The 288,358-nt window shown below is 41.6% G+C and overlaps 2 protein-coding genes and 1 non-coding gene across 3 annotated transcripts; 2 read left to right on the top strand and 1 right to left on the bottom strand.

Annotated features, from left to right (window-relative positions):
- Positions 1-308: 308 nt before the first annotated feature.
- XRCC4 (X-ray repair cross complementing 4) lies at positions 309-134,305 on the bottom strand. The gene is made up of 8 exons (XM_056848168.1): positions 134,149-134,305; positions 131,286-131,476; positions 88,869-89,035; positions 82,595-82,747; positions 81,888-81,991; positions 64,319-64,463; positions 402-549; positions 309-368 (listed from the first exon to the last, which is right to left on the bottom strand). Exons 1-7 carry the CDS (start codon positions 134,285-134,287, stop codon positions 438-440), a joined length of 1,011 nt encoding a protein of 336 aa, XP_056704146.1. The 5' UTR covers positions 134,288-134,305; the 3' UTR covers positions 309-368; positions 402-437.
- On the top strand, positions 30,651-30,725 carry TRNAA-AGC (transfer RNA alanine (anticodon AGC)). Its single transcript has one exon. It is a non-coding gene; the product is annotated as a tRNA-Ala (tRNA).
- A 15,056-nt stretch (positions 134,306-149,361) lies between the features above and the next one.
- TMEM167A (transmembrane protein 167A) lies at positions 149,362-159,661 on the top strand. Its single transcript, XM_056848169.1, has 4 exons — positions 149,362-149,421; positions 153,863-153,972; positions 155,292-155,326; positions 159,531-159,661. Exons 1-4 carry the CDS (start codon positions 149,419-149,421, stop codon positions 159,599-159,601), a joined length of 219 nt encoding a protein of 72 aa, XP_056704147.1. The 5' UTR covers positions 149,362-149,418; the 3' UTR covers positions 159,602-159,661.
- Positions 159,662-288,358: the final 128,697 nt, after the last annotated feature.

The following is a 288,358-nucleotide window of genomic DNA, read 5'->3' on the forward strand; positions in this document are numbered from 1 at the left end:
TCCAATACACCACAGTGACACAAACTGGAGACACTTTATCCAGCTTTGAAATTGGGAAACACCTTACCGTCTGGAAATGCTACAGAATTTATAAGATACCCTTTTCCCCAAGCCATGGACTATATCTTGTACTCTTCGCTCACTATTCTTACTTCAGCCACATTGGTTGTCAGGTTAATTTCCCCGCCAAACCTTGAGGGCTGATCCACAGCTTCTCGTATGCAAAACAACCGTCTGGAATCTTTAAAGTGTTGAGTGAAAAGTGTTGACAACCTGAGGGCTCGCACACAAAAACTTTATAAACAAAAAGATAACAAATGTAAAATGTTATCCCAAAGTACCAATAAACCCACATTATAAAATCTTCTCTATGGGACAGACAGATAATTAATTAATTTTACTACTTGTAGTGAAGTCAAAATCTTCCTCTGGTTTTGTTAGATATCATCAAATAGATCTTCTGGATCACTGGTGAATTTTTCTGTTTCCAAAGGCATTTCTTTTGACGACAACCATTTTTCCGACGATTTTGATGGAGCAGAATCTCGTCTACAAATGCAAAGCAGGTACTTTTATTGAAGCAAATGTCTGCAGGTTACCTTAAGTAAATCTGACACAGACACAGAAAGAGAAGTTAATGTTCTAACAGTCTTTACATAGGTTGTGCTCAGCTTTAGGAGAGATATGAAACTTCCCAGGTTCTGTTTGCTGCTTCATCTGTCAATGGCAAAGCCAGTTGCAATTATTTAATTATTTCTATTAAATCTGTTGCCTTCTTGAGAAAATTGAAAATGACAGCTGAGCCTGTGGTACCAACATGAAGAATTAAGCAACAACAGCATGTAAATGTAAAAGATTAGTCTCTTTAACTAAAAAACAAAACAAAGCAAAAACACCCATTTTTGTTGCATGACATAGCAGAACATTGGCTGGCATTTTCTAACTTTTCTAATCTTATGATTTATAACCATTTTCTACTATTTTGACATTAAGGAGTAAATTTATACATTTCAAGCTCTCAGGCTATACCTTCTGTGCATGATGATGTTTGATTTGAAAAAATACTTACAGATGTCACAAAATCCAGTTTGCCGGAATATAGGGCTTATCTAGGCCTCTTTTGTGCCATTTAAAATTACTTCTTGACAAACATGCATTTGAAGGTACCCCTTTTTTAGTCTTTTGTTAAAAATTAGAATGGCTAAAAGGTTATGAGCTTAAAAAGAGATTAAGGTCCTGTTTGCACAAGTTCTTCCCCACTCATACCCCTTTAAAATACTTATCATTTTCTATTTAAAAATAAGAATTACAGAAATTACATAACATAACATGACATTTCATTTCATTTTGTTCTTTCAACAAACATGACATTTCATGGAGATTTCTTTACAACTGTGTCCCGGTAATTAATCAAAATCTGCCATTTTGCTGCCAAGCCCTGTTCTAGTAGGATCTAATTTCACCTTTATATAATTTCAGTTAATGTTTCCATTTCTATAATGTCGAAAATTCTTCTTTGCCATCTAGAACTAGAAGAAACTCTTTTCTCAAAAGATTTTGTTGCCACCCATACATTAGCCAAAAGAGATTTGAACAGTAAACTGTTGGGAGTCATGGATTCCGTTTGCCAAGAGATCAAAAATTAGAATTTAGATTCCCCAGATCAGGTAGATATCCACAGTTATTTTCCAATAGCACTTTGCGTGTACACAGCACCATCACCAATGAAGACCCTTTGTAGCATAGCATTTAGGACCACTAATACATGAGCTTATATTGAGCTTACCCTAGATATCTGAAACTTGTTGCATGGATAAACTGGTTGGCCACTGTGTGAATAGACTGCTGGACTTGATGGACCTTGGTCTGATCCAGCATGGCCTTTCTTATGTTCTTATGTTCGAAGTCCATCGCCATACTGTATTATCGTTGAGAGCAAATCCTTAATTTCTGCCAGAACGTCCAATGTTAGTTCACATAGGCTTGGATCCTATACCTTGATTCTGCTAGTGCTCCTCTTTGTCTGCAGCAGAGGATGTTCCTCTACAGCTAGATGTTTGCTTTCATGCAAGGTAGGTTAGGCTAAGGTAGATCAGGTTAATTCATGCCATTGTATTCCCTATTACTATGTATGGGTGTGAGAGCTGGACAGTGAAGAAAGCTGAAAGGAAGAAAGTAGATTCCTTTGAAATGTGGTGTTGGAGGAGAGTGTTACGGATACCCTGGACCACCCAAAAAACAAATCAGTGGGTTTTAGATCAAATCAAGCCTGAACTGATCCTAGAAGCTAAAATGACTAAACTGAGGCTGTCATACTTTAACATATTATGAGAAGACAAGAGTCACTGGAAAAGACAATCATGTTAGGAAAAGTTGAAAGCAGCAGGAAAAGAGGAAGACCCAACAAGAGATGGATTGACTCTATAATGGAAGCCACGGCCCTCAATTTGCAAGATCTGAGCAAGGACACTGTGGAGGATGTTGATTCATAGGGTCGCCATGAGTCAGAAACAACTTGACAGCACTTAATACATACAGGTTAGGCTGAGATTATGTGACAGGCCCAAGCTCACTCAGCAAACTTCCACAGCAGAATGCAGATTAGATCCTGGGTCTCTCAGATCCTAGTCTGACACTCTAATCACTACACCACACTGACTGATGAAAAGGAACACAAGTGGAAGTAAGGCCATGAAGATATATCTTTAAGTGGATAGTGGGCTGGATCCAACAGGTAGTTTTCATGAACATAATGATTTCTGGCTATGGAGCATAACCTTCTCAACCCCCCCCCCCACTTACTGCAGTCCAAAATGCCTCTCAAATTCTGGTCCTAGGGAACAGGGCACCCAGGAAAAGAATTTCAGAAGGAGTTGTGGGCTGTAGTGGAAAGAAGCAAGAATGTTGTGCTCCCTGGGTGGAAGTGGTTCCATTCATGGAAATTGTCCATTGCATCCAAGTCCTTAATTATTGCAACACAAAAGATTGCACTATGAAATAATATTGTAAAGTATGGTAACTGTCTTAGGAGTTCCTCTCACAGATAATAAAAACCACCTGCAATAAGCTATTTGTCAGTAAACAAACCATTTCCCTCCTAGCAAAGATGCCCGGCCATTTCTCCATAAAAATATCTATGAGTAAGGCATTGTTCAAGACTGTACTACAGACATTGTTCCAAGGTTAAATGTCTGTTAGAAGACCTGATTCTCAGAAAATGTTGTCTCTTAACATGACTGTGGCTGAAGATAACTTTATATTGCTTGAAAGTCAGAATCCTCAGCCTGTAGGGATATCCATTAGAGTTGCAACATTACCAGAGGAGGAGGAGAATGGGAGAGTTTCTAAATATTAAAATGTTATCTCTCTCCTTGAGTTCTGTCAACTCATTCTTCAAAGCTGGGGTATTATTTGAAAGGAAACAACTGCATTGTTAGTATTTGTTGCCACAACTGAAAATGAAACACATAATAAGATGCGAGACATCTCATTAGACATAGTAAATCATCGACTAAGTATATTGTTAGTAAGTGCGAATTCTAATAAAAGCAAGAGGTGATATGACAAATGGTGCAATCTAAATACTACTACAATCAGACAAATTCCATAATTGCTCCAAAAAAAACAAAAACAAGATATCATAGCCCTTGGAACTTTTACTCAATACATGCTCACTTTTCTGGAATGACTTTTGGAAAGAGTGGGAATAAAATTTCAATTCTCTGAAATAATTTCAGGTTGAAGGCAAACTATACTCAGCTTTAAGTTCAGAATACTTAGGCTTTGCCATGTGGTCACATCCGTCATGTCACAGGCTGTACTGACACATTTACGGGGTCTTTGTTCTGAAACTCCCAGCATGGGATTTGAAAGGATATATATACTGTAGCATAGTTCATGCATTATGAAACATTTTCCTAGAAGTTCTAACAACTACTCTGGAAATGTTCTGTGCACTACTGAAAGTTATTATTTGTTGTTAAAAGTTGCACCAGGATCAGGAGGAAATTACACATCTTACATTAAGGAAGAAATTCCTCCTATCACACTGGATGAGTTTGTATTCCATAATTGTACTTTTAGATCTTGAGGGGTTCTCTCATAACAGAGAATAACATTTTATATACTATTCTGAGGAGGTAGCTCCTCATTTAAAGGAGGCAGTGAAATTCTTAGTAAAATACCTTTTTGTTGGTATCTATAGGAATCCATCTATAGTTTTAAGATTTAACCAGCGCTGTCCTTTTCCACGTGACTGTCATAGAAGATGTGGCGTTGGTGAGAGGGTCTTTTCAACTGTGGGCCCCCAGGTAGGGGTTCCAATCTCCAGATGTGGACTGGAGTCCCCCCAGAATCACAACTGATCTCCAAATTACGGAGTTCAGCTCCCCTGGAAGGAATGGCAGGTTCAGAGGGCAGAATCTATGGCATCACATTCCTGATGAACTCTTTCCCCAAACTTCATCCTCCCCTGGCACCATCCTCAAAGCTTCAGGAATTTCTAGAGCTGTAGTTAGCAACTCTTCCCCCAGACCTTGGAATTTCCTGATGCACAACGCTGTGTGTATGTAAAGTGCCGTCAAGTCAAAGCAGTCAACTTATGGCGACCCCTTTTTGGGGGGTTTTCATGGCAAGAGACTAACATAGGTGGTTTGCCAGCGCCTTCCTCTGCCCAGCAACCCTGGTATTCCTTGGTGGTCTCCCATCCAATTACTAACCAGGGCTGACCCTGCTTAGCTTCTGAGATCTTACGAGATCAGGCTAGCCTGGGCCATCCAGGTCAGGGCACAAGGTTAACCCCCTCCAAATTAACCTTCCAGAAGATGATGAATTTTTTCCCATAGGGCCTTGGAGAGAGATGAACTCCATTTGGTTAATTTTTATTTGTATGTACTGAGCGATTATTTTATATATTTTATTGCTAGACTGGTGATTTTGACTTTTAAACTGCATTTTTGTTGCTAAGTTTTTATTACTGCTTTTGTTTACATATGGGCTGGAGGGTTTATAATTGAAGGCATCTGTTACATGGTTGTGATGTTGATTTTTTTTTTAATTCTGTACCTTTAATGCTTTTATTCTTGTAGGCTACCTTTGGTAGGGTGCAACCAATAAAGTAGGCTGCCATTCATCACACTCATACTGCATTTAGGTGCTTAAGACTACAGTGGAATGACAACTATAAAACAGTTCCACTTTTCTTGTTTTCATGACAAGTCTCCTAAACACTGTCATTGTTTTCCCTTGAGAGAAATATGAATGACATCCTGGATGAAAAATCACTGTTGATATGGCCTATGGCCTAGGATGGGTGTTACATGGTCTGGGGGGGGGGGGAATCTAACACAGGATATGTACATGGAAGCTGGCTGAACTTTTGCTCAGTTGTGTTGGTAAGTTATCCTGAGCCAGGTCCTTGTCAACAGCTCAAGACTTCCATATGTTTCTGGTCTGAAGATCCAGGCAGTTCCTTATGCTTGGCACTGCTGGGAAAGCACAACTCCCTGGTACCTTTAAAAACAAAGACCTGCTAGGTTTGATACACAGCTCTATATGAGCAGTGCTTTGTCTCCAGCATGTGGACAGAAATACAGCAGCAGTAATACAGCAGTACTAACATAGAAAGAAAAGAAAAGAAAAGAAAAGAAAAGGAAGGGAAGGGAAGGGAAGGGAAGGGAAGGGAAGGGAAGGGAAGGGAAGGGAAAGAAAGAAAGAAAGAAAGAAAGAAAGAAAGAAAGAAAGAAAGAAAGAAAGAAAGAAAGAAAGAAAGAAAGAAAGAAAGAAAGAAAGAAAGAAAGAAAGAAAGACAGACCATGGTCGAGGGTTCCTAATCCAAGAGACTCTCAGGACGGGGAGGTTCAAACAAAACAAACCCCAAAAGCTGAAGTGGGACAGCTCACACTCCAGGTGATAGCACTGCCACCAGTCCCTTTACTACCCAGCCAGCCAGAGACCAAAGGCCACGCCTTTAACCTCCTGGGACTAAACACAGGAAAGTCACCCTTGAAAGGCTCTTACAAGGCGAGTTTCAGATAACAATTAATCCGGTAGGCATAGCCAATGAAGGCCAAAGTACTGGAAGCTTGTTATGCTCAGTAGTATGATTTGCACCTGGGTTTCTTCTGTCTCCCTCATCTATGGTTTTGAAGCCACTAGCAACTTGTTAAGTTTCAGTAAAAGAAACTTATCCAGGCCTCAGCCCTGAACCATTGTTTGAACAGAACAAGACACTGCTTTAAGAGATCAGTCACCCTTTGAAACACAGGTTTCGACAAGAAAAAACCAAACCTTGAAAAAAATTCAACTCAGCTAAGTGTGGTACAATGCAGGTTCGCTTGGTGAGTGACTCTTTTCCCAACTTTCTCCCAGTTATATGACTATAAGTCAGAAGCAGGAGACAGCTACAGGATCAGAGACCTTTTAAAGACACGTGATGGTCAGAGGTGGTACAAGTTTCCTTAACCACATTCTTCATAAAAACATGTTCAAAGCCCTCTTAGTGAATTTCATGAGGACAGGAGAGGACTTGGGCTGGGTTGTCACCAATATGTGGATGACACTGAGCTCTATCTCATACTTTCTCCTGATCCCAGGGAGACTGTAGAATCCCTAAACCAGTGCCTGGGAGCAGTTTTGGAGTGGATGTAGGCTAATAAACTTAATCCTGATAAACTGTAAGTGCTAAAGGTGGGTGGAAGGTCTGACCCAGGATTTAAGGTGCTAACTGTTCTGGATGGAGTTGCTCTCCCCTTGAAGGAACAGGTCAGTAAGTCGAGGGGCGTTCTTGGACTCAGGCTTACTGCTGGATAAGCAGGTGGCAGTGCTTTTTACCAGCTTCGACTGGTTAGCCAGCTGTGGCCTTTCCTGGCCACTGTGGCACATGCCATGGTTACGTCTAGATTAGATTACTGCAGTGCTCTCTACATGGGGCTGCCCTTCAAAACTTCCACTGGTACATAATGCTGCAGCCGGGATGCTAACATATCACTCCAGTGTTGGCCCACCTCCACTGGCTTCCGATTTATTTTCAGGAATAATTCAAGGTGCTGGTCTTGACCTTCAAAGCCCCATATGGTTTGAGATCAACATACCTGAAGGACCACCTAATCCTTTATGAACCTCCGGACCATTACAGTCATCCTCGGAGGCCCAGCTTCGGGTGCCCCTGCCTTCTGAGATAAGACAGGTAGTTACCTGGGAGACAGCCTTCTGTCATGGCACCAAAGCTCTGGATCTCTCTCCCCAGGGAGATTTGCTTGTCCCCTTCTGCTGCCGTCTTCTGCCAACAAACCTTTTTGTTTCATTTGGCACTCTCTCAATGACCCCTCCTTCCCAACCAATGTTTTATGTTTTGTATGTATTTTAGCTGTTTTGTATGAAACAGTTAAAATACATACAAAACCCAAAACATTGGTTACGAAGGAGGGCCACTGAGGGAATGCCAAACCAAACCAAAAACAGTCTTATAATGTATTTTATAAAATAGGTTTTATAATGTATTTTATCGTGTATGTTTTACAATGTTTGCTGCCTTAATGGCCCTTGTCAAGACAGAACGGCAGGATATAAATTTTTATTTAATTTTTTTTTAAAAAAGGATTCAACACTATATACTCAGCAGACACCTTTGGCAAAAGTTTGTTATAATCAGAGCCGCAATAAATCTGGAGTTTTCCACAAATGTTTTAAAAGTACTAATTCTCCTGTAAGTACATTTGTGAGTCGCAGGGTGAAGGCCTCATGAGGGCTACTACTTTTTGTCGCTTCAAATGGTTGAATTGAAATTTGGGAAATAATTTAAAAAAAACACACCCTTGCACTGTGATATGCTTACCTGTAGCTTTATAAAATAAGTGTTTTTATAAAATCATTTAAAAATCGTAAATAAGTAATGGAATAACATTAGCTCATGTTAATGAAGATCAACGTTCCCTGTTAACCTTGAACCTAAAACAAAACAAAACAAACAAACAAAAAACCTTGAACACCACACATTTTTAACATGTCAATTTAACTCAGTTTTTAAATTTCCTCCTATTGCCCAGTAATTTCCACTGGTGTTTTCGGGCAAATTTCTGCTCAGTATTCATTATTATCATTTTAGGTATATCAATATACTGACATACAGTTGACTTTTGGTTGCTTATCAACACCATAAAAAAAAACTTTAAAAGCCAGAGGTGTGTTAACAAGTGGAATATATTCCTGTGGTCCATTTACACTCAAGCTCATTCCCATATAAAAGAACAAGACCACTCATCTAGACTGTGAAATACATTAGTAGCCACTGTCTCACTAGGGGGGAAAGTGATTTGATTACTTAGGCAGAACCACAATGTATAGACGGCACAAACTATTTGATTTGCCTGGCAATTTAGACAAGAGGCAATACATTGCGAACTACTTGATAGTATCTGAAAATTGGCTTTTGTGCTTAGTTTCTTAGTGTTGAAAATCATATGCAGCTGATCAATACTTCTCCCTCCCCAGTCCCCACAAACCTGCAGACCTTTGAGCAATCCTAGCATGAATTCTTCTCATCCCTAAATAGGGAGGAGGCATAACTAAACGTCACCTCCTACCCTTTCCTTTACATTATTCTGGTCCTTTAGCCGCTAAGATTAGTTCATGGGGAGGCCATTGTATCGACCGGGTTTGAAAAGTATCATCCTTGGAGCAATATGCTGAAGAAATTAAAACATCTGTTTACTCTAAATATGAAGCTCCTGGATAAGCCGTCCCAGGAAAACGTGAAACGCACAAGCATGGAATCTATGATGCTACTTTACATTAGAAGACCTAGTGCATTAACATAAGAAATAACCCCAAACAACTTCTCAATGGAAATTGCTCAACTGTGAACATCATGCAAATCCCACACATTTGAATAAGGCTCCAGCAAGAGAAATTCTTTGTCAGTAGAACTAACAGCTCATTATACAGAACACCAAGAGTACCCACGGTCTGGATGATGCTGAAAGTATACTGCAGTGCTGTGAACAGGAAAGCAGTCCTGCTTGTTTAGTTCAACAGTATGTGATTTAATGAGGAGCCCCGTGGCGCAGAGTAGTAAGCTGCAGTACTGCAGTCCAAGCTCTGCTCACGACCTGAGTTTGATCCCGACAGAAGTCGGTTTCAGGTAGCCGGCTCAAGGTTGACTCAGCCTTCCATCCTTCCGAGGTCAGTAAAATGAGTACCCAGCTTGCTGGGAGTAAAGGGAAGACAACTGGGGAAGGCACTGGCAAACCACCCCATAAACAAAGTCTGCCTAGTAAACGTCAGGATGTGACGTCACCCCATGGGTCAGGAATAACCCAGTGCTTGCACAGGGGACCTTTACCTTTATGTGATTTAATTAGGCTTTTAAAACTTAACATTTCTAACCTCTCCTTATCTTGCTCTGCTTTCCAGAGGTATCTGACTGGTTACTAGTGGAGGTAGAGTAAGCAGACACTGGATGGCCTACCATACACAAATTTTATGAGACCTTTAAGCAACCTGCTGGGTGGCCTTGGGCCAGTCACAGTTCTCTCAGAATGCTTTCAGCCCAAGGGGAAGAATTAACACTTCTCCTCCCCAATGCCCAGCTCCTCTGTGGAGCCATACCACAACTACCTTTAGGGGCTAAAATAATTACTTATATTGACATTTGTCAATAACTTACATGCAAGGTTTAATAAAGCTGCTCAAAATCTTGAGTTAATAATGTCATTGTTCTTTAAAGGGCTGCCATCATTTTTGCAGCGGGTCAATCTGACTTTCCTTGCCAAGAATGCTACCATGAATTCTTCAAAAAGTAAATTATTTAACTTGGAAGCAAGTTTCCTGTCTGGAAACAAAAGGAAGAGCTGACAGAGGATTGCTTTATGAATTGCAAGTAGACTAGTACTTCACCTCTTGCTCTATATTAACATCCCAGCAAGACTCACCTACGCTCTTACTGTCATCTCTATCCAATGACAGAATACATTATCTCTTGGGAGAGTGATGACATCTGACCCTGGAGTCATTGTTTGATCTTAGGATGCTTTAAATGTATACTGTGCTGGTAGAGTCACAGAATTCGCCCGAAGAAACGATAGAACTACAGACACATGAGGAAATAGATGAAACCTATTCCACTATCCATAAAACAAAACACTTAAGGCATGAAGCAGAAGACTCGCCATAACTCCTAACTCACTCCTTCCAACCCATCTCTAAGCCAGATATGATATTCAATGGGAACTGGTTCATTGATTGAGGGGGACATGATTGCTGTCCCTTAGAGGAGGGCAGGGAGCTGTTCCTGTTGGCAACAGAGGATAGGACTCGCAATAATGGGTATAAACTATGGGCAGAAAGGTACTGGCTGGACATTAGGGCACATATATTTACAGTAAGAGTAGTTCAGCAATGGAATTGGTTGCCTAGGGTGGTGGTGAGCTCCCCTTACTGGCAGTCTTCAAGCAGTGGCTGAACAATCACTTGTCAGGGATGCTTCTGGATGATACTGCTTTAGGATGATCGCACCTGAATTACATACTACCTTCCTGTAAATACACTGGATTCACGATGCCTGCATTCTTTCTATTTTCTCTGACACAAAGCTTGCCAAGCTTACAGTGGATTCCTAAAAGGGTTATATCTTTTTCAGCTCATAGATTTCAATAGAAGAGGGTAAATTTGCTTAGGATTGCACAGTTTGGTACTTTGCTTAAATCTGATTTGTGGATGCAGGGCTGCTTCTGCCAAATGCTAATTATTCTTTTATAGAGATTTTAGGAAGTACATCAATTTTGGATGGTCATCCTATAGAGTCTTTATGGTGGAATCAATTTCTACTGCTACTGTAATAATATATATGCATTATCACAAATAAAGAAAGTAGGGCCACACAAATGCTGTTTTAACTTAAAAATATTAAATATGCATTGGAAACTTTTTTCCACATCTAACCACTGGAGTAAAGAGGAGCTGTGTACAAAATATAATAAATCAGCCTATTATATGAAACACAGGGGAACTTTCACAAAGTCACCATCAATAGTATTGGCTGGTGAAACTGGCTGGAATTCCTCCTCCCTGCCCCCAGCAATAGCCAAAAGAGCAACAAAAAGAGTAATGTGCTTGGTAGACAAGAGGTTTAAGGAAATGAATTGAGAAGAAGTTGCCAGCAGACAGCAACGACTAAACGTTGTCTCTTCTAGAAAGGAGGCAGCTGTATTCCTGAATCGATGGTAGTGAAGACTACTTTAGATTTCTAGCCACGTGGATTCTTCTCAAGGTTCTAGAAACAGAGTTGTATTTCCAATTAACCTTCATACCATAGAGAGATGTAACAGAAGGGTGGCTAATCACAGGGCAATGAAATAAACAGGCATGTGTGCAAATATATTGTAATCAATTTTATAAGAATTTACCATTGTTCCTAATCATTGGCAACCTCAGCAGATCATGTAACTATTTATGTTTCTTCCTTCAGGACAAAAATCTCACGTGCCTAGTCTTATCTTTTCTGGCAATGGAGATATAATTTGCTTATAGAACAAATATGGTAGCAGGGCTGCAAGAGCTGTCCCTTAAACTGAATTCAAGCACTTTTGTAACCCCCCCTCAAATAAATTCATTTTTAAAAAGATGCTTCTATACCTCATAGTGGTTGAAGTGATCATCCAGTTTATACCCCCCCCCAAGAAATTCCTTTTCTGAAATATCCCCCCTCCTTCTCCTTTTGGTGTATGAGCAGCATTTCTTCACTTGGGCAGTGAAACAAGCAGGCTGGTGAGCACAGCAGGGTGCCAGAGACTGGCCAGAACTCTTAGAACAGATAGTCCTTGACAATGATAAATTATTACTTCACAGGACCATCATTTAATTACCCCCCTCTCCACATTACAGTTGAGCGTTTCAGGTGGGAACATTTCCCACCAGGAACCCATGGGATCCCAAATCACCAGAATAGGTCAGCCAGTCCCACAAAAGGGTATCAAGATCTTTAAATGGTCATAAAAAGCCAAGAATATCCTTTGCCTGTCTTCACACTTCACTTCTGTTGGTGTTCCTGAAGGGACTTCCACAAGATGGGACCTGGACCTAAGAAAGAGGACCCTGGGGAGAGAAAAACCTCGGGGATGCAGGTATTCAGTTTAGTTAAGGGAAGTAAAAGCTGAATCAGACTTAATGTTCTTTTGTTTATTTGACTTGAGTAGGGTTTGCATAAGAAATGCCTTGACTTCTAAGATAACGTTTCACTGTACAATCCCTATTTCCTTTTTCACTCCTTAGTAAACTCTTTTCAAATGATAAAAGAGTATGGGATGTTTCTTGTACACAGTTCCTGCTCAGTACAATGTTCAAGCAAAGATATTTTTCAGGCAAAGTAAGAGTTAATCTTTGCCTGTGATACTCTTTGGTTATTTATGCATGGGAGTTTTATCTGAGGTTCGTTACTAGCTGGACCCATACTTTCCTGTTGGGAGTCTAGGCACCAGCAGTCTCCCAGCTCAAATTAAGAAGTATCTGAATCCTTGCCTCTGGACATGCTGCTTTGTAATTGGCTGTGAGAGAAACCAAGCTTGCGTGTCCTGCACTTTGCCTTATGCATGGGGATTTCTTTTCTTTCTTTTTTTTGAAAATTTTATTGGTTTTTATAATATAAATTTTCCATGTTAACAAACAACAATATATGTAATATTAAAAACTAAATCATAGGTAATGTTGTTATAATTGTTTAAGTGCTAAATAAAAATAAAAAATAAAGGAAAATTTATTGACTTCCCCATCACCTCCGTCCGCCTCTTAATAAAGTATTCTATCCCATCGTGATATGGTCTGATCTTAATTATTCTTATATCTCAATTAGGTTTCAATCACTTTATACTATCAATATAATTGATTACGTTTCTTTATGTTAACAATGTCTTCTAGATCAGATTAAAAGGTACTCTTCCATTTTCCCCAGTCCTAGTTCATATTCACAATATTTCATCCAAGCCTCCCATTCCCCCATAAATTGAACATTGTCTTTTTGATTTAAAATAGCTGTAAGTTTTGCCATTTCCACCAGTTCAAACATTTTCATAGTCCAGTTTTTTTTCCCAGGAGTGTCTGCCCCTTTCCATTTTGCTGCATAAAGCAGTCTTGCAGCTGTAGTCGCGTAAATCAAAAAAGTCCTTTGTTTTAACAAATCGTCAGGTATCATACTTAATAGCATCATTTCTGGTGTTTTGGGTATATTTTTTTGTACTATTAGTCTTAATTCGTTATATATCATATCCCAAAAATCCTTAGCTTTGTCACAAGTCCACCACATATGATAAAAAGAACCAACTTCTTTATTACATTTCCAACATTTAGGGGATGTCACTTTGTAGATCTTTGCAATCTTCTTAGGCGTTAAATGCCATCTATACATCATTTTATAGATATTTTCTTGAATTGACGGCGCATTTATTCCTTTCAGGTCTTTCCCCATAGTCTTTCCCATTTGTTTAGGGCAATATCATGTCCCACAGTTTGAGCCCAATTAATCATTGTTGGTTTGATTATTTCCTGCTCACAATAAATTGTTAAAAGAAGATTATACATTTTAGAAATCAGTTGAGTATTGTTATCTAATAGCATCCTGTGAAAAGGTGATTTTTCTTTAGAAAATCCATTCTTCATATCTTGTGTAAATACTGATTTAATTTGATGATATTGAAGCCATTGTAAATCGTCTTTAAGTAACTGAAAGTCTTTTAGTGAGCTTTTCTATCCTTCCCAGTTAATTAACTCTTGGTAGGTGATAAATTTGTCCAATCTAAGTGGGCGTAATGTCAACATTTCTTGAGGTGATATCCACATCGGTGTTACTGGTTCAAGAATATGTTTATACCTCATCCATATATGAAATAAGGAGGACCTGATTATATGGTTACGAAATGATGCTTGTATCTTAATTTTACCATACCATAAATAGCCATGCCATCCACTTATATTGTTAAATCCTTCAAGATCTAACAAACGCGAATTGGATAAGTTCATCCAGTCCTTTAGCCATACTAAAGCGGCCGCTTCAGCATAAAGTTGAAAGTTAGGTAGTGCTAAACCTCCTCTAACTTTAGAGTCCACCAGATGTTTATAAGCAATCCTCGTTTTTTTCCCTTGCCAGATGAAATTTTACGTCTTTCCTCCAGGTATCAAAGTATTTAACATGTGATATTATAGGCAAATTTTGGAATAAGAAAAGCATCCTTGGTAAAATGTTTATTTGGACTGTTGATATACGTCCCAAAAGTGACAATTTTTTATTTGACCAAATGATCATATCAATTTTTATTTTGTCCCATAGTTTAAGATAGTTATTGGTTATCAAGTCTTTATTCTTTGCAGAGATCCAGATTCCCAAATATTTGATCTTATTAGCCTTCTCCCAACCTGTATATGATATGAATTCCTGTTGTTCTGTTTCTGATAAATTCTTAAATATTGTCTTTGTTTTTTCTTGGTTAACTTTAAATCCCGATACATTTCCAAAATCGTCCAAAGTTTCCAACAATATCTTCATTGATTGTGTTGGGTTCTCCAAGATTAACAGAAGATCATCCGCGAATGCTCTCAATTTGAATTCATGTTTTTTAATTTTTAATCCGCGAATGTCCTCCATACTCCTTAACTTACAGCATAGTGATTCCAACACCAACAAAAATAATAATGGAGACAGAGGACATCCTTGTCTGGTTCCTTTCTTGATTGCGCAGTTGTCAGACATCGATTCATTCACCAGAATTTTTGCCTGTTGGGATGTATATATGGCCGATATACCTCTCAAGAAACGGTCTCCAAAATTTAATTTTTCCAATATCTTTTTCATAAAGTCCCAGGAGACCATATCAAAGGCTTTCTCTGCATCCAAAAATACAAAGGCCGCGGTTTGTTGAATATTCTGATCATAATATTCCAATGAATCTAATAAAACTCTTATATTATCTTTAATTTGCCTTCCTGGAACAAAACCTGCTTGGTCTTCATGTATAAGGTCCTTAATAAAATGCTTTATCCTATTCGATAAGACCGAAGCATAAATCTTATAATCCACATTTAACAGCGAGATAGGTCTATAATTTGAAGTTTTTTCTGGATCTCTTCCTTCCTTAGGTATCAACAATATAAATGCATGTGACCAAGTCTCTGGGGATGCTCCCTTATCCAAAATTGTATTACAAAGTAATACAAAAAAGTTCACTAAATTGTCACTAAATGTTTTATAAAATAGTGCAGTAATTCCATCTGGTCCTGGTGTCTTGTCCGTTTTTTGTTTCATTATTGCTTCTTGTATTTCCTCCTTTGTAATTGGTGCATCTATCCATTCTTGTTGGGGCTTTGAAAGGACATTCATCTGTATTGAATTTAAAAACTTGTCTATTTTCTTTTTTGAGATATTTTCTTTCTGATATAACAGTATAGAATGAAACAAATTCTTTTTGTATATCCGAAGTTGTATAAACTGGTCCTTTAGCGGATTGAATTTTTGTTATAATCTTCTTTTGAAATGAATCTTTCAGTTGGGTCGCCAAAAATTTTCCAGGTTTATTAGCATGTTCAAAGTATTTTTGTTTAGCAGATTTTAAATTTTTGTTCATTTCCTCCATTATTATCAAATTTAGTTGGTGTTTAGATACAGAAATCTTTATTTGTATATCATTTTTCTCTTCTTCATGTAAAGCCATAACCAGTTTTTGCTCCAAATTTTGTAAATCCCAAAGTATATTATTGGTAAATTGTAGTTGAGTTTTCTTCCAGGCCGTGTGTTTCTGTATCATAAATCCTCTTAGAACAGCTTTAAATGCATCCCAAACTGTATTCAGCGAAGTTTCCCCATTAAGGTTAATTTCAAAAAAATCTTTAATTAAATCCTGTAGTTCTTTTTGAATCTTGTTATCCTTTAAAAGTTTATCATTTAATCGCCATCTAAATGCTTGTTTATTGTTCCATTCAAATGTAACTGGATTATGATCAGAAAAAGTTCTTGGTACAATTTGGATTTTACGTAGTTGCGTGAAAATAGATTTACTAGCCCATATCATGTCTATTCTGGAGTGTGAGTCGTGTCTCGCTGAATAAAAAGTATATTCTTTAGCCGTTGTATTCATTGTTCTCCAGATGTCTTGTATTTCCAATTCTGAAGCCATGGTGAAGAAGGTTTTAGGTAAGCATCCTTCATTTTCGTCTTTTGCTTTTGATTTTTTATCCAAGATTGGGAGAGTGACACCATTGAAATCGCCCATCAAAAGAATCTGATCCTTTGCATACTGAGAAATCAGTTCATGTAGTTGTCCATAAAATTTAGCTTTTCCTTCGTTAGGTGCATATATTCCTACTACAATCGTCTTTTGCCCCAGTATTTTGGTCTTGATAATTACTGTCTTTGTACAGTAGTTCAGGACTAAGGCTAGGATGAGCATATATCACAACTCCCTTTGTTTTTGTTTTAGCCGATGCAACAAATGCTTGTCCAAGCATTTGCCTATCCAGGTATTTTTTGTGTTTTGTTGCTATATGAGTCTCTTGCAGACAAATTAGGGAGTATTTGTATTTCTGTAAATGTTTAAAAATTCTAGCCCGTTTGGTTTTTTCATTCAAACCATTCACATTCCAAGAAATTACTTTTGCCATGATGTAGTAGTTATTGAAGCAAAATATTCAGTCTATAACACAGTGCCTCCTTCTGCTCCCTGTGGTTCTTCTTCTTCTTCTTCTTCCTCTTCCTTTTGTTCCAGGGTTAGCCCTTTAAGCTCTGTCTTGTATTTCCTCAGAAATTTTCCCACATCCGATGGAGATAAGATTGTCATTTTCATTTCTTTGTAGGTAAAAGCCAAGCCTTGTGGCATAATCCAACGATATTTGATACCATTAGCTTTCAAGACAGACACAAATTCTTTGTAATTATTCCTCTGTGAGAGTAAATGTCTTGGTATGTCCTTTATAATATTAGAGGAATATCTCCTGCTGAAACCGGACTGTCATAATGGATCTTCATGATCCTATCCTTGATCCTAGTGTCATAAAAAACAATCATGAGATCTCTTGGTTTAGATCTTTTCATTCTAGCAGGTAATGGTATTCTGTAAACTCTGTTGATGGCTTGGTTCAATTCTTGTTCTTCTATTTGAAATAAATAAGCCAGATTTGGGACTACAGTTTCTTTGTTGTCTCCCATCATATCTGGAAAATTGCGCAGACGAAGGTTGGTTTCTCTAACTCTCATCTCCATCATTGCTATCTGATCTTTAACAGCTGTCTGATTAGTTTGTATTGTTTCAATCTGCTTCTCTTGGCTTGCTAATTTTTTCTTTGTATCCTTGTGTTCTTCCATCACTTTCTTAACTGATAAATCCATTGCTTGCATATCCGTCTTCATAGTATTTATTTGGGTCTTTACAACTTTAAGGTCTTCTGTAACCACATCTAGCTTTTGGTTAATAGCTTGAGATGCTTGGCCAAGATTTGTCATCATAGCAGTCAGCTGTGTCATTTGTGTAGACATCTGTTCAAACTGCTTAGTTGTTGCCTCTGTTTGCTTGGCTAACATGTCTTGCAACTTCTTTTCCATGGTTAAGGTTTGTGTCGCTTCTTTCAGTTTTGTATAGGCAGGGCTATGTAATGAGCCAGAACGGGGTCGGGATGCAGACATTTACATTGAAGTAAGGCTGGTAAAATACATGTCCTCAATCAGGACCCTCTGATTCGTTGTTGATATAAAATGTTTCAATGATCAGCTTAATAATTTTTTCGCTTTGAAAAGACCCCTATTTCACTTTAAAACAGCTTTTTAAAGTTTTGAAATACCAGCGAGTTTTGCCGGCCGCTCTAGGTCGGATCAATCAGGAAGTATTCCGGAAGTTGATTTCACCGTGGACCTTCTACTGCCTCTTCTCGATGGTTGTTCCCTTGAGGAACTATTTCTATGTTGCTCGAGTGCGACGTGTATCCGGTCCTACGGGTTGCTTCCTGTTGTTGTAAGCCAGATGATAGAGAGGGTGGTATAGAGGGTCTTCCGGATTAAGGAGTTCCTTGTTGCAAACGTGACTGGAGGACTCCTTTTTTCCCTTTCTTCTTCCACCGGAAGAGAGAAGTTCACCCTCCCCTTCCCTCAAAAGTATTTCTCATTGGTGGAGATTTTAGTCCATCTTATAGGCGTCTTTCTAGCTCTTTGTTTTAGTTTAAGCTGATCAACTTGATAAGGCTCCTGCCTCTAATCCTGATGGATTTTATAGGTCAAACTTATCCAGTTCGATTAAGGGAGGGACAAGGATTCTGGAAATGTCTTCATCTACCCCCCGGTTATTCAGTAACATCAATAAAAGACGAAGGGTTCTTGCGTACTCACTTGAGCGTCTAGAGGTGAGGTTCTTATCTTAGTCTTTGTTGGTTGTTATAAGGTGGTGGAGGGTAGAGCCTTGTGCCGAAGTTGCGTTTTGGCGATTTCTTCCCTTGGTGCCCTCGCAGGATCGGCGTCCAAAACTCCGAGGGACTTAAAGAAGCTCCCTCAGAGTATTTGGGAGGTCAAACTGCTTTTACGGGCTGCAGGGAGTTCCTGCTATCCGACCCACTTGCAAGGATCGGGTTGGGGTGCATATAGCATCCCAGGATTAACGCAAACTTGGATTTCCCCCAGGACAGCCTGGGGAAACGTGGCACTCACCCCAGCGGCACCACCGGAAGCCTCATGCATGGGGATTTCAAGTGGGCTGAGCTCAGGGGAGAGGGAAGAATGGGGTTAACAGAGGAATGGGAAGTCCTGGGATTTGTGAGGGCTGGCAGCGAGGTAAATTCCAGTGGAGGGGAAACTCATGCATAACTCCAAGGAACAACAAAAACAGATGGGGGGGGGTGATTGTGAGTGAAAGTACTCAAGCATAAATGACCTTTGTCTCTTTTGCTATCTTAATGAGCACTTGCTAGACTACTAAGGCTTGGGTAAGATTCAGTCAGGTTGTTCCCATGTTCACTTGGTGTGTCTCCCATGATCTTGAACTCCAAGTTTTTCCACAGTGAGACAAATCTATTTTAAAATGTAAGAAAAAAAAGTGGTAAAGAATGAAAGACAAGGAAAGCAAATTATGTAACATGACAAAATTAAAAAAGATGGGAACAGTACACTGAAGAACTATACAGAAGAGATGAAAGGATGACAGATTCCTTCCAAGAAGAATTTTTTGAAGAACCTACAGTTTTAGAAAGTGAAGTGAAAGCTGCACTGAGTGCAACTGAGAGAAACAAATCACCAGGAGTAGATGGGATATCAACAGAGCTATTCCAAGTCAGAGAAATGGAGTTCATTAAAATCTTAACAAGAATATGCCAACAAATATGGCGGGGGGGATCCCCACAGACTGGAAACGCTCAATCTATATTCCAGTTCCAAAAAAAGGAGGCATCAATGACTGCAGCACTTATCAGACCATCACATTAATTTCCCACATGAGTAAACTGATGCACAACAACAACTGTTGCCATGTATGGAACAATAAGTGTTCAAGCTCAATTCAGAAAGGGACAGGCACCAGAGATCAGATTGCAAATTTACTTTGGTTACTGGAGCATACAATATAATTTCAGAAGAAAATCAGCTTGTGTTTCATAGATTACAGAATAGCGTTTGACTGTGTGGATCATGGAGTTAAATTTGGTTTTAAAAGAAATGGGCGTGCCACAACATTTGATTATTTGTGTGCACAACCTGTACTCTGGATGAGAAGCTACTGTTAGGACAGAATATGGAGAAACAGAATGGTTTCCAATAGGCATAGGTGTCAGACAAGGTGGTAAAAGTTTCCTTAACCACATTCTTCATAAAAACGTGTTCAAAGCCCTCTTAGTGAATTTCATGAGGAGGACAGGACTTGGGCTGGGTTGTCACCAATATGTGGATGATACTGAGCTCTATCTCATATTTTCACCTGATCCCAGGAGACTCCTGTTTGTCTCTGGCTATACAGCCCTGTTCCATCCTTGCACACTAGCTCCAGTCCTGAACACCTCGCTGGGTGTACCAGGGTAGCCTAGGGCTATTAGCATACCATAACATCTCGGATAATGCCTCAGTTTAATCTGCTTGTTTGGGTGTTGCTTCTATGTAACAAACTATTAATCTGGAGTGTTTAGCACATCCTCATGCTACTATCTGGTGGGTTGCTCTAGAAAAAAAAACCGGTTGCCAGGCAGAGGTAGCTACTGTGTCCAGCTAACGAAGAAAATGTATGGAGAACGTTTTTTTCCGTTCCCACATTCTTCAAGAGCGATGTTCAAACTTAGTATTCCAAGCATGTTAAAAACACCTCAGCCTTTGTACCTTAGTCACAACAAGGCATTCACAATATGACAACTCAGCTAGGTTTTCAGTCTCATTCTTGTGACAAGAGTGGCTCCAATTGCTGGATCAAGTCTTATTCAGTAAAGTAGTATGAGAAATGGAAGAGTTCTAATTTAAGAGCCTATTTTCCTTTAAAATAAAAATAACTACTGAGCAAAGTGAGCTTTCTTTATACATTTTAAAACATTACAGTAGTTTACGGCAATTCATTCTCTTCATTCTAACATCTTGATGGTAGATAAGTGTGGAATCTTCTAGTCTTCTAGCACATGGTTGCATTCTATTTTATTTTATGTCATTATTTGATTTACGTCATGACACAACACTTTATCATCTAAGCTATCATGGATTATCGATGTGTTAAAACAAGCTGGATTTAGTTGGAGGTATAAAAAAACTTGATAAAGTTTATTTTATTTGACTTCAATCAGCAGGAATCTGCAAGCTTTGAACTTACACAGATCTCTTAATTAAACTATTTGGAGTTCAGGCATGTTGAAAACAAAGTTTCTTTCATAAATTTTGCTGCCTTCTCATGTATCTGACGAACAGGCCTATGGAACTCAAAGTTTGTACTAACAACCATTCCCCATCACAAATGGAAGCTGGTCTTTACCTTTCAGGTTTTATATTCCCTGGTCTTTGAGACTAGTACAACAAGAATTGTCTATTATGCCTCTGATCTGTTTTGTGGGAATGACTACACTGAACTTCCTGTTGTTCTGTGTTCATCCAGTCATATTATCTCCTCAGTCTTCCTTCCCACATTAAAAAACAAACAAAAAGCAAACCTAAAATCCTTGATGTTGATGCACAAGCATCTCAGCCAGGATTTCAAGCTTCTTCAGCATGGAGGGAAGTGCCAAAGCTTGTGAAAGCCCCACACGAAGACACAGTATTGGGATTCAGTTTCTATTGCATAATCAGTTGCTTTACTCTGGCCAAAAGACAGGCTTGCCTGTGCTATGGCTTTGCAGAAACATGCATTGCATTGCCACACAATTTAACATTAATTCTTTACTGATCTCACAGTGGTGAGAATGAAATCCCAGAGAAGCCAGAATGATCAGAGGAGAATAATTTACTGCTATATTTTGGCTGGAAAGTGGTTTCTTCTTTTGAAAAATCTTCCACATTAGCATGATATTTTCAAGGTCTGGAACAACTTAAACAAAGCCCCATTCTGCAATTCAACATTTCCAGAGAAATTAGCCAAATAAATAGACAATGAGTTTCCTTACAATATTAAAAGACTTGTAAATACAATCCAATGTTAAAATTTGTAAGAACAAGCACACCACATAAATTGTGCTTCCAGCTTTGAGGGACTAAAGAATTTTACAACTGGATGAATGAAAATGTGTAAATTATTTTATAGCAATTTATTAGGTAGCAAATTAGATTATGAAACCAATAAAATTTAGCCATTTTTGTACAAGTCATACAACACTGCTAGTGTCTTTGCACATAAAAAGGTAAAGGTCCCCTGTGCAAGCACCAGGTCATTCCTGACCCATGGGGTGACGTCACATCCCAACATTTACTAGGCAGACTTTGTTTATGGGGTGGTTTGCCAGTGCCTTCCCCAGTCATCTTCCCTTTACCCCCAGCAAGCTGGGTACTCATTTTACCGACCGTGGAAGGATGGAAGGCTGACTCAACCTTGAGCCGGCTACCTGAAACCAACTTCCGTCAGGATTGAACTCAGGTCATGAGCAGAGCTTGGATTGCAGTACTACAGCTTACCACTCTGTGCCACGCGGCTGTTATGTCTTTGCACATACTGCTTGAAAATAAATGTAAAATGTGACAGCTAACAGAGAAGAAAAGTGCTCAGGAAAATATCTGGATGGAACAAATCTGTTAACACATCATCACCCCAACTCAAGGTTCCACTATAGCTCTGATGTACCTATGCAGCTCTGGCAAAAGGATGGTTTTCTCCATTCAGTCCAAGTGCTGGGAACAGTCCACTTAACCATACCAAAAAGGGATGCATACATGTATGTTCAAATTCATTTTCTATACCAGCCATTAGCCATAGCAGACAAAAAGATTGACACAAACGGCAGATACATAAAAGGAGCAAAGCAATTGTCCAGCTTTCATCAGAGTAATCATAAAAACAATAGACAACATGCAAATTTAATAAAAATAGCACAGATTTTTGACACCTCTGAGGCATAGGATCTCTCCAGACTGGATGAGTGGGTAACAACATGGCAAGTGAAGTTCACTGTAGGTAAATGCAAGGTGATGCACATTGGAGCAAAATGTCCAAACTTTAAATAGAAGCTGATGGGATATTAATTGGTGATGACTAAGAAGGAAAGAGAACTTTGAGTTGTAGTGGACAGCTTGATGGAAATGTTAACTCCTTGTGTGGCAGTAGTTAAAAAAAGGCAAATTCCATGGTGAAAATGATTAGAAAAGGAACTGAAAATAAATGGCCTATATTGTAATATAGATAGATCTATGGTACAGATCTATGGTACAGTGACATTTAGAATACTGTGTTCAAATCTAGTTGCTGTATCTCAAAGAAGATACTGCAGAGCTGGAAACAGTGCAATCCTAAGGAGAGTTACAACCTTCTAAATCCATTGTAGTCAATGGGCTAAGAAGAGTGCAGCTCTCCTTAGGATTGCACTATATATTGAACAAGATAATCTTCCATTGAACGCTAATGTTTGAACATAGCACACAATGAAGAAATTCGGCTGATGCCCACAAGAGCCATGTTACTGATGTGTATGTGGTTTTTTTATTAGAAGAAATTCTTCATGAAAATTCCTGCTTTTTTGCAACTTATGAAAAAGGAGATTGTTAGAGTAAGGCTCTAGAAATTAATCAGACAAGAAAGACTATGAAATCTGAGACTTAAATATCAGCTTTTAAATTTTTTACTGGATTGAACAGAAGGAAGAATTACTAGCGCTGCTGCACACAACATTTTTGCAAGAGCTGTCAAAAAAGTTCAAGCAGTACTATATCAAGCAAGTTCTACTTCCTGCTTCCTCTAGCCCAACAGCTTGCATACAAGACTTTGCAGACTATCCTTTGGACTTAGTTCCACTTTTCTCGTGCAACGTTTTTCTGTAATGTATAAAACAGCCCCTTCCATGAATGAAAGGGACTTTTTGCATGCAGAAGAGCACCTTTGGATGTGTGAGTGTAAAGTGCCATCAAGTTGCAGCCGACTTATGGTGACCCCTTTGGGGGGGGGGGTTCATGGCAAGAGTCTAACAGAGGTGGTTTGCCAGTGCCTTTCTCTGCACAACAACCTTTGGATACAGCCCGTAATATATTCCCTTTCTTTCTATGTTCAAAAGTTTCATTTCACTGAAAATTCAGAAACAAGATGTGTAAACCCTATAGACCAAGGCCAATGCAATACAACACAAAACTGTATATAATTTAGCTGTCTCTAGGGACTCTTTTGCTGCAAAGTGCATGTCATGGTCTCTGACATGTTGTCGCTGCAGCCACTTCAGGTAAAATCCGGCCCCTCTCATGTGGGTTGCCCAAAGCCAGCCTCATAGGGATGTTGCTCAGTAGCATGCCAAGGGGCTAGGCAGGTGGGTGAGGATTTATGCATACTCTTTCAAGTTAAACTTCCATTACCATAACTGTCAAGGCATCTCTTGCCTCCTCATCACAGTGCACAACAACAAACAGTTTAATCTCTGTAGGAGAAACAACAGAGTCATCCACGCTCTCACATTTTCATTACGGGGGAAAAATCCAGGATTATCTCGGAAACCTACACCCAGAGCACCACACAAAACAGAGATGCCCAAATATATTACCATAAATGGAAACGTCTATTAGAAATAGATTAAAATCTCAACCACTGAGAAGTACCGTAACATCTGTGTGCTAAATGGCTCATGGAGCTTTCCCACATTCTCTCTATTGTCGCAGCCTCTTCTGACTCCCAGAAAGGTCACTCCCAGGGTCATAAGAACATAAGAAGAGCCCTGCTGGATTCAATCTAATCCAGCATCCACTCTCACACAGTGGCCAACCAGTTTCTCTGGAAAACCAACAACAGGGCATAGAGCACTGGGATTTAGAGGTTGACTGCCTCTGAACATGGACATTCCCTTTAGTCACCTTGGCTAGTCGCCACTGATAAACATATCTTCCATGAATTTGTCTAATCCCCTTTAAAGCTGTCCATGCCTGTGGCCATCACCATATACTCTGGCAGTGAATTCTACACATAAATCACTTACTGTGTCCATCCTGAATCTACTGCCCATCAGCTTTATTGGATGCCCTCAAGTTCTAGTATCAACTTTCCACCTGGTGCATAATTTTATAAACCTCTATCACGCCCTCCTTAGTTGCCTCTTTTCTAAACTGAAAAGTCCCAGTCTCTTCAGCCTTTCCTCATAGGAAAGGTGCTCCAACCCCCTAATCATCTTGGGTGCCCTCTTCTGTACTTTTTCCAGGGTCACAGGATCTGTGCAGAGGAACAGCTGTGAGAGGCGGCAGGCTAGAGTGAGGAGGGACACAGGGATGGAACTGCTCTGTCTTCAACAGAGCTATGCATACGTAACAGGAAGGAGGAGTGATTTTGATCCTTGTCCCTCCTAACCAGCCTCCCCACCCACCCACATGGCTGTTCTTTCCATGGATCCCACAATGCTGGGACTGATCTCTCTAGGAGTCAGAAAGAGCTGCAGTTATGGAAACGAATGTAGGAATGCATCTTGCGCAAAAGGTGCGGTTAGATACTTGCCAATATCTCAAAATACCAAAATATATAGAAAAGATTTTTTTAATACAGAGTTCTGTAGGGCCTACAAAAATGGAGGGATTCCACCAGGCCTATGAGGGCAGCCGCTAGCTACTCTAAGCTATCCATCGTACTGGCCTCCCCATCCCTTTCCCCTCCACTTGCCATCTGTGGGGGTGATCCTGTAGCCGATCCACAGCAATTCCTGTTATCTCAGTGCCATCTTGTTTTAAATCGCTGTGTTTTAATTGTTGATAATTTAATTATTGATATTTTGATGTTTTATGATTTTGTTAATTTTAGAGGATGAAACCCGCCCTGAGCCCGGCCTGACTGGGAAGAGGGAGAGCTATAAATGCGAATATAAATATAAATAAATAAAATATATTTGGGTTTGTTTGTTTTTCTTTATTTTCTCTACATTTTTGGCGTAGACATACAAAAGTAAAAAAAATACAACTGAGATCTGAATGTTATAAAATCATGTAAAAAAACAGGAGACAGGTTTTATGGCATATCTTTATGGAAGAATAAAAGCTTTACTCTTGGATAGTAATTTATGCTAATGACTCCATAGCTCATATGAAATGAGAAGCAACAATGAAACACTAAAGTAGGGTGTCAGAAGCTAGTTGATGATGACCCTGCAGGCACATGCCACTGATCAACTAATTACTATGATTCTGAAGGAGTCGGGAGCCCCAGGAAACAGCAAGTGGTTGAGTGGCAGGAAAGATACGCTGCATATTTAAGCAGCTGAAATCTGCTGAATGAGAAACTGCCATTTGTTATGGTACCCTATGCCTTCTCGCTGGAAAGGATATTTGTTGCCTAGCACTACAGTGTTAAAGAACAATGCAAATTTTCATAGACGCATGTAGTGAGATGCACCCTCTTCAAGCAATTCTGCATTGGCATGGTTATTAAAAAAAACACTCCAGTTAATTTTTAGTAAGCTAAGTGTACGTTCAGTTGGTTCAGATGGGTTCAATCTCTGATTTTGAAAGCTGTTCTCGATCTGAATTCCAGTTGTCTTGAAAGCAAACTGACTACCTTCTCCCAGGATAAACGAAAAAACAAGAGCTGCGCATCCAGTTCAAATGAGAGCATGTAAAACCGCAGGCACAGAAACATGCGGCCCCCATTTTTTGCAGGCCCAGGACAGGCTAAGCAATCTAGTTCAATGCGCTGGAAATGACTGTCTCTGCACAGAATGAACAGATTAAAAATACAATATCCATTTTTGTCTATATTTTAAAGAGCTGTTGCATTTTAAGTTAATTAAGAGAGAGAGAGGCTGAGGCAAAATGAGGGGGGGGAGAAAGAAAAAGATGGATCTGCACAGCAAAATAATGGGTCCTGGCATTAATTCACACAACAAAATCCATGCAATCCCTTTTACTAGGGGCAACCAAAATGACACTAAACACTTTGCAAGCTTTCCAGATCATCAGAACTCTTCATCAGAATAGACATTATAGAAATTTAAAAAAAAAATAGAGGGGAAAAGCAGATTTTCCAGATCAAGGTGTTAAGACCCTCGCTTGTCAGCTTTTGGTGCCAGATTCCGTTTAATTGCTGGATGTGTTAGATTACAGCAATTGCATTCTGCGAAGAAAAGGAAGAAGAAACAATGGAGAGTCATCTCATTTGAAAAAAATACCGTCCAGCAAGGTCCAAAGGTCCCTTAAAAACCCATGTGAGAAGCATAGTTCTCTGTGCAGACTGAAAGAAGATGGAAGTGTTTGGTACCCTATATTTTAGCAATGGTTGAGATAAATTTATGATGGTTCAAAATAGGGCTGTCAAAAAAAAAAAATTCGGTACAGTTCGGATTCGGCCGAATTTGGCTCTTGTGGGTTCGGTACGTGCCAAAGTCCGAACTCCCCCACTTCGGATCCGTTCAATTCGACGGGAATTCAAAGTTCGGAAAAAAAATTCGGCCGAATAAAGCCATTAAAAACACAACCGCGCCTTTCCGCGGCTCGGGGGGGGGCATTTTTGGGCTTAGAGGTCCCAAACTTTCAGCAGAGCTTCAAAGGACGTATATTGAAAGACTCCCCAAGTTTTGTAAAGATTGGGTCAGGGGGGGCTGAGATATGGGCCCTGAAAGGGGTCCCCCCCACCCTTAATGTGTATCTCTCAGCAGAGCTTGCCGCCCACGCACAAAGCTCCCAGCCGACAAACAGCTGATGAGAGCAAGGGCAGGGCAGGTGCTAAGAACTTTGCAAAGCAACACAACTGAAAAGCAACACCTTTGCAAACATGCAAAGGGCGGGGCAGGTGTGAAGAATTTTGCAAAACAATACAACTGCAAAGCAACACAAGCACGCAATGCAACACCTTTGCAACAGTGCAAAGCAACACCTGACACCTGGGAGTTTGCATACCATGGAAAGGGACAGAGGCAGCTAGCTATGCATAATGAGCAGGAGGGGGTGGAATTTCTCCTTTTGCATTGGACTTGGGACCAGGCAGATGCATTCTTTAAGTCACCATTTGAAAACCAGTTTTGAGCAAGCATCAAAATAACCTAACTGATCTTATGAATGAGGAAAAACCTGAAGAATAAAAATGAAGCCCCCCCTCAAACCAGGGAGAGAGAGACTGGAGGGGGAACACACACCCCAGGCAGAACCGGCAAAAGCCCTCTTTGGCTTCCCCCCCACCCACAGAAACTGCTCCCTCCCCACACACACACACAGACTCTGCTTTCCCCCCCACACACACACAGAAAAGAAAAAATATAGATTAAAGCCCCCAAAGGGGTCTTACTGTGGCTGTCTTCTGTTCCAGCAGGAGGGGCTGGGAGGCTGGGTAATCCAATATGATTCCATTTGTATCCAATATAAGATCCATATGTATGCATCTCTCGAGGGTGATCCATTCATCCCAATAGGGAAAGGGGGAAAGCCCATATCTCGGGGGGCCCTGACCCAATGTTTACAAAACTTGGGTGGTCTCTTAAAAAGCCTTGACTGAAGCTCCGCTGAAAGTCTGGGGTCGGCACACCCAAAAATGCGCCCCCTGCAGCCACGGAAAGAGAAAAGGGGGGGAGCCGATATTTCAGCCCCCACTGAACCCATCTTTACAAAACTTGGGTGGTCTCTTAAGAGGGATTCTCTGAAGCTATGATAAAAGTTTGGGGGCTGCACCCCCAAAAAAGCGCCCCCTGCAGCCACGAAAATGGAAAAGGGGGGAGAGGAAAAAGGGGTGGAGCCCATATCTCGGGGGGCCCTGACCCAATGTTTACAAAACTTGGGGGGTATCTTAAGAAGCCTTGTCTGATGCTCCGCTGAAAGTTTGGGGTCGGCACATCCAAAAATGCGCCCTCTGCAGCCATGGAAAGAAAAAAAGGGGGGAGCCCATATCTCAGGATCCCCTGACCCAATGTTTACAAAACTTGGGTGGTCTCTTAAGAAAACCTGTCTGAATATCCCCTGAAAGTTTGGGGTCGGTACCCCAAAAAATGCGCCCCCTGCAGCCACGGAAAGGAGTGAATGTGCACAAGCACCCCCTCACACACACATGAGGATTTCCCTCTCTCTCTCTCTTTCCCCGGCTGGCCGCACATCAGCTGATTCCTCCAGTACTCAATCCTGACTGATTGGCCAGAAGAAGACCCAGCTTGGCCACCGATTGGCCGGGGGAGGAGAATGCTGCTTACTGAAGGTTATGCTGCTTACTGACGGCCCCGAATTGGCCGAATTTATTCGCGAACTCCCGAACTCGCTGAATTCGGCCCCCCCGGTTGCCCGCCAGTTTTGAGTTCGGTTCCTCCCGAACTAAAAACCGCCGAATCAAGGGAAATTCGGCTGATTTTCAGTTCGGGCCGAACCGAATTGACAGCCCTAGTTCAAAAGTTATCTCAATTTGGGTCACTATTACCAGCTTTTTCCCTGGTGATTCCCATCCTGTTGACAAATCCTTCTCTTTCACAAATCAGTCCTCCGGGGATCTGTCAGTGGTCCTATTACAATTTACATTCATAGGAAAGGTCTGGTCCAAAGAAGTAATTCCTGACCCAAAATCATATTGAGAATAGGGAGTTGCAACAACGTCTTCTTGGAACCCATAACTTCCAAGGGGCTGACACCCTGATGAAGATGGTGAATGAATAAAAGAGTCTGACTTGTGAAACAATATGGTATCATTTATTTTATCCACAAATGAATGGATTTGGGTACACTCCCATGGAAAAAATTATAACATGGTAACTGGTTCTATTTTATCTCCCTTTAAGCTACAGAAATAATGGTGGGGAACACATACTGGAAACAGGATTGTTTTGCAGCACTATTCATTTTAACGGCTTGATTTCTGCCCCAGAAGAATTATTTCAAGAAAGATTTACTCCTCCGTCAAATAAGCCATGTGCTCAGATCTAATACAAAGAGGTTGTTCACAGCCAATAATAATACATTTTCGAAAATGAGTTCCAATGTGCTAATAAACCTTTAAGTAGAGAAGTGGCAGCAGGTGTCTCTAATAACACATGATGTAAAGATCAATTTGAATATCAAAGAACATATTGAAATACTTTCAAAATTGCTACCATTCAGTTGGGGGGGAAAGAAAATTTAATAACTCCCCCCACCTCTGTGCTTTCTTCCCTTCTCCCCAAGTAAAAATACTCACAAATCATTTGAAATTAACAGGACTTACAAGGAGACGAGAGTAAAAAATGGGAAATTAATGCATCATTATACAACACATGCTTCATTGTTTGTGCATTGAAACAATCTGCTTAAAAATGACATCATCAGGCTTCAGTAAATAACAGCACTTATAAGCCCTCTATTTAAGGCAAGAAGGCAGGAACTTTCTGGGAGGGGTTGCAACTCTAAGAATCAGCGTGATCTCTTGTTGAGATGTGCAATTTGTTTTTCATTTTCATTCATTCTCTAAAATGTTATTCACCATTTATTTTTTAATATACATCCCACTGATTTCAAGGGGAAACATGCAGGGAAGATGAAAGTTCTTTGTTTTCCATCCAACTGAGCGAAAGATTTGGCAACACCTAAGTGATTCTCCCAACCAAGTTTCAGGTGGCGAGGAGAAAGTGTGCCAGTTTTATAGGCAATTTTTCACATGGCAGAAGTGATTGTCTTCTCGGAGAGAGGCTGAGTTACACAGCTGGCAGAGTGAGACATTTGGCAGAGGTACACACACTGTGCCCAAAAAATGCAAGAAGCACGGCCTGAGACTTAGATGCAACCCTTTTCTCTTGCTCACTGTTCAGACTTTAAGTCTGAAATTTCTGCTCAGTCAGGTGAAGTGGAAATATGAGGTCACCTCTTGGTGGAAAAGAAACACTGGAATAACAGCGCTTGGTGGGAGACACTTCCTAAGTGGGTCTACTGCAGAGAGTGCGTCTCAGAGACTACTGTATCTGCACTCCAAAAGTGACATTAGCGGTACAATCCTGATCAGCAGTGTAAAACGAATCTTGAAACAGATTCCCCCCCCCCCCGATTAAACTTTAAGTCTGAAATTTCTGCTCAGTCAGTCTCATAATCTGAAGGTCGTGAGTTCATGCTTCACACGGGGCAGCAGATTCTTGGGGGAGGGTCTGTGGCTCAGTGGTAGAGCATCTGCTTAGCATGCAGAAGGTCCCAGGTTCAATCCCCGGCATCTCCAGTTAAAGGGACTAGGCAGGTAGGTGATGTGAATATACCTCTGCCTGAGACCCAGGAGAGCCACTGGCGGTCTGAGTAGACAATACTGACTTTGATGGACCAAGGGTCTGACTCAGTATAAGGAAGCTTCATGTGTTCATGTGACATTTTCCTGGGAGTAAACCTCATTTCACACCCTATTACTATGTATGGGTGTGAAAGCTGGACAGTGAAGAAAGCTGATAGGAAGAAAATAGATTCCTTTGAAATGTGGTGTTGGAGGAGAGTGTTATGGATTCCGTGGACTGCCAAAAAAAACAAATCAGTGGGTTATAGATCAAATCAAGCCTAAACTGACCCTAGAAGCGAAAATGACTAAACTGAGATAGAAAAAGATAGTCATGCTAGGAAAAGTTGAGGGCAGCAGGAAAAGAGGAAGACCCAACAGGAGATGGATTGACTCAATAAAGCAGTGGTTCTCAACCTGGGGCCATATGGCCCCCTGGGGGCCCCCAGGATATTCCTGGGGGGCCACAGGTGAAAATAGCGTAAATGGGGGGGGGCATGGCACGAGACTAGGGGGCCACAGAGGGAAGTGAGAAGAAATCAGAGAAGTGACCGAGAAAAGAAAACAGAAAAGAGAAGTGCAGAAAACAGAAAACAGTGGTAGAGGGTTTGTTCTCCCTTGTATGTGAACATTGTTGTTTATTAGCGTATTGTATTCCCTTTTCGTGGGGTATTTTTTTGTAAATTTCAGTTTCCCAATAAGAACTGCATGTGTGCATTTTGTGTGGCTATTTATGCTTCTTTGTTCCTTGGCTATTTACAAACAGAACATTTAAATAGCTACCTTTCTACCAGTAGGACAGGGGGGCCACAGGAAGGAAACAAGGTGGGAAGGGGGTCACAGTCAGAAAAAAGTTGAGAACCACTGCAATAAAGGAAGCCACAGCCTTCAATTTGCAAAATCTGAGCAAGGCTGTCAAGGATAGGACATTTTGGAGGACTTTCATTAATAGGGTCGCCATGAGTCGGAGGCGACTTGATGGCACTTAACACGCACAAACCTCATTTAATAGACCTGAGTAAGATTCTAAGTAGACTTGCTCAGGATTGTTCTCTAGCAGACTTATGGAATGCAGAATTAAACACAGAGACATAGTAGAATTAATACTAAAGGGAAAGAAAATAGAGGAAAATTCGCAGCTTAGCTCAACAGTAACACTGTCTCATGCACACTAGCAAAAATATTAAATTCATCTTACATGCACAGATCAGCATTGTAGTAAAAAAGAACCTGAAAATGCTCAGAGAAAAGAGAACTAGCTCAGTCAAAAAAGATGCTGGTTGAGAGAATACTGCTTATATTGAAACAAGAGAGCCCCCTTCGCAAACCAGCAGTGACTGATAGAAATGCTGCAGAAAGAAAGTTAAATCAGGGTAAAATCTGTTTCAAGATTGGTTTTACACTGCTGATCAGAAACATTCCTTGTCAGTTTCATCAGATCCTGATTTTCTTTCTCTCTTCATCTGAATCTGAATTCACTTTGAATTTTTAAAAATCCTGACAGCAATGTGCCAGAATAATCAATATTAATGTTTTCAGTTCCTATGTGTTTGCTTTAAAAACGATTAACAACAAATGCCTTGAGAGTTTCATTTTAAATTTTAAAAAATGCACATGTATAATTTCTTGTGCTGCTGGAAAGGGATTCTGCTAATTCTGATATTTTCCTGCTCTACCCTTTATGTTGATAACAGGGTTGAAACATCCAGGGACCACTTTTAGCACAGCAGAGGCCGTTTGAATCATTTTTGCACTGGCATTTCACTTAGCTGACAACCATGGTGAGACTGGCAATTCATGCTTATGATCTTAGCAAACTTGGATAAATCTCTCTTGCTATTTTACACTTTCCCATCATTTTAACATTTTTTGGCATGTTGTCATACGTTCTGAAGCAGCCATGCTGTTTACAACTCGATGTGTTGAAAAGTTGTTATGGAACATGGTTCATTATAAAATAGTGTTTCTTCCCATGACATGTTTCCTGCTAATGCTTTGATAAACCAGCATGCTTGAAGCATATGTTTAGCTCCAAGGCAGAAGGCCTGTGTCTCTGATTTGTAAATTCGGGGCCCAAAATGTAGTATGGAAAAGGAACAACATATATTTATTCATCAGTGAAACATGCTTCCCATCAACACCAAAATATTTCAAACTACATTTGTTTGTTTTTTAAAGAATATTTTTTTCTATTCCTAGCGGTAGGAATTCACACTAATGCTTTTGCTACATTATCTTTTAGTCAGTGTTATTAAATTCAGAACAAAATCCTTAATTCTTTAATAATGGTTTTTGCCACCCCTTTTTTTCTTCCACATTAGTTTTTCTAGAGTCACTCCTGATGTAAAGATGGTTTAGGAAATGTCATTATTATTTAATAGCCTTTTTTAAAAAAATCTGATGTAGTTTAAGAATATTACCATGCAATATACATGCACATTTTCTGGCAAGACGAGATTTAAATTGAATGGTACTAATAAAGGACAATCCAATACCCATTAAAAACAATAAAAATGTAGTATGTATAGAAGTCAATTATTAGGGGGTCCTGTGTTATCATAAGGAAGGACACCTTAGTTTTAGCAGGGATCCATTCCCTGTCAGCAAATAACAGGTCTATGAATTGAGGCTGGCCACTAGCATAGAGCAAACACTTAAGAAGGACATGGAAAACTGATTCTATATCGCTCTCCCCACATGGACAGACCCTATCCAGATATGGGACTTTATTAAATCTTCCATATAGTATGGCAGATGGTAATACATTTAATCTAGTGAGCATATATGCTCTTCGCTGTGGGGGTACAGTTAGATGCGAGAGAGAGAAAAAGAAATTAAGAATAGCCTATCAGAAAACAAATTAGTATGTGAGATATTCTTGGACAGATCATGAATGACTTATTACCCAAACAGGCAATTAATTCATAACAGATATTTTATGGGATGACTTCTGAATGTGTGAGAGGAAAAAAAATTAAGAGCACAATGCATAACATATATTATGTAATGTAACAGGAGAGAGGAGGGGGCAGTGAGGAAAGCATTCCCTTACAAACACAGCAGTGGAGAAAATTATGACAAATGTAAAGTAAGAGGGAATGTGGCTCAGTGATGGTCCTTTGGAAGCTGAATCTTCGGCATCTCCAATCATTTTAAATGGGTCTAACAGTAGGAGATGTGAAAGACCTCTCCCTGAGACCCTGAAAAGCCAACTGCCAATCTGACTGTGAGAGATCAACGGTCTGATTTTTTTGTAAGGTAGCCTCATGTGTTCATGTCCTCTATTTTATTCTCAACAAAGATTTACTGATTTGTTTAGGAAAGAAAAATGTGTTTTTTTAACGCTTCACTGGGATGTCTTTATATGGGCACACTATTGTTTTATTCAGTTATGCCAACTACAGTGTTTTCCACATGGAGATTCCTAAAAGCACTTTCTAAACCATATGATATTTCTGCCACAATGAAGGTAAGTTATAAGACCGAAAGTAATTTTACTTTCATTTTAAGAAATCTGCATCTCTGTAATTAAAAGAACTATTAGTCTCGAGCAATGAAAAGGTATTGCACAAAAATATTATAAATTCAAGGGTTCAATGTGGGTTATTCTCCAGAGTTACAATACACAAATGTATTGGTGACACTTCAGCTATAAATATAGCATCTAAATTTGTTCTATGAGAGAACAACTGAATGAGACAGCACAGAGAGAGAAAAGGTTATAGAACAGACTTTCTAGGTTAGAGGCACAAAAAAATCCAGACCACTGTATTGTCTGTATATCTTTTAATCTTATTTTCAGAGATTTGCAAGCTTGACATGCAGGAATTTGAGATCATAAATATTCCTCAACAACTTTCCTTTTCCAAGTCTGAACAAACAACATATAAATTGAAAGAATCAAGACGTGAAATATAAAAGTTGGTAGAGGGACATGGTTAATGGGGGTCAACCAAAAGGGCAGGAAGCAAAAGAAGCCATGAGACAGGAAGAGATCGATTCCCCACAGCTACAGGTGAAAGACTGGCCCTTTAAATAAACACTAACGGCTTCCTAGGTTATCCACCTAGATTGCCTCGGTGGTGTTAAAGTCACTAAAGCATGACTGCTTCCATACCCTATTCAGTAATGTAGGAACTCCAAGGACATATGGGAGGAATTGGCGACTGAAATACTTCCTGTGCCGTCATCAATATATCTCCTGGGAGCTTGGGCAATGCTGGCAAGGGAGGCATTGATGATGTTTGCTCCTCATGTGGCTGGAGGACTCAGACATTACCACAATCATGGGGGACAGAGTTGTTTTCCAAGTCCAATGTCTCTGAGAATCTAAAAACATGCATGGGTTGCAGCACAGTTTATCAAAGACCTTGAGTCGGCTCAAAGTTACACAGGGGCACTCTTTGCCTCAACAGCATGACATATCAGCCAAGAGTATCTACCAATCTATAAAGTACACACACTCATACAAATATCAGACTGCTGAAAAACCTGAAAGCTGATCAAGTTTATCTGTTCCAACTAATGTCTCTTCATATATCTGTCCGTGAGTGTTCCCAGACTGTTCCCAGACAGTGTGAAAATTTACCTCTCTCATCAGCAGAAAGTGACACAGGAGTGGGCAGGAATGGTATCTGCTCTCTCCTTTTCTTGTGCCACACACTGCTGCTTCCACCATCCCACTCCCTGCTCCCCCTCTTTTCCACTGGAACTTCCCCTTTCCACTGACTTTATCTTTCCCCACCAAACTGCGCTATAACGCTATAGGACTGCTTGGCAGGGAAAGGGGGGAAATCCCCTTTAAAGGACTACTGGGGGGGGTTGATAAGTTGCCACGTAATATTTGCAAAGTGGAGCTTAACACTGCTCCCTTCCCCATAGTGGCTATGGGCAATGGATGTTCCACTCGCTACCAACACGCAGTTTCCCATTTAAATATAAATATATTTAAATTTTCTCTGGAGTTGGGAGGGTGTGTGTGAAGGGAATCAGACAAGTTGTACCCAGACAGTACCTTAAGACTACAAAAGAATGTAGCCCTGCCTCTTTCAGACACAGATCACATAGGTAAGTGACACATTAAGGACTATTCACTGGAATAGTCAGTGAACATGTATGATTTCTGAAGATAATAAATTCAGCTCATAAGAAGCTCAACTGATTTGGTTTTCAAGGGATTCAGAGAATGGAGGCATGAAATATTAACAACAACCCAGAGAGTACCAATTCAAGCAAAAGTGGGAATGGAGAGAGAAGAGAAACCTCCCAAGGACTGTACTCACACACACTTTCTGCTCCCTCCTGTTTCTTGGTGCCTCCAATAGAACAAGAGTAATCTTCCTCAAGTGTTTTTGTGATAACTGTCCCAATACACAGGTTATACAAAAGTACATAAAGGAGAAGTAGGCAAAATTCTGAGCCCCTCTGAAAATTTCTATTTCAATCAGAGCCACAATATTCAATTTCAGGAATTATTAATACAAAAGTAAAATAAAGCAGCTGACAGACATCAGTATGACCAGTAAATGGAAGCTCTACAATTGTGTATAAAAATTATTCCCTGAAATGTACTTGTTTACATATTTCCGTATCTGTACTAAAGACTGTACGACACATAACATAAAAATGCTTATTTAGCCTGCTTTTCCCTTTCCCTTACAGCAACATAGTTTTGCTATTCTTTTTTCTTTTTACATTGCAAGGGTTTTTATTCCCATTATTGGTAATCAACATGGATTAGATTATTGTATTTAAGAGACCCGTTAAGCAAGTATTAACAAAAAATAAAGAGATGTTTGGCTTTAGCTATTCCTCTATTTCACTGCTTTCAACTAGCTGTTTGTCCAAGACCTATAGTTTCATAATTGCTGAGAGAGACCTAGCTATGATTTAAAAGAATACCCTCATAACCCAAGAGAGAGTTTGTGAATGTCTATTAAGAAAAAGGAAACAAAATCTCAAATACAAATATACCACAGGACAGAGGATGAAGTGTAAACCATTTTTGCTTGCCATGTTATTTGATCTGTATCAGGTTGAATCTGCTGGATTTTACTTATTTGGAACATTTGTATGCTGCCTCTCTGCAAGCTTGTGCCTGAAGCAGCTCACTGAATAATAAAACAATTCAAGATTATAAAACAATCCCATAATCAAATAAAGAACAACATAGTCTAAAATGGCTTAACAGCCTTCAGATCAGCTGAAACAACAAAAGCAGAAGCTGCCAGTGAATATTTTAAAGCACTGGTGTAATACACTACTCCTAGTCAAGTTCTGCTTATACTCTTGCCTCTATATTCTGGACTAGTTGAAGTTTCTGAACCATCTTCAGGGCCACCTCGTGTACAGAACATTACAAAACTCTAAACTGGAGGTGAGAAGAGCATGGATAACTGCCGCCAGACCACGCTTCTCGAGACAGGGTTACAAGTCAGGGTACCAGCTGAAGTTGGTAATAGGCGCTACCTTACTACAGATAGCATCCAACTACAGGTACTGGATCTAACAGCATATCCAAGTGGTGAATCTCTTCCACGGTAGTACAGCCTCATCCGGAAGAGGATGTCTCCCAATTCCACAGATCAACCTCAACTCCAGCAAAGAGTACCTCAGTCTAACCTGGGTTCAGTTCTGTTCATTGGCCATCATCCAGCCCAGAACATCCACTTCCTCACTCATCTGATAGAACAGAGCTGCAAGCAACCTGAATACTAATGACACTTAATTCCAAAACTCAGGATGATATCTTCAAGTGTTCATGTAGCTTTTCTGGCCTTCTAGAACATCAGGAGGTGACTGACATGATACTGAACAAATTTTCCCCACCTCTAATTAGGCTTGCATTATAAACTTGCTTTTTCCATCAACTGGGCAAGTTCCAAGCTGAACTGGTGACTTTTACTATCCCTCTACATGCCAAGAAAGTCTCACTCTCCCCACCCCCATACACACATATACCTTAGTAAACAAGAGGCAAGCTCGTGGTCTGTGTTACATCCTCACTAGCGCCAGTTCGTCAGCACTTCTCAATTGTTTGAAGAGGTGATTTTTAACAGTTTCAGCTGAATACTGTTGCCAAACAAGTAAATACATAAAATAAACAAACAACTGATGCTTTGACTCCCAAAGAGCTTCTTCAAGGTACTGGCACCTGTATCCTTAAAACATTCGAGCTTTTTTTTTTTTTTGTCCTGTCCCCATTGTTACAATCATTACATTAGGCTTCCTCTTCTATTTAGACAAGGTAGACCCTCTCATCACTGTTATTACTGTAGCGAGTGTTTGGCTTCTTACCCTTTCCTCAGTCCATTCATTTCCTACTTCCCCTCCTATTCTGGAACACGGCTTATAGAGGGAGAATCCTTTACAAACACTTCTCGTGTATTTGTAATTATAAAATTGGTAGAGAGATGAGTACACCAAAGCCTAAGCCAGAACATTCAATACTGTGTGTGTGTTTTAAGTGCCATCAAGTCACTTCCGACATATGGCAACCCGAGGAATTAATGACCTTCAAAATGTCCTATCATTAACAGCCTTGCTCAAGGCTTGCAAACTGAGGGCTGTGGCTTCCCTTATCGAGTTGTCTTGTTTGGGGGCTTCCTAGAGGCACCTGGTTGGCCTCTGTGTGAACAGACTGCTGGACTTGATGGGCCTTGGCCTGATCCAGCAGGGCCTTTCTTATGTTCTTATGAGTCACTTCATCTCATGTTGGGGTCTTCCTCTTTTCCTGCTGCCTTCAATACTAATGGTGGCTAAAACTGAAAATGCATTCGGACACACCAGTCGGCAGTCTCCATTGCTGAAAACGGAGATTAGTCGTTTAGGCCAGAGCCCTGGGATGCCTGAATATTCTCTCTATAAAACCTCAGCCCGAGACATGCAGCACTTTATTAACTAGGAATTAAGAGTTGGATCTCATCATTACTGCCATCCACCAGGTGTTCACTGTAAGTCATTGCTACTCCAGTTTGGCTTCTATTAATTTTGACAACAAAATTGCTTCTATGGCAAGTAATGTTTATAAATCTGGGGAAGCAATCTCAGTGTTCCAGTAGGCTGGGAAAAAGACTGAAGGAATAGTAATGCGCCTCCACCCACAGTCAGAAACTGCACAAAGCCCAAAGGAATTGCCAAACATCCATAAATTTAGCAATGACAATAAATGTTTTAATATTTTGCTTTCAGATTTCCTAGTTGTCATTCTAGCAACCAATGCAGACTGTCAAAAGTAGGACATGAGGGATATTATTACAGGGAGAGGTTATGTTGCCTGATACATTTACAGATATTGGCTAGGGCTGCAGTTGGAATTAGGTTATTCAGGCAAAACAACGTTTCCCCTTTATTTTCACTTCATTCATTTATTCAACAGGCCATAACAAACGATCAATTTTGACATTCGAGATAAACAAAATCTGACGTGGATTTAATTCATGGCAACAAACTGCTGCAGGCATTCTGATGTTCAGATTTACCTTCTGCAAAATAGTTCATGTACATGAACTATGCATCCAAGATACTGCGTCTAAGATACTGACATACAATCAATGTGTCAGCTGTATGGTTTTTTTTAAAAAAGCAACAAAATTTAAAGTTGAAACCTATTCAAAATCAAAAAGAGAATGAGATTTATCCTTCATAAAAATCAACTTCACCCTTTTAAAAAGGGACATTAGCATCAATGTTCCTTTCTCAGTGGTTAAGGACATCCAGGAAAGAGCTGTCCAAAAGCACTATGCTGAAGAGAGAGAAAAAACAATGACCCACTGAATAGAATGAGAACTGACTGGCTTTCAGACAACAGTCTGTAAAATAAGGAGCCTGCAGTAGGCCTTAACCCTTGAGGAATGGTTTGGTCAGAGTATTTGTAAGCCAGAGCAATACATTCCTTAATTTTGGAGGTTAAGGTTGATGTTGACATCTTCATGCCCTTGATCCTTCCTTGTATAAGACTTATGTATCCATTTACTACCCTATCTTTCTCCCCAATGTGGCTTAAATCTTTCCCCTTTTCCTCTGTTTTATCCTCACAACTCCTTGAGGTAGGTTGGCTGAGAGTGTGTGACAGGCCCAAGGTTGCCCAGCAAGCTTCCATAGCAGAATGGGGATTTGAACCTGGCTCTCCCAGGTGTTAATCTGAAAATCTAACCACTATACCCCACAGGCTGACATAAGATAAAACAGTAATGTGATTGTCACCATGAGACTGGAGAGATAAGGTGGGGAAGAAAGTTTTTAATAAATAAAACCTCTAACCCTATTAGTGTGGTCCTTTAAAAATTCTCCTCACAACTAGAGAGAGCCATTCTTTCCCTCTTTAGTGCTTGAGAAGAACGAGGAAAAACCAAGTCATGTGGAAAACAATTCATGTGGAAGACAGAGTTCACCTAGGGGACAATGGATGCGTCTGTTAACATTACTATGTTATATGGCAAAAGGAACAGAATTATTCTGGAACCAGCTGATGGAATTGCCAGTTCAGTAGCCCTCCAAGTCAATATGAGGAGTATCAGCATTAGCATTTTGAATAGTATGCTCAGGAACCTCTGGGAAATTTGACGTGACTTGAAGTGACCAAGATCAGGAGTTGATGAATTGTTAGAGGTTTCCAGCATGGAACTCTCTGACTTCAACTGAGGTCAGGAAATTTTCATGACTGTGACCTTCTTGAAACCAAAGCACCGCTGAACCATATATTTGTTAACAAGTTTTAGATCTAGGACTGTAATCCAGTCCCTACTCTTCAGGAGTTGAATTTTGCAAAACCAGAGTATTTAAGAAGCTATTATCCTGTCCTGCTCACTTGATGAAGGTGGACTGGAATTAGGTGCTACTCCTTCCCTTGAAGATTTGCATATTTTTGGCCCTTATAGAAGTAGATGGGAGGAACAATCCGTTCCAGTATACCTTCCTCCATAGAGTATGTGGAAAATAAAATATGGGAGTCAACAGAAACACCAATGTTTCTATGATTTTTTTTTTCATTTTGGCATGAATATGAATTTTATTCTTACAGAGGAGAACTGGAAAAGGTAGCAGCTATTTGCTGAGAAATGAGTGTGCACAAAAAAATACAGAAGTTGGAAGTACATTCTGACTTTCAGAAATAAATTTCAGAAATTAAATAATCTGTTAGCATTTAAATTTAGTGAACTATACTGAAGAATATAGCTATTCAAACTTTTTTTGCCTCTTAGAGACCTCAGCTAAAAAGAAAAAAGGAATTTGTGCAAGTTTCAAGGACAACATGTAATGCAGTCTTATTCATGTCTGCTAATGGGGCTTACAGCCACTTAAACATGCACATGACTCCAGCCTTAGTCAAGGGAGGCCACATTTTAAAGTCGACTATGCCTCAGAAAAAAATGAGTGAACAACCAAGTCAAGTTTTATTTCAATACAATATCAGCTCTAGGTAAAAATCAAAGTTAGGTTAAAATAATAAAATAATAAAAGTTGATGATTCTGGAAGGATGATTTGAAGAAGAGGAGGAAAGATCTACTGGGAAACGTTTGAGTGAACAACCAAAAGATAGCTCTGTCTCTGCAATTTATTTCACACAGAGATACAAATTTTCACCAGTAAAAGGAGTATGTTATGTAGAGCAAACTCTTCGTTAGGGTTTAATAGGGGATGTCTGAAAAGCAACAGGAAAGGACAGACAATGGAGAATCCGGAAGGAAGGAAATTCTTATCAGAGAACTACCGATTGCTTCCCTGTCATGATCTTCTTCCTTTATTCAGTTGTCCAAAGAAACACTTGCCTTGGCTGCGCTTTGTTTCATTTATTGCACTCTGGCTTTCACTTCGCTACTTTTATAGCTTGTAACAGCACTGTGGAGGCACTATCAAAGCAACATTCCTAAAGTGTGCTGATACTGCGGGTAAGGACAAGATTGCCACATTTATTACTTCTGCTGACGAAAACTGTTAGAATCTTGGACATTCTAGTTCATCCAGGGAAGTTAGACAACATTTAACCGCACGGATATCCCAATCGCAATCCAATATCCCAATCGCAGAACTCTGTCTCAGTACACAAATTACTTACACTTCTGAGAATGCTTCAGTAGCTGGCAACCAGTCCTAAATCATATTCAGCCTCAGCGTTCTCCAAATCAAAGAAGCATTATATGAAAATAAAAAGCTTACAATCAACAGCTGCCAGTGTTCAAACCCATGTACGTAATGCTGAACAGACCCTTCGTCTTTTTAACTAAATCAGCAGAATTACCACTTGTGCAATTTTGTGCAATCAACACAATTGTGATTAATCAAAGTTTTTTCTTATGGTACTGCTTACACACCTTTACTCACCTTTGTGAAAATGCTTACATGGATTTACAGGAAAGCCTGTATTACTTTTGATATCTATTTTTCAAGATATAAGTGCAATCGCATGCATCCTAAAAATAAATGTCAATTGATAGGGTTGCCAAGTCCCTCTTCACCATTGGCGGGGAGGTTTTTGGGGCAGAGCCTGAGGAAGGCAGGGTTTGGAGAGGGGAGGGACTTCAGTGCCATAGAGTCCAATTGCCAAAGCAGCCATTTTCTCCAGGTGAACTGATCTCTATTGGCTGGAGATCAGTTGTAATAGCAGGCGATCTCCAGCTAGTACCTGGAGGTTGGCAACCCTATCAACTGAACATAAGGACAAGCTCATACATTAATCTCAAAGGGCAGACCCATACCTGCTGACAATACATACCATCTGTCTTCAAACCATATGTGTGTTAATTACTGTTTCCTTTAACAGAAATAAACACAGGTCCAGTTTACATGATACTTTCCCCAAGTCCCCGTCCCACATACGGTGGAGCAGAATGACCACACTTTATTACTCTGCCCACCAGATGCAGGTGTCTCAAAGCCACAGGATATACACAACTGAATATAAAGTTTGAACAGAAGGATGTATCTAACCCTCTTAAAAACTATTTAATACGTTCATACCCTGACTTATCTCAGGGCAGCACACAATGCAGCAACAAGTAGCAAAGGCATACATCAACAAAATTAAAACAGATTAAAGCACAACACACACCCAAGAGTAAAATAGGTCAGGATCAGTAAATGCTCAGCCAGATCTGGGAGAGGACTGCTTGACTCACCTTCCTAATAGTACAAGGGAAGGTACCCTCCTCACCAGCTCTGTAAGGCCTATCAAACGATTGGGCTTGGCACAGGAAAGGCCTGTGATCTTGTTGTGGCCATGCAAACAGTCCCAAAGGGCACCATAAGGAGGAGGCTGTCGAAAGAATGTAACTGATGCAAGGGAGTATCTTGGGAGGTGCGGCTCCAGAGGTATGAGGGACCCAGGCCATGAAGAGCTTCAAAGGTAACAACCAGCACAACAACCAGAAGCAAACAGGTGTCTAGTGCAGATGATGCAGAACTATATAGCTCTGTGTTCCAAGTAGCTGACCCTGGAGAGGAGCCTTGCTGCCGTTCTGAGCCAACTGAAACTTCAAGGTGTTTTCAAAAGCAGCCCTATGTAGCATCTGTTACAATATAGTCCAATCTGGAGGCTACCACAGCATGGATCAGTGTAGCCAGGTTGGCAGGATCTTGACAAGGGACCAATTTTTGAGCTAGATGTAAATAAAAAAAAGCCACTCCAAGCAACAGCTATGGCCTGAATATCCACCTGTAAGGCCAAATCCATCTGCAACTCCAAGCTGTTAACTTTATTTACCATGTAAAGTTTAACCCTATCAAAACCAATCAAACATTCTGCCTTTCCAACCAGTATCCCCTCAGTCTTATCTGTATTAAACCTCAATTTGTTCATCCTTAGTCACTTGACCACACCCCCAAGACCCAGGACCATTACAGCTTTCTTCTGATGCTTGGACAATGAAATATAAAGCTGGATATCATCAGCATTTTGGAAAAATCCACTCCAAAGCTTCCTATGATCTCAGTCAATGGTCTTACATGGAGATTAAAGAGCACTGGGGATAAAATGGATCCTTGGGGTATCTGCATATCAGGACCCAGCTAGCTGATACTGCCTCTCCTATGGTAACTCTTTGGGCCAACTAGATGTTATGGCAGCCATGGATCCCACCTGTGGCCACTGATGCCATTTTAGAGAAATTCAGCCATTTAAAAATACCACAAGAGCCCAATTCTGATAGGGCCCGTGGTTCAGTGGGAACAGAAGATCTTGCCTGCATCCCCTGCTATAGCCTGCCGTAATGTCCAGTTTGGCCCTTTGTTTCCTGCCAAGAAGATACAAGTGAAACCAAGGGAGGGTGGTCCCTTTTATCTCAAACACTGATTGCAGTTTGTCCTCCAAGATTTCAGTTGACTGTATCAAGTGTGGTGTAGCAATATCAAGCTAACAAAATCAAAGCAATGGATTTTCCTTATCCACCTGTAAGCAAAGATAATCAGCCCAAGCCATAACTGCTATTTCGACATTAAAACCTGGACTAAAGATTAAAATGAATCAAGGGCAGATGGTTCATCCAAAAAAGGCTTGTTGTTGCTCTGCCCCATGCATTCAATCACCTTGCCCAGAATGTCAAAATGGGACATAGGTCCACATCCCTCTTATTCAAAGATGACTTCTTAAGAAGGAGCCTAAATCATAGTTTCCTTTAGCTGTGAAGGAAGAGGGACATAATCTTCCCCAAAGGTTCTAACACCTTCTCCCAGCAGGATGTTAATGGCCAGGATGGGTAAGGATCCAGTGTACAGGAAGTGGCATTCACAACCCCAAGCACTCTGTTGACATCGGTCAAATAAACCAACTTGACACTATCCATGGAACTCTAGCAAAAGTTGCCACCAAGAGCTCCAGTATAGGATCTACTTCCAAACGGACCTGGACAGAGTGATGAATACTGCAATGTAATCCAAAGGTCTTGGCCTATCCACGTTGGATTTTTATGTGCTTACAGCCTTTTAAAATATTATATCCACGAGTGGATATTTCCATGACCTTAGAGGCAAGAAAAGTGACCTGGGTAGATTGAGAAGGCAGCATCATTTCAGCCTTCCACCATATATAAAATAGATTAGGGGAAACTGCCATCCACCCACTTTGATTTAGGAATGTTTTGCAAACTTTCTATTTTTATAGCAGTTAAGTATGTTCCTGCAATTACTTACATAAATGACACTCAGCACTGGGGTATGCATTTGGTTGATAACTAATCTGGCTGCCCAAAATTTGCTCTGGACAAATTTTATTACCTGAACAGAAATAGTAATTAAATTCAGAAATAAATGAAATAAAGTTCTTAATCCTCTGTATATTCTCTGGCACCTGGCTGAATCTATTTATTTTCGGTTCTATAAGGGGGGGAGGGACTCAACAGAAACATCCCTGAAAAGGAAGAATTTGTTGAAATTTCTGCCAAATAGGATCATCCCATTTGGTATTCTAGTGCACAACTTTTCCATACTTTCTCCTTTCTAACTGAAATAGGCAGAGAGGATCTGTTTGGTGAGGGGTATATTCCCTGAAAAATTCATCCTGATTCAGGCTTTTAACCTGAGGGGTTCAATCATTCTTAGCTTTCACATGGTCTGCTTCTAGACTGAGGACTGTTTTAGGAATTGCTTTATGCTGTTTTTATGGCTTGTTTTATTACTGCTAATTCTTAAGGTATTTATGTTGTTTTTATTTTGTGAGCTGCTTTGAGAAGGTCTGTCGTGGAAGTAATTCTTCCACTTTAGTTAACAAGAGTGGCTTTAAAAAAAACACCTGGAAACAACAAAGGATGACTTGCACATTTAACTCTTTTGACAGTGAAATTAAGTCTGGGAACCTTGCCAGTCCTGGTCCCTAGACCCAAAGCAGAGAAACAAGTTCCTCAGTAATGTGAAAAAGCTTCCTGAGTTTAACAGCAAGTAACTGTTTCCATGTTTTACATATACCAGGGCAGAATACTTAAAACTTAGTAAGTTTAAGCCATTACAAAAAAAAATACAGGGAGAAAGCAATATAGAACTATGCTTCTTTTCCCCAGATACCTTTAAAAGGATGAATATGGGGTGTAGTGTCTAGAGCATGGTGTCAAACATGCAGCCCAGGGCGGAATCTGGCCCCTTGAGAGCACTTATCTGGCCCATGAGCCAGCCCAGGCAGCCACCCCCACCCCTGATCTGGGCTGGTGAGTCTACTGCATGCTCGCCAATCAAGGCAGCCCCCACCCCCAGGTCCTGAGGTGTAAATTATCAAAGACTGTTAAAAGAAAATACTGTAAGAGTGTTATTGTTTTAAGGATGTTTGTACTTTAAGTAAAAAAATAAAGTAAAAAATAATATCATTAATTGGCTTTGCCCATATCTTCTATAAAGTTTGAATCTCTGGTACCTGGCATAACATTTGATGGTACACATGGACCGGACTGGCCCGACCAAGTGATATTTATGTCATATCCAACCCTCGTAATAAATGAGTTTGACAGCCCTGGTCTAGAGTACTGGATTAAGGAGAGCTGTTTTCAAATGCCTGCTCTTCTATAAAGTTCATTTTGTGATTCTTGGACCGGATATTCCCATTCATCCCAAGCTACCTTGCAGGAGTGTTGTGAGGGTAAAACAGAGGAGGAGGAAATGATGTATGCCACCCTGAGGTCCTTGAAGGAAATGTAGAATAAAAATGTACATAATCAAATATCAAGTATTTCCACAAACTGTAGAGGAAACAGAACATTACTTGTTTTAGACCCTGTTCTGCTACTCTGTTTAGATCTTAGCCTGGTGCAGATAACAGTCTCACATATTCACTGAGTGCTCTGGAGCAATCTCTGCTTCCACGCAATTGCCTGATTATCTGCTAGCTGCGACCACACAGAGCAAGTGGTCGCATGCATGTCCCCTCCCCATGGTCAGCGATGCTACTTTCAAAACATCACTGATCATGGGAAGGGAGAGTTTGCATGGCCACACTGTTGCCCCTGCAGATAACCAGCAATCATGTGGAGCCAGGAAGTGGGGTCAGCACAATTGTGCCCGCTCTCCCTTTCTGCATGATCAGTGACCATGTGGGCTGTTGTCTGCACTGGGATCCAGTGATTCACTAGGACAGGCTATGTATAGCTTGTCAGGTATCCACATAATTCAATAGTTTCGTGTGATTCATATGCCTTCTGGTTCGCCAAGAACAGTTTCTTTTAAAAAAACACGCAGATGACCTGAAGACAGTTAATCCAGTGTTCTACATATTACTTACTCTTAGTAATAACAAGGTTTATACCATCCAGTTCTTACTCACTGGCTAACACAAAACATGAGGCAATGGAAGCACTCAGTAATACAAATCATTAAACTCATCAGCATGCCAAATTCAGCCACAACTACAGAAGAAATGTGTTGTCACAATATCTTTTCAAAAATCAACTGTGGCCATTCCTGTTATTTATTTATTTATTTATTGGTCTGTTTTTTGTACGCAGATATTATGGGAAACTTTTCAGCCTTCAGATTACCACACCTCCCATGTACCAAATGAGATTAGGCATAATAAAAGAAATTTCATCAACTTCATTAACTCTGCCAAGTCCGCACCCATATCCTAAATGAATACATTACAACAAGATTCTTTAAAAGCAACTTTTTTTGTTTAAAACACAATTTTAAAAAATCAGTTATAGCAGATCTCTCCTTTAAAATGATGCCTGTATTTACATATGTTAAAACTTCAGCATAATTTCTAAAACCCAGTCTTGTGCAGCTAAACTGTGCCCCCCTCTTTCATTCCTCCCCTCAGTATTTAAAGTATTTTTCTCCCAGCCAGTCTGCAATACTCAACGTTAGCCAGGTTGGGAGATAAATGTTGACATCAACCACACTGGGTCTTTTTTGAGAAAGGCAGGCTATAAACAAAAGCTTTAAAAAACACCAATCATGATGATCTATTCAAAGCTGAATTAATGGCTACTCTTTAACGTAAAAAGACCCATGTGAAAAAAATATGCCTGAGGCTAAGTGTCTTATGGAACCATCCTAAGCAGGTCTACTCAGAATCCTACTTAGGTCTATCCAATGGGCCTTACTCCCAGAAAAGTCATTTTAAGATTGCACCATTAGTGTATTATTGGATTTATTGTTAAGGACTTGCTATTTGACCTAGCATGCTCTGCAACCGTCTTTTGCATTTTAGCTTTATTGTAACTTTGTTCTGGAGATACACATTTCAAAAAGGGTAGCTTGAAATTGTCATGATTTAAATCAATCTAGCAGCAATGCCACTGAAATCTGTGTTTTACATCTATATAATGTATAGATCCAGTATCTTAGTGTGACACTGTTCAGAGCCGAACTGGCTATATGAGCAGTATCATTAAAGTATAGATCCAATACATGAGAACAGTAATTATGAATCAATATCACAGTTTTGCTTTCCTAGCCAGCCAATATTTTCTTATCCCTCAAACAAAGCAAACAGAAATGCAGTGAAAGGAAACACAGACTGCAAAGATTCATTTCAAATTAGAGCCAGGAGAACAGCATGTAGGACACACATAAAATGATAGGTATCTGCTTTATTTTAAATGTTTGCAAGTTTACTTAAAAGTCCCAAAATAAGTATAATATTTGTACTTCATGTATTATAAATAGTAGCAGTGACCATGAAAAACAACCACCACACAACATTAAACTCTTTAAAAAAGCAACAGTGTGATTGGGCTAAATTTTGCAGCGCAATCCTATGTGTGTTGACTCAGAAGCAAGCCCCATTAGGTTAACTGATGCTCACTCCTAGACCAGTGTGCATAGAATTGAATCCTTGGGGATCCACACGTCCTTTTTTATATTTATATGCCTAACTATTATGATTAAATAGCTATTTCAAGATGTATGCCAGATTTTTTAAAGTCAAGCCATTTAGCAGCTGAATCTAAATATGTATTTGGGTTATAACAAGGCAATCATTAGGTACAATTAAAGCACAGTGTGTATGTATGTGTTTATATATACACACGTGATTACAGAAAAAAACATAGCTTTGCCAATTTGTCTGTAAACATCTCGGGAACTCAAAAAATAAAGAAAGCTAAGGTAAATGCTGGCTAACACCTTTTAGACCTTCTTGCCATTGGCTAACCTGCAAAAAATTTTCATGAAATGCTCAGAACAGTTCTGTTACATTTCCAACATGCAGGACTTCATGCATAGAAGGCAACTGGTAAGAAGGGGTGAATGTGAATGAAGGATAAATAACCTGTCTATGAGCAGGGGTCAAGGGCTAGTTACATGCATGAAGTGACAGGTGATACAGAATGTATGGCAAAAAAAAAAATCTACACCCATGAATTCTGCAAATCTCTTACTGTATTTTAATATTTTATTTCCAACCTTTTTTTTCTGTGAACACGAAATATCTTGGAGATTAAATATTTCAAGCTATGACTCAACAAGGATGATAAGCTATGAACGAATTTCAATTTGGACAGCCAATATTTAAGAGGCTCAGATGTTGTAGCCGGGTTTCTTTCATGCTATTTCATTCCAAGCTCTGATGGATTCCACCTACTATTAACTGGGCAATTTCACAGCACATTAGCCCTAGTCAATTAGGCAGGTGAACAGCCTTATTGTAACCCACATGACTTGGCTGTCTGAGAAGCAGCAAAAATGAACAAGACAGATTTTCTCCAGAGACAAACGTACCACCTACTTAATTTCTTATGCATCTGACCTTGTTTGCCAAAGAACACAACACAAAGATAGCCATTAACTTGAATGACACTTAATTCATTCCCCAAGGAAGCACATTTTTTTAATGACAATCTCCAAAATTCAGTACTTCATAAAGGTAAAGGTAGTCCCCTGTGCAAGCAATACTGCCAAGTCAATACTCACCAATGGGGTGACATCATATCACAACATTTACTAGGCAAACTATGGTTATGGGATGGTTTGCCATTGCCTTCCCCATTTGTCTACACTTTACCCCTAGCAAGCTGAGTACTCATTTTACTTCACAGAACCAGATTATTTTACCTGAATCAGTAGTTTGGATTTTGAGATCATGATAGAGGTCTATAAAATTATGCATGGTATAGAGAGAGTGGACAGGGAAAAGCTCTTCTCCCCCTCTCATAATACTAGAACGCGGGCTCATCTGCTGAAGCTGGAGGGTGAGAGATTCAAAACAGATAAAAAGAAGTATTTCTTTACACAATGCATAGTTAAACTGTGGAACTTCCTGCCCCAGGATGTGGTGATGGCTGCCAACTTTAAGAGGGGAGTGGACATGTTCATGGAGGAGAGGGTTATTCATGGCTACTAGTAAAAATGGATACTAGTAATGATGCATACCTTTTCTCTCCAGGATCAGAGGAGCATACCTATTCTATTAGGTGCTTTCGAACACAGGCAGGATAATGCTTCTGCAGTCGTCTTGTTTGTGGGCTTCCTAGAGGCACTTGGTTGGCCACTGTGTGAACAGACTGCTAGACTTGATGGACCTTGGTCTGATCCAGCAGGGCTTTTCTTATGTTTTTAATGTGTGAATATTTACATTTAATTATAAGAAAATATAAATAGAAAATAATAATAGTTACTAAGACACCCATCCAAGTTACTACCTAAGCAATCATACAGAAGCAAAACCAGAGAACTTCTTGTCTAACCACCTCAAATGGATTATTTGTACGCCAATAAATGAAAAATGATTGCCAGTGTTGACAATTTTTTTTCTGTAAACAGTTTTTCTTTCTCCTAGCTTTTAAAACAGCATTAAATGCCAAACCTTCCACAACCATGATTCAATCCCACATAATGCTTGCTGTTTCCAAAGCTGAACTAGTAGTATATGTGTCACAACTATTAATTTTTAAATACAATACAGAGCATTTTAATTGATCTTGTTACATGGCCGAGTAAGTATATCACTGGGTTAAATAAAATGTTTAGCCAATTACCCTGTGTTTCACCTTGTCCATCCTATGCCAAAAAGATTGTACAATCAAACAATTCCCCCCATACATGAATAATAATTCCTGCCTGTTTCCCACATCTCCAACATCCAATACTATCTTAGTCATCTTAGATAATCATTTGGAGTGTAATATCACCTGAATAGAATTTTTAGGTAGTTTGCCATTATCCCTTGACTGATATCTAATATAGATCTTTGGAATTTCTTAGTCAATGTGGGTCACTGGGATTCCAATAGGGAGATCTATTTTTCTTTTATATTTATATACCTAAGAATCAACTTCACTTAAAATACTGTACATTCTAGCCAAACGTCTGCACTGCTGCAGAGGTCTATCAAGTGATTGTTCAAAAATGATCAATGGCATAAAATATCATAGAAATACTGCCTTGTTTGGGGAAAATAATGTCTTATCTTGCAATATTGAGACAAAGAGATCTAATGAAACATTATTTTTCCAGCTAACATCTACAAATGACATCAAGTGTTGTTTCCTAAAATCTTGACAACTCTGCATTGAGCCTAGTAAAATTTTCCTGTTTGTCTAGCCTCTTGAAATTCAAAGTTATATATTTAGAGCATTAGCGGTGACATTAAGCTTATTATAGTGAGCTACTGACTTAGTGGACTCATATGAAGACTTTAACAAGCTGCCTATCTCCCGCTATTAATTTTTATGTGGTGCTGCCTAACTCAGGAAGTGCATTCCCTTCTTACCTCTTTCTTCCACATCTACTTGCACCACCACTTAAACACCATCTGCTTGTGATGCTGGCAATGGTGGTGGAGAAAAGTAGGCATCTGGCTGATGGGAAAAGTTCTCCCTCTTTCTGCTTCCTTTCTCCAGCACTGAACTTTGTTTTGGCTGCATCTGTGGTGTGCCCAAGGCAATCTGGGAACTGTATTACTTAGAATGTATAACATACTGAGGTGCACCATGGGCTCTGCTAAAACAGACACTGAAAGAGGAGGGGGAAGGCAGAAGAACCCATAAAGAAGACATGCTTTCTTCCCTTCCCCTCCCCACAACATACACCCTGTGAGTTAGGTGGGGCTGAAAGAGTGTGACTAGACCAAGGTCACCCAGCTGGCTTCATGTGTAGGAGTAGGGAAACAAATTCAGTTCACAAGATTAGCCTCCGCCGCTCATGTGGAGGAGTGGGGAATCAAACCCGGTTCTCCAGATCAGAGCCCACCTCTCCAAACCACCGCTCTTAACCACTACACTACGCTGACAGTTCCATTCCCAGAGAGGGATGTTTTCTCTACAATTAGGGCCTCCCTATTAATTAAAAAATCCTCCCTTTTAGCTGGGATCTTTCGTAACACATATGACTGTTGAATTCCTTTTTCTTTCCAAGAAGGCCTTTTAAGGAAGTATTATAAAGAATCTGATTTCCTTTCATGGAACTCCCTCATTTGAAGTGCTAACTATCTATTGATAAGTAGTTCCCCATGCAAATACGTGGCATTTATTTATTTACTTCATTTGTTGCCCACAATTCTCACTGAGACTAAAGGCCAATTACAGAATATAAAACAGTCAGACAGCAGAGAACTCCAGTGAATATCACATTAGGTCTAAGATTATAAAACTGGCCAATATTGCAAGCAAAAAGGAGGGGGAGACTATTCAAGACATGATATACCATAATATAGAAAGCACGTAACAAAGGCAGAAATCACTGCAATTAAAGGAAGGTGATGCATACAAAAAACATTGCAATAGACTACAAACCTGTCCCTTATAAAGCGACTTCCTGTACTGTTCCCTTATACTGCAGTTCCAATCTTTTTTTATAAGAATGCCCTCTTGAACATTTCTGTTTTACACATTCTTCAAAATGCCAGATGTATGGGGACCAGCCTGACCTCCTCAGGCAGGCCATTCACAGGGTGGGAGCCACCGCAGAGAATGCACGTGAATGGGCAGATGCTGATGACTATCAATTTGCAGGGGGACTCCTTCAGAAGGCTTTGCTCAGATGAGCAAAGCAGTCATGGCAGAGCATAGCAGGAGAGGCGGTCTTGCATGTAAGTAAGGCAATTAAGGTTTTTGTAGGCAGTAACTAATACTTTGAATTAAACTCAATAACTGATAAATGAATGGAGTGTCTGTAGAATGGGTGTGATATGCATGTTCCACCTGGGTGCCCTGTAGTAACCAAGCTGCGGCATTCTGCATCAACTGGGATTTTTGTGTGTGTTTTAACAAGGCTTATATTACTCTACAGGGGTCTTGATTAAAAAGGGCTACCTGCATGACTTTCTCACCTTCTCAAATAGTAATTGCTAGGCGCACCATCATCAAACACACACACAAATTCCAAATCCATGTTTTTCAGTGTTCATAACAATCTCAGTGTCCAGAGAGTTTCTCACTCATTACAAGTGTTAATTATCTTCAGAAAACCTGGGACTCTCCACCAGTACAGGTGTTAGCTTGCTTAGCATAACTAGTGACTGGTCTCTGTGTTGTTGTTTTTAATTACTCTTGAATTTTACATACTTACATTTCACCTTGTACTCTCTGCATTTTGTGGCCTCTTGCCCTCACTGTCTGCCTGCTTTTTTTTCATACTCCCACATAAGATGATTGCGTAGAGCCTTCAGCATGATTCCCCAAATTTAATACCAGTTGTAAGAATGTATGGTGAAGTCCCATGATCTACCTTCATCAGAGACAAGAATTATGAAGAAACTTTTCCCCCTTAGCTCACAGACCAATGTAGGCAAAAGAAACAAAGGCAAGCTTGTTAAGTTTGAACAGCTGATAAGGGGAGCGGTCATGACTCACTGGTGAAGTCCCTTTGCGTGTTGCTCCTTTACTTTGCATGTTGAAGGTTCCATATTCAGCCTCTGGCATTTTCAGTTAAAGGACTTTCGGGGGGGGGGGGGAACGTTTATCCCCTGGGATACTGGAAAGTAGACAGTACTAAACTAGATAGATCAATGATCCGACAGCTGTACACAGCGGCTTCCTATGCTCATATTCATGGTTTAAATTTATGCGGGCAATCAATTTTGATTTTTTAGTGTTCAAGCTAGAAGAAGAAGAGTTGGTTTTTATATACCTATTGAAGGAGAATCAAACCAGCTTATAATCACCTTCTCTTCCTCTCCCCACAACAGAAACCATGTGAGGTAGGTGAGGCTGAGAGCTCTAAGAAAACTGTGACTAGCCCAAGGTCACTCAGCTGGCTTCACGTGGAAGAGTGGGGTAGATCATCTGCTTAGCATGCAGAAGATTCCAGGTTCAGTCCCTGGGATCCCTAGCTAAAAAAAAAAAAAAAAAGGTCAGGTGGTAGGTGATGTGAAACCCCTCTCCTAGAGGCCCCAGAGAGTCACTGCTGGACCAGTACTGACCTTGATGAACCAATGGTCTGATTTAGTATAAGGAAGCTTCATGTGTGTTCACATGCCTACTCGCTAAAGGTGAACAGCTAAAAGGGGGGAAAAAGTTGAGAAAGAAAAGAAAGGAGGCCCTGCCCTTTGCTTTTCTGAAAGCTTGCCTGAAGGGAGGGAAAGGGTAGGAAGAGAGATCATTCTTTTTTGGTCAATTGGCAACATGACTGGGTTTTAACAATGTTCCTGGCTAGGCCTGCTCTGTTCAGCCTTCTGCCTGAGGCTAATCTTGACACACTTCCAAAAGCCCAGTTCTGCATTGAATCCACAGGAACAGCTCATGTTTAACATTCATGGCCTTCTGCATGATAGTTCAGTATGGGAAACTGTAAGCCATTGATCATCAGAAAGGGAGAACTTTCTCTTGCTAGGCAGAAATATTCCCTCAGGAGTAAACTAATTAGCACAACGTCTACGAGACGAACCCACAGCATTGAAAACATTTACTTCAAAACTTATATTTTATTTGCAAGACCCAGCGCTGCAACAGATATGCCTAAACGTTAGCTCAGAGAGACAATAAAACCATTCTTTAAAGTGTGTATTTTCGAATGACAACTGTATTAGAGAGGCAGTCAGCTGAGAAACAATGTATCCCCTTTCTCCTCACATTTAGTGATAATTTTCTATGCAGGCAGTCCCATTAAAAAACAGCCCCAAATGCTACAGGAGCAGAAAATAGGCGTGCGTCAAATGCAGCTCTTCTGGGGGGCTTTCTTTAACATTACTTCTTTCATGGGATCAAGGAAAACAAAGAAGGTCCTTGCCTGCTCTTTGACCTGTTATGTCTACAATTTCTTCACATCGCATTAAGATGAAGAAATACGAAATGATACTGCAGAGACGGCCAGCACAAGGATGTATCCGCCCAGATAATTTCACCGACATGTAAGCACCAGCGGTATTTTTATATCCGCAATTACACATCACGACGTTAGCAGAACTTGGCTGTACACAAAACAGCAAACAATAATTTAGGATGCGTTAGGGCTGGACCCATGAACCGCCATTTCTACAGGGGGGCTCTATCATAAGGAGACGCGATATGGTGATCTTAGGCAACGGATCTGGGGAAGGCAGCAATCTCTGCCACCTCACCTTCACTCACATACACTAACTGCCCCTGTCTTCACCTCCACCCCTCTTTAGTTAATTTCCCTTCTCTTCTTCCTCCTAACTCGTCTGAGGCCGCATGGGCCCGCTTGGTTTATTTGTTTGTTTGACTGATTTCTAGCTCGCCTTCTCCAGCCAAAGCCGGGCTCAGGGTGGTTAACAACATAAGAACACGAGAAAGGCCCTGCTGGATCAGACCAAGGTCCATCAAGTCCAGCAGTCTGTTCACACAGTGGCCAACCAGGTGCCTCTAGGAAGCCCAAAAAACAAGATGACTGCAGCAGCACCATCCTGCCCTGTGTTCCACAGCACCTAATAGAATAGGAATGCTCCTCTGATCCTGGAGAGACTAGGTATGCATCATGACTAGTATCTATGACTAGTATCCATTTCTACTAGTAGCCTTGAATATCCCTGTCCTCCACGAACATGTCCACTCCCCTCTTCAAGCCTTCCAACCATTCATCAAAATATAATGATCAATAAAATATTTAACAATAAAACGCTATACCAGAGTCATTTAAATCATTAAACGCCAGAAATGGGGCACAATTTCCATTGTACCTAGTGAGGTGGACAGGTCTTACGCAAAAATGCAAACATAACACACGGACACATGAAGCTGCCTTATACTGGACCCTTGGTCCATCAAAATCAGTACTGTCTACTCAGACTGGCAGCGGCTCTCCAGGGTCTCAGGCAGAGGTCTTTCACATCACCTACTTGCCTAGTCCCTTTAACCGGAGATGCCGGGGATTGAACCTGAGACCTTCTGCATGCCACACAGATGCTCTGCCACTGAGCCACGGCCCCTCCCCAAACAGAAGGAAGGGGCTAGGGAGGCCAGTACAGATGATACCTGCAGCTGCCCTCAACTGTAGCCCTGGTGGAATAGCTCTGGTTTGCAGCCCCTGTGGAACTCTTTAGTGTCCTGCAGGGCCCTGATATTACTTTCTCTCAACAGCAACAATGGGTCCTTCCCCTTTAGCTACAGCAGCTGCGGACCACTGACAGCCAGATGCCATCACCTCCTGACCAGTAGGATCTGGCTGCTGCTTGCAACAGGGTATTTCACATCAGGTCCTGTCCTCTGGTAGCGCCGGGGCACCCCCCATCCCCCTCCACACTTCCGTTTCTTCACATGGAGCCTCATTTTGGAAGCATATTCTGCACTGTTATTTTAATCCTTACTCAAACGGAAGTGTCTTTTTTCCCCCTACTGATAACAAAGCTGTGATATCACTAGAGATGTGTACAGTGGAATGAGCCAAAGAAGTCAAGACATATAAACTACACTCTCCTTCCAGGAAATGTTACATCACAAATGTCAAGTCACAGAGGTGGATGCAAGCCAAAATGCGATTTGCGTACCCTTGCAAAGATTTTAAATGGAAATATTCGTTCTGTTTCCATGCTGAAGGCAAGGTGTGCGTAACAATAGATTAAAAAGAAAAGAAAATGTCTTGTTAAAGCATTAGAAGCTGTAGTGCATTGATTAAGATAGCTTTTATTACAAAAAAATCTTGTTCCGTTATGAAAGGTTCCAACATAGTGCTTAAGATTCATACTATGATCCAAATAACCTGGTTTTCATCCTCTTTGGGAAAACCCCCTGGCTGGGACTAAGAGAGTCACTTCAGGTGTGCCTAAACGATTGTTTGAGGTTGGAGAGATTCCCTCCCCTCCTCCTCATTTTGCCTGCTATTTCGCAATGTGTATATTAAATTCTAGTTTTCAAAGACAGTTTGCTATTAACATGTTGGATCCTTGTTTGAGAATCACAAGTTCTGTAGTGATGCAAAACAACTGGCAATTATTGGTTCTTGTAGGTTATCCGGGCTGTGTAACCGTGGTCTTGGTATCCGGTTACACAGCCCGGATAACCTACAAGAACCAATGAACTCTGACTGTGAAAGCCTTCGACAATAACTGGCAATTATATTCGGATACTGGCAAGTCATTTTCTAAAGATTTGTCCTGCTTCCAGTATAACTGGTGCTAAGGATAGCACGGTATGTTTTCACCTTATTTCTTAAACACGTGCAGACTGGAAACAACAACTTTGTAGTGTCTGGAATAAGGAAGGCGGTATAATACCAGCAGTAATGAAGGCCTATTTTACTTTTATGACAGTCCCTCACCAATAGTGGTATGCATATAAGATTGACTGTTGCTGGTTGCAAAAGTACAGGTTTCACGTCATGCCTTCTGAGCAGGGTTACGGAGCTGAGATGAAGCCTGTTGCGCAGAACCTGGTTATGACCATGGGGTAAAGCAGGGATGAAGAGAAAAACACAATTCTTCCCCTGTCCAAATTTCAAAAATTACATTAATGGGTGAGTTGGTACTGTGCATTCATCTCCAATAGTTTTGTATGGTTGAGACTCAAACCTGAGAAACTCTTGAGAGAAACCCTTGTTTAAAATGCTGTTTTATACAGAGGGTCCCCTCCCGCAACAATGGCTATTTGTGTTAAATAGCTATAGAAAACACACTCTGCAGGTTCTAAAGATGTTTAAATTACAATAAGTAAATCTTTTAAAAGGCTAACGGCGTGCTAACATGCAGTTGTGAAAGAAAATAATAGCTTTTTTAACAGTGGCTGGAGTGTGAACTTCATACTCTCATTGGGCCATGAAAAAGGTTGATGTCTTTTAAAGTGGCGTCTAATTTCAGAGAGTTAAGCCTTTCCAGTAAAATATTACTTCATGTGAGACAGTAATACCAACGTCTGCATGGTCCTCTGAGAAAGCTGAAATTCAAGATAAGAGCAAGATTTTGCTACTTGAATCACTGGTGGTAGCAAACCACATTTTAAACAAAGGTTGAATTCAGTGTTTAAAAATGTGAGGCACGGGCAATAAATTAGGCAAAAGAAGAGATATTGTCCCAAGGGAATTCATGATGCACCGCAGACTTGCTAGGCTTTTAAGGAGGCAGGGGGTTATCAAATGAAAGGCTGTTTATGTCCGCAACACATTTTGAAGAAAATCCTCAGCAACTTCAGCAAGACATTTCCCAAGGAGATAATATACACTGCAGAAAAGAGGAGACGCATATGGCACTGCACTTAAAATTCCCAGGACAGTACCTTGGTAGAGAAGGCCAAGGTCACATCCACAAAGGAGGGGAGATGCTAATTTTTATTCTCTAGGCTTTACTTGTCTCCAAAAAGGGTTTCTGTGTTTGTGCTTGCTTTTAAAGCCATTCTAGTTCTAAGGATTAACCGGAAGAAGCTGGAGGAGACAGCACTTTCTAGCTGCTATCAAAAATCCTCTCCGATTCCTAGACACTAGCTTTCCCATTAATGGTCAAAGCCTAGCGATTGCAAGAAATTTATCATTCTTCAGTATTGTCACTGAACTAGGGGGGCTTCTGAACCATTTTGCCAGTGCATTGGTGTGATGATGATGATACAGTCCTTTTACTACTTATATACTCAAATTCTACCAAACACCCCAAAATATTTCACTTTATCAAACAAATATCTTTTTATGACCCTGATGAACTTGTCCTAAGTATCACATGGCTCTGGGATTATGTACCCAATTCCAATTATTTTACTGGTATGTCCAGTTCCCATTAACTTTCCCCACTTCCCACTCCTTTTGCAGCACACTAAGACCTCCAAAATGTTCCCCGATAAGTCAGCGTATCCTCAAACACCATAGGGGGCAAAATGGGAGATGGGAATTGGCAGAACTCTCCCTTCCCCCCTCTGCAACAGGAAACACTGTTCCATTGGAACGGCTGCCTGGTTTTATTTATTTAAAATATTTATATCCCGCCTTATCTCCTTGAACTCAAACAGCCAATAAAGCAACAAGTTGCCAACCATTAAAAACCAACGGCAAGATTTTTAAAAAAGCACAGCCAGTCTGACAAAACTATTTACCACTCATCACATGTCCTTTGAAGTGACACTGTTTTTACACATCTTCCTGAAAGCAGAAAGTGAAGGTGTCCTCTGGACCTATTTTGGTAAGCCATTCCAACAGTCTGGTTCTCCAGAGAAGTCGCTCACAATCAGAGTATCGCCAAACAGACAGTTTTAAGAAAGGGTTACCAGAAGAAGAAGACTATCTGAAAACTGTTTGTGGGAATGTACTTGGAGAAGCAGTTTGATATGGTGATTAGAATAAATACCAGTCTTTTCACCATTCACTTCAAGCTTCCCATTATCACAGACCCTCACATCTCAGTTCTTCGTTCTTGTATTTCAAACCATCAGATTTTCAAACTGGCTGTTCATCTTCATTGAATGGTTATCTATTACAACTTTTATACTTGGTTTGATTTTATCCTGTGTGGTTATTGAGGTTAGACTGAAAACAAATGACTGTCACACAAGGTCTTCCACTGAGTTTCATGACAGAATGAGGTCTGAATCTCAGCTTTCCTCAGTCTGTGTTCAACATCCCAAAGATGCCACGCTGGCTAAGCGCAGGCCTTAAAATTCTGCAACTCCATGTGAAAAAACAGGGTGCATAATAACAAAACCTTCAATAGGCTCGACGCCATTCTAAATGCTATGCTTGCTACTAGGGATGAGCAATCACAACATATGAAAAGAAAGAACCAGAAAAGTCGCATTTCTTTCATTCATTTGGGCAGGTTCAAATCCCCACTTTGCCATGGAAGCTTGCCGGTGGACCCTGGGGCAGTCACGCACTTTCAGCCTAACCTACTTCACAGGGTTGTTGTGAGGATAAAATGGAAGAGAGGAGGATGATGTAAGCTTTGTTGGGTCCCCTTTGGAGAGAAAGGTGGGATATCAATGAATTAAAAAAACAACAACTCTGAGTATGCTAAGAATTCTGAAGGCTTCCCTGCCTACAAACCACAGAAAGTTGGACAGACACTTTGATATAGACTGGGAGGTATGGTCAGTATATATAACTCAATATTTTAGGGATAAAAAAATGACCTTAGGTTTTAGAACCTAAACTTATTAAACTGTAGACTAAGATGAAAATAGCTACATAATAATTAAAGTAAAAACAGATAAAATCAAAGTTATTCACAAAAGAAAGAAGATATATAATAATCTGTTCTGTGTGAGGAGAGTTGGAAGTCGGTTTCCGTATTATTTTATATCTCGCTTTTTCTTTTTTTTCTTTTTGTATATTATGTCTTTTTGTATATTTTGGCATATTCTGTAATATTCTGTATACTTCAATAAAACTTAATTTAAAAAAGGGGAAAGAAAGTTGAGGGATCTCTCTCTCACACACACATACACACACAAGAAGGAGTCCCTTGCTAGCTTTCTTTGTCCACTGTTTACCATTTAACTCTTTCTTTAGTAGCTAACATCTCTTCGAAATTGGTGGGCACAGGTAAACGTACCTGCTAAGGAGCAAGAGAAAGAGGCAAAAAACAGTGGTCAGCAACTCCAGCAACAGCTGCTTGCCCATTTATTTGACCAAGTTGCCCTGCAGCTTTCTCTGCCTGTCTGAATGGCAACCCATCAGAATTATCAGCAGGCATCTTTAGATGGATACGCATTCGTCTGTGACACAGGAGAGTATAATTTCCCCCCCAATTCAGATTATTACAGTTAGCATGCATGCCACACATCAGAAAGATTGCCATTCAGACATCACACATCTTTCTGATGTGTGGCATGCATGCTAACTGTAATAATCTGAATTGGGGGGGGGGGAATTATACTCTCCTGTGTCACAGACGAATGCGTATCCATCTAAAGATTTCAGTAGACAAAATATTTTTGCGATAATTTATTCATCCTCCCAACTACCTAGAGATGTAATCCTTTGGGTTCAGTTTTACAGATGGGGAACTGATTTTGAGAGCACTTTGCCCGAGACCACCCAGATAGTCCAGGCCAGAGCTGGGATTTGGACCTAGGTTTCTGAGGGTCATATCTAACAAACAGTTCACTGGACCACACTGGCTCTCAGATCCAGATGCAGTATGAGTCATGACCCTGTAAAACAGACCAAAGATTCTCTGCTGTAGCTAAGTAATCTTGTATACTTATCGGCACTTAAAAGGGCTTCTTGAATTTGTATGTAAAGTTCAAGAACACTTCCAAAGCTCCTGATTTATTAATAAAGGGGGATAAAGTAACAAAGGCCAAAGCTATGATCTCAAAAAGCTTCACGGCTTCTCAAGCTCTCCCTCAAGACTCTTTCTAGTCCCATTTCTAGGTCTTGTGTCACCAGCCAGCACTCTGGCCTTCCTTATATACCAAAAAAGGCTACTGAACATAACTTGATATGTATGGTTTCCCTGCTGAATATGGAGGATGACACAAGAAAACCCTGCCTAGCTCTTGTTACTCTGTTCAGACTTAGGCCGCAATGTCTGTAAACAAGTCACTAATACCACTATGTAGAAGGTATCGCGAAAACAGAATGTATAATGTGTATTTTGTTTGAGCAAACCTTTAGCATAAAAAAGGAATTTCAGTCCCTTAAGCACTTGACATATCTCATATGATTTGCAGCAGTAAAGGCTATTTAAATGCTGGGATTTGTGTGTGCGCGTGTGTAAATATTTTATTCACATTTCCTCATAAAATAGTTTATTATTTGTGGAATACCACCAATTGCAGTTAAACAATATTTTAAAAATTAATTTACCTCACTTGAAATATTGATTTTTAGGTATTAATGTCAACCCTTTTCAGAAGCTCTAAGTATGTATTGATTCTATTCCACAAAGACAATTCAAAAATATTTTCTTAATACAAGTAAGATTACTTAAAATACCACCTTCCAGTAAAGAGCCCCAAGACTGTGGTCTTCTGACTTGCTTACACATTGCTACCTTTAACTGGATTTAAATAATGTAAATGAATAAATAGCTTAACTGTGTACAGGATTTCAGTCAAGAATTCAACTGACTGTTTATAATACACATCTGGTGCTTTATCTTCAAACGTAAATTTTATCCATTGTGTGCTATGTGGTTTGAACTAGTACATATGAAGTTTTGAACCAGCAAAACGCTACTGTTAATGTTACTAATACATTTATTATTTCCTGTTTAGAAGTAATTGTCATTTTCTCAATGTTTTATTTGCTCCAGAAAAATACTAGAATGAAATCCAGAAAGTGACACTGTAAGCAAGAAAACAACACAGAACATACAAGTTGTAGTAACTTCTAGTATAAAGGCCATGAGGGGAAAAAAATCCATACAGTATAATCTGGATTACCTCAAAGACATGTGATCTGAGCTATATGGAAAGTGATGATGCTCAGCAAAGGCCCAATATTACTTCATCATGTCTTAAGTAGATATATGTATAGTGGAGGCACAATGACAAACCACGGTTTGTCATTAAGTGGAAAAAACCTGAGGAATCATTCAGCTGGTGCACTTCTTCCACTCCCGCCTCTGCTCACAAGTCAAACATTAAACACTGCAGCATTTACAGCAAACTATTGTGTTTCTTTTCACCTGAACAACAAACTATGGTACTGTTCTCTTCAAACTAGGATTAAATTATGGTTGGAATTATGATATGGGGAAGTACAACAAACCATCATTTGTGATTTATATCAAATAAAAAACTATAGTTTAGAGTCAAAATGAACTGGTTAATTTTCAAGCTTGTATGTGAAGGTACACAGGAGAGCAGGGGAAGGGCAGGGAAGTGAGGAAAGAAGAGAAGGGAGCATGGGGACCCAAAGACATTCCAGGCTCAGACACATAATGCAACCACAGTTTGTCATTATGAATGAACGAAACAATGACCTTGATTTGATCCATCTGCTAAAGATACTTCCTTTCATCTAAATAACTGGTTAAATTTATTATTATTCTCGTCTGGACAAGAGGAGAACCCACAGAGAAGGAAAAATGCCACTCTTTCCCCACACTAGCCCCCATTCTCATATTGTTTCCCTTCCTCCCTTTTACAGGTCCTGCTCTTCCCTTCCCACCCATCCCTTTCCTTCTGTCTGGATGCTGCTCCCCCCCCCCTTTCCAGCATCCCCCTCCACTGCCTTCTGCTTTGCATTTCTTCCCTGCCTCCAACCCTGCTGGCTCTGGCTCCACTTCCTTCTTTTCTCTGCTCCCCATTTACTGCTTTCCCCCTCCCTCACCTGCTCTCATTTCCCTCTCTGGTAGCGACCACAGTCACTACCGTAACATCAGGTACCATTTTGGCTTACTGCAACAACCCAAAGACATTTATCTGCAGATCTGGGGGATTCCACTGTGTTTACAGAACCTATGTCCTAATCCTGGCTAGTCCCATTGTGTGTATTTTTGATCCATGTGGGAGGCATCTGTTGACTATTAGATACAAAGATGTGGTTCAGAACAAAGTACACAAGACGAGTGTGCAAACATGTCGATTCATCAGATGCGGGGTGAGTGAAAATGCAAAGGCAAGGTGGTATGGAAAATCTCTGCACTCCTCTTGCACCTGGGATCACACTGACATCCTGGTTTTGGGGACCAAACTATCAGTGGCATCCTTATGAGGATAGGGTTGTTGATTTTTAAGGAAAATGAAGATTTCTGTGCACAGAATGCCCGAGATACAATAGTATAGCTCTACCCTGAACTTGACCTGATTACAGAATCGAAGTAGTAAATCCAGGTTTGATCACCAAACCTGTAGAAAGAAGAGAAGCTCCATACAATTCACATAACAACAAAGACCGGTTTAGAGTTAATGTTGTACAGAAGAAAAAGAAAATTAAGCAGTAGAATTAAGGGGCTTAACTGCTACTGGCAAAAGGATGAGCAGTAATTGGCTTTTATGGCAGGTACCTGGGATTTGATTACCTATTAGGAAAAGCCCTCTATATGCTCAGTTTCACAACTGTTTATAATGACACAAAGACAATAACCTAATAAAATTAATCCTATACTGGTACGGACTATGAAGAAAATGATACTTTGAGTTTAGGGTTGGCAACCTCCAGGTACTAGCTGGAGATCTCCTGCTATTACAACTGATCTCCAGCCGATAGAGATCAGTTCACCTGGAGAAAATGGCTGATTTGGCTATTGGACTCTATGGCACTGAAGTCCCTCCCCTCCTGAGGCTCCACCCCAAAAACCTCCCGCTGGTGGCGAAGAGGGGCCTGGCAACCCTATTTGGGCTGCTGATGTAAATATTAAAATGGTTCTAACCTTTCCTTTGCTGAAATTCGGTCCTTACATGACGCCACCTTTGGTTCTACACCCACAGATTCCTGGGTCCGTTGTCTTCTCTTTCTGCTTGGTGCAATATCAGTAATGTCCGGACTATTAAGCAGCGAGTCTCTTCTGGATGTAGCTGCCACAGTAAAGTAGGGGGAGGGGTTGAAAATGAAAAACAATATATTATCTCCCTTGATAATATAGCTATATTGCATGTCATTTGTTCCTGGGCGTATAAATTGCAACAGACAGAAGAACGAATGGAGGAAGTGCTAAGTCACCATTGCAACTACCTGTCTTGCTCCATGACTTTTTAATCTCTTCCCAGCTGCTCCAACCCACCTCCTTTTATGCCTCTTTTCAACTTTTGCTAACCTCCCGGCAAAAGTTCAAATTTTCTTATATATCTTAGACACGTCAAATGGAATCACAATAAATTAATACGATGGCATAATTCATTCCAATGACGCTCTTTGTGCTTGGTACCTGAACACTGACCCCTTAGCACATAAAAGAACACACTACATTGCAACTAGTGGCTCAGCCCCACTCACTCTCCCTGTTGGTTGGACCCACTTTTTATTGAAGTAATTTATTTTAGAACGCGCAGGCTGCGACTGGAAGAAATTAAAAGTTTGCTAGAGAAGACAAAAGGAAATTCGTTTTCCAGATTTGCCTGTCTTCATCTCCAAACCAGCTGCACAGCACACAATGCCATTTTTATTTCTCCCTAGGTACTCATCTTTAAATCGGGTTCATTTTTTCCCATTACTTTGGCCTGAAAAGGACCATTCGATGGGGCTAATATTTACACTGCTACTAATGCCACGTTTAGGAAACATTAATTCAAGATTCTGAAGGCAAATTGTATATTTCCTTGCTAAACAGGGACTACTGACCTCAAGGGGACTTGCTCCCAAACAAGTGAATTATTATAGCCTTATATTTTAGTTTGTTTTTATCTTACCCTTTTTCCACAGAGCTCAGGATGATATTAATTCGTTCTCATACCCCTTATTATCCTCACAACAACTCTATGAGGTAAATCAAGCTAAGAGACTTTCCAGCATCACTCAGTGAGTTTCATGACAAGGAGAATATAAACCCGGGTCTTGCTTATTGAAATGAAATTCATACAAAGCTCTCTTAATTAGCCCTTACTTAGTCAGCATCATGTAAAGGTGTCTCAATTCTTTAAGTCTAAAAAGCACCATGTGCTGAAAAATAAATATTTGGAGAACTATGCATGAAAGAACATTCTATGTGTTAAACATTTTAAAAGAAAACTGCCTTCATCCAGAGATCCTGATTTGCTCAAATTCATACAGGTTGAGTATCCCTTGCCCGGACATCCCGTATCCGACTGACCCGAAAACTGGACCCTTCGAACCGGCATGCAGGCAGAACCGTGCAGCCTGGCCTCTCCTGTCTTCTGAGAGTCCAGGAAGCACGGATCTGACTCATGGCCACAACACCTGGCCTTTCTGAAGTCTGGAGAGGCCGGGCAGTGTGGCTGCAAGTCAAACTTCGACTGCGGCAGGGAGGGAAGCTAAACTGAAGTCTAGGATCACTCGCAGCATGCCCAGATTTCAGTTTAGCTTCCCATCCCACTGCAGTCGATCTTCAGATCCAAAATAGGGACAGATCCAAAATATGGATGGATCCAAAATACAGACCCACTTCTGGTCCCAAGCTGTCCGGATGTGGGATAGTCAACTTGTACATGGCTCTGTTGCATATGTGAGGATCCACATGTTTCAATGAAATGATCCATTATTACAAAATAATTAGGATAGCTGCTTCAGACAGCCAAGCAATACGTATGCAGCGGAGCTTCTGCAATCCAAAAACAGCACTGGAGTTTATTAAATACATCCATCAACATTAAGTATCTGCTTTGTTTGATACAGAGCTGAAATAATATTAAATTAATCCAGCATCAAAATATGTAGCCACTTACAAAGCAGAGACCTTATAGGATGTCTTGATCTTATATGTCCTGTTGACCATGACTTTGGATCCCCAAAATAAGACCTTTGTTCCTTTGTGCAAAGGAGGTATTCTGCCAAATCCCATGTCAGCTGCAACCCTACACACCACTGCACATACTACAGAGCGTACTCCCATTTCTCACGAGCTGCTCTTCAGGAGGTACAAAGAGCTGTAGCATTAAGGGGAAGTGGGAAACCTGGCTTACATGTTATTTGGACCCAAGCCTACATTGATAAGGGCTTATTTTTCTTAGATTCATGGTACTTTCTATAACGTTTTGTAAAAGTTGCTAGGCAGCCAAACTAAAATTCTACTTAACAACATCTTTCTGAATAATTTAATTAATCCAGCATGCTAGATATCCGGGGCAGACAACTGCTAACTGAATAGATGCATTACTTTTTTTAGTTTTAAAAAAATCTGCTATAATACCTTTTTAAACGAACAATAAAACTAACCAAGAAATGAAAGGCAGTCAAGGTTACGTGTGGTTATAAACCAGAACAAATGCTTGAGGTTGAGAATTTATTGCCTCTCAGTGTGTATCCATGTTTCCACTAAATGTTTCCCTTTTGGTAAACTGCCATTGGAATAACTGGTATGTGCTCACGCACACTGTGGTGACAGAAAAGGAAGAATGAGGAGAACTTTTATGCATTGGATATGAATCTCATGGTCCTCTTGAAGGAATGAATATGATAATTTACATTGGTGTTATTTTTTCGGCTGCGACTACATGGGATAATTTGCTCTGGCAGCCTAAGTTAATGTTGCAGTAACCCTGCGGTGGGTTATGCCTCTGCAGAGTGTTGCATCTCTACTCAGAGCAACACACTTGCTACATTCAGGGCCGGTGCTACCATTAGGCAAACTAGGCGGTCGCCTAGGGCGCATATCTCAGAGGGGCGCAGAACTCGCCTGATGGGCACAGTTTTAAACAGATTAGTTTCTTGAAAAAAAATGCAACTGACAATTTATATATATTTTTTATTTAAGATAAGTACCACAATAGTGCTATGGAACATAATTAGTTATAACGTCTTATAATTAGTTATAACGTCTTTTGTGCTTTTATTTTTTCTACAACTGTTTTTGAAAATTGGTTAGCAGTCAGTGGGGAGGGGTATCACAAGAAGTTAGCCTTGCCTAGGGCACAAAAATGACTGGCACCAGCACTGGCTACATGTCATTTCATTTCTGTTTCTCACTGGCCTGGTACTAAACATTTGGAAAACAAAGATGCATCTTCTCCCAAGGATTTCAATCCCCGGCCACCGAAAGGCTCAGGAATGGGCTGTAAGAATTCTTGTAATACGAATTACAGCCTTTTGCTGTTTTTTTTAAAAAAGAAATAAACATAATAACACAAAGACAACACGAACAGTTTAAAAACTGAATAGTGTATATCTTTTGTTCAATTGAATAGCGTATACCTTTTGTTTAACTCTTTGGAGATGTTATTCATAAAAGTGCTTTAAAGCTTCGTGAGGGGAAAACCCCCAGAATTTTAACCAATTATATTAATTTAAACCATGATATAAGCTGTCATCTTCTTAAAATGAAGCATTTATGATAAAAAAACCACGAACCTCTAAATTATGGGCACATCAAAAAGATCTGATAATGGGAGCTTATAAAAAAAGGGTTTTTTTTCTTCTTTTTTTACTAAGAAAGAAGTAAGGGCCTATTTCACAATACAACAATGAAAGCCTTATAACATGCTTTGAAAGCTCTGTGGCCTCATAGGTAAAAGCTCCATTACAAAGCTGGTGAAAGCTGAGGAATTATAATTTTGTTATCTGAAACTCCTTGACCACGAGGTGATTTTTCAAATTATTTTCTTTAAAATGCTTACCAGTCGCTAACTATATCATCAGGCTAAATATTTCTTGCTTTGTTTTCTGAAAAAACCAAATGTTGTTGAATGACAAAGTGTTCATTTAAAAAAATAAAAGTTCTATGCATGCAATGTTTTCCCACGAGTATGGATTTACTGCCTACAATAACACCCTACCCCCAATATATTACCGAATTATAAATGTTCAATACCAGCTGATTTCAGTTTTTAGGTCATTTTTGTATAGTGTGCTTCAGCAATGTGGTGGGAAACCTCCTGCTAAAATCCTGCCATGCCCAACACTGAGTGAGTAAACAATGGGAGAAAATGGTGGTGACACTATCATGTTTATCTCCTAGTCTCTGGTGGTAAAAACAACATAGAGATGGAAGGCAGCGAAGAGGATCTCCCTAGCCTTAAAAGCTGATATGCTTGCCACTGGAACGGCAATACTAGCTAGTCGAGGTAAGGCCACTAACAATACCAGGGCTCCAGCCAGCTACCCCACCCCCCACAGACCCCACCATGCCTGCTCCCCATTGGCACACTTTGCCTTTCATCCAAGCCTTGGCTCATAAATGCCCTTCAGCTCGCTTGAGTCATTGCCTCAGGACGGAGGTCAGGCAGTCGAAGAAGAGGCCCACCCACAGTGCTGGCCAAGGCTCAGCCCACCCCAACTTGCTGAGGGTGCCCACTGTGCCATCCATTTTGTGCCGCCCGCCGGGCTGTGCTGCCTCCTGCCCCGTCCATGCCAAAGTCTGAGTCATCAAAGTGGTCAGTCATGTTGCTGCTGCCGCCAGAGTCCTCCTCCTTCCCTTCCTTATCTTGTGCTCAGTCTCCCAAGTGGGGAGCTGAGGCCAGGCTGCACATGACAACACTACTCGGCTTGCTCAGCTTTGAGGACAGCAACAGCCTGTTGCACTGCTGTGCTGCCCAATTCCACAGTCCTCCTGCACCAGTTTGCTCTATTCGCCATAGAGCACCCCAGAGCAAAATCCCAGACAAATCTGTCCTCAGAATTCATGTTTGGGAAATGGAGCTAGTAATTGTGTGCTTGTGTGTATGTGTGTATGTGTGTGTGCGTGCACCCAACTGCTGATGTTCTGCTAGCTTTTGGATAATACAAAACTATTTCCCTGTCTTACATGATTTCTCAGTCTTTACAAACTGGTAGCTAAAAAGTTGTTTAAACCTTTTTCAATTTAAAGAAACATTGACTATAAATAACAATCAACATACTGCATACTACAAAAGTTATTTTATCTTGATCTTCAACCTTCAAAATTCTGAGGTAGGCAACAGCACTAAAACAAAAATATATATAAACTACTACTGTATTTTAAACTAAAATTACCATATGTTATCTTCACCCTGCACATTAAAAAAACATCCAGCAATAATATCTTAATCTGGAATCTTATTCAACACAGATATAGATCCACCCCTCTTCCTAAACACACATACATATATATTCACAGACACACATTATCTCTCCCCAAACATCTGTCTTCTCTCACACACACGTGCCCACAAGAATGACTTTTGAATATAATGTCTATTTCTTGAACTTTTCTGCTAACTGCAGTCCATCATTTTCAACTTAGTTTGCCAAGTCATTGTAAGTTATATGATATTACTAGAATAAGATGCACAGACCCATAAATATGAAGCGGTTTAGTATTAACTTATGAAAACATCATTAAGAAACTGAGACATTTCATTGCTTAGGGAAGTGGACAGCACGTAGGTGTCACAAATGGAATTACTACATCCCTGTGGAGGAACTGTGAGCAGGTACTGAGGATGGAAAAAAATCACTGTGCAGAAAGAACATTTCACCAGTGTACGATAGGAAGTGAAGCAGCATTCTAAGGACGAATGATGGAACCACAGCAATGATTGACAGAAGAACTGAAAACCACTGTAAAGGATTGATTCTATTGGAAGAGTGCAGACACTTCAATTACTTGAATGGGATGCATATAAAACTGTTAAGGCTCATGCGGGGTGGGGACAGGTACAATTACTGAGTCTAACTGGGGGTATGGAATAGGTGGGGGCCTGGCCAGAATAAAGGCCATTACTTGATATGGTCTACTTTTGTCTCATAACCCATGAGATTGACGGAGGAGTGGGGGTGGGAATGTGGGGGCCCAAGTTACAAGTTTGTATGAGGCTTGGAGAAATTACAACTGGTTACCCTAGTGACAGTCGAGCAGTCTGCATATTGTTTAAGAAAGGATTTCTTAACTGAAACAAAAGAAAAACTGACAATAGAAATATTTTAATGGGGGAAAGCCCTTTTTAGTGATGCCACAAGACTGGGCACAAGAAAGATTATTACTCCTTTGGAGAACTAGATAAAGACTCACGCGTGAGGTGATTGATGCTGTATATTAAAAGTTTTATATACGCGGGTCAATACGGTAGGGGAGGGAGGGAGGGGGGAACTTACCTCCGCAGCCGCTATCGCCGCCGGGCGTGCCCGGCTCCCCCCGGCCAGGAGCACCCTGGAAGGGCCACCTGTGGCCGAGGGAAGGCCGCGCCTCCGCCGCCTCCGGGCATGCCCGGCTCCCCCCAGCCAGGAGCGCCCTGGAAGGGCCTCCTGTGGCCGAGGGAAGGCCGCGCCTCCGCCGCCTCCGGGCATGCCCGGCTCCCCCCAGCCAGGAGCGCCCTGGAAGGGCCTCCTGTGGCCGAGGGAAGGCCGCGCCTTTGCCGCCGCGGGGCGCACCCAGCTCCCCCCGGCCAGGAGCGCCCTGGAAGGGCCTCCTGTGGCCGAGGGAAGGCCGCGCCTCCGCCGCCACGGGGCGCACCCAGCTCCCCTTCGCCAGGAGCGCCCGCCACTGCCTTCGCCAGTCCTGGAGCGGCCTAGGAGCGGCCTGCGGGGCCTCCTGGGCCGCAGGGGGAGGGTCGCTGCCGCCGCCTGCCTGCGCACCTGGAAAAGGTAAGCCTGCAGGGGGGGAGGGGTTATAAGCCAACCCTCGGCTTATACACGGGTGCCTAATTTTTCCCCATTTTGGGGGAGAAATTAGGCACCTCAGCTTATACGCGGGTCGGCTTATACACAGGTATATACGGTACCAAAAAAACTGGACAAAGGTTTTGTGGAAAAAATAAATAATTTGGGATTCTCTTTAATTTGTTAATGCTGACTATCATCTATAGCAGGCTGAATGGATATCATTTAGCTTAAATAAAAAAGTAATGATACAGATGCTGACAAAGAAGAAGAAGAAAAAGAGGAGAAGAAGAAGAAGAGCTGGTTTATATACCCGGTTTTTCTCTACTTTTAAGGAGTCTCAACGTGGTTTACAATTACCTTCCCTTCTTCTCTCCACAACAGTCACTTTGTGAGGTAGGTAGGGCTGTGAGAGTTCTGAAAGAACTGTGACTAGCCCAAGATTACCCAGCAGGCTTCATGTGTAGGAGTGGGGAAACCAACCTTGTTCACCAGATTAGAGTCCACCGCTCCTGTGGAGGAGCAGGGAATCAAACCCAGTTCTCCAGATTAGAGTCCGTCGCTCCTAACCATTGCACCACACTTGCTCTCTATTGCTTTGTAAACAAATCAATACCTAACCATGTTTAATTCTTGCTACCCTGCTGATTTCTTCCTCCTCAGGAAGGCTCGCAGCTGCAAACTTTTTAAGATACATCATCAAGGAAGACAATGCTTTTTTCAAAAAGGACGATAACTATGAAAATAATGGTGGCTATGAACAGAAAGGAAGGGCATTGTAAACTTGGAGACAGATGAGAGATTTCAGCTGGAAGCCAGTGCAGTTGTGCTGGGCATTTGAAGCAAACTCATCAGTTTTCAGGAATCTGCTTCCCATAGGGCCTGTTTGTAGATTTGTAAATATGCACTTTTTTAAAAAAAATACTCCAGTATGTGATGTAGTGATTAGAGTGCTCGACTAAGATCTGGGAAACCCAGGCTTGAATCACTACTCTGCCATGGAAACTTGCTGGGTAACCTTGGGCCAGTCACACCCTCTCAGATCAACTTACCTCACAAGGTTGTTGTGAGAAGAAAATGAAAAAAGGGGAGAATGTTGTGAGCCACTTTGGGTCCCCAACTGAGAATAAAAAACAAGGTATAAACGAAGCAAATAAATAAATGTAAAAGAAGACCAAGGAGAACATTGCTGTTGGGGATTTTCCTCTCACTGCTGAGAAAAGTAGGCCTCTGTGGAAATTAAAACAACCTAACTCACCGCCGCCGCCACCACAAACCATATTAAGTTACCGTACATGTCCAATTGTTTTTCAGTTCTTTAACCATCAATGCAACCAAAGCATTCTAACTCCAATTATGAGCATCTATAGCAGCTGCCATGTTCTTGGAGAAGGAATACACAGGAATTAGCAGGAAGGGGGTGCTTGTATTGAGTTTAAACATACCTATGGGGAAAGAAAAGCCCTAAGTATGCTGCCTCCTGCTTTGCCTGCAGAACTCTGGATCTGGGCCAGAGCCACATAATTATCTGTGGATACCAGAGGGGATATTTCTCTCTCTTAAGCAGTATCCTGCTTCTCTTGGGGGTAATCAAGATGTGGAAATATGGCAACTGCATCCAGTTTTGCTTATAACTAAAAATAGTTTACTGTTTACAAAGAAACACAAATTACTTTTATTATTTTCTACAAGATTAAGAGCTTACAATCTATACCTAACCATTTGCAATTCCTTGTTTTATTCAAAGTCTACCTTTTCTAAGATATTCTCTCTCTGCGTATTCTCACTTCGGTTACTAATACGCCTGCAGTAATTTCCATTCACTCTTAAATCTTTTGCCTGTGCCTCCAAAGGAAAGTCACACTACTAAAGGTAATTCTCTGTTTTCCCAGACGTCTTATTGGATATAATAAATCTTTTCAAGCCTGAGGGGGGGAAAATCCAACTGAGCAATCTGACTACAAGGTCAAAGAACAACCTTAAGAGGCAGTGCCCTGATGGTAAGGATTGCTAGTCAAGGAGCTGATGTTTGCTTTGCTACTAGTTTACATGGCTGCATATTTAGACTCATTTCAAGTCTCTTATTTCAACCTTGCCGAGAAAGAAAATAACCACATCCCAGTGATTTACTCTTCCAGTGGCTCTTTACTACCAGAACACCTGTTATTTTCACCAAACCTGTTTTTATTCATAACAGAGCCATGTTGATTTTGCTACCCAAGGATATCAAAGGACAATAAAATAAACACCACTTTAACAGGAACCATGTTTCAATTCTCTTACACAATGTAAATTGCCAATATTTTGCAAAAGCAATTAGATGGTGTTTTTTTCCCAGAACTGAAATTGGGTTTTTGTGTGTGTGTTTTTGTTTTGAATCACATGCAGTTTACTGGAATATGCTACCACAACCTAAGCTGGGTTTTTGTTGGGGCTTTAAAAACTAGTACATAGTTAAACACGGTACAATGAAGACAGACCAGCTGGAGATGAATGGTGTAATAAATTCCCATGTAAAAGTGCTCCTGGAAGCCACTTAAACCAAAAAAACCACACGGATATGGGCTATTATTGCAAAGTTTAGGCTTCTCAGTGTTATTGACCTTAATGGCTAAAATTGTATTTACCCACTCATCCCCCAATATCTAGTGGAACTTACCTTGTGCTGTGATGTCACAATGTTTCCCCCTGCTATATATCACTGGCTGCTGCTGGCAGGGAGAAGAAGGGGTATGTGGAACATTATGACAGGGGACAAGTTCTACTAGATGTTACAGAGGAGAACAAGAAAACTATACAGTTGCTTTTTTGGGTGGCAGCTGCTGCAACTTTAGTGCTACGTGCCACTTAGGGTTGCTAGCTCTGGGTTGGGAAATACCTGGAGATTTTTGGGGCGGAGCCTGAGGAGGGCAGGGTTCAGGGAGGGTCTATTCCACCGCAAATGGCATACATTATTCTATTTTTTTTCTGTTTGGCGGCAAGATGTTACCACACATACTTGAGAAGCTACAATACAACTAAAATCAGAGAACCGTAATAGCTACCCTCAACGGAACCCGGCAGAGGTGCTTTTATTCTTCCATACAATTGATTGTTCCCGTTGAAATTGTCCACAAATAAGCAGTGTTTTTGAATGCAGCGAGGGGCAATCTTTGTCAAGCACAACGGCTTACGCAGAGTAAATTTATACAATGATGAAACCAGCGAACCAAGTCTTCCGGGCTGCTTAAAATTAAAAGTAATCTGTGAATAGGCAACAGTTATTAAGCCAAGTAATGAACAGATTGCTTTTTATTAGTGAGATCTGTACCAAACAGCAACACTTAAATGTTATGAGAAAGAATGAGGGGGGGGGGGACCTAAGTAGGATAAACTACTCTTTACAAATCTGAGATTGGAAGATTATTTGGCCAAAAGACAGCTGTCCAGGCCTAGTCTGAGTTGTAGGAGAAGCAAACAAAATAAAACGGTTTCCCAGAGCTGCTGTGCTCTGCCAAAGAAAGCACAGTCAGGTAAGAGCTATAAACAGCTGAGACTTGTAAACATTACACTCTAATTTGTTTTGAGTATTTGAGAAAGTAAAATGATTTACAAAGACCTTTCCAATCCAAGCTTGTGCCTGTTTCAAATCTACTTAAAACCACATGTCAGAGCACTGGCATTGCCATGTTATTTATAAGTTTAAGAAGTAATGCTAGAGCAATTTCCTAAGTAAAGTGCTAGGAAGTCTTTGTTTCTTTTCCTGAAAAGGCTGCTATGTTCTTGCTAATTTCACTTTCTATGAGCTTTTGCGTTTGTGACAGTCCCAGCAGTGTCAATGCACGGGTATTTAGGAGGCAATAAAGTCTGCTCCCTCCTCGACAGATAAGGAAGCTCTTTAGATTTGGTCTTTATAAAGGATTATTCTTCTTTCACTTTTGCGTGTATCACTGTGTTTTAAATATGAAACTATTTCTGGGATTGGAGGTATCCTGGTGACACCAAGGGCGTCAAATAATCATTGATCTGCTACAAACACACAGAAAGATTTGTCAGATATCAACTCTAGGGGTGCATCTGTGTACCTTAAAGTATATTTTTTGTAAGCCGCTTTGGGTCCCAATTGAAGAGAATGATGGGATAAAAATATACTAAATAATATATGAAATAAACACATTTGCACCAATCAGCCCCACTGCTTTACTAGCCTATGAAGACATTACTCACTGTGGATGAGCAGATAAGTAGCTAACCTCATTTATTTACATCCTTTATAGCCCAAGGTGGATTGCAAAATATTTTTAAAAAATCAATCAGACAGCACAAGTCATCCAGTAACAATGCAGAAGGACACATTTTAGAAGTGTGCCATTGGATACTGACAACCCAACAAAATGCCTAGTCCATGGAGCTATTGCTCTTTAAACTTTGAAGAGGCCAGGTCTGTTTCCCATAGAAAATAATGGACCTTTAAAATTTAAAGGCAGAAGCGCCACAGACCAGATGGGGGCACTGAAAATAATGGGGGCAGACCTGGCCTCCGGAGGCCTGGTCTTCTCTTCGAAAATAACAGCCCTTTAAAAGCAAAAGCACTGAGAACCAGCCGGGGGGTTGGGGTTTGCTTTTTCTCTCTCCTTCTCTGCTCATGTTAGGAAACAATGCAAATAGAAAACTGTCTAAAGCAGGACAAACCATGACGGTCATAGCTGTCTTTCCAGTTATTATTAGAATTGTTAAAGAACAAACTCTTTCTTTCTGCAGATACCTACTGAAAGAATACCACTCTTTCCTGAAAATAAAGCACTGCTGCATAATTGCTTCGTTGCATTGATTCCACTGCTGTGTGTGGTGACATCACATTGCAGCCGACTTGTGGTGACCCCATAGGGTTTCCAAGGCAAGAGATGTTCCGAGGTGGGTTTGTAAACCAGTGCTTGCCACCTTCTGGATTGCAATGCCTGGCAACCCAGCAGACATGTGTACCCAGCCCCAGATGCATTGGAGAGAGCTCTCGCGCGATCCAGTAAAACTGACAAGGAGGAACCATGGGCAGGGAAGCCTCTCAGGGAGAACCAGAGGGAATCCATTTTCTCTGACACAGTCCCCAGCAAGCTGTCATTTCGCAAGAGGCGACCAGGCACACACACAGTCCTTTCCCCCCCTCCTCCATGTGCATGATTAATGGCCCATCGGAAGCCTCCATGATATCAGCAACTAAGAATCGTTCATCCGGTATTGCGAGAAAGTGACTCGCCCAGGCACAGCTGTTCACACCTTTGTTTAAACCCATCAGCGATCGTCTTCTGACCCTCCCAGAATTGCGCAAGCCATAGGGTTTAGCTAGCTTGTCTCAATTGCCCCCTGTCACACCTTAGCAGCCGACCATTAAGGTTTTATTCACCTTTTGCTCACCATGGGAACCACCCCAAAAAGAGTATAACTGGGGTCGCTCTCAGCCATAAGGGGGCTCTCTCTCTCTCCCTCCCACACTTGCTGTTACTCTGTCGGTCTGGGTGGCAATGTCAGACCACATAGCTCTCCAGCCTCGCTGGTTGAGCCATAGGAATCCCTACCCCTTCCCCCTCCTTTAGCCGTATGGAACCTCGGACGCCCCCTCTTCTGGACCAGGTGAATTATTTCCCCTCTTCAAGGGAAACTGCCACATTGGTGAATGTCTCTATTCTACCACCTTTTTATTCTCTAGGCTCTCTGTGTGTGTTTTGTAAAAATCTGTTTTGTTTGTGTGTGAACATATAATCAAGTAAACACCTTTTAATTTTAACTCCATTGCTTCTGCCTTATTCTTTGAACCACGGAATGGACTCTGGTAGTCACAGGCTTAGATCCTGCAGTTATGCCCATTGCCAGTTATTGATTTGCTAATTCCCCCATATAAATATTCGTAACCGAGCAATACGGCTAACAGGTTACCATTGCCTGCCTCTGTGTAGCAACCCTGGACTTCCTTGGTGGTCTCCCATCCAAGTACTAACCAGGGCTGAATCTGCTTAGCTTCCGAGATCTAACAAGATTGGGCTAGCCTGGGCTATCCATTGGTACTTCAGAAGATTATCACAACTACATGAGATAGATGTAAAATCAACCCCAGCTTGACTAGTTTGTTTCCTATACTCTGAGGCACAGAACTTATCTAATTAATGTTATCCAAGTGAACTAGATTCCAGTGCTTCTGAACTGGGACCAGAAGGTACTTATTCCAAGACAGTCAGTGTGATGCAGTGGTTAGCGTGTCAGACAAGGATCTCAGAGACCCAGGTTCAAATCCCTAGTCTCACTGTGTGACCAGGGGCCAAACAGTCTATTTTCTACCTAAGGGGTTTGTTGCGACGACAGAACGGAGAACATGAGACTGATGTTGTAAGCCACTCTAAGTCACCGGGAAGAAAAGTGGGGGTATAAATATCTAAAAGTGGGTTATAAATATCCAAATAGATTTTTTAAGGAGTTCAGGGAAGGTAATATCCTCTTCCATCCACAGGAGTTTGAAACCAACTTATTGGCCATAATCCAGAGGCCCACCCCCAAACTGAATTTCTATTTTCACAAGATGACAAAATGCTGGATCATTATCATTATATGGAAATAATTTCCACTAATTTCATCTGAATTGGTTCTAGAGAATGTGTTGATGATCTGGGAGTTAAGAGTTTCAAACTATATGGAAATGCAACATTAAAAAGATGTATTTTTGTACATTACTTAATGCCATTGAAGTAAAAAATAATTGAACCCTAATGTGAAAAATCCCCTAAGTGATATTCTAATTGACAGAACTGTTTCAACTGTGAACTAAAGCGCCATTCCTAAACTGAATGTTTCTATCTCTACATTTCCCATCATTTATGATGCTGAATATAGATCACATTGTGTTCATCATTTTAAAAAGTAAGTAAAGGTCCCCTGTGCAAGCACCGGGTCATTCCTGACCCATGGGGAGACGTCACATCCCGACGTTTTCTAGGCAGACTTTGTTTGCGGGGTGGTTTGCCAGTGCCTTCCCCAGTCATCTTCCCTTTACCCCCAGCAAGCTGGGTACTCATTTGACCGACCTCGGAAGGATGGAAGGCTGAGTCGACCTTGAGCCGGCTACCTGAAACCGACTTCCGTCGGGATCGAACTCAGGTCGTGAGCAGAGCTTTTGACTGCAGTACTGCAGCTTAACACTCTGCGCCACGGGGCTCCTATTCACATTCATCATTTTACTAGGCCAGAAAACCCAATTTATACAGTAAATCCCAGAGGCTGTCACTAAAAGAAGCCTATGTTGACAGGTTCAATTTAGAAAAAAATATTTCGATGTGGTAACGTTTCACAAGAGTGAGCTGTCTTTCAAATATCTGATATGCAGCAATATCCATTTGCAGAAAGATTTTGAAATTAGCAGCTTTGCTCTCTCCCATTTCTACCCATCACGTGGACATACAGATAATGAACAGGCTATGCCACATTTGCCATCAGGAAGGAAAATCTGCCACAGCTAAGATAGAGCAATATGAAAACCTGAAATTAATTTACCACTTACTTTAAGAACAGAGATGCCCTGGAATATCCTGCTACTCTGGAACATAATCATACTTGTAAAAATAATAAAATGGATAAAAATATTACTCATATAGCTACCAGCCTGCCTGTTCTTATAAATCTTTTCTGCTAAGTTTTACAAATCTTTAACACCCTTCTGAATGTGTATGTCTGTCATGCTATGCAGATGCAGGGGAAGGTGTCCTGTGGTGAGCTTTTCATCATGAAGATGAAAGACCGCTTCCATCCTTTCAGACTGAAACTCACTGGAATTCTGTATAAAGATAGATGCTGACTTTTTAATAGCCATTATTACAGCACTCTGGCACAGTATTACATTTTTCTCTGATCATTTTCATCACTTAGGAATTGTACTAATTAAAAGCTGCCTACTTTTTTTTTTTTTTAACAAAACTGAATTTCATCTTCTTCTGTACTTCGCGCACTGGTGTGGCTATGTTTTCCCAAAAAGGATAAGTTTCATGAAAGACTTTAATAAAAAATGTTTTAAATCATTAGAAGTTATCAAGAGAAGAACTGTAACATGTATGTGACAGGATAGCTGTAAAAGAAAGAGCAAATATGGAACAGTCCTCATACTGACAAAGTCCCAAGCGGAATACATGAATACAAGTTCTAATTGAGTCAGTTAGATTCACTGTTTGAAGTGAAAGTAATGTATTCATTCTCTATAATGGGATCACAAGTATATACCACTGCCTTATCTCTGTGTAAATTGTAGGAATAGTTGAGTTGCGAAATGCCAGCCTCCACTATTCGTCTCAAAATTCCGCAGTTCGGATCTAAAGTTTGGCAATTTAGTCAAACTATATGGAAATAAAATAGAAGTCCAGTGCTACCTTAAAGACTAACCATGTGTATTTCTTTTATGTGAGCTTTGGTGAGCGAGAGGTCACTTCAGATACCTGACTCGTGAATGCTCATATTGAAATAAATGTTGTTAGCCTTTAAGGTGACACTGTACAACATTTTGCTACAACAGACCAATCCTCCTCTGCAAATATTATATAAAAACCTATTTTTACCAGTATTTTTGTTTCAGATGCAATTCATGATTCTTACATTTTGAGTTCTCTGTATTACTTACAAAGTCCAACAAAAGTCCAGTAGCACCTTAAAAACTAACAAAATTTCTGGCAGAGTATGAGCTTCTGCGAAGCCACAGCTCACTTCTTAAGACATGAGCTGTGGCTCACAAAAGCTCACACCCTGCCAGAAATTTTGTTACAGCCCATTCCTGAGCCTTTCAATGGCCAGGCACCGCCATGACACCTCCAAAGAGGGTTGCTGGCCCCAAAAAGGCTTTAAAAAGCCTTTTTTAAAATGTAAAAACAAAAATGGGGCACTTTTCCCCATTGAAAACAGTGAGGCTGTGCCAGGAAAAACCTGACGCAGCAACGCTGTTGCTGGAGGGGGCATTCCTGGCCTGGAGGGGCTTTGGAAGCTGACTAATGTCAGCTCCGCCCCAAGGAACACCCCTCCCTCAACGCTGGTGCCGCATGTCTCTTCCGGGATTTACGACCCGGAGAGACTGTGCCACCATGGGAGTGGCGTGCAGCTCCGCAGCGGCCAGGCACTGACGGAACTGCCCTCGCCACCAGCATGTGCCTCTTATAATGGAATAAGAGGCACTTATGCTGGTGCCAGGGTCACACTGCCTCCTAAGCTCTCTCAGCCATCCACCTGAGGAATGGGCTGTAAGTATTTAAGTGCTACTGGACGCTTGCCTTTTTTGACTGCTACAGGCAGACTAACATTGCTACCTATCGTAAAGTACAACAAAGGTAAGCGTTTCTGGATTCCTGAAAGCAGCTCTCTCCAATACACACAATGACGTTTTGGTGTTGCCAGGAGAACTGAAACACAGGTTCCACACAGCAGTTAACACAGAACACTATGTATCCGCATAACAAACTGATAATGCCTGACCCTGAGGGAAAGATCCTGTCATTCCATTTTCTTCAAAGTAAGCTTCTTTCAGCAAAGCCCTGTTTGTCCCCACAACCGTCCTTTTAAAATTACTTCATAGACTCTTGCTTGGCATCAGTTGATTAATTACTTCCTGTTTACTTGGTGAGTCCCAACATTCCTGAATGGATCTTTTACTGGGGCGGGAAACACTTTAATCATATTTTGAAGCTTTGCAGCAAATGAAATTGGTCATAATTTATTTTATGCTCATAATAGTGCAATTACAAAATCTAGATTATGGAAAAAATAAAATACTTGCTAGCCAAGAGACATACAGTGTAGTATCCTTCCATCTCTTCAGGTTTGCAGAGAAGGCATGAAAGGCAGTCATTAATTAAGCACAACCAAGAACTTGAAGCTACTTTAAATGGACAGAGTGATTGACTCCATTGTTTTCCAGCAGCTTCCAATTCCTGTTCACTCCTTGGGCTCTGCTATGCCTAGCAGTTCATCTACTTGGAGAGGGAGAATACTACATTCTTCTTGGCTGGGTTTTATTTTCCATAATCCTAATTTCATACATGTGCAATTAAGAGCATAAAACAATTAATGTACTGCAAAAAAAAAAGAAAAGTGTAACTAACGTCAGCACCATCACTACCCCACAAAGGTGAAGTATTCATTATGGCTCGCTAGGGCACCTTGACCATGAATCTGGAAGTAAGTGGGAAAATGGTAAACTTTAAAAAGGGTGGGGGTAATGGGAAGAGGACTAAAACGGACAGCAGCCGTAGGCCACTTCAGTGGTGATTTATCAGTTCCCACATGGACTACTGACCTGAAATTTCATTTTAAGAGGGAAAAATCATCAGCTGTAGAGAAAACAGAAAAAGAGCACAGAACAAACTAATATGAAACAAGTGAACTGTGATTTTATCTGGACCCACAGTAACAGCACTGTGAATTAGGGTTGCCAGCCTCCTGCTATTACAACTGACCTCCAGTCGATAGAGATCAGTTCACCTGGAGAAAATGGCAGCTTTGGCCATTGGACTCTATGGCATTGAAGTCCCTCCCCTCCCCAAACCCCACCCTCCTCAGGCTCCGCCCCAAAAACCTCCCGCTGGTGGCGAAGAGAGATCTGGCAACCCTACTGTGAATGAATCATGGCAGTCCTGAATAAACGGTTCTGCAGAATCACCCAGAGATTCAGGTAATGTCTTGCTTGAGCATTAATACTGCTGTATGCACATGATAAGTAATAGGTGTATCTGTGATTTTTTTTAAAAAAAACAACAACTCAAAGTGGTATAACCTACCAGGCACTAATATAGAAGGCTGTGTACAATTTTCACTTTCCTCATCTGTGCTTCCTTCATAATCTTCTCGTTCAACTTTTCCTTCAGATGTAGGCCCAACAACCCTAGAATACAAAGACATTTTTCACTCATTCTTTAAAAAATAATTCTCTATCATTATATAAGACAACAATCTTTCCATTCCAAAAGAATACATAATACACGTAAACAAGAACTCAAGAGTGAGTTCCTGCAAACATTAGCACTTAATGATAAATGTTTCACACATATTTTACCAATGTCCTTTAAGTGATATCCTTTCCAAGGGCCACTTCGAACTGCAGTGAAAGTAGGCCCTCAAATTTGCAGTGTAACTACTTCTACTGTAATGTGTGAGGATTATACTCTCCCCTCCCCGCATTAAGTGTAAACCATTTGCAGACAGACATTTCAGAGAGCCAACCGGGCAAGCTTCTCACAACACATTTCTGTGACATTTCAGGCACATGAAGCTGCCTTATACTGAACCCGACCCTTGGTCCACCAAAGTCAGTATTATCTGCTCAGACCAGCAGTGGCTCTCCAGGGTCTCAGTCAGAGGTCTTTCACATCGCCTAGTCCCTTTAACTGGAGATTGAACCTGGGATCTTCTGCATGCGAAGCAGATGCTCTACCACTGAGCCACAGTCCCTCCCCAATGCTTCGTTCTGAAAAGAAAGTAATAGTACCTTTTTTGTGTGGCTTCCTCTATAGTTTCTTCAGCTTCTTTCAAACACTTTTGTAAGCTTCTTATCTTTGCTTTCTTTTCATTGAGGACCAAGATAAAACGCTTATAAAGCTCAGTCTCTAGCTCTTCTTTAGCTTCTACACATTTTAGTAACCTTAACAATAAACACATAATTTACACTTAAAATTAATAAGTAATTTCTGTAAAATACATTTATGGTCTTGGCAACTTAAAACACACATGGCATGGCAGAAATCCGATAAGTAGGTATGAAAGGTTAATTTAACTATGTTTGAATGAATTGGTTTACCAATATCCAAAACTTAGAAAATCTCTGACTAGAGCTTCTTCCATCCCATGGAAAAGTCAACCAATTAGACATCTCAAGTATGGATCTCTCTGGATCCCAACTCTACAATCATAGCAGGTTGGATAGGCGAATTTATTAACATACCCTTTCTTTGTGGGGAAGAATCTCAAGTATTAAAAAGAATATGTTGCCTAAAATATTGTTTCTGTTTATCAATATACCCTTACAAGTGGATGGGAGTATTCTCTCTTTATGGGAAAGATTAGGAAATTTAGTTGGTTAGATATACACCCTAAAGTGTCAGTGAAATAATTAGTTGTTCAACAGATAAAGTGGGCAAATTAACAGATTTGAGAGACTGGTATTTTCATATAAGGAAGTACCTATTTTGGAATCCCATATAACTGTTGGTCTTGAATGAACAGATTTGATCTGGTTTCAACAAAGTGGTCTGGAAATTATCAATCCAATATTAAAAGTCTGCATTGTCACTATGGTATAAGGTTAAGTCTTCATTAAATTCAGGCTTGTCACCATTTTCAGTGGTACTTAATGAATAAATGTGGGATTTGTCTTATCCTGATGGCTTTGTAATTCGGAGAAATAAGTTTGAACACATTAGAAGTTTGGTGGCAGATCAACACATTTTGAGCTTGGAACAAATTAGTATTAAAATCAAGGGAAAATAAAATCCCATTATTTAAACTTTTCAGATTAGGAATATCATTGATATTCTGTTAAGGAAATATAATGGTCCATGTAGGAAGACAACTTTTGAATTAATAATTAGGGGTAATCTTTCTTCTGATGGGAGCTTTGCTATAATATATTCATAGTTATACAAAATATACTGAGAAATGGGAAAGGAATCTGAATATAAATGAATGGCAATACATATAGAATAAAATGTTACTCCTAAACTAATTTCTGTAAATTTAAAAGGAAATTTAAAACACTTTTTTTTCCAAATTTTATTTCAGTGACATTTAATTCCTCATAGATGAGCTAATATATAAAGAAACATTCATGATAACTGTTAGAGATGTAATACATTAAATGTTGATTTGCAGATCTTCTAGACACTTCCCCATATCCAACCTTTTTGGCATTATGCCATTCAATTTATAAATGAGATGTTGTGAGGCAACCTTCCTCTAGAACCAAAGGTTAACATATTAAGTTATCTAAAAGAGTATGCAGCCCCCTCGGATATAGAAGGAAAAGAGCAAACTCCTGTCTAGAAGCCACTGGTTTAAAAGATTAGACTTTTACAAAATTGGCACATTACCAGAGATATCAAAGGGATGATCTTCATAGCTCAGATAAGTTTCATGAACACTGGATATAATGTACTATGTTTTGGGATGATAAAGTGCAAGGCAGCTGGTTGGATCCAGCGCAGTTTGCTAGAGTCCTTGTACAACTAAAAACAGGAGAAATACCATGGTGCTGCTTGCACTAACCCAAACTTATTGTATTTATTCCTGCTTTTCTTCAAGATCTTGTGCAATCAATTTGTGGGCACAGCAATATATAGTCTTTCCATTTGCTTTTTATACACTACTGTAATTTGCTTTGTTTTGTTTCTTTGTTTGGTTTTATCTGTTTGTAAACATACAACCTTTTCATGCCTATATGTTCACAATGATTCTCACAATCAAATGCAAAACACAGTAGGGGTGAAAGGCAACTACTACAATACAAGAAAAAAATAACAGACTAGATGGTCACAGGTAGGCAGTGGAATATTAATGTTACATGTTATATACTAGAACTTTAAAATTCCTGAGTGGTTTTTTAAAAAATGAAAAAGATTTGGGTGTGTTGTCCATTTAGAGATGAATGCAAACTTTCATGACAATGGGGAAGGGCTGCAGGCCAAGGAGAAATTTAATTATTTATTTATATTTACTTTATTTCTAGTCTGCCTTTCTCACTGAGACTCAAGGCGGATTACACAGTCAATACGATCAACAGGCTGGAACACTGCATCTTCCCTGCTGTTGTACAAGCAAAGCATGCTCCAAGCCAAGTTTGTTGTGGAAGAGCAAAAGAATTTGATTTTGAATGCAAGGGCAGAATTTAGTACCAAGCTGCTAAAAAGTTCATCCATTAGGTTGCAAGAAACTGTAAAGGCCAGCAATTTAATGGCTGAAAAGACGGGGAGGGAATTAAACAATACAGAACAGTGGATCTGATAATTATTCCAATGTTGAGATTTCCCAACATTTTACTTCCAAAAGCTACACATTAATAGAATCACTCAGGGCTCATTTAGACTGCTATGTAAACCTATATAACTACATAACATATGTAAGCTATGGTTTCTTGTCGCCTTTAAGCAATTTCCTACAAGTAGAGCCAGTCCCTTCAGTGAGCTATGGTAACCTGCCACATACTGAGTGAAGCCAAGATGTGCTTTTCGAATACCAATCACAACTATATACACTGCAGTGGTGTGTGAAAACGCAGCTCAGCACATGCTTAGACCATGCAGTCAAAGTCAATAAATCACTGCTACTATTTGCTAATGTGAATGTGCTTAACTGACCAAGAGAATGAGCCCTTGCTGTGTTTAGTAGCTATCAGATGTTGGTGATTCCAGACACAAAGGGATCACTTTCAAAGGCCAACCACTGAGCACAGGACTGGGAGCCAAGTTTCCTCTACAATATGTCACCAAAGTCACTGCAAACCTGCTTTAATTATTATTCATGTCATTAAAGGAGCTCTGGACACCCTTACCTCTAGGCTAGCAGTGTTGGCCAACTTTATGACTTGTGAAAACTCAACATTCTCATCGGAAGGCCCTTAGCAGAAGTACATCAGGGCCTTCCAATCAGAATGTTGAGTTTTCACAAGTCATAAAGTTCTGCTCTTCAGAACGCAAAGCAACCCTGAACCACAGAATGAATACTGGATCTTCTCTAGGCTCAGCTTGGTACACAGTTATGGCACAGTGAGTGACATTTTAATCCAAAGAACACTAGGAAGGCTGCATTGTATTCTACTGGCGCTGCATAGGGATTCAGATCAGGTAGCACACCCTGTTCCCCATCAATCAATGAAGGCTTGCTTTCCTTGCACAGCAGCCTGTTGAATTAATACAATGCATGGAAACCTATTGGTGGCAAAGGTGTGAACGTGCATGCCAGTTAACCTTATTGTGTCATCTTCTCCTCACTGCCCCTCAACAGAGAGGGATCCAGACAGTGGAGGCCTGTTCTAGGGCTTTTGGGGTGGTTTCTCCGATGCGCTGAACTACTGCCAGTGGAAGCGAGAGCTGCTTTATGCTTACCAGCTTTCCACAGGACGTATTCATGCAGTTTTATTTAGAAGAGCTTTAGGTTACATTTTTGTACCTGGAGGTTTTGGACTAGCATTTATGGAGGATATACCTGGTTTTTAAACTGACGTTACTTACTGTGTGGTTATAGTGTGCTTTGTTTTTATTGATCTGATTGCTTATGTTACATGCATAGTGTAAACCACCTTCAGACCATGTTAGTGTGAAAAGGTGATTTAGAAACATTTTAAATAAATTTAAATCTATAAATATGAACTTGAAAATTTAGTCTCTTCAAAGACTATAAAATCCCAACATTACACTTTAAAATGTAGAGAAATCATTTGAATCCTAGCACAATAAACAGTACCAGCAAAATATAGAGTTTACAGCTTTACATAATAAATGCTCATTAAAATAATCTTACGAACTATTAAGATAGTCTGCTTGGATGTTTTATGAATATGTTCAATAGCTGATAAATAATTCATCTAATTTAAATGCAAATGATTGAGCATCATTACCATACAGATCAGTTCAATAAGTCTTTAACAGAAAGATCATATGTACTAATCAACTACCAAAAGTATTTTCATGTATAAATCAAATTTAACTATTTAGTGGTGAGGGGGCTGCATAGAAATGGTAAAATTAACATTAAAAGAAATACTTTTATACTGTTCATTGGGAAAATTAAAACAAATGTTTCAAAATATTTGCTGATTCTGGGAACTTTTCTACTCTGTCACAATGGTTAAAAAAATTCAGCTCTTCTCGTATACAAGTTATAGCATAGCACATTATCACTATGAAAATATATTTTTAATATTTGAGTTACAGTCATTTAGATGATAAACCACAATCATCATCATATAGTTTTGATGGTTTTTCCTGTTTTGATGTTTAGCAGAATTCAGTAATGTCAGCAACACTCGTTTAATGTGCAGCAATGGCATACAGTGATTCCAGAAGCCAATTTTTTCTTTTTGAAAAAGAGATCGCATTCTTAGAAATGACAAAAAGATGTTGGATTTTGTACATGGGTGGCTGTGAAAAGTGACATTTTAAAAAACACATTTTCTTTCCTTCATCCTTTGTTACATTATGTCCTATATTGCTGCCCTCTTTTTTTCCCCTAGAAGTGGTGGCGCTGTCTGTAGATTCTCTGCTATGCCAGTATCTGGCAATCATTTTCAGGTAATTTATTCAACTGCCACAACACCCAAGCTGCATTTTTATGTGCAATTTATAGTTCAAGTGATCTGTCATTACTAATTGACAGCCCTTTTAAAATAAATGTTGGCAAATACCAAACCACATATGGAGTGGGAATTTAGTTCTAATCTACACATACAGTGGTTTTTAAAAACCCTGTAAAAACCAAGAACAGGACAGTGGTGAGATGCCAGGACACAGATTACATTCACTCCACAGAACTAGAGGTATTCACATATTTGAAGCTTGTATGTAAAAAATTCACGACTATGTCTATCAGTATTCAATATATGTTGTCCAGGGGTGTGTTTACCAATCCTGCATTCGCTGGTGCTGCAAAATATAGGGAAAGAGGATCTAGAGCCCAACAAGAAGTCTGGCGTTGCTCTCCTTGCCTAGTGGAGTTGAGGAAGATGCCACACAAGCAGGCGGGCAGGCATGGCCATGGTGGGGCTGTGGGCCAAAACACAGCACTTTGAAGAACCGCAGTCCACACCTCTACCAACTGGGCTCCAGACGTTTCTGGTCATAGCCAGAGAGGAAAAGGGGTGGGAGTGAGAGGCTGTTTTGCCCAGTTGGAGACTCTTGCAAGGATCATTCTTCCTCATAAAGAGAGGGAAGGCCCCTAATGGGCCAACACACATGCTACCCCTTCCAGAAAAGGCCAGGGAGGAGATGGGTAGGCTTAGCTTTCTTTAGATGAGCCTAAACCAAGGCAAAGGAGACCAAGGGTGCTGGAATCCCCTCCCCACTTCTATATTGTGGGGCCAGCAGAAATGAGGTGCTAGAGGCCCCGGCCTCAAATTCCTAGGTATCTGCCCCTCACACATGTACCAAAGAAATATAGGCTATATTTAGACACCATGAAAAACCTCTGGTTGTTCATGACAGGCTCAAAACTAGTTTGTTGTCTTGTTCTCAGACTCTTCCCCCTCATCCCCTCATGCACAAAAGCATTGATGGAAAGTTTCCTAGTTTCAGAAGACTTGGATCAAATGCCAATTTGCCATGTCTCAATGAAAATGCCTGGTCAAATTGGAGTGTGATCTCACAAAATCACATTTTAATCCTGGTTTGAAATCCAAGTCGGAGGGGAAGAAACAAATTCCACTTTGACTAGTACCAGCATTTGGCTACCATTTGGTTGAATGCTTTCAAAACCAGCTTGTAATCGTGCTATGTGCATGAGGGGAGGAGGGAGGGGGGATGAATGATTACAGCAATGAGCCAGGTTTGTCCACCGCAAACAATCAGAGGTATTTCTGTATTCAGCCACAGGTTATATACATAAAGAGATTTATGTTCAGATTCATGTGCCTATCTCAATATTTGCATAACTAGAATTAAATTTATAATAACAAAATCTGTTAGTATTGAGTTTGCTAGGTAAGCAGAATGCAAGAATCAATACAGGAAGGAAAGACCTAACCGAGAATATCATATGAATGTAATTTTTCAACTTACTGCCCCTGCAGCTCATCCACATCACTTAAAAGTCTTTCATTCTCTTTTCGTAAGTGTTTGTTTTTGGTCTGCAATTCCATTACGCTGTCTAGGCAATAGCTAATCATCTCTCTAATGATTTCAGCTGGGCTTGAGACTTTTTGTAGATCCAACGATCCAAGTCTAAACTAGGGCAAAAGGGAAAACTGAGTTAACCTGGCTAGAAAAGATCTGGAACACTGTCAATCACACATATGCAATTTACACTATATAAATGATTTCCCATTAAGAATGGCAACAACGCCAGAAGAAGCTTTGTACACAAAGTCACATCCAATTGAAAGTTTTTGCTTGTTGTCTCTCACTGAAGGAGATCTTTTTGACATCCTGAGTTGGACTTTGGACATTGGAGAAGGATTTCTTTCAAGTTAATTTGCAAAGAGTTCCACTAAAACAAGGAATATAAGGTATGCTCTCCCCCCCCAAAAAAAAACTTACCATGAAACAGCACAGAGAAAGTTTTCACAAGTGTGTGTAGGATAAATATATACCTGTCCGACAAAGGGAGCTTTGACTCTGGAAAGCTTATACCCCGGAAATCTTGTTGGTCTTTAAGATGCTACTGGACTCAAATGTTTCTCTCTATATCTCTCATGACAACTTTCTTTGTTATTGGCCAACTCAGTGGTTAAAATATTTCTAAACTTCCTACAATCCTTCTAAGTTTGTGTTTATCAATACTGACTAACCATGTAAAAAACGCTACAAATACTCTCAGGACTTTCTCCCTAGGTTGCCTGGCAGTGGCCCCTAGCTTGGTTCATTAATATGTCTTATTTATTGTATCAAGATTCTTCTAAACATCTCACACAGAATTCAAAAGTGTAATAAGCTACACTTCTTGGTAAAACAATTGTGACATTACAGAGTTTGCAAAGAATTCTCGTTACCACCTGACCTCTACATGCCTCCAACTGCCACCCCAACCATATCAAACAGTCCACTGTCTATAGCTAAGCTAGTTGCATTTGCCCCAACCATTCAGACATACTCACTTGAAGGACCTACAGCAAGCATTTTTGCAACTACAATCCTGCTGATATGGTAAGAAAGATGACTGGAAAGGCCAGAATGATACCCAGGCACAGTCTGCTACAAGACAAGCCCAAAGAAAATGACAATGGAACATATTTGGTGGTCACATACAGCTCACAACTCAAGCCAATGCAACGTATTATTAACCACCTACAACCAATGCTGGATTGTGACACTTCCCTCGCTAAGGCACTGGAGGGCCCGACCCTTTCTTGCTTACAGACAGCCTGCTAACCTAAAACAACTTCTCACTCGCAATGATAAACTACTTAACATTATGGACTCTGGTTCCAAGGCCTGCAACAAACCAAAGTGCCAACTTTATCTCATGTAGATCCTACATCACTGAGCCCAGCAACATCAGCCATACTATCTCAGGTTCATACTCCTGCTCATCTTTTAACATCATTTATGCTATCACATGCCAGCAATGCCCTTCCGCTGTCTACATTGGACAAACAGGCTGGTCCCTGTGACAAAGATTAAACGGACATAAGATTGACACCAGAAACCAGAACATTCAAAAAACAGCGGGGAATGTTTTAACCTTCCACAACATTCAGTTGCTGACTTAAGAGCAAAAAAAAAAAAAAAAAAGAGGAGATAAACTTCTGATAGAAGAAGAAAAAAATGTGCACAGCACCAGAGGTTGCAAGATATTTATATAACAAATTGTAGCTGCTATGAGAACATACAAAATAGTTGTAAGAAAAGTTCAAAGAAGTTGTGAGACATGTATTGCAGTACACATATAATGAGCAAAAACAAGCGTTGATAATATTAAATAAAACCACAACAATGATGGGGGTATGCTGACTAATGTCTCGATATCTCTTCTTCGGACTGTAACCTTGGGACTCTACAACAAACAAAAATATAGCAAATACAGCCTTCACATAATATATAGTGTACTATGAGCTTCTTAACTGGGTTTGAGAGATTTTCCATTTTATTTATATGTGTGTTTGCCTACTAATTAATGTATACTTTATTTAATTTGTTACAGATTTGTATGTCACAAAGGATAATTTCTTCAGTTTGGATAATAACTACAATAAATCCTATGCAAACTAATTGTAAATTGGTTATATGTATATATTATGTGAAGGCTGTACTTGCTATATTTTTGTTTGTTGTAGAATCCCAAGGTTACAGTCCGAAGAAATGGGACATTAGCTGGCATCCCCCCCCAACACTCTTGTGGTTTTATTTAATATTATCAACGCTTCTGTTTTTGCTCATTATATGTGTACTGCAATTTCTCTCACAATTTCTTTGAACGTTTGTTACAACTATTTTGTATGTTCTCATAGCAGCTACAATCTGTTATATAAATGTCTTGAAACCTCTGGTGCTGTGCACATTTTTTTTTCTTCTGCTGACTTAAGAGCAGCAGTTCTCTTACAAAGGAATTTCAAAGGGAAATTAGAGAGACTGCTGAATTCCAGCTAATAAAGAGGCTCAAGACAATGCATTGTCCAGGACTGAATAGAGCCTTAGGATTCCTGTCTCATTACCAGTGCTGATTTCTCCACACCTACTATCCCAACTTGTGTTTCATAGATTACAGCAAATCTTTTGACTGAAAAGCTTTGGCTGGTTTTAAAAGAAATGTGCATGCCACAACATCTGATTGTTTTGATGCATAACCTCTACTAAGGACAAGAGGCTACTGTTAAGACAGAATATGGAGAAACAGAATGGTTTCCGATTGGCAAAAGTGTTAGACAAAGATTTATTTTATCTCCCTGTCTCTTCAATCTGTACGCAGAACATATCATAAGGAAAACTGGATTAGATTTAGATGAAGATGGAGTGAAAACTGGGGGGGGGGGACATTAACAATTTGAGATATACTGATGATACTACATTACTGGCAGAAAATATCGAAGACTTGAAACGACTACTGCGGAAAGTTAAAGGAGGAAGTGCCAAATTTGGACTAACTCAACATCAAGAAGACAAAAGTAATGACTACTGGAGAATTATTCAACTTTAAGGTGGACAATGAGGAAATTGAATTGTTCAAGACATCATTTTACAAAACAAAGAAAAACTGCATGAAAACATATCAGAACACTATTCTTTGACTTTCTAGAGATGACTGAAAGTGTAGATTTAATAGAGAAAATCTCAGTGCAATACTGAGGTAGATCACGTTTCTTCCCCCCCCCCACCGACATCCCAATCTCCCCATTTCCTTCTAAAATGTGCTAAATTTCACCCCCCTGGACAAATCTAATTTAATTAATATTTGCACATTTCTGAACTCTCTATTTGTATGTATGTGTGTGCCATCATGTCACAGCAGACTTTTGGCGACTCCGTAAGGTTTTCAAGGCAAGAGACATTTGAAGGTGGTTTGCCATTGCCTGCCTCTGCGTCACAACCCTGGAGTTCCCTGGAGGTTGCCCATCCAAATACTAACCAGGGCTGACCCTGCTTAGCTTCTAAGATCTGACAAGAACTCTCTATAGGTCCATTCATCTGTTCCTGCAGTCCCTCCAGCGCTTTGCAGCTATCTGGTTTTGTATTCTCTGCAGTTGTAAATAATGTGCTCTCTAAGTCTTCATCTTGATTACTGACAAAAACATTCAACAAGCAAGGACCCAACACCAAGCTTTTGGGGGTCCAATAAATATGTCACTGTGCTAAGTGGACCCAGGGGGCAATGAACTCAACTGACTCTCAATCCAGACTCTCTTTTGTTTGTTATTCTGATTAAATAATAAGAATGCATATGTACTGAGCCAGCTCCTCCAAAACTCCCTATTTGCAATGATCAAAAAACCTCTTCAAGGGTGCACTCATTAAGATAGAATAATATGGCCTATCATGCCTCTTGCAGAGCGTTGACCTTTTCAGCTGCTAACAGCATTCTATCAACTTTCTGAACAGTAATTATTAAGAAAAATGACCAAATTACAATGTAAACAGATTTATAAGACAGAGAAGGAATTGTATCATTTGGGTAACTAGGGCATTGTATCATTTGGGTAACTAGGGCATTTTTAAACTAGTAGTTGTGGGTCCAAATGGATACCCAGTAGACACATGTTGGCCACACAGCAGTCAAGAAGTGAACTGGGAGTGCTTAACTGCAAATTAGAAGCCACGGCAAGTTTGATTGCTACAACTATAACATGTTAATGAAAATGAATAGAAACAGTAGAACACTGTAAGGTACACAGAAGTTCTTAAAAGTTCTTACGTAGCACCAGTCTTTCTGAATTTTTTTGAACAAAATCTCTTTCTGTACAATGTGATGTCTGTAGAGTCATTGTTCTCTTAATTGGGTGAGTAGGTCCTATTTATTTAAATACCACTTACTTTTATATAAGTGTGTTGGGGATAAATTCTGTGCAAGCATGCCTAGTCTAATCTGAACAGGTACCCTAAGGGATACAGTGCCACCAATAATTGATGCCCTTTCCCCTATAAAATAAAAACTATTTCTAGATTCACTTCCCTTTCACTTTTAAAAAACAACTGCACAGATTAAAATCCAACACGGAGATTAAAAACCAAAATCAAGTCTGCCTAAACAGATTACCCTCTAACAAATGCCTTCTGAAATCAGTCTTGCAAGTTTTCCTAAGCGCAGTTGATGCAGAGAGCTGAACCTTGCATAAAGAAAGCCTACTTGTTGCCAAATGGCAAAAATATTGCATTGCACAATTAATGATCATTCCTACACATCCCATAGAGAAATACAATTCCAGGTAGGCATAATGAAGCTCAATTCATGATGAGCTAGAAAAAGCTCCTACTGACATCAAAAACTTGCATTTGATTTACAGTCGTAGGTTACAACAAACATATTTAATTATCACTGTATACTGCTCTTAATCCCTTGGATATACTATCCCACTTGCCTTTAAAACTGTGAGTTTTAATGATATTAATAGTTGTTGCTCTGTCTTCATAAAGTGTTCTCCAAGGAATTTTCTTCACTTAGTTTTTCTTAATATTTCTATTCTGTGCATTTACTTGGTAGATGCGATCCATGAAGTTAGATGAATATGACTGTGATTAATGGAGGATCTTCCCTGTATGCTTAGAAGCCTTTTCCCCCATTGATTTGAGAGTATGCCAGTATGTGAAATTATAGCTTACAAATGAAAATCCAATTATAATTTCATTTTAAATGCCCTGTGGTAACTGTTATACAATATAAAATGACAATTTTATATTTCAAATTGTTCCTGCCATAAGACAGCCTGCGGAGAGACCTCCTCTGATGAAGAGGAAATAGAAGTCAGAGGAGAGGGACAGTCGCAGAAGTAATAGCCAAAGTCAGAAGATGGCTCACTGTGCCTGCAGCCTGCCGGCTCAAGGACTCCAGCTGGGCCTGACTCCTTGCAATAAGCAGTTCCCCCAGAGGCCTCCTAGGAGCCCCGTGGCACAGAGTGGTAAGCTGCAGTTTTCCATGGCGAACCCCGACTACTTCGGGGCTTTGTTTTCATTATGCATATATTTTCCGACCTTTAGAAGTCACTTCGCTCTCTCCCCATGTTTTCCCTGAATTTTCTGGATGCCTCCAGAGGAGATAGCAAAGTGTCTTCTAAAGTTCGGAAAAGACATGCATAATGAAAACGAAGCCCCAAAGTAGTGTGTGTGTGTGTGTGGGGGGGGATGATCGCCATACATAAAAGGACATAGAGAAAGGAAAGGAGGGGAGAGGCATGATCTAACAGTTAGCAAAGACAAAGGCTTGGATCCTATGAATGAGTTCCATGCATACTAGATAACCTCTACCACACAGTACTCTTCCTCTTGTGCAAGTATTTCCATTTGGATTAATGGTTTGCACCCTTGCATAAATGGAAGAGCTATTACAAGAGGAAGCACACCCCATGACATTGGTTATCTAGTATGCATGGAACTCACAGGATCCAAGCCAGACCCTTCTTATAAATGTGCCCCAAGAAGACTCATAGCTAAATAAAGAGGGGGGGGGACCTGCTTTTCCCATCACTGTAGAATGACACATACACGTGTGCATAAATTCTATGTAAGTTGCAGTGAAACATGAATCCTCTCAGGATTTATATGATGGCAGGTCAGACACTAGGTTGAAGTACCTCAAACTTTCCCTTTACTGTTTAACTGCATGTCCTGTACTACTTCATTCTACAGAGGTGTTTGTACTTACTTTAAATGCCGGTAGTATTGATATTGGGAGAGCCAGTGTGGTGTAGTGGTTAAGGTGTCGGACTAGGATCTGGGAAACCCAGGTTCAAACCCCCACTCGCGCCATAGAAACTTGCTAGGTAACCTTGGGTCAGTCATGCACTCTCAGCCCTGACCCTGGCAGGTATTTGGATGGGAGACCTCCAAGGAATACAAGGGTCGTGACATGGAGGTAGGCAATGGTAAACCACCTTCAAATGTCTCTTGCTTTGAAAAACCTTTGGAGGCACCATAAGTCAACTGTGACTTGACTGCAAAAAAATAATTATTATTGGTATTCAGAAAAACAAGTTCAGGTAACTCTAGTAAAGAAGTGTGTTCAGTGTTACAGCTCTGGATAAAAATCAATCAATCTAATGTTGCAGATAACAAGCTAAATACAATATACATCTAGCACATTTTGCAAGATTGTGCATGGATTTAGGCACTTGCCTGGAACTTGCAAACATACCGTATGGTTGGTTCTTGTAGGTTATCCGGGCTGTGTAACCGTGGTCTTGGTATTATCTGGGTTACACAGCCCGGATAACCTACAAGAACCAATGAACTCTGACCGTGAAAGCCTTCAACAATATTTTATATGGTATGGTGTCTTGTTTTTGCTGGTAATGGCTCAGTTCTTACTGAAGTCAGAAGATTAGAATACAGTAAATGTAATTCCAATTTAAAATACATATTTAATTACCCTATGTATATCTCCAGAGTCTGAGACATTCCAGATGTGTTATCTTAGCTTCTGTCCAAGGTGAAAGACACGATTAAAGCTAGACGTCTTGAACACTAAGAACACTAAGCTTGTTAAGAATACACATATCTTCAGCAAAGGTATGTTTTCTCTCACCAACACTTCTTTGAAGGTGACCGTATGTTTGTAGACAGGGACACTTTGGTACAGTTTTATACATATGTGGTAGAGATGTACTAGAGCCAAAGAATATTGGACAATGGTTTCTAGAGCTATTTCTCAAGGAATGGGTAAAGAGTTACCTTTCACCCAAAATGTTTCCTGCTGAATTATGTAGACTTTCTACCCGAAGATACTCAATAGTTGGTTTTAAATTCTATAACCTTTGCAAGATTAGTCTTTGCCAGATACTGAAAAAGAAACTTAACTCCAAATAAAGAGGAGTGGTTGGAGAAACTAAAGGAACATGTACAGTTGAGTAAAATAACCTGATGTTGCACGGTAAAAGGTTAGATGTTTGATAAATGGGGTGTTATTCTGACTAGGATGGTGAATTGAACTTAATAATAATAATAACATCTATATCATTTCTTTATAGAATTGAAACTGAACTTGTAAGCTTTTGCTGAATAAAATTTTATTCAAGCATTTAAAAAAAAAGAAGAATCACTTTGGTACAGGAGTGTGTTCTGTGCTTTCCACACCAAAAAAACTGTGACATGAAAAAATGTTTTGTTCAGAAAAGCGTATTATGATGCAAGGTTTATAGTATATGAACTTCATGTTTTGTTGAGGCTACAAATATGAGATTCCAAATCTTTAATTAAACAAGTCCTTTCAAAAGCATTACCTTGTGTTTAAAAGAGCACTTTCCAAATGTTCTTATTTAAACTTTACACAATGAAAAACTTGTTTTTTACAAATATCCATCTGGAAAAGATTATGCCATTTTATTTCCTAAGTTAATCAGTGAGTGGCCTTGATATGTTTTTTTAAGTTGTGCCATCACTATCTCCAGGGATAATGTTCAGCAGCAACCATGTCATTTCTGGGTGTAGCAAAGAACCAGTGTACAGACGATTACACAACCTGCTGATGAAACTATGGAAGCAAAAGTAGCTTGTATGTCGGCAAATTCTAGGAAGAAGAGTACTAAATATCCATGGTAGCAACTAAGAACTTCAGTTCCAATCCTCTTACTACTTCACCAGCAAAAACCCCACTGGGTTATATCAGGATTGTTTTAATGCAAAGCTTTGCTGTGTGTGTTGCATTTCCCATGTCTTCCTTTGATAAAATGGTAAGTGGTGGTGGTGGTGGGGAAATAAACATTTTATTTTAGCAAAAAATATCTTATTGATTTCCCCTACTGAACATCTTAGGAGGAATCAAGAAGAAAGCAGTTAAAGTGAATATACCAAACATTTATTATTAAGTAACTTGCTTTCACTGATACAGCTTATTTATTATATGAATGCAAAATGAATTTCATATATCTGACTAGTATTTGATCAGCAGAACTCTCCTATGATGGATATAGCCCAAAGATTCAACATACTCTATTGTTCTCTTCGGACTTAGGTAGCCATAACATTGGGAAGTCTTCCCAGTTTCTGTTTTTGTTTTTAACTGAAAAAACAGCTATGCAGGCACCCTATTCAGATTTGGGTGACAGTGGAGGGGGATAGGGGATTTAACCCTTTCTCTCCAAGAAATTCCATTGACTGAAACCAGTACCAACCCCATACTATTAGTTGTCCTGTGAGGGGAGAAAGAAAATAAAAGCCAAGGCTGCATTGTCAGGTGAAGCTCTGGACTTCGCAGCCACCATTGACTACCATGGGTATGTCTCAGGTTAAAACAGGCATGAAAAAAGACATATGCCAGATCTTTCTGTTATTGCCAGGGCTACAGGGGGCTAAATGTTCAACATTTGTCACAGTCAGACCACTGTTTTCTGAAGGCATGGTCGAGCTTGCCGCCTCTGCCCTGCCTCTTCCAACTTGGATGGTCTGCTCTTGAAGATTAATGGATCCCATTTGTTTCCAGGAAACTCTGGGATTTGTTTTGAGTGGTACTTTGGAGGCCCTTGTAGCTGGATGGAACGATGGGCTGGCTGGGGACCTAAACACGGTCGCTCTTTCGCATCCTCTTCCGTGCTCTAGTTTGTGGTTTACTAAACTGATGCTGGCAGAAGATGGAATGTGGGAGGGAAGCATAGCAGGGGATAGTCAATCTGATCCAAGCTTCTGTAACATCACAACTGGGTTATTTTAAAGTGTTCTATGTTGGTGTGCCCTTGAAGACAAACCAGAAAGTGCAGCTGGTTCACAATGCCGTAGCCTGATTGTCCGAGGCTGATGGGAACATACCTCTCCCAGATTAAAACAGCTATATTGGCTGCCAGTTTGCTTCTGAGTTCAATTCAAAGATCTGGTTATGATCTTTAAAGCCCTTCATGGACTACCACCTTCATAATCACAGTCTCCAGCATGGAGAGCCAGCGTGGCGTAGTGGTTAAGAGTGGTAGCTATGAGTGGTGGACTCTAATCTGGAGAACCGGGTTTGATTCCCCACACCTACACATGAAGCCAGCTGGATGACCTTGGGCTAGTCACAGTTCGCTCCATACTCTCTCAGCCTCCCCTACCTCACAAGATGTCTGTTGTGGGGAGGGGAAGGGAAGGTGATTGTAAGGCTGTTTGATTCTTTCTTAAGTGGTAGAGAAAGTCGGCATATGAAAACCAACTTTTCTTCTTTTTCCTCCTCCCATAAGTCTTTGGGCACCAACTACAGTCTTCAGGTTGCTGTCTTATGGCTGTTCTCCCACTTCAGGTAGCCCACCTTGCATCAACCCGAGCCTGTGCCTTTTCCATTGTAACTCTCACGTTGTGGAATGGACTACCTGAAGAGATTATAGGAGCACCATCATAACACATCTTCAGGGGGGTGCTGCAAATCCATTTTATTTGCCCCTGCAGTTGTCATTTGGGAGGGGCATCTGGTGTTTTATTTTATTCATTTTAAATTGTAATGTTTTATAATTGTTACTCACAAGCCCCTCTGAGTGATGAGGAAATGAATAGAATTATTTCGATCAAAAATAATTTTTAAATTACAGGATCACCAAAAAAAATGGCGATTTAGTCTTGATACCATGCGAGAGATTTATTGCCAAAACACAATAAAATTAACAGAAGTTATGATTAATAGTTCTAGTACTTAAAAAACCATCAGATGATGCAGTAGCTGCCACACAGTTTGAAGAATCTTAAACCCTCACTCTCAGTTGATTACATTCATAAACGCAAAATCCAGACTGATTTTTTTTAAAGCCTTAATAAAATACATACTGAAATGTCTAGAGTAATAAATGTCAGGTAGGCAGAGAACATGTCTTGGGAACTACTTCCCTTTCAGGTGTTGACCTTTTAGTTTGAGAAGTAATGGAAACTATATAAAGTGCCTCTTAGACATAGCCTTGAAATTAATATGCCAGTAGTGTGCAGTAATTTAAGCCCAACTCTTCTTGAATATACAGAAATCAGAGAGTTAACGTCTCAACAATTGGGGGGGGGGGCTTTTTCAGCTTTTATTTTGGTTTCTAACTTGGAAAGTCAATGTATACCCCCGTGAATATGAATAAGCATGAGATAATGCCTAGACTGAGGCAAAATATAAGTGTTCCTTAACTGACTACTACAAACAATTTTCCAGTATGAGTAATAGCTCTGGGTTCATTTGAAATAGCTATACCCTGTGTCCCTGGCACCCCCCCCCCATTTGTAAGATCTTTCTGAACTTCCAATAGAATTTAGTGAAAATGACTAGCACTTACTAATAGCTTGTAACTACAAATATCTTTATAGTGTGTTAAAGCTTAATTTACATTGCCACTCCCATATGCAACAGTTTCTACCTACTAGCAAGATCCTATTTATTTGCTGCCAAAGGGGAGGGGTTGTAGCCTGCAGAGCAGCCTGCTCTCTTGGGTTTCCAAAAAGAGTCTTCTTCTTTGCTAATAAAACTGGGTCACTTTCTTGTTCCTGTCTCATATTTTGCAGGGAGGATCCCCCTTGGGTGAGAAGGGTCCAGTTCCAGATAACATCATGCCAACTGGACAGAAAACACCACCAAAAGATCTAGAACAAAAGTGTGTAACCTTTTGAAATCAATGAAAATTTTAAATGAAACTGTGCAATAAGGAATATAATGAAAACAAATGAAGATTTCTGGGGGGGGGGGTTCTGCGCCTATCTTGAGAGTCCCTTTCAACTTGGTGCACATACTATGGATATGACCAACCATTAAAAGGTATCTTCATATTTCACTGGGGCTTAAGCAACTCAGAATTGTACTTAAGAAAATTATTCTATTCAATGTCTACCCCACCCTTTCCCGGCCCAAGCTGGGCTCAGGACGGCTAACAACATATATAATTTACATCACATATTAATTTAGATATAAAACATAACACCATCAATAGATAAACATTAAAATTCTAAGTTGCTTTCAATGCCACCCTAGTAATACTTCCCTAATTATATATAATTTTAAGCCTGTATATAATTTAAATGGATCCTTAGTGTGGGTGAGGTTAGTCCCAGAGAGCAATAGTAGGGAGACCTATGGGACAACAGGGCAAGAGAGAGAGAGAAAGAGGAGGAAAGGAAGGGAAGGTGAAGAGAGGGGAAAAGAAGGAAGGGACGGGGAGGAAGGGAGGCCAGCTAATGTGAATCGTCGCTGCCCTCAACCATAGGCCTGGTGGAACATCCCCGTCTTACAGGTCCTGTGGAACTGAACCAAGTCCTGCAGGGCCTTGATCTCACTCAAGAGAGAGCTCCATCAGGCTGGGGCCAGGGCCGAAAAAGCCCTGGTCCTGGTGGAGGACAGCCAGATATTTCTATGGCATCTTCAGATTTTTATATCAAGGAATTCAGGCTGTATGATTCAACAGAAGAATGGTGAATGTGAGCCATGTCTTCTACTGAATAAACTATTCTTTAACTCTGCATAATCACATCAACTTCAACAGACTTCATAAAGCAACCTCCAAAAATGTCCTATTGATAGAAGAGGCTATTTTAGATACATGCATTCATTTCCCAATGAATGAAAAACTGGACCAAAAATAACAGTCTTTTGGGACCCAAAAATAAAGGGTAGTAGCAACAAAGGAACTAATTTTATTTTATTGCTTCCTTCCCCTACTGTCAACAGTTCTGCTGGGGGGTGTATCTCAATGACACACATTTTAAGAGCATCCCATAGCTTCTTGAGTGCTAATTTGTTACAAATCCCAAAATGTATGGCTTTACACTGTTCCTTGTGCCTTGTTTGGCTTCTTTAGGCATTTTATTAATATACCAAATACAGGCTATCCACAAGCTGGTACTAAAAATGCTTAATTAGAATTCTAACCTATTGTAATAATAAACAAAAAAATTGAACTGAGTAAAATCAAAATCTGCTTAATTATCACTCTCTTTGTTATGCTAAAACTATACTGGCACCTACCAAATAAATCTTGCTGCATAAATTTAACCAGAACCATGTTGCTAAATTATTTCGGGAAATGCTTATCAAGTAATTCAAAAGAAAAAAAAATAGTCCCACTGTGGTTACTCTAAAATGTTTTAATTGCCTTTAATTGTTTTAATCAGCTCAAATCCACCCCTTTCTGACTATATATTACTCTTCCTACACACTTGACACTGAGAGACACTGTCCTTCAGTGTTACTCCTCTGAAGATGCCTGCCACAGCTGCTGGTAAAATGTCAGGAAAGAAAATACCAAGACCACGGTCACACAGCCCGGATAACCTACAAGAACCAATTTTAATTGCCTTTTTATAACGAGTACCATCCCTGTTAAGGTGCAGAAGAAGTAGGGGAAATTATTATACCTAGAGCTAGATAAAATATTGTTTTGCATTAAACTATATTTCCCCTGGTGCTTTGAATCAGACTTTGTGAGAAATCCAAACAATATAATACTTCCCCATTTTGCAAATACAGATAGATGTTGTTATAGTAACAGTTTTCAGAATTCCCCTTTGTTCACCAAAGTGCCAAGTTTAGTAAGCAAATGCCTTTTTGAAAACCCTTTTCTGAGAAGTCACATAATTGCTAGGTATTGATTAATAAATCAGTCAAGTGAAATGTCTCTAAATAATCTTAGGATCATTACTGAAAGTTTCCTTATTGGAGAAAATGGGCTAAAGTTTCAAGGTTGGATCCATACCAAATTTCCTATCAGCTTAATTTTCTATCTGCTTCCTCCCTCCCACTGTAGCACTCTGATCTCCATAAAATGCTGCTCCTGGGGAATAAGTAACCATGAGGAAAGACATGTGACCTTAGGCTGATTCTGTGACCTTAGGCAGATGATGAGAGGGAGGGAATCTTGGCCACCTTCTGGTCACTGGGGGGGTGGGGGGGGAGGTAGTTGTGAATTTCCTACATTGTGCAGGGGATTGGACTTGATGACCCTGGTGGTCCCTTCCACCTCTATGAGTCTATGTGGGGGATCTACAGTAGGAAGGGAGAACTGGTGAAATGGCCAGTTTAGTCTGGATTTAACCCTCAGAGACAAAGATCTACTCAAGGGCCCAAGAGTTTTAAAAGCATTTTAGCTACTACTTGGAAAAAATAATTTTTGACATTAACATTCTTATGCGCATTACTTGTGTAGGGCAAGTGACACCACTCTGATTACATTTTGCTGACAATATACCAATAAGTATGTGAGGAAAATGTGAACAATTTCTTGGACTGCTGACCAGTAAACAAATAATAGCCTTTCTATCAGGATACTTTAGCATTCCTGTCATATTCTTTAAGAGCTTTCTGGAAAGTTGTAGAGTTCCATTACTCATTCTTTGTTAGAGTTTCTATAAAAGTCCAAACCAAACAGTGTAAGGACATGGCAACAGTTTTAATTCAATGTTGGGTTCAGGGACTACATGTTGTTACCACTCCCATGGTTTGCAATTGAACTATACTTGACCCAAACACAGAGGTGCTTAGAACCTAGCTTCAAAAGTCAAAGGTCAACATCTGTCTGTACAGCCCTAACAGTCTGTCAACTTTAATCCATATTCCTAAAGATGCTCAATTAAAATCACACAACCTTTCAGCAGCAACAATTACTAATCAAACACCCATAACACATGGCTGTTACACCAAATTATCAAATGATCTATACACCACTACTACCAAGATCCCAATTGCATACAAAAATCGGGATACTAGCTTAGAACTGAATACCTGGATAGCACCTGGTATATAATTGCCACCTTGGATGAAGAAAAATCAAGTAATTGCATTATTGGTGAATCTAGCTTTTTCTATAGCACTAGTCAGATGGGCCTTCCAGCTCAAATTTGATTGAAATATGACCCCCAGATACCTACATTGCTTTACCTGTTCAATTGGTTGCCCATTTATGAACTACTTATATACTGGCGGGGAGAATAAGATTTAGCAAACACCATAATTTTTTATTTTCACGTATTTATAACTAGTCCTTCTTTTACACAGTCTTCTGCAAGTGCTTTTAATAGTTTACATAAATAAAGCAGAGTGAATGATAACACAAGTATGTTGTCCGCATTCAGCAAAAGTGGCAATTTCTGTCCCGCCAGCACTGGCACATTGGCTGTGTAACTGGACAAATGAGAGGTCAAGTCATTAGATGATATGAAATAAGAGTGGGGCTAATAAACAACCCCTTATGCAAGGGGTTTTCATCAGCTAATTGTCCCTCAATACCAGTACATATCTGAGCAGAAGATTTAGAATACAATTGTTTAATTAGCCACAACAAGTGTTTATTAATTGAAGAGCATTCCAGCATAATCCATAGTCTCTACCTTGGAATGGATTCAAATGCCTGCTATGCTCTTATCAAACCCTCACCCTTCATTTCCCCCTCTATTTGGTCACTTATACCATAATCTGAAGCATGTTCACTGTACATTCATATATGCACATACATCAATGCCCCACAACTACCATTTTCAATTATTAGCCATGACCGTAGACGATGTGAAAGCTCTGTCATTGCTATCTCATTTGTATGGCATTTCATGCAAGCAAGCCATTTTGGTAACCAGACATACACAAATGCTCAATGGGACTTCACACACACACACACATATATATATCGGAAGCTGCTTCATGGGTTTCCTTAGGGTTTGTAGACAGCTTGCATACACCTGTTTTTGGAGAGAAGGGGTGGTATTCCAAGAAGGCATCATTTGCAATCAAGTCCACTGGATAAATGACAGTATGACTGGGGTCAAGGAACTAGCCACTAATTCCACAGGGAGGGTGTCACATTACTGCTGCATTCTATAATGTACCTTGCACACATATAGGACGGAACATATCACAACAATGAAAGTAAGTATACCAAATAATGCTCTTCAAAAAATGAAGTGATGAAAATTACTATTTAATACCTTCTACCTTGAACATGGTTGTTTTGCTCTGCATAACACCATACGACTCCCTTGTTAAACACGGAGAGAGCGGAGAGAAAGAGGACAAGGCAATCTCATGATCAGCATCATACCCAATTCCTTCCTAAACTAAGAGACTAAATGGAGTGCCATACATGGTAACCAGCAGTCCTTTTGTGACGGGAAAAGGAGTTTCCTTGAATGTCTGTGCTCCAAAGCTCTGACCCCGTTTAGCTTTCAAGATTCAAATATGTAGTCACAGTCTGGCAGGATATAATGTGCTAGCAAGCCAGCGTTATCACTGTTTCCAGAGCTGTCGCTGTTAAATTTCAGTGAAATACACGGTGATATTTTGTGGTAACTATGTAAATAATGACCCTGCTGCCCAGTGCCTAGGTGTTAATGCTCCTTCAAAACAAAGGTCCAATTCAAGCTTGGTAACAATAATCAGCCACCTCACCAACCACAGGTACGAACATCGGTTAAAACATTTTTGAATCAGTACTATTTCAGTTGGTCTATCCGTGCACAGTGCATTAATACAATGAAACAGTCACAGAAAATCTCTGATATCTAGAATTTTATTATATTTAGATGTGTGCAAACTGAATAATAACAGCGGTGCCAAGATGAACAGAAATGGTACTCAAGGGGCAGCCATTTCCTTGATTTATTTATTGGGGACTTAACTCAACTTGTATGTTGTGTACAAAGTCTACATTAGACACAACTAATGTGCCTGAACTCCTAGCATGTGACTAACAATCAGTTTTCATACAAATGTTACATTTTGTTTTAGTCTATAGCAAAAAGTAAGAAGAAAAAGGTTAGAAGTTACTTAAGTGGTGTTTTTGGATTGGAGCACCCTAGTTACCATATCCATAGCAGAAAAATATGAACACTAATTTCTGCAGCTGTACTCTGAGCTGCAAGAACCTCAAGAACCAATGCAATCAAGAATGTGCCCTACGTGCAGTGTTTTCCAGTTTTTGTCTATTGTGGCAAAGTTTTCTACATTTCTTCAGCAAATGCAACAGTTTCTTACCAACATGTCCCCTCTTTCTGCTACTTTCTAACAGCATTGTAGGCTGTTTTTAAACACGTGCAAAATACCACAAATGTAAAATCAGTGGTATGGGTAATGTACACAGTGACAGTGTTGTACTATCTTGTTTTGAGTTTGCAGTAATGCACAAAACCCCCATTTCATCAAGATAGGCCCAGCACATCAGCATCCTGCAGTGGGGAGGGAGTAAGGTTACTAACCTCCAGGTTGAGCCTGGAGAGCTCCCAGAATTACAACTGATCTCCAGACTACAGAGATCTGTTTCCTGGAGAAAACGACTGTTTTGGAGGATGGACTCTATGGCATTATACCCCACTGAGATCCCTCCCCAAATTCTGCCTTCCCCAGCTTCCACTCCAAAATCTTCAGGAATTTCCCAACCCATAGTTGGCAACCCTAGGAGGGAGAGAATCTGCCTACAGTTGTCACATTTTAGTTATCTGTCAGTGTATCCTGTTAACCCAGTGGTGGATCACTGTAGTATTTCCATAATAGGGGTGAACTGAAACAAAGGCACTATTTGACTGGAGCCAAAAAATCAAAAGCCGAAAAGCCGAAAATTTTCAGCTTTTCCAGGCTGCTGTTAAAGGGCGACTTTAAAAAAAGTTTAGAGCCCATTCACAAGGCTTGTGAAGGGTTTTAAACTTTTTTAAAAAACAACTTAAACTTACCTTGGGCTTCTATTAGGCTAGCAAAGGTGCCCCCATTTGCTCAAGATTTCTGTGCTGGAGTTGCTTCTGAACAAGGAAAAAACCTCCTTTGCCCTTTTCCTGCCCTTTGGCTTGTTTCCTGGCAACAGGAGGGAGGAGGGAAGAGGCATCTTAAAAGGACAAATAGGAAAATTTTGGAGCAATGCATTTAAAGAGCTGCCGACCAACCCCAACCCCCATTCCGCTGCCCGATTCACACTGGGTTGCAGGTGCAGCAGCTCTTTAAAATTTAAAGAGCACTTATCCATTGAACCCTTTGAGGAATCTTTGTGGGGCTCTGGGGGGCTGTTTTTTAAGGTAGAGACACCACATTTGCAGTATGGCTGCTGGTAACTCTCCTTACAAGAACCCCTGAGTTTGATTAAGCTAAGGTCAGGGGGTCTAAATTTTTGGGCTTCCATTTTTCCTCCATTGGAAACAATGGAGGATGGATGGGAAACCATTTTGGGGGGCCTATAAAATTGGACCACTGACCCAATCTTTACCAAACTTGGGGGTTCTTCTAAGAGTTACCAGCGGCTATGCTGCAAATTTGATGCCTTTACCTTAAGGAACACGCCCCAAGTCCTGCAAAGATTCTCCATAGAGTATAATGAAGCCGAAAATGTTTGAATATCAAAAAAAAAAAAAAGCCAGTAAACCCCCATATTGGCACGATGATTCAGCTTTACCGAAAATTTTCCAGTCAATTATAACTGAATCCAGAACATACTGATTTTTTTGGGGGGGCGGGGTGCATACCCCTCATCCATAACCTCATCTTCTCTCTACACCTCACCCTTGATTGCAGACTCCACCATTTTCTGGTCATGCACAAATCACTCTAGCATCCTAAGGAAAAGCTTCATTGGTTAAGTCTTCTTCCAGGAGGAGTTTGATGGACATCCAACTTTTCGATCCTGCGCAACCCCTGAAATGTGGGTCTCAAAGAAGCAATCTTCTGTCACCTTGTCAAGTCCAGATTGGGGGGGTGGGGGAGGAGGCTGATCCTGCTTCCAAGTCTGGAAGATGGACTGAAAGGATAATGTTTTTTAGATAGTTTATTGCTATGCTTTCCTTTTTTCTGGATTCTGTAGTTTTCACCTTTTCATAGATTAATCCCAAAATCTGCCGTGTGTGAGTGCACAGACATAAACCAACATAATGTGTTCTTTAGGAGTAGAGAGGCTTATTAGATTATCCTCCCCACTTCACAGCCACTTCAAGATATTCTATCACATCCTAAAGAAAGCAGAGCAGGGAGAAAGATCTGCCCCATTTCTCACACAAGCACACAGCTTCATTTATGAAGGGTGAAATAACAGGCAGACCTGGGGCAGCCAGTCTGATAAGTCTTAAGAATGATCTCAGGTGGTAAAAAATAAAATAAATAAGAGCATCTCTGGGGTCAAAGATGATTGGTGTGTATGGATCAGACACAGAAACAAAGGTAGCTATAAACTGGATCCAGATAAGCTGCTTTTAAAAGTGACTAGTGGTTTTCTTCTTCAGCAGTAGGAATGTCTGTATCATACGAAGCAGGAAACAGCACGTTCTCTTAACTTCCTTTAGACCAGTGGTTCTCAACCTTTTTCCAACCGTGGCCCCCTTCCGACCTTGTTTTCTTCCTGTGGCCCCCCTGTCCTACCTAGAAAGGTAGCTATTTAAATGTTTTGTTTGTAAATAGCCGAGGAACAAAGAAGCATAAACAGCCACACAAAATGCACACGTGCAGTTCTTATTGGAAAACTGAAATTTACAAAAAATGCCCCACGAAAAGGGAATACAGCACGCTAATAAACAACAATGTTCACATACAAGGGAGAACAAAGCCTCTACCACCGTTGCACAAGATTACAGAGATACAAAAATCCACAGATGCAAATGATGCATAGAAGTGCAATGAAGAAAGTCATGCGTTAGGTTTTCATGTGTTTGTTTTCTTCACTTCCCTCTGTGGCCCCCTAGTCTCGTGCCGTGGCCCCCCATTTACGCAATTTTCACCTGTGGTCCCCTTGGAATATCCTGGGGGCCCCCAGGGGGCCATATGGCCCCAGGTTGAGAACCACTGCTTTAGACTACTAAAAGACCTGTGTGGCCAGAAAGAAAGGCAAAAGAGAAGTCCAAGCCAAGGTGCTTATGTCATTAGTTCTTGAAGACTCTACTCAGTGGCCTGAGAGAATTCAGTTGAGACATCCCTCCCCTCATTTCCCTACTGAACGCCCTCCCACCAACTCCTGCCAACCAATAGCCAGGGATAATTTCTGCTATTCAATACTATTTTATTGCTTCGCATTTTCATATCTTAAACTGTAAAATGTCTTGAGTGTCTCAACAGAAAGATGGTATAGAAATGCATTAAATAAAGAAATGATTAAAATGCAGCCTTTTGATGTGTGCTTAATAATTTTCCATTCTCACTTACATATCTTTTTGACTGTGACCCACACTAGAAAAAGCCAGCACTTGTTAATTAAACGCAAATAGAAAAGGTATGCTTGATCTTACCAACACCTTGCTTATCAACACCTCTTTCATGAAATTTGCAGTCATACACGTTATTCATAATGGGTTACAAATTAATTTACTTCAGATAAAAGCTTGAGGGATTAATTTTGTGAACACTTATTTCTTAGATGTTTGTTACTTTCCAAAGACTTTTTTACCAGAGGCTGAGCAAACCGAACAGAGCTTTGCTGATTACACATGCTTATTCCTGTTTCTATACGCACAATCTTCTGCAATTAAATCAGTGGCTGTATAAATTACACTGTATAACTTTTAAAGAGATTTGAAGAGGATTCTTGCTAAAACAGAAATTTATCTGTAATACCCCAGTCTGACAAATTCTTGCACATAAATATGTAAATTCTTCTATATTTCAGAATGTTCTTTGGCGTGTCAATCATAAAGGGGGAAAATTAAATTGTATTAGCAAAATTAGTCTTATCAAAGACTCACAGAGGCTTCAACAATTCGAAAACCATGGCGTTTCCCCTGGATACCAGACTCGATATTCAGGAAGTTTACCATGCTAATATAATTCTGTTCTCTTAGTGCTACTTCTGGTATTCCAAAACATGTGCTTCAACATATGTGTGTGAAACAGGGAGTTTCCAATTCGCTGTGTGTGGGGGGGAAATCCCCATCACACATTCATTAAGATCTATATGATCTTAGGGAAAATTTGTCATGTGAAGATGAACAGTCATGCGAATATTCCTGGATAATCATTCCTATAGACAAACACATTGTGCAAACTACACTATCATACACATGGTCTTCTGGGATTCTCATTATTGCAGTGGCTAGAAAAAGGAATTGCTGCCAGCCATATCCACGATTACAAGGCTGATAGCTACAGTTTAGCGTTACCTCATCCTTCCACACTAAACTGAGGCTATCGTATTTTGGTCACATTATGAGAAGACAAGAGTCACTGGAAAAGACAGTCATGCTAGGATAAGTGGAGGGCAGCAGGAAAAGAGGAAGACCCAACAAGAGATGGATTGACTCAATAAAGGAAGCCACGGCCCTCAATTTGCAAGATCTGAGCAAGGCTGTCAAAAATAGGACATTTTGGAGGGTCGCCATGAGTTGGAAGCAACTTGATGGCACTTAACACACACACAAACCTTTCCGTCAAGGAAGACATGGCAGAGTAATGGTTCTTTCTTCTCTATTCTATCCTTACAACAACCCTGTGAAGGCTAAGAATGAGTGGCTCAAGAAAACTACAGAGAGGAGGAGGAGAGTTGGCATTTATATACCGACTTTCTCTACCACTTAAGGGAGAATCAAACCGGCTTACGATCACCTTACCTTACCCTCCCCACACCCTATGAGGTAGGTGGGGCGGAGTGTGATTTGCCCAAGGTCACCCAGCTGGCTTCATGTGTAGGAGTGGGGAAACAAATCCAGCTCACCAGATTAGCCAACCGCCGCTCATGTGGAGGAGTGGGGAATCAAACCCGGTTCTCCAGATCAGACTCCACCACTGCAAACCACCGCTCTTAACCACTACACCACAATACACTACAGAATTAATTAATTAACCACTACACTACAGAATTAATGAGGGATAGCCATTCATGGACATAAAGCAACAAATGACAGGCTATTGGACCAAGTTCTGTTAGAGAGAATGTTGCACCATGGTTTTTAAAACTTGCAATTTTGGAATTCTGACACAGGGCAGTGGCCACAACCACAAAACAGCTGCTTCAGGAGGCACAGCCAAGCACAAAATGGCTGTCGCAGGAGGTGCAAGAGAGAAGAGGGGTATTTTACAAAATACACCGGGAAAGAAGACTGAGAATAAAACCAAAACTGTGGTGACAGCTGCTGCTGAAACACCATTATTTTAATCTGAACAGCCAATCCAATCTTTAGTAGCCAGTCAGAAGCTCTGCTAGGCAAGAGCCTCAACTGGTCCCATGCACTTTCTAAAAACACTTGGTGGGCACCAGGAAAAGTATCGGCGGGCAACATGTTGAGAACCCGTTTTAGAAAGTCCAGAAAACAAAAACTAGTAATAAATAGTGCAAAGTCAGTGATACAGGCTTTCCCCCTATCTGGTCAGTGTCTAAGCTAGAAAAGCCAATCCATAATAGAGCACAAATGTTCCAGCAACATTCTTGTCTCCTCATCAGTTGTAATAGCCAATGGTTTTTAGGATGATAGCCAAACAATTCAAAATTAAGAACATTTTCTTAATCTGACTTTGGCTTTAGGACAACTAGAAAAGCTATTACTAGCCAGTCTGACTCTGTTGTTCCTTGGAGTTATGCATGAGTATTCTGTCCATTAGAGATGACCTCACGCCCAGCCCTTGCAAATCCCAGGTCTTTCCGTTGCTGTTTTAGCCCAATTCTTCAATCACTCCCTGGTGAAGTCTCCATGCATAAGCCAAAGTGCGGGACACAGAAGCTTGATGTCTTTCTCCCAGTAAGCACCACAACCAATTGCAAAGCAGTGTGTCAAGGTGCGGGGACTCAAATGCTTCCTGCTTCTTCAGAGTTCTTTCTGAGCAGAAGAAAGGATTTTAAAAATGAGGCTTGGGTTTGCCCCCCGCCCCCGCCGATTCCTTTTAGGGAGCTCCATTTTGTTTTGTATTAATGCTTTTTAACAAGGCACATAGGTTTCCGGGGGGGGGAGGGGGGAACTTCCAGATTTGAGCTTAGCCATTTTTTGCTGGTGCATAGCGGTTTTGGAATTCGCAAGAGAAAAGTGTGGGTCGAGCAAGCATGGAACCCCAGGTAAAACTCCCGTGCATAAATGACCCAAGTATGCACTCTATTACTGAGGCACAACCCCTCCTCTTGTAGGCCTCTAGGACTTTTATTGCTGTATCAGTTGACTCTCTTGACACTGTCAAGAAAATGCTTAAAAACTGCCTAGAAATACTTTGGAATTTGGCTTGATTTCTGTAGAAAGAGACTTCAGCCATTCAAGTGCTTATGCACCCTCACCTCCCCCACTCCCAGGTCACCTTTTATTTTCATTACCAATTTAGTATGCCAGTGACATAGCGAGAATGTTACAAAGGGGGAAAGTATACTTGGGACAGATGCAAGACAAACACTAATGATGACTGTCTTCAGATATGAACTACTTGCGTATGTAAGGGTTTCCGAGGCAAATACAATTCATGGGTGCTGTCTGGTTTCCACAGCAATACATAGCCTGTTTACTTTAAATATTACAGCTTAAGTAATTTTTAGAAAGTACTTTTTATTCAGAATCTGAGCCAATGGGAACACAAAAGGCCAAATGCATGAAGAATTGGTGGGATCCAAATGAACTCCAGCCAATCCCACAGCATTGCAGAATAAAAAAGCTGAACTACAGCTGTTCAAGCTTAATGTAGTGATCTATTGCCTTGTATATTTCCAATTTCATCCTCCCAATAAAAGAGAGCAATATGAATGCTGTAAAAACAGAAAACAGACAAGGATTTGAAGAAAAATATCTTAGAATTAACAGTCCCTTATATTCTCTTTATTGAAGCTGGGGCAAAGGGAAGGAGACCTGGGTCAGAAAGTTCAATCCAGCTCTTAATTAAAAAAAAAAAACTTGAACCAAGAGTTTAGCATTCTTTGTATAACAGGAAGTGCTGGTGCCCCCAGGAAAAAGCAACAATAGCCCTCCCTCTATTGCTCTTATTCTCTGCTTCTGAATTTCTCAGACCTACCTAGTTGGGCACTGTAAGAAACATGATGATGGGCTAGATCAGAGGTGTCAAACTCATTTATTATGAGGGCCAGATAGGACATAAATGTCACTTTGTCAGGCTGGGCCATGCATACCATAAAATTTAATGCCAGATACAGGAGATAACAAAATTTTGTTATTTTTGCAAAGCGAATTAATGATATTATTTTTAATTTATTTTTTACTTAAAATACAAACATGATTAACACAATAACACTTGTACAGTATTTTCTTTTATTTAACAGTCTTTAATCATTGACACCTTGGGACTTGGGGGGGGTGGCTGGCTGGCAAGCTCACAGCGGACTCGCCAGCCCAGATCGGGAGTGGGGGGGTGGCTGCCTTAGCTGGCTTGTGGGCCGGATAAGAGCCGTCAAGGGCTGGATCTGGCCCCCAGGCCTTATGTTTGACACCCCTGGGCTAGACAGACCCACTGCTCAAATCCTGCAGAGTTTTTCTTCAATCTCATATATGTATAAAGCAATGATGGTCAACCTTTTCAACAACTGCACCGCAAGTCAACTGAAAAGTGTTTAGACTATGTTACTCAAAAAAGCATTATACTATGTATGCCAGAGTGGTAGCTGTGTTAGTCAAAGAATCTGCTGCACCCCCCAAATTTAAAAAAGTATATATACAGAAAGGTAAAACAGAATGGGAGTGGGATGTTACTACAGATAGAGGCTGGAAGGCCCAACATTCCAAGATGCGGGATGTACAGAGTCCAGATGAAACTGAAATTTAGTCAAGAGGGTAGACAATCCAATCAGAATGGACATGGACCATTCCCAGCTACTGGTGAATTGGCACAGTAAGGTGAACAGTATACACATATGTGTATAGAAGGAAAGCCAGCCTCCTAACCATAAGAAACTACTCACTAGTAATAATCCACCCTCAATCCTTTGTAAACTTGTGCACATATCTCTACTAACTGAAAGCAATACAACATGAATTTGATGAAGTTGGATTAAGGACGCTCAAACAACAATGATTTTGCTAGTCTTTAATGTGCCACAAGATTTTGTTTCTTTGGTAGCAGCAAATTAACACAGTTGCCCCTCTGGTATATTTAAAGTGAACAACGTAATGCAAATACAAAATAATCTTTCAATTAAAATTATCAGCTTTGATATCTCTCATTGTTATAATGTATTTCAGTTTAATTCATTTCATAAATGTGACAGTTCAGGAGATGTAATTAAGAGAATGATATCCGTGACAAATCAAAATAAATGGGGTTTCTGGTAGTTAAGTTTATACACAAATACACTTTCCAGGAAACCAAAGGGTGGAATAAAATAATAAAACCTGAAACTACATAAGTGATGGCCATACCACAATTAACCAAGTTTAAAGCCCTAGACATTGCCACTAAAATCGCATATCAGCCAAGAACTTCCTGTTCCATACACACTCCAAATCTGATTCTCTTACAGAATGTATGTGGAGCAGAATTTCTCTTGCTGATCTTAATGGGCAGATGAACTCACAGGAGGAGAGATGCCTGTTCAAACAGACAGGACTCAAAATTCAAAGGGTAAGGCCAGGCCTGAAGGCCACCTAGAAGGCATTTGGTAGCCAGGATAAGCTACGCATTAGTGGAGTTGTGTCCTCGAGGAGGCGTCCTGCCCCAATCAAGACACCGGACGTGCCTATGGGTTAGAATAATAAGAAATGACGTGTAGGGGGATGGCACTACTGGGAAACTTATTTTTATTAATGTTTATTATATTTTATATGCTGTATACCACCCTGGGAACTTTTTCTTTGTTGAAAGAAGATCTATAAATAAATTACCTTACCCATCTTTTACTCTATCACCTTCATTTTGCGGTTGAGACTCACTTGTCTCCATATTTGGCAACAGAACAACTAAACAAGCTTGTGGTCAGTGCAGAGCAAAAAGGAGGAGGACCACATGTAATTCAATCATGCTAACTGGAGCTGAATAGGAGTCATCTTGAAAAGCTTTACCTTTAGTTCCTGGCATTCAGATTATTAATCAAAGACTCCGGAAATTAATCAGTGTGGCTTTAGCCACTAGAAGAACCTGCCACGATAATCATTTGCATTACCTAATCACAGGAACTGTGCCTATGTTTAGGTCATCCTCAGTTTTGTTTTCTGCTTTTGGTTGAGCTGTCTAAAAGTTCCAATTTACATCATCTGAATTGCCCAAACCCCACTTCTTTGCACTGGTTGAAGCTATCCCAGACAACATCCCCCACCTCCTAGAACCCACCTTTCTTTTATTTCATCTGAATTATTCCCATGATCCCAAACCGCTACCCATCTCCCTTTGCCTAGTAATGATATACATTTGGCCCCTATCACTGCCCACTTTCCTCTTTCCATGTCCGGTCCTATCACTGCTTGACCTATAACCGTAAACAGAATCTTTCCCCACAGTGACATTTTTGCTGGCTCCAAGTTACCAATGTTTGTGCAACTGCAGGACTCCAGTGTATGACACAATATGTACCCCTGCTCTGTTCCTTTTGAGTTACCTACTGCCCTGAAGCTTCAATTTCCTAATTGTTGTTGGAGACTGAGTTGGACTTTTAAGATCAGAAGCTATAAATCTTGCTTCCCCTTCCACTCTTGTCTCTCTACTTGAATGAAAACTAGCTTTCGGGGGATGTGAAATAATTTTCTCTTTATTGGGTACTTTGGGCATTGGGTAGTTTGTGTTATTTGACTGCTTAAGATTTGCTAATTCCAATACCCAATAATTTCTATTATTCCTTGCAATGATTACTACTTCTAATCAGGTCTTGGTGTTCCTTCCAAACATACAGTGACACACACACCCCAACTCAGTCATAGATCCATCTGTGACCGAGTGGCGAGGTGCCACTACAAGTTTGGAAGGAACATTCTCACATACAGCATAGTGCAGTGGTTTAGAGAGGTGGTTTGGAGTGGTGGACTCTGATCTGGAGAACCGGGTTTGATTCCCAGCTCCTCGATATGAGCGGTGGAGGCTAATCTGGTGAACTGGATTTGTTTCCCCACTCGTACACATGAAGCCAGCTGGGTGACCTTGGGCAAGTCACAGTTCTATTAAGAGCTCTCAGCCCCACCTACCTCACAGGGTGTCTGTTGTGGGGAGGGGAAGGGAAGGTGATTGTAAGCCGGTTTGAGTTTTTCTTTAGCGGAAAAGAAAGTTGGCATATAAAAACCAACTCTTCTTCTTCTTCTAAATGAGAATATAGACTTTCAGATCTCATGGCCAGCTATCTCTTTTTTCAACCACAAAAGATGCAAAGCAGAAACCACAGCAAAGGTTGGAAATTATTTTCTTATCAATATTACCAGTGAAACTTAAAAGTAAAATAAACCTGGCAAAGTCCAATGCAAGGAAATGTATGTTAATTAGATGAATTGTTTATCAGTATTTTGGCACTGACAAAAAGAGTATTTGTTCCTCATTGTACATAAAAAGGTATATAGCACTTGGGAGTTTCAGAATTAGATGAACTGCAGTAATTCTGATAATCCCAAATAGAAAAGGCTCCCGGGAGACTAGAGACCCAGATATCTCAAAGAAATTATAACAACTGGGAATCTGAAGACTGTTTTTATTACCATCTGCACAGAAGGTCGATACCTAAGAATTAGTTATCAGCTCCTTCGAAGAATGATAATGGTTTTCAGAAATCTGAAATGTTATCCTTTCAAATAATTCAAAATTTAGTTGGCACAATTAAAGAAAGATTGTCAAGCAGTGTTAACAGAGCCCTGCAGATTCTGAGTCAATAGCTTCTTTTTCAAAACTGTACCTGTAAATCTAAAGCATTAGAGTAAATGGAGATTAACAGTTATTATCATTGTGCTATTATGCCTTCCTAGAACACCTGCTTTGTTCTAGCAGACATATGTTTCTTCTGTTGCTTAAAGGGGGGGGGGAGTCAGAAAAGAAAGCATGGATATGAGTTCAAAATGCCCAGTAAGAAAAAGTTTAGATTTGTAAAACTTGTAACCTAATCCTGAAGCTTTGATGCATTCATAGTGTTCTCACATGAACAGTTTTCCCCTTGTCGCTCAAAACTGGATGGTTTAAAATCTAATCACGTGACTCTAGACAGAGCTTTTAATGTTAGATTTACAAATCATTGCACAAGAACATTGTCATAAATCATGATGTTATGCCAGGAATGAAGCAAAGTAACCATAACAACAATACTCACTTTTTTCTGCTCACAGGTTTGAAGAAGGTATTTAAATGATTTGCTGAAAGCTATGTAATATAAATTTTACTCAATACAAAACCTTATTGATGCTCTGAAACTTTCAGTGTATTTTAGAACTCTCACTCCTTCAACCCAAGCCTCTCTTATACTCAGGGATCAGATTCTGAGTTCACCACTTATTTTACTTATTTTATTTTTGGGGAGGAGCTGCGGCTCAGTGATAATCTGCTTGGCATGCAGAAGGTTCCAGGTTCAATCCCCGGCATCTCCAGCTAAAGGGTCTAGGCAAGTAGGCAATGTGAAAGACCTCAGCCTGAGACCCTGGAGAGCCGCTGCTGGCCTGAGTAGACAATACTGACTTTGATGGTCCGAGGGTCTGATTCAGTGTAAGGCAGCTTCATGTGCACAGGCTTCCAAAAGACGACTAGTTAATTCCATAATTATATTTATTGAAGAAAAACAAGCACATATGTGATTACAATTTTTAGAGACTTATATATTACTTAAAACAAACAGGGATATTTTGAAGCCAGTGTACTGTGCAGACTCAAGGCTTCCAATTGCTTCCATTTGCTGTATTTCTCTTTCACACAGGGAGAAATAGTCAAGGCCTTCCTGAAGAAGTCAAAAGGGTGCCCATATTGGCCTCTTTCCAGAGGCTACTCTACTTAAAAGGCTTAGAATAACAAGTAATCTCTAATGTCATACCTGTAAGTTACCTGGTTATTATGTGTGTGCTAACTATTACAGGAACTGTTATTTGTAAGCTGAGCTTGAGCTGTTTACTGCAGGAATTGCAGTTAAGTATTTTAATAAATACAAAATGTTATGAAAAAAAGTTCTCTAAATTGCCTGAGCCATGTAAAGCCAAGTATTGGACATACACACACACACACACAGCGCCGCCCCAGGAGTTTTCCTCCCTAAATATCTTACTTTTCCCCAAGTTATTCAAAACATTATAGAGTAATTACATCCCAGCTTAGGTTTTATTTTTGGCCACAGTGATCAAACAGCCAATGGCAAACCTTCTCCAAATGATCCTGCATGATATGAATTATTTCAACCCACAGTAGAATCACAGAATCATAGAATTGGAGGGGACCACCAGGGTCATCTAGTCCAACCCCCTGCACAATGCAGGAAATTCACAACTATCTCCACCACACACACCCAGTGACCCCTACTCCATGCCCAGAAGATGGCCAAGATGCCCTCCCTCTAATGATCTGCCTAAGGTCATAGAATCAGCATTGCTGACAAATGGCTATCTAGCCTCTGCTTAAAAACTTCCAGGGAAGGAGAGCTCACCACCTCCCAAGGATGCCTGTTCCACTGAGGAAATGCTCTAACTGTTAGAAAATTATTCCTAATTTCTTGACGGAAACTCTTTTGATTTAATTTCAACCCGTTGGGTCTGGTCCAACCTTCTAGGGCCATAGAAAACAACTCGACACCATCATCTATATGACAGCCCTTCAAGTACTTGAAGATGGTTATCATATCCCCTCTCAGTCTTCTCTTTTTCAGGCTAAACATACCCAGCTCCTTCAACCTTTCCTCATAGGACTTGGTCTCCAGACCCTTCACCATCTTGGCCGCCTCTGGACACATTCCAGCTCGGCTACATCCTTCTTAAATTGCGGTGCTCAAAACTGAACACAATACTCCAGGTGAGGTCTAACCAGAGCAGAGTAAAACGATACCATCACTTTGCGTGATCTGGACACTATACTTCTGTTGATACAGTAATCAGGGTTCAGATCAAGATTTGGGCTGTTTTTACTGGTACTGTGATCAATGATCCCCTTGATTCTTCTGGAGCTCTCTGTGGCCTATCATCATCAAATCCTTTTGGGAAGGCTGAGGAGATGCTGCTGTACAGTGGTTCTACTATCACCTCTCTGACCAAATTCGTAACATAGTATTGCATGACGTCTGGTCTGCCCCGTGGGAACTGATCTGCAAAGTAACATGAAGATGAATCTTCATCAGTGCTCTTTAACATCTATATGCAGTCACTGTGAGAGACCATCTGCCTATCTGAAGTGTAGTGTTATTAATATGCGGATGACAGTGAACTCCATTTCACTTTTCCATCTGATTTAGACGCAGTTTCCCATTCCAGTATCTGAACCCAATTGTGGAATGGAGGAAGGAGAATAAATTAAGGCTGAACTCAGGAAAAAACAAACAGATGTCACTGATGGTTGGGGTACAATCATACAAGCAAAAAGCACATGGAAGTCTATTCCTATATGCCGATCTTATTATTTGGATTGGAAGATGGGATTTTAAAACCTTATATTTCCACATGCCCTAATCAAAACCTTTGTCCAGAAGGTTTCTCACATGCCCCCCTCCATCAACTAGGCAATTCTTCCAATTCTCTTCCAAAGTCTATGAATTAGGCATGTTTTTATCTACTTGTTCTCCTGAGAGAGTTGAGGCCAGGATGTCTCATTATAAAAAAGTAAGATTGTGAAACCTTGAAGTCAATATATAAACAGACTACTTTATTTTTCACATCCAAATCAGTTTAAAGTTCCTCTTTCAAAGTGCCAAGTCCCCCAAAAAATCATCATAAGCAATCAGGCACCTTGGGAAGCCTCCCTGTTGGAAGCCTCACACTTTGTCTGTAGCTTTTTCTTAAACACAGAAAGAAAACTTCTGATAAACTTCAAGAGATTATGAAGAACTAAGACTTTTCTCAGGATACTGGAGGATACAGCTTTTACAATGCCAAACATTCCCACTGGGCTTATAAAAACGTGATCATTCTCGCTCTCGTTCTCTTATTATATGTGACTAAATCAAATTTCCAGAAATGAAAAAAGTTACTGAGTTTACAATGCATTAAAACGTGAACTGAGCCAAACATGATTATTTTGCTTATAGATTATTTGGCAACCAATATATTGTTTTACAGGCTATAAGATAACCAGATGTTCTATTCCAGCAGCATATTCCCTATCAGACTCACACTTAGCTGTGTTCCATCATAACTTATTCATGTAATATGAAAATAGCCCAATTCATTCCTGATAACAACACATAGATGTACTGCTTCAGCTCAGCGTGAAAGTTGAGGTTCCCCAAAACAACTGTTCTGGGGAACTCAACACTACAGCCATAATCATCTTTGTAAGCTCAGGAAGGGAAACTGTTAGGCAGAAATGAGGGCAGCAAGGACAGATTCCTGTTCAGTCTTCATCTCACAGCATCAAAGGCAGACACTTAAAGGTTTAGGACAAGAAAGCATATGGTTAGGGTAACGAAATCATAACAGACTGTCCATCCCTATTTACATTAGCTGCTGATGAACAGGCAGACAAAGCTGAAAGAATCAACCCACCTACGTCAAATTGCCATGCTCATCCAGTATTAAAAGCCAGGACAGGTGATGGTCTTCCATGTACTGACCCAGCCCTTACTAGTAGCACCCTCACACCAGAGATTCCCGAGAACACGGGCAAAATGCGGGGAAACGCAGGGGGAGAGCGAGGCGACCTCTGACAGTTGGAAACGGCACGCATAATCCAAAGACCCAAAGTCATTGGAGGGGTGACGGTGAGGGGAACAGCCATGCATAAAAGGCCATATTTTAGCATCTTGGGTGTTTCTTATTTTCAAAAGGTCCCATAGCATCTTCTCAAACTTCATAAACACGAAACAGGCTAGTATATAATAGATGTGAAATATACAGAGGTACTCCTTCACTGTTTTGTGACATCAACGGGCATGGCACATTTGTGTTGCAGGGAGACTGTCATGCCCTCAATATATGTAACAGAACAGTGATGAAATAATTGTGAATGCTTAAAACATAGTGAGCATCGTACAGAAAGGACCACTGACAGTGCGAGGGGGTCACACACATGGGCAGTGGAACAGTGTCCACCACCACTGCATCATAAACAGCTTTCGAAACACCTCTGGATTTAAAAAGCAGTTTGAAGTGTGTGGGTGTATGTGGGGGGTATTTTTGTGAGGCTGGGGAAGCCACAAACTTCCCTGGATAACAGCCATTATGGTGGTTCTTTCCTATGGTGAAATTTTTACATGAAAAGGTTGTGAGAAATGCAGAAGTGACCAAGAAGAAACAGCATCACACTCTCATAAGTACTGTAGTTTTCATAGATCACAACTACTTCCTTCCCACCCACCCCCGCTTAAGTGCTTTAATGTTTTGGCCATTGCCCAAGCTATAAAAGCCGATATGAGCAAGATCTCTGTCCAAAACATCTTTTGCAAACCCCCCCAACCCAGTAGAAAACTGTTAAGCAGAGGAAAAAAATAGGTAAGGTTCTAGCAAAAGTACGCTTAATTTTCATCCTGGCAGTCTACTTGCTGCATACTTGTTGTCCTTTCCTAGAAGGTGGCCTTGATTAAAGCCCATTGTTCAGGAAACTGAATACATGTGTTCCCAGATAGCATAAATACGCTGCTATGGCTAAACAACATTTGATGAACACATGCAGCGCTGGAAGCAAGCCAAATACAAACCTTTGTGTTCAGAACGTTATACAAATACTGCCTGGCATGTCTGATTTAAATTACACAGCGATTAAAATCCACAAGCTTTCAGTATTCCCTGGGTTTAACCCATCATGGCTATTATCACTAAAAGGGCATTCGCCCCAAAGGTCAAATCGTACAGTACAAAAGTATGACTCGTTTAAAGTTGGAATAGAAATATGTCTCTGTCTTGTCAGAGATGACTATGAAGTTCCTTGCCTAGCCATGACCAAACACTTGGAAATTAATACTTATTACAGAGAATTTAAGATCTCTTCCTTGGGTGTTTCACTTCTTGCTTCTTTAGCTTAGAAAACAAACACTACAGCAGACATGAAATTCAACTCCAAGCACATTCTACTTTTAAGTCCCATCAGCCTAGGAACATGGGATGCAACGCCGCATTTGTGCCAGCACAGCTGCACTGCAAAAGCCTCGTTAAGAGTCAGATATGGGTAAAAGAGAAAGAGAGAGAGAGGGAGCGCACGTGTATGCAGACCGGCAAAGCCACAGAAGTATCAGTCCAACAATAAAATTCTAAAACATGAACAGAAAACACACGAACACCAGATGCCAAGGGGAACAGCCCCAAAAAGATCCCACAGAAAGAAGGCAGGAAAACAAGTGACAATACCATGCTAATCAGGCAGTGCGACAATACAGAAAACTTAATTCTCCTGTTGAGTTAGAAAGCTTGCTCAAGCATAAAAAGGAATGGAGATTGATGCTCAAATATTTAAAAAAACAACGGCATGCAACAATGCGGCCTTGAGAAAGATTAATTGCCATGACTGAAACAAATAATGTGAATGGTTTCTGGGAAATGGTGGCAGCAGGGACACAAAGCAGGGAACCTCTGTGGGTTGGGGTGACACCCAAGGAATGGGAGAAACATTATAAAGAAGTGTTTAAAACATCATACATAGAGTTGGTATCCCTGTGTCTTGAATTGAGCAGTTGTTGGCATCCAGTTTCTTCAGATGAAATTAAACAACTGATATCAGTAATGAAGGAGGGAAAAGAACGAGGACCTGACTATGTCCCTGCGGAACTTCTTAAATCAGATCCAGCATATTGGGGAATAGTTTTTGCTTGTGTGTTTACGAGAATAAACAAAACAGGTCAGTTTCCAGCAACACGGGCCAAGTCCATAATTGTACCTGCATTGCTGTTTGGTACCTTCCTGGTATGATAGTTTTATTAGATAAATATGATTCTATGTTAGCTCAGACTTCACAGTCTATCCGTCCACTTAAATGGACAACTGAGAGAACGGTACAAAGGAGGTCCTTGCTACATTAACTGCTCAGAATTTGAGGAACCAGCTTGAAAGAGCCTTGGGGGTAAAAGATTTTTTCCCCCTCTTACTGGAAAAACGTTTGTTTTTGATTATAGTTCAAAAAAGAGAGAGTTCTCGTTCATGGTTTGAATGCAAGTTTTCCAACAAGGACATGTGTCACTGCCAATAAAAATAAAGAAAATATGGGATGAAGATGCAGTCGTGAAAGTCCAACACCACATATATATGCTGACTTGTTGTTTCATCACATGTAAATGAACCATGTGATCAGATGTTTGGATTCAGTTTAACGCTTAGCTGCATCATGAACCACTTTAGAATTTTCAAAGCATTTCTATACATTGTGATAATTTGTTAAGGCACTGAGAACCACTATGCTTATACTATGTTAATGTGGTATTTTATATATTGCAGTCTTTTAGGTGTTTTTATAATCATTGTTTTTTTATATTGTAAGCTGCCTTGAGCTTCGTTAATAGAAGAGATCCCTCCTCATACCATCCAATCAGCCATGAAATTAGTTCTTCTTGCCTCATCAATAGTGCATATTCTTTCACTTAGCTGTTATACCATACAGGAGAGAAAGCACCAACATCACACCCTATATGAGCATTTGGAGCAAGAGTAACATTTTATACCCTTATTATTCTTGTGAGGGGGGAATAAAATAGTGGGGAGGAAGAACGTAAACTATTTAATCCCAATGGGCTTTACATATGATTCTAACAAATTAGAAAATTAGTCCATGAATGTGTGAGCTAGTCTGACATATTTGAACACCATTTTGGTAAGATTTACATTAGTGTTATCACTAAGGTTTTTAACGAGGATTATAATTATTATTTGCCAGTCGCAGGTGATGCTTGCCATTTTCCTATCATGTGCTAACTATGCTGAAGAGATTATATAGTCAGGATCATTTATTTACTTTAATTCTCAGTAGAGTCAGTACTCTAAATATCAGGAGGATTCACCTGGGGATTCTTACTAACAAACTATAATGTAAATCGGAATTCAATATGCAGATACTCAGCAACATACAAATACTTTTTATTTGGATTACTTGGTCATAGATCTTGAAACATTTTAAATAATTTATGTAAGTAGATAATGTGAAGGACGATGTAGATTTACTTCTGCACACAACACATTATTAATGTACAGAACTCACTACGAGATGTGCTGATTGCACCTAAATTTCTACATAGAAAAGATTAGAAAGCAAAGAAGGACAGAACTATTCATGGCTATTACTCATGATACCCAAATGAAACTATTCATTATGACTGAGCAGGCTATATAATAACAGTCAGAGTACCAGAAGTAGGGCTGTCAAAAAAAAAAATTCGGTACAGTTCGAATTCGGCCGAATTTGGCCCTTGTGGGTTCGGTACGTGCCGAAGTCCGAACTCCCCCACTTCGGATCCGTTCAATTCGGCGGGAATTCAAAGTTCGGGAAAAAAATTCGGCCGAATAAAGCCATTAAAAACACAACCGCGCCTTTCCGCGGCTCTGGGGGGGCATTTTTGGGCTTAGAGGTCCCAAACTTTCAGCAGAGCTTCAAAGGACGTATATTGAAAGACTCCCCAAGTTTTGTAAAGATTGGGTCAGGGGGGGCTGAGATATGGGCCCTGAAAGGGGTCCCCCCCACCCTTAATGTGCATCTCTCAGCAGAGCTTGCCGCCCAGGCACAAAGCTCTTAGCCCCGACAAACAGCTGATGAGAGCAAGGGCGGGGCAGGTGCTAAGAACTTTGCAAAGCAACACAACTGAAAAGCAACACCTTTGCAAACATGCAAAGGGCGGGGCAGGTGTGAAGAATTTTGCAAAACAATACAACTGCAAAGCAACACAAGCACGCAATGCAACACCTTTGCAACAGTGCAAAGCAACACCTGACACCTGGGAGTTTGCATACCATGGAAAGGGACAGAGGCAGCTAGCTATGCATAATGAGCAGGAGGGGGTGGAATTTCTCCTTTTGCATTGGACTTGGGACCAGGCAGATGCATTCTTTAAGTCACCATTTGAAAACCAGTTTTGAGCAAGCATCAAAATAACCTAACTGATCTTATGAATGAGGAAAACCTGAAGAATAAAAATGAAGCCCCCCCTCAAACCAGGGAGAGAGAGACTGGAGGGGGAACACACACCCCAGGCAGAACCGGCAAAAGCCCCCTTTGGCTCCCCCCCCCCACAGAAACTGCTCCCTCCCCACACACACACAGAGAAAAGAAAAATTATAGATTAAAGCCCCCAAAGGGGTCTTACTGTGGCTGTCTTCTGTTCCAGCAGGAGGGGCTGGGAGGCTGGGTAATCCAATATGATTCCATTTGTATCCAATATAAGATCCATATGTATGCATCTCTCGAGGGTGATCCATTCATCCCAATAGGGAAAAGGGGAAAGCCCATATCTCGGGGGGCCCTGACCCAATGTTTACAAAACTTGGGTGGTCTCTTAAAAAGCCTTATCTGAAGCTCCGCTGAAAGTTTGGGGTCTGTACCCCAAAAAATGCGCCCCCTGCAGCCACGGAAAGGAGCGAATGTGCACAAGCACCCCCTCACACACACATGAGGATTTCCCTCTCTCTATCTCTTTCCACGACTGGCCGCACATCAGCTGATTCCTCCAGTACTCAATCCTGACTGATTGGCCAGAAGAAGACACAGCTTGGCCACCGATTGGCCGGGGGAGGAGAATGCTGCTTACTGAAGGTTATGCTGCTTACTGACGGCCCCGAATTGGCCGAATTTATTCGCGAACTCCCGAACTCGCTGAATTCGGGTCCCCCGGTTGCCCGCCAGTTTTGAGTTCGGTTCCTCCCGAACTAAAAACTGCCGAATCAAGGGAAATTCGGCTGATTTTCAGTTCGTTCCGAACCGAATTGACAGCCCTAACCAGAAGTCACTATCAACGTTTTCATCCGCCTAATACTTCTTGACTTCATAAAGTACTTTACCCACATTAGAGAAGCTAAACATCATATAGTGTTTAAAATCCTATACTCCATGTACCTGCATGTAGAAATAGGCTTCTGCTTGCCTGCCACTTTTCCGGATCAGAGGCAATGGGTGTAAAATGGATCTATACATGGATTTTGTGCATCCCTGCACTGATCTCAATAGGATATGTCACGTGCAGATACAATTTTTGTGTTTTTAGACCTGTATCAAAGTATTTCAGTTTTTAAAAATTCATATTTTGCTAGTTTACTTTCACATATTTATACTAATAAATAGTGGATGCGACCGAACAATACATGAATTAGCTCCAAACTATGTAAAATATGGAGGTGAAAATACAAATTTCAGAATAAAAAGACCACTAAAACACCTCCAGTGCATGCATGTGCACACACAAAGTGCTTTTCTCCTTAGCTGTGCTTTAATGCTAGGCCATAGATCGGTTGCACCTTGGTGGCACTTTGCACACACTCATACACTGCTCAGCTAGGAGAAAAGCCCCAGACGGGGAGGTACTCAAGAGTTTCAGAGATGGTTTAGTTCCCATCACTCACATGACCCTTTGCTGTACAGTCAGAACTCTGCCTTCCATCCCACTATTATAGGTGACAAGTGGGAATCCGCAAGCAATTTATGGGAGGGCATTCCTCTGCTCTTGCTTCCTTCCATCTTCATTGTCAAAGTTCCCCCTCTCTCTTTCTGTTCCACCCCTTGCCTAACAATCTTTGCTCATCTGCTTCTTCCCCACCTCCTATATTTCAGCCTTCCCCCCTTCTCTAGCAATGTTTTCTTACCCCCCACCCTTTCTCCCCTCAGCGCTTGTGTAGCAGACGTGTTCTGGGGCTGGAATCTCAGCTCCCAGAGTGGAATGACAGCCCCTAGCAGTGAAATCAGTATTCTGGGCCTGGAATGACAATATTTCCAGCTATTCCAATTACCTTCCTTTTACCCAATTCAAGGTACATATTTCTACATTATCAAACCCTCAGTATAGTTGACTTTTTCATTTATTAAAGGATGGGGTAGCCGGCTCAAGGTTGACTCAGCCTTCCATCCTTCCGAGATCAGTAAAATGAGTACCCAGCTTACTGGGGGTAAAGGGAAGATGACTGGGGAAGGCACTGGCAAACCACCCCGTAAAGAAAGTCTGCCTAGGAAACGTCAGGATGTGATGTCACCCCATGGGTCAGGAATGACCTGATGCTTGCACAGGGGACCTTTACCTTTTAAGAATCTAAACATAAAAACTACCATTTCTCAACAGAAAATAAGTCATGTGTAACATTTTCTTTGTCACTTCCTATTAAAGTAACTCACCAGAACCAAAACGGTCTTCAAAGAAAATCCAAGAACAATCTCCTTTCCTACAGTTGCTCTTATTAAAATTCAGCCTATGTTTATCGTTTCTTTTCTCCCTTCTTGCTCCTCAATCTCCTTTTCGTTAGATTTGCGATTAAATGTTATTTCTACTGAAATAAAACACATTCAACAAATCAGATTTTTAAAGAAAGAATTTCACCAATGGGGCAGGCTAAAAAGCTATACACTGTAGTAGTTTCCTCAAAGGAGCTCAGGGTAATGTGTTGTATCTAACCAGTTTCTCTATTGGTGAACAAGAGAGGAAGTAGTCGCCTTTGACTACCAAAAACACTGGGGATCATGGGACCTGCATGGACAATAGCCATGTGGAACAGGGGTTATTGTAAGGAGGGGAACTGGATGGAACCAAGCAAAAAATGTGGTTTGATCCAACCCACTGATCTGACTACTACACAACAGTAGCTCTTGTGATTTGGATGGCCTGATGCCACTCCCATAAAACTGAACTGCACAGAACTTCCTTCTCTTAGGAACAAAATACTTGCTGAAAGAAACTTTATGTACTGTAAATTTAAGTTTTGCTTTGTTTTAAGCTCTGAATCATGTGGCAGAGCAGCATACAACCCAATATGCAATCTGAGGGTTTGATTGTTTAGGAAGCCAAGTCTTGTCCATAGCCCATGATTTTAAAGGGTTGTTTTTTTCTCATGACAAGAAGGGATTTTAACTCAGTAGAATAAGGAACTATAAACAATGGCTCAAAATACCAACTGCATCGCACAGCATGCAATCCAAAAACAGGAAAATGAACGGACTGATTTTCAGAACCTGACACTACCATTTGGGAAACTTTTGGGTCAGTTCAAAAAAATAAAATTATACTCCAAACGCAGTGACCTGTACTTTAGAACACACTACAACAATGCAGTTGAGGAAAAAGTGAAGCGGCTCAACAAAATTTCTTTCTTCAGACTAGTGAAGTCATGAAAGCGTGCCTCAAGCTGGAAATCTCAGCCTTTTGGGCTACGGTTTTATTAATGTTCCTTGGGGAAATAGAGAAAATACAATACCTGCCACTTTATTACACAGAAAGGCTCGCTACCCCTTGAATACTGCTTATCAAGAACTCTTTAATCAATTTAATTGCCACTTCCAAAGAGAAAGTCTTGCAGGAGTCCCATTATGTGTCAGAGGCAGAGAGTTCCTAGCTGAAGTGCTCGGAAAGATTTACTTCCAAGTGATCACCTACTTAGATCAAACAGTAAATCACTGACTCTTGTTATGGTGTTTGTTTAGGTGGCAGCAGTTTAACTGGCCAAGCCTCAATAGGCCCTTACTGAGCTTCTCAGTGTGTGTGGCCCATTTTGCTCTGCAGCTGGTTTGACACACAGGCCCCACTGTGTATCAAGCCTATTGTTATTTTAATGCAATTCTCAACAACCTGGTTTGCCCTTACCAGTCTGAGAGTCTTTCGGAAGAGGCAGGGCAGTTAACAGCTCTGTAAACAAACTCACCTGTCCCCAAAAGAAAGGAAATCATTAATAAAAGATAGAACGATTTGCTGAACTGAGTAGATCTCACTAAAATAGTAGATCTCTAACACATTAATGTCCTGCATGGCTGATTGCAAGTTCAAAAGACAAGGAACAACCTGACCCCAAGGAACAAAGGTTCTGTGGTATCTGTCAGTTTTTTTTTTAATTATGTAGTACAGTATAAACAAGCAATATTCATCTGAAAATTGCTTTCAACCACCCAGGTAACATTCAGTCTACTTTAAATAACCTTTTCACATGGGGAATATAAGCTTCTTTAGTAATTTCAACTTTTTTCCACGATCTTTACAACTGCACATTAATCTCATCTGCTTTTGCAGCACTATAAATCAAATAGAATTTCATACTGTTGCACGTCCATCATGATATTGTTCAATCAGTGAGCCAGCATGGTGTAATGGCTAAGAGCAACGGACTCTAACCTGAAGAACTGGGTTCGATTACCCACTCCTCCACATGAATCCTGCTGGGTGACCTTGTCCCAGTTACAGCTCTCTCAGAACCCTCTCAGCCCACAGGAAGGCAGGCAATGGCAAACCACCTCTGAACGTCTCTTGCCTTGAAAACCCTATGGGGTCGCCATAAGTCAGCTGTGACATGATGGCAAAAACAACAAAAACATTCATGTGAAATTTTCTCTTCTCAAATATCTTCTTAAAATGTATACAAGCTGTGTTAATTTGTTCTTGATGCCTCTTGATGTAATACAGAATATTTAAAAATAACGATTACAAGTTTCTCATACGTATGACTGCCTGGATTGTATTTAATTACCACTGCTGTCAGAATGGCCTTTCATGCTTAGCCTATGGGGGTTACTGCACTTGTACTTGCAGCGATGTATTAAGAGTCTGAAAATGTTATAAAAAATACTGTTCGCACTATGTATTCCCACCGATGTATTAAGGGTTTGAAAACGTTATAAAAAATACTGTTCGCACTTTGTTTGGCCCTTTAGCTGTGAAGACGTCTTCCAACCATTTATAAGCCATGGTATCAAAAAACCCTTTTAAAGTGATGTTTTTTACATTTTCAAACTCTTAATACATCGCTAGGAATACAAAGTGCGGTAACTTCCTATGTGTGGGCTGGCAAACACTGAATTCTAAGATGCAAAACACCTAATTAGGTCACGAAACATCCAGGACTGGTCCTTAGAGCACATTTTCCAGTGCTTGGTCTAGTTTGTTGTAAAATGACTCAACAAAGTACCCAAATGCTGTTTCCTTAAGCTAATAGTTCCAAAGGAAGACAGATTTTGCCAACTGGACATGCCCCTCCCCCAACGATCAGCCCATCTTTTCCTACCCCAAGTTTTAACCCATTAGCGGTACTTTCTTTAAACTTCAGGCTCCAGTCACTGATGTTTGGAAAACAGAGTTAACTGCATTTCCTTAAATCGTTCAAAAAGAGGAAGCAAGTAATGTGTAAGAAGACTAAGTCAGAACAGCTCCATCTGTACAGTGGGGGAAATATTTAAAATAGTATTTTTTGCTTTTTAGAAGTCATTTTGGCTTAGATGCAGCCTGAGGCTAGTGCAGGTAGAAGGATACCATTTGGAATGCGACTTTCTTGCCTCACCCCTCTCACCCACTGCAGCCCAGAATGCCCTGTCAAGGAGGTCCGGCCTGCCCTCCAGCAAACCGGTTCCTCCTTGGGTCAAAAGTTGCCAAACTCCCCACTGGGCTTCAGGACTCTCTCTAAAGCACAATGCAGGTAGACTCTGCTACCTTGTCGAGGAGACTCGGTCTGCTCTCCAGCAGGCCGATTCCTCTGTAGTTCAAAGTCACTAAATGTTCCCCTAAGGAAACCCAAATTCCTTACTGTGCCCCAGGATTCCCCCTTTGAGCGTAGTACAGGTATTTCGCCACCAGCTCTCAATTCCAAAAGGCTGGCTTTCCCAGGGATGAGCTGAGAGCTACTCTTCCCCAGCCAGTTTCCCAAAAGTCAAAAACAAGCAAAAACCGTTCCTGCAGAGTAGAGCTTCTGCCAGGGGAGGCTTATTGCCACAAAACACTAGGGTAGGTGGTTTCTCACACACACACACACACTCAGGCACTTGGATTTAGCCCTGAGACCCAAAAAAGGTTTCTCAGACTTCAATATAAAGTCTATAAGTTTATTTAATAAAATGTGCTCGTTACAGAAAGGAAATTATTTGTGAGGCAGATAGCATAAAAACAAGAAATCTTAGCAATCTCTAACTTCACAGTAATTCTTTAAGTTTCAGGCAAAATAGGCAAAGTTTCCAAGAGAGTAACAAATGCAAGGTTTTAGTTGATTTATAGTTACCAAGAACCAGGTTTTGGTCCTAACACGCAGAGCGTCAGTCCTTCCTGGTTGCCAAATGATGATCGCTTGGAGACATGACCAGCATGTCTCCCTCCCAAGCTTCATGATTTTTGATTAGAACAGAGTTCATATTTATCTCTCCCATCTCATTGGGTGATGGCCATTCCGCCCAATGAGATGTTGGGGACGCAATAAACTTGTAAGATATTTGGCATGACACCTCTAGGCCTTTTGAAGTTACAGATGTATTTGCATCGCTGCAGCAATACAAAACATCTGGGCTCCTTCAAGCTTTTGAGATGTCAGGCTTCTAACAGGATTGTCACCAAAAGAACAGATAGCTGATTTACAATAGGAAGGCTTTGAAATGGAGGTGCTTTGAAGTGGAGGTGGCAATGCCTCCGGTCTCCACACCTTTCCCCCCAAAGTGAAGTGGCTTCCCATGGGAAATGGGAATGGTTTCTCACGGGAATGGTTTGTGAGAGAGCTGGTCATCAGCTCCCAGAGTCTGATATCAAGACATTGAAGACATAGAAGGCCGCAGCCTGAACCTGAAGTTTGGTGATCAGAAGAAGAGCAAGGTTGCTTTTCTTTACATGCCCCTCCTCCAAAATTCTGCTTCCTACTTTACAAACATTTCATAATTAAAAAGATAAAGAAAAGTTTATGGTGCTAGGATTTTAAAAATGTTCTGGCAGCCACACACACATTTTTCTTCCTTCTCTTTTCCCTCCCAACTTGATCCATCTGTTGAGTGTAATGAAATTTTACATTACAAAATTCCTCAAAGGCAAAGTTTAAGAAAAAGTTCTCTATTACTAAAGATGTATTGTTCTACTGTGCATGAACTCTATTGGAATTGCATGAAAACACAGCAATACTTACAGAAACATCTTTCAGATTCTTTTCATAGGAAAAATTAAGGCAATCTGCATTTGCTTCTCCTTTAGAAATACCAAAATTGTACTTGTCTGCTTGTCCTTCTCTGAACAGCAGCACTTTTTGTAGTTCTTCAATGTATTTCTCTTGTTCCATTTCCATGTCACCAGCCTCCTTAGCTATTTCATCTTCGGAAACTGAAAGAAGTAAATTAGATGAATTAAAATTAAATTAAGAAGAAAGTTTTTTTTAAAAAAAATCAGTTATTGCTTGCTATCCTTCCCCACACACAATTTTTGTCAGAGGTTTCTCACAATACTTTCATGTACCACCACCCACCTTTTCTAAAAAATGAAGGATTACAATACTGTCAAATCTTTACAGATTCCTTCAAAGTATAGAAAAGTGTGGGGGGGAACCCAGTCATGCCATCTTTTCTTACTTTCTGTGACCCAGGTAACAATTAACAAGCCAATTATATGGGTACTCAAGTAAAGAATGTAAAAATTAGTACCTCTGAATCCTCGGTTCAATCCAAAGAAGATGGCATCTTGGCCATCTTCTGGGCATGGAGTAGGGGTCACTGGGGGTGTGGGGGGGAAGTAGTTGTGAATCTGCTGCATTGTGCAGGGGGTTGGACTAGATGACCCTGGTCGTCCCTTCCAATTCTATGATTCTAAGAGCTTATGTGACCTAAGGGTACTTCCGCTTGCATAGCTCGGGCTGCAGAAATTGCAATCACCCCTTTCAGTTGCCGCCCACTACGTCCCATACTGTTCCTGATGGTTCCCCGATACTCAAGAGCACTTTTTGGGGTGTCACAGGATGCTGCTGAAGACAAGGATTCACCCTAACAAATTTAGAGTTTCTGCTTGATCCTATGCACAATTAAGCCCACTGAACTCAAGAGGCTTTGTTGCCCCTAACGCTGTGTAAAATTACACCTTATATGTCCAGCACCCAAACCAAAGCTTGTGGAGGACCTTGCTAGGTATTTCAGTGACACTACTATATATTTTCAACTATGTTCATAACATCTGTAGCAAAATCAACTTCAAAATCCATAGTGTGTAGTGGCTTCTTATAGCCTTTTGGGCACAAGCGATGGCATAGTATTGATGGTATAGGGGCTAACATATCATATGTGCCACTACAATGACATTTCATGCAATTATTTATGTTACCTTTTTCAATTATATATTATTTATATATAATTTATTATTATATATTATGACGGGTTCTTTCACTTGGCACAGCCCATCACTGGAGTAAACAGCAGCAAAGAGAGCCTCCCTGCCAATACTAGGCTAGTCAGGCCTATCTATACCAGCAGAGTTTCACATCAAATTTTGTAATCTACCACCTCCTTGATTGAAAAGGTGTTTTTTTAATCATACTTGTAACCCACCTTGGGTCCCAGTGAGAAATCATTATCATCCACAGACATATCAGTTCACTCTGAAGTTTAGATAATGGGGGCGGGATGGATGCTCACCTGGGCCTAGGTGGTATTCAACTAAACTGTAGCTGCTATATGGCCCAGGAGGGGGGGGGGTTGGTGGGGCTCAGCACCTCCCAGCACAATTCTGTGCTGAAAATAAACACAATACCAGAAAATGATGTTTTTGCTACCTGTTTGCTTTAACAATAAGCCCCTATGTGTTTGTGTGTGGTAACATGCAGACCAGCCTTATGTTACTACACATCCACAAAGGAGCATATTGACCAAGACATACAATAGTATGTCCGGGGGAGACCTCCACACATGCACAAGATTCCCTCGCCTCCCCATCCTTCTGGGGGAGTTTTTGGCCCTCGATGACCAATCAGGCTCTGCCTGGCTCAGCTGGGGGGCGGGGTCCAGGCCAACGGACATTTTTAATGGCGTTGTGCCCTCTGATCTGCCCAGCAGGGATATCAGACCCTGCCGCACCGACAGAGCTTAGTCTGACTTGTGGCTTCCCTCACCCATCCCCTCCCTTGGCTGATGTGTTTTGTGGTGTGTTGCATTGGTGTTGCTGTGCATTAAACTGTTGTCTTTCTATTTCTTTTGTCACAACCATGTTTGACAGTATCAGCATGGGGCCAAATCCATTTTCAGGGGAAAGCAGCCTGCTTGCCCCCTTTCCCCCATCTTCAGGGATCCCCTAAACAGATTTTGGGGTGAGGTCTTACAGGGGACATGGCCAGCTCGGGGGCTGCCGAAGTGCCCTCATTTTCAAGTGGTTGGGGAAGCCACACAGAGGCTTAATGCCCATGAGGAATCATACACCTGCCATCCCATGGCAGATTCTTTCCCCAGCAGGTGGGGGCAGAATGGTATGCATCACTTGGCAGGCAGGTTGGCTGATGCCTGGATCTGTTGCCCCACGCTGTTCCAAGGCTCCTACAGCTGCTGTACCAATAAACTTGTGGCCAGTTTCAATCCAGAAAAAGTTGTCTGTTGTTATTGCAGGGGGAGGGGTACAGTTTGGGAGTGGTTGCCTCGCTATCACCTCACCCCCTTTAGCTCTGGGACAGCAATTAGGTTATGCAGTGATTAAAATTTCGATTCTTCCAACAATTCACTACAGACACAACAAACAGCACCACTGGATAGCAGGCTGCATAACTTGAAAGGTGATGAGATGTTAAAAGACAGGCATTATGTTATGCAGCACACCTGGGCTAATAGTTGCACATGATTTTATCCAGGATATAATACTCCAGAGAGGTAAACCAACCCAATACACTAGGGATATCTTCAGAGATTCCTACCATATTCTGCCTAGCTTTCTGTTCTTAGATCAACAGTAGAAAGTTTAGAACTATGGTATCCGTTTGATGAAGTAACTTTAAATATAAAGTAAAGTAATGTATTATATCTTACCTCTCCCAGACCAAGCCAACTGACCGTCACTGAGAATGACATCAAAGCCAAATCCTAGATCTTTTTCCCAAGTTATCTGAAGAAAATATGTTGTGCTTGGGTCTGAAACAGGATAGATTCTGCTCACTTTCTTCTCCATTATTCTCCACCACCTGTTTTGGAAGAGGAAACAATTTTTTTAATCTAGCCCAATTCAATGAAAAGGAAGAGGTTCCAAAATATGTTTGGCAAGTTATACCCATCATGGATCTATAAAATAATAACAGCATTGAATGCATACGTTTTATGTAACTGCATTTATTTGTCCTATCCAACTTTAAAATTGAATGTCTACATAATGTCTATATTTATTTAATTTACATTATTTATAGTTCGCCTTTATCACAGGGACTCAAGGCAGATTACATATAGTGAGTCAACAAAATGGGACATTCAATAAACAGTGCGTTAGGATTGTAGAAGTCTGGAACCACCAGAAAGAACTAAAGTATAGCATAAGTATTCACATGACACATTAAGTGGTACAGAAATTACATAATGGGATCCTACTTACAATAAGCTATATGCAGCAGCATAGACTACAGTCTCCGTCATTTATCCAAGTATGTTTGTGAACCATTTTGTACAGTGTGACCCTCTTACTGAGCAGGAAAGTCCTCTTGGATAATTCAGTTTTGCATAATTTGCAGAAGACCAGGAGAGTGGGAGCTTTCCTGATCTCCTAAGGCAAGCCATTCCACAAGGCAGGAGCCACAATGGACAAAGCACATGTATGGGCAGTTGTTGATTCTGCCCGTTTGCAGGTCGGCATCTGAAAAAGCCACTGCTGACTTGAAAAAGGTTTTTGTGGCAGAGCATCAGGAGAGAAGCAGTCCCGCAAATAAGAGGGACCAAGGCCACAAAGGGCTTTGTATGTGATAGCGAATACCTTAAACTGAGCTTGGTAACAAATGGGCAACCAGTGGAGCATCTGCAGAACTATTATGCTTTAGACAAGAAACAGGCAAACGTTTATGTGTTGACAAACAAAAGGAAAAAAATGTAAGTATGAAGAAGGAGTTCTAATTCTGGGTCCATAAAGCCTTCTCCTCCTGAATAATGAAGAGGCTAAGCTAATAAGAGTTACAAAAAAAGTCTGTAGAGCAATTCACTGAAGAGAATGTGAAGGGCACATTACAGCCACAACATAAATCTCAACTGAAACTCATAAATTAGAAAAATGTTAACATTCCAAGTAAAAAATCAATATTTTACTCTCAACTGAGCATGAACACTCAAAGAAACCAACGCAAAGGTTAAAAGGTCTCAAGTAATTACACATCTGTTCCTTTGTTATTAAATGAGGTCTTCTCTCAACTAGTCACTAACAACTGAGAAGATAAAGGAGGCATTTCTAAAAATCTTGTAACAAAGATATTGTTAGATGGGGAAAAAAACACCCAAGGGATTTCCATAGAGCAACAATGGTGTTGGGGCTGAAGTGGATTCCACCCAAATATACCAGAGTTCATCAGGTTTCTCCTAATAGGCTGTTTTAACCCTGCTTACGGCCTTCTAGTCCTGGAATGCACTGAACCTTCAGGTACTCTCATTCTAACAGAGAGATCTGCAGCTGTGGATTAGGCTCTCTGGCTTCTGCTATCCCCACCGATTCTGCAAAGGTGGGAAGGGACTTATGCAGTATTCACATTGTGTAAGCCACAGCTACCACCAACACTGAGAGTAGCACAGATTGCCTTATAATCTATTTAGGCCAGGCTACATGGCTCTTGCCCTGACCTGAATAGCCCATGATAGCCCAAACTCATCAGATCTCAGAAGCTAAGCAGGGTTGGCCCTGGTTAATACTCAGATGGAAGATGGCCAAGAACTCCAGGGTTGCTATGCAGAGCCAGGAAATAGCAAACCTCCTCTGTTCATCTCTTGCCTTGAAAGCCCTATGGGGTTACCATAAGTGGCTGTGACTTAGAATCATAGAGCTGGAAGGGACCACCAGGGTCATGTGGTCTAACCCCTGCACAATGCAGGAAATTCACAACTGCCTCCTCCCACACCCCCAGTGACACCTACTCCATGCCCAGAAGATGGCCAAGATGCCCTCCCTCTCATGATCTGTCGACAGTCATAAAATTAGCATTGCTGACAGACGGCCATCTAGCCTCTCCTTAAAAACCTCCAGGGAAGGAGAGCTTACCACTTCCCGAGGAACCACTCTAACTGTTAGAAAATGCTTCCTAATGTCTAGACAGAAACACTTTTTATTTAATTTCAACCCATTGGTTCTGGTCCAACCTTCTGGGGCAACAGAAAACAACTCGGCACCATCCTCTATCTGACAGGTGGTTATCATATCACCTCTCAGTCTTCTCTTGATGGCACTTTCCCCCACCACAAAGCTCCTGTCAGGCCACCACCCTCCAGGCCACTGGATGAGTCCAAGAGGGTAGCATGAAGACACTGATCCATGCTGTGTAGACATTTTGACCATTCCATGCACAGAGCTCAGAGACATCTAAGCTTGCCTAGTATAATGTGATTTTTTTATTGACTTTATCTCCAGCCAGAAACCCAGATCTACCTCTGAATTCCAAGTATTTGCAATATTACATGTGAACTAGGCTTCCAGCTTGAGAAATTCCTAGAGATTTGGGGGCAGTGCCCGGGGAGGGTGGAGCTTGCAGAGGAGAGGGAATTCAGTAGGGAAGTGATGCCATTGAGTTTGCCCTCCAAAGCAGCCATTTCCTCCAGGGAAATGGAGCTTTGTAGTCTGGAGATCAGTTGGAATTCCAGGAGAACTACAGGTCCCACATGAATAACGGCAACACTAGGGCAAACATAGATAAATTATGTGATTTCCTTCATCAAAGTCAGATAACCTCTTGTTAGTCTGCCCTCATTGAAAAATCCTCTGGAAAAGCACACTAGATATCTTCACATTATATTAATTCTCTAAAACTTATCAAGTCTCATCCACTTTCAGCATTTCTTTCTAAGACACCCAACAGATCATTCACATGGATGTTTGATAATTCTTCTGGAGGTGTTTATTTTAAAAATTACAAATTATTCATTTGTATGAGACCACGAAGGACAAAAAACACTTAGTAGCAACTTTATTTAAAATTCTTCACATGTATTGAGAGCTTCTAATACAGAGCCAATTGAATAAATTACATCTTTTTTTAAAAAAACAAAACCTTTACCGCATTATCACTGTTTAATTAACACTGACTGGTAAAATCAAATATTTACTAGCACCACTTCATTTTGGAGATATTTAAATCAGACTCAATTTTTAATCCCATAATAAGCCAGATGGAGGGGTACCTTGGAATGCTTTTAAAGCCTCAATAATGCTGCTTCTGTACTCTTAATATGTTTGCAATCTCTGGAAAATTAAACCACTCAGCTTCTATGTCCCTTGATTAATACAAAGAAATGCTTTAGAGAAACTGATTTATTACAGCAAATAGGAAAGCTAGTGTTTTGCTGCTAACGGCACAAAGAGTCATGCTACATATCAACACCTCACCATATAACTGCTAAGGAACAGAGACTGACTCGCAGGTGGGAAGAGCGGAGACCCACCCCAAATTTGTACATCACTGGCTGTACTGAGAACATCAGACAGTTGACGATTGAGCTGCTCGTCTTTAGCACTTTGTCTCTTCGGAGCTTGGCATCTATGATCTTTATTAGGCAACGCTTCCTTCTGGGGAAGAATCAGCTGTTGGCTGGCGTGTAATTAGTCGGGAGTCTGCTCCACGAACAACGAGAGCACACAGTCGCTGATGAATAAACAAGGCACTTTCAAAAAACAAACTGGCAAATGATTTTGTATGCTGCTTTGGACAGCACCAAGACACAGTACAGAAGCCAAATCTTAGGGTTTTCTTCACTGCTCCACAGAGTGTCATTGATAATTTCAACATTAGTTTTTCATTTTTGGCTTGCAGAGATATCTTGAAGGGGGGCTTCAGTGGCAGGTGTTGCAGACCTCGGCTTTTATGCTTTGGGGACTTTGAGATCAGAAGGAAATAGTACTAGAGTTCTAGCCCAAATACATTTACAGCCTGATCCTGCCCACATGGCATGTGTATCCTATCTGATCTTGCCATGTGGAAAGAATCACATAAGCAAGGATTGCCTGTGCAACAGCACAATGCTGTTAGAACAAAAACCATGCCACACCAGTTCCAGTGGCAGCTATAGAATTCCACCATTGCATCAGGACACGGCGAGTGCAAAATTGGGGTAATTTGGCAAGTGTAGCTACACATAGTAGAGACACCCCCTTGCTGAGAAGAGCAGTTTCCCTCCAGCCACTAGGAATCCCAGTAGTACAGTCAAGTACAAGAACCTTAAGCTAGCTGTGACTAATTTCATCCCTAAAATGTGTGCTATCACTAATTGCTCTTATTTTTTAATTAAACAGTTTCAGTGATTCCTATAACTGTGGGAGCGTCTGTTAAGGCAACCCTGTAAGAAGGAAGTCCTGCACCCACCCCCCAACCAGCCACTCATCTCTGCACTTAACCATCTCTTTCCCCCAAGGAAATCCATAGCAAAGTCCCCATTGAAGCTGCTACTAGGGCTCACAAAAGTACCACCCACCCTATAGTTACCCTCCATTCACAAGCAGCAAAGCAGACTACATTTCTCCCTTTCAAACTTGCCTCTGCTCTCAGTAGCGAAGGGCCGAGAAACCAATGCTTCACTGGAACAGAAGCCAGAAGAAGGGGCTACTGAGAGAAGTAGCGGACCTAGTGAACCATTTTCCTGCCTGCTGACTATAACCCCTTTTCTGGAAAGACAGGAAGTTCAGCTACATATGAGCAGAGACATAATTTTGGCCAACTGTGTGTTACAACTGCTGTGAACATGCTCAGAAAAAGGAAGCTCTTCCATCTTCCTATCTTTTTTTTAATATTAATTTTTTTATTGTTTTCATAGAGGATGGATTACATTGTTTCAATGTTACAACAAAAAAGAATAGTAATGCTCATTTTACCCATTACCTCCATTTTATAACCCTCCAACCCCCATCACCCCCTTTCACCGTGAGCGACTCCAGTTGATTAATCTTAGATTTATACTTTAATTTATCTTACCCTATACTTATTTCTTTTACTTACAGCCCCTTCATTTTTGTAAAATCTACCTTTGCTATTTTTGCCCAATATATAAATGTTTTTGCCATTGATTCTTAAATATTTCTATACCTTTTCCTTTCAAGCTATTTGTAATTTTATCCATTTGTATATAGTAAATCATTTTGTCTCTCCAATCTTTCATGTGAAGTTTTTTTTCCCTTTTCCAGGATTTGGCAATTATCAATCGCGCTGCTGCAAAACTATACTGACAAACTGCTTTATCTTCCTTTTTAATATCTTTCGGGAATAAACCTAACAAACAAGTTTCTGGTTTTCTTTACATTACTCTGTATCATATTCCCTGTTTCCATGATTACCCTTTTCCAAAAAAAATTTGATTCTTCCGCACGTCCACCAGACATGATAGAAAGTCCCTTTCTTCTCTTTACATCTCCAACATTTATCAGAGAAGACAGGAAGTTCAGCTACATATGAGCAGAGACATAATTTTGGCCAACTGTGGGTTACAACTTCTGTGAATACGCTCAGAAAAAGGAAGCTCTTCCATCTTCCTATCTTCTGCATATTTTGGACAGCACAGGGGTACTAATACCTCAATTCAATTACTGAAAGTTTTAATTGCATTTGCAAGGTCATAAACAAATTGGAATACTCATTTGTGGTCCAATAAAAACAAAGCAATGATATAAGCTATATCTGGAAATAACCTTCTGCTGAATGCTTCCTCAAACCTACCCAACAGAAAGAAATTAAATAACTGCAAAAAAGCATTAAAGGACCCTGTGTGTGTATTTTTGTTTTACTACTACAATGGCATGTACTCAGCCTCACAGTTCTCTAGCAGAACAGCATTTCCACTTGCAGAAGAGGGTAGAGCAGATGACCACCCATTCTCCTATCACACAGCAGACCCCTACTCCCACCCTTACGTTGTTCCTGAGGGTCCAATGACCTCCAAAAGAGCAAGATTTCAAGTATCTCAGTCTACTTCACCAGGAGGGGGAAGTTGGAAAGTCCAGCTGTATGAAATCTGTGAAATGTTGGGTAGATGCCACTATATTTATGTTTGAGTCTATATAAAAATATATGGTGACGTACATTTTTTTTTCTTGTGAACCCTGCTTAAACCCATTGTGCAAAAAGCAAAGCCTAACAGGGGCCACAATCCACTGGTCAATCCACTGCTTTAAATGATTCAAGACATTGGAAGGTTATGGCCAACAAGAGACTCCAAAGAATCACAACCAAGTCTGGAAATCCAAGATTTGGGGTTGGCATGCTATAAAATTAGTTCCACCCTTTTACACCTCATAGCAAACTAATCTTGAAACTGAGACTTACAAAACATAGTGTATGATATGGCACAGGGATCTGCTGTTTAAAGGGGGAATCACAACTCCCACAGAACATGCCTAAGCCCAGGTCAAGTTAATGTTGCTCTATGAAAGAACAGCCTTGACTATGCCACTCCCATCAAATTCAGGCCAGCAACTTGGCTACCTCACAAGCAGTCAAGAGCAGATTCTTCTTGGTAGCATTACACAAAGACATAATATCATAGAATTATTATTTCTGTGAACACAATCCAGCAAATTTAACATCTGGCAGAGTCCCACTAATTTCAGTGCAAGAGTGAAATCAGTACTTGAACATTTACTGAAGACTCAAATTCACAGCCATAATCAATTTCCTGCCACCTGTACTCCCTTGTGTACGAGTTAGGATATAATTTGGCCTTTCTCTTTCCAGCCACATAGGATTGTGTTTCCAAGATCAATGTAACCAACTCTTCAGGAGGGTAGTACTGTTTTGCAAGAGGAATTGAATGTGCATGCACACAGACCCCACCATGCAATAGCTACCTTTGATCTCCAAAGCTGTATTGGGCTCCTTCCCACTCTTGCAAATTATTAGGGGTCATGAGTGGATAACGATGAAGTTTGCACGCAGCAGAGTGACACGAGCAACACTTAAATCCCACTATCCATGGAGTTGCACAATTCAGCACCACAGTGATCAAAATCAATTATCACCATCCACATGTGGACATTTTACTGACATTTATGCAAAAATTCCATGATGGAAGAAAGGCCGGATATAAATGTAATGCATGCATACATTTAAAGAAACACATAATTCTGTATACATGTATGTTTCCAACATGCTGATACATTTCGCCAAAATGTTGCATAGGAAGTCTGAATTTCTTATTTGCAGATCATTTACTTTATTTCCCAATAAAGGAAGTACATTATTCATTTCTGAGAGTGGATGATGGACCTAATGCAAATACTTCTGTCAGCATTCAGCATTACTATAGCTCAGTCTCCCCAAAGGTGGAGGCAATAAGTCTCAATTCTCTAGCGTGTTACATAGACTCCAAAGTCTTTCACTGAAGGCAACTGAAGCCAGCATTTACCGAAGACTCAAATTCACAGCCATAATCAATTTCCTGCCACCTGTACTCCCTTGTGTACGAGTTAGGATATAATTTGGCCTTTCTCTTTCAAGCCACATAGGATTGCTGGATCATGTTAAGTAAATTTCAATTAAGTATTCAAACTACAGCCAAATCAGTTGCATTTCTTGCCATATGAAGGGCATTTAATTAAGACCAGCAACAAACACATTTTAAAATTTCAGGTGCAGCCTATATCTATTATATACCTCATGAACTCTAGATTACAGTTACAGAAACGCATGTTCGTGAAGGAAAGCCTATATATATATTTGTCAAAACACTGAAGTCGCATAAGAACTGAACTGCTGAACCAAAAACTTGGAAGGATTTACAACTACGGTTGTAAAGTTTGTCCTCAACATCAAAGCACAGTTTCATGTCTGTGTTGTACCACTAACATTGCAATAATATAAAGTTCTTGCTCAGAATTTAATAGAATGGCTTTTTTCAGAACAGATGAATATGAACATACCTTTAAATTCAGAATTCAAGCCCAATTCCTTCCCAGGCTGTTTGCTTGTTTTACCCCACTAGGCAATAATGATGCCATCAGCATAACAGAACTAAAAGTGATCCCTGAATGTTAATGATCCCTCATTATGGGTAGATCACAATCTGATTAAAGCATGTATTTCAGCAAAGAGAACTACTAGACCCGTGTTGGCGAACCTATGGCACGCGTGCCGACTCTGGCACGCGTAGCCCTCTCTGCTGGCACGCGCCCGGCCGCCTCCACTCAGCCCCCGGGGAAGCAGCCTTCCTTCCCCTTCCCTTCCCGGGCTGGAGGCGAGGGGCCGAGGCGCGGCTTTGCCTGGCCCCGCGCCACGGGCGGTCCGCAGCGACTACGGATTGGGGGCGGGGACAGCGGGCGAGCCGGCAGCAGTCGCCCTCAGGGCCCGCCCGCCCGCTGCAAAAGGCCCCTGAAGGCCGGGCCGCCACCTGCGGCGCCTCCCCCGCTTGGCCAAGAGGAGCCGCCGCCGCCGCCCCGGTTCTGCCCAGCCGAGCGGCCTGTGAAGCGGAGCCGGGGAGCGGGAGCGGCCCGTGCGGGGGGGGGGGGCGTGCTGCGGTGGCGGCCGGCGGGATTTGCGCCCAAGCAGCCCCCGGAGCCTCTGGCCCAGCCTGGGCTCCGCTGCAGCTGCCAGAGAAACGCAGCGGAGCACGGCCCTCTCTGAAGCCGCAGCGTGCAGGAACGCTGCGGCCCCTTTAAATCCCCTCTCGCCATCGGCAAGAGGAGGCGGGAGGCGGGAGGGAGGAAGACGCTTCCCCCAAGCCGGGAAGGCGAAGCGTCCCTGCACGCCGCGCGGCACAGGGGTTGAAACCTCTCTCGGCCGCCGCAGAGGGAGGGAGGGAGGGAGGGAGGGAGGGAGGGGAGGGGAGGGGAGGGGGGGGAAGAAGAGGAAAAAGCCAATCGCTCCCTCCCGGGGCCGGAGCATCCGCGTGGGAGCCGATCAGGTGGAGGACTTTTGTGGACTTGGGGGGGGGGGGAGAGGTGGGAAAGCTGAAGCCCGGTCGCAGGGAGCCGGCTGTGTGTGAAGGCTTTTCTCTCTTTTCTTCCTTTTTCAGTCACTCTCCTATTCTTTCTCTCCTCTTTCCCCTTCTCTTTCCCCGTCTCTTTCCCCTTCTCTTTCTCCTTCCCCTTCTCTTTCTCTTTCTTTCCCCTTCTCTTTCTCCTTCCCCTTCTCTTTCTCTTTCTTTCCCCTTCTCTTTCTCTTTCCCCTTCTCTTTCTCCTTCCCCTTCCCCTTCTCTTTCTTTCCCCTTCTCTTTCTTTCCCCTTCTCTTTCCCCTTCTCTTTCTCTTTCCCCTTCTCTTTCTCTTTCCCCTTCCCCTTCTCTTTCTCCTTCCCCTTCCCCTTCCCTTTCTCTTTCCCCTTCTCTTTCTCTTTCCCCTTCTCTTTCTCTTTCCCCTTCTCTCTCTCTCTCTCTCTTTCCCCTTCTCTCTCTCTCTCTCTCTCTCTCTCTCTCTCTCTCTTTCCCCTTCTCTCTCTTTCCCCTTCTCTCTCTCTCTCTCTTTCCCCTTCTCTCTCTCTCTTTCCCCTTCTCTCTCTCTCTTTCCCCTTCTCTCTCTCTCTTTCCCCTTCTCTCTCTCTCTTTCCCTCTTTCCCTCCCTCCCCCCTCTCCCTCCCTCCCCCCCTCCCCCTCCCCCCTCTCTCTCCTTTCCATGCTTCCTTTCTGCCTTCTTTCTGTCCTTCATTCTTTCCTTCCTTCCTTCTTTCTGTCCTTCATTCCTTCCTTCCTTCTATCTGTCCTCCTTTCTTCCCTTCCTTCTTCCTTTCCGTCCTTCTTTCCTTCCTTCTTTCTGTCCTTCATTCCTTCCTTCCTTCTTTCCTTACTTCTTTCTGTCCTTCCTTCTTTCCTTCTTTCTGTCCTTCCTTCTTTCCTTCTTTCTTTCCTTCCTTCCTTCTTTCCTTCCTTGCAGATCGACCGCAGGCTGCAAGCTGCGCCCCCCTGGCACCTTGGTTGCCTGGGCCCACCGCTGGCTGCCTTCCCACCTGGGAGGAGGGGGAAGACCTGGGGGAGCTGAGACACCCTCCAAGCCTTCTCTGCATACCCTCCCCTAAGGTTGCCAACCTCCAGGTGGTGGCTGGAGATCTCCTGCTATTACAACTGATCTCCAGCCAATAGAGATCAGTTCCCCTGGAGAAAATGGCCACTTTGGCCATTGGGCTCTATGGCTGTGCAGTCTTCCTCCCCAAACCCCGCCCTCCTCAGGCTTCACCCCCAAAACCTCCCGCCAGTGGTGAAGAGGACCTGTCAACCCTAGCTTCCCCCCACACACACACACACCAGGAGATCTACGCCCGGTATGGCCCCCGAACGATGTTATAAATATGCAAATGGCCCTTGGCAGAAAAAAGGTTCCCCACCCCTGTTCTAAACTAAAACCTCAGTATTCAGGTTAAATTGCCGCATTGGCACTTGGCGATAAATAAGTGGGTTTTGGGTTGCAGTTTGGGCACTCGATCTCTAAAAGGTTCGCCATCACTGTACTAGACTGATCCATCCCCAGAGGCCAGAGATCTCTTATCATAGTCTCACAAGATCTCAATTGCATACCATTTTTACTCAAAAGAAAGAAGACCCTGAATGTAAAATCACACATACACTCAAAAAAATGTTGTCCACAAATTTTATTGCCGAGCATAACTCATTTGTATGCCAATAATGTAAGGCAACCACCTGTTTTATTTGACAACATATCGGGGGGGGGGAGGAACCAAGTCTTGTATTTGAGTAAATGCAGTATTTCTTAAAATATTTTGTATGATGCTTGTATAATGTTGGGGTTTTCTAACACCTTTTTTTTTACATTTCATTTCCCCCCCAGCAAACTGGGAGTTTCCCCAGGCTTGTAGAACAATACCCGTCTGTACCTACTGTGTGGATTTTTTTATCTATTCTCTGTGGCCTGATGCAAATCAGATATAGTGATACAATATTTTGATGACTTAGAACCATAGAGTTGGAAGGAACCACCAGGGTCATCTAGTCCAATGCAGGAAATTAACAACTACCTCCCCTCACATCCCCAGTGACCCCAACCCTCCCCCCACCATGCAGGATCCCACAATCAAAACACTCCCAACAGATGGCCACCTTGCTCCGCACTTGCTCCGCACCTTTCAGTGGAGGCAAACAGGTCCTACTTTTCTGCCACCACTACTACATCAGGGGAATGTCATCTACATTACTTTTGAGATTATTATAAACCTATTGACAGCCTGCAAAAACAGCATTTAGAAGATCTTTTATACATAAAAAAACTCAACACATTCCATTTGGGACAGTGTTAATCAGTAGTTATACTTGGGGTATCTACTTCTCTGAACCTGCTTATATCAGTTCCAGATATAAACTGGCCATGCTGAGAGGGTGCTTAAAGTGATCCATTAAATACCATGTGCATATTAAAACTGGAAAACATTGAATGCCTTTGCAAAACGGGTAGCTAGCACTTCCTTGTACGAGAGGACATTGTCAAAAGCACTGACTGGTAGTGGTGTATCATCTACTAAAAGCCTTCCCTTCACGCAGAATGACTGTTCTACACTGCTTTGCCATTGATAAGAAGTCAAGAGTGTTGTGATTGATCAGCTCCAGGAATTCCTGGAAGGTCTGGATTTTCTAGATGGATTACAGTGTGGTTTAAAACTAAGCTTTGGGACAGGCTACTTTAGGAAACAGCCATTGGTGTCTACACATAAACAAGAGAAACTCTTAGTTCATCCCAATCTCACAAAGGTTTTCAGATGATTGGCCACCAAATGTTATTGAAGCACCAGGTGGGGTTTGGTGTTGAAAGTATTTTCTAAAGCATTACAAACCTACCTCCTTTAGCAAAATCAGAAAGTTACTGCTACTGCCCAACCTCACAAGGGGTACCATAAGATTCCCTCTGGTCCCCTATATTACATAACATCTATATCACCTATGTTTGTTAGCCGCATCTAATTTATCCATTCCTGCAATACACCGATCTAAACCATTGTCTTTCAGGTCATAGTCTCTTAAAGATTAAATACTCCAAAGGACTCCATGTAGAATTGCTTTAAAAAAAATTAAGAAGCTTCAACTGGTCAGAGTGCAATCATGCAGTTAAATCTTTAGGGCAAACCACAGGATTAAGATTACTCCAATCATGGCCCAGTTGCACTGGATTTCCATATGCCTTTGAACTCACTTTTCAATTGTATCCTTTAAAACTCCAAAAAAAACCTTAGCCATGTTCATTAACATCTGCTCAGGCAGCCCTAACGGCCCATTCCTGAGGAGGGGGGACTCCTTTGGAGCCAGCATGACCCCATGCCGGCGTAGGTGCCACCTTATCACAGAATAAGGTAGCATCTACATTGACGCAGTGGCAAATGCACCAGCTTCCAGGCACCACCAGCCCAGCTATGCGGTAGGGCTTTCCCAGAAAGCGTGGGGGAGTACCTTCCCATGGCCTTTCTAGGGGTGGAGCTGCCTTTAGGCAGCTTCCACAGCCCTTTTGCCCTGGGAATACCCCCTTGAGCAGTGGTGGTACAGTCTCAATGGGGCATTTTCCCCATTTTAAATTTTAAAACAAGCTTTTTCCCCCCTCTGCTACAGCTGGAAAGCCTCTGAGCCGCTCCTGAATGCCACAAATCTCCCCCCCCCCCTTTCGGGACTGCACTCAGAGTCATGCATCCTGCAGATGCCCTAAGCAGGACCAATATTGTTATGGCTCAACAATTACAAAGGCCTGCCTGATAATATCAGTTAAGACTAGAATATCAGTAAAGACCAGCCACTACTGGCAAGGCTACTAAAACCAAGTTCTGCTGTATCATTTGTTTTTGTTTGCTATCAAATTATTTTTTTATAAACTGCAATCCTTTTCCTTGTTTTTAATTTGAAGAATGGCCTCTACATTTTATAAATACACCAGTCAGTGCAGACATTATACTGTGTAAAAACATCACAATCACAATTTATATCTTTATACAGTACTCCAGGTGTGGCTTGACCAATGCAGTGTACAGTGGCACTATGGCATCTTGTGATTTGGATGTTATGTCTCTGCTGTGTTGTCCTTCAACAGTAAACACACCAAGTGCCCAAAGAAAGGGGCCATTCTGTAGGCAACCAGAAGGAGGTACAACAGCAAGCCTTGCATTTTGCCTGGATCCTGCTATAACAGAGGCATCCTCTGCTCAATTTTTCTTCCTCCAATGGCTACAGCAGTTGCAGTTGAGCTATACCTAGATCCAGACCTTACTGAAAACTTCCCAAGCCACATTCTGTAATTGGTATTTGTATTGGATCTTTTGGGGAGCTAATCGGACTGAAAAGCAGAATTGCATTTTATTTACAGTATTGATATATGTTTAGTGTTTATGGATGAAACAGTATGTGTGAAGTTTTCAAATATGTTAAATGGCAAATTTAGAGAAAGCATAAGATAATACAATGTCTTGTATTGCATTTATTGAGTGGTTCACCTTTCCTTGGAGTACCAGCAAAGTTGACTTTTGGACCTGGGCCACCAACATAATTCTTATGAGAGCAGTGATCAGTTTTTTTTTATTTTATGTAAATTCTATTGATCTATTACATTTTTATCCTGTTCTTCCTCCAAGGAGCTCAAAAAGTAGGTAATTCTCCCCTCTTCCTTTATACTAACAACAACCCTGAGAGGCAGGTTATATTGAGAATGGCTGATCAAAGCAATGCAGTGAGTTCACACCTAAATGGGGATGTGAACCCAGATGTCCCTGGTCCTAGTCTAGCACACTAACCACTGTATTACGGTGGGTAGCCGTGTTAGTCTGTCTGCAGTAGTAGAAAAGGGCAAGAGTCCAGTAGCACCTTAAAGACTAACAAAAATATTTTCTGGTAGGGTATGAGCTTTTATGAGCCACAGCTCACTTCTTCAGATCTGAAGAAGTGAGCTGTGGCTCACGAAAGCTCATACCCTGCCAGAAAATATTTTTGTTAGTCTTTAAGGTGCTACTGGACTCTTGCCCTTTTCTACCACTGTATGACGGTAGCTCTCTACTAGGCATATGACCCTGAGATTTTTTACTCCAATTAAGGAATTTACAGCTTTTTCATGACTAACAGAAGTTAACATGTAATTCTTAGGAGTGTTTCAATGCAGAGTTGGACTCACTCAACATTTTTAAAAAGTGAACGACTTTTGCTAGAAAACCTGTTGGAGCAACAGGAATGCTCCACCCCCATAGAACTCCTTCTAAGTGAACGATGAGCATACTTTAAAAACAGCGTTGCCTCCATATCTACTTGAGGAGCGCATCTCTACCTAGAAAGAGCCCCGGAGGCATGCCACGAACGGAGCCGCAGCCAGCTTTTACGGCTACCGTTGCAGCCCAGAAACGCTAAAGCGAAAGCAACTTCGATTTCACGGGAACAAAGTGGAGCAAGGACATTTTCTCCTTCCCTGTGCAGGGCAGGACGGCCCAGTGGGAGAGAGCGCAAACTCGCCCTTCCAAGGAGCATCCTCAGGAGCCCCGCCGCCACCTCCCCGTCTGCTATTCAAACGAAGGGAAGCCGCGCTCGCAAGCATCAACCCGCACGTCACCCGGCCCTTCCTGTCATAAGAACATAAGAAAGGCCCTGCTGGATCAGACCAAGGCCCATCAAGTCCAGCAGTCTGTTCACACAGTGGCCAGCCAGGTGCCTCTAGGAAGCCACTAACAAGACAAGTGCAGCAGCACCATCCTGCCTGTGCTCCACCGCACCCAAAACAATAGGAATGCTCCTCTGATACTGGAGAGAATAGGTATGCAGCATGACTAGTATCCATTCTAACTAATAGCCATGAATACACCTTTCCTCCATGAATATGTCCACTCCCCTCTTAAAGCCCTCCAAGCTGGCAGCCATCACCACATCCTGGGGCAGGGAGTTCCACAACTCAACTGTCCAACGCAGCCTACCTCACACCGTACCGGAAACCGTCCCTGAAGCCTTCCTGCTACAAAAAAAAAGCCCGCCCTCTTCTTTCCTTCGCGCCAATCAGGAGCCCGCAGAGCCCCTCCAACGCTCGGGCCCGCCCTCCTCTAATCAGGCGCTCATCCCCCTCTGCGCTTGGGCCAATCCGAGGCTGCCTCTCCTCAGCCAATGAGCGGGGGCGTAATAGGCCGACTCTTCCAGGTCCCCGCCCCCTCCTCTTTGCTGCCGGATGTGTGATGTGGCTCGCGGCTGCTGGTAACCATGGTAAGAGGAGAGGAGGGGGGCGGCGGCCTTTTCTCTCGCGCTGGCCCCCCTCGCGGTCCCTTGTTTGGCGCTCCGCATGCGTCGGGGTGGGTGGGCGCCCCGGTGGCTTCTTTGGGGTGCAGCGTTGCCCTGCCTTCCTTCCTGGTTGTTACACCCCCACCAGGTCTTCACAGAACCGTAGTAGCGGCCTGGTCTTAAAAACAAAAAGCAAATGCCTGTAATTAGCTTTCCGTATTTCTTTCCCCAATGGCCGTGTTTGTCTGTTGCAGCAAAAAAATCTAAAAGGCATCTTGTGGCGCCATGAGGCTGTAATGTGTGTGTTCAATGCCGTCAAATCGCTTCCGACTGATGGCGACCCTGTGAACCAAACAGTGCATTCCTAAGGAGAATCTGAAGAAGTGAGCTGCGGCTCACGGAAGCTCACGCCCTGCCAGAAAATATTGTTGTTAGTCTTAAAGGTGCTACTGGACTCTTGCCCTTTTCTACTACTGCAGACAGACTAACACGGCGACCCACGGTGAATTATCTTCCTAAGGAGAGTGACTCCAGTCTAAGTCCATTGACATTAATGGGTTTAGACTGGAGTAATTCTCCTTAGGAATGCACTGAAAGTCCCCCAAAATGTCCTATCTTTGACAGCCTTGCTCAGATCTTGCAACTTGAGGGCGGTGGCTTCCTTTATTGAGTCGATCCATTTCTTGTTGGGTCTTCCTCTTTGCCTGCTGCCTTCAACGTTTCCTAGCATGACTGTCTTTTCCAGTGACTCTTGCCTTCTCATAATGTGTCCAAAATAAAATAGCCTCAGTTTAGTCATTTTAGCTTCTAGGGTCAGTTCAGGCTAGGGTCGCCAACTGCCAGGTAGTAGCAGAAGATCTCCTGCTAATTCAACTGATCTCCAGCCGATAGAGATCAGTTCGCCTGGAGAAAATGGCCACTTTGGCAATAGGACTCTATGGCATTGAAGTCCCTCCCCAAACCCCACCCTCTTCAGGCTCTGCCCCCAAAATCTCCTGCCAGTTGAGAAGAGGGACCTGGCAACCCTAGTTCAGGCTTGATTTGATCTATAACCCACTGGTTTGTTTTTTTGGCAGTGCACGGTACCCGTAACTCTCTCCTCCAACACCACATTTCAAAGGAATCTACTTTCTTCCCCTGTTAAATCTTTACGATGCCAGAAGAATCCACTCTGTTTTCAGTAGGCTTGTGCTGTGATCTCTCTTCACAATGTCACCTTTTGTTCCCACACCTGAGTGTGGAAATCTCATAGGAAACCTTACATGGCCTGATCTTACCTTCCACTCACATATTCTCCCAGTAGCTATGAACTGACGTGCTGCTTTCTAAGCTACTGTTCTTGAGTTTTAAGGTATCTTTTTACTTGTCCCCAGGACTGACGTTCCTTGGAAGCTTGCGTTGTAATTATTATGCATTAGTAATATAAGTGTATGTTTCAGAATCCTCAAAGCATATAGCTCTTGTTTGATCTGTGTAGTGTTGGATAGGTAGCTTATTTAAGGAGACCTTTAGTAATATTTTCTAGTAATGTTATTTACTTAAACTTTACTGCTTAATTTTTTCTTACAATTTGTCTTAAAAGTTCTGTTAGACTGAGTAGGTTTCACATATGTGTGGAATTAAGCCTTCCGACAGATACCCTTGTATATGTGTTTCAGAAGCAAATCCCACATATTTCAATGAGATTCACTCCCAAATAAATTCACACGGGATTGTAGCCTTCAGCTGCAATATGCTTGTGTGTGTGTGTGAAGTGCCATCAAGCCACTTCCAACTCATGGCGACCCTATGAATCAGTGTCCTCCAAAATGTCCTATGTTTGATAGCTTTGCTCAGATCTTGCAAATTGAGGGCTGTGGCTTCCTTTACAGAGTCAATCCATCTCTTGTTGGGTCTTCCTCTTTTCCTGCTGCCCTCAACTTTTCCTAGCATGACTGTTTTTTCTAATGACTCTTGTCTTCTCATAATGTGACCAAAATACGATGGCCTCAGTTTAGTCATTTTCACTTCTAGGGTCAGTTCAGGCTTGATTTGATCTATTTGGCCGTCCACGGTTTTTTGGCCGTCCACGGTATCCGTAACACTCTCTTCCAACACCATATTTCAAAGGAATCTATTTAATTCCCCTGTTAAATCTTTAAGATGCCAGAAAGAGTGAGCAAATGGCACCTTTCTTGACTGCGCCAGAAACTGTGTTTAAGAGCTTAAATCATGGTTTTCCTATCAAAAGTACAGCCATGGGGTCAAATAGTTCCTCTCTGATGTCAATCCAAGTCCCACAGTTTGAGATCAGTGTGATAGGCCCAATGTTGGGCCAGAGAAAATTAGCATTTAATGCTGCTCAGCCATGGACCCTCTGGGTGGTCTTAGGTTAGATGAGAGTGAAGTCCTTTCAGCTGTTAATTTTTGATACTCCAACCTCATGTACTGGGAGAGAGTACTATGTGTAATTATCATGAACTCTGATTTGATGTAGGTATGTGTTTAAACAGTGAAGCTTGAAAATGCATGAGTTGTCCTGTTTACACAAAATGACAATTGCCTGTATTGGGAGGATAGTGCCTTCCTTCTTTGGTACACAAGGTAGGAGCATCAAAACATAATTACTGAAAAAGATTCTAGTAACAGGCCCATCTCACAAAGTCATTGGGATGAAATGGGGTGCAGAAACATCTCTTAACAACTTGAGCTCCTTGGAGAAAGGCCAGAATATAGATTTTCTGCAGTGCTGTGGCACCAAACCACATTACTATATTATAATATAGTAATATCCTGCTGCTTCAGCATTTCTTATTCTATAACTGGTGCTGTATCATGGTATTTGATCTGTTTTACAGAAAGTTAAGGCTAACAACATTTACAAAGTAAGACAATCATAGTAAAGGAACATACTTCAAATTTACTGTCATTGATACCTGCACCCTTAATAAAGCGTGTTTGACAGTTGGGCATCATTCCCTTAATAGGACCATATAGGGACATACGGAAATCCGAAAGAGCAAGGTACTGAACTACCATAACATTTCAGTAATATAATCTGGGGTGATCTGATAACGGGAATATGTAGAATGAGGCACAAAGGCCTGCTTCTGATAATCTGAATGGTGGATCATAAATTGTCTCACAAATTGATTTTAAAAGTTTGCTTGGTTTGAAAGTGATCTGTCATTTGGCACAGACGATTGCAGGATAAGAATATAAGCTTCCCTTTGCTACACAAAGCATGTTCCTTCAGTGTCCAGATATATAAACTGAGATCATGGATTTCTGCTATTACTTTTAGTTAGCACGTGTGTATGCCATCTTTCCATCTAAAAAGTGTCCATGGTAGCTTTAGCTTACATCACTTTACAATATAGATTTCAACTACAGGTTGAATATCCCTTATCCGGACATCCAATATCCGTACTGATCCGAAAACCGGACCTTTTGAGCAGGTATTACTCACAGGCCCTTAGCAGTGCCATTGATGGTTCAGTGTACACAAAATTATTTTAAAAATGTTTAAAATTACATTCAGGCTATGTATGTAAAGTATATATAAAGCATTTATAAAACATAAATGAATTTTGTGTTTAGACTTGGATCCCATCCCCAAGATCTCATTATGTATATGTAAAAATTCCAAAATATGGAACGATCCAAAATTCAGACCACTTCTGGTCCCAAGCAGTCCGGATAGGGGATACTCAACCTTTCTTTCAAATCATGCAGCTCACTGTGTCTGAAAAGAGTGTGTATCTGGTAAATCAAGTGCTGCAGCTGTCTGGGTTTGTAAGTTAAAAACTAGACAATAAGGCAACCACCTCCAAATGTATATATAGTTTAAAAACTAGTCCCATTCTGCAACATTACATCACGCTTGATTACTACCAAGAAACAGAACCACTGACAAGGCTGAAGAAAGGAGTAGAGTTGGTTCCCTGTTTAGCCCCCATCCCAAAGCTGCTTAAAAGTGTATCTCTTTTATCAAATAATTCACTCTTACAGGAAAAATTAAAGTACCACTCTGGGAAGGAGGAGCAGAGCTTCTCTTGTTCAAGAAAGAGGAGTAGAATTTTCCGCTATTTCCTCGTCTCATTGTGTAGCCCTTTGTGCAACCTGTGATCCTTTGACCCTCAGCATTGGCTTTTTAGAGGTCATAGGACTGCTGTGGGAAAGACAAAGTCATGGATGATCATCTGCCTCTGCAAACTTCTTACACCTGGTCGCTTGTAAGATCTATCCCCATTTTTGGGGAAAAGAGCTGTTTTCTAGACTCCAGTTCCTTGTTAGGAGATTCAAAGATGTAATGTAAAGATGCAATGAGTCTGCAAAAATCCCATTTCTCTTTTCACTGGTAAGGAATGGGATGCTAATGAGTAGAACAGGAAAAGTTGTGAAGGTTGGGCCATAACTTCTGTTTTGTTAATTTTTTTTCTTGCAGTCTGCAATCTTCAATTTTCAGAGTCTACTCACAGTAATCTTGCTCCTTATATGTACCTGTGCATACATAAGATCCTTGGCTCCCAAAGTACTGGATAACAATCAAACTGGGTATGTGAATGTGTAGTACATTTTTGAAAATATATATAAATAGATTATTTGCATCCATGTGCATTTTTTTCTTTTTCCGGTGTGATCATTAATACGAGAGCTTTGCAAGAAACATTTTTTGTGATTGAAAACGTAAGTTCAATCACTTATCAGTCCAACAGATTTTCCTAACCTTTATAAAAAGAAAAGAGATTGCCTGAGTTTACAAGCAGCCATATAATTTTGCATTGCAAAGGATTAGAACAGAACAGAGGTTAATTTATTTTTCTGTTGTACAAAATAAAAAGCAGTACTTGAGATGATTCAAACACCAATAAGCAAAACAGAGCAATACCTGCACTTAGGCACCAAAATACTGAATTGTGTGCTGTGGTAGCTTGAGTTAGTAAAATCTATACCCATTCTTGTAAAACATTCATTACATAAACTGCGTAATCATGGTTTTCAGATAATTAAAATTGTGCCTTTAAGGTACATAGTTTCTCTTCCTCCTGAATGATTCTTAACTGAATTATACCTATCTTAGGGTCACATGCCAGTGTTTCCTTGTGTGGTTGGGTAGGCTTCTCATTTTGCATAAGTATGAACTTGTTTTACCATCACATATCAACTACAAAGTTAAGGTTACGGCTATTGTGCGGTATGTAGTCTTTGCATTTTATGGCTTTTTAGCATGTAAGCATCTTTTCTTACGTTGTACCTCAGTACTGAATGGAGTTTTGCGATTTCACAAGTAGAATCCTGCATGTCTATTCTGTACATTTCTCTAAAACAAGGATTCTTCTGCTGGTGCAAGAAATTCTTTTACTGATGGAAGAGCCGCTTGAATCAGGAAAACACACACAGAGCATAACATGCTTCAGTATTTCTTGGTAGGACAGTTCTCTGTGTAGGAACATGCTTTCCATTGAGAAAGTTTTTGGCATTCACATGACCACATCCAAACAGGGATCTGTATGCTGATTGACAGCACTGAATCAGGGGAAATTACCATTTCATCTGTATGAACAAAGACAGATTTCAAAAAGCATGCAAGTGGCTTTACACGGCCAGAGGAGCTTGTGCTCCTCATATAATAGGTTCTCTCCTCCCCATGTTACGCAACAAACTGCTTTTATAACTGAGGATATTCAGAGTATAGTATGTGTGTGTGTGTGGGGGGGGTCCTTTCAAAGAAAAAGTTCCATTGGGCATGCCTAAAGTAGTTCTTTGGATCTTAGTAGCAACCAGTAAATCTTTATTTGAATTCTGTCTAAAATATAATCATTATATTTAAAATATAAAAGATGATTGTTGTGTTTCTTTTAATAACGTTTCAGATTACTGGGCATATTCTGGAAGTGTGCCAGGATTGGTAAGTATGCATTAGGAGTGTATATGTTGTCCTATTTTCAAAAATATACAGTTTTATAGTTCGTGTATTTGATGAAAATGTGAAAACTCAGTAGTATTATTCCTAAATATTTAAAGAATTGCAGAGCTCTTTTCATTGACTGCAGTGTTTACTAAGGCCAAATGTAAGAGGGTGTTGATTTACACCAATTCGTCTATCAAGACTTGGGAGGACACCCCCCCCCCATGGAGACTGTACAAAAAAAAGCCCTAGGTATTGCTAATTGATGAAGTTGGAATCCAAACATACTTTGTTTATATAAAATTTGGTATTTCTTGCTTATTGAAGAATGGGGGGCAATTTCCTCTTTCCCACTGCAGCCCTCCCCCCAGTCACATCCCACACGGTTTCCAAAAGCCCCTAACTTTCAGGAGCAGTGTAGGTGAAGACATGGGGCATAGAAGGTGTATCTTCCATGAAGGTGGAAGAGGCCAATATCCATTCCACAAGTAGTCCAACCCTAGAGATAAGAGTAAAAATTCTGTATATAGTATGCTATTATCTAGGGCAAATTTTCATAATAAATTGGCTTTACACTCTGTCTCTTAGCCTAACCATCCTCACAGGTCTGTTGTAAGCTTAAAATCAGTGGATTACGTGAGTGCCACTCTGAGGTCTCTGGAGTAAAGGCAGGCTCTAGACACAGTAGAAAGATGTGATGAATGTGATACATTTGAACCAGTTGTCAGTGTCAGACTTGGAGTTAGCTTCAGATCCTCACAGCCATGAAATGCAGTGGGTGACCTTGGGCCTGTCACTGTCAAGTCTACCTCATAGGGTTGTTGTGAGAATAAATAGATGGGAGAAGAACCATTTATGCTGCTTTGATCTCCTTGGAGAAAAGGTGAGATGAAAATTAATACATTTTAATAGCAGTGATTCATGCTCGGCTCTTCGGTGTTATTTCCCATTAAAGTTCTGTTTATGTCAAAGCTGTTGCAAGTTATAAATAGTGGTGTTATGATTGCAATGAACTGCAAGTATTTGCAGATCCCAAACTTCTAGAAATCCAGTGTGTGGATCAAAGTTTAATCTTTGTTATAGCTCCATGTGATCAAAATGTACTTGTGGTTTTTTTCCTTTGAACTTTTGCTTCTTCTTCTCTTCCTACAAAAGATGAGCACATATCCACATCAATGTAGCAGGCAACTCTGCCTCTTGTGTTTAAGCAGCCTTTTGTATGTTTCTGCTTCTAAACAGACAAGCTGCTGCCTATTTACAAAAAGTGCTAACAGATCTTTAATTCTAATGGATGATAGAGGCCTCTTTTAAGAAAATTAAGAGCAGAGAAGTACAACCCATATGAAAACTGTAAAATTGTAGGAGGTGGACTTCCTCAACATTAATTTTAAACAGATGTGAAATTGCAGACATTAATTCACACAGCTATTTGCAGTTTAATTAAATGTGTGCCAGATGATGACAATGTCTTGCAATGTAATTGTCCTGACCTTACCTTTGGGAGCGTCACTGAAATGGTTCTTGCTATGAAAAGATTTCTTAAATTGGCAGCCGGCATGTGTAAGAAGATATTGCATATTGCGTGGGACACGCCACCAATTCCGAAGCTTTAGCCATTCTATTTCCTTTACATAGTTTGTGTATTGAAGCCTTTTTTTATTGTCAACTTGAAAGAAAGCTATTTTTTTAAATACCAGAAAAAGCATATTCAGCCACAGTTGTGTGCTACGTCATTTATCTTGCTTGAGGTAGAGAATGGCTATGCGTATTGGTTAGGAGCCAAGGACAGCAAATAGTGCTATTCCGTGGAAGGAGTAGCCTGCATTCATTTATTTTTCATTAGGTATGGGAAGAGGTGATACAGGAGCAGTGTAAAATTTCCAGAAATTTTGAAGCTATGGGGAATTTTTTCCCCCCAGAAACAAATTTGAGGGAAATAATCTCCTAACGAGCTAGTCAGATACCATTTATATTATAAATGTTATATAGCCTGTTATATTAGGTGCTGTGGAGCAAAGGCAGGACAATGCTGCAGTCGTCTTGTTTGGGGGCTTCCTAGCGGCACCTGGTTGGCCACTGTGTGAACAGACTGCTGGACTTGATGGGCCTTGGTCTGATCCAGCAGGGCCTTTCTTATGTTCTTATAATTTAGCGTATATAATTGTACTGTTTGGCCTATTTATGGAATTTAAAAATATAAATTTTCTGCATTTTTTATAAGAAAAATTAAGTATATGCCATATCAAGTATTCTTAGAATGGCAATGCCGTAATAAAAATCTGTTCTGTTCTGAAGTATACGGCATATTTGAGAAAGAGTTGAAAAATGCTGCACCCTATTCCACCATAACACATGTATATTTGGGTTTTTTTCCACCTGAGAGGTAGCAAAAAATAAAAGTTGAAGGTAGAAAACGTATGCTGTTGTAAACTAACCTTGAGCTGATCACAGGGCCCCGTGGCAGTGATGACTCAGTGAATGTCTGCCCTATCAACTTTTGATGGTACTTACTGAGGCTCCCATGGTGACCATGGGTTAAGGAGAATCAGGGTTCCAGAGAGGAAGCCTGAGTAACTGCTGCCAAATCCCAGGAAGGCAGCACAAATTACCCTCTCCAGCCTCTAGAGATAATGACAAAAATAATACAAAGGGTAATGACAAAAATAATAATACAAGATCCTTTTGAGCCCCAGTAATTGGAATAAATGAATAGTAAACAAAAGAAAGAGTATTATTTGGACAGAAATTGTCTCATAGAATCACAATAGGGAAGACTACGAGCATGTCTTGATATTAAGCTAAAATACTGAACTCTTTCATATATCATTAAATACTATATAGCGTACTAATTGTTGCCAAAATTGTGTGTGTGTCAAGTGCCATCAAGTCGCTTCCGACTCATGGCAACCCTATGAATGAAAGTCCTCCAAAATGTCCTATCTTTGACAGCCTTGCTCAGATCCTGCAAATTGAAGGCTGTGGCTTCCTTTATTGAGTCAATCCATCTCTTGTTGGGTCTTCCTCTTTTCCTGCTGCCCTCAACTTTTCCTAGCATGACTGTCTTTTCCAGTGACTCTTGTCGTCTCATGACGTGACCAAAATACGATAGCCTCAGTTTAGTCATTTTAGCTTCTAGGGTCAGTTCAGGCTTGATTTGATCTATAACCCACTGATTTGTTTTTTTGGCAGTCCACGGAAGTAGTTGCAAAAACTACGTACACTTAAACAAAATTCTTGAAAATATTGTATGTGTACAGTATGTTTTTTTCCCCAGTGTTCTCCCAAATTTTTGTCATTTTTCTATTGGACGTTAGACATCTGGAATGAGTGAAATGCTTTGTAAGACAAGGTGTTTCTCGCTCAAGAAAAAATAAAATATTTCATAGGAGGTTTTTGGTGTGTTTTTCCAGTGCTCCCTAAAACTTTCCCGTTTTTAGTCAGAAAAATTGAAAAGGACTCAGGAAAGGGAGGGGGCTTTTTCTAAATTCTTCTCCGATTCCTCACATTTCTACACTGGAGCACCATAACATCAGAGCATGGTGCCCTGGTGCATGTCGTGGCTTTCTTCTCTGAGACTTCTACAATCGGAGCTATGGCTCGGTATGCTCCCTGAGTTGTTCAGGGGCCAGGGCTTTGAGCAGCCGTATTCCCTCCCTCCCTGTCCCTTGGAAAACCAGATATAGATGTTATATGAACAGTGTATAAGCTGTAGTCTGCCCAAGCCATAGTTTGCCTGGAAACCAGCATTGGAAACCAGCTTGGTCATGGTTTGTAAAGAAACAGAGAGAAAGGAGCCCACACAAGTCCATGGCAAGAAACCAGTCCTCATGTAAACTTGACTTCTCTGTCAGTTCCCATGGGCTGTTAGCTTCTCACTCACTGATGCAGAGCTCCTAGACATGGAGGGAAAAGTATTCTTTGTGCCCACATTAATGAGGCAGGCGTAGTATTTACCGGTATGTAAATTATGAGATTATTCCCAAGATCTTTTCTGGAACAGATTTAGGCCAAAAAATGTAAATTGACATTTCGCACATTTTCTGTGTGTGACATGCATGAAGTAGGGAATAGTGGCTCATGTGTCATTGCTTGTATTTTTCATTTACTTTTTTCTCTCATCCTTGAGTTTGAATTTATTTCTGAAAAGTATGCTTGCTTATGTAGTGAAAGCTAGACAGTAATTCGGTTTTGTGTCTTTCTGTAGGTGAACGGAAGAGCCCTTACGTTGCTGTGTGCTGTATAGCAATGGCTTTCAGTATTCTGTTTGTGCAGTAACAGTTGGGGAAAAAAATCAGGAGTATGTTGGCGGTAAAACTACAATGGAATAAAAGACTCTGGGAAGTAGAAGAGATGGAAAAAGTATTCTGTACATTAATTACCCACTGGACAAGACAAAGTTGTGACAAGTTCCATATTTTCCATAGTAGAAGAGAGGTGCATTAATTTGTAATAATTCATTTACTAACAGTCATCTTTGTAGATTTTCCATATTCTTTCATGTGGACTGTATTCTGAATTTCAGTTGAGATTTTAATGCACATGGCGGGGGGAAAACTCCTGTTTGAGAGAAGATTTGATGTTAAAATCCCAAACCCTTATTTAAAAAAAAAGATTAGTTCTAAAATGTTTACAAAAATTTTCCATTTAAAAAATTAAAACAGAAAACAAAGAAAGGCAAAGTAAAATCAAATAAATGTCAGTGACAGCTAAAATTATGCAAGCATTATTCTGACTATGTACAAGACCAAGTTAAAGGCGGAGAAATAGAAACAAAAGCTTTAAATACAGAACATATTTAAAAATAGCATCACTGATCACAATAATAGAGGTTTGGTATAAAGAATGATGGACTATATTAGAAAACAACTGTACACAAACTACGCTGTTCACTGAATACAACAAGATGTCTTTCTGTTTAAGTCAGTGCTTATCAAATATTTTTCATTTGACTTGCATCTAATGTGTAATAAACAATTTTTGTAATTGCTGTGCATCAATGTTATTTGCAGCCCTGTAAACTCTGAAACCTATCTGAGTGCATGAGAAAAATATTTACAGTTCAGCTGTTCAGGATGGGGGGGGGAAATATTTTCCCATTTTTTCAGAAATGTGGGGGGGGGGTTAATTCCCTGACCAGCAATTAGATGTTAGGTCTTTTCCCCTTGCACATCTAAAAGCTCCAACCATTACTGATTATTTCAGTTCACAATGGATCAATATTATCTAATGCGGCCATTCAGCGTAGCAGGGCATTCATTGTTCCACATACAGAATTTTCAGAAAAAGAATGCAAAGAACCTCTGTGCAGATTACAGTTTGGGGTTCAACAAGGCTTGACCACAAGGGGCTAGCCAATCTTGATCTTCTCCGACTTGTACATGTAGACAGCATTCCAGTGAAGCTGTCCTGTTCTGTGAATCTGCCTGAAATGTTTCAAGCCTTTTTTTCTAGCAGCGCTCCTTAAGATTCGAAATTATGGAACTCAAGTCAAGTTTCCAAATTCCAAAGTGATAAATAAAGTAATCTCTTTATGAAGCTATAGAACATGCATGTATGATATGAAATCTGTGTTGAAAATCTTTTGCATCTTTTAGAACAGAAATGTTACCGTGTGGAAATTTAAACACAACGTCTCTGTGAAATTGTGGTCCAGAAATACAACTTACATGGGCTTGGATCCTGAGTGCCCTTTCTGCTTGTGGAAGGGGGTTGTTGTTAATTTTTGCTAATCCCCTTCACTGCAGCCTGCCACTTTGATCCTCAAGTTATTCCTGGGGGTCCAGGAGCTCAAGAACACAATTCCAAAGGCCTCGTTCATGCCGCACAGCTCTGCTTGCATTGCATAGGATCCAAGCTGTTTTTTGTAACATCTCAGCAACACGTGCATTGTTGGGTGCTGGGCTGTTTGTTCGCATTTAACAGCAGTTGGAAGGAAACAAAAGCAGGATTGCAATCATTTTTTTATTTATTTTTTTGTTTTAGCACGTATACATCAAAGCAGGAAGGATGTTTTCATAAAAATACACCCAGATTGTCTCTTCAGTTGTTTCCAGTTCTTTATTATTGGCTTTGGAACATGTAACCACACGTTAACGTTGTTGAACATGCATAAGATTGGGCATTCTTTCCTTTTATTCGGCAGCTATAGTTTAGCATGTGGAAATATTAAACACAATAATGTTCAAAGGGAATTGTGCATCAATTCTGGATTCATATATGGCTAACAGTGTGTGCCATGGCTGGTCCTCCCATCAGCCGTTGTGTAAATGCAGCAAGCAGGCTGAAACACACTTGAAGCATGAAGCAGTTCTACAGCTGTGGGTCAACATACCATTATATGCTCACTAAGAATAGTTTTGTCATAGAAGCTGCAAAACAGTTGACTGTTGGCTTTCACTTCTGACCCAGGCAGGATTAGCATTACCTTCCTTCCATTTAAATGACCATTATATTGCTATTGGAGATAATGACCACTGGTCTGTGTTCTAATGATGTCAGCATTTTAAAAGTGCAGGATATGCAACAAAATTTAAATTGCAAAGTTGCTTAAATGGATGGATTTCATAAAGGTACTACATTTTTAATTGTTGTTTTATTAAAGGAAAGAAGCTGGCGTTCCATGAGAGTGAATTTGAGGGAAAAGTCAGTTAAGACAAGCGTGTAGGTCCGTTTAACCAAAATAATTAAAATGGTTAACAAAATAAAAGGCTATTTGTATTTCATATTATTCAAAGAACAAGGGTGTTCCTTCGTGAACTACATATTTCTTAAATATGGAGAGAAATACCAGGGAGAGATCTGGTTTATTCTGGCATTTCCTTATTATAAAATGTCTTGCAATGTGGAGTTGATTTTTAAATATAAATGTAAAGTGAAATATTCCTGGCAATGTTGTGATCTTTCCAATTCTGGCAATTCACACACATGACTAGCAATTAGGAACATACGTGCCATGTCTGGTAAACGAGTACAGAGTGAAATGAAACCTCTAGAGTGAAAAAAATTAATAGTATGATAGTTGCAATTTTGTGTATATTTGGCTGGTTAGAAATGGGAGAAAAAATCTTTGAAAAAGTAATGTGGGAAAGCAGTCCTGGAAAGTATGATCTTCCATATCCTTAATGCCTGGCCAGTTCATTCCCATGGGACCCAGTACAATCATTGGATTGACTCAGAGATTCAAAGTGGAGATTAACAACTCGATCTTTAGGGACTTGTGATTCATCTCCTTTGGGGGGTGGGGGGATATGGCATAGAACATCTTCAAAAGTACATGCCCAAAATCACCTAAAGTGATTCAGCTGTCCTTTCCTGCCCCAGCCCTGCCAGAGGTCCAGGGAGGCCTGGGCCACTTCCAGCTTTTGAGGCCCATAGCCGTAATTTTTTTTTAGAAAGATAGCATTTGAAACATAAAAACAAGCTGTGAAACTTATCTGCTATAAACCTAACAAGTGAGGCCCCCTTTGAGCTTGGAACCCAGGCTAATGGCCTTCCTGGCCCCCCTCTGATTGGTACTGTTCCCACTCACGATCAAGGTAGTCATAGAAGGGGGTGGGAATTTATCTTTTAGTGTGTATGTCTGGGGATTTTAAACTGATTATAGAACTGGGAGGTAGTATTTAGCTGTTGTTAGATTATTTAACTGACACAAGGGCTGGTTGTTCTGATGATAAGCTTGGATGAACAGCCTGTCTATGACTGCTAAATGCACTGGATGGAGTCCAGAGTGGCCTTTCTGTTGATGGAAGGAGGTCATTAGCAGGACACATTGGGTTTAACTGAACCACTTGTGTCTGAATCAGTTTTTCCACCTAGTGATCTTTACTGGAATGTACATTGTTTTCTCATTAATTTACTTCATTTACACTCTGGCAATGGGGACCAAAACAACTTCCAAAAACATTTCCTCCTCCATTTCGTCCTCACAACAACCCTGTGAAGTTTGATTGAGAGTGTATGACTGGCCCAAGGTCACCCAGCAAGCTTCCATGGCAGAGAGGGAATTTGAACCTCAGTCTTGCAGATCTTCGCCCAACACTGGCACACACTTGTGCCAATCAACTTTATATAAGTAATTTATTTTTATGGTTGCTGCTAAAGTTACTGCTACTTCAGAAAATCAAGAGAGACCCATTCTTTAAGCTGGTCTTGAAAGAGAAAGTTTATTCTTACAGAAAAAGGCTTGTATTGACCCCCATGCCTATATAAGAACAAAGTACCTTCATTTCGATAGGTGTCCTTTTAGAGAGGCTTCTTGAAGATAAGGAGCATTGGATTCAATTGGCCCTGAGGAAGGTTTTAGTTGAAATGTGTCTAGTGGCTTTATGACTTATACTGGGGTGGGGGGGTAGACTTTTAAATTCAGTATCTACATGAAGCTTACTCATCCTTTTTTCCATTACCTTATGCTCTACCCTTCTGCCCCTTTCATTATTTTAGAAAACTAAGCATCAATTTTTACAGTTAGAAGAATCATGTTGGGTTCCAGAAACATTCATACTTGAGAGTTTTCAGAGCTGTCTTTTTTCATAAGCAAGGAATAACAAACATCCTTGCGCTTTGTTTTGCCTGAGGGAAATGATGGATGTATATGGCATCCATCATACCCAGAGGCTCAGGGAGGAAATAATAACTGCGAGCCACTGGCAGGCTGTTCCTCCCAAATTCCCCCTGACTTCTTTGACGCACCCCAGGTATGAATGAATGGAGCTAGACACGCATCTCTAGTCAAATCCTCTTGAACTGCTGACTTTCCTGCCTCCTATGAGGCCACGTGCTTCTGCTCTTCCCCTCATTCCATAATTAATAAAGAAAGGCAGGGCAATATGCTGCCAGATGGTAAGTCTCAGCATTGCTGGAAGAAATATCAAGTCCGAAGGATAAAACTCTTGGTCTGTTGACATTAGTGGCAAACTTTGCACCAAGGTCTTATCATCATTTAGACTGGTGAAGAGGGGAGGGGACACAGAATCTCTCCTGATCCATTGTTTAAAGTTCTTTAATAAATTATCTACATGTCAGACCTTGAATCCCAAACACAAGTGTGCTATTTAGAATTCTTACAGAATCATAAGAGTCGGAAAGCGCCATCCAGGTCATCTAGTCCAACCCCCTGCTTAATGCAGGATCAGCCTAGTGCCGTGTTGGCGAACCTATGGCACACGTGCCACTTCCGGCACGCGTAGCCCTCTCTGCCGGCACGCGCGATTCCTCCAAGACACTGGCCTTTCCGGCTCTGCCCCGCCCCGGATGGGGGAGGCTGTAGCCCAGGGGTGGGGAACCTCCGACATCATTGGCGGTGGCCCCCAGACTCTCCCACAGAAGCTGCCGCCATTGCCGCCGCTGGAGCGTGAGCGGCCGGCCAGGCAGGTGGGAGAGCGGGGAACAGAAGCCGAGCGGCCACACTCGGCATGGCCGGCGGCTTCTCCGGTGCCCTCTGGGCCTGTGAGGGCGGAGGGGCGTGGCTGGCCAGTGGGTGCGAAGGAGGTGCCCTCTGCCCCAAACCCCGCCCTCCTCAGGCGCCACCCCCAAAACCTCCCACTCATGTCGAAGAGGAACTTGGCAACCCTAGCCTCTCCCTCTGGGCCCCCTCTGGGGGTGGTATTCAGGTTAAATTGCCTCATTGGCACTCGGCGATAAATAAGTGGGTTTTTGGTTGCAGTTTGGGCACTCGGTCTCTAAAAGGTTCACCATCATTGGCCTAGTGCATCCCTGAGATGTGTTTATCCAGCCTCTGCTTAAAGACTGCCAGTGAAGGGGAGCTCACCACCTCCCTAGGTAGCTGATTCCACTGTCAAAAAACTCTTACTGTGAAAAAAAAAATTCTCCTAATATCCAGCTGGTACCTTTCCACCCATGATTTAAACCCATTTCTGCCAACAGGAACAGCTCCCTGCCCTCCTTTAAGTGATCTCTGGATCACCAAGTTGTCCTTCAGATGCTGGTAGATTGATCTCTTCAATATCTGCTCCAGTATCTTCCCTGGGACAGAGGTCAAACTTAATCATTAGTGTGAGCCACACATTTGCAGAAGCTTGTTTCCTTTGCAGAACTGCTGATGAAAATAAAGGATTGAGCATTAGCTTGCCCTTCCTCCAGTTACATGTACTAACAACTTGGTTATAAGTTGGAGCCATGCATTCATTCACAACGTCCTCACACATCCTCAGAACTAATAAATATTGTTCTATAAATTAGCTGCCAAATGAAAAAGAAAGTCAATAATTCTTAGAAATTCTTTACTAAAACCTTAATAGATAACGGGGATTCTTTCAGCATTTTGTCATTACTAAATATGAACACCATGTAATATTACCCGCTTAATATTACCCCGTACATGTTTACTTGGAAATCAAGCCCACCAAGTTTCATGGGACAATCTCTCAAGGAGGTCTGCACAGGAGATATCTCAAATTCTCCAGTGAAATTATCTGGTTAATGAACCACCAGCCCTGAAAAATGCTATGGATAATCATTCAGAGTATTCCCTACATGTCCCCTATTTTGCAAACTCTGTCTTTGTGTACAGGCCAAATGAGAGGTCGAGTGGATTGAGAGATGTGATCTTGGGATTTAACACTTGCAAGAAGGAGCATGGCAGTTGCAAAGTTAACAGACGCTGGGTGTCCATCATAACGACCATTTGGAGAAGGGAAAACAAAATGTTGTGAGAATGAGAGATGAACATTCAATTATTTGAGCTTTTTTTCACCTTTCTGCCTAACCTCATATTCCCTTCCCTATTTGTTTGGATCCAAGTCTGCCACACTTCTGCACCTGCTTCCTGTAACAACCCTTGTGGGCCACTGAGAACGAAGTAGTTCTTGTTTTCATGTGCTTTTCTGTCTCTCAGAAGGGAGGTGATGACCTCCCTGGTCTAAAAAAAATTTGTGTAACTTGATAAAATGATTCAATATGTGCTCATGGAATCTGAACTTGAAGTCAAGGAGCTATTCCCTAATCTCATGCATCCATTCCTTTTATATTTGGAAAATATATTTTTGAAAGAAAGCAAAATCCCCAAAAGTGCACTGCATGACAAGCTTGTTACATGTCATGAATATGCTTTGTGACATTCTTCAGTCACTGTGCATGAGCAAGCCTTCTTGTTTCATAATGCAACTTAAGTCCTGTTCACAAATGACAATGAATGCATATGTATCCTGCATGCATGTGTGTACATCTGCTTGTATGCCAGTTCTGTAGCTAGGGTTGCTAGGTCCCTCTTCGCCACTGGCAGGAGGTTTTTGGGGCAGAGCTTGAGGAGGGCGGGGTTTGGGGAGGGGAGGGACTTCAACGCCCTAAAGTCCAATTGCCAAAGTGGCTATTTTCTCCAGGTGAACTGATCTCTATCGCCTGGAGATTAGCTGTAGTAGTGGGAGATCTCCAGCTGTTACCTAGAGGTTGGCAACCCTATCTGTAGCAAGTTCTATAAATATTACATTAGGCTGTTGTGAATTAATGAATGCAAGGCATCTGCCCTGATCTCTTGAGCCACTGTGCAGACAAAGACAACTTTAGAAACACACCATAACTTTACCATAGATAGGGCTGACAGGTCCTTCTTTGCCACCGGCAGAAGGTTTTTGGGGTGGAGCCTGAGGAGGGTGGGGTTTGGGAAGGGACTTCAATGCCATAAAGTTGCCAAAGCAGCCATTTTCTCCAATGGAACTGATCTCGATCAGCTGGAGATAATTTGTAATAGCAGGAGATCTCCAGCTAGTACCTGGAGGTTGGCAACGCTAACCATAGAAGTGCCCCACTGACATGAATAGACTTCAGACATTAGACGGAAACAAGAATATTCTGCTGCTTCTTTGATAGTAATTATCAGATGCAACCTAGATGTGACACTCAAGAAAACAATTGTTTGGGGGCAGCATGTTTGTGCAGTATGGATAAAGATCAGTCAGCTGCTCTAATATAATAGTTACAGACAGACATGATAGCAGGATGGGTTCCTTGCTCCAGCCTGCTGTTGTGTATCATAGATGCTGTGCGTGTTTATAAGGGTATTTGAAGTATTACAGTGTTTTCTAATATCCTAATAATATGGGAATAAACAAATACAGCAGCAGTGTTTAAGATCTCTTCTGTAAATTATTTTGAATAGAGACATCAAGATTCATTCTTTATGTTTTGCCCTGGAGATGAGTTTTACTCAGGTATTAGGCATGACAGTGCATATAACAGTCTGTGTCTTACTGAAGTCTCTTAGTATTTATAACAGTTGCCTATGAGGCCATGTCTTACAATCAGTACTATACAGGTCTAATAGCCTCATTGAGTTTAGTTTCTGAAAGAATGAAGCAATATTCTCTTAGAACGTCTCTTAGCAGTTTTGCTTGAGGGAAAAAAAGTTTATTGATGGCGCTTCTCAAGAGTTGAAGTTCCTTTTGCAAAATTTATGTCTTTAGAAATTGCCTTTCACAAATGTGGCACATGTGAGAACAGACTACAGGAAGTACAATAAATGAATACCCAAATGGATGCTTTCCCTTTCCATATGTGCTACCTAAATGTAACTATTCCTCTGATTTACTACAATTTTAATGGCAGGTTTACTGCCCAATGTTATTTCCCTTGGCTCCTCTATATTTATGTGTTATGTGTATCTATGGGTAAGACAAAGTTCCCAACTTTACAGAGCTAAAAACACTGATGGGTGGCTTTGAATAGTTGAAACCTTCAGATTTACCATAACTTGGGACAGGTGGGAAAGCATGTCCTTTCTTATATAGTCACGCTGGGGATTTGCTGGGGATAGAAGTCAAGAACAGTCCACCCTCAGCTGCACTCTCTCTTCTTCTCCCTCTCAGGGCAGACAGAGATTGCATAAAGAACAGCCCTCTTTACATGTTTGTGTGTCACATGTCTATTGTGTTCTCTACTGGGAGGGAAAAACAGATTTTAAGAGTGAAGGCAGTGGTAGGATTGCTGTGGTCGTAATTTTCAGCTCCAAGATCTTCCATCTATTACCTAAGTAGGGACGAAAGGCACTGAGGTCTTACATTCCTCGTTCATCTTTTCAGATATGCTTGCCAATGAATCAACCATTCAAAGAATTACATTGGGGGTGTTCTCCCAAGCATTTCAGCTTGGCTTGCCTGCACTGTTTTTGTCTTGCCTCCACCACCGCTCCGCATCTACCATATGCAGAAGGGGAGAATTAGAGTGGGGCATAAATAAATAATAATACATCTGTCTTGGCTCGAATTTAGGTAAGAGCTCAAACAGGTAAGATGAAGACGACAATCTTCTTTCATCCATAAAATGCAAATTGTTAGTACAACCTCAATTTGCCTCAGTGCTGTGCAGAGAAGGAAAAGGATGCTTACCCTTCAACATCCACTTAGTTTCTCTGTTCAAAGCTAGGCTTCCTGGTTTATTACTATCACACTATTTTTCCAGAGGGTATCTATGCGGGAATAACAGCCAAAATAACAAGAACTCGTGTATCTGACAAAGGGAGCTTTGATTCTCAAAAGCTTATATCCCCAAAATCTTGTTGGTCTCTAAGGTACTACTGGACTCAAATCTAGCAAAGATTCATGTAATACCTTAAAGACGAATGTTTTTTTTTTTGGTAGAAGGGTGGATCCCAGTCCTGTCTTTTCCTGTGCTACTTGCTGCTGCCATGGTAGGGCATATTTTTGCTCCTGCTACAATTGTCAATGGCAGGTGTGTCTCATTTTCAAAACACTTCCAGAACTACTCATACTTTCACACTCAAGGGGGAGGAAAATTTACTGATTTATTTAAAACATTTCTATACTACCTGTCACCAAACTCAGGACCACCAAGGCAGGGAACATTAAAACAAAACATTCACTCATTTAAGATATTAAAAAGCCTTCAAAAGACACACACACACACCCATAACACATGTAAAAGAATTAACTAAAATATAATATAAACACACAAGAACACACAGACAGGGAGGAGGACTAATAAGAGTTGGGGGGGGGGAATCCAAACCAAACAAAAAAAGTCTTAACCCACAGGCAGAAGACAAAAATAGAAGAAGACAATCTGACAACAATCTTTCCAGCTCTCACCCTTCACAACCTGGCAGCATCCCTCCAACCAACAGCCAAGCTATGGCTCTCAGCTGAAACTTGGCTGAGTTGTTCTTTAAAAAAAACACAAAAAAAACAAAAAATAACCCTGTTAAAGGGCTAAAGAGAGGAGGATATTGGAGCTGAGCGTCACCATTTTGAAGATGGAGCTAAGCTGCACCCCCAACTCAGACTGGCTGCAGGTACATGAAGGCTCTGCCTATAGCTGCCATGGAGCAAAAATGTTTTTTGTTTGCTCTGTCTGGAATGAATTGTGCACATTTCCCTGCCATCAGCCTTACATATTGGGCATCATTTCCCCAGCATTTTTTCCTTCTGTATGGGCTTTTTGAGGGCTTTTAAAAAAAAAAAAGGTAATTGCTGTAGAGCTATAATGATCTATTGCTGGTGACTATTTCAAATTTCAATAATGCACCCTTTCCCAGTTCAAATTTTAGTTCCTCTAAATTACCCGTTTTTGTTTTTGTTTTAAAAATGAAGTCTCCAGCCCTTTTCATTTGCAGAGATACAAAGGGAAAGGTGTAGGCCAGATTGCCTGGAAAGTAATGAGGAGGTGAAGCCGCAAGATTGCTTGGACAGAATGGAAATTCACTCCACAACTGACTGTTTCGAACGCCACCATGCGGTGATTTCTCTGCATACCAGGTAAAAGAAATGAAGTGTGGCACTTCAGGTGGTTGGATATTATTTGTATGTCTATATAAACCTATAGCTCTACAGTATATGCCTGAAGGAACAAACAAAAAAGGTGGCACATCACCATGATGACTACATCCCTGAAAGCCACTGTGGAGTTGCTGTTAAACATGTGTGGAAGGGAAAAGTCAAAAAAGAGCTGGAGGAAAGTGCACAGAAAACTCCCCATATGGAAATTCTGCTGCCAATATACATGCCTCTGCATTTGCAGTGACATGAAAGAAAACTGGAGAATCCTCACTTTGTGTAATTGGTGTAATAAGCCTTAGGCAAGCCGTTTTCTTTCATCCCCAGCCCACTGAAGGGCAATATAGCTCTGGTCCACCTAGCAGTGGGTTCTAGATCAGTGGGTTCTAGATCAAATCAAGCCTGAACTGACCCTAGAAGTTAAAATGACTAAACTGGGGCTATCGTATTTTGGTCACATCATGAGACGACTAGAGTCACTGGAAAAGACAGTCATGCTAGGAAAAGTTGAGGGCAGTTGGAAAAGAGGAAGACCAACAAGAGATGGACTGACTCAATAAAGGAAGCCACAGCCCTGAATTTGCAAGATCTGAGCAAGGCTGTCAAGGATAGGACATTTTGGAGGACTTTCATTCATAGGGTCGCCATGATTCGGAAGCGACTTGATGGCACTTAACACACACACACACACCACCTAGCAGGGCTGTTGTGAGGGTTTCAGCAGGATAATGTGGATGAAGTGCTTTGAACACTGAAAGTTACAATAAATGCTAAATATTTTGAATTTTATCTCTGTTCAGAGTCTTGTGCTTTCCAGTCTTTCTAATATTTGTCATGCTTTAAAAAAATCATTTAAGAATGATGAAAGAGTCTATTTGTCATCAGGTCCTTTCATCACATCCAGAGGATTAGCCAGAAGACACAAAAGGCTCTTGTTTAACTTTGTCAATCTCTCACATACAAAACTTCAGATAAAATAGACCTCCGGGTGATTTCAGGTGTCTCTCCACCCCCCCCCCACTCCTCAAAAAGATCCCATTAAGAAATATGCACACATAGGATTATATATGGCAGATGTCCCAGGAATGCCCTTGAGAGGCACTGGGGGGGAATTAGAAATGTTAACCATAAGAAAGCCAAAGATTACCTGTCATTTCTGTCTCAGGTTCTCTTCGGCATCCCGAAAATTTAACATGGAATAGATTAAGTTAATTTTGTTGGAACAATACAATGTAAATAGTATATGTAACTGTTTAATATTAAATTTGAAGCAAATCAAAAGCGGAGTTAAAAACTGTATGAAGCCCATGTATTACAGTGCGGTACCTTAAAATATGGGATAAATATTAGTGAATTAGTTGTTTTATTAAACCCTGGACTAAAATTATAAAATGCAGCAAAGAAAACTCCACTTCTATAATGACCAAGTGTGAGGATTCTGAAAAGAAAGAAGGTCACAGGACATTCAAATAAGATTTGTGTGTGTCCAGTTGCTATAGGTTTTTTATGCATGGGCACTTTTTCTGGTGGTCCAACTTGGTTTTTCGTTGGCATGAGTTTTCCGTCCCTGAGAGATGACCTCGTGCCCAGCCCGCACAATGTCCAGGTCTCCCCAGGTAAAACTCCCATGCATAAAAGATCATAGTTGCTTTTATTCAAATATAGTAATCCTAAAATTCGAAAAAGAATATCAAGGATGACTGAACTTCTCTGGGGCTGTTCCAAGAATGTCCTTGGGAGGCAATGGGGGGAAAAGCCCCCCGTGGCCATCAGAGCAGCCCTCAAGCCCTGAGCAGCATTAGGAAACTTCAAACAGCCTGACTGGAAGACAAGTCCTCTTTGCCTGAGCCATTCCTGCCAGAGGGCAAAGTTTGCTTCTGCCCCCCTCCCCAAGTCTCCATGCTACACTTGTATAAAAAATATTTTCTGTCTTCGGACATATCAACAATGCAAATTAATATTGACATTAAAATAAAATTAATGCCCTTAAAAGCTAAAAGTTCTCAGGTCTCAAGGCAGTTCCAGCAATTTGCGTAGGATTATTCTGGACTATACTTTTTGTAATTTTATTTTAGCCAAAGTATTTGGCCCTCCGGCTTCAGTCTCAGAAGTGCCATGACAGTAAATTCATTCCTTACATGTTGCTATCATATTAATAAAGTCTTTTTGTTGATTTAATAGTAATCTTATTGAACGACATACATTTAAAAAGTTAGACATTTATGATATTAAGAGAACATATGAAGTCTAGTAAACTAGGGCCAGCAAGCCCTGACCTGGATGGCCCGGGCTAGCCTGATCTCATCAGATCTCGGAAGCTAAGCAGGGTCAGCCCCGGTTAGTACTTGGATGGGAGACCACCAAGGAATACCAGGGTTGCTATGCAGAGGAAGGTAATGGCAAATCACATCTGAACATCTCTTGCCAGCGTGGAGTAGTGGTTAAGAGCGATGGTTTAGAGCAGTGGACTCTAATCTGGAGAACCGGGTTTGATTCCCCACTTCTCCACATGAGCAGTGGACACTAATCTCGTGAACTGGGTGGGTTGGTTTCCCCACTTCTCCACATGAAACCAGCTGGGTGACCTTGGGCGAGTCACAGCTCTCTTAGAGCTTTCTCTACTTCACAGGGTGTCTGTTGTGAGCAGGGGAAGAGAAGGTGATTGTAAACCGGTTTGATTCTTCCTTATGAGGCAGAGAAAGTCGGCGTATAAAAAACTATTCTTCTTCTTCCCCCCCTTGAAAACCCCACAAGGGGTTGCCATAAATTGGATTTCAATCTCCTCTCTGACCTGAAATTCACTAGGTGATGTTGGGCCAGTCACATCCTTTCAGCCTAGCCTTACACACACAGGATTGCTGTGAGGATAAAATGGAACATTTGTGCCATTCTGCAATTTTTGTAGGAATAAATAATGTAAGTATTAGTATTAATTTAGTGTACAGTATTCTTACTGAATAATTTCTATATGGCAGATTTGCATATCTTCACAAACACCCTACAAAAAATTAGTATGGTATAGACTGAACATTTGTATCACAGGTATAGCATGAGGAAGATAAAAAGAAATCATACCCTGAGGTATAACTTCTGCTTCTACATTACACAGAGAACAGTCAATCACTGAAACAAATGTGAGGTTGCTAGGATACCTTTTGAAACAACATTTATTCACTATGTATACAGTCTTTTTTCTATTTGTTGAAGAAAATAGCACTAGAACCACATTTAAAACATAGAAGAAAGGAAGATTTTAGTTTTTTTTAAATGTAAAGCCTAGTGTGAAAGCATGACTTCCATTGTGATTGAGTAAATTGAGACCACAGGCATAGAATATATACCACAGAAGAACATTGTCTTGAGCACTCCATATTTCTAGGAAGGAAAAAAAATGTGTCTTTGTCCTCTGTAAATTTTAATGTGTCAGCAAAAAAAAAGGAGAAAAAAAGAAAAAGACTTAAAAGAGAAGCAGCTGACATAAATCATTTGAATTTCCTTTACACCTTTTACAAATGACCATCACAACAGGCTACTAAAAATACCACTCATTCAGTGAGAAGTTTAAAAAAGACATCCAAAAATGACTGGTAGACATAACAAAACAAAATATTAGACAAAAAAAGGCCATTTTTTAGTTCCTTCATCTGCAAGATGGGAATTAGGGCTGTTGATTCGGTTCGGCCCGAACTGAAAATCAGCCGAATCTCCCTTGATTCGGCGGTTTTTAGTTCGGGACGAACCGAACTCAAAACTGGCGGGCAACCGGGGAGCCGAATTCAGCGAGTTCGGGAGTTCACGAATAAATCCGGCAAATTCGGGGCGTCAGTAAGCAGCATAACCGTCAGTAAGCAGCATTCTCCTCCCCCGGCCAATCGGTGGCCAAGCTGGGTCTCCTTCTGGCCAATCAGTCAGGATTGAATACTGGAGGAATCAGCTGATGTGCGGCCCGGCCGGGGAGAGAGAGAGAGAGAGAGGGAAATCCTCCTGTGTGTGGGGGGGGGGGTGCTTGTGCACATTCGCTCCTTTCCGTGACTGCAGGGGGTGCATTTTTGAGGTTACAGACCCCAAACTTTCAGCGGAGATTCAGACAAACCTTCTTAAGAGACCACCCATTGGGTAAACATTGGGTCAGGGGGTCCCGAGTTATGGGCTCCCCCCTTTTTTCTTTCCATGGCTGCAGGGGGCGCATTTTTGGTGGTACAGACCCCAAACTTTCAACGGAGTTTCAGATGAGCCTTCTTAAGAGACCCCCCAAGTTTTGTAAACATTGGGTCAGGGCCCCCCGAGATATGGGCTCCACCCCTTTTTCCTCTCCCCCCTTTTCCATTTCCGTGGCTGCAGGGGGCGCTTTTTTGGGGGTGCAGCCCCCAAACTTTTAGCATAGCTTCAGACAATCCTTCTTAAGAGACCACCCAAGTTTTGTAAAGATGGGTTCAGTGGGGGCAGAAATATCGGCTCCCCCCTTTTCTCTTTCCGTGGCTGCAGGGGGCGCATTTTTGGGTGTGCCAACCCCAAACTGTCAGCGGAGCTTCAGGCAAGGCTTCTTAAGAGACCACCCAAGTTTTGTAAACATTGGGTCAGGGGGGCTCGAGATATGGGCTTTCCCCTTTTCCCTATTGGGATGAATGGATCACCCTCGAGAGATGCATACATATGGATCTCATATTGGATACAAATGGAATCATATTGGATTACCCAGCCTCCCAGCCCCTCCTGATGGAACAGAAGAAAGCCCCTTTGGGGGCTTTAATCTATAATTTTTCCTTTCTGTGTGTGTGTGTGGGGGGGAAGCAGAGTCTGTGTGTGTGGGGGGAGGGAGCAGTTTCTTTGGGTGGGGGGAGCCAAAGGGGGCTTTTGCCGGTTCTGCCTGGGGTGTGTGTTCCCCCTCCAGTCTCTCTCTCCCTGGTTTGAGGGGGGGCTTCAGTTTTGTGTCTTCAGGTTTTCCCTCATTCATAAGATCAGTTAGGTTATTTTGATGCTTGCTCAAAACTGGTTTTCAAATGGTGACTTAAAGAATGCATCTGCCTGGTCCCAAGTCCAATGCAAAAGGAGAAATTCCACCCCTTCCTGCTCATTATGCATAGCTAGCTGCCTCTGTCCTTTTCCATGGTTTGCAAACTCCCAGGTGTCAGGTGTTGCTTTGCACTGTTGCAAGGTTGTTGCATTGCGTGCTTGTGTTGCTTTGCAATTGTATTGCTTTGCAAATTTTTTCACACCTGCCCCGCCCTTGCTCTCCGCTGTTTGTCGGGGCTGGGAGCTTTGTGCGTGGGCGGCAAGCTCTGCTCGGAGATACACATTAAGGGTGGGGGGACCCCTTTCGGGGCCCATATCTCAGCCCCCCCGATCCAATCTTTACAAAACTTGGGGGGTCTTTCAAGAAGCGTCCTTTGAAGCTCCTCTGAAAGTTTGGGACCTTTACCCCCAAAAATGCCCTTCCCAGAGCCGTGGAAAGGCACGGCTGTGTTTTTAATGACTTTATTCGGCCGAATTTTTTTTCCGAACTTTGAATTCCCGCCGAATTGCACGGACCCGAAGCAGGGGAGTTCGGACTTCGGCATATCCCGAATCTAAACGGGCCGAATTCAGCCGAATCCATGTTAATTTTTGGGGGGGATGCCCAAGATAACATAACTGAGAGAGAAATGACAGGTAATCTCTGCCTCTCAAGGGCATTCTTGGGACATCTGCATTCTAAAATTCAGTTGTTCCAATTCACTTTAGAACCTTGGGTGAAAAATAACTAGATGTACTGGGCTATTTATGTTCCCCTTGGCAAATTGGTATCATGATCTAGGGACTAGCTTTAGCTTGATTTTCTTCTGACAGTAGAAGCATTCTAAATGTGACACTCGTGCGTCCAGATCGCTTGCCTGTTTGGCTTGATTCTTCTCCATCTCTTTAGTTTTGGCTCCGTGCACCCTCCCAGTGAGCACTCTAATGTATGCTAAACAAATCCAGATGGCTGAATAAAGCATTTGCATAAATTAACTGGGAGGATCGAATTCGGCTAGTTTTTCATCCAGATGATGTGTGTGTGACAGTCTGGACAGACCAAGCCCCTGTGTTTTCAGGCTTCCATTAGACAATTCTCCAAAAACCATCTACTTTCCCGGATCTGGCAAGATTCAGTAAACCTCTGGCAGTCCTCAAGTTCTCGTTACATGCAAATAATTGTGAACGTTGTATTAGATTAGTCTATTCTATTCACAGTGTAGACGTGGAGCATTATAGGTGGCTTGATGTTTGCTGATGTAGCATAACAAAGCAAAACCACACTTCATTATGTAATGAGTCAAAGCCCTGATGCAATTTTGTCTGATAATATCCATCCAAGTTAAGGAATCTTGGCTTGAGTAAAAAAAAATACAAGCTTTGCTGAGGGTTAGTTCCAAGTGTGACAGAATTTCTTCCGTGCAAGTACATTGAGAAAATATTGTGTAGACTAGAAGAATGGGTAGAGGAATTTCTGCAGCTTCTGTAATCATGATAGTTCTCTTTAGACATGTATTCATGCCTGTCTGCTACTGCTACATGGTCTAGGTGAAGAGAACATCAAATCTTGTTACACAATCAGGATTCAAATGCGGTTTCATCAGGTTGGGTATCTTGAGACTCAGCTGGACATGAAGGCAGCACCATCCCATCCAGATCATGCCAAAGATCTAAAAAAAATGGGGATTAAGAAAAATTCAAGGTGCAGCACAGCCAAGCAGGAGGGGGGAGTTTCAGGGCGGAAACATAGATGGGCAAGAGCTCCCACTTCCCCCAAGAAAGGCATATTTTTCCAGAAATTCCACGGGGAATTTGAGGGAGGGACAGAAATGTTGGGCCAAATAAAATGTATGTAATACTTATGAAGCTTTACAATATTTTACTGCTTTAAGAAGATGTAAAATGTAATTTAAATATATAAATGCCTTAATTATATTCAAACAAAATTGCAAGAGAAAGGACTGGAGAGGAAGAGGGAAACAGTAAACTGTTGCATCCTCTACTCCCTAGGCACATATATCTTTGCTATCTGAGAAGTAGGTATGCTCAAACCCATGCAAGTTCAGTTCATGTCCTGTTTACATCAATCACAGCAGCAGAATTATAAGCAGGCACATTATACTCTATTCACTATTGCTGTAGTCCCACCCCACACCCTCTCCCCCTTTCCTCTGCCGTGCCTGCACAATACAATAGATAGCCTGGAAACCACCTGTCCCCCTCATTTCTTTTTTCCTCTGCTGCTGAGTCACACTGTTAGGGCTGTGGGTGGGGGTGGGGGGTGACATGCAGCAGCAAGGTGTCCTGTGCCATTTTGAAAGTGGATGTTAATTAATTATGTTAATCAACATAAGAACATAAGAAAAGCCCTGCTGGATCAGACCAAGGAACATCAAGTCCAGCAGTCTGTTCACAAAGTGGCTAACCAGGTGTCTCTAGGAAGCCCACGAACAAGACAACTGCAGCAGTACCTTGCCTGTGGTCCATGTAGGGTTACCAGCTCTGGGTTGGGAAGTACCTGGAGATTTTGGAGGCAGAGCCTGAAGAGGGCAGGGTTTGGAGAGGGGAGGGACTTCAATGCCATAGAGTCCAATTGCCAAAGCAGCCATTTTCTCCAGGTGAACGGATCTCTATTGGCTGGAGATCAGCTATAATAGCAGGAGATCTCCAGCCACCACCTGGAGGTTGGCAATCCTATTTCTAAATATAAAAGGTTAGCTCTGCCCCTCTCCCTTTAGTGGCTGCAAGTGAAGAGTCCACATGGGTGCTCTCCCTATAGCCACTCCACAGCTTCGCCTTTGAACCAGATAAAATTGTTTTTTTAAAAAAAAAAATCTGTGGCAGAAAGAGGAAATAATGGGATCCAGATGCTCATCTGGATGTTCCCATTTACTGTGAGGCCTTCCAGCTACCCAAAGTGGGGGGAAATCCCCATGTGGAACCAGCCCTGATCTGACCCTGACGCATGGCTTTGACAGTGTCATTTTTACCTTGTCACTCAGATAGCCATTAACAAACAACTCCGGATGTCACCTACACACCTTTAAAGACTAGCTGTCTGCTGTTCTATGAAACCGTGAAGCTGAGAGGTCTACTGATCAAAGTTAGCAGGCTTCCTACTGGTAATCTTAACAAGCATCCTGAATGAAAGAAAAGGTGATCTAATGTCTGGTCTTTGAGGCTGCTGTCTCTTTTAAACACTTCGGCCTCTTTTCACCCCTTGAATGGATAAACAAAATCAGTCACCAGTGGGAAAATGAGTAGTTTCTTAAGGCAGAAGGCGATTTGTCTTTTCTGTTTATCTTTTATAACCATGTTGCTCCTTCTCCAGTGAAAGAAAGGTTCACACCATCATCTGCTGTTACAGATGGGATACTTGAATAAAATGTGACGACAAAAACCATGTAATACCTTGTATTAAAAACCAACTTAAATAATACAACAAGCTTTTGAATTATCTAGAACTCTTCATCAGATTGGAAGTAAAAAAATTAAAAAGGGAGTGGGGAGAAGAAAAGATTTGATTTGTGTCATTTCAGTTCTTAAGGAAGGTAATACCCCTGAGATACCTTCCTCTCTGCCACCAGGCATCATGAACACTGCAAGGCAACATCAAGTATGAGGATCCCTGGACACGTGCTTTTCAGAGCACCTTGGTTTTCATACGGATAGCATGTACCCTGGAAATGGCATGTCTTAGGGTCCCTTACATCTTGGATGTTGCATTGTGGGAACAAGGATGTAAGATGTAAGAACTCAGATGCCCCAGAGGACTACATTTCCCTGTGTCTTTGATGCCTGCAACAGTGCCTTTGTAATGGTCAGTGGTCCTGGAAGAGGAAGGAAACCCTTGGAAAGAGTTCTCCAGCTACTGTCGCCACCAGCTAAGTGGGAAGGAAGGAGGGCAGTGCAGAGGTGGAGTGACTGAGATACAGCCCAGATGATGGTCAGGGGTTCAGTGCCCCACTGAAATCCCCACGTGGATGCAGCCCTACATCCTCATTTTTCTCCAAGTGTATTTCTCCCAGATTAGTGTGTGACTACCCAATAAGATAATGTTGTATTCTGTTGGTGGGCCACAATGCAGTGCATCATGGGCTAGTGGGCTGCCAGCATGGTGTAGTGGTTAAGAGCGGTGGTTTGGAGCGGTAGAGTCTGATCTGGAGAACCGGGTTTGATTCCCCACTCCTCCACATGAGCGGTGGAGGCTAATCTGGTGAACTGGATTTGTTTCCCCACTCCTACACATGAAGCCAGCTGGGTGACCCTGGGCAAGTTACAGTTCTATTGAGAGCTCTCTCAGCCCCACCTACCTCACAGGGTGTCTGTTGTGGGGAAGGGAAGGTTATTGTAAGCCAGTTTGAGTCTCCCTTAAGTGGTAGAGAAAGTCGGCATATAAAAACCAAATCTTCTTCCTCATTATTTGACCTTAGGGATTGCATTCATTTATTGATTCTTGCCATATGGCTGATTTTACAGGTTTGGTTTGCTTTTCCACCCTCTTGGCTCTGACTGGAAGTAACCTTATCCTGATCTGTGTCACTCTGGGCTAGGCATGTTTGTATCTCATTGAATGGTGTTTGTATTATTCTCCATGCCAGCAGGAAGGTTTCCTTGAAGATCTGTATTCCATCTCAGTGGGTGTCAGCATCGGCTGGAGCCAGAAGGTGAACGTCTGAATTATATTTGACATTGCACACTAATTGGGAGTAAGCTCTTTTGAAATTGCTGGGGATTACTGCCAAGCAGATGCATTTGGAATTGGATGATGTCCTTTCTCTGAGCTTTGTTGCATGTTTATGCATCATTATTTAACTCCTTCTACTTTATTTAGGGGAGCATATCTCTAGGGAGACCAATGTACACCACCCTTGGAAAAAGGGTGTGTTAAAAGTGTAGAGGTGAAAGGTTAATGTTTTAACTATCCTTGCCATTCACGCAGTAAGACAGCTAGGCTAAGCATGGCCTTCTTGGCATCAGTGCAAACATGCACATTTCCTGCTGTCCTAGGTAACTGAGCATAGATATAGCTATCATTTGGGAGCAACAGAAATGGTATTTCTCTTATTTTTCCAATATATGTTGATACACCAAAACATCTAAAATTTAAACTTTGGTGCCATGAAAGTTAGCTGGTATCACAATCTGTAACACACAGTACCCTGGGGAGCTGCCACTAGAGGCTATAAGTTATTGCTTGACTCGTGTAACAAGGCTTGGATGGTCATTCCTTGTCCCTATTCTGATAGTTTTCCCTATTAAAGAGCGTGAGAATGGTTTCCCGGGAGATTCAGACTGATAAGAATCAGTTTAGGAAAGTCTCTGGCTATGGGATAAATTTCCTGTTTCTGAGGCTGAATTCACATTCTAAAGTCCTTCTGTCCCCCAGGTGTTTGCCCAAATCCTGTCGGTCAGATACGGTATGTGCCAGGAGTTGCATGCACTGAACTTAAGTCCCAGTGAGTTTGGGATTCAGGACTACAGTGCACCATCTTCCCAACAAAAAATGAACCGAGAAGCAGCTGTTTGCCCTGTTGGGAGCTACATGTATTCTGATGGACTAGAAGTAAGCTTCCCCATTGGGGCTAATCATGGTTTCTGTGGCTGTTTCAGTTCAGGAAAATTACATGTGAGGAAGACTCAACAACAAATGACCCCTTAACGCTGATCTTTGTAGAAGGGATAGGATAGACACCAGCAATGAGAACACTGAAACAGCAGCCAGTTAAAGAGACCCCCTGTAAGTATAAAAGAAGAGCTCTGCTGGCTCAGAACCATGTACAATCTAAGCATGCTTTTTCATAAAACAGCCAACCAGTTGCCTTGGAAGAACAACAAACAGGGCACAGAGGTCAGGAGGGCCAATGAACAGCACAAAGGCCAAGGCCTATCCCTGATGTTGCTTCCTAGTTACTGGTATTCTGTGGACCAAAAGTCAAAGAGAACATTTGGCGAGGGACTTAACATGTAGGTATTTACCAAGTTACACAAGAAACCTCAAAGCCAGGATAAGAGAACTGGAATGCTTGGTACTAAAAGAAAACATAGTTATAGTGAGGATATCAGAAATCGGGCAGAATAGTGAGATTCAGTGGCATATAGTTATCCCAGGCGAAACCAATCTTGTCAGATCTTGGAAGCTAAGCAGGGTTGGACCTGATTAATATTTGGATGGGAGACCACCAAGGAATATCAGGTTTCATGACGCAGAGGCAGGCAATGGCAAAGCACCTCTGAACATCTCTTGCTTTGAAAACCCTACCAGGTTGCCATAAGTCAGCTATGACTTTATGGCAACAACAACAACAACAACAAAGATACAAAATCTACAGGAAGGACAGAAAAGTGTGAGTGTGTTCTGCATGTCAAAATAAGTTTTGTCCAATAAACTTGAACACTTAAAGGAAGCAAACCTCTCCACAGTATCATTGTGGTAGAATACCAGATTCCCAAAACAGAATAGTGCACTGGGCATAATATTGCCCCTTGACCAAAACTCTGGGGGGGATCTTAAGATGGAGAAAGAAATTATGGAAGTAGCCAAAGGATAATAATGGGTAACTTTAATTACCCTTTCATTTCTGCATTGCAAGGCAGTTATGTGCTGGTTCTATCACTATCTCACCATTGTTCAACCCATGACTCTTTGAAATACAGTAACATTTCATTTACCCACCTTTTTCATGTCCAGAATGCTCCTTATCCCAGATATACCTTTGGTCCTTCATTTACAATTACACCTGTATTTGTTACCTATTATCCTGTGCACGTCATAAGTATAAGGAACAAAATATCACGTCATTCAAATAAGGGCATTATGAATTCAGTTGGAAAGTTCTTGTATAAACTTTATAAAGACTATTTCTGGACAAGTCCCCTTAAAGTAAATGAAAATCAGAAATAGAACAACTAAGGATGAATACAGATAAATACTAACACTGGGATTGGCTAATTTTATCCAGTAAATTGTTGGTTTTAACTAATTTTTAATGTTGATATTCTTAAACAAGAGAGATCTTAATCTCCCACAGGTTGTATCTGGTCATGTTATTCTGGCTTTTGCTGTAAATAAACTAATTCATTCATTCATTCATTTGTTCATTCATACAGATAAATGAGTGGCCAGATGACTGATGCCTTAAATCAGGTTCATCTGATAGCTTTAGTTAAAATGACTTGGGATGAGGAATGCAGGGTAGTTGCTAGTGTAAACACCTTCTCCTGTCCTGATGCCCTCTTCGCCATCAGTGGGAGGTTTGGGGGGCTGATCCTGAAGAGGGTGGGGTTTTGGGGGAAGGGACTTCAATGCCATAGAGTCCAGTTGCCAAAGCGTCCATTGTCTCCAGGTGAACTGATCTCTATTAAACTGGAGATCAGTTGTAATAGCAGAAGATCTCCAGCTAGTACCTGGAGGTTGGCAATCCTAGCCATAAGGAGATAGGTGAGGTGGTCTAGTGATGTAGTGGGCACATCTGTGCATGTCATACTTTGGCTGTATTATACAGGGAATTATACTTTAAAATCCCGAGCATGCTAGTCCCTTAGGAAGCCTTATTAGGTATTAGGTAACATGTAAAGGATTCAGCCTTTTAAGTGCCTGCACTTTTTGTAGTGACACGCAACAATTTAAATCTCTTGTTTTGTAGTAGCTGATTGCAACCCTATAGACATCTGCAGGGCCCTCCCATGTGCAACGTTTACAAGCAGAGCTGAAAAACCCGTTGATTCAACTGGTTTCTTAGGAAGCTGCTCGCAGGTATTTGCATGTTAAGTGATTTATATTAGTGGTATCAACATGGCCTAAGTTACCCCATACATACTGGGCTCCAGAGAAAACAAAGTGGTAAGCAACTGTACTCTGAATTCAATGCACCCATCAAGGATATGATTTGTGTAACAGAATCCAGTCCTGAAATTGTGCCTGGCTTTCTACATGACTTGGGAAAGCTGAGATAGGCGCCCTGCCATTCAGTTGACTGACTCTTGAGCAGCAGGGCACAGGAATTGACCTTTTGCCCCTAGTGCTAACTATGGTTCAAAGCAAACTCTGGAGACCACCAGCAATCAAGCCCCCACTCCAGAGCCTTTTTAGTACAGCTTCTTGTTGCAGATGTCTCCTTTCCCCCTCTGGCTCCTCTTCCTTATTCTAACAATTCAGCAAGAAAGCACACAAAATCCTTACCAAAGGACATCAACTTGCTTCAGCTAATCCATTTAATTTTCAACAGCCTTCTTACTGATGACAGCATGACGCCTGACATTTGCCAACAGACATCCTAAGCTAGGAAAGAATCACTGCTTAGTGAGAATTCTGCAAGCCTCAACAAAGCAATTTGAGAGATGACCTCTTTTTTCTCTCTCCTTTGATTTTTTTTTTTTAGTGTGTGTGTTCCAATGTCTCACATTCATATATAAAACACGTATTTTAGAGACTTGTCAGGGTCTCTTCGACATAGATTTCCTGCTCTGCCAGTTTTTACTAAGCCTCTGAAAAGCCAATTTAGAATTGTAAGTGAGGAGATACAGATTTTTGAAAATGGCAAGTTCTGATCAGGAACAACAGCTAGAAACGTACACCAGAGATCTGTTAAAATCTATATAAATATGGAAGTGGCAAGAAAATTGTGTACCTCTCAGAACTTAATATTGTTCTCAACATTTTGACACAATACATTTAAAATAATGACATTTCTAATTACTTTTTAAAAGATTATATGAATTAATGGAGCATAAACCTTTTCTATAAGAGCCCTGTGGTGCAGAGTGGTAAGCTGCAGTACTGCAATCCAAGCTCTGCTCACGACCTGAGTTCTATCCCAACGGAAGTCGGTTGCAGGTAGCCGGCTCAAGGTTGACTCAGCCTTCCATCCTTCCGAGGTCAGTAAAATGAGTACCCAGCTTGCTGGAGGTAAAGGGAAAGATGACTGGGGAAGGCACTGGCAAAGCACACAGTAAACAAAAAGTCTGCCTAGTAAACGTCAGGATGTGACGTCACCCCATGGGTTAGGAATGACCCGGTGTGTGCACAGGTGACCTTTACCTTTTAAAACTTTATAAGGACAAAATGCTAATATATTGAAGGATCTCAGTAGGGACATAACAGAGCAGTCTTTCTCCTGTCTCATTTCAGTATCTGTGCATGGGCACTTAGAAAGAAAGAAGCTCTTTTTTAAAAAAAAAGAGAAGAAGTTTATTTTTATGATTAAGGGGATACAGAAAGGAAAAAAGGGAAGGGTAAAAACCATTTGGTATACAAAAACAATACAGCAGATTCAATAGAAAAATAAACTTAGTCAAATACCATACCATATAACAAGCATGAATATTAATCAAGGAAAATAAAATATATCTAAATATGTAATTGTAAAAATATAAAAATCAATCAGATTATCTACCTATTACATAATAAAAGTGTATTATACTGTTTGAAAAGCCAGGAGTTACATGACGAATGGTTGGAACATAATGGATAAAACATTGCCTATTACTCATTCTAGTACTATTCGGTATTTATCAATCATTTGATTAACTGGAAGTCATGTAAATGTAAAATGATTCCCACTTTTCATCAAATTGTTCTGTCGGTTCGTTATGATTGGGGTTCAGCATAAAAGTCATTTTGGCCATACTGGCGTAGTCTAGCAGTTTTTCTTTCCAGTCTTCTTTTTCGGGTATTTGCATTTGCTTCCAGGTTCTTGCCAGAACCACTCTGGCTGCCGTTGTAGCATACTTGTATCAAGAAGCTCTTGACACATACAAGAATTGCTTTAGACTTTCAACTTCTTTAATCATTTATGGATTTGTTCTATAGTTTTAACGTGAATGTTGGAAGCCAGATTGGGAGCCAATTTGGTTCAGGACATAGGGAACAATACCTTCAGACAAGCAGAGAGAGACACAAATCAAATGCATCACCAAAACCCCCAAAAAACCAAAACACTGAGCAGACAATGATGACAATTAACTAACGTGATAGTTTCTTCCCTACCCCACCCCCACCCCCACTTCATTTGCTTGAATATCTGTCTGATCATTTCTGCAGAGCAAGGATCTGTCTAAAGGTGAAAGATGGTAACAGACAAAGAAAAAAAATCTTTGAAGGCTTGTTCCATATTGTGCTGTGTTGCATTTCATACCCCTCTGTAAAGTTCAGCCCCTCAGAGGCACCATGACTCAGTGGCACTGGCTATGAATCACAACTGCTACTTAATCCTTGTGTCAGAACAAGTAGGAAATTACACGTTTCCTTTGCTCTCTCAGTTGTTGTTCGGGAGTACCCCAGCTCCACCTAGTTCTCATTGCATTGCCTTAGAACATCTTCCAAAATAACTGTGATGAACTGCCTTCCATGACTTGAGCCAGAAGATCATCCAGCTGCAAAGAGGTTGAGGTTAGATGAAGAAGAAGAGTTGGTTTTTATACCCAATTTTCTCTACCTGTTTTTTTAAGGAGACCCAAACCAGCTTACAATTGTCTTCCCTTCCTCTCCCCACAGGAGACACCTTGTGAGGTAGATGGGACTGAGAGAGTTTGGAGAGAGAACTGTGACTAGCCCAAGGTCACCCAGCAGGCTTCATGTGTAAGAGTGGGGAAACAAACCTGGTTCACCAGATTAGAGTCCTTCGCTCATGTGGAGGAGTGGGGAATCAAACCCGGTTCTCCAGATTAGAGTCTACCACTCTTAACCACTACACCATGCTGGCTCTCTAATCCATACCTTACAATTCCTGAAATATAAGGAAACTGTATCCAAAATTGTTTCTATTTAGATTTTCATAATTTGTGTATTTAGGGTTGAAAGGCTCTGGGAAGATGGTGGAAAGTCTTGTTACTTTGTTGACTGTTTTTTGCTAGCAATTGCTAATGCTCTCCAACTTGTGTGGTGAAATCCTAAGCAGAGTTATACCCATTGACTTCAAAGGGACTTAGAAGAGTGTGACCCTGTTTAGGACTGCACTGCTGGTACCTTTTAAAAATGAAAGGTGGAGATTCTCTGGATTTAATGGGGATTAGCATTCTGCATTGGAGGCCTACTTAAACTTCTTAGTTTAGTCACTACTACCCCATTTGTCTCCTACCCAACTTTTGAAGCTTTAAATGAAATTTACAAAGGGATATTCCTAGAGAATGGCGTATAAACTGAAGCTGTGCTGGTAACTTTAATTTCCTTTCCTTTTATCCCTTAGAAGCTCCTTGTTCCATTGATCTTGAGCAGCATATATCTAGTGTTAGAGGGAAATAAGGACTGAAACAAATCTTGCCACTGACAATGTAGCCTTGGGATCCCTATCACTTAGTAGAAAAGGTATTATGTCAGACACAGAGGCATTAGATTTGTATGTTAAAAGGGGGGAGATATAATGTGATCGAAGTTCCTCGTAAAAGCGGCATTCCAAAAGGGCATGAGCTAGTGAATCGATAGAGACTTTAATTTTAAATTAGTGATTGCCTCTGCAGATTCATTTCTGGTGGGGAGTGTTCAATGCCTTCTATTAGCAAGATTAGGTTTAAAACAAATCTTTCTAACACAGTTCATAAAGCAACCAGACAAAAAGGCATTATCAGTTCCAGATATTAGAAACTAAAGCAGCAGAAGCGAAGTATAAGAAAGGAAAACTAAGCATTATGTATTTGAACAGTTTTTGGGGAGTGATTTGAAATCAACCTCCTGTCTTCAACACACACACACACACACATACACACACACACAACCAGTTGGCTGTTCCTCCTATTCAGCCCCCCCATCTAAGCAGACCTACCCATAGACTCAATCATTACTACATGCTGTGTAAATGCTTTCCTCACCCCTCCTAGTTTTCCATGTCCCTCCAGTAATTGCACTACTTGTTGACATCCACAATGACATCAAAAGTAGGGATGCTTACGAACATTTCATATCATCACAGTGGTTCTTCCTACTGCAGGAAGAGGGATGTCCACAAATTAGGCAGCCAGTTTTTCATCATATTCTATATGCAGAAATTTTTCTAAAATGACACTTGTGTATGATGGATTGCTAGGGTTGCCAACCTCCAGGTGGTGGCAGGAGATCTCTTGCTATTACAACTGATCTCCAGCCGATAGAGATCAGTTCTCCTGGAGAAAATGGCTGCTTTGGCAATTGGACTCTATGGCATTGAAGTCCCTCCCCTCCCCAAACCCCACCCTCCTCAAGCTTCACCCCAAAAACCTCCTGCCTGTGGTGAAGAGGGACCTGGCAACCCTAAGGATTGCTAAGATCTGAACAGCAAACTGCCATTTGTTTCCTTAATCATGCAACTATGTTTGTCTGAAACAAAATCTATTCTGATGATGTGGGAAGTTCAGATAAACTTGTTTGAAGCCATTTATTGTGTAAGGGGGCGTGCCCTCTTGTGAAAGCAAAAAAAAATCTTGTGGGTAAAGGGTTGCCTCAGATGTCAACAGAAGGAAAGCAAGTTTCCTTTGCTCTCTTTGAAGCCACACTCCCCCCCCCACACATGTAGTCATTACACTTTCTACTGAAGTTGATCCTAAACTCCATAGGTGGTACCCAGTGGAAGCTTTATAAAGGCATATTTTATTAGGGATGCAACTCCAAAAGTGTGGAGAAAATCATTCGGAAAATATCTTCAGTAGGCTGTCATTAGGCTTGGATAATTTTAGCCAAGATCAGATTGCTCAGTGATTATATTCAGTTTCCTGTCCACATTTCATCAGTAAGCCTTTTGGCACAAGCATCAGTAGAATTTACTGCTTTGTGATGTGCCTATCAGTCCTTTACATTCTGGGTCTTTCCCACTTGAATAAGAAATGTAGAGGAATGGGGGGGGGAACATCTATGTAACACATCTGCCTAAAACAGATGTCTATTATAAAGACACTGAGAGACTAGATCATTTTACATTGCGCATTCTGACATGGCTTTTCTATACTCTTATTGTTCAATTATATATTTGTACTTTGCTTTTCTCCCCAAAGGAACCAAAAGTTGCTTACAACAGTGAAGATTACAATAGAAATGACCAACAGAACAACAATCAATGTTTTGTGGGCCACTCCAAGATTCAGAGATGATAGATATGGAATTTATAATGGCTGAAAACTAAATTTTCTTTTCATTTAATTAAAGGCCAAAAGAGCCTGTTTGCCAAAGAGATTTTCTTAGGGCTGTTATGCTAACATGTATCTGCCAGCAAAATCACAGTTCTTGACAAAAAAGAGATGTTAGTTATATAGAGAGGACGCGGGAGGAGTACAAATGTTCTCGAAACAAGATTTGCAATGCCATATTTTCACTAATTCCAAGCTGGGTGGCATCTATGAATTTAAGATTGAGAGGAGCTATAATTAAAAGAGCATTTACTTGCATAAAGAGTTTAGCTTCATTTATTAACCTCCATTTATTAATAATCATAATAAGCATGAAAGCCAAAAATTATCTAGAGGAGCATGAGACATACTATGAGTTGATGAAGATGCATCTACTTCCCATATCTAAGACTTCCTTCTCACCATTTAGCCTTAGATGCTGTGTAAATTCTTCTTTGATAATACTTTTGAAGAATATATTTCCATCTGGAAATGGGAACAGTGCAACAGTTTCCTTGGCTTAAACATATATAGAAAAGTGGGATAGCTTTGAGCTGTTTAGAAATCTACACCATAAAAGCTACAGATTTCCAAAATGCCACAAGAATGCATGTATTTACCCAGAGTCAAAAGAAGGCATTTTGCAAACTCCTTGTATGCATTCAGGAACAGGAACTCTAGTTATGGCTGCTGGCTGACCATTCCTTTGTTAGGCTTAATAGGCTAGCCTACAATGTTTGACTGAAAGTCAGTGAAAGTTAATAGGTAAGAGATTGTTTCCTGACAGGTGGGGAACCTGTGACTTTGAATGATTTGTCCATCAGAGCTTGGAGAAGGTGTTTCCCTCGAGTTGAGGGGCAAGGACAGACGTGGCTTTAAAAAAACAGCAGTTTGGAGTGTGGAAGAAACAGAGGAAGCAGCAAGTCAGCTGAAATTGAAGCACCTTGGGGATTCAAGAATTCTCCCTCTGGGGATTTGATGTGGGCAAATGTGGATCTTTGTCGGAGTGCTTCTTGGCCTCCATCTTTGCTCTGCATGTATATTTGTAAATAAAAAGGTACCATGTCTCCTATGTAGGCTTGCCTGGCCCCTCTTTGCCACCGGCAGGAGGATTTTGGGGCAGAGCCTGAAGAGGGCAAGGTTTGGGGATGAGAGGGACTTCAATGCCATAGAGTCCAATTGCCAAATCAGCCATTTTCTCCCGCTGAACTGATCTCTATTGGCTAGAACTTCTCTCATTCTGACGGGTGAACTAGCCACCGAGCAGTCCACATCCTATTCTGAGGAAGATTAATCATCAAAACAGGAAGATTACCGGATCCCTGTATTCCTACACTCTTGATACAGGTCAAGGGAACTCTACAGCAGCTCTTTATGTCCAAGAATTCATGCTACATAGCAAACAAAGTGGATAGCCTTGCAGGCACCTTCATCAGGTTCACACTGTGAACTAAAAGGGTTATATTTCTTGGACATTTTGTATTTTTGTACCTTTGTATTTCGTATATAATTGTATTTTGTATACAAGTTTTGTCTTGTTACATGTGTTTGCACCTTGCTGCACTTTACTGATATAGTTACAACAACGCTCACCCTTGCATACTACTTGTTGTTTGGCTATTCTGTTGTTCTTTATCTACTACCTACATAACAACAGGCTAACTACATTTTGATTCCAGTACCTGGAAGTTGGCAACCCTACTCCTATGCTATCTCATTCAAAGAAAGTAAACCCATGAAGAGCTATTCCTGCAATTTTTCACTGCTTTGAGAAATGGGGAGAACCTTAGCCCTAAAGGAGTTGCTTCTTGAATAATCTTCTACACTTTAGAAGCAAGAGTGGCAAGGGACATATTTAAAGCACAAATCTACCCCTGGACTGTTGAAATCTCAACGCTGGACTGGAGTGTTGAGCTGATAATTTAAGTTGCCCTAATAAGGATGTTATCTTTGCTGGTAATCTTTGCCTCCTTGAAAACCTTTTTCATTCTCTCCCCTATCTGGCTATAAATAGTGCCTGGCAATTGTAAGCAAGACAAGACTACCTGAAACATAATCAGCTGAAAGGCTTATCAAAATCTCATGATTAGCAGGTCTTAGAACAGTTTGAGGCAACTACTAATCATTAATATCCATCTATTTCTTTCTCCTGCACCAAAGAATAATTCTTAATGGATGGAATCTTTCTGATTGGGTATTTTTTAGCCTCAAGCTGAAGTTTGTGGTTTTCTAACAATGTGGTCCTAAGCAGAGTTATACTTTCCTCAACATATTGACCTCAATTGATTTAGGATTGCACTGTAAATTGGTAAAATGATTATGATTGCTTGTCCAATACATTTATTTATTTCAGCTTATTTCTGCCCTATCCAGAGGTTCAGGGTAGGAAACTATACATTAATTTAAAACATCAGAATCCACTTTCAAACCTGTAAATGTAACTAACCTCCTGCTTAACCCATATGAAAGCATTTCCTGAAACTGTTTAAAGTACTGAAGGAGATCAGGCGGGTATCTTCTGTCAACTTCCCCTTGTGACTGGAAATTTCCTTAGGCAGGTCCGTGGCCAGAGATCCTGTCCCTTTGTGGCAGGATTTTTATCTGCCATCTTACTGGACATCTGGGGACGTCATATGAGAAAGAAAGGTCCCTTAGCTCCTCTTAACCAATAGGAAATTTGCTCAGCCATTTGATTTGGTTAGGAGTTGCATCCCGATTCAGAGTTTTTGAACCAGTGTGTTATTGGGAAAGGTGTTATCATCTGTACAAGGTGTTATTGGAAAAGGTGTTATCATCTGTACAAGTCTTATGTTCACTGGTAGCATCAACACCTATATTTAAATGCTGATGCTATTGTGCATGAGTAAGCACACTGGTGAGCTTTTCTCAGAAGACGAGGACTCCTTTAATACTCCCATGATACAGTACCTCCATATATTACCTTTTCACCTCCAGTTTTGCGGCCCCAAATCAGCAGAAAATGCTGAGTAGACTTCTATTGCTAGGATTCTATCTCATGATAACATGAACCATACCAGTGCCAATGCTAAACAAATCTAAAGTTGAACCAGGGGCTCCTAAACTCCGGAGTGAAGGTGCTGTTCTTCTGGATGTGTCATCAATCTTTCAACAGACTACCTTGTACAAAAGCTTTTGAAAGAAATAATTAAATTGCTTTAAAAAATTCTTCAGCAACCAAGTGCTGGTGAAAGGAGAGTTCTACAGGTGAAAGAGGGCTCATGAACTTTTCAAGTACCCCAATGGTGACTGTTCTGAAGTTTAAAAGATGAATGAGCTGTCATGTAGCTTCAAAGGAGAATTATTCTCCCATCATCCATAATAAGGCAATGTGTAAAAATTGCCCTCTATAGGATTTAGAAATACTGCCACAGAATAAAACTGGTGTACTCATGTCATGGCTACAAAATTGGATTCTCCTACCTAATTACCATATAACTGTATGTATATACATGTATGTACTATGTATATTGTGAATGAAAAATTGAGACTTCTAATTTTGATATGCTGTCTGTGCTGCTTTTAATTTTTGTGTTAGCTCATCCCCAAAAATGTTTATACTTCACGCTTAAGAAAACCTGTTTGCTGCGAACTTGGTAAAAGATGTGAAAAACATCTAGAGAGGGTTCAAGAAGAAGTTCTTAATCCTTGTGGTGATGGATTTTTTGTTTTAAGAAAATGCCATTACTCAACTTTTTAAAATTAAATGTGAAAATTCTTTGGAAATTGGACTCTATGGCATTGATGTCCCTCCCATCCCCAAACCCCACCCTCCTCAGGCTCCACCCCAAAAACCTCCCGCTGGTGGCGAAGAGGGACCTGGCAACGCTACTTGGAAGTGAGCAGTACTGTTGAGAAGGCCCTAGCCCAGGATATAACTTCAGGATATCTCATGGTTAAAAAGTCCAGTGTAAACCTTTAGCACCTGGCAAATTTCTTATCAATAGGGTTGCCAACCTCTAGGTACTAGCTGGAGATCTCCTGCTGTTACAACTAATCTCCAGCCGATAGAGATCAGATCACCCGGAGAAAATGGCCGCTTTGGCAATTGGACTCTATGGCATTGAAGTCCCTCCCTCCCCTCCCCAAACCCCACCCTTTTCAGCCTCCACCCCAAAAATCTCCAGGTATTTCCCAACCTGGAGCTGGCAACCCTACCTATCAAATAATAAGCAATGTGTATTTATAATGGTATTTAAGTATACTGACAAATCAGTTGTCATTTTAGGAAACTAAGAACACTGTACAGACTTGGTCTAACCACATCATCTGCTTTTATCGGCATTTGCTTCCTGTCCCATATTCACTAGAGGCCTATTCTTGGCTTCAATGGAATGGCTCCAAAAAGGAGCCAAAGTCACATGTTGATGTGGCCTGTTGACCTTTTCTGACCAAGTAAAACTGTTAAGTTTCCTCCCTGAATGGCTCCTGTGAATGACTGTAAATTGTCTGGGACTATAAATCTCAGAAAGGATCACAAAATTGCATTGTTTTAACATAAACTGTCACTGTGGAAGTAAATAAGACTGACTTATGTTTAACCCTAACCATCTGCAACTTTGTGGGAGGGGGAGTGCAGGAAAAACGTTGGAGTGTTTCTATCATTCAGAAGAAAAGTAATAATGCAAATAGTCCTAGACAGTTTGTATATACAAGTCTCTGTCTGCTATGAGATCCTATTTCCCCTTGATAACAGTTACAAAGTTCTAAAGGAATGGCTCCATCTTCATTCATAACCAGAGCATCCAAACATGCTGCCACACAGCCGGTTTCTGGTAAATGCTGAATACTTTCCCTCCATTTTACCATTTCCCTCCACCCTAACATCAATCTTAAGGCTCACAAACTCTTATTATTAGAGATGACTCAAATCATATTTTATGAAAAGGTGGTTCCATTTTGAATGAGACTTAAGAAAATTTAGCGTTCACATCAATCTGGGGTTAAGCCTTTCAAGTATCCTGTAAGCTCTGGCGCACAATAATGATTTCGTTGCCACCAACAGCAATTTCTGTGTTTTTAATGGCCTCCCACCACCACCATTTTGTTTTACCTACCTACAATTTAAAGATATTTCCTTATTGCCCCTTTTCAATGGTTTTGCTGGGTCGTATGGTAAAGATCCCCTTTTCAGACCGGCTATGTCCCTGCCCTCTTCAGTCAGTGGACTCCTTGGTACATATCCTTTTGCATTGTCCTTATATATACCAATTTAGGATAAAATGGGTTATACCATGTTTTAACAAATGGTCCACATCTTCTCGAGCAACTTTGGAGCAAAAGGGTCAGTTCCTCTTAGAGGACTCTGACCCTCAGCGAACTTATTTTGTTGCTTGTTTTTTGGAAGCTGCAGAGAAGAGATGAAGGGAGGTGTTTTTAGAGATGGGTCTTATTAAAGTTTTGTGGTTTTATTGTTCAAGACCTCGGTCTAAGAATGGGGGAAAGAAAGAAATTTCCTTATATTTTACAGTGTTAAGGAACTGCACTTTTGTTGTTGTTGTTGTTGTTGCAGTTGCCATACAATCCTATGACTTTTGTTCTGGGACAATGCTTAGAGACTGCTGCACAATCTGTTTGCAAATGCAATCCTAAATAAAGTTACACCCTAATTCTGCTTAGGATTGCACTAAGCAGAATTAGGGTGTAACTTTGTTTAGGATAGCACTGTTTTTATTGTTCTAAGTTGTTCTAAGCCATTCCTCATTCTGATAGTTTTTATCTGAGGACCCAGAAATATTGCAGGGGAGGAGGGCAATGTCTCAAATGACTGATTTGTGTATAGGCTATTTGTGTATGCTGTTATTTGGGGCAATGGACATGAATCACCTAAAGAAAGTCTCACATCCCATGGATACAGAAGAATCATCTTGTTCTGAGATGAAAGAAGACAAACATTTTGGCCAGCTATCCACTATACAGTTCTTCATGGTTCTAACTGAGGCTCCTCCCCCGCCCCACATACACATACACTGCGGAGGAGGAGGAGGAGGAGAAGAAGAAGGAGAAGGAGGAGAAGGAGAAGGAGAAGAAACAACACTTGTCAGGGATGCTCTAGGCCAGTTCTGCATTGAGCAGGGGGTTGGACTAGATAACTTCCATGGCTTCTTCCAACTCTATGATTGTAAATATAAATGTCTTAATTGGTTAAGTAATACTTCCAATTCTGTTGCAAAATTTACTCCAATAATGTATAAGAAGTGCATTGAACATTCTAACATATTCTAGGAAAAAAACATTGTTCTTTGAGAAGAAGAGACCAGTCAAAGCAGACTGCTGGTAGATAATCTGAATGAAGAGAGCAACATCAAAAAGAGTAGGCTGAGGGCCTACCTAAAACATCAAGTAGTCTGAGACAAGCATGGAAAGCAGTTGCTCAGAGTCTTTGAAACCCAGTTCAGAACTATTCGATGTTCTTATTGTACATCAGGTACTTTTTAAAGAGGTGAGTAATGAATTACATAGTCAGACAGGTATAGTCTGAGCTGTTTGGGAATTATCCTACTTGGGTTGTATTATATTGGGTTATTATAGTAGGATTCCCCAATAAATACCTGAGGAAATGTGAACAGTTGTCAACAGATTCAAAATATTGCCTTTGGAACCACAAGCTGCCAATTTTTGTTTGTAATACTTTCATATTTTTCATTTTTTCCCTTCCTTTAAGAAAAATAAATTAAAGGATGTCATTAGAAACACAGATGTGGATTGGGGGAGATTTAAACTGAAACCAAGCTTGATTCTTTACACTAGCTGAGCTTTTCTCCACAATGTAGTACCTTAAAAGGAGGAAATAAGCGAGCATTTTTAAAGCAGTTTTGTGAGGAAGGAGCTGGCTGTCAATTATTTTCTCAACATTAAGCCTTTGACTCTCTTTATCTTCCCACCATGCATTCGCAAATGAATGCAGTGGAGAAGTGGAAGAGGATTAGCTTACTAAGGATCTATTAATACCATGGGGAGTGGGAGACTCTATCTTAATAGCTGCTAATGGAAGAGATGCTATCAGGTGTCCTTTGTGTGTTTCCCATCAGAACTGTCCCTTGGTTACCTCAAGCTATCATGGCTATTTGCTGTGAAAATAGTCTGTGAATTAAAAGGTCTCTGCTGACCAATATGTAATGAATTCCTTATTGATGTATCAGAAGAAGAAGAGTTGGTTTTTATATGCCAACTTTTCCTATCCCTTAAGGAAGAATCAAACCGGCTTACAATCACCTTCCCGACAACAGACACAACAGAGAGCTCAAAGAGAACTGTGACTAGCCCAAGATCACCCAGCTGGCTTTGTGTGTAGGAGTGGGGAAACAAATCAATTTCACCAGATTAGCATCTGCCGCTCATGTGGAGGAGTGAAGAATCAAACCCGGTTCTCCAGATCAGAGTCCACTGCTCCAAATCACCACTCTTAACCACTACACCACGCTGGCTCCCAAGAAAGCAAGAAAGTCCAATGTGCACAACTGCAGCTTTATTATTTTCTAGTCTCCTTTTTTTCACTCTTGGATTATCCTATCATGCATCCCATTTCTCCATGTATTTCAGAAGTTAACTCACTGATAGTGTATCATGTGAACAACTTTCCTTCCTCTTGGAGATCCATGGCTTTTCTTTTTTCTTGATTTGAAAACAAACATGTGGAGTCAGATCCAGAGTAAATTTCCCTTCAGTGGAATGGAACTGCCTTGCCTCCCCCCTCCCACTACAACCCACTGATCTCATTGGAATGCTGCTCCTGAGGGATAGGGGACCCTGAGGAACAACATGGAAGAGAGCTGCAGCAGGAAGGAGTTGATGGGAATTGCCAATTGAGTCTGAATCCAGATTAGAGCCCGCCACTCTTAACCACTCTACACCACACTGGCTCTCTCTTTATCTTTAGGAGATAGTCTCAAGGGGCTGGATCCGGCCCATGGCCTTATGTTTGACACCCCTGCTCTAGGCTGATCCTACATTGAGCAGGGGGTTGGACTAGATGGCTGTATGGCCCCTTCCAACTCTTTGATTCTATGAATCTATGATTTCAGTGCATGCTATATAGGCATTTGGGTATGGCTATCTCCTAAAGATAAAGAGAGAGCCAGTGTGGTGTAGTGGTTAAGAGTGGCGGGCTCTAATCTGGAGAACCAGGTTCGATTCCCCACTTTTCCACATGAAGCCTGCTGGGTGAGCTCGGGCCAGTCATAGTTCTCTCCGGACCCGTTCAGCCCACGCGGAAGCAGGCAATGGCAAACCACTTCCGAACGTCTCTTACTTTGAAAACCCCAAGGGGTCACCACAAGTCAGCTGTGACTTGATGGCGCTTTCCACCACCACATCTCCTAAGGAGCCATTGGAGATATTAAAAAATCAAAAAGTTATCTTTTCCATTTCATAGTTGAAAAATTCAATTGCTTTACATCAGCTTTTCCCAATCATTCCAGTTGAGATTTCAATACACATTCAATGACATTACTAAAATGTCTGTATTTGGGTTAAAGATAACATGTGGCTTACAATAACTGTGGACATTTTTCGTATTTCCACAATTGCTAATCTGCCTGAGGGAAGGAAAGAAGCTTGCACACAATTGATGGCCCAGCTGTCCCCTGCATCATTGCCTGCACAAGAGAGGTAGGCAGATAGGCTCACAACTATCCATACAAATTGCAAGCCAATTCCCCTCAAAAACTAGGGTGAGGGAACATTGCTGCAGAGCTTGCCCTCAGCAGACTTCCACACCACTCTATAGAGCCTCCCACTGTGAAAACTGTGCCCTGAAAAGAAGCACAGGAAACCTATCAATCTTTCTCTGTCACGATGCATCTGGAATTCATCCACTCTTCTCCTCTCCCACCTTCGCTGAAACATGACTTAAGACAAAGGCAGATGCAACATGCAGAGGTAGTTGGATAGAGGCTGGGGAGTTGAGAAAGCGAGGATTTTCCACACCATGGAGCTGCTTAATCAACAACTTCCATGTCTAGGTAAGCATCTGGCAACACTAATGGTGTTTTAAATTAAACATTCATTTGCAATTGTGCTGGGAAACCTGAGGACACTTTGAAAAACGATTCTGTCGAAAACCAACACCAGCCCCTTCCAGCAATACCCGGCAGTAGTGTCTCTGCTCCCTCTGCTGGCCACTCATGGTACAGCTTGTTTCTGCAGACTGTTCCAATCTCTCTTCCTCTGACATTAATGTAAGATTTTACTTCCCTAGCATTGTCTAAAGAACCTAACCAAGGGCGAAAATGCACGGTCGCTTTAGCCTCCTTTCTTCCCTGTTCCAGCCAGGATTCAGCCAGGTGCGTTCGATCCTGGCTGAATCCTGGCTGGAACAGGGAAGAAACGAGGCTAAAGCGACCGTGCGTTTTCGCCCCAAGTCACAAGCAATGTAGTATTACAGCCATGCTGGACAGTTATGTAAATAACTATATAATTAGGCTTGGTGTGAGGTCATTTTTAATTAACTGTAATCAATGGCAATCCATGCTGCAGACTACTTGAGCCTCTTTCGATAGTCAGCTAGCTAGGAATACCCCTCCAGACACACTTATCTGCCTGTATGAGACAGAGAGCTCAAGACTGTTTTAGCATTCGTAATGGGCCTGCTAGGAAGCAGTGTTTCATTTGTATGGGTGCTTCTGCAAACACTCTTGCGTCTCCCCATACTGGCTCAATCTGTATATTGCTAATAAACATATTATTATCGTTACCCCAAGCTTCCGAGTCTCTCACCTCTAAGGAAAGAGATCTTCTAATACTGCCCAGTAGTGCTTGGGAAAGGGAAAGCATAAACCAAAATGCAGTGTGTTTGAGCCCCCGATCTGCTAAGGGACCCCACATCAAGCATGGCATAGCATCCCTCCCTCTGCACAGATTCCTTTTTCACCCTAGAATGCAGATAAGACACACTAGTGTATGGGTTAAACTCAATTTTATTAATGGCTGATGAGATGCACAATAGTAAACACCTTCGGGCTCTGCTTGCTACCAGCATTTTGGGCAACCTCACCTCTGCTCTAAACTCACAGCGCAATCCTGAGTGGCTTGGTGGCCCAGCACCAAAGGAGAAAATGTATTTTCCCCCGAAACCCTGTGTAACTGCCCTATTGCATTACATGGGGCCGCACCATGGTTTTTGCAGGCAAAGGGGGATGCTCACAGGGCGAAAGGGCTTAGGGAGCTGACTAAGTGGGCCAGTGAAAGAAGTACCTTATCCATGTGAATATCTGCCCAGCCCACCAGTTAAGGTGTCTGTCACATACCCAGCTCTGTGTGCGCTCTGCTTTCAGGGGTGAGGCAGGAGTTTTTGAGTGGTGCCACCTCACCTGTGGAATGGCCTTCCCCTTGAAGATTGCCTAGTACCTACCCTCCTATCTTGTTCATGCCAGGCTAACAACATTCTTTTTACCCAATACTTGCTGACAAAGTTTTTGAAGGTCTTCATTGTCCACAAATAAGTGTATCTAATTCAAAATACTACTTTGATCTGTGTGTGTGTGTTAAGTGCCGTCAAGTCACTTCCGCCTCATGGCTACCCTGTGAATCAACGTCCTCCAAAATGTCCTATCTTTGACAGCCTTGCTCAGGTCTTGCAAACTGAGGGCTGTGGCTTCCTTTGATCTACATAACGGTAATAGAGAACCAGCGTGCTGTAGTGTTTAAGAGCGGTGGTTTGGAGTGGTGGACTCAGATCTGGAGAACCAGGTTTGATCCCCCACTCCTCCACATGAGCGGCAGAGGCTAATCTGGTGAAGTGGATTTGTTTCCCCACACTCCTACACACGAAACCAGCTGGGTGACTTTGGGCAAGTTACAGCTCCACCTACCTCACAGGGTGTCTGTTGTGGGGAGGGCAAGGGAAGGTGATTGTAAACTGGTTTCAGTCTCCCTTAAGTGGTAGAGAAAGTCAGCATATAAAAACCAACTCTTCTTCTTCATCATACTGTTGAGTACTCTGCTGAGGAATAGTTTTATTGTTGTGGTATCCAGTATTCCAGGATTTCAAGCTTATTTTCTACTTTTCTTGATAGGTAAAATAAGTTCCCAAAGAAACTGGGGACAATTAAAAAACAGGAGATGCATAATCTATTGACAAAGTTCAAAGAGTTGCCAGATCCCTCTTCACCACTGGCGGGAGGTTTTGGGGCAGAGGGGAGGGCCTAAAATGCCATAGAGTCCAATTGCCAAAGCGGCCATTTTCTCCAGGTGAACTGATCTATATCAGCTGGAGATCAGTTGTAATAGCATGAGATCTCCAGCTACTAGTACCATGAGGTTGGCAACCCAAGTTGGGGCAGACATCTTAACCTTTTCAAGCTTTAAAGTCTTTTCTAATATTCAAAATGTTTATTGTTTTGTTTAGAAAAATTCTATGTTCATGATATTTGTTTAAAGCCCTTACATCCCAAAGTATACAAAAAGATATGATGATTGATTATCTAGGGGTGTGTAATCGGGAAATGAGGCCTAAATATGATGATTCATATAATAGTCAATTATTATCATATTCCCTGAACACCAGTGGCAAACAATTCATTGCCCACACAGGTGATTTAGCCGTCTGGCATTCCGGAGATGATTTTTGTTCTCTCCCCCAATATTATCCTCCAAGTGGACCTTCCTTCCATAATTTATTTCTTTGGGGTGGGGGGGCATTTACAGTACAATATTTTAAAGGGAAATGCTGTGTTGAATCCTTTGGGGCCTGATTTCAAGAGACACTGGCCAAGGCAAAAGTACCCCCAGAGGATTTTGCACTAGCACTGCTGCCTCAGTGTGCAAGGTTGCATGCTAGAGATCGGTAGCCCTTTTGTGGCGTGCTGATTAAGCACATGCAGCTGCTTTAAACAAGACACTGGGTGAGGGCAAAGTCCCATGGGAGAGTGCTTTTGCTTCTCCAGTGCCTCGCTTAAATCAGGCCCTCTAGGATATAGCAGGCAGGATATTTTAGCTGCAATACTGAAAGCGCTTTCTGCAGCATTACTTGCTCCAGATGGCGCACGTCCATTCCTATACCCCTGACCACACAATCCATCCAGTGTAATGTAGTGGTTAAGAGCAGTGGGCTCTAATCTGGAGAACAGGGTTTGTTTCCCCACTCCTCCAATGAAGCCTGCCGGGTGACCTTGGGCCAGTCACAGTTCTCTCCAAACTCTCTCAGGCCAACCTTCCTCACAAGATGCCTGTTGTGGGGGTGAGGAGAAGGCGATTGCAAGCCGGTCTGAGACACCTTAAAGGTTGAGAAAATCAGGGTATTCCAACTTCTTCTTCTTTAGTTGTAGCTAGGGTTGCCAGGTCCCTCTTTGCCACCGGTGGGAGACTTTTGCGGCGAAGCCTGAGGAAGGCGGGTTTTAGGGAGGGGAGGGACTTCAATGCCATAGAGTCCAATTGCCAAAGCGGCCCTTTTCTCCAGGTGAACTGATCTCTATCAGCTGGAGATTGGTTGTAATAGCAGGAGATCTCCAGCTAGTACCTGGAGGTTGGCAACCCTAGTTGTAGCTGATGGCGCACATCAGGATTTGGGCATACAATATATGGATGCTACATTGTACATTATGTTTGTAATTCACTGCTGGGTTCTGCTGGGTTCACATTGCATCTTGGAGGATTCTGGCTCTATGTATATTACTCGAGCAATTATTATGGCACTTTGAAGTGTGAAATCATTGTGAATCCAAACTGCTTTTAAACAGTTTTTAGCAACCTGGGCTGCTCTTGTAAAGGATGACGGGAACTTGAGTTTTACAAATGGTGTCCTGCAAGTATTCACAGAGCATATATAAGCAGCTAGAGGTTAGGGCTGCCAGGTCCCTCTTCGCCACTGATGGGAGGTTTTTGGGGCGGAGCCTGAGGAGGGCGGGGTTTGGGAAGGGGAGGGACTTAATACCATAGAGTCCAATTGCTAGAGCGGCCATTTTCTCCAGGTGAACTGATCTCTTTCGGCTGGAGATCAGTTGTAATAGCAGGAGATCTCCAGCCACCACCTGGAGGTTAGCAACCCTATCTGGGATAGAGCAGCTTTGTGTCAGAGGATACCTCTGCTAGCCATTTCCCCGGAGACTGATAGTAAAGCAGTCCTGTTTCCCCAGACATTTGGTTGAGATTAATTCTGTTTGTGTGGTTTTAAAAACAGGTATTTTCTCCCTTAAAATGCTACCAGGTGAGTGGGAGAACGAGTTTCAAAGATCAAAATTTAGTGAAGGCTGAAAGGTGAAGAAGAAGAAGAATGAGTTTTTATATGCCAGCTTTCTCTGCCACTTAAGGGAGAATCAAACCGGCTTACAATCACCTTCCCTTCCCCTCCCCACAACAGACACCCTGTGAGGTAGGTGAGGTTGAGAGAGAGTGACTAGCCCAAGGTCACCCAGCTGGCTTCGTGTGTAGGAGTGGGGAAATAAATCCAGTTCATCAGATTAGCCTTCGCAGCTCATGTGGAGGAAGGGGGAAGTCAAACCCAGCTCTCCTGATCATACTCCACTGCTCCAAACCATTGCTGTTAACCACTACACCATGCTGGCTCTCTGAACCCCCCTGACTTTTCTCTGCATGGTGCTGAGGCAACTTGAGGCTGCAGGCCCCTCCAACTTACATTTTATGGACAGACCAGACGTGAGATCTTGCTTGTTTAAGGCTTCAATTCCCCACATTTTTCACTCCACTGAAGGTCAGGTCCCAGATCACAGCCTGCTGAAGGCCCTAGTTTGTACCTGGAGTCCCTGGCAAGTGGGGCTGTTTGAAATATTTAGTTAAAATCCAATTAACCACTAAAGCATAATATAACCATGCCCGGAGTTTCTGGGTTAACTCTTCTCTCTTTAAACAAGAGAACATGGATCTTACAAACACTCCCAACTTTGCTGAGCATTGAAAGGAAACAAAACATCTATGCACACCTTTGATTCTCGACCTGATCTGGAGATGCCAGGGTTCTTAGTATGCTCTATGATGAATTCTGGGCAGGAAAAAAGTGCTAGGCATGTGAGAGGCTCCATCCCCCATGAGCTCCAGCACAAATAAAGCACGCCTCAAGAATCTCTCTTGTATTCTTGCTTTAAATAAACCCACTTCATTCGTTGGCATTCTCTGATCACCACTGAACACCACACGTACGTTACAATGAAAGGGTTAAAATAACTCTAATTACATGTAGTACTTGATGTATACATTATTTCTTGGATTGCTGCAGAGTTTCCCATCCTCCAAAGCACATCTGTAGCACAGATGCAACTTAAAACCTCATCTGTATGCACACAGCTGTCAGTAATATCTTGACACCAGGCTTGCTAGCAGCATCAGAACCGTTTCTGCAGCAATTTTTGGCACACAAACCGAAAGTGAAATCATGAAGAGGAAGAGCCTCACACAGAAGTGGGGATGCTTATTATCTAATCTATCTTCCCCTTAGGGATGCCAACTCTGGGTTGGAAAATTCCTGGAGATTTGGGGGTGAAGTCTGGGGAAGGTGGGATTTGGGTTGGGGAGGGACCTCAGCAGGGTATAATGTCATACAGTCCCAGAGCTGGGGGACTGATCTCTGTCATCTAGAGATCAGCTGTAATTCTGTGAGCTCTCCAGGCCCCAGCTGGAGGCTGGCAACCCTACTTCCTCCACACCAAAAAAAACCTGGAAGACTCCAGTGTTGAAACACAATTCAGCAAAGTTCAGCAAAAGTTAGAGCAGTCAGACAATCAGTCTTTCCTGCCGTGTTGCTCTCCTGGACTCCTCCTTTGATGCCCTTTATCAGCCCTTGTTTCTGAGAGCAATTAGTAGTATTTCATCCCCCTGATCATCTTCAGGCCTGTCATTGTAAAATGGTTTCTAGGTCTCGGGTTGCGCCTGAAACATCTTGAACCAATATGTGTTGTTCCGAATGAATAATTCAGAGGACAGATCAAAGGTGATCAATCTGATTTAGTCTGACTTCCTCTATGAGAGTGTGGAGGGGCTTGCTCATGTTCTAAAAGTTGAAAAGACCACAAAATAATTTCTGTTGCACTGATTGACAGCAGATGGACTACCGGGGAAACTTTTTATTGTTTCTTTGAAAAGGAAAATCCAAACATGATCCAATACATTCTAGTATGGAATGGAGGAAAGGGAACAAGGACAGCTTTCCCCCAGAAGTAGTGAATACATGCCTCAGTGAATGGTGCCACCTAAAAGAATGTAATAATCAAGCACTGTTTGTTTTATTTTATTTTTTGTCTCTGACAAGTTGCGGCAAAAGTGTAGGGGAAATTAATATATATTCCATCCAAGTCTTCAGTTTGTTCTAAGGTTTGCCCAGGTAGTTCATTATTTTTAGCTGTCATTGAGCTACTGTAAAAAAAAGAAATCTGGACTCTGATACTTTACCCTCTTGCACTAACCCAATACTTTGTGTTTCCAGCAGTAGCTTCCATATCTTCACATCTTTGACTTCCTGCTCTAATGCAGGCCTTTGGAAAAGCCTGAGCATAGTTGGAATGAGAACAGCCTAGCACTAAAAGACTACTGCAGCAATGCCTTTCCTTTTGGGGAAAAAAATGAAACTTCTTGACAGTTTCATTACTCATGTAATCCTACAGAGAGTTGCTCCAGTCTAAACCTACTGAAATTGATGGGCCTAGACTGGAGTGACTCTGAATAGAATTGCACTGTGATTTGGCTATTATTTTCACATTTCTGAAGTTAAGTGTTAGCAACACGAATTTCCACAGTTAAATTTGTGCTTCTGAATATTTGTGCCATTCTGTCCACTGTGAACTTTCTTAGTCTCCCTGACAAGACTGAAAGCTTGTCCTTAGGGAGGTTGCGGAAAACAGCTTCCATATCATGGATGGGTAGGGTTGCCAGGTCCCTCTTTGCCACTGGTGGGAGGTTTTGGGGGCAGAGTCTGAGGAGGGTGGGGTTTGGGGAGGGGAGGGACTTTAATGCCATAGGGTACAATTGCCAAAGTGGCCATTTTTTCCAGGTGATCTCTGTCGGCTGGAGATCCGTTGTAATAGCAGGAGAGCTCCAGCTAGTACTTGGAGGTGGGCAACAGTACGGATGGGGCTGCATGTTAAACCAGTACCCCTTTGGCCTTTAACTGGCCAAGTTACACCTTCCATCTCTGAACAAAATGGATTTCCGACCCTGACTCTGTATAGTTTGCCATCAGAAATTGTGACTTTTTTTTCTGAGACTGCAGCGAAACAGAACTGGGTGATTGTTGTGCATTCATGAGGAACATCTAACCACATGTAGATGTGAACAATGGGAAAGCACTTCTTAACACTGAGACAAAGTGTTCATTAAGGGGGGAGTGACTTGTCTAAAGCAATGTGTCCCAGTGGATTTTTGCCACAGGAGACCCCTCCCACAATAGAACCTCAATTGTGCCTGACCCTACATGTAGAGTTGCCAGGTCACTTGGATTGGCGGGCAATCCATCAGCTAGCTCAGCAGCAGAGATCACGTGATTATGTCACTTCCAGTTCCCCCCCCCCAAACCGGTCACGCTGATAATCATGCTACACAGGAGTACTTTTCCTTGAATCATAGCCTGAAACTCATCATTGGAAGTCCCCAGAATGCACTGCTTATTGCTGAGAAAGCAAAACGTCCCCAGGACACCTGTAACTCTGACAAACAATATGACCAACATGTTTTTTGTGATACTGGGAAGATGTTATGGGTACAGGATTTTGCAGTCCCCTGGGTGTCAAAGTAAATGGTGAACGTCTCCACTTCCTAGGAGTGATGTGCCACCATGGTACCTCCCCTGCCCAAGGGAAATGTAGAAAAGTCCAGGAAGAAGGCAGATTTTGGTAGCAGTTTTTCTTTGGTAGTAGGGCTGTCAATTCGGTTCGGTCCAAACTGAAAATCAACCGAATTTCCACTGATTCGGTGCTTTTCTGTTCGGACGGATCCGAACTCAAAACTGGCGGGCAACCGGGGGGGCCGAATTCAGCGAGTTCGGAGTTTGCGAATAAATTCGGCCAATTCGGCCATCAGTAAGCAGCATAACTGTCAGTAAGCAGCATTCTCCTCGCCCGGCCAATCGGTGGGCAAGCTGGGTCTTCTTCTGGCCAATCAGTCAGGATTGAGTACTGGAGGAATCAGCTGATGTGCGGCCCGGCCAGGGAGAGAGAGAGAGAGAGCGAAATCCTCGTGTGTGTGTGTGTGGGGTGCTTGTGCACATTCGCTCCTTTCTGTGGCTGCAGGGGGCGCATTTTTGGGGTGCACACACAAAACTTTCACTGGAACTTCAGATGAAGGTTCTTAAGGTACCCCCCAAGTTTTGTAAACATTGGGTCAGGGGGTCCCGAGATATGGGCTCCCCCCCTTTTTCTTTCCATGGCTGCAGGGGGCGCATTTTTGGGGGTACAAATCCCAAACTTTGAGCGGAGTTTCAGACCAGTGTTCTTAAGATACCCCCCAAGTTTTGTAAACATTGGGTCAGGGGGTCTCGAGATATGGGCTCTCCCCCTTTTCCCTCCCCCCCTTTCCATTTATGTGGCTGCAGGGGGCGCTTTTTTGGGGATATAGCCCCCAAACTTTTAGCATAGCTTCAGTGAATTATTCTTAAGATACTACCCAAGTTTTGTAAATATGGGTTCAGTGGGGGCAGAAATATCGCCTCCCCCCCTTTTCTCTTTCCATGGCTGCAGGGGGCGCATTTTTGGGGGTGCAGACACAAAACTTTCACTGGAACTTTAGATTAAGCTTCTTAAGGAACCCCCCAAGTTTTGTGAACATTGGGTCAGGGGGTCCCGAGATATGGGCTTTCCCCTTTCCCCTTTCCCCTATTGGGATGAATGGGGCAGCCGATCCGATCCTGTGTGCATCTCTCCAGAGCAAAACGTTCCGTGCCTAATTGGAATCATCTTGGATTACAGCCCGTCCTGATGGAACAGAAGACAGCCACAGTAAGACCCCTTTGGGGGCTTTAATCTATAATTTTTCTCCTGTGTATGTGTGTGTGGGGGAAAGCAGAGTCTGTGTGTGTGTGGGGAGGGAGCAGTTTCTGTGGGTGGGGGGGAAGCCAAAGGGGGCTTTCGTCAGTTCTGCCTGGGGTGTGTGTTCCCCCTCGAGTCTCTCGCTCCCTGGTTTGAGGGGGGAGGTTTCAGTTGTGTGTTGAAAAGGTGTTGTTTAACAAGGTTGTGTTTGCAGTTGTTTTGCTAATTTCTCCGCTGTTGTCGGGCTGGGAGCTTTGTGCGTGGGCGGCAAGCTCTGCTGAGAGATGCACAACATTAAGGGTGGGGGGGACCCCTTTCAGGGCCCATATCTCAGCCCCCCCTGACCCAATCTTTACAAAACTTGGGGAGTCTTTCAATAAACGTCCTTTGAAGTTCTGCCAAAAGTTTGGGACCTCTAAGCCCAAAAATGCCCCCCCCAGAGCCGCGGAAAGGCGCGGTTGTGTTTTTAATGGCTTTATTCGGCCGAACTTGTTTCCGAACTTTGAATTCCCGCCGAATTGAACGGATCCGAAGTGGGGGAGTTCGGACTTCGGCACGTACCGAACCCACAAGGGCCAAATTCGGCCGAATCCGAACTGTACCGAATTTTTTTTTTTGTTGACAGCCCTATTTGGTAGCAGCTTTCCTTATCAGGCCAGAAGCAGCCTTTTCTGTTTAAGGTCCTCTTGCTCTGAGGATTTCTTGAGGCCTTCAAGGGCCTATCCTCACCCTGTTCTCCCCTCCGCCTACTTTCTAGGAGTTTGAGGGTTGAGAGGCTCAGAAGCCTGTGAGGGTCATGTCTCTTTAACCTTCCTGAATCCTTGGATAGATAGCTATGAAACTGCATTAGCCTGTTTGCTAAGAAAGTGAGATAGCAACTAGAATGGCAGAAGTGTATTTATTTATTTTACTGTAATTCATTTATATCTAGGGTTGCCAGCCTCCAGGTGGCTAGGTAATCAAAATGAAGACTAGTACTCTGATAATGAAGTATTGCAAAAAGACCAGCACTTATGACCTTGACAAGAAAAATATTTGTATTACACAGTTCCACTGAAGGTAATACAAATTACAAGGAAGAAGCAACCAAAGCAGTCAAACATATAAATATAGAAGTACAATGTTGTACAAAAGGTAAGTGTCATGAGAAGCCAAGTGTTATCTTCAAGGTGGTAGCAGGATATCTCCTGCTATTACAACTGATTTCCAGCTGATAGATATCAGTTCACCTGGAGAAAAAGGCCGCTTTGGCAATTGGACTCTATGGCATTGAAGTCCCTCCCTTTCCCAAACCCCACCCTCCTCAGGCTCCACCCCAAAAACCTCCCACCAGTGGTGAAGAGGGACATGGCAGCCCTATTTATACCCCACCTTTCTCCCCAATGGGGACCCAAAATGGCTTACATCCTTCTCTCCTCCAGTTTATCCTCACAACAACTAAGGTTGCCTACCTCCAGGTGGTGGCCCAGAGAAAATGGCCTGTTTGGCAATTGGACTCTATGGCACTGAAGTCCCTCCCCTCCCCAAACCCTGCCCTCCTCAGGCTCCGCCCCAAAAACCTCCCGCCGGTGGTGAAGAGGGACCTGGCAACCCTAGCGTTCATGAAAGCACCAGACATTCTGGGAGAGTCTGGCATATTCAGACTTGGGTTGAAACTCTCCACTTGATTGTGACAGTCCGTGCGTTAAGCTGCTCTACAGTCACCCTCTCAGCACAGCAAAAATGTCCATTTGCGTGTCCACAGCTTACTGGGATTTGCTTACTCCTGACCCTAGATGGAAACACAGAGGGATGAGGAGAGTCCGCAGAATCATAGTGACAGCTTTCATGAGATCTCATGGATGTTTGAACAGAAAGTATTATATATCACTGGAGCTCTAATGTTTGGAACTATTTGATTTTTATTAAAATATTTAAAGCTTGCCTTTCCCACTGACCATGGTGGTTCTAGACAGTATCACATAAATACATCGACTTGTATTTAATCCACATGACCTTGTAATGTTACTGAATTCTATAACGATTCAGCACTATTAACTGTGGTTAGACTAACAGCACCATCCTTATCACAGTTACACCTTTCTGAGTTCATTAAATTTAAAGGGTTTAGAAACTGTTTAGGATTGCATGGTAACTAGGTAAGTCTGTTTAGGATTGCATGGTAAGTAGGGTTGCCAGGTCCCTCTTTTCAACCGGCAGTAGATTTTGGGGGCGGAGCCTGAAGAGGGCGGGGTTTGGGGAGGGGAGGGACTTCAATGCCATAGAGTTCAATTGCCAAAGTGGCCATTTTTCTCCAGGTGAACTGATCCCTATCAGCTGGAGATCAGTTGAATTAGCAGGAGATCTGCTACTACCTGGCAGTTGGCAACCCTAATGGTAACTCACATCACTTGTGGTGTGACATCAGGTCTAACCTGCACTGGTCCCCTCCTCATTTCCACAGTTAGAAAGATTAATCATTGGACAAGTGTGAACGAAAAAGTCCACATGGGCTGGTTTGTCTCTTTTACAGCATACATGTTAGAAGTGAGGGAAGGTGATCATTTGGTGCAGTGCTGAAAATATCTCCTCTGGTTTGGCTGCACATGGAGGAGGGTTGGCATTCTTGTTTAGTGATGAGGGGAGTCTTAGAAGACATTGTTTCACATTCGCCCTTCATCTGTCTGTAGGTCACTCACTGGAGGAACAAAACCTGTGCCTCTGCCTTTTCCCTTTCCCTTCTGCATCACCACAGCTACCTGCCAACTAATTAGTACAAGCAAAGCATTTACCACTGTCTCTTGCGGGGTATGTGTGTTCACTGGCACTCCTGACCTATTGTGGGTAGGTGAAATTTAACCCTTACACCTCCTCCTGCCTGCCATGTCTTGCTGCCTGCGGATATCAGCAAGGATGTTCTGTGCGGCTTTCACAGGTGGCTCTTTAAATTATGGAAATAGTTTGTGTACAGATAGCTCTGGAAGCTGTACGTGAGGAGTAGTGGAACTGGAAGTTAATGAGAACTCCAAGCCCCACCTCCTTCCCCTTGGAAGCTCACCCTTCTAGTTTTCCTAAGCTCGTGTGGTTGACTCTGCTTCCATGTTGGTTTTGATCAAAATGGTTGGCTGTCCATGACAAAGCATCCTGCTTTCCAGGTTCCGCAGCAACAGATTGCTTCATTGTGGTCATTCCCATGGATAGGGTTGCTAACCTCCAGGTACTGGCTGGAGATCTCCTGTTATTACAACTGATCTCCAGCTGATAGAGATCAGTTCACCTGGAGAAAATGGCCGCTTTGGCCATTGGACACTAAGGCATCGAAGTCCCTCCCCTCCCCAAACCCCTCCCTCCTCAGGCTCCACCCCAAAAACCTCCCACCAGTGGCAAAGAGGGACTTGGCAGCCCTGCCCATGGAGAGGGACAATGTTGCACTAGGAAACTATGTTTCTTAGTCTGTTGGACTGGGACTCAGGAGCCTTGGGTGAAAGGCCCCAACTCAGCCATGCTGCTCACTGGTTGACTTTGTTTGGGAAGTGTTCTGAGTCTCCCACCTACTGCCCGAAGTGGTAATCCAGACTCAGGTTTATCACCTTCTTGAAAACTAGGCAGGAGACAGTAGCTCGCAATGCATGGTAGTTAATAAACAGGAGGTGAAAGATTGAGTTTGAGTCATAAATCTAAGATACAATTGCGAACAACCGGCTCAGCATGGAGATTTTACCTGACTAAACCTTAGGCTAAGTAAATGTGAAATCGTCATCGAAAACCCTGCTTGCTCTTCCACTGTTGTTGAACTCCTCTTGGTATCATAAACTGAGGCACCTACCAGGCAATAACTGCACTTTAGCAAATTTCTGTGCCACATTATTACAGTTGCTAGAGTCAAAATGCAGTGTTCTATGTAAGTCATGACAGGTTTACTGTAGTTTTCACTTAATAAAGTAGACTTGCAGGATAACATCTGTATATTGGCTTGAGTTTTACTGTATTAACTCTAACTGTAGCTTTATGATTTTTTTTTTTTAAAAAAGCATTTGAGCCAGTATTTTATTAGGTTGCATTGTGCAACCCTGCTCTGACAGCCAGACCTATGTCTCTTACAGCTCCTGGAACTGCAGCAAGAACAGGAAATACTCCATTCACTTACAACCGCACAAGGCGGAGAGCCAGCCGCTTGTCTGGTTTCTCTTTCTCTCAAGCCCAGGCCATTGAAAGGTGGGGTCTGCTTATCTTACACATGAGCTACACTTCCCTGAAAAAGCCACTGACGCTTAGCATGGGGGCAGGCTGGGTTCCAAAGAGGCAGACAAAGGTCAGATAGCTGGAACAGCATTGGCTAGTTCTTCAGGCCTCTGAGAAGTTGCATCATTTTAAAGAAACTCCACAGCAGAACAGACGTATAAAGGCAGCTTCCCGGCCAAAATGAAAGAAAATATACAGATGTGTGTTTTAAAAGAAAGCTGTCATGGATATTAAGGCCAGATGTTTTATTTCTCCGTTTTGATTCTTCTGCCACTCCACCTGCATCCTGACAGAACAATCCTGCTCATTTGCAATTATTTATGTGGAGATTCTCTGAGTGGCTTGAGACAGAAATTTAGGCCTTTTTTCATTGCTCGTATAAAGGTATGCCGTTACACAGAAGGATGTAATGGGTATCTTGGTCAGACAACACTTCTCTACCGATTCTACAAACCAGGATCATGTGAGAGCTGCTATTGGTCTAGAGGAGGAAAAGTGAAAGAAATCCTCTGGAAATTAAGCAAACCCATGCATTTCATTTATTTATATTTTTCTACACTGCTTATCTCCCCAATGGAGACTGAAAGCAACTTACGACATTGGTCTTCCCTTCTCCATTTTCTCCTCACAACCCTGTGAGGGAGGTTAGGCTGAGAGAATCACTGGCCCCAGGATATCCAGCAAGCTTCCAGCAAGTCAAATCTTGGTGTCCAGGATCATAGACCAACATTCTAGTGATTATCGTACACTGGTTCTCTTATATTTGTAGCCTGTTCGAACATGCCTGGCTCAGGATATTTGTGTTGGTGTTCACACATTCTAGAACGATAAAGTAAAACTCTCGCTTTGTTCTTCCCATAGTTCTGCCTTTATGGGGAAGGGTGCCGTGTATAATGAGCAGAGATCTTGAGTTGTTATATATGCCAGATAGTTATCAATATAAGTATATTTAACTGTAAAACATGCAGCATAATAATAGCTTTTTTACTACTAAGATTAATAGTTTATTTATTCAGTGTTGTAACTCCTTTCCATGTCTGCCAATAAAAATTATGACACACATCCTTGATTACTCTCTTGGGTCATTCACAGGTTATTGTCCTTCCTAACATCCTTACAACAAACGAGAAACCATTGTGATAAGGAGATAGTGCAGTACTCTGTAACGATGAATAAGCGAATAGTCATTGTTTTAATAAAGCTCTAGATTCCTGGAGTGAATCATTTTTAACAGTCTAGTGGTAACATTCATCTTCCTTCTTTCTATCAAGAATTTCAAACCAACTCGTAAGAAAACATTTCTGTATCCATTTATATTTACTGGCTGGTTCCTTCAAGAATAGAGAAGAGCATTAGATTATATTAATCAAAAGAGACACATACAAATTCCCTTCACACAATAGATGCTCATGATATCTCAGCATTTTCAGGGCCTTCTGTTAATGCATTCTGTATCATATATTATCCAGGTTAGTAGCATGTTTTAAATGGTTATTAATTATTAAAATACATCTCATGTAATTTGGAAACAGAATCATGATATAAAAAATGATCCTACCCTAAACAGAAATGGTCTACCACATTCTCCATTATGACTTAATTACCACTCAGAGGTTGGTGAAAATATATCCTGTTCTTGAAAATTATTTCTGTTAGAAAAGATTTTGCTGCTATAATCTCACATTATCAGATATTATCATACGACTCTTGATATAGTAGATAATATTGAGCTTTTCCAAGAGATGTTCTTTATCTCTAAACATATTATGTAATTTTTAAATATTAATTCTTTCCTAGCCTATATGTGAGCAAAACAACCTTGACTAAACAAGAAAATTGAAAAAAATATTAGTTTTAATAAGAACACAGAGAATGGCTGGACTATTTGTTTCAAGTTTGTGTGTGTGTGTGTGTAAAGTGCCATCAAGTCGCAGCTGACTTATGGCGACCCCTTTTGGGGTTTTCATGGCAAGAGACTAACAGAGGTGGTTTGCCAGTGCCTTCCTCTGCACAGCAACCCTGGACTTCCTTGGTGGTCTCCCATTCAAATACTAACCAGGGCTGACCCTGCTTAGCTTCTGAGATCTGACGAGATCAGGCTAGCCTGGGCCATCCAGGTCAGGGCTTCAAGTTTTTACTAACAAGTAAAAACCCTCATATGCATTTAACAGATTTGAAAGAGAAAGATTGCCACCCACCCCCCTCAGCTGGCCTACTTCCGCTTGCTGGGCAGTTGGGAACCCTACTTGTACATCACTCTTAAAATAAATTCAGCAGGGAAAATTATACTTGTCTTCAGGATGTTCTTGTGGAGACACTTTCATAAAGATACATACTGTGCAAAAACCCAGTATTTCAGAATTTGTCAATGAAGTGTGGGTAGCCACCTTCCTGACCAATGCTCTGTGACTTCAATAACTGCATGACAAACTAATGTTTTGATAGCTACAGCTTCTGCTATCACTGCATCTCCATGCTGAGAAATGCCTTTGTTAGGGGGCACTCTGAAACAAAATTCAGTGTGGTGGGAATGCAGTAAGACTGTAAATTGGGTGGCTGACTCTGGGTTGGGCAATTCCTGGAGATTTGGAAGTAGAACCTGGGGAGTGGGGGTTCGGGGAAGGGAAGAACCTCAGTGGGGAATAATGCCATAGAGTACATTCTCCAAAGCCACCATTTTCTCCAGTGAAACTATTCTCTGTTGTCTGGAGATCAGTTGTAATTCCAGATCTTCTGACCCATAATTGGGCATCAAGCAAAATTGCTCCTGACTCCTTTTGTGCAAACGGAAAGCTTGCCCCATCATGCTTTTCTCACTGTGGTGCAATTATAGAATTTTAGATTCTGGACTATATGGTTTTATGTCCTCCTTTAGATGTGAATATGTACTTCAAATGCCAAGCTGCAACTTGCTGGGGAGGAGGCCTACTGAGGTCATGAGCTTAAGGCCCTGTGCTTCTGCCCCAAAGGCTGACCCTCAAGGCCCTACTCATCCTCCATGAGCAGAAAGAAGAGAGATGCAATTGTAGCCAGTGCTCCTCTCCCTTTTCACTGCAGCCTCATGGCTTTCCAACATTTTGTTTACAGCCCTCAGCAAGATGTTTTTGGTGTGTACGGTGAGGCTGTTGGGGGGATGGCAAGTAGGGTTGCTATTGCCAACCTCCAGCTTAGGGTTGCCAGGTCCCTCTTTGCCACTGGCGGGAAGTTTTTGGGGCAGAGACTGAGAAGGGCGGGGTTTGGGAAGGGAAGGGAATTCAATGCCATTTAATCCAATTGCCAAAGCGACCATTTTCTCCAGGTGAACTGATCTCTATCGGCTGGAGATCAGTTGTAATAGCAGGAGATCTCCAGCTAGTACCTGGAAGTTATACAAACATCAAAGTTCACTAGTTACAGACTAACAATCAGACAGAACAGGACAGAAACCACAGAGTGTTTCTGTCCTGTGGTTTCTGTCCTGTTCTGTCTGGTTGTTAGTCTGTAACTAGTGAACTTTGATGTTTGTATAGCACTTTTCACGTTGTCACCACATTAATACATGTTGTTTTGTAGATTCTAGTGAACCTTGTACTATTCTTTTCTACAGCTTGTCTATTTAGTACCAGTGCTTAGTTTTTTTCTAGTACCTGGAAGTTGGCAACCCTACTCCAGGTAGTGGCTGGAACTCTCCTGCTATTACAACTGATCTCCAGGTGATAGAAATCAGTTCCTCTAGATAAAATGGCCATGTTGGCAATTGGACTCTATGGCATTGAAGTCTCTCCCTTCTCCAAACTCCATAGGGTTGCCATGTTCCCGGTGTGACGCATCTGGGTATAAACTGGAAGTGATGCGATCGCATCAGCACGGCCGCACGCAATCTCTGCCTCAGCTCCACCCCAAAAACCTCCCACCAGAGGAGAGGGTGGACCTGGCAACCCTAAAACCTCACCTTCCTCATGCTCTACCCCCAAAATCTCCAGATATTTCCCAACCTGGATCTGCCAACCCTAATGGCAAGAAAAGATCTGCGAGCTCTATTTAGGATCCAACCCTTTTGTGTTTTTTTGTGGATTTAAAATGTATTTTCTACTGGCTGCCTTAAATGCAGGAAAAATATAGAGCAAATCCTTAAATAAATACATAAATAGATACTTAGATTTGCATCAAAGTCATAATTTTCTTAGGGGGAAAAGCTGAGATTGGGAAATGGTGGAAGAGTGAGGCTCCTTCTGTTTTGCCAACAGCCATTCATGACTGTTGTGAGGCATGTATATTTTGTATTCCTCTGGTATCCGTCCCTCTTCCAAACACAAACGGTAATATCTGAAACAGCCTTCTGGATTGCAATGGATGCATACAATCTGAAACATCTTTTATTTCCCTTTCATGCTTTCCATTATCCATAGCTCAGGCTCACCATTATTTAGAATTAAAGGAATCTCTGGTCTGTGTATGTTAAGTTTTCATTCTGCATACATTTTATTTTGAAGGGAAATAAACTGTCTTATACATTTTGGTATCAGAATAAATAACTATTATTTGGAGTGGGAAGGCTGTTCAAAGTAGTTTATATTTGCAAGCAATCGCAACAGCATCTGCCAGGTCTCCCTTGCCGGCTTGTCTTCAAACAGCAGTCCTTCCTGTGTAGAAGAAATTGTGCATTTTAAGATTAAAAGGCTTAACAATTGCCTCCAGCACTAGCTGATTCTGTTCGAGCAGCACAGGCTGAATTGCCAGACCGCAGCCTCGACCAATGTTTAGATTATGGACATTTCTTCCGATCCTGTAAGTTACGGAATGACAAGATGGTGGTGGGCCCACCATCCACAAGCAAGCAGTGCCGGTTTAGATGTTTGGGAGCTTGGGGGAAAACGTCGAAACACTCTGCTTCCATTCTGGGATCAAGTGCCTCCAAAAAACAGGGACCCGCAAGAGCTCTCTGTTTTGCAGAGACCTCCTTTTGAAATTAGCCCCAGCTTGCCTGAACTGTCTTGCTGCTCCTTCCGTGTCTCACATTATCACTTCCCCTCCGAGTCCAAGTGGCGAATCTGTTTGTTGACTATTTATTTAGCGACGAGTCTATTGTTTGCGATTTTTGGTTTGCTTTGCTCATCTGCATGAGTTTAAATCACATGTAAACTGTCCTGGCTACTGAGCGACAAAGAGATGAGATCAGTTTTCTGAACTTGTCAAACAACAAAAAAACACTTAAAGAAACAAAACCAAAGGTTTCCTATTAAGACTTAGGAAATGATGGGTTTTGGGGTAGTTGTTTTTGTTTTGTTTCTCATTGTTCCTCTCCAGAATAGTAAGCCTCTGTAAATGCTTGTGACTAGGGTTGCCAACCTCCAGGTGGTGGCTGGAGATCTCCTGTTATTACAGCTGATCTCCATTTTCTCCCTGGAGAAAATGGCCGCTTTGGCAATTGGACTCTATGGCAATTGGACTCTAAGTCCCTCCCCTCTCCAAACCCCACCCTCCTCAGACTCCACCCTCAAAATATTCAAGTATTTCCCAACCTGGAGCTGGCAACCCTACTTGTGACCTGCCTACACAATGCCATCTCGTAAATGATAATTGGTGGAATTATTTCTGTGACACACTGAAACCACATCCATGACTGAGAGAAGGAACTCAACCAGGACAAAATGTTTTACCAACACTTCACCCAAATCCCTTCTAATTTTGTGAAACAAATTCCCTTCACCAAAATTGTATCTGAGCATGCATACAAAATTGTACCTGAGCATGCATAAAATGTATGCATTTACTTACCAAAAAATTAGAGTTTGGAGAGTTGCAACATTAATCACAGCTTAAAAAGTAAAATTGTTTCATGAGTTTGTTAATTTGGGTATGGTTGCAGATAGCAAATTTAATTAGTTTTAAATAATTATTTTCTTTTTATGATCACAGTAAAAGGTCTGATTCGTATAAGAATTATCTTATTGTTACAGATAATACTTGGGTAGGTTTGGATCTTACAGCCTGCCATTAGAATATAGAAATTGGTTATCAAGCTCAGCCACAATCTGTGAATGTCTGCAGATTGCCACACACGATAGCTGTAGGAGTGTGAAAGCACACCAGAGCTGCTGAAACTAAAGATGATCTATATATGATAAACTGTAAATAGAACAGCAGCAGTGGATATGCCTCCACTTTAAGCCTGAAGAATATATTTTGATTACTACAATCATGAGGATCACAAGCTCCCAGTCAACTATGCCTACAATGTGCTCTTCCTAGATCTGATTCCACTCTGAGATCTCTGACCAAGGAAAGAACAGCCTTCTGGTTTAGTCCTTTGGCCTAAATATCAGACTCCCAATTTATTTCTCATGCTCTTTGGCATTTTCCCCCCAAATTTACTTAGCCAAGAAAAACTGAACGATTACAATGACGGGGGGGGGGGGCGGGGGCAGAGTTCAGGCAAGTATCAATGAATTGTTCTTACAAATTTGATAGGGGCAGTACATAAGTTTACTTTGGGTTTAACACAGACCCTGATCTTTCGCTTTGGAACGAAAAATCATTCAAAGACGTGGGTGTGAAGAGTAGACCAGTTGTGCTTCTTATCCGTTGCTTAGGAGCAGATTTGCTTTAATTCTTTTGGGGTGAAGGAGAATTCCTTGCCCGAACTAGTGTTTTTGTAAGTTCCCTGAAGATCACTGTGAATGCTGGGATAGCAATAGCAACTGAAGTGAGCCCAAACAGGCAAGTTCTATTTGGAAAAAAACAAACAAGAGGGGCTGGATTCCACTTGGAACAGTGTACGTCATCTAGTGGCAAAGGTTAACAGTGGAATAGACTCTTTTCAAGAGGTTCCAACATGGTTGCAATGGCATCATTCAAACATTACAACAAACCATTGTTGGGAACAAGCCTGAAACACTGCACCATCAAACATGATAATTTGGGATGGGTCGCTCACACTGATTGGCTGCCCCACACATCCATCATTTTGGCCAGCACTATTTTGCTGCACATGCGGGGGGGCTCATCACTGCCACCTGATTTCATTCATCTCAGCAAACGGTGCACACACCCCATCCCACCAGTCATAGAGGCTGCATGGCTTATCAAATGCCAGCAGAGATCTGGGGCAGGAACCTGAACATCTCTATCTCAGGATCCTACATGTGCAAACATTTGACTGCCCCCCCTCATCACCCACCCACTGTGAGTTGCTTGCTGAAGACAGCAGAGATCAATAATGCACAGCAGGTAGGACCTGATCCCTGTCTACCAGTCCCTAATCAAACACAGACTCAGCTGTAAAGCAATCCATGATGCATTTACTGAACAGTATGAAGACTACTGAAAGCAATTGGGAAATGGTCATACAATTGGGGATATGGTTATTGTGCAGCCCCACGGTGGTTTGGAGCTGTGGACTCTGATCTGGAGAACCGGGTTTGATTCCCTGCTCCTCCACATGAGCGGCGGTCGGAGGCTAATCTGGTGAACTGGATTTGTTTCCCCACTCCTCCATATGAAGCCAGCTGGGTGACCTTGGGCTAGTCACAGCTCTGTTAGAGCTCTCTCAGCCCCACCTACCTCACAGGATGTCTGTTTTGGGGAGGGGAAAGGAAGGAGATTGTAAGCCGGTTTGATTCTGCCTTAAGTGGTAGAGAAAGTCGGCATATAAGAACCAACTCTTCTTATTCTTCTTTGGTTCTGACCCATGATGGGATACATCTTCAGGGGCATCAAGTGTAGTGATTGAGCCAATGTTTATCTGGTGCTTGTTGGAAATTGCATTGGAACTGCATCTGCACATTCTGCTGGGGCTGCCTCCAGGTGCTCTGATCCTACAAGGCAATAGGCATTGGAGATGTTTTGCCAGCAGCAGCAAAGATTAGTGTGGAGTGGCGATGTGACAGTAAGCCCTGGTAGCATTGGTCAGGTGTAACTCTAGTGCTGGCATTCACATTTTTCATTAACCCAGTTCTTAAACCGAAATTTTGGACAATGTTCCTGTCAATATTTAATGTCCACATAAGACAACACCACATGCTCCCCTAGAATCATTGGGTTGGGAGGGACCACCAGGCTCATCTAGTCCAACCCCCTGCACAATGCAGGAAATTCACAACTATCTCCCCCCACACCCCCAGTGACCCCTATTCCATGCCCAGTAGATGGCCAAGATGCCCTCCCTCTCATGATCTGCCTAAGGTCATAGAATCAGCATTGCCATCTAGCCTCTGCTTAAAAACCTCCAGGGAAGGATAACTTACCGTCTCCCGAAGAAGGCTGTTCCACTGAGAACCGCTCTAACTGTTAGAGATTTAGATCTCTTACCTTTGTTTCCTGACACTTCTCCCAGTTTCGTGCTAATGTTTGTCCTAAAGGTTAATTATAAAAAAGATTTCCATGGCAACACTTGGGGACTAAACACCTTCTTAAATTCATTCCATGTGTTTGTCAGAACACACACTGGTATCGTTCTCCCCTTCCTACCTTTCAGTCTGCCCACATCAGAAATCTCAAGGGTTCTTTTACAATATCTTGCAATGATGTTATAGACGCAATTCTTTTTTATCCATTCCATAATGTCCTGAAATTGAGTTGAAGCATAACATGTGCCTATATTCAGAAAGACTAGTCTTCCCAGATCCTTTTAAAAGGGGTATTTTCATATTTGTCTTTGATTGTCTCTAAGCAGAACTCTTGAATGACTTTCTCCCGCTACCACACCAATCAGTGGCAGGAAGAGTGTGTTGCCAACAGGATGTCCCTCATCATAGTGGGAGACCTCGCAATCCTGTATGGTGGTCTTTTATCCCCATAAACCCTAACTCGGCCCAGGCTTACCAAGGTATACAGAGAATACAGGGAGACTCCTGCCTGGATCTGAAATAAACAAACAAGATTCCTGAGTAGGGTTGCCAGCTCCGAGTTGAGAAATACCTGGAGATTTGGGGGGTGGAGCTTGAGGAGGGTGGGGTTTGGAGAGGGGAGGGACTTCCATGGGATATAATGCCAAAGAGTCCACCTTCCAAAGCGGCCATTTTCTCCAGGTGAACTGATTTCTGTCACCTGGAGATCAATTGTAATAGTGGGAGATCTCCAGCCACTACCTGGAAGTTGGCATCCCAATTCCCAAGGTTTCCCCTGTGTCTAGGGTAAGTTGGAGCAGGTGGTTGAAAAAGCCTGAGCATCTTCATTTGACAAAGAACCTATTGAGAGACAACAAAGAAAGAGTGTCCAGAACATTAGACAGGCACATCTCTAATTCATATTCTAGTAGTGACAGCAGTTAAAGGAAGCCTATTGAAGGGGAGGGGCACAAGGGTGGATAAAGCCAGAGATGTGAATTCCTCACTAGTGTCTAGTGGTTTGGAACTAGACTAGCTGGGTAAACTCTAGATCCCTACTGGAAGCCTGAGGGCCCACTTTGCCACACAAGGAAGGAAGGAAGTGTCCGCTGTGACCACTGTTGTGATGTTATGCCTGTCTTCACTCTCAAGTAAGAAAAGTCCTGATAACACATGCCATAGAATACCATTCCCTGTTAAATAAGATGCTCTCTAATGTTACATTATAGTTATTGTCCTGTTCCCCAACTTCTGATAGAAAACAACACCATTTTGCTTATGGTAAAGAGGACTCGTAGCGTGCATGTGTAGAAACCAAGGATGCATCCTATTTGTCCCGGACATAGAGGTGAAAAGGCAGAACACCTTTATGACAAACTAGCAGAGCTCTGTATCATGCGGCCTTGACTTGTGGCCACTGCTTCTCCCCACACATGTGTAGTCACAACTTGAGTATTCCCTTTGAGGAAGGCCCTCCCTGGGCGCCTTACACAGAAACACTCAGAAAGCACCCACACAAAAGATCCCTCCATACAGCGCCACTCGTTTATATTCAAACATGGCATCTAGGCATTGCATTCAGAGATTATTACACTTTCCACATGCACTCTTCCATGTTAAAAAAAGTCACATCAGAATCAATCTAGCGAAGGAAAGAAAGCTGTAGCATGACCTTTATGTTTTCAGCGTTACCATTCTTTAAAAGGTTTCTCTTACATCGCTCCAAGCAAAGAAGCTAGAAGAAAAACAAGCCCTTCTTTGAGTCCCGTAGCTCGTAAGATATCTTGCTACATACTGGCAGCAATAAATAAATGCTATTCATGCTTCTGATGGATTAGAAGAATTTAAATTTAAACCTTCCCCTTAGCATCTTGCCTCTAGAATCCCCATCTCTTGTCTTTCTTGCTGTGGAAATTCTGACAATGAATCAAGCAGCTGCTATTTTATTCCCAGTTTTATAGAAGGACATTGTGTGTGAATTTCTAAAAGGGCATATTACAGCTAAAGCCTTGCTAAGACATGAGAAATCCTTCCCTATCATATCTCATACGATCAATCTGGAATCAGTATTCTCCAGAGATTATTTTTTTCCCTTCATTTTTGTGAGCTTAGACAATGGCATCTTGGGAAATCTCCATTCTCCAATTTTCCCTCCCTTTGCTGCTTCAGTGATTCTCAATAGGGGACTTATTTCTTCATTCATCGGCCACACTGTTGCTTATCTGTGTTGTTGCTTTCAAATGTTTGAACATCTTTTTTTTTCTTATCAGAAATAACATGCCAGACACCTTCTGTCACTATAGGCCTAGGAGCTCTGGTAACAGCAGTCATAACAAAGAGAAATAAATAAAGAGTAACACCCTGATCTACATTCTTAAGTCTCTCTGAAGTAATGCTGACCATGCTAGCTAAAGGTGGAAAGAGAATTACAAATATCAATAAGCTAAAGACATTAGGTATGGTCAAGTGTTGAGAAGCAGGTGGGGGGAAACCAATCAGTCAAAAGACATGGAAGAGATTTTGCAGAAGAATAAAGACACCATATCTACCACTTAATCAATTAGGGAAACTTGAATTTATTTATTTATTTAAAACATTTACAACATGCTGCCTTTTCAGAGACCTGCTCGAGACAGATGTAACAAATAAAGTAGAAATTTTTAAAAAAGTGCCCTGACCTGGATGGCCCAGGCTAGCTTGATCTGATCAGATCTGAGAAGCTAAACAGGGCCAGTACTGGTTAGTACTTGGATGGCAGACCACCAAGGAAGTCCAGGGTCACCACCATTCACAAGTAGGCAACGGCAAACCACTTATTTGTCTCTTGCCTTGAAAACCCTATGAGGTTACCATAAGTTGGCTGAGACTTGATATCACTTTACACTTGTACACACACACAAAATGTAATGCAAAATCTGTCCACAGGGAAATTTAAGTAAACAGCTTTTTTGACCCTCCAACTATCCTAAACAGAGAAGGTCTATGGCTGATATCAACAGTCACCATCTGTAGAGAATTAGCTTATAATCATAATTGGCTATAAGCCAAATATCATAGTAAGATATGTATTTGATAAGGCTTGACCCTCTGCTTTACCCAATCCAAGATAATGGGAGAGTAAAGATTATTTCCACACTTAGTTTTTGGAAGTGGTTTTCCAGCCTTTGCCAGTTTGGCTATCAATACTTGTTTTGTGCTCAATGCCAATAGTCAAAATCTATAGGACTGTACACACGCAGAGGCGGAGAATTAAGATCACACCTGCTGGTCTTGTCCTCAACCTCCATGCATTGACCATAAGCTTTGCATAAATGTCTATGTACAGACATTAGAGTTGCCAGGTCCCGCTTCATCACTGGGAGGTTTTTGGGGTGGAGCCTGAAGAGGGCAGGGTTTGGGGAGGGACTTCAATGCCATAGAGTCTGATCTCTATCGGCTGGAGATCAGTCGTAATAGCAGGAGATCACCAGCTAGTACCTGGAGGTTAGGCTGGAGCAAAAAAGGCACGTTTACTATAAAAGTCAAGCTGAGAGAAAGTATAGTAGGTTGGCAGCCCTAGCAGACATCCCAAGGTGCACTGGTTTTGCAGATCCTTTGTTATATTAAGGAGGTCCAACAGTGGCATGCAGAGAGGGAAATGTCAGGAAAGAGGAAATATTTGATCCCCCAAGGTATACGTCTTTCCACATTCAAGAGGCTTCTGCTAGGCCCTTGTTTGCATTCATAATGAACAATCATTTGTCAAATCTGTTTGATGATTGATAAGTTCCTTCTGACAAAGTTTTCATCCTTTCTGTCAATATGGAGCAAGAATGGTTTCCTTTGAGATTACTGCAGCTTTCATTTACTCAATATTGTGATAAGCTGTGTGCCCTCCAGCGCTTACCTAACCTTTCCTTGTAAAGACTTCGACAAAGAGCCCAGCTCAGTTTGGCAGCTCTATGAGATTTCTGTAGCACATCAGTTTCACTGGGATAATGTTATGACTGCTTCTGGGTTCTTTAAAAGGCAACTCATTTTAGGCACTTGAGACAGCAGGAAATTGTTTTGTCTACCTACCTACATCACACCAAGCAGTAGGAAGGGGTGACTGACAAACATGGTTTCAACTGATAGTAAGCTACCTAATCATTTTCTAGATGTAGTCCAGCTGGCCTTTCGCTTTACCAAGTTTCATTCAAGTTGTAACCTATTGACATGTATCCATGATTGTAAAGGACTTTGATCATCTTAGTTATCAGTTTAGAAACTAACATAAAAACATTAGGGCAGCTCTAAATACTACCAGGGGAGAAAGAGTTCCAGCCAGGGCTGAACAAGACCATCTGCTCAGTCCTGCCTCCCCTGTCTCTGAAGGACTGTGGCTGCTTCCACACAGCGTCAGTTCTCCATGAAGCTCCCACTACTGCTGGAAATTCGGAGGAATTCGCTGCAGCCCAGAATAGAAATCGAAAAACAAATACAAACAAATAAATAAAATAAAGCAATGGAGTGTCCACACAGCTGTTTTCCATGCACTTTTCTTGCCTCAACCCCCCCCCCCAAGTGGCTGACATTTCCTCCCCCCTCGCATGCCACTGGAGGTCTTTCGGGGGCTTTTAAAAATCAACAATTGCTAGATTGTTGCTCGATAACATTATAATGAGCTATTGCCATGACCTACTACTTCCTCTGAATATTCAGCATTCCTTTTAAAAAGGTACTTTTATGAAAAGAATTTCTATTTGAAAAAAGGCCCTGTGACATGAGCCCATTCACTGGACTACTGAGGTGGAACACAGAGCAGGGCTTTTCCAGCCAACCCTGGAAGAAACTAAGACATGTAAACCTGTGGAAACAAGTCTCAAATCTGTGGTGGTAAAAGGCTCTCACATGAACACATGAAGCTGCCTTATACTGAATCAGACCCTTGTTCCATCAACGTCAGTATTGTCTACTCAGACCAGCAGGGTCTCAGGTAGAGGTCTTTCACATCACCTACTTGCCTAGTCCCTTTAACTGAAGATGCTGGGGATTGAACCTGGGCTAGGACCTTCTGCAAGCCAAGTAGATGCTCTACCACTGAGCCACTGCCCCTCTCCTAGCATCAGTCACAACCTGAACATCCAAGAGCAGCCACAGATGGCAAATATGCAAACATACAAATTGTGAAACAGGATCTTTAGGGGGCATCTATCCCCATCCGGAACAGACTTTACCCCAGTCCCCCAGATCAATTCCCCAACTAACCGCACTCTGGCATACCTGGAATAAGCTGCAGTTTGTTAATTCTTGTCCCTCCATCACTGATTTGAAGCACTAGTGAAGCAAATATGCAGCCATCTTAGGATAATATGAAAGAGAGAAGTACAGCATGCAGGTAACACCACATATTATATGGTTGGACTCAGCTGACTAGGCAAACTAAAAATCATGTGGAGTGAGCCAGGCCTATTCCACCTTTAAATTTTCTGTATAGACTACAAGAGGCTTCATCTTCTGCCCCTTCTTTGAAAATGGGGGCTTGTGATTGAAATGTTTTTTTTATTAAGATGCATAATTTTGAAGGTGGACTCCATTTGTTCTCTATACCCAAAGCACTGAGGGACACATCTATACAGTGTGAGCCCGGCAAACTTGGAAGGTGGTCCTGAAGGAAACAGAACAGGAAAAAAAAAGCAAGGAGAGAAGATGAGTTATTTCCTCATGGTAAATTGGTCTTTGGATACTATAATTTAATAATTTATTATTAGGTCTATGACCACAGTCTTGGACCAAGGGAGGAAGAAAGGAAGGGAGGGGAAGACGAGGGGGGATGGGAAGCATAATACATAGTATAATACAATCTTAAGTTAACAATGCTAAAAATTAGGCGTCAGCCCAATAGGTAAAATTCCTAACTAAAACTGGGGGCGGAGCAAACTGACTAAAAGTTGCCAGAGGTAGGCGTTGAGAGTTATTTCTTTTTAAGAGCAGCCACTCTGGCCAAAAAGCGGGCAACATTCGATGTGGCTGAACCATTAGTTGAGTCGCCAAGCAAAAAAGGCAACACCCAGGCATGTAGAGGGAGGTTCAAGCTGGTGAGGATTGGAGCAATAAGAGCATCTCTATCTTGAGACCAGCGAGGATAGCGGAGCATCAAATGGTCCAACGTTTCAATTTTGCCCATGTTACATGGGTATAGACAGTCCGGAAAAGGTATCCCGGTATATCTGCCCAACATGACCATGGATGGAAAGCATTTAAACGAGCTAAAAGGAGAGCCCGACGATGTGAGAAGTTAAAGACATCAATGGCAGATGGGATGTGCTTGGCCCCTTTGGTTCGAAAAAACCTCTCTACCATTACAGTGGTGGATCTTGCTGTCTTCTTCACATGGTCCAGATGGGCAGACCAAGATAGGTTGTAACTGAAGACAATGCCCAAGTAGTGGAAGGTGGAAACCCATTCGAGTTGTCCGTTTTTGACCTTGAAAAACTGGGAGCCTCTTCTCTTGGTGGCAGAAAAGCGAAGCACCTTTGACTTGGCATAATTCACAGTGAGTGCTTCTTGATCACAATATTCCAAGAAGAGATTGATAGTGGACCTCAGTCCCACTTCTGATGTCGCAAAAAACCCCGCATCGTCCGCATATAATAAAAGTGGTATGGGCTGACCGGCCAGATACAGGGGTGTGTGTTTTGCTCCCTCTTTGATATGCGGCACCAAATTGTTGATAAAGATGTTAAACAGAGAGGGAGCAAGCAGGCATCCATGCCTTACCCCCTTTTGAACTGGGAAAGAATCTGTCAGTGTACCACTGGGATCGACCCGCACTGAGGCAGTTGTTCTAGAGTAAAGGGCCATAATCAAAACCAGGAGTCTGTGGTCTATGCTGGTGTTCATCAGTTTCTTCCAAAGTCTATGTCGGGAGATAGAATCAAAAGCAGCCCTTAGGTCCATAAAGGCTGCATATAAACATCTCCTCGGGCGACTCGAATACTTAGAGGCCAACTGAAGGAGGGTCAGACAATGGTCTGTGGTAGAGGTACCTCGATGGAAACCACACTGTTCAGGGTGGAGATAGGCCTCTTCGTCAAGCCAATCCTGTAGCCTCTCTAAGAGGAGTGCACAGTAGATCTTACACGGGATGGCAATAAGACTAATCGGCCTATAATTCCCAGGGTTGCTGGCATCACCCCTTTTGTGGATTGGCACGATTGTAGCTGTCCTCCAAATCTCCGGAATGATAGCTGTTTGGTTAATACCCGAGAAGAAGGGGGCCAAACGAGCAGCCCACCATTCAGGGTGTCTTTGGATACCATGTGGTGGCAATTCATAAAATATGTTAACATTTGATTTAACTTGGTAGACAGAATGCTCATAAGGACACTGGGTGACGTGGCAGTTATAAAACTAACTTGTGATTTTTCTATTTTGTGTAGTCCAAATTAGATATGAAATGTTTGTAATTTTCTTAGACAGAGCTGGGTGGATTTCTGTGAATCCAGACGGCTACTTTGATCCAGTAGCTGGCAGACTGGTTTGGAACCTGGGATCAAATTGTTGCCTAAATAAGCTGTTATCTGCCATTCCTAGTTTCTCATTTGTAAATGTACTTATTTTAATAAATCACACCTGAGAAGTTTTGAGTATGAATGAAGACACAGGGAAATAGTAGGTCTTGGGAAACTTATGATGGACAATCTTTCCTTCTGCTGTTAGGTATAGTTTTGCATATTCTGAGTACGCCAGTAGAAAAAGAGAATGGTTAGCCATCATATAATCAATGCACTCATGATCTGGAAGTAGGAATAGTTGAGTCCAGACATTGAGAAGGCCTATAAACATTTTAACATTTTTTTAAAAAGGACAGTCACACCAAGCAGAACTTCCCCTGCCACTTCGATGGTGCAGATGAAATTCTGCCTGTGTAGTGTAGTGGTTAAGGTGTCAGACTAGGACCTGGGAAACCCAGGTTCAAATCCCCACTCATGCCATGAAATCTTGCTGGGTGATCTTGGTCCAGCAGTCACACACTCTCAGCCCTGGCAAGTATTTGGATGGGAGACCTCCAAGAAATAGCAGGGTGGCGAAGTGGAGACAGCCAATGACAAATCGCCTCCAAACGTCTCTTGCCTTGAAAACCCTATGGGATCAGCATAAGTCAGCTAAGACTTGAGGGCAAAAAAAAGAGAGCATCTATTAAGGGCATAAGAGTCTTTCAAGGGTTGGGAACTCAGGAATTAAGGCCTGTCTGTGTTTTGTATACCTGAAGTACTACTTGAATAACAACAACCTGGAATACTTTATAATTACTAAAGGCCAAATTCTTCCTTTCCATCTAACAATTACATCAACTTCAGTAACAAAAAGTAAGCACATTAATAAGGCAATGAGATACCACTTGGAAACAGAATGCATATATGCGCAGTTTGAACACTGCCTGCTATTAAGAACCTCAAATGTTTTCTTTAATGATCGTCATTTTACCCCAAGTGTTCCACACTCATCTAATCGCTATCTGCTTTCCTTAGCGGGAACAGCCTTAAACTTTCCATCCATATGACTCCCATTATGAGACTTACAGCTGGCTTATGATCCATCAACACCTCACCTTCATGAGGTGCTGATAGATCAGTCCAGCATGTTAACACCTTTTAGGCATTCCTCCAGGAAAACCAATGATATAAATATAGACAGTGCACCACCAACTGTGCTAACAAATTCTAATTATAATGGTACCAGCTGTTAGAAACTCGAGGCCATAATGGCTTTGGGTTGTTGCTGCTAAAATAAAATGACACTAGCATGTGATTTGTCTACTTTTAATGATCACAATAATGTACTGGTATATTGTCACTTCCCACAGTAGCCAGCACATGTTGTATCAATAAAGGGAAAAATTTCCTCCATTTACAAATGCTACATATCTTCCCCAGCACTTTCCACATTCACAGTGGAGAAACTGGCCATTCCAAAGGTAGTCTTTGACACAGCTAATTTTTTTTAAAAAAATGTAAGCCATATATATGGTTTAAAAATGAAGTCTAAACATTTTGTCTTTTTGTCATTAATATTAGAAGTTTAAAGCCAGTGGTTTCTGTCATGTGTGTGTGTGTTAAGTGTCGTCAAGTCGCTTCCGACTCATGGCGACCCTATGAATAAAAGTCCTCCAAAATGTCCTATCATGAATGTTGTCATGACCCCTCCAAAAAGCTCAGTGGACCAACTCAGAGGCCTTTTATGCAGGGGCGTTTCCCCGCAGTCACCCCCGCCAACTGCTTCGGGGCTTCCTTTTGATTATGCATGCCTTTTCCAACCATCAGAGGTCACCTCGCCTCACTCTCCTTGTGGGTTTTGCCCACATTTTCCAGATTCTGGCTAAAAAAAAAAAAATCTGGAAAACATGGGCAAAACGCACAAGGAAAGCAACGCAGGGTTGGAAAAGGCACGCATAATCGAAAGGAAGCCCCAAAGCAGCCAGCGGGGGTGATCGCGGGGAAACATCCCTGCATAAAAGGCCAGAGTCTTCAGGAGAGGAGCCTGAGGAGCTGAGATCAGTGGCTGAGGAGGACCAGAGGGACCAGAGAGGGATCAGCACTGTAGAGGTATCTGCCAAGAAATGTACCAGCAGCACCAGAGGCCACTCTTCCAGAGCTTGCGAGGAAAACCATGCCACTGGCCCCTGAGTCATCCACTAGGCTTCTGCTGAACAGGAGTTGGACCTGGGCCTCAGGCCCTTCTCCCACCATACAGGAACAGCAGTGGCAGAAGGCCCAGGCTGAGGTGGCACTAGGCTTTCCAAGCTCCAGGTAGCACCTGGGGATCCCTCACTATTACAATTGATCGCCAGATGACCAAAACCAGTTCCCCTTGAGGAAATGGCTGCTTTAAAGAACGGACACTATGGCATTAGACCCTGCTGAGGTCCCTCCCCTCCCCTCCCCAAACTCTTCCCTCCCCAGCTCCACCCCCAAATCTCCAGGTATATCCCAACCCACAGCTGGCAACCCTGGATGGCACAAAAGAGGCAAAGTGCCAGCCAGTGTGCACAACCTAGGTCTAGAGCAGAGTGCTTCCTCGCAGGGTCCTGTCCAATGAACAATGCTGCCTCAGGAGCTCCAGCACCTACCCGCCAGCAGCGCAGCTGGGCCCAGTGATCTCCCAACATACTTAAGCTGAGCCCTGTGATGAGAGCCTTGCTGGATCAACTGGCCCAACAGGCAGAAGCCTTGTGTTTCCAGCTCCCCAAGACTGGCCAGGGTGTGTTTAGAGGATTGCATGTTTTCCCCATTTATTTTTTATTTTTGCTCAGCCTTATGCTTTACACACCAGGTGTAGTCTTATTGGTTTATTAAACTTCCTTATATTTTGAACGCTTGAAGCCTGATCTCTGTACCCATGCCACGCTTATTCCGTCCTGTTTTCGAAGGGCAGTAAAGGGGAGCGGGCAGTGGGTGAGCTTTCCATTTCTAAGGTGCCACAGCTTGAAACTGTGGAAGTGCAATCGATTGTCCTAGCACCAGCTAGTGCGAATGAAGCTGGAGATGGTGCAGCAAGGGCGAGCCTTTAAACCACAACGCCGATACAAAGTGCTAGATGTAGAAATTCATCTAGTGCAAGAGACTCTTTCAGATTTGATGGTTGCAGTGATTACAGCAGTGGTTACAAGACTGATACTCTTGGGAGCTAGGGAAAGGACCGGCCTTGCTGGACAGAGATCCAGGACAGCCACACAACACAACGAGTTCCTGGAACAAGATGGGATGGGGTTTGCAAGCTTGTTCCTTCACAATGGCTAAATGGGACCACCGTGGTCAGGGTCAGTATACCTCTGAACGCCAACTGCTGGGAAAAACCAGCAAACGGCCTCTAGCCCTGTGCTTAGGGTTGCCAACCTCCAGGTAATAGCTGGAAATCTCCTGCTATTACAACTGATCTCCAGCCAATAGAGATCAGTTCACCTGGAGAAAATGGCCACTTTGGCAATTGGACTATGGCATTGAAGCCCCTCCCCTCCCCAAATCTTGCTTTCCTCAGTCTCTGCCCAAAAAACCTCCTGCTGGTGGCAAAGAGGGACATGGCAATCCTACCTGTGCTCTGGGACGTCTGAGGCATCTAGTTAGCCAAAGTAGGAAAGAGGATCCTGGACTAGATGGACCACTAGTCTTGACCTAGCAGGGCTCTTCTCCTATAGTTCACCCAATCGGTACTTCCGAAATGTCAGATTGCTTTTCAAGCACCGGGAAAAAAGAGATGGCCAGTTTATGAAGGCATCTCATTTATATTTCCCCACAGTAAGTGAGTACTGCAGGAATAAAACAACAATTTGAAGAGAGGCAGAGCAGCTGTGTTACCTGGAAGCTTAATAGTGTGATTCAATGACTGTATAATGGCTTTCCCCATGATATAACACAAACATTCAAATGTTTGGCTGCATTTCAGGAAGTTATCCTAGCGAGCAGCAAGTCAAATGCATTGATTATAACTATTCCCTGCTTCTTTCCGCCTCATTTTTTTCTGGCTCCATGAGATGCTCTATTGTGAAGATTTCATCTGCTCCAGCTGTTTATTCCCCCACCAAGTGACTTCTTGTAATTGTGTGTTTGTAACATCACAGTTGGCTGCTGCAACAACCATTAGGGGCTTAGAGAATTGAGAATCAAGAGCTTCGCTCCTGCTGGGTGCAGGTGTGGAACATTTCATGTGCAGGCTCAAGGTAGAAAGAGATGAGGTCATGGAAACACGACCTTCTTTGCTGGAAATGCAGGGCAAGACCAAAAAAAAAAAATCAACACAAAGAGACACCAAATGAAGCTCAAATGGCCAGCAGTAAAAAAAACTTCCCTGATTCTGTAAACTGGTGATTTCTGAAATAAGCAATGGAAAGCAGAAGTATATAGTATTCACCAAATCACAACTTTTAAAAGTAGTCAGAGAAGTAGACTGTGTATATGGTAGCCAGATCAGCAGGCACATTAGGCCCCTGAAATGTACTGTTTGCTGCCACTGGTGATAACTGGCTATGAGGGTCAAACTAGAGGCCTAAGCATGATTTTAAAATGCAAGAAACTGAGCTCATGTGGGCCAGATGCTCTTCTTCCTTGTGGTCCCCCCCCCCCCGGCACCTTTTCAAGTGTTGAAATGGCTGCCGCCCGCAGTTGCTTAGGAAATTGAAAAGATGTGGGGAAAACAAGAGCTCCTCATCCCACTGTACTGCCTGGCAACATTTTTAAATCACCTGTGTTATGCTCTAAAATGGCAACGGTGTCCTCAGGTCTGACCTGGGAATGCTACCGCATTTAGTCTGCTCCTAAGAATGTTAACAGTGGGGGGAAGGGAGATGAACAACAACTTAACTTGCTCCATGCTTTCTATGCAGTACTCCACATTGATTTGAATTCTTTATTTATTTTTTAAATCTTTCTTAAAACAAATGAACAGTGAAAGGAAGTATAAGATACAAAGATACATAAAATACAAAAATTACCATCCCTATCCCCTTTACAACAATGGACATAGAAAATTCTTCCTGATGTCTAGATGGATGTCTAACAGTTAGAGCGGGTCCTCAGTGGAACAGGTTTCCTTGGGAGGTGGTAAGCTCTCCTTCCCTGGAGGTTTTTAAGAAGAGGTTAGATGGCCATCTGTCAGCAATGCTGATTCAATGACCTTAAGCAGATGATGACAGGGAGGGCATCTTGACCATCTTCTGGGCATGGAGTAGGGGTCGCTGGGGGTGTGGGGGGGAGGTAGTTGTGAATTTCCTGTCTTGTGCAGCGGGTTGGCCTAGATGACCCTGGTGGTCCCTTCCAACTCTATGATTCTATGATCCTTTTTCAGCATAGGGCAATTTTGGTGTTAATTCAGTCTATTCTATTGCCGGTTCCATCCTCTGACCATAGTAGGTCTAATCCAAGTGTGTCTCTGCTTTTCTGATATGATTGCAACTCTTTCTTTGTGTGTGGCAGGGTGTTTTATGGAGAATGCTTGCCATCTTCTGTGATACTTTCTCTTCTATTCACTTTGTGCTATGGCATTGGGATTGTCTTCTTTCTCCCGGCTGATCTACTGTGCTTTTAACAGAAGCACATTTGTTTGTTTGTTTGTATTTGATGCCTCTCCAGGCAACCTGCCCTAGGAGACTTGTAAAATAAAACATAATAAAAACATGAAGCATAAAAGTTTATTAAATACATTCCAGAATTTAAAAGACCCTAGCCACAGCAAAAACATAGATAGCAGCTTAAACTAACAGTTTTCAGGCTAAAAAGACAGTATAAAATGGAGTTTAAAGGTCATCTCCTTAATTAAAAACCTGGGTGAACAGAAATGTTTTGGCCTGGTTCCTGAAAGAGAGCAATATAGGCACCAGGTGAGCCTCAAGCAGGGCATTCCATAAGCAAGGTGCCACAACTGAAAAAGCCCTGTTTCTTGATGCCAACTATCTCAGCTTTGAAAATGGAGGCATGGAGAACCGGGCTTATGAGGCGGATCTATACTGGAGAACTGAACAATATGAGATGAGGTTGTCCTTCTGGTTCCCAGCTCCAAGCCATTTAGGGCTTTTGAAGGTAAGAACCAGCCCTTTGAATTGTGCCCAGGAACCTTGGGCACCCTTGACGGTAGCCTAGCTGCACACTGTTCAGAGCTGAATTGGCTGTATGAGCAGTCTCATTAAAGGAAGGTAGCCTGGCTGCCACATTTTGAACCACCTGAAGTTTCTGGACCATTTTCAGAGGCATCCCAAAGTATGCCACATTATAGTAAATGAACCTTAATGTAATCGCAGCATGAATCATTGGGGCCATATCATGCTTTTCAAGGAATGGTCTGTTGAGCAGCTTCAACCATTGGCCAACAGCAGTATTTTCTGGACTGAGCTTCCGTTTATTGGCCTTCATCTGTCCCACTACCATTTTCAAGAACCTGTTAAGGATTTCCAATGACCATCTGACTCAGTTGTAAAGGCCAAATAGAACTTGTTGTCATCCATATATGGGTGGTGCCTTATTCCAAATCCCCGGATGATTTCTCTCAGAGGTTTCCTATAGATGTTAAAAAGTGTGGGGGACAAGATGGAACCTTGTTGGACCCCATAACATAAATGCCATAAAGCCAAGCAGCAGTCCCCCAGCACCACCTTCTGGAGCCAGTCAGTCAACCAAAGAGCAGCACCACTGCTGAGGCACCGTACCCCTCTACTCCCAACTCAGCCAGCCTCTCCAGAGACTGCCAGGAGATGCATGGGAATCAACAAGGATGCCTTCCCCATGTCACTTTCCTGGTAAAGATCATCAGTCCCCTGATCAGGGCTACCAAGGCTGTTTCTATCCCAAACTTGAACCTGGATTTAAATGTATCTGGATAACCTGTCTCCTCCAAGACTACCTGAAGCTACATAGCTACTACCACTTAAACACCTTACCCAAAAGGAATGTTGGCCAATGAGTGGTAGTTGTTTAGGTCAGTGGGATCCAGGGATGCCTTCTTTAAGAGGACTCTCACAACCACTTCTTTCCAGGCAGTCAGAGCTATCCCCTCCCAAACAAAGGGATTTATTACCTCCCAGACCGATTTAAGCAACCCAGCCCAGCTGGATACCAACAGCCATGAAGGACAAGGATCAAGTCTAGATGTTGGGGGCTGCGTGCACTTCTAAGCAGTTTGTGCCCATCATCAGGCTTCACCAACGGAAAGTCACCCATACAACTAGGACAAACTGCATAGCAGGTGGAAGATGAAGGTGTCCTCCAGAATGAAGTTGTGATCTTGGCAGGAAAGCATCCCTTGCTGAGTTTATCCCTTCTTCTGCTGCTAACAGTACAGAATTTCTCTAACAGAAAAAAAATGGCAAATTTATTTCTGAGAATTGCCCTTCAAACTATGTCTTCAGGCACACGTAACAGTTGCCATGTTGCTAGGAGAGAATGAGTCAACACACAGTTGGAATAAGAAAGTCACTGCAATTCGTTTGCAAACTATACAGATGTTTATGTTTAATTTTTGTGTGTTCATTGGTAGCCTCTGGTATTAACAGTGGATGAAAAAATAGGAAGTTGAGGAATTCAATTCAAAGTTTCTATTGTGTCCAGACTTTCTGTGATATACCAGCAGAAATTAATTAGCATGATTTATACTCATTACTCCATAAGGAGAATTCTGATTTTCATCTAGATGAGCTACTGGAATAGCTGCTCATCAAATTTTCTTCAAAATGTACAAAATGTTACCAAAGTCACTTGGCTTTGGGGCAGTAATGGCCTTCCAAATTCTTTCATGTCATCTTCAAAGCCACGACTATAGAATATATTTTCTTTTTCTTGAGTGGTTAAAGCATGTTCTCTAGTGTTGAATTTTTTATTACAAAAATGTTATATCTGGTGAAGGAAGCTCTAGTTTGGACAATCTTATTCCATAATGAAACTGTTAGGGTTGAATTGTAAGCACTGCAAACACAGCAGCACAAATGGAATGGAATGGAATTCCTGCCTCCTCCTTCCTATTGCAGCTTGATGGGCAAACTTTCCAAACTCCTTCTGGGGGCAGTGGAGCTTGCACAACAAGTCCCACAGTCTGAACAATCCCTAGAAGCTAAGATGACTAAACTGAGGGTATCGTACTTTGGTCACATTATGTGAAGACGAGAAACACTGGAAAAGACAAAAATGCTAGGAAAGTTGAAGGCAGCAGGAAAAAAGGAAGACCCAGTATGAGATGGATTGACTCAACAAAGGAAGCCATGGTCTTCAGTCTGCAAGTCTGTTAACAATAAGACATTTTGGAGGTCATTAATTCATAGGATTGCCATAAATCGGAAGCAACTTGATGGCACTTAACACACACACACCTGCAGTAGATGGGGAGAACTAGTGTAGATGAACCGAAATGCCACCTGCACAAGGAAAAAATAATATCCAACCCTTAGTTCTAGATTATTGCTTGTGTTTAAGGAAAAAAACAACAAAGAATCAATTCATGCAACTAAGTATGTATGTTAATTCATCAATCAGTCTTACTGTGTGCAATGAGGCTTGTGATGTAAGCTGATACAGATTTGTAAACTATGTGAAACTGCCCTCGAAGATTGGGCAGAAATTCCTAAACACATGTTCTTCAAATATTATCATAAATCAGTGGGACTTATTTTTGAGTAGCAGTGTTCAGGATCAGGACTTTAGTTTTTGCTGTAATATCCCACAGCTCTTTTCTGACTTTGAGTTTAGTGAGCAGCAGCACAGAAAATAGTGTTCAGCTTTCGGCTAGAGATCAGTTGAAGAAGGTGACTCGGGTCTGTTTGCTCCTACAGATCTTTATCAGTTTCATTCTCATGGCACACTGGATGCTGAATATTAATTACAGAAGCAGCTACAGGAAGCTTGTTTATCCTCCTATCAGACAGAAAGAGAGGGAGTGTAGTGGTCGGATTAGGACTGGAAAGAGCGGTTTCAAACCACCATCAGCCATGAAGTTTACTTGGCCAGTTACTCTCTCTATTTAACCTACATCTCAGGGTCACTGGGAGGATAAAAATGGGGAGAACCATGTATCCTCTGGGCTTTACCCAAGGACCAAAAGGAAGTTACTTCTCCATCTTCACAAGGGAAAATCAGCATGGTTACAACTGGATGTAAATGTATTTATTTAATACATTTTTTACCCATTCCTTCCTCCAAGGTGGTCAGGGTAGTGTACTTTGTTTTCCCCTCCTCCATTTTAAATGCTTGTTAACAAGCTGCCAGGGTATACTAGCATTACCAAATTTACCTCCTTTCCTTTTGTAAGATATTGTGTGGTAATTAGCCTAACAACACAAACTAAACATGCCTGATTTTCGAACAAGATCATCAGACAAAACTAGTGGTTGTTACAGAACAGCAGATTCATCAGAGCCAGTTCCGCAGAGAAATGTAATTACCAACTCACTTGGACACATTCAAATGTGGGGATATAGGGGGATTCAAAAAGGCCCACTGAGAATTTTAAGGGCCGCAACCTCCTGTCTACCTCTCCCTGTCACCACTTCAACTCCACCCATGCCTGGGATCTGGAGTAGCAAATAACCCTACCTTCCTTGCTTGCCCAGATATTTTTAAACACAGCATGGTAAGTTACACATGCTCTGCAGGCAGGTTGGGTTAACAAGCTCCGAGGGGGACCTGGAGATCTCCAGCAATTACAACTGATCTCAAGACTACAGAGATCAGTTCTCCTGAAGGAAATGGCAACTTCCAAGGACAGACTTTATGGCATCACATCCCCTACTGTGGTTCCTCCCCAACACCTCCAGGAATTTTCCAAGCCAGCATTGGAAACCCTATCTGCAGGGCTTCTGAAACTCTTGTGAGATTCTTTCCCCATGTGGGATTTTATCTGCCATTTTTGGTTGTGCATACAAAATGGGAAGCCAAACACTTGCAAGAGGATTTGCAAGAATTCAGGAAGCTCTGTAAGTCACGTGTGGCTTATCCCACTGTGTTTCAAGAGGCCCAGGGGAACAAGGAAGGAAGACTAAGTGGTCTGGACCAAGGTGGCACATGGAGCTGACAAGAATGCAGAGGCAGAAACAGCAATGGCCTCATCCTCAGGGAGTGGTAGCCTCAGAAGGTACCCTTTCTTGAGCTGGAACTACAGTTACACAACACCTTTCTCTCTATTCCCCTTCTTATGTGTCTTATCCATTTGTAGGGTTGCCAACCTCCAGGTGCTATGAAATCTACTCCCCCTCAAAAAACATTGGGGATGAAAACCCTTCAAAGGGATAAGAGCAGCACCTGTCGCTTTAAGAAAGAATGTCCTCAGAGACCGCTGTTAGGCAACCACAACAGTATTGCCAGCCTTCAAGCCTTAGCTTCTGTCAGTAAACAGAAAGGGGAAAGGGCAGAGCCATTTCCAGGGCTGTCTGGCCTTTCAGGGAGGACTCACTGGGGCCAGGCATGGCAGCAACCCCAGGGTACTTGCTACCATGCAACTTGCATGACTCACCTAGGACTGGCTGCTTGCTACAGTTCAACAGCAACCACCCTAAAAAGCCAATGTAGTAGAGTAGTTAGAGTTTCAGACTAGGATTTGTGAGACCCAGGTTCAAAACCCCACTCTGCTGTAGAAGGTTACATGGTGACCTTGGGTTAGTCACACATTCTCAGTCTAACTTATGGCACAAGTTTGTTGTGATATATGATAATAATAAACATAGCTGAGGGGAGGTAAAAGGTAGGTGGGTGGGTTGAAATGAGAAAAGGACGCAGGATATAGCAAGGCCCTGGGGGTTGTCAGGGAAATGAAAGAGGAAATAATGAGAGAGGAAAAAATGCCTCCCACAAGTCCTTGTGAGTTCCCCGCTTGTAGTGTCTATAGCTGGAACTGTACTGTCATATAACATGTCAGATATTGCTGCTGATGTTTCTCAGAACACACATGATTTTAATATTACTTTCCAATCCTAAGACATTTTCAATTGATTCTGTGTGGGTCAAGGGCAGATTAAGCAATTAGACAGAGGCTCTGGACTAATGCAATTAATGAACTAATTAGTTAAAAGAGCAAGGACAGAGAAGAGCAAGAGCTCTGTGCTTTACCAAACTCTTAGTGGTGGCTGCACCATAACCTGCACATAGGTTATGAAGGTAAGCCTTCATATGATATAGATGATTGCCAACATCTTGCATTGGTTCACTTGCATATGGCCAGCAGGCTGTCTAGCAAAAGTACCAAGACTTATTGGCATGCATCAGTAAGTAAATAATGTTTACGTTTGCTTGATGTACCGCTATATTTTTATCAACAGATCATCATTTCATACAATAACAAGAAATTGGAAACACATATGGAAAGAATGTAATATTCTTAGCTGGAAGCTTTTTTCTGGGGTTATTTCTCACAGTCTGTGTGTGGTATGATATTAGATCATTATTAGGGTATTTTTAAGTGCACTTCCCTTAAAGCATATATTGTTCCAGTGTACCCATTAAAACCCTATTTTCTTTATTCCACTGTACATTCATATAAAATAAAAAAAATCATCAGCAGTGTTAAGGAGAGTGTTTCAGTTGACTGAAATTTAAACTCATGTTATGAATGGCCTCTTCCAAGCAGAGTGTCCCTTTGGCTGTCTCTTTTATTGCTAAATCTTTTAGAAGCTTTTTGGGAGGAAAATTCTAAAATGATTTATGATAGCTGATTTCATTTGCCTGGAAATTGATCCAAAAGTGTTAAAATGAGCAGGATTGCATTAAAAATGTAATAAAGTACTACACTGTCAAATCAGATACTTATAACATGGAGGTGCAGTGAAGAGTGAAGGTCTAGGAAAAGGATGAGATTGAAGGGAGGTTAAGACAGGGCCACTGAAATGCAGGGAACCACAGACAACCTTGACCAAGTAATTCCCCAGGTACAGGAAAATATAGGTTCTCCATGAAAATCTCCAGCAGTTCAGTCCTAGGCAGCGTTACAACAGTTGAAATCAATGGTTTTGCATCATAGTAATTCTGAGCTGGATTACACAGCTAGAGGCTCCCTGGCAAACTACATGTTACATATAAATGCATGTAATGCAGCTCTAAAGAAAAATAGATGGGAGGCACCACTTTTGAGTGGAGATCTGGCGGGTGTAGAAAAGGCCCTTAATTACTTCCTTGTTCAAAGAGCTCATCATTTACTTCTTTCTCATTTAAAAGGGAATTCAAGTACTATGATTCTAAATGTGACATATCTAAGCACTATTGCTTTTTTGCGTTTGGGGAACTGAAGCTGATGTATATTGACAGGGATGTGCATTCTGATATATCCGGTCCAAATATATATCTGCAAACTACCTTATTGGTAACCAGATATATTCTGGATTCTGGATGGTATACAGGATTTTGGGGGATACCAGGAAATGGGTCCCGAAAAATCCTGAAAATATTTGTCAGGAACATCGGTTTTGTTGGTCTTGCAGCACTGTATTCTTTGCACAAGTTGTTTTGTGTTGGGTTTGTGGTGGATTCTTGGGTTTGATGTTGCCTTTGCTTCTTGAGTTGTACATTGGCTTTGATTCTCTGATTATATGTTTGTTGGGCTTGCAACAGCATTCCTATTTGGTTTGCCTTGACAATTCTGTGGTTTGACATTGGGTTGGATTGTCATGTTAGGCTTCCCACATGAGCCTGCATTCCTGCCAGGATTCCCTGGTTCTGCGTTGTTTCTTTGGGCTTGTTGGTTCTGTCTGCTTTGAGATACTTTTGGCCAGTGGTTGCTTTGCTTGCTCTTGTGTCTTTAGCTATTCTTTGTCCTGGAAAAAGCATGGATCCTCCCCCACCCCCCAATGGCTGATAACACCTTATTCAGGGGTCCATGGAATTCATTTGAACCTGTCAGATATTTAAAAGACAGGCACCAAAATCTCCATTGCAATTTTGGTGCCATTAGCTTTAAAAACAGCCCCTCCGACCCTCGAAAAAAGATTCCCCATAGGGAGTAATGGAACTGAATATTACTATATTCAGAATCCCCCCAAAATAGGGATCCAAACACCGAATAGGTATTTGAAACCTGGATAACTGGGAATACCAATATTTTTCAGCTCCCTGATATCCGGATTAAAAAAAAAACAATTTTTTTTCCAAGTTGCACATCCCTATATAGTAACATATCCAGACACTGCAGCTGGGACATGTAGATTTCTAGGTGCTGGACCTTGCTGACTCATGCCCAAACACTCACTTCCATTAACAGATGCCCTAACATATATTATTAGGAGAGGTTTTGGGTCAGAGACGGAGCATGCGCTTTGCATGCTGTAGACCCCAAGTCCAATTCCTGCTCTCTCCAGTTTCTTAAATTCTCTAGATACTTGTAAATGTAGTTTAACAGGGCAAATCCTGGTTCCCCATACCATTTGGGGGCAGGAAAAAGACATAGTTTGACACTGACCCCCCCCCCAATACACACACATGCCACACACCACAGTTCCAATTCAAATCGGTCTCTAGTGTCCCTAAAAATTGTTTTAGAAAACTGCTGGAAGCACTGGGCATGAACTCCAAGTGCATGTCTGGCTTGGTTCTCGGGTAGCCATTGCTGGGAAACCTTGCTCTTCCTGAGATCTGCGGCAAGACAGAGTGAGCCGTGCTTAGCTACACAGACCAATGGTTCAACTAAGTTTATAATATGTTTGTATGTCTTTGGTGGGACAATTCACAATGCTTTGGGGTTTATGCTCATAACATTTTCCATCTATAGCTTCTTGCTCTACTATTTAAAGTCCCCCCCCCAGAATGTAGTCTTTAGTTTCCTACACTAAAAGTTCAGAAGTCAAAAAATTAATTTTAGACAGATTACAGGGCTCAAAGAGCTTATTATTCACTTCTTTCTCATTAAAAAAAAAGATGCCAAGGCTATTAAGCTGCTATTTGGTCTTTCTCTCTCTCTCTCTCTCTCTCTTTTTGCTTTGTTAATGCAGAGCTATTTTAAGGCATGTTTATTGCAAACTGGAACTCCCAGCTTTAGCTATGCAATTTCCCCCCAATAGCTGGTCATTCTGTCCTGGGAGTGACACTTCTTGGCCAGGAACAGCACTGTTTCTTATCTGGCTAGTGCCCTAGATATCAGGGTTCAGTTCAGACAATATGTTTGCTCTAATAGTGATGGGGTATAGAAAGAGAGAGAGCCCCATCCACCCAATGTGCTGACCCTTTCTCCAATACCAGTGGGTGTCCATGCACTGCCATGACATATGACTTTGGCATGCACAGGGTTTGTATGCACACAGGACTGGTTAAAAACTAGATTTAAAGATTTCATCCATGCATACAGACCCATGCCCATCAAGTCAGGTAAGATGGCAATTCCACAGGTATTGGAAGAAGGGCAAGCATACTGGTAGTAGGGAAGTAAAGAAGAAGAGTTGGTTTTTATATGTCGACTTTCTCTACCACTTAAGGAAGAATCAAACCGGCTTACAATCACCTTCCCTTCCCCTCCCCACAACAGACACCCTGTGAGGTAGGTGGGGCTGAGAGAGCTCTAACAGAGCTGTGACTAACCCAAGGTCACCCAGATGGCTTCTTGTGTAGGAGTGGCTTCATGTGTAGGAGTTATCCCTTCCTCCTACTCTCCAGTATTTGTAGGATGGTTGTATTGTCCAATGCCCATGTGGATTCCTTCTCTGGACATTACAGTGGACTTTGAACACGTGAAGCTGCCCTGACCCCTCCCCACTGTTCAAGAAGTTCTTGTGGGTCTTATTCAATCTAGAGCCATTCTCTAAGAGAGAAGTACATTTCATGTATAGCCAGTAACTGCCATCCTTTAAAGCAAAGCAAAGAAGATGCATTTCAGAAGGAGGTGTTTTTAACAGCTACATTGTTTACAATGAGTGTGTAATTGATAGTAACGGTTAATTCCTCAATAACATTTTGGGATGACTATTAATTTATACAGTCTCAGTGCTTCCATAAACCCTATATGTAATCGCTCAATGATAGCATGCAGAAAAAGGTTTATTAGAAACACATTCAACCACTATGCATTGATGGTACCTTTTATGTACTCTATTATCTACAAATTTAAGCTGGTTACTTAATTTTATTTTCAAATCCTGCTGGAATAATTTCAATAACAATGGAAATAAAATTTATATCTTTTATCAGGAAAAGCTGGTTTGTATTTAGTACATGAAATAAAACTCATATTACTGAAACCAGCAAATAAATGCATAGATTTAGGTTCTTTTCCCTGTAGAATAGCTTATAGCAAGATGATATAGCAATATAATTTCACTTTAGGTGAAACATAAATTAATATATCTTTCCTATCTGAAAATTAAACCTTTTCTAAGATATGAATGATAAAATGTTGTCTGACAGGTGGCTGTTTTACGTTTTGGGAAATCTGCTCTTTCCTGATCAAAAGGACTTTTCATTGTAAAAACCATAATCTATTCCAGCCCAAGGTTTCTTGAGAATTCACTATGGTAACAGAGGACCACCTGGCATTTTGAAAATGATACAGCTTTATCACAGATAGAAATGCATATAGCCATTGGATCCAATTGGGAGGAAAGCAGGAGAAGCAGGGAACATGGTCTCAGCCTGTGTGCCATCTCGCATTATCACATGCCTTCACCCCAAACCGTTTTTTCGTGGAAGAGTGATCCCATATTCATTGTATATAACAGTATCTGAAATGAAAAACAAATAGCCAATAGCTGAAGCGTAATATAGCAAGGCAATCCAATTAACTAAACTTATCCTGGTGGCTTCCATGTGGTAAGGATTCTCTGTGTTGCTTTCATTCCCTCTGCGAATAAAGAGGCATGCATGTTGGCAACAAAACGTCCACAACTTATCTCTCTCACAATGGCTCTTGAGGGTGTGGTTGTCATGGATGCCATGGTGACTCACTGTAAAAAAAAATTTCTCTTTTCCTCACACTCTAGTGGTATAGTGACTCTATTAAAATTTGATAGGTGACAATCGATCATTATAGCATTTTAGTAATTACCGATTTGTTTTGTTGCAAACGTTCTCAAATAGCCCTCTGGTGACAGGGCAGGAGAAAATGCTGGAAAAATGGGGAAATGGTGCTGAAGTGGAAAAAGCCTTTGCAGGACAAGAAAATGTATACAGTTCCTTCCAGACAACATGCTAATGTGTTTGGATTGCATTCTCTCAAAACAGATAAAAGGAAGTATTTTTTCCACACAACGCATAGTTAAACTGTGAAACTCCCTGCCCCAAAATGTGGTGATGGCTGCCAACTTGGAAGGCTTTAAGAGGGGAGTGGACATATTCATGGAGGAAAGGGGTATTCATGGCTACTTGTTAAAAAGGATACTAGTCATGATGCATACCTATTCTCTTCAGGATCAGAGGAGCATGCCTATTATCTTGGGTGCTGTAGAACACAGGCAGGATGGTGCTGCTGCAGTCATCTTGTTTGGGGGATTCCTAGAGGCACCTGGTTGGCCACTGTGTGAGCAGACTGCTGGACTTGATGGGCCTTGGTCTGATCCAGCAGGGCTTTTCTTATATTCTTATGTTCTTAAGATAAGAGAAAACAGATTTGAGAAATGCATATGGAGAACAGGGAAAACCTAAAATAAGGATGATTATACCACGTTGTATGAAAGCTTTTTAAAAAAGTCCTACTGTTGGAAGCCAGCAGAGGAAAAGCCTCCATGGAGAAGCAGATCTTCTTTACTTTAAAAAGTTTTTTGGTGCAGTCAAGCCACATCTGACTTATGGCAACACCTGGTGGGGTTTTCAAGGCAAGAGACATTCGGAGGTGGTTTGCCATTACCTGCCTACACATCACAACCCTGGTATTCCTTGGTGGTCTCCCATCCAAATACTAACCAGGGCTAACCCTGCTTAGCTTCTGAGATCTGACAAAAACAGGCTAACCCTGCCTTTATGCAGATTATCCAAATTACCATAGATAATCCTCCTGGCCCTGGATGGGCATTTTTGGGTCTGATATCCTTCCACTACTACTAAAACAAATTGGATGAACTTTGATAAAATTTGACAAACAAATCAAAATTTGATAATCACACCAAACCCAAAATTTCTGTGAAGGGCAACAAAGAATGAGCTGGGAGGTCTGATAAGGAAGTGCCAAAGATTCTCACTCAGTTCTCCTGTTGTATTTAATAAAATGCAAAAATCAACAGCTAAAAGCAAGTATTGCCTAGAGACTGGAAAATCTCAGGATTCCTCTCCCAGGTTAAACATTTACAAGAAGTGCCTTCTCTCTACTTTAGCAAAGTAGCTTATCTCATATGCAAAGAGCAATAGATAGAAGTCCAAAAGCTCCCAGATTCAACCCAGGGCTTTCATGGAGCAGTCACAGCTCAGAGGATATTCTTTATAAAGAGATCATCCCATGTATGCTCCCTTTTGGAGGTCCTGCTTCAGGTGCCTCACAATCTGAGGGTAGCTGGGTGGCAACCTGAGAAAGAGACATCTTCGCCATGATGCCAAGCTTTGGAACTTCCTCCACAGGGAGATTCCTCTGCAACAAGTGGATGAAGACTTCTGGGTTTTGTTTATCATACCCCCTCTGTGACAGGGAGGCTGGCTGCTTATCACAGGGAGTGAAAACCACAGCCCCCATCTAAGCATTTACTTCCCATTCTGTAAAGCAGGCAGCCTGCTTTGGGTGGTGGGGGGGGGGAGACTGAGATGAGGCACTCATGAGCTTTGCATCTGCCCACCACTGAAACCTTTGCCTCTGCCGAGCAGGCTCAGCCCCAAAGAATGGAATTCCAACACAGGACCCATGCTTGGACAGCCTCAGAAAGTTCTCCCCAAGCCAGTGATAAGAATAAGCTACCGCCATCATATTTCTTACAAGTTCGTTTCTACTCTCCAGTATATGTCAGGGCTTACCATTTCATCCTGAGGAGAAAAATGAAGAGCTGCCCTTGTAGACACCATTTTGTTTGGATAAGAGCAAAACCTTCCCCTCGCCACCTTGACACCATAGACCAGAATCCTACCAATGTTTCAGCCTACAGAAATGCATGGCTCCCCATTCCCTCTACCCCTGGCTGTTTGCTACACAAGCCTTTCCTCCATGCATGTTACCATAGTGACAGGCATTTTGTTAGTTATCACTTTTTACAAATTTGCTGTGTATCTAATTTATTTTTCAACAGATTGTGGACCATTTCTGAACTCACAGCTAAGTTTCACTGATGCTACAAGAGAAGGTGGTACCTAAAAGCTGTTCCTTAGAATTTGACAGACTAGTCTCAGCAGTATGTATAAATGCAACACATCTGTGTTCATTGTATGAAAAACAATTTAAGAGCATTCCCTATGCAGTTTTTATGTTTTTCATTTTGTATCTGAAGCATTTGCCAAGATTGTGCATTTCCTTTGATTAAATTGGACAGCTCTGGCTTGAGATTCTTTCTGTAAACCCTCTAAAAGGCAAAGTTCTGGTCTGCGTTAGGCTGTGTTATGCGGGAAAGTGGTGGAACTTAATAATCTATTGTATGGTGGCATTTGCCATGACTACATGTCATTCAGCCATTGTGTTTCTCAAACCCCCTTTGATGACAGCTTTTACCCAAACAGCAAAGAAAACAATGGCATAGAAAGCATCAAGAAAAAGAAACCAGCAGTCTGCAGAAATGTATGCGTAACAAATTCAAGTGGCTTCCTGAGATGTAATTACTAAATTTTGTCCTTAAGAGACATCTTCATCAGCATGATGTAGTGGTTAAGAGTGGTGGTTTGAGCGGTGGGTGGACTCCAATCTGGAGAACCGGGTTTGATTCCCCATTCCTCCACATGAGCGGTGGACTCTAATCTGGAGAACCAGGTTTGATTTCCCACTACTTCACATGAGCAGCAGACTGTAATCTGGTGAATCAGGTTGGTTTCCCCACTCCTACACATGAAGCCAGCTGGGTGACCTTGGGCTAGTCACAGCTCTCTTAGAGTTCTCTCAGCCCCATCTACCTGTTGTGGAGAGAGGAAGGGAAGGTGATTGTAAGCCGGTTTGTTTCTTCCTTAAGTGGTAGAGAAAGTTGGCATATAAAAACCAACTCTTGTTCTTCTGTGGCAGGAGGAGATTCAGTTATGCTATCATCTGTGACTCAACACCCCAGGCTTATATCTAGGTTAGGGTCGTGCAAAAAAAAAAGAGAGAGAGTAAATTTTGGGTTTGGATTTATTGGGCCTGGGTTTTTTTGTTTTTGTTTTTTTGTAAACCTGGAATAAACTGAATACCCATACTGGTAAATATAAGTATTCTGCTTTATTTCCGGGTTTACCAAAAAAAATTGGGTCCATTATAGTCTATGGGGATTTTTTCCAAAGATCCTGTGGGGGCATTTTTGGAGGTAGAATCACCAAATTTGCAGCGTAGCTGCAAGGGACTCCTTAGACGGTCACTGAAGTTTAGTGGACATTGGGACAGGGGGTCCAATTTTATGGGCTTGCAAAGGGGTCACCCCCATCCTCTAGGCATTTATGAGCTGAGCTGTCTATCGGTTTTCAGGTTCAGAAGTTCAGGTTTGCCGAGGACTAGTGGAAAGAGCTAATTGTCAGGCTGGCATCTCAAAGTCTGGGGGCTTCACATCTGGGGCGCATAGCATGATGTCCATGCAAATTAGTTTCCAAACTAAGGGAAAAGGCTTAACTGCAAGAAAAATAAGGCACAGAAAACATTTCTTTTGGTGGCAAATGACATCCTGTGAACAGTCATCAAAAATCTGTTTGCTGGAAGTTGGTGTTGTTGTATTGATGTTGTTATTTTGTGTTTTCTTCTTTAAATAATTTTATTTTAAAAAATCTGATTTTAAGAGATGGTCATGGTGCGGGTAAACAAAGCCTCTACTCAGGGCGACCTTCAGTTTTCAGCGGGGCGGGGGGAAGGTAGTGATATCGGAGTCAGCCAAAGTCATGACCAAGGCAGCTCTTGTGAAGGAGATTGCTCATCTGCATGGGTGAGAAGTCTTCATCAAAAGCCCAATAAGTAGCTGTAGAAGCAGCCGTTTTTTAGTTGGAGGGTATATCCCTCTGGACAGGACTGGGTGAGCCCCGTCTTTTAAAATGGCCTTTTCAGACTAATTTGGGCTGACCAAGCTGGCTCTGATTGCATGACCCCTATCTCAAAAGGGTCCCAACTATGGGGCCCTAACAAAACCACTCAAAGATAGAAAAATGGGAGAAAGCACAGAGCTGTGCATCTGAGCAAAGGCGAATAGCCAAGACCTCAGAAAGCTGAATATTCAGTTTTTCAGGAATTGCCTTTTCGGATTCGAGCAGATTCTCAGGATTTGCTATTCAGTCTACCCAAAACTAGAATACTGCCGAAACGGCTAATTTCGGGTTTATTTTCAGTTTGGGTATATTGATATGCACAATCCTAATTTAGGTTTTCTTCCTCCAGGTTGGAAAATTCCTGGAGATTTTAGGGGCAGAGCCTGGAGAGAGCAGGGTTTAGGGAGTAGAGGGACCTCAGGGTATAATGCCATAGCATATACCTCAGGGTATAATGCCATAGAATTCGCTCTCCAAAGCAGCCATTTTCTCCAGGGGAACTGATCTCTGTCATCTGGAGATTAGTTAAAAATCCGGAGATCCCCAGGCCCGACCTGGAACCTGCCAACCCTACTTGTATCCTACCACACTCCTCAGCAAAGCTTTGCTCAACCCTAAGGAGACTTCTCCCAACTTAGGAAAATTTTCCACTAGAGGAAGAGCCACCAAAGATGGATAAACTCTCCTTCAAAATTTACTGAGCAGAATTCTAGGATAAAGCCTCCACTCTCCTTTGAAACAATGCTATAACTGCCTGATCAGCGCTACTATGACAATATCCATAAGAAGGAAATGAATTCATGTTGATAATCATTTGTACAGACAGGATTCATCATTCCTTCTATATAAAACTGAACACATAAAACTTTTCCCAGTTTCATTGCTCCAGCAATATGGAAAAGCTGGTTGTGCAAAAGTCCAATTATCAGTGTTATCGATTAGCAACATTTTCTGTTGGACTTGGAAATAAAAATGCTCACTTGTCAAAAATGCCTACCATAGGGCAACTTTGCATCATGAATATACACCTGCCAGATCTGCCTTTTTTGTTGCAAACATTCTCACACTGGCATCCTCCAAATTTAACAAAAAAAATTTAAGGCATCGGTTCTTATAGGCTATCCGGGCTGTGTGACAGTAGTCTTGGTATTTTCTTTCCTGACGTTTCGCCAGCAGCTGCTGCAGGCATCTTCAGAGGATTAACACTGAAGGACAGTGTCTCTCAGTGTCAAGTGTGTAGGAAGAGTAATATATAGTCAGAAGGGGGTTGGGTTTGAGCTGAGTCATTGTCCTGCAAAGTATTAAAGGTAATGTGCTAATCATTGTCCTGTAAGTATCAAGATAATGTGCTAATGAGGGTGTGGTATATTAATGTGGAACCATTGTATCCAGAAGTGATCTGTTAACATGTGGAATCTAAAGCTAATCCGCATGGCTATTGTGGACTGTAGTCTTTGTTAGTCTGGAGGTTTTCAGGACAGGAAGCCAAGCCTTATTCATTCTTAAACTATCTTCTTTTCTGTTAAAGTTGTGCTGATGTTTATGAATTTCAATGGCTTCTCTGTGCAATCTGACAAAATAGTTGGTAGAATTGTCCAGTCTTTCAGTGTCTTTGAATAAGACCCTGTGTCCTGTTTGGGTCAGTCCATGTTCAGCCACTGCTGATTTCTCAGGTTGGCCAAGTCTGCAGTATCACATTAACATACCACACCCTCATTAGCACATTATCTTGATACTTACAGGACAATGATTAGCACATTACCTTTAATACTTTGCAGGACAATGACTCAGCTCAAACCCAACCCCCTTCTGACTATATATTACTCTTCCTACACACTTGACACTGAGAGACACTGTCCTTCAATGTTAATCCTCTGAAGATGCCTGCCAGAGCTGCTGGCAAAACGTCAGGAAAGAAAATACCAAGACCACGGTCACACAGCCTGGATAGCCTACAAGAACCGATGAACTCTGACCGTAAAAGCCTTCAACAATAAAATTTAAGGCATTTCTACTTATACAAACTTCGCAATATTTCTCTATGGAGGGGGGTCAACCTTTCCAGACCCCATAAAATTGGACCCCCTTACCCAATCTTCACCAAACTTCTGGGGTCATGCAAGGAGAGTCCCTTCAAGCTATGCTGTAAGTTTGAGGGCCCTACCTCAAAAAATGCCCCCCAACCGAACCGGAAAAGCCGAATAATTATTCAGCTTTTCCGGGAATTGCCTATTCGGCTCGGCTGATTCAAGTGTGTGTGTTTTTCTGGTAAACCATTGGACTCTATGGCATTGAAGTTCCTGGCTAGAGGGACCTGGCAACCCTAGAGCAGACCCATTGTCAAGTGAGTTGCTTTAACCTAACTCGGTATTCTTTCTTTTTTTAAAATGTGGAAAATTATGTTTTGGAGTGGAAGTTGACAGCTTGTGAATATTTGCACCCACTAAGGAGGGAGATGGAGGAAAACAAGATCTTGAGAAACAGTTGTTTTTGCCAATGTCGGTCAACCAGGGAAGAAACACAAAATAACTATAGCAAGAACATATTGTACCAGGCTGTCTCTGAGTGATAATTCCACTCCATAAATTTAATCAGTCCCTCTGAGTTAGTGGACTGCTGCAATACTTGCAACCTCTTTTGGAAATTAGAGGTGATCCTAAAGTGCCAATGAATAATGGATAAACTATAGGGCTACGAAAAATGTCCCATAATGAAGCACATAAAAGAGAGGTTCCTGAAACAATTTCTTTTTTGTTATGTGTGTGAGCATGCAGCCCAGAGCCGGAAGCAAGTTTATGGTTGTCGCTAAGTGGACCCACCAAATGAATGTGACTGGTATACTGAGAATCTGGATTAAATGGATTTCTTTAAGTCTAGAACAGGCTGAGTCTAGAACATGCCCAGCTTGCAATTCAGCCTTGCATTTTTAATGCGTCATGACTTTTGGAAGGTTTGGACTGATGCATTGGGCATGATGCATTATGGATGGGGCACTGAAGTATTTGCACTACTTCATCAGGTGCTGAACACTCTAAGAATACATTCAGGGTACTAATTTGGTTGGATGAAGTAGCTTTTAGGGGAAACACGAATTTGAGTAGAAGAACATAAGAGCCTGCTGGATCAAACTAGGTCCATCTAGTCCAGCATCCTATTTCACAAGGTGGCCATCAGTAGCCCTGGAGGGCCAAACAGAGTAGAGGCTGAGGTCTCCTCTTCACATCAAGGGAAACAAATGGTCTATGCACTAGAATATAATGAAATAAAACTGATAGTTCATTTTTGTCACATAAGTTAGCTGCTTACACAGAAGGTCTTCTCTGTTAAATTATGGGTATATAGATAAAAGGTTTCATCATCGTAAATCACTCTGGGTGTCCTAATTTACACGGCAAAATATCCAGCCAGTTTAGAAGAGAATAGGGAATAATATCTCACAAAGTGTACTGAAATTTAGCAATAATTATGACAGTATGGGCTCTGCTTATTTTACCTGGCAGCATCACCCAAGAATGTAGATATAATTGCCTTGAGAACAACACTGAATTTGCTGCAAGTTAATAATGTACTTCTCTACATTTGCTACTCCACCAAATGTTATTTCGAGTTGTTAATGTTAGCCAAAACCCCACTGTGCAGAGACAGGGTCATGAATGTGTTTAGCCATTAAGTGTAAAATCCAAAGCCTTGATTCTCTCTTTGTTGCACTTGGGTGTGACCAACAATGAAAATCTATGGTGGAACTATGGTGAAGAAGCTTAAGGTTGTGCAGATAGAAACAGCTTCAGTTTTCATAGTTTATCTTTGAATTCTGGGGACCAGGGCCATAACATGGGGGTGGGGGGGCTGAGGAGGGCAGCCACCACCCCTGTGGCATATAGAGACAGCAGCAGAACTAGCCAGCACAGAGGCACCTGCTCCTCCTGAGGCAGTTTGGCCACCCTCTCTGCATGCCACAGGGATGGTTGCTGCCTAGGGTTGCCAACCTCCAGGTACTGTACAAAAACAGCACACACTAACAATGCAATATAAATATAAGTGCAATAGTAAAAAGTGGATAAATAAAGGACAAACAATACACAATATATACAAATATACAGCAAAGTACAGATTAACAAGAAGGACCTTATTAACCAAGGTAAGTAAAATATTGAACAATCCTATTTACTTACCTTGTTAGTCTGTATTTTGCTGTATATTTGTATATATTGTGTATTGTTTGTCCTTTATTTATCCACTTTTCACTATTGCACTTATAATATATTTATATTGCATTGTTATTGTGTGCAGTTTTTGTACAATACTATACAGCACAAAGCCTATTTTTCTTCTGGTTCTAACCTCCAGGTACTAGCTGGTGGTCTCCTGCTATTACAACTGATCTCCACCTGATAGAGATCAGCTCACCTGGAGAAAATAGCTGCTTTGGCAATTGGACTGTATGCCATTGAAGTCCCTCCCCTCCCCAAACCATGCCCTCCTCATGCTCCACCACAAAAACCTCCTGCCGTTGGTGAAGAGGGATCTGGCAACCCTATGGCTGTCCTACTCACTCCATCGTAGTTATGGCCCTGCTGGGAACTAAAGAAATGGGCAATGAAATCTGGCTTAGGAGACCCATATGGCGGCATATTTGTACCGTCGCAGTCAGTCACTGCCCACGCACAAAAATCCAAGAATAGCTCAGTGTCCAACAACATGTTAATACAGCCTCGGCTGCAAATAGCCCAAGCCTTTTGTTTGCTCCAGAGATACACGCCATAATGAGGAGGAAATTGTGTAAATGTTGGCTTGGATTCCTTTTGCTCTTCTGGAAGGCACTTTGCCTTGCAGAAGGGAGGGAGGGAGGCAATTTGTGGCAATTTCTCTTCCCACTGCAGACATCCCCTTTGCCACTCCTGCTGTCCCTGGAGGAAGTGAGCACCCATGTTGATCCTAGGAGCATGATTTCAGGAGACACAGTGGATTGGAGCAGGAGACGGAAGGCAGGAAAATTCTCCTTCATCCAGTACATTCTGCTCAGGATAGATAGGATCCATCCCCCTATGGGTTTATTCAAGGCCCCCGTGGTTGCAATCCTAAAACCACTTTCCTGTGATTAATATTTTAAGTAAACAGAGCTACCGATTAATGGATAACTTCCAGGTCAAAGAATGAGTTGGTATGTGTTGTCTCAAGAACTGGTGCCCCCCCCCCCACCCATTGAAAACTTTTGAGAGCCAATGTACTTTGTCTCATAGTGCTGGCACTTATTAAATATAGCTGTTGTAGTTTTTCTTTAACTTGAAAATATTCTCACACACTTATCCTAGCTCAGTTTTACATACTGGAGATTTTGTGGTAAATTGCCAGAAAAGAAGAGAAAGAGAAATTCCGAAACAAAGGAACTAATAAACAAGAGCAAGGGAAATGAAAGCCTGGCCGGCTGTAACTATTAAATTGGAGTCATCTAAGCTTCTAGGAATGAAAATGAGCTCTGACAGCTTTCAATGCTAGATTGATTAGAAAATGCTTGGAGGATGACCAAGGTCTATGAATGGCATGGGAAATCATGTTGCAGGGGAAAGAACCGCTCAATGTGTTATGGAGGAATACAGCAAAATAATAACAGTCTACAGGGATACTGGACGGCTTCCATCCATATGACACTGCAAGGAAGCAAAACCACACAAAACCATGTGTGGCCTTACTAGATACCTACACAGCTCATGACATGTGAATGAGAAGTCCCATCAACAGTTTTGCCAAGATTCATTTATAACATTTGTATACTACCTTTTGGTTAAAAAAATGCCTTCCAGGTCCCATGCTCTTGTGGTCTGTCTGAAAGAGTTTTCTGTTCAAATCTGCCACTTAATAATTTTATTGCCATCATTAAACCATCAGCTGATTGGTATGAAGTAGTTGGTACATAATGAGCATCTACACATAGACTTAAACACATAGACACAGATTCTGCCCTTCCCTAATTCATAATTTTATGATTTTCTTCTCCCAAGCAATATATCTATGAGCTGTAGTGGGCGTTGGACTGAAAATTCCCATTGTATTACTTTCTATTGGCAGAAGTCTATATTCGATAAATTTATTTGACTCCTGCAATTGTACCATCCACACTCCGACTGCTTTATTTTGTCCTTCATCAACTACTTCATGACAGAATGAATATTCACAGAATCAACATAGAGGCAGTGTTATGCAGAAGTATCTGTAAATATTCTCTAAATTAAGGCTATCAGGGCTTCTGCCTGGAAGTGCCCCTCAAATGTAGCTTCATTATGTTCCTCACATGGTTGGGAACTCCACATATGAAGTAATCAAGTGGATGGGACAGATCCTGTGGGCCAAAGGTGCCAATTTGTGAAAAGAGATTCCCCTGATGAGGTCTTGCCGCATGTTGTGTCTTCTACGTATACGTATAGTTTCAACCAGATGTATGAGAGTGCAACTGGGGTTACCAAGTCCAGGTTGGGAAACTTCTGGAGATTTGGGGGTGGAGCCTGGGATGGGTGGAATTTGGGGGGAAGGACCTCAATGGGTATAATGTCATGCAGTCCACCCTCCAAGGCAGCCGTCTTCTCAGGAGGAACTGATCGCTGTAGTCTGGAGATCAGTTGTAATTCCAAGATAACTTCAGGCTCCACCTGGGGATTGGTGACCCTAGAGTGCTCAGAAAAAAGGACAGCTGTGGTGTAGCTGGAAACTGGCTTGATAAAATGCCTGAGATTTCCCCCCCCCCCAAACGGAAAAGTTTCAGTATAAAATAAACTTGAATTCGACTCAGCAGAGATTACTTGTACTTGTTTCTCTGTGAAATCCAGGGTCTGGGAAGACACCTTCAGAATCATGCCTATGTCAAATGTTTATGTGTAGTGTTATAGTATGAATTGACCCTTCCCATTTTTTGATGTCTGCAGACTTGACTTGATTTGCTAAAAAGAAAGAAAACTACAGCTAGCTTAAGGAACAGAAAAGAAGACTGCAGTTTTTTAATTAGCAGTTGACCTTAACAAATGGTACCTCCTCCCTTCATGAACCAGATTCTGATGTAGGAACATAATAGTTCACTCAGCAGGACTGAAGAAACATGCAGAGGAAGAAAATTAATTTTTCAGGTAAACATCCAGCTCTAAAGGATATAGCCGTGCCACTGTACCCTTGGGTTACGGCACAGTACTCTATTCCACACCCGTAATTATTTACAGTGATATGTAGTGTTAAAGGTGACATTTAGATTTATTATCTCCCCAGAATTTGCATGTCAAAACCTGGAAGCTATTATGAGTTTTAAAACAAACAAAAATCAACCCAGTAATACAGTAAGCATATCACGCTGGTTTTTCTTTAAACTTTTAAGCAGTTGGTTGGCCTATCCTCTGACACGGTCCTAAGGGCTTCTTCAGTTTAGGAAGAACAAAAAATGAATAGTGACAGGAATCTGGGAATGAAGAATGGTCCGGCAGCCTTTTCCATTTCGTCACATTTTGCGTATGAACTTAATGTTTAATGAAACTGCTGGCTTGCCAGTTTGCTCCTCTGAATGCTGGCTTTTAGTGCCAGCTTCCCTGCTATTTAGAAACAACTAGAAAATGTAGTCCTGAAGCTATTGTCCATTCTTTCCCAGACTGATACACACCCAGACTGGTTACTCAGAAACATAATGTCCATGGTCCTGCTAAACCTAGGGCTCATTCCTGAGGGGACGGGTGAATTGGCTTAGGAGGTGGCATGACCCCTACACCAGCATCTGTGCCATTTATGCCGTCTAAACTGTCTCTATCAGCTGGAGGTCAGTTGTAATAGCAGGAGATCTCCAGCTATTACTTGGAAACTGGCAACCCTACTGACAGAGTTTCACAAAGCAGACCTGCTTCACATGGCTTCTTATAATGCCACTATCCTTGAATTAAATGACATAAATGAATGAACATCAGTACACGAAGCTACATAAATCTATAGGATGGAAGTGTCCGTTTAAAACTTCCAGTCATTCCATTGCTACTGTCATGACTCTTGTTAATTTTTTGTATTTTTTTGTAGAGTTCTTGCCTACAAAAGAAGTGGAAATGTTAATCAAATTATATAGTAAAAGGGAGGGGGGAAATACAAAAAAAATACAAGCATAACAGTTGTTACAAAGTTTCAGAAAACACAAAAAGAGAAAAAACATAGTTAAGCTTACTTTCCCATGATATTGTAAACAAAGCCCATCTTTCCATAAACTTAGAAGCCCTTACATCTTCATGATTTATCCTTCTACTTTGCGATGACATTTTAGACATCAGAGCAAACTTTCCATATTCTCATCATCCAGTCATTAACTTTAGAGGCTACCAAGGATTTCCAACAAAACATGAAATATTATCTCAGAGCAGTGAACAAGCTCATTATAACCTCTCTACCTGAGGCAGGCACCTTTTAATGCCCTTTTTTGTACAATACATTGTGCCCTTTTTAATACAATAAATTTCAGAAAGATATCCAAGATGGAACTTTGGATACGTATGTCATGAAGTAAGGAGAAGAGGCTGCAGTGTGTTTGAAAACTGAGGTAAGAATAATGCCGTAGAACCAGCTCTCCACCAAGATTGACAGGCCAAGTCACACAAGCCCTGTTTCCATGTTACAGTGAAAGCACATGCATCCTGCATACCTGTTTGTAAGAAACAACGAAATCGCATTCACTATAAATGAAAGCAGGGACCAGTACCTGGATAAATGTAGGGTATGTTCAGCTGTACATACATTGAATGTAACATGAAAATTACTCATTACTTGTATAAAGAAATCTCTCTCTCTCTCAAATATTTGTACTCTGCCTCTTCAGAGTCTTGCTCAAGGTGGCTTACACCTAAAACCCACTATATTAAAATACAAGCCATTAGAACACTACACACAGTTTGTATGTGTGTTCACTGCATTCATGGTTAATTGTGAAAAGGACTAATGCAATTCTGTGTACTGGGGCCAGGGAAGGAAAATGGGACATACCTTCCTGTTTGGCCTAGGAGCCACTAGGTGGCAGTTTTACAAACACCAAGGAGTTTTCTGTCCTGAGTTATGACTGAGACCCAGATCTTTATGGTTAGAGATTTATACGCACTATTGAAATTAATTCTCACCACACCTGAGCTTGCCCATCTTCTGACAGAAGGTGCACAAATTTCCTTTTAATATGCAAACAAGAGAGAGATCAGAAAACAGGAAAGTAGAGTGGTCTAGTCAAAGTTCCTTTATATCTCATTGAGTTCAGTCGCCGAGTTAAATGCATGTTTATTATAGGAAAGTTCATTAGGACCTAAGAGCCCTGAATTTTGACTGGATTATGTCCAATACATTCAAGGGATTAATAGGGTGATTGACTTTGTGAGCAAAGAAGGGAGTCAGATTAGAACTCCTTTTAAATTACCAGAAATGGAGAAATCATTCAGTAATTTGTGGTAAAAAGATACATTTATTTTACTTTTTCTTTGCGCTAGGAATGCTGGAGACAGAACCAGGGATGTGTTTTTTCTTTGGGTTTCATTGATGTATAAGAATAGCATGAAATATTATGAATGCACTTTTAGACAAACACATCTGTTTGAAATTGTCACTTGAGGTTAAAGAGCAGCATGTAGGACAGTTACGTTGTATGATTTTAAAGATCACCATTGAGGTGGGGGCCAATACTATTGGCCTCCCAATCAAAACCAAAAACAATAATCTTCCTTGTTCCACAAACTGTTACACACAAAGTAACTGTTGGTCTTGGAAGATACTCTGGGTAAAATAAACTTGCAACACATGTTGATTTTCAAGCTAAATGCAATTTCATCTTAACCAAACCAATATGCTGCAGACACCAAGCTGTATGTTTAGGCTACATCTAACAACAAACGCTGTAGAAGATTTATCCCCTTTCAGGACACCATCATGTTTTCTGTCGTACAGGATTAACATTTTTCTTCTTAGTATCTGTCAGCTTCTTCTATTGGTTTCTCCGACTTCCGAACCAACACCAATGTCATCACTGCGACTGGGACATCACTTCCTTTGGTAGCCAGTAAATTGCTATCTGTTAAACTCTTCATCTCAGTCAGGTTGTTTCATGGCATCTAACTATGGTTGCCAAACTCCAGGTGGTTACATATAGTCCGTTCCTTAAAGGAATTTCTAGAGACCATAACATCTATAAACTCCAGGTGGTGGCTGGAGATCTCCCGCTATTACAACTGATCTCCAGGCGATAGAGATCAATTAATCTGGAGAAAATGGCCTCTTTGGTAGGTTGTCTCTATGGGACTATACCCCATTGAAGTCCTTTCCCTCCCCAAATCCTGCCTTCCTCGGGCTCCACCCCCCAAATCTCCAGGTATTTCCCAACCAGGAGCTGGCAAGCCTACGCATAACTGTCCTTTTTGCTACTACTTTCCTCATCTTCATCCTTCCTTTGTCAAATTCATGGTGAGGGCGGGGAGTCTCCATTTTACTTCAGGGTTCAAAGGGATTTAGGAGTCTTCAACAGAAATCCAAATCCAATTATTTAAGTACATGAAATATTGTCCCCAAGCCTACAAAAATACCAGATAATAGATACTAACCTGGAATGCTCTCAGTTAGTGGTCCCGTTGTATGCACTTTTCACAGTTTAGATGTCCAATGCTCTCTTCTTCAAGTGGAAGTGAGACATGGACATTTTCCAGTCAGCCTAAAACAAAGTTTCTAAATAGGCCAACTATGGGTGCTAACATGTAACAATCAATCTGTTAATGCTTGGGTGAGAAATCCGTGTCTCCTTCAGCAATTGTTGCCACACACTTTGGTAGTTCCTCTTAACTTTAACTGATAGGGTTGTCAGCTCTGGGTTGGGAAATACCTGGAGATTTTGGGGGTGGAGCCTGAGGAAGGTGGGGTTTGGAAAGGGGAGGTTCCAGATCTGGCAAAATTTATCATCAACCTTTACTGCTCATTGACAAAGTCTTCAGCATTCCCAGTGTACAAGGGAAACATTTTTACAGAAACAGCCTGATCCCATTAAAGCTTAGCACAGAATAGAACGTTTACTAGGCAAACGATCTTTACGAGGTGGTTTGCCATTGCCTTCCCCAGTCGTTTACACTTTACCCCCAGCAAGCTAGGTACTCATTTTACCAACCTTGGATGGAAGGCTGAGTCAACCTTGATCTGGCTACCTGAAACTGACTTCTGTAGGGATCAAACTCAGGTTGTGAGCAGAGCTTTTGACTGCAGTCCTGCAGCTTACCACTCTGCACCATGGGGGTCCTGTTAAAGTGGAAAGTCCACCAGTAAATGAACTTTGGACATGGCACCTGCTGATTAGTTGCTTTTAACTATCTGGAAATACCAAAATGCCTATCAAAGAACTTCCTCTTTCCAAAATGACATTATTCAAAAAGATTCGACTTCAGGCCACTAGTATAGCATGCAGAATGGCTGCATGCCTTTTTCATTGCCCCAAATTAAAATGTGAAATTCTGTGATGTCCAGGGTAATCATTCAGAGTCTGGAGTGCCTTTTATCCTCCTTTTATTCCCCCCGCCCCAGTAAGCAGCCTAAACCAGTATCCCTGTTAGTTATTAACTCAGGAAGTGATCTCATCCACATGCAACTAAAATAGTATTTAAATGTAAGTTTGAAGGATCCACTTTAGCCTCTTTACTTAGGAGTGGGCAGACATCCAAAGTGGCTTTATGCCAAGAAAAAAAAAGTTCTCCTCTTTGCAGGCAAATTAAGATAGGGTCACTTACATGGAAGCTTTCCAGAAAACAAACAGCTAGATGGAAAAAATATAAATTGTACAGCAAAACTAGCCACTGGATTTACCTGAAAGTTGGGGAGGGGAAAAGACTTGTTAGGAGGCTGACTATCTCTTCTTATATAACTGTGAGGAGAGATAACACAGTTCTCTTCCTCCCCCCCACCCCTTAGGAAAGAATCTCATGAGGACCGAAAGCAGAGCAATTTAAAGCTTGGAAAACAGACCTTTGCCCAGCTGGAGCACTGACAACATACTTTCCCTCGGCTCAGTTTCTTAGAAGGCAGGGATGCCTGGAAACATACCAAAAGATCTTGGAGCATTTTATTAAAACAACAAAACACTTATATATTACATCGTGATTTGTAGGTTCAGAATAGGATTGGCAAAAGAAGAGAATCATCTGTTGATGTCTGATATTCAAAAAGTCCCAAACACGGCAATCATAAGCAGGTCTACTCAAAATTCTACTTAGTAGGGCTTAAACCCAAGAAAGTCTTCTTAGGCATGCATTGACATTCTCGTGGTACCTTATTCAGCATAAGGTATCAGCAATCCACATGACCTGCTCAGCATGTGGCTATACAGCTGAAAACCAGACTGAAAAGCTTAGCTGCCGTGAGCTGAAAGAGCCTTGCGAAATATCCCTAAGGCTGAAATCCTAGGCACATTGACTTGCATGTAAGTCCGACTGTACCCCCCTAGCCTTAATTCTGAGGAAATGTGAATAGGACTGGTCAGTGCATGTGCTTGGAATCGTAAAACTCGGTCCCTTTTTTCTGATGCAGAATGCCATCTTCATAATTGCATCCTAGATGAGAAGTCCACGCAGCATTGTACAAATGTGGGGTTAATTAAATTGGTTCAGTGCCTTTTCTGTGTGAGTGCAGCCCATCTGCTCAAATTGAGGATTAAAATGTCTGCTGCAGTATGAAATTCAAATGAGGGCCTTTTAAAGTAGCAGGTGGAATAGAATGATCAATGAGCAATTGCCTCTGGCGGAAGCATCTAGTGACATGATATTATGAGTATTCATGCTTGAACTTTACTGCAAGGGGCAGATCTGCCCCTTGGCCTGTGCAATATATGCACAGCGGTGAAGAATGCTGGAACTCTGTCCCAGCTATCATCAGGATCGGACATATAATAAAACACTTTGAAATGCTCAAGGGCTCTTCATGGGGATTTCAGGAAAAGATGAAGAATCTGTACTCAACAGTATTTTATGACTTAATCATGCACAAAGAATCCATGAAAATGAACTAAAAATATGCCTGATAATATGACTGAGTTGTCAGAAAAATGGCTAAGAGTGTGTGCCTATGCCTTACATCACCTGTACTCTCACAGTTGGCAATGCTACAATGATTACTGTCAGCAACTGTGGCAGTTCACTTTCACAGCAGTCATTGTACATTATTGACACATTCTGCTGTTCCATCCTGATCACTTTGATCAATAAAGCCAAATGGCTGCATTATTCACACTAAAAATGGGTGACAGCACCTCTTCTGTGTCCCTCTAGGAATCCCCCCTCATCTCTATGGTTTTTACTGTAGAGACTGGAGAAATTCCTACAGCATCACCCGGAACTGACATCCCTTTCAGGTGGAAGGGTTGCTGACTGTGATCACTTCTGGGTAACACTCTAGGAATTCCTCCAATACAATAAATTTGACTTAGCACAAGTAGCCTTTATCTTAAATTTCTACTTGAGCAACAGTTTTAATGCAAGTGGAAATCTGGTGCTGGGTCAGAATTTTGTGTGGAATCCTGACAAAAAACCTACTTTCAAATGTTCCTTGGCTAGCCATCAGCATTAGATTTTCAGCAGCTCATTTGTAGCGAAAATGGATTCCAAATGATGTATCACACCAGGAAATGCCTTCATGAGAATTTTGCAAAAATAACATGATTCTCAAACTGATTTGAATGTACAGGGTGCATTATCTCTATTTACATTTTTAATGGCTGTGAATTCTTTTGGCATTTTTTTTTTTACCTTGTTTTCTTTCTGTACTGCTCATTAGCCTCAGGAAATTCCAGTGAAGCAGATGCTACGGCAACCTTACTAAATTGTACTTTCCCCCTAACAGAATGGCCTGTATTGGGCTGCTGCCCTGTAATTAACACCATGGCCATGAATTCAGTCTACTCTTTGATAACAATGAAGAGTGTGTTATTAAAGCAAGGTTCTGATCTGCTGCCAGATGCTTCTTATTACAATATGAATGTGAGTTAAGCATGAAAGTAAGAAAAACCATGAAGTCTGTGGGAGGGGGGATAAAGTGAGAATGGCCTTCCGAGCAAGGTAAAGGCCTTCTGAAGATGGGCTGTGCATCCTTATTCACAAAAGGAGATATATTTCGGTTCAGATGCTTTGTGATTTCTCAAGTCCATGAACCGTATCAGTGAAAACAAAGTACGCCCCAATGGGAATTAGTTGGTGTCCATGTGCTTTCAACCACATCTTTTCCTGCTAGTCCATATGGATACCACATGTAGACTGAAGGGAAAGTGCAGCAAATCAACCTAATCCCATAATTCTTGGCCTGTAGTGCAGAATGCTCCCACAAGTGACTCTCTAATAATAAGCAAGCAGGCACTTAATAATCTCGTTTAGCTCCCTATTGCTGTTTGTTATCAGTGTAACTCAATTATATCCTGGATGAATGCAGTAAAACCTCTTCTCCAGTTGCCACGAGGATAAGATTCACATGTTTGCTTTTTTGGATAAAGTACAAGCAACTTTAATTTTTGTTATTTTGTAGGATTTTTTAAAATAGGGATTTCCAAATTTGGTTAATTGTCTCTTATGTCTTTGATCTCATCAACCCTTGACTATTTACACACATAGGTGGTTTGCCATTGTCTGCCTCCACGACACCCCCCCTCCCAGTATTCCTTGGAGGTCTCCCATCCGAATACTTGCCAGAGTCAAGGCTGAGAGCATGTAACTGCCCAAGGTCACCCAGCAAGCAGAAATGATGAAGTGAGCTTGTGTCTCATTTGTGTCACTCAGGTTAATGATAAAATCTAGAATATGCCTCCTCTCAGGGTGTGCATAATGAAATCCCCAAACCAAAGATATACATGGAAGTCAATACAGAGATTTCCTGAAATGGTAATACAAATCTGGAGTTGTTGGTATAACAAACAAACAAGAAACCTGTCCACCTGAGTTCAGGTGCTTCTCAGCAATGGAGCATTGTGATCATGTTTTTCTTTTATTCCACTGATTTCCTGGGCAGTGGCATATCTCCCTTCCAATTGGATCCTTGAGAGGAAGGAGCACAGTGTGCTTCCAATCAATCATCTTTGGAGACAAACTATAGAGAGCTGCCATTCTCCTTTTTTCCGTCCTTTATGGGGTGGAGCCCTTTTTTCTCTGAAAGTAGAATGCCTGAGGGAACATTCATTGTTTAGGTGCCTGTAGAATTGGAATCCTTGGTCCAATTCACTTGAAATTTGCATTATCTTTAGTAGACAGGTAGCACTCAATCCTCTGCAATTTTGGCGTCATTTGGTTAAAAATAGCCATTCCACCTACTCCCTTTGAAAATGTTCCCCATGGAAGAGCTGCCATTCTTCCTTCCTCATTTCATGAAACAAATAGACCACAACAAGAAAGCATGGCAAATGCAGAGTTTTTGCAGCAAGGGAAAAGGAAACGAATGCAGACATTTTTTTTTAATTCTGGTACCCAGCAACCCCCCACCCCCACCCCATAGGAATAAGCAGAGAGGACTGAGTCTGTGCCAAGAGACATCTACTTCAGTGGTATATAAAATCAAACCCATTGGTCCAATTCACTGGAAACTTGGAGGGTACTTAGATTAGAGGAAAGAGTATGTTTTGTGTAAATTTGGTGTCATTATTTTTATAAACAGCTGCCTCAGACCCTCTAATAGATTCCCCTTTGAAAATAATGGTCCTGATGCACTAGAACCTGAAAAACCACAAGGATTTGAATCCCCAACAGGCAATGTCTTACCTTATCCATAAGCTATTATGGATAATAGCTTAACTTATCCATAAGCTATTATGGATACATACACACCCCATCTGAACCCCAGGTACAAAAGTATTAACAAATTTTTCTTGGTGCACACCCATAGCCTCCTCCGCACATTAACCGAAAACTGGGATGTTGCAGGTATGGAAAGGAATTGAATTGCAGGCTCCTCTCACAAGATCTTGGATTTCTGGCACTAAAAGGAAGACTCCTACAGCATTGACTCCCATTTGTTTGTTTATCGATTTATATAAGTAATGTCCTCATTTCACCAAATACCTATATAATGATGTGAGGAGCTAGGATCAGTCATGGCCTCCTACTATGTGCCAGAGGGAGTGGGAATGAGTATACATACACAAACACCATAATATATAGAAATAAATATATATGATAAAAATATATGATAAAAGCTCATACCCTACCAGAAAATATTTTTGTTAGTCTTTAAGGTGCTACTGGACTCTTGCCCTTTTCTACTACTGCAGACAGACTAACACGGCTACCCACTGTGAATTACCATAATATATATTGTAATATAATTACAGTACAGAACTTCCAAGGCTCCTCTGTTGATACTTCTAGCTCAATCTTATTTTGCACCTTCATTTAGTTTTGTACAAATATTGAATGCTAAAAAAAAGATACTTCATCTGCATCAGCAGCACATACTTCCTGCATGAAATATGTCACTGTATTTATCATCATACAGATGGTTCCCATCCTGTTGTGACAAATGCCTTCCTAAAGGAGATTCCAAAGAGAATCAACCTACATTCATAGAAAGCGGCCCTTCAAAGCCAAGGCTGGTATCCCCCACTGGCTGCTTAAATGAGCAGTGTGAGTAGATGGGTGGGTGATTAAAAAGATAGATGGAACAGCTTGGTGTGTGACAAGTTGTTCACACTATATCTCTCAGCCAGTTCCAGCAGCTTATAGAGATACCCTGGGTTCTTAGTAGCTTCTTGTGTCATCCAATCCCTACTAGAATTGAAGTTCTAATACTACTAGGAGCCAGCGTGGTGTAGTGGTTAAGAGCGGTGGGTTGGAGCAATGGGCTCTGATCTGGAGAACTGGGTTTGATTCCCCACTCCTACACATGAAGTCACTTGGGTGACCTTGGGCTAGTCACAGCTCTCTCAGCCCCATCTGCCTCACAAGGTGTCTGTTGTGGGGAGGGAAGGTGATTGCAAGCTAGTTTGATTCTTCCTTAAGTGGTAGAGAAAGTCAGCATATAAAAATCAACTCTTCTTCTTTTGCTACTACTAATACCATCTTCAGTGGTAATGCTGCAGGGCAGATGAGCTCAACTTCCCAACTGCCTCTATGTGTGGTGACACAGGAAGTTACAGTTCTTGAGCCCTGCCACCAAAATGTCCAGTTCACCATCCCTCAGCTGCTATTGTCTTCATTTCTATTTATAGATTCATAGTTCTATCACTAAAAATAAATATGGCAGATAAAAAAAAATTAAGAAGCCTGTGTGCTTGGTGTGATCTGCTTTGTTTGTTAAAATCCTACTGGGCTCAGTTAAAAAAGAATCCCTGAGATCAGGAGTGAACTCAGCTGGGCAGATTCTTCCCCTCACCCACACACGTCCTCTTAAAGGCATGAAACCCTTTTTTCCCCCATTTGCGGGTGATTGCTAACAAAAAAAAAAATGAGGGTGGGCAAAATGACTTCTGGAGGTTGGAAACATCATGAATACCCCCAAAGAAGCCCCAGAGTAGTCCTGTGGGGATAACGAGGCTAATAACCAAACATAAATGGCCACTGTGATATAAGCTCTTTGAGGTGCAAATGGTGGTTCTGAAAAAGTAGGAGCTGGATTCATAAACAAAAATGACATTCGGAGGCAAGCTGGCTCCCCTTTGGCAGGGAATATATCTGAAAGGAAAGAGGTCCTCCAATCTGTCTTCCCACCCCCATCCCACCGCTTTATACCCTTGCTGCTGTTGCATCCAGTGTTTACAGCTGGGCATTGCCTGCATTAATACCCATGGATGAAACTTTGTAGTAGTACAGATTTAAAAAAAAATAATCAAGGAAGCACACAAAACCTTCTAATCTTTCCCGGCATAATTTTTCCTTTCTTTTTCCTATCCTTTCTATTTAAAATGTTGGTGTGTTCTATAATACCACACAATGTACATAATACAGTACACAGAAATAGGGAGGACTTCCTTTGCATTGTGATTGGTCTGTCATGTTGACAAGTGCTTTTCAAAAGCCAAGAAATCACTTGTCACTGCCAACCTGGTGTGCCATTCAACCCATAGCACAGCATGTGACAAACTGTACTGGATTCTGATTCCATGTCTAAATGTGAACAAATGTAACATTGAAGCATTCTTTTCACAATAGCACAAAAGGTATCTCATCCATGAAAGGGGATTATTATCGCTTCCACTGAAGTATGGAAGTGCTCCCCCGAACACACACACACACACACACACACGCTCACACTCACATTCACACATTTAAATATCTATGGTCAAGTCCGGCTCTCCAATAGAGAAATTCTATTTAAACTGTGGGATTGTTTTAATGATCAAAGACCATAAGCAGGAAGTGAATCACAATGGGGAAATGAAGAATGTATCATAATTCCTTCTCCAGAGAGGACTAGCAGCCAAATGTTAATTTATTGTAAAATTAGGTTTTACCAATCATGCACCCCCAAATGACACATCTTAATAGTCAATGTTCTGCGTGCATATTAATTAATTAATGTTCTGCATGCATATTATTACTGTCATGTTGATTAATCCTGAAAGATATTTTAGAGGTGTTTTTAAAAGAAGAAAAAAGTATCTTTGGAGCAGGTGGAACAATAAGATTAATAGCTTACAAATGTGCTCCACCATATCAACATTTTAAATCGATTTTGAAATGTTGAATTAGGTGCTTTGTAAAACAATATGTCATAATTATGTAATGTGTAATAATTAGAGAGGTTCACAGCACAACCTTAAAGCCTAACTGAGAAGTGCTTAAGAGTAAACGAGTCCCACACTGGGGAAGAGTGGAATTTTGCCATCATAGTGCTCTGCTAATACATTACCAACCTATGGTGCACCCAAGGCTTTTAAGGGCCCAAGCCCCCCACCCCCCTCCACCCCACTGTGGGGAGCAGCAAGATGGCACCTGACCTCCTCACTGCCCCTCCTGCAGTGAGGTAAGGCAGCAAGGGAAGAAGGAAGAGCTGTGGGAGGAAGCCACCAGAGTCCACCCTCACAATGGAGGGAGGGAAGGAAGGAACAGACTTCCCACCAGCCACCCACTGGGGACAGGGACTAGTCATGGGGCTGCCATTTGTAGCAGGAGACCCCAATGCCATGGGTGGGCTGTCCAACAAGCTGACCTGTGAGTGAGGAGCAACAAGTCTGGTTGCCAATTCTCCATCTCTGGAGCTCTCGGTGTTTCTCTAGGAGTCACTAGTGGACAGGCTGGCCCTGTATCAATGTAATCTCAGCGTAAAGGTAAAGTAGTATCTTGTGCAATCACCATGTCATTCCTGACCCATGGGGCGATGTCACATCCCGACGTTTCCAAGGCAGACTTTGTTTACAGGGTGGTTTGCCATTGCCTTCCCCAGTCATCCTCACTTTACCCCCAGCAAGCTTAGCAGCCAGAAAATGGTAGTGCCAGGGGCATGCCAGGGGGACAGCAGGGTTTATTTAGTATTGTACTTCTCCTCAACCCATACACCACTCCAGTAATAGCATAACTTTACATAAACACTAGCATAGGTATGTGTGTGTAAAGTGCCGTCAAGTTGCAGCCGACTTATGGCGACCCCTTTTTTGGGGGTTTCATGAAAGAGACTAACAGAGGTGGTTTGCCAGTGCCTTCCTCTGCACAGCAACCCTGTCAACATATGTCAAAGTTATGCCTAGTCTGCAGTTTGCTAAACAGATCATACTGATCAGAGTGACAGCTAGGTCATGTGATGATGCTGGTCTGATCCAGTTTGTACAGCCAGGAATGGGGATTTCCAGAATGACTCATCTCAGGTGAACTGTGATTGGTCATAAATGTGTATATAAGTCTGTATAGTGAATGTGAGTTACCTATTGCCTGAAATATATATGCTGGCGGAGCATGTTGTTGCTCAGAGCTGTGAATGTTAACAGCCAAAGGACTCTGTGTAGATATTGTAAATAAACTGTACATAGCAGAACTGTGGGGTGTGAAGCTGCTGCCAGGTAAACTCCTGAAGTCCAGACAAGCTGTGCGCGACAGGGTTATCGGCCCAGATAGACTGCGCTGAGAGCTGGAGGTTCTATTGGAGTTGGTGAGCTACTGCCGTGAGTTGCTGCTGTGAGCAGTTTGGATGTCTACAGAGGCCAGCGACGCTGAGGACCTTGATGTACAGTCTGCAGACGGTTCAGTTGTTTCTGACAAAGAGTCGGAGGAGGAACCAGGGGAAGATAATCAGCTACTGCCGGTGAGAGAAGATATAATGGCGCAAGCTGTTTCTGCTATGCTGGTTGATAAACTGACTGCAGATAACTATGCCGTGTGGTCTCTGCGAATGGAGCATTATCTTAAGCGTGAGTCATTGTGGACGTATGTGGATTCTCCCCCACAAGCTCCCACGCCTGAGGAAAGTTTAAAAGACCAGAAGGCATTGGCCACGTTGATATTAAGTGTTGCTGATGACCAGTTGGTGCATGTGGCGGGACAGGGGTCAGCTAAAGATGCTTGGAATAGCCTCAAGGCTGTATATGTGCAAGACACGGCTGGATCTCTTATTTCCCTGATGAGAAGGATTTATAGAAAGACTATGGAGCCAAATGAGAGTGTCAGAGCTCATTTGAATACCTTAGCCACGTATTTTCAACTGCTGGCTCAGAGGGGAAAACAGATTTCTGACCAGGACCAGGTGTTTATAATTTTAAGTTCCCTGACGGAGCGTTTCGACCCACTTATCTCAGCCCTTGAATCTGTGGATGCAGCTAAGTTGACCTTGCAGTACGTCACGGGCAGATTGCTACAGGAAGAGGTGCGACATATGCAACGGGAGTTGGCAGCCGGCCAGACCGGGAGCTGTGCCAAGCAAGAGATAAGGAAGGATACAAGCCTCAGCTGTGCGAATGTCAGTGAAGCAAGCAAATCTATACCTGTGAGGAGATGTTACAGATGTGGAAAAGTGGGGCACATTCAAAGATTTTGCCCTGCTGCAAGGAAATACAGAGAAGGAAAAAAGACTCAAGTTGTGACCAAACAGCAAGCTACGCTGGTGAGAGCAAGTCCAGACTCCCTGAATGACTCTTGGATAATTGACTCAGGAGCTTCACAAATATTTGTGAGGGAGGAAAGACTACTAATGAACTCACATCAATCGGCGTTAGGTCATGTAAGTTTGGCAGATGGACGTTCTGCAACTGTTTCCTGTGAAGGAAGTGTAATGTTTGGAAGTTTAAACCATACATTCAATGATGTGCTTTGTATACCCTCTCTTGAGAAAAACTTATTAAGTATAAGTGCACTAGATTCTGCAGGATTCAGTGTGACTTTCAGAAATAAGTGCTGTAATATTCTCAAAGGTGATAAGATTATGGCAGTGGGGAATTTGAAAGATAATGTGTATGTGCTAGAGAACATGGCAGGTAAAGCACAAACAGTGTTAAATAAAAACCCACACCATAAGTGTATACATTTGCTACATAGAAAACTTGGCCATGTGGGTTGGGGTACCTTGAATAAAACTCTTGCCCTGCTGGGCAAAGAGAAGGTTGAAGGGTGCAAAACATATCTGGATTGTGATGTGTGCAAGCAAAGTAAGTCTAAAGTACACCCAGTTGCACCAAGGAGTGACAGAGTAACAAAAACCCCTCTATATCTTGTACATAGTGATCTGGTAGGCCCTTTCCCAGACAGTATATCTAAAAGAAAATATCTTCTTCTTTTGATAGATGATGCCACAAGGTTCACATGGGTGTATCCCATAACAAAGAAGTCAGAGGTGTGTGATACTATAAAGATGTGGGCTAACAATGTGCAAAGGCAATTGGGGCATAAAATTTGTAAGTTCCAAAGTGATTTTGGGGGCGAGTACATGTCTGGTGAAATGGCTCATTGGTTTAAGACTCAAGGTATTGAACATAGAATTGCTAATGTATCTATGAGTCAAGAAAATGGTGTTGCAGAGAGAAAGGCAGGAGTACTGCAAACAATGATAAAATCAATGCTACTTGATGCTGGATTGCCAAAAATGTTCTGGGCAGAAGCGGCAAAAAATGCTTGTTATATATCAAATAGAATTTGGACAAGTGCCACAAATAATATTCCATACAAGGCTTTGTATGGGAAAGATCCCAGTTTGGATCATATCAGGATATTTGGCAGTAAAGCATGGGTTAATATACCACTGAAACAACGGAGGAAAGGTGGTGAAAGAGCAAAAAAATTGACATTCCTGGGGTATCAGACAGGAATGAAATCTTACCGTTTTGTAAATAACCAAAATGCATTAAGTTTCAGTCGTTCAGCTTCATTCTGTGAGGATGCTAATTGGCCTAAGATACATGCAAACCAATTACCATCTACAGCAATGTTACCTATGGATGATAATTCTGAAAATATGCCAGAGGTAAAACAGGAGGTGCAGTCACCAATACATGCAGACTCTGAGAGTGTGCAAAGTGCAGATCAGAGAGTAGTGCCAAGAGTGTCCTCTAGATCTACAAAAGGTATTCCACCTCAAAAGTATGGTGTAACTGCTAACCATGTGTTTGTTAAAGTTCCAACTGATTACAATGAAGTGTTAAGTCTAGCCTCAGAAGAGAGAAATGCCTGGCTGCAAGCCATGGAGGCGGAATATAACTCATTGGTGTCAAATGAAGTATTTTCCTTATCTGAATTGCCAGCAGATAAGAAAACTCTGAGTTGCCATTGGTTGTACAGACTCAAAACCTTGCCAAATGGGAATGTTAAATATAAGGCAAGATTAGTTGCGAGGGAATTTACGCAGTTGGTCGGACAGGAAACATCTAGGCCCAATTAAGAATTACCTAGGGGTGCAAGTCTCCAGAAATGAGAATGGTTGGTGTGCACTAAGCCAGGAGACTGAAATGTTTGAATACTGAAAGGTTTCAATACTTAAAGAAATGGCTGTGTTTAACAAACGTTTGACTAGGGAGGCGTGTCAACATATGTCAAAGTTATGCCTAGTCTGCAGTTTGCTAAACAGATCATACTGATCAGAGTGACAGCTAGGTCATGTGATGATGCTGGTCTGATCCAGTTTGTACAGCCAGGAATGGGGATTTCCAGAATGACTCATCTCAGGTGAACTGTGATTGGTCATAAATGTGTATATAAGTCTGTATAGTGAATGTGAGTTACCTATTGCCTGAAATATATATGCTGGCGGAGCATGTTGTTGCTCAGAGCTGTGAATGTTAACAGCCAAAGGACTCTGTGTAGATATTGTAAATAAACTGTACATAGCAGAACTGTGGGGTGTGAAGTTGCTGCCAGGTAAACTCCTGAAGTCCAGACAAGCTGTGCGCGACACTTCCTTGGTGGACTCCCATCCAAATACTAACCAGGGCTGACCCTGCTTAGCTTCTGAGATCTGATGAGATCAGGCTAGCCTGGGCCATCCAGGTCAGGGCAGCATAAGTATAAACCCTCTAAAATCAGTTGGAGTGAAAAACAAGTTCCACCCACCTGCCTTTAGCTACACAGACCCTTGGCACAGCTTAGGATATCAACTAAGTAGGTGATTTTTCATGAACTTATGTTGTGTTCAGGAACTAATTAGGGATAGAGAAATGTTTGGGTGACAGAACTCATTGAACAGGCCTTGAGCATACATCAATAACATGGTTGCATGGATCTGTAACATCTCATTAGTATCATTACTCTTAGCAGCAAGTACCACCACAAAGCACATATATGATTTTCCCCGCCTGTGTGATTATGTTATTCACCTATGTAGAACAATTCTTAGAATCAGCAGATATGGATACAGCTGCTGTGTAGCTCCGAGCCAAACTAGATGTGAGGGCGTCCCCAATTCCACCATGGGGACACCACCACCATTTTAAGGATGAAATTCCATCATTTACAGATGCCACGGGAGTCCAATCCATACCAGTCTACTGCAGGAAGATGTGCCTATTTCCCCCAACTGCATACCATTGTCAAGAGCCCAAAGGTTGAATGGGCTCTTGAAAAGCATGGAGCTTGGAGGACAGGAGCATGGAGGACAGGAGCCCCTCCTCCCAAACATACCACAGCCCCACTCAGGATCAGACCCTTGTAAACAGAGGGAATTTCATCCCTAAAATAGCAGCGATGTCCCTTTGGTGGACTCAGGGATGCTATCACATTGAGTTTGGCTCTCACTGTGTGTGAAGGGGAACTCTATAGCATTCAATTCTGGATTTCATATTCTATAGTAAAAAGTAATTTGTGTGCTATCTCTTTCCAAACAAAAATGTATTATTAATTTGTGATTAATTTGCATTACATATGAAATATTTCTGGAGAACTAGCTGGTTAGCCTGCTGTGGCTTTCCTGGGCAGAAAGATCAGGCCACTGTGGTGCACAGAATCATAGAGTTGGACGGGATCACCAGGGTCACCTAGTTCAATCTCCTGTACAATGCAGGAAATTCACAACTACCTCCCCCCCACACCCCCAGTGACCCCACTACATGCCCAGAAGATGGCCAAGATGCGTTCCCTCTCATCATCTGCTTAAGGTTACAGAATCAGCACTGCTGACAGATGGCCATCTAACCTCTTCTTAAAAATCTCCAGGGAAGGAGAGCTCACCACTTCCCGAGGAAGCCTGTTCCACTGAGGAACCACTCTAACTGTTAGAAAATTCTTCCTAATGTCTAGACGGATTTGATTTCAACCCGTTTTGATTTAATTTCAACCCATTGATTCTGGTCTGACCTTCTGGGGCAACAGAAAACAACTTGGCACTCTCCTCTATGTGACAGCCCTTCAAGTACTTGAAGATGGTTATCATATCCCCTCTCAGTCTTCTCTTCAGGCTAAACATACCCAGCTCCTTCAACCTTTCCTCACAGGATTCCTCATGTCCTGGTTGCATCTAGATTATATTACTGCAATGCACTCTATGTAGGGTTGCCCTTGAAAAGTCTTTGGAAAGTTAAATTGGTACAGAACGCTGCAGCCACTATGTTGAATGGAGTGGGTCATAGGGACCATATCATTCCAGCCTCAGCCCATCTACACTGGCTTCCAGTTTGTTTCTGGGCACAATTCAAGGAGTGAGCATTAACCTTATGTGTGGTTTGGGACCAACATACCTGAAGGACTGCCAATCCATTATGAACCTGCTCAACCAGTACGGTCAATGTGGGGGCCTGGAGTGGGAGAGAGGAGAAATTACCCTGCCCCTCCTCTTGCCGAAATGTCCTTTGGACAGCAGAAAACAGCCATTGGATACAAGCCAGTGTTTTCATTAAATTTCTTTTGTGCTAAGTAATGAAACGAAGGTTGAAATAACACTATAAAAGGAAGGCAGAAAGCACTTGGAAAACTGACCTTGCTCATGCAAAAAATTGTGAGCACATTTGGGCACTTTCAATCTATCATTTTAATTACCCAGACTGAAATGTCATCAGTGGCGTTATAGGAGAAATAATCAAAATCGCCTTTCAGAGATCACACTGCAGCATATCACCAGGCATTTCATTATAGTCACCTGCAAGTGCTGACATGCACAAAAATCACCTTGCTGTCCTAAGTGCACTGAACATTCCTTTCCTTTAAATAATGACAGACAGACCTTTGTGGCTGGACAAGTTGCATTGGCTAAAGTGGTCATGTGATTGCCTGCCAAAATCCCTGCTACATATATTTTAAAAAATGCATAGAGCAACAGGGCATTAAAATTGTTTTTGCCATCTGAAGATCTATTTCTTTCACTGCCACACAGTTGACCTTCTCTTAGTTTATCGCTGCACCTCTACAATTATCTCTCCGGAGCAGATCAAGTGATAAAAACTGAAATTCTAGTTCCATCCTATCCGTTCTGTAACACTTGGTGGAGGGGACCCAGTGAAAAGAAATACTTTTACATCTTACTTGTCAACCAAATAACACTGTTTAACCCTATAATGGAAGAGACAATAAACTTTTTTTTTTTTTTTTGGTTAAAAGAGGGTGTCTGTGCAAGTCCAAAGGAGGAGGCGGGAAATACAAATTTCCTCAGAAACTAGTGCTGCCCTAGATAGATCCACTAGGGAACTTCAGCAAGTTACCCAGCCATCTCAACAACTACATTTAGCCTTACTGACCACTCGTAACCAAACATTTATTAAATGCTACCCTTCGTTGGTCAATCAGAGGGAAGGGAGGGAAGGGAGGCAGCATCACACTAAGGGCTCACTACCTGTAATGAAAGGGTTACTGAATTAGTCCACGTGTCTAGAGACTGCCTGTTATGTTGGACTCCAAGAGTTATGATGTTCCCCTGTCCCCTAAGATGTTCAGACTCAGGGAGAGGCATACCTAAAAATGGCCAGGGGGCATTCACGTTGAAGCAGGAGCTTGAGAAATTGGATCTCTTCCCTAATCTGCTGGACCCAGATTTCTGGGAATGAAGAATCAGTTACATGTGGTCTGTTACCCATGGTTAGTACAGTGCAATATATCTTCTGGAAGCCAACTCAGAAAGTTGATTTGTTCCCCTTCTAGCATATCCACAGAAATGACACACAGGAGGAGACTGATTATATGATAAAAGCAGTATTGTTTTATAAGCTTCCTTGACCACATGTCACAGTGATCAAGGACCAGTTAAAGTTGCATCATCCATCCAGGTTAAGAAACCTAAACTTGTGAGGATGATGAAGAGAATCTTTCATCAGATTCAGTTTCAAGGACATCCAATGAGAACGATAATGAAAATTAGCCAATTATATAAAACAATACATAAGAGAATTCTGTAAAGAACAGAAATAAATAAAAAGGGAAGCTTTATTACTTATCTAATTTGTAGAGGAACTGGTGTATCCGGGGAATAAGGGAAAATGGGTTGCACGGCGGGGGGGGGGGAACCCTTAAAACAAATAGTATTGGTCAGTCCTGAATTACCAACATTTTGCTGATAGAATGTACTAGTTCCAACAACATACTGGTTTTTATTCATGTTAATTCCCCTTCAAATACATTTGGAATTCTCTTCCAGTTATTTTGGCAAATTCAGGCCTTTAAAAGAAACCCTCAGAACTTCTGACGGTTTTGAAAAATTATCTAGCAGCTTTTCTATATCTGCAGTTTTGTATATTTCTATTGAGAGTGAGGCTTAGAAGGGTAGGCTATGCCAGGGACATGGGAATGAGTCTATGGAAGAAGGTGGAGAGGGGAACCAACAGCAACACTGTTGCATGCTACAAATAATTCCAGGCTAGCCTAGAAAGGCTCTGAAGGAGAACGAGACTTTGGTCTTTTATGCATGGGCTGGATCTCCCTGCTTGGACCTGGGTTCATTGCACATTAAAGTTACCTGGGTTAGGGGAAACTGTATGCATTGGCTTGAATGATCCAAGATGAAACTGTGTGCTAATCGAGCCATGAATACAGAAAAGCAGTCTTGGATTTGCCGCTCTCTAGATGCATAGGATCGGCTGATCCCATTCATCCCAATAGGGAAAAGGGGGGAAGCCCATATCTCTGGACCCCCTGATCCCATCTTTACAAAACTTAGGGGTTCTTCCAAGAAGCCTCATCTGAAGCTACGCTGAAAGTTTGGGGGCTTCACCCCAAAATATGTGCCCCCCCCAGAGCCGCAGAAAAGCGCCAATGTGCTTTAAGTGGCTTTATTCCTGTCACTGTGGGCGATTTTGGGGGGGCAACCTCTTCCGGGCCCCATATCTCAGGACCCCCTGACCCAATCTTTACAAAACTTGGGGGTTCTTGCGAGAAGCATCCCCTCAAGCTACCCGGAAAGTTTGAGACCTCCACCCAAAAAAATGCCCCCCCCAGAGCCGCGGAAAGGCGTGAGTGCATTTTTAATGACTTTATTCGGCCAAATTTCCCCCCAAACTCAAACTAGGCGCCGAATTCCACGGATCCAAATCGGGGGAGTTTGGACTTCAGCATATCCCGAATCGAGACGGGCCGAATTCTGCTGAATCCGAACTATACCAAAAAAATTTTTCAACAGCCCTAGTCTCCAGTTAAAAAGATCAGCATGTAGGTGTCATGAAAGTCTTCTGCCTGAGGACTGAGAGTCAATACTACTGATCTCTATAGACCAATGGTCTGACTAGCTCCATGTGTATACGTATGAGGCTGTGCCACATGTTTGCGGCTTCCAGTAAACAAATAATGAGGCTGTACAGCTGCAGGTAAAAGCAAGAGCTCTCCATCCAATAACGAGGTATCCATCTCTGAATCCCTGGACTTTTTGCTAGGAACAGTCGATGCTATACACTTGGTGCCTACATTGGGGCAAATGAGCCATGAGCTACCATCCTCTGGTGCAGAAGGACAAACTGCTAAAGATATCACATTTTAATTGCTTTATGTTTTATAATTCTCCCTGAGGCTAACTCGTGCATTAGAAGAGGATGCAGGAGAGGAAAACAGGCCTTTTTCTTTCTATGGCTATTGGCTTCTAAAATGTACACATCTGTCCCTGACGGGGTGTGGGAATCCTCAAATGCTGAAATGCAAAAATGATTCTACTTGTGCCGAGATTATTTTTTTCTCAGGAGGACAAAAAGATTGTGACTCAGTTCTGAAAGTGTATTCCTTTGCTGACTCCCTGCAGGAACTGCCCTAAAGTATCCCATTCATTCAACATCAGCGTCTCCAGATGACAGCTTTCCAATTGGCATTTGAGGTTTATTGACCTGACTGAATAATAGTTGTTGATTTAAATAGCACAGGAACTCTTTTAGCGCACTATCTCAGGTTGCATTGCTGTCTCATTTCTTCCGGGCAAAAAGCTCCCTAGCACCACAAATCATCATTCCAGCCCCTTAGCATGCTCTGATTAATGCCAATAGTGCATAGCAAGAAAAGAAATTGTGGCTTTAAAATGCCACACAATCAAGACTCTAGACAGAAACGCTTCCTGCCTGGTACTGAATGAAAGACATGCAAACACAAATTCAACTCTGTTGTCAGTGGCTCAGCAAATTCTAAACCAGCAATAGGATGCATTAGGACGACTCTTAGCAGAAGTATAAGGGCTCTGTCAATAAATCACAGAAAGCAATGATTTTTTTTTTTTTGCTGGAGATCATGCTTCTTGTCCAGTTATTTGATAATTGTGGCTGTTAAAGGAAAGGAAATTAAAGGGCGGGCCAAGGTTCCTAAGGAAGTCCTAGTAGTTCTCGGAGAAACGCCAAGTCCTCTCTTTGTGGGTACGGATATACATTCATTCAGGCAGGAAGCAGAGTGACATCTGTTTCCTATCCAATCAATGCACCATGATTAACATGGATGCTACTCGCGGTGATGGCTGGCTCTGCAGGAGGGCAGATGGCATAAATTGTTTTTGTCAGCTGGTTCCTTGGAGGCTGGGAACAGTCATCTTATGGTGTAAACTTCAGTGACAAGGTTAACCTGAGATAGGTTTAATTGCCAAGTGATAAACACTTTCCTGGGATAACACTCTTCATTGGATTTTAGAAATCTCAGACATCTCTTTTGTTTACTGGGGAGGGGGGGAATTTAGCCTGTTTAGCAGGAAGCTCCTCTATGATCCTTCTTGCCCTGATCTTGAACAGAAAACTACCAAGAAAATGCCGTAGGAAGTAGTTGTCTCTCCACTGTGAAGACTGTTCCTTCTTAATAGTTAATCCTGCATGGGGCTCTATAGACACCTCATTTTGTAAACCAAGTAATTATCAATAATTCATGACTAACTCCCAGTGTTCAAGAAATCTTCACTGACTATTCAAGTTCTTTGATGGGAGAGATAGGGAGCTAACTGCGCATTCCTTGCACTGGCGGCCTCGCCCAAAGGCCTTTGGAGGCCGACGACGGCCCATGCCGGCGCAAGGGCCCACAGCGCAGTCATCCAGGAGGTGCACACTGGCATTTGTGGCCCCAGCACCAGCGTGCAGAGCTGGACGCTGGTCTCCGGGCACTGCCATGGCAGTGCTGGGCCCGGATGCCATTGGAACCTGCTGCCGGCGTATGGACAATGGCAAAGGCCATGGTGGCGACCCAGGAGGCATTCCTGGGGTGTAATGGCATCCCGGGAGGCGTTCCAGGGGCATTACGGTGCTGGCCAGGGGGCAGGGCCGCTGTTAGGTGGCCTCCTGAGCCGTTTCAGCTCGGGAACACCCCCTTTTATTTTGGCCGAGATATGCCACCTTTTAGGTGGTGTATCTCCCATGCAACCCTATGAAGGTTGCACGGATTTTTGGCGCTGGGCGAAGGCAGGGCCGCTGTGTTGCCTCCTAAGCCCGGCACATGCATTCCGGTCAGGAATGTGCTGTAAATGTTACATTCAAACATATATTGAACATGATCGCCCATTTTGTAAGAGAAAAGGAAGGAAAGGAAAGTGTTGTGGCTTTGTAATAGTGCACCTGGTTGGGTTCCAGGCATCTCCAGTTCAAGGGTTTCCCGCAGCACGTATTCTCTGCCTGAGGCACTGCCAAACACAGTAGACTGCCATTCAGAGTATATAATACTGAGCTAGATGGATGTCTAGCCAAGCCAGGTTCATATTATTACGGGTTCCCCACTTCTTTGAGCAGTGAGAAGTTCCAGGGACTTCCCTTGGATGGTTCCCTTTGGAGGAAGAGAATTAACAGTGGCTTGTTTAAAAATACTGTTATTTGCTTTATTTACAAATATACTAATAGAGCACAGATGGAGGCAAAAAACAGTAGCATGTGCTACCTCACATCAGATCCTCAGATAGCATTCTTGCATGCTCAAGTTAGTTCACTAGTTCGTCACAGCTGTCAATCTGCTTCCCTTCCAATCTGTTTTTTCTTTTAATTTTTATTATAAATATACAAAGAAAAGTTAGAAACCACTACATTGTGCACAACCAACTTATGAATACAAAATTCACAAATACAAAGTTCATTAAGGTTGCATTTCTAAAGACACTTTCTTATGAGTACGCCCACTGAATAAAATTGGATTTTCCTCTGAGTAGGATTGCTTAGGATTGCTCTTTGAGTATACTAAATTTACAATAGTTTACTTTTATACATAATTCAAAGGGTTGCCAGGTCCTCCCTCTCCTCCAGTGGGAGGTTTTTGGAGTGGAAATGAGGCAAAGATCGCGGCCACGCTGACGCGATTGCGTCACTTCCAGTTTACACCCGGAAGGGCTGCATCGCAAGGGGCCTTTTACCATGCAAACTGGGAGTTTGAGTGGTAAAAGTCCCGTTGTGATGCGGTGCCTCCAGGTGTAAAACAGAAGTGACGTGGCGCTGTGGGCAGGCGCACATGCACACATTGCCTGCCGATCCTCAGCTGGTCGGCGAGCAGCCAGGCGGATTGGCAGAAATTTGCCCGCTGCCACCTGTCACTTGGCAACCCTAATAATTCAGGAATTGTGGCCAGAAACAAATTGGATGCCAGTGTAGATGAGCAGGAGTGATATGGTCCCTACGGCCCACTCCGGTCAACATCCTGGCTGCAGCATTCTATGTGCTCTATATAGGACTTCCCACAGGCAGTCCTATATAGAGCACATAGCAGTAATATAACCTCGATGTAATCAGGGCATGGACCACAGTGGCCAGATCTGCAGTTGGCTAGGCAGTCAAAGCTGGTAAAAAGCACTCCTGGCCACAGCTGCCACAGGCTTATCCATGTGCTTTGCTGTGTGCCAGACAGGGTTGCCAGCTCCAGGTTGGGAAATACCTGGAGATTTTGGGGGTGGATCCTGAGGAGGACGGAGTTTGGGGAGGGGAGGGACTTCAATGCCATAGAGTCCAATTGCCGAAGCGGCCATTTTCTCCAGGTGAACTGATCTCTATCGGCTGGAGATCCGTTGTAATAGCAGGAGATCTCCAGCCACCACCTGGAGGTTGGCAACCCTTGTGCCAGATGCATGTGTGATGGTGGCACAGAGTGCAGCTATCTAAAAATCCTTCTCAAGTTTTGGCTATTGCAATTTTTCCTATAGAAAATGAAAACATTTATACTTTTAAATTCCATAGATATACTAAATAGAACAATTTTACATGTCAGCTAAGTTATAAATGATGCATTTTATGTTGTTAAATTGGTGGAAGAAATTTAGGTTTGATAGGAACTGGGAAATTTCCCAAAATTTTATATTTCTAGTCATGAACATAATCAAATGCATAAATTCAGTAGCATAAAGTACCCCTAAAAGGTCTGTTAATGGCTTACTGGAGTGAGTAGCAGTTTTATGTGATTTATAACAGTGGTTTCAATATGGCCTATATAACAGTGTGAACTGCATCTTAGCCTTTGTAAAACTTAGCTGTCACTGTCAATTGCTACTTGAGAAGCAGCAACTGCAAAAAAAAAAAAAAGGAAAAGGAAAAGCATGTGTATAAACATCAATCATTGTGCTTGCAGGGATGACATTAAAGTAAACCCTTCTCTCCCAGAGTCCTGTCCTTAGGAGTAAAATAGCAAAAAGGAAGATAGTATATCTAAATACCCACTTTAAGGGCTACTTAGCAAGACTGTGCCTGCAGAGTGCAAGAATGCTGACATCAGCCCCTGAGGGAAAGCTATTCAGACCCTCACTGAAGACAGTGGAGATGAAAGTGAACGGCAGCTGAAGCAACAAGAACGACAGGGCATGGAGGAGAGGAGATGGAAATCAGAAACAAGGTCACGGGGACAGATGCAACCCACCCATCGGCTTCGGAACTCTTTGTTACAGATTCTCTTTCTAGTGAGGAGTGCCCTGGGGATATCGATGAGCAAGAAGCAGAAGGCAGCCACGGCACCCACAGGCAGCCTTCTCCCTTTGTCTGGCAAAAGAAGAAGACGGGAACTCTAAACAAATCCTGCATTCTGACTATGAACCCACTATTGGGTGGACGCTGGCTCTAAAACCATCTAGGAATTGTCTTGGTGCATAGACAAGGTTCTTGTAAGGATTAAAAATGCACTAAAATATACTTTTGATCATTCTCTGCTCTGATGCTGTGGAAATATGCCACACATGCATGTTTGCCAAGGAACTATTCTATGCACTCCACAACACTTCTTTTAATCTAATGCAGAACTAATAAGGTTGCCAACCTCCAGGTAATAGCTGGAGATCTCCTGCTGTTTCATTTGATCTCCAGCCAATAGAGTTCAGTTCACCCTGGAAAAAATGGCCGCTTTGGCCATTGGACTCTATGGCATTGAAGTCCCTCCCCTCCCCAAACCACACCCTCCTCAGGCTCCGCCCAAAAAACCTCCCGCTGGTGGCGAAGAGGGACCTGGCAACCCTAAGAACTAATGATAGATAAGAAGGCAAGATAAAGAACAGAAGTGGTTAATCATAATAATGTTTGTAAAGATTTAAAATGTTCTAAAATATGTTTTTTATTATTCTCTGCTGCATAATGTGTGAGATAAGAACTCGTGTGGCATCCCAAATCTGGTTCTATGTAAAGAAAAACTTCAACGTTGCTTCCCTTGGACACCATGAAAGGGCACCATTTGTGTAAGCCTTGTTTCTTCTTCAGTCCGCCTTTGATGCATACTCAGAGCAGACTGGCACTCAAGGCATAATACCAGTGGCAGAAATGAACAGATTTATCTGTAATCTTATAACATTACATGAAACTAGTGATGGTCATTACTTGGTATCAAATATGTATTTATTGGTTTAGAATGTTCTTAGCCCACACTCCCAGTTCAAAGTGCCATGCGATGTGCTGTTCCATGCTCGTACCAGCTAACACCAGCATAAGGCATAGAAATACCCTGCACCCAATCTGTTGTGGTTCAGTATGACTGGGTTATTAAATCATTCATTGTCCAGGATATGAAGACCTCTTCCCTTGTAGAGGAAATGTAACTGAGCCAGAGACCACCTCTTCCACTAATTGGAATTTATCTGGTGACAGCGGCTGCTACCTAGTTCTAATCTAGTTTGGACAGAAGGTTCGCAAATGGATTAAGTTTTCCCCATGAAGGCTGCCTTCTCTTTAGCTTAGGTACTGAGCCCGGAGTGAGAGGTGAAAGGTAGTGAGCTGAGCGCCAAAGGAGATGGTGTTCGTGGCACAACCAAGTGATGCGCTAACTGTATGAAGAAGGCAAGGAGAGGCATTCTTGCTCCTCCATCCTAATCTAGGTTAGGAGAGCACAAAAAATACAACAGGAAAATCAAATCAAGAAAAAGGGAATACACCTTATTTGTAGCAGCTAAATAAGTGGGGGAGAGCTAGCCAGAGCCCCAAGAACCCTATTCACACATTACAGTCAACACACTTACAGTCTGTGTTCAGTGTACATTTGATTTTTCTTTTGTTGTGCACTGAGTAATTCTCATGGAGTGCTGAATGAACGTGAATGTGCAATGGAAACTCCACATATATCCAGGTACTGGTCCCTGGTTTCATTTGCAAAGTAAATGTGCATTGGCTCTTTCTTACACACAGATGTACTCATGCACATACAGGTTGTACATGTTCACTGTCACATGTGAATAGGGCTTGAAGTGTGGTGACTTTCAGCAAGTTTGGATGCTCTCAATTTGCATGCTAAAATGTAGCAATTCTGTTGTTTTGAGATGGAACAAAACTGTCCAACTCCTCTACTTCCAAGCGACGTTGGCCACTGTTCTTTATTCTTCACAGATGACAGCATGCAAAATTCAGAAGCAAACAGTTACAATTACAATGATCAATGGGCATAATGTAAAACAATTATGTAGAATTTTTGGAACAATTGAAGATATTAAAAAAGCAGAAACATCCTCAAGTCAAAATACATCTCATGTTATTTTCCAGCTGCAAATCCAAAAAGATTAAAAGTGATGCTTTCTGTGAGAAACTAGCAGAATACCCAAAGCTTCATAACTTTCCATGTTTTTCTGTTTTTTGTTGACCAGAATGCCATTTGGGAATGAAATAATTTATATCTAGGATATGAAATTGCAGTGGCTTTAGTTTCTTTTGAAGAAATTTCATGTTGCTACATCATGCCAAATTCGATATTCGTCCAAAGGTTATTTAACTGATAGGATTCCTATAACAATTGGTGTTAAACAAGACTGTATCCTTGCTCCCCAACTTTTTAATTTGTTTTTGAATGATTTGGCGGACAGACTAGATTCCATTGACGGTCACCCCCCAAAGCTTGCTTGTCGCCCATCTCCTTTATTATTGTACGCAAATGATACTGCATTGCTTCCAATAACCAGGGTCGGCCTGCAAAGATATCTTACATCATTTTATCACTACTGTAAAGATAATAAGCTGGCAATTAATTAAGCCAAAACTAAAGTAATGGTTTTCTCTAGAAGTTGTCGCACACAGAAGTGGTCTATTGGAGGTATAGAAATTGAACAGGTTAAAACTTTCAAGTATCTAGGTGTTATGTTTCAGCATAATTTAAGCTGGAACTCTCATCGATGTAGTGCAATTAATTTGGCCATACATTCAGCTGATCAGATATCACAATTTTTCTTTGCTAAAGGTAAGCAATATCTTCCGGCAGCAATTAAAATTTTTAATGCCAAGGTGCTGCCGCAACTCTTATATGGTTGTCCCATTTGGATCACAGCTCTCAATCAAACTATTGAGAGCATTCAAGCCTCTTTTCTAAGACAAATTCTAGGAGCCCCTAAATGCATTTCCTACCTAGCTACTTGTGCAGTTAGGCCAAATCTGTATTAATACGAAGGCTTGGATTGCCACTTTTAAATATTGGATTAAAATCCATTTTAGATCTGTACCTGACAGTCTTCTAACCTATTTGAAAAGTGATCCTTATAGCCCGCAATGGTCCCAAGCTATTCTTCAGAAGTTGGCTTGTATTGGAATTGATTTTGACTTTTTATTACTTTCTGATGAAAGATCCGTTTTTTGAGTAATCAAGCAAAGGCTTCTGGATCATGAGATGCAAACCTTTTTCCCTACTAAGGCGTATATACCGGTATGTTCACCTGTTTTGTTTAGTTTTTTGGCATTTCTAGCCAGCTAAGCTCTATGGCTCATTATTTTCATAATTTAGTTGATCCAGACCAAAGAAGAGCTTTTTTCTTAGCTCATATGATGGCCTTTCCATTGAAGGTCCTACTAGGTAGATTTAGTCACATTCCATATCAGGAGAGACTCTGCCCCTGCGGTTCAGGATCTCCAGATTTGCTTCTGCATATTATATTGGAATGTCGCCTGGGTGAGGGCCCTCGTAATGACTGTCTATTAGATCTGCTTGATACCGAAATAGTCAATAATAAAAGTCGAATGTCATTTGCTCTATTGCCTGATACTAAGCCTGAAACAACTGCTTCGGTTGCAAAAATTTTGGTGACGTTATTGAGACGGGGATCCATGAAGCCCGTCTAATATTTTAAGTTGCTGTTGTGATTGCGGTTTATCTAATGAATGGTCAATGATTATGACTATTATTGTTTATTGTATTATATCACAGTCCGGCTGGATGGGCACATTATTTTAACCTCTTGCTTAATTTCAATAATGTGGTATATTTTATATATTTCATATTTATTTGTATTTTATATATTCTGTATATTTCTGACCCTGATAGGGACCCTGGTTTGTTCATCTTGGGCTGGTGTGATTTGATTTTGATTGTGAGAATTTGTATGAGATGTCTTTTGAACTATGCCTATTAAAGGTTAATGAATGAATGAATGAATGACATTGCAGTGAATGTAGATACGTTTCCCTTCTCCATCTAAACTGAGTAGAGATAGAATTTGCCCTTCTACTTTTTAAAAAATGGTGAATGTCATATTTATACTAATGTAAAAAATATTCAGCATGTTATTTTCTATATTTAAATCTTTAATTCTTTTTAAAAGTTGCATCATTTCCCCAAAGGGTCTCCCTCTCTCTCTCTCTCTCTCTCTCTCTCTAAGCCCACTTGCTTATTTAATGTTGGGAGTAGGAGAAAGTGGGGTTGTTTGTGGGTCAAGGTTCTATATAACCATCCAAAGAGCTGAAGAACTTGACTTCCATCCTAAATAGAGGCAATCCCCATCATGTAGTTTTACAAATATTTTATGCAGTCCTCCCCTCCAAAAAAAAGAGATAACTTAAGACAGAATGCAATTAATAAACATTTCCTCTGATAGTCATCCCTAAAGCAATTCCCACTTTCCAGGAGGTCACTCTACCATCCTAAGAACAGTCTGAAGCAAGAAGCCAACTCACAGCCCATTCCTGAGAATGGGGCTGAAAGTCTACAGGAGGCGGCGTGACCTGGCCGCCGGCGTAAATGTGTGTAATCACGCGGTTACACGTATTCACACTGGCAGCGAGGCCAGTCCCGCCGGCAGCCTAGCACCGCAGGACTGCGCCTCCCCCCTCTGCCGGCGCAGCCTCTCTGTAGCGCTGGCAATGGCGTGGAGAGACCACACTGGCGCAGGGGGGCATTCTGGGGGTGGGCTGGGGGAGGAGCCGCCGCTTGGGCAGCTTCCTACCCACTTTTGGCCACTTGCGCCGGTGGCCGGAAAATCGTTGCTGTGCCTGCTATTTAGCAGGCACAGCCTCGCTGTTTTCAATGGGGGAAAAGCCCCATTTAAACAAAAAAAGCCGCAAAATGGCTTTTTTGTTTGTTTAACGGCGTCAGGGAAACGGCTTAGGAAGAGGCGCTGCTGCGCCTCTTCCCCGCCGTTCCTGTACGCCTCAGCTCAGGAATGGGCTGGTAGAGTATGATCTTTGTGCAATTTGCACAGCAACTGTTTTTTAATAGCTGGAAGAACCTCTCTCCCCAACAACCTTACAGTGCATTTTTCCAAGTCTGGATATTAGCTCACAACAACTGTTACAATTCTTTGTAATGCTGTTTGTTGAACTATTATTTTTGAGAAAGATCCACTGATATTTTAAATGTTAATTTGTGTGCACTGCAGAAAATTGTATGAAAAAATGAGAAGGACAATGGAACGTATTATTATAACCTCCAGTGAATGCAGAAAGATGAAAATCTTCCTAGGGTTGGCATCAGAATGAGATGGAAATTGGTTTCCCCAGGATATCTAAAAACCTAATTTTAGCAATTATGTGGGAAAGCAAGACAAGAAAATCTTAACATATGTGGAACTAATTTCTTTAATTATATGGCACTGATTTTTAAACATAATTTGCAAAAAAATTAACAATTAGATGGTTATAAAATCTGATTGACACTGTGGATCAGCATGTAGTTTTACATGCAATGGGATGTGGATGCAAGCCATGCTTATTTGCCCTTCCAATGGTGCATAGTACCTTCATTCTCAATTAGGGCCTTTTAGGATTGTGTGGTCTCCTGCTAAGGCAGGATACGTCCTGCCGACAACCCACACTTCCTGCTGAGGCACCTTCGGGTTGTGGAAGACAATTTTAAAAATTGTCATCGTCATGAGTGATGTGACATCACTTCTGGGGAAAACCCCAAAGTGACCACAGAGCTCTAGGAATTGCTGGAAACTCTATGATAAAATCATGAGTTTCCAGTGATTCCTAGAGTGATGTGATATTATTTCTAGTTTCCCCTGAGAGTGTCATCATATCATGTGATGACAGCCCCCCCATGTCCCGCTGAGTGCCAGCCATCAACTGCCAACCATAGCTTTCATATTGAAATGCCAGCAAGCCACAATGAGTATGAAACAGATCTATGTCTCTAAGATATACTGCTGCACACAAAATCTTATTGTGAAACTGGAAAAAAAAGAGAAACATTCTCACTTCCAGCGCAGTTGATAAAATATTATTGAAAAGGCCCAGGAACCTGAGTGAATCTTTTCATAACTGAAATTATCCTATCAAGGTCTATCATGTATCCCTCATTTGTAGGGTTAGGGTTGCCAGGTCCCTCTTCACCACCGGCGGGAGGTTTTGGGGGCAGAGCCTGAGGAGGGTGGGGTTTGGGAAGGGGAGGGACTTTAATGCCATAGAGTCCAGTTGCCAAAGCGGCCATTTTCTCCAGGTGAACTAGAGCCAGCGTGGTGCAGTGTTTTGGAGCGGTGGATTCTGATCTGGAGAACCGGGTTTGATTCCCCACTCCTACACACGAAGCCAGCTGGGTGACCTTGGGCTAGTCACACTCTCACAGCCCCACCCACCTCACAGGGTGTCTGTTGTGGGGAGGGGAAGGGAAGGTGATTGTAAGCCGGTTTGAGTCTCCCTTAAGTAGTAGAGAAAGTTGGCATATAAAAACCAACTCTTCTTCTTGAGTCTCTGCTCTGCCGTGGAAGCTTGCCAGGTGACTTTGGGCCACGCACAAACACTGAACTTAAGCACAGAGTTGTCATGAGGATAAAATGGAGGAGGAGAATGATGTCATCTGCTTTGGGTTCCCATTAGGGAGGAAGATCTGCAGGAGATCTGCAGGTGATGGCTGGAGATCTCCCACTATCTCCCACTATTACAACTGAACTCCAGCCGATAGTGGTCAGTTCACCTGTTTTATATTTGGTATGTAGAGAACAAAGGAGTTTGTTGCCACACTTTGGAGTATCCCTCGAGGAATCAGTGAACTAACCTAATGATGCATTAGGTAGAGAATATATGTAGAAACATGAAAGTTGATTGAATTTGGGGCTGAAGAAAAGACTGTGAAACGGCCGTCCCCCTTCTCTCCCTTTAATTTTCTTATTGGGACTATATACCATTTATTTGATTATTTGAGAGCTTATTTGTCATTCTCAACATAAGAATACACACCAAGAAGACTTGCATAGAGACTACATCATACTTGTTTTGTACATATTGTATATAGTAGTTCATGTATTGTATTGTTGTTCTGTCACTTATGTTAAGCATTTAATAACATTTTTGATACTCTTGTAAACTTATTCTCCTATGCTGTTTTCCTAACCTCCAGGTGATGGCTGGAGATCTCCCACTATCTCCCACGATTACAACTGAACTCCAGCCGATAATGGTCAGTTCACCTGGAGAAAATGGCCACTTCGGCAATTAGACTCTATGGCATTGAAGTCCCTCCCCTCTCCCTCCTCAGGCTGCACCCCAAAAATCTCTAGGTATTTCCCAACCCAGAGCTGGCAACCCTAGCTGAAGCCCTCAAGCCCAGAAGAACCTATTTCCAGTGCACTACAGCATGTAATTAATATGGTAAGAGCAAAACTAATTTTTTGCCTAAAATACCAACATTTCCATGTGTTTTTATTCCCATTAACCTTTTATGTTTTATCTTTGAAAGTTATTTTTAAAAAATGCAATCAGTTTTTGCTGGCTGTTTTCTGTTTAACTGAGAAAGAAACTCTAAAAGCTCTAGGAGTCCCAGTCAGATGGGGGCATAATTTCAGTGTTCTGAGTCCACCACAACCCTTCCCAGGAAAAGGGTTATTTATGCGCCAGAGTAATAAAGCTTTTCACAAGGCGAGCAATAACTAAGCAGTGCAGATTCAAAACTCAACTATTCTTGTTGCTGGGGGTCGTCAGACAGAAGCAAACTGATTCCAGATGCATTCTGGGGGTGTGCCTCTTTCGTTGTAAATGCTATTAAATTCTGATCAGTGTTCAAGATTGCATTTTGCCACTAGGGAGCTAAGGTAATAGAGCAATATTTCTCCACGATTTGTTGCCAATGTCTTCCAAAGGTTAGACTGCAGCACACAAAGAAAGCTTCTTTAATATTTTATTCCCTAGTGTTACCTTTTAATGCTCAGTGCTTCCAAAAGTAAACAGAGAAATACCTGTTTAGTCTCAATGCCAATCAAAGGATGTATTTTGTAGAGATGGAGGGGATTGGGTAATGGCATTGACTCTGACGAAGTGAAACAATGCATGAAATCTGATGGTTCAGAATTCAACTTACAATTTGGAAAATGAAAAATGAAAAACAGCCCCTTAAAAAGTTAATCTTTTCTGTGCAACCCTCCAAAAACAGTAAAATGTTTCTTTGTAATACATTTTATTTAATACTATACAGTATGTGGCTTTTGTTTAATTAAGCGGTATTAACGCCAGGAATTTTTTTAACAAATAAATGTCAACACTTTAAGTACAATATTTAAGTACAATATTTTCAGCTAGCAGAAGGGAACAGAATGTGGCAAGATAATATTTTTAAATGAACAAGTTCTGAAACTGGAATTAAAGGGATATAGAAACATTTGAAAAAAGTAATCTTTTATATTCTGCAGTAATCTCAGGTAGTCACTTAGCACACTAATTTAACCCTTTTTTGCAGTGCCAGCAAGCTTCTGCATTAACCCCATCCTCCAATTCACTGTATACACAGTGCTACAAATATCCCGTCTCCTCAGGAATGGGATTTTGGAAGAAGGCATTTCAGGCTGCCACAGGAGGAGAGAGGCAACAAAGTCATGCTCCACTGAAGGATTTCCACCCATGCAAAAACTCTGGTGTATGACTTTGCTGTTTTCCTGGCAAGAACCCCACCTTCTGTCTAGGGTTGCCAGTTTCGAGTTGAAAAATACCTAGAGATTTTGGGGTGGATCCTGAAGAGGACAGGGTTTGGGGAGGGGAGACTTTAATGGGGTATAATGCATAGAGTCCACCTCCTAAAATGGCCATTTTCTCCAAGTGAACTGATGATCTCTGTTGCCTGGAGATCAGATGTAGTAGTGGGAGATCTCCAGCCACCACATGGAGTTTGGTGATCGTACTTCAATCTGCAAGGAAGAGTGAAAACAAATGTTCCCTTTCCATGTTTTATGCTAATGTTGAAGAAAAAGGATGGTCTATTTCCAGGAGAAGGTGCTTAGCTTTTTCTGTAGTTGTAGTTTCTCTCCTGTAGTTTCTGGTTTTCCCCAGCTTTTTTGTGAGGCTCATGTGTTGTGGAAAAAAATTGCCTGGGGAGATATTTACAGGTCAATACCAGTGTGGGTGAAATGCATTAAGTATCCCCTTTCTTGCTCATCACTTCTTCCCTAGAAAGATCCCTCCACTGTTATCTCTGTACTGCTTTCACCTTAAGCAAAAGATATGGGGTTGGGGACCACATCTCTGCTGTTTCAGTGTGTATTCCACTTGAAAGGTATCAGCATATCAAGGTGCCATCTTTCCCTATGTCCTTCACTCTAGATGCAGTAACAAAATGACAAATCAGGAATGGTGAAGCCCTATTGCAGATGTAGTTAATACTGTAAGAGAGCGAGAAACTTTCAATAATCTTTCAAACTGTGTGGCAAGTGGTACAAGGAGGCTAATTCTAAGCATATGCAACACAACATCAGCATAGTCTTCCCCCAGAGTTCTGGCCAAGATTTAATCTCTAAAGGTAGTCTTGCCTTCTCAACATGGAAGCAACCCCTATGACGTTCCCCCAATCTGCCTGCAGTTGTTGTTACTTATGCTTACCACCCCTGCACTGCTGCAAATAATTTACATTCCTCCATATATTATTTGCTTTGTGCCATGACTGATTCATTTCAA

This window comes from Euleptes europaea, chromosome 4, assembly GCF_029931775.1.
Source record: "Euleptes europaea isolate rEulEur1 chromosome 4, rEulEur1.hap1, whole genome shotgun sequence".
Taxonomy (NCBI): domain Eukaryota; kingdom Metazoa; phylum Chordata; class Lepidosauria; order Squamata; family Sphaerodactylidae; genus Euleptes; species Euleptes europaea.

Bases quoted from the DNA above. Each gene is read 5' to 3' on its own strand.
- TMEM167A (XM_056848169.1), top strand. The intron at 153,973-155,291 runs GTATGTGAATGT...ATAACGTTTCAG, and splicing joins CTGGATAACAATCAAACTGG to ATTACTGGGCATATTCTGGA. The intron at 155,327-159,530 runs GTAAGTATGCAT...GTCTTTCTGTAG, and splicing joins CTGGAAGTGTGCCAGGATTG to GTGAACGGAAGAGCCCTTAC.
- XRCC4 (XM_056848168.1), bottom strand. From the start codon at position 134,287: ATGGAGAAGAAAGTGAGCAGAATCTATCCTGTTTCAGACCCAAGCACA. The intron at 89,036-131,285 runs GTAAGTATTGCT...CTTTTGCCCTAG, and splicing joins AGAATCTGAAAGATGTTTCT to TTTAGACTTGGATCGTTGGA. The intron at 82,748-88,868 runs GTAAGTTGAAAA...TTTATTGTTAAG, and splicing joins GTGGATGAGCTGCAGGGGCA to GTTACTAAAATGTGTAGAAG.